Here is a 242,560-nt window from a genome sequence, read left to right as displayed (position 1 = left end):
TTGAATCAATACACTATTTTCTAATTACATATTTATGGATATTTAATGTACGTATATTAAATGCTACAACACGTACTATTTGTTTAAGAAAATATTTATTACGTGCATCATAGCATTCTACACCACTGGATCAGTGAAGATCTACAAAAAAGTAGCTGTAAAATTGACCTGGACCTTGAAATTCAGGGTCATTCTTTAATTGCATCATATTCTATACTTCTATTCTATACTATATCGCGAGGATCGAAAGTCTTAAAGGAACCATGGGTCGCATTCGACCGTTCTCTTAAAAAAAGATGTTAATTAACTTTAGAATTCACTTTATTTGTAATTATCTGTTATACCCAATATATATCTGATATATAGCTGTCGATTTTGTAAAGTGTCTGACATAACGCAGGCCGGTAAGAAAAAGACATTGCTTGGAGGGGGAATCATATTGCCTTACTATATCGTGGCATCGATTCTAAGCAAAACATGATCGCAGCGAAGGTCACTGTTGCGTTGCAAATATTCGTAAACCGTCTCTGGTTCATACTTTCGACTCTTGCTTCTTTTTGTTATAGATTAATCTGTAATTCTAATGTAATAGATTAATGCATCTGATTTCAAAATATAAGTACATTACAAACAATGTGAATTCGAAAATTTATAAAACTTTAACATTTTTTTCCAAGAGGACTGAGAAGATGATTTGCGATCCATAGTTTCTTTGAGCCTTTGCACTCGACGGCCTTTTCGGTCGAGCATAGCATCAACTCGAGGTGATTTTGCACGTATGTGACGAGTGTCTTGTAGGTAATATAAAATGATTTTATACAAAAATTAACTTAAAAAACATTATATTTTAATAATCTATATATATTTACATCTTTAAACATATCATTTTTTAATACTTTTTCTGTATTTTTTTTACGATAATTTACAAAACATGTGTCAAGATGCATCCTTGGCTTATCGGCAAAAGTATCGCAATAATAAGTTGTTTCGTGTCTTTTTCTGCTTTGTTTCCGTAAGAACACACCTTACAATCCTTTTTTAAAATTACATGGAGCTCTCCATTTAACCGAATTTCATCACAATTAGCAGCCGACGTTGAAGCTTGATCTCACGGTAGTCGAATATCTCCTCTCAACTGGTCTACTAAAGTTTTTATAAATCGCAGGTGGTTCAGCGGCCTTTCGTTCTTTTGCTTTTTTATAGAATATATGAATTAATTAAAGAAATTTCCAAATCCATTTTTTTAGAGCTTCTAGATTTACAAAACTATAATACTTCTGGCACGATCGTCGAATCTGAACTAACGTCGGAGACGTTACCAGAACCATAGTTTTGGAAGGATTTGAGCATAAGTATTTCATCTCCATCTTAAAGTGTAACACTTTACACTTCGTAACAAACAATATAAAGAGCTAAGGAATCTATTTACGAACCAATACTGTGTTCTCATCAATTGGAGAGGTCGAAATCTAGCATAAACAGGGACTGTCGCCTCTCACTCTCCTTTCGAGTTGCTACACGGAACGCCATAGCGACTGAGAATCATCTCTCGAGTGCAAAGGGTTAATCCTTATAACGAGTGAAATATGATGCAGTACAAAAATTCGACCTTGAAATTCAAGATCAAAGTCAATACCGCTACCTTGCCGCTACCTTTTTCGTAAATCTTCACCGAGCTAGAGTTTCACAATAGAATAACCCTACGATGCTCGTGACAAATTATTTTCAGACACCGTGTACATCGAGAATATAAGAGATTAGCTTTAAAAATTATAGTTTTAGTAATATTTTTCAATTTTTGTTTTTAAATCAAATTCTGTTCTCACGTCATTTACGTTTTGTACTATGCAAATATGTTAGAAATAATCGAATATTTTAGAGAGGAAAATAAATGACATACACATTAAATATAGCATTGGCGTGCTTCTGTTAGTATTTTGTTATAATTATTACAAAACACAAGACATTCTTTTCCTTATTTACATATGTACACAGTATCTTTTAGAACTGATAAACTTTTTGCTATTATTAACCTTTTAATTAGAAAACATGAATGAAAATTTCCATATAAAAATAGCAAAAATAAATTCATTAATTAACAATAATTTCAATTTCAATTCTATGTTTATAGAATCTGTGTGTGTGTATAAAACACGCAACAGATATTGATAAGTAAAAAAAATTAATTATTCAATTATTTATTAACACGTTTGTTACCATCATAATATATGTGTGTGTGTGCATATGTATGTATGTATGATGTATATATTATTCTAAGAGACCACTGTGACAGATATGATTTTTTATTTTCAAATTACATAAATAAGTAAAATGTATAAATTCTGAATTTTATAGCTAGAAACTAGTATCACGTCTGTGTCATATCATATAATGTTTGCTCTGTCTATTTAGTTTAGCATATTGTGTATGTGCATAAATGAAAATGTGTGGCATAGTGTGTAAGACTAGTGAAGCTAAAATAGATAGATGTTTCACATGCCGCGTGGTAGCGAACATGTTAAAGAAAATAATTATGCATAGACAGTTACGATAATAGAACAAATGTTTTAAATGCATATATTGAATTTATATATTTTCATAAATGGATAAAAATATTTACCAATTTTAAAACGAACTGGACATGCAGAAGAAATGTGCAATGTATGGTGATAAGTATAATTCACAAGAAAATAAAGTTTGAAATGTTTTTTGATGAATATGAAATGGTTTATGTTCAGTCACAATGTATCACGTGAGAAAATGCCACTAATTAATAGAAAAATAGTATGTATTTGTACTTTTCATAAGTAAGACATTATGAAATTTTGTTTAAAATTATAAGCTTTTTCGTTTTCCAGACATAAGTAGAAAGATCAATTAAAAGGACCATTGGATTTTACTCCAAGGCCCACCCTCCTACATAAATTCATTATGTGAAAAATTTTAATGTGCCTTCTATAATGATTAAAGGCCAATGAAACTTTGAATTTGTTCATTAATTATTGAGGATTAAAAGGGGAAATCGAAGATTGCATAAAATATACTAGGTGTATTTTTTGTTCCGAAAGATAAGTATAACAATAGAGAATAAATCTGTTGTTTGTACGTTTCCTAACATAAGATTTATGTTAAAAAATGCCATATATTTTGGACTAACTACAGATAAAAATATATGTCATTTTTTTAATTAGAAATATAATATATCAAATGAAATTTATATCTCTGTACCTTCCCAGAAAATGGAATTATTGCTCATTTATAAAATATGATAATTTTTTCAATCATGAATTATAATGAGATACAACTATTCTTGATGAAGCTTTGCTAATGTATGTCTTACTTTCTGCAAAACCCCGGTCATTTGTTCATACTTACCTGTCGAATCAGGTAAGTTCTCAAAATTAATTAAATTGCAAATATTCTTTGAAAATTTTTCAGATGGTGGCAATTTGTTATACGGAGACGTACTCTGTAATACAGGCGTACCAAAGTCAATAGACTTCACACTTCCATGACTTGTATTAATTCCATTTTGACGGATACGATTTAATTCTGGAGTAATCTCATTACTAGGTGGTGGCATATCAGATTTTGATACTGAATTCGAAGAATTGCTTTTTGATGAAATATCCGAGTTTGATTTCTGGAGTTCTACAAGCAGTTGCTTTTTCATATTCTCCAATTCGGATAACGACGGAGAATTCGCTCGTAAAGAAGGCGATGTAGTGTCTTCCTGAAATGTTTTGTACAAAAATGTTTATCTCATCTTTTAATACACGCTACGAAAATATTTTATCCTTCTCCTTATCCTTCTACAATTAATACTGGACGAAATGCTAAATGTATGTAATATCTTTTATACATACTAATGCTTCAGAAAATTGTAATTCTTGAGAATGATAATCTGAATCCTCAGATATTGTTGTTGATTTTAATAATAGTGGTTCTGATGGTTTTGCACAAGATTCTTGTGGTAATAGTGGTTCTGGCGGTTTTACAGGGTCGTCCAGAGGCAGCGGCGGTATAAACAGCCCATTAGTAGGTACGCACTCTACCGGACTATCTACTTAATACAAAATAAAAATGTTTTTATAACATATGCATTTAATTAGTAGAATACGTGAATTTTGAAAGAATTGTTGTGTGTGAATATACAGTTTCTATACCTTCCACATCCTCAATTTCCATTTCAGTAGGTTCTGGAACTGGACTGTCTTTTGATGTATTACTAAAAACTTTGAGTTTTTTTCTCTTATATCCATCGTCTGCCATTCTTCCTTTTAAGTTTGACAACATTCTTTGTTTGCTATGAAAAGTCAACATTGTTGATACAGAATATTTCCCATCCTCCTATTGTTCATAATAAATGTTTAGTATATTTGATTTTGTAAAAATCTATTACTTTTATAAAATTTACTGTTGCTTACATCCCAAGTACCAGGTGGAGCTGGTACATTAAAACCAGGAAAGTCATATATTTTTTTTATATCATATTGATCTCTGTCTCTTTCTTCAACGATATGTCCTGGTTCATCATTAGGATCTTCTTCTGCAATGCCATCAGAATTGAATAGGGACAAACCAGAGTGTTGCAAACGTGCTTCCTCTAACCATCCTGGAGGATAGCCAAGCTTCCTCATTCTAAGAAAATTATTTTTATATACAATTTAGATTAATAAACATCATACAATCCATATTTGTAATCTGTTTACATTTAACAAATTGAATACTTTTTTTAATTTTATTCTATTACCTATGATTTTTTAAAAATTATAACATGAAATTTAATTAATTACCTATATATATGTCTAGGTAATTCATTACTTCTGAGACCTAGTGCATTACGTAAATTGTTACTTAATTGACCAGGGATTATATGATCAAATCTATGATTATTTTCCAAATGATATCTAACACCTTTTGAATTTCCTTTCATATTGAAATTTTTTCGATTTGCTTCTATAGCAGTATAATTTCGTGGTTCTGTACAATCTCGTAAATTATGATTTCCCGAACAATTAAAACACATAAACCTTTGTGAGTTACCCTCTGGATATTTACTTGATTTCAATTTTGTATCATCAAACACATTATCACATAATATATATTTCTAAAATAATAATAACATTAAAACAATAAGAATAATTAACAATTTAGCTATTCGGAGCAATCAGTATTAAATAGTTTTTTCTTATATGTAAATATTGAACAATACAATAAAAAAACAGACCCTACTATAAGATGGAACATCAAATTCATCTCCAGGTCTTGGCTGTTTATCTACAGTAAATAATGTATCACATATTATATCCTGACTATCATCACTCCCTGTCGTAATATCGATAGATTGACTTGTAGAGTCAGTATCATTATCCCAAACTTCTAACGTTAAACCATTATCATTTTCTTGACATTTAATCTTGGAAGATACTAACTCCTCTAGAAACACTTTTATTCTTTTACTATATTGCCTAAAAAATTCAATAAAGGAAATGGAATTAAAAGTTACCTCGATAAAAAACAATTAATTACATTAAAAACTAGTTACATACTATTATTTTAATATATTTACTAAGTGATGCAACTCACTTAGGACCAAAATAACTTATTTTATCATATATAATTAGAATAATTATTTTATATATAACAAATTGAAATAAAGAACGACACTGATATATGTATGTTTATTCAGCCATTATTCAGCTTATGTCGTTTTAGGTTATATAAACAAGTATTAAATTTACCCGTTCTACCCGAAAATTTATAAAGAATAATATATATATATATATACGTCCATATGTACATATATTATATATCAATAGCAAATAATAATTTTTTACCATGCAATGTTTTCATCTCGAAACATAACCTTCAAAAGTGGTGTCGATGAACTCTCACTATCGCAAGTTTCCATTGTAGATGCATTTTTATTATTATCCATATAATTATTGGTTACGTTCATCTTATCCGCATTGTTGTTCGGTAATGAATCTTTCTCAATTGAACATTCACTTTGGTCATTGTCAGTAATATTGATATCTTGGCTTGAGTCTAAATCAATCACCTCTTCCTCGGTGTCGTTGATGGTAATCGTTGAATTCATGGAAATACTATCGATACTGATACGAAAACATAGATAGAACTATTTTATATTATGGACGTATGATCTTTTGTTATGTGAAGCTAGTTTCCCTCTTCTGCCTCAATGAAAACACGACGCTTCAATCTTATCAAGTTTTCTAAACGCAATAAAACTTAACTGTAGGGGCGCTCTCATTCGTGTGCAAATAAGCGTGGAGTAGATTTTCACGAATTTCATTATTCGGTATGACAAATTTTTTTAAACGAGCAATCTTTTTATTGATAATTATTTGTCATACAATAATTTTAAGCATGACATAAAATCATAAAAGGTATAAGTTTTCCAATGAATTTTAGCGGTCTTATATTAATATCTTTCATCATTACTTAGTAGAAAAGAATATTTCGTTCGCACATTTCAAAGTGGTTAATCACTGTATATTATTCGAAATTTTTTTATCATAAAGTATAAAAAATTATTAATAATACATGACATTGATATATTATTCTTACATTTGCAAATCGAATATTTTATTGCATATTTCAATTTTATTCGTATTCGTTTGTTCGATCATAAAGTGGTGCCGTTGTCAAAATGAATGATCAATTATACTTTAAAATGAAAGATTAACCATTTTAACATGATTGTTAAAAAAATTATGTTTTCAAAATTTAAATGAAATCTCTGATAAATGTTACAATGCCTTTTTTAGAACTCGTTAAAACTTCATACATTAAGCAGAGAATAGGGAGCTCGAAAAGAAATGGTTTGCGTCATGCCATTTTTAGCCCTCAAAGCAAAGGACTTTTCAAAAGTCATTACATTGGCGAATGGAAGGACGACATAAGAGAAGGCATAGGTAAAGAAGTGGACAGGTATATTAATTATGATATGAACTAAATATTTTAGAATGATCAAAATAAAATTTGTTCAATGTAAATAATTCAGATAACATTGTCAGAAAAAATTACGCAAATATAATATTGTATTTTGCAACAATTAAATATTATGGTATAATATATTTCAATCTATTGCGGCTTTCAAAATATATAAAATTTGTGTTACAGTCAATGAATTAGAACAACTGCTGTAAGTAATTCTGAATAAGGATAATCATTTGAAATATTTATTTTTATTATTAATTAATATTATTTAATATTTGTACAGTCTTCTGATATTTTTCACATATTCGAAAACAATTTCAATTTCGTTTGAAATTTCATAGAGATGGATGGATGTACAATGGTAGCTGGCTCAATGATAAAAAACATGGTTGCGGTATTTTGAGCAAAATTTCAAAAGAAGACCATACTATTCATCGATATTATATTGGCCAATGGGTGGCTGGAAAAAAGCAAGGATTCGGACATAACTGGTTCGAAGATGGTTCTTACTATGAAGGTGACTTCTGTCGAAATAAACGACATGGTTATGGTCGTATGTGGCATTGTAATGGAGATTATTACGAGGGCGCTTGGAAGGATGATTTTTACCATGGCATGGGATTGCTCGTTAAAGGTTTCCTAATTGATGTCATCTGTTCTTTTTACAACCGACCTTAATAATGTTTCGGCTATAAATAACGAATAACTTATCGTTATTTTCCAATACACTAATTAAAAGTGGGTGAGATGTTTAACTTTTGCAGAAAATGGCAACAAATATGAGGGTCAGTTTATTAAGGGCAAGAAAGAAGGTTACGGCACATTTTATCACATAATTACCGGTCAAGAGCAGCGTGGTTTCTGGACAAATGATTGGTTCATAAACGGAACCATGTCAGATGCAGATTTTCGACAATCCGCAACTCGTCCAACACCATATCCTATTCCGGAAGTACGTAACGATTATAAGTAAATTATCAACATTATTGTAAAATTTTTATTCATTGATGATAATTTTTATTTGGTTCAAAGCTGAAAGTGATAACGGATATTAACAATGCTCAAGATACTTCGGAAACTATATATGATAACAAAAAGGGGGAATCCTTTTTCACTGAACCTTTTTGTAAGAGAGCATCGAAGCGTATAGTTCCGAATATATGCGTGTCCATAAACACGTGCCCTTGTTTAAATTCCGTTTTATGAACATATATTCTTACAGTTTAAAATAACACGTAATACAGAATGAGTCGATGTTATTTGTATAATTTATTCTAGCAAAAGTACTTCAATTTTGCATATATTTCTTTCTATCAACATATGTATACACGTATAAACCGTTTGTTTGCAATAAAAGCTATGTACAATAATTTAATTGCCGCTTCTTTAGCGGCGGCAGTAATTTTGTACAGACAGAGACAATAAGACTGAAAATTATTTTGTCTCCGCGTAAAAAGCTTTTCAAACGTTACTTGAGCACGGGACTTATGTGAAAAGAAATAAACGAACAACATAAAAAGAACTGTGAATAATACCGCACGAGAGGCATGTTTTCGAACAAATTAATAATAAGTACATTCAATGCGAGCTAGTCACGCATTGTCAATGGAAGATATAAACCCCCATTCAAGACTGTTGCTTTTTGAGCCATAGCTAAGGATACGTTATACAATAAATCTTATCGCGTATCATTGCTCTTATAGGTTAAGTCGCTACGCGAGAAGGGGAATGTTTCACGTTTATACATACATATATCCTTTTACCAAAAATTACTTTTCAGTACGTGTACAAATTCATTGCGATATAATTGAACATCGGTAGCAATATATCGCTTCGCTCGCTGAAAAAAACAGGTGTTCCCTTTCAAACTTGTCGCATGTAGGCGAATAAAAGTGTTGAGAAATATTATAGACAGTCATTTTTGATGCTTTCAATACAGTACCAATCCTCATCTTCATAACCCATTCTAATCTATCGTTTGAATTGTTTTAATACGTAATAACATGTATAAGCTAAACAATGCAGCATATGCAGATAATTAGAGATTCATTATCCTCCACTCAGAGAGGTTATCACATTGTAAAAGTAACACAGATCATGGATTGTGCTTTACCATGTTCAGACTACGTGCGTCATGCCAGCGGTCTGTAGTAAATTCACACCATTTCTACCTTCAACATCGGTTGACTCTATTTGTTCTTTAAGTAACTCCAGTTCTCTTATACCGGACACAGTGACTTCGTATTTGTGGGCCACTAAGCTCCGATAAAAATGTATCGCAAATGCGAGGAAGATTATTAGTACTGGTATTAACACGATACAAGCAGACCAAGCAGCCACTTGTGAAAAGTCATAGAACTTCACCCAACAAAGTATAGCAATTTCCAATAAAAATAGTAAAAGTCCTAGAAGAGTAGAAAACGCCCATGCCACTTCGATGTACCAGTGTAGACGTTCGTGTGGAGATTCGTGTACTAAGCTTATGCTATGCAGATTGCATACAGCTTCGATGTTCGGCAAAATACACGTTGATATCATTAAAGCTAACATGTGAACCGCAACCAACAACGTAGTACACACGGCGAAGGCGATTAACATCTCTGAAGGTACTTTCGTATCGGAATTCAACTGTACTTCCACCATAGCTACCTGTAAAGGAAAAATATTTATTTATTAATATCTATTAACATATATTAAAATGTGTATGAAATATTTAACAGTGAGTTTATAATCTGTGTAATGAAATCAATTGCTCAGAGTTATTTCCTTTATTGTTATATGTAATCGTCCTTTTTAAAATAATTTTACAATATTTTTATGCAGAATTAATTCAATTCTAGACTAACTATTTCTATATAAATTAAAAAATAAATATTAACTTTACTGTACCACTAAGTTTTAAGAAATTCTATTAATGCTGAAATAATATTGCGGGGATATATCTTTTCTTGTTCCTGAACTCATTTTTAACAAATTATAATCTACGTTACTGTTATCAATATTCCTCCCTTGTCTGTTCCCTTTGTTCCCTTTACTATTGTACTGTTATTATCACAATGTGAATTTATTAAGTCTGTTATTTTTTAAAATGGAGAACAAAGAGCTAAAACCTAAAAAAAAGTATTGTTCTAAAGTTTTGATGATTCAGAGGTATTTTAGATTACCGAAAAAGAGATTTATTAAAATATCCAGTTATGTACCATGGCAAAGCCGGAAAGTAGAGCAGACGTCTTGCTCGACGCTTTAAGTTTCGCTCGACTGAGCTGCAGTTTTCTCCAAGAGAGATAACCCGGCGTGTGAAGGCCATCTCCCGACTGCGACATCTTTGACTGGTTGACAGAAAAGAATGACAGACAATATAGAGGGATTATTAACACAACGTTTGTAAAATAGAATTGAATGGAAGCGAATGGTTGCATAATATGCTTAATCGAAAACAGTACGCTAACTTGTGTCTCAAGTATCGCGTGAGTATAGTGACCAATTATATGATTCAATTGAAACTTCACTGATTTATACTATAATATTATAATTAATAATTATATTATATATTATACAATTATTGGTACATATATTATATATAATATACAATATATATTATATTGTATTGCCGTTTGTCTATTAAATTTTGTATCAGTCAATTTTTTCCCCTTTAAAATTTCATTAAGAAATTTCACATCTTTGGGAAAATCAGAAAATTGTTATATGGCATACTGATTTCTACAAAATGTTTAGGAAGTTATAAATATAAAAGTTGATTCATGGAAAGCCTGTATCTTGAGTATTAGAATAAATTATTTTTAAATTTGAATCACAATCATGAAACTTACACGTAAGTATCCTAACTATGTTTGCCGTTTTGAAATAGCGGGAGACCAACAACGGTGGTATCCATTCGGCATTTCAGAATCGTGGTACACCGTCCGTATAGTAAAATCGTTGTTAAAAATACATCTAAGATAATTGTACATCTAGAGGTAATCAGCGTTTGGATAATTGGCGTTCAACTGTACAAACACGTAAGAAAGAAAGGCACGTACCGAAAGTAGATGGCAACGTCGGTGCCAACAGGAGAGCTTGCCAAAAGTCCTGTGTAGGACAAAAAACCAACGGGTGCTGAACCAAACAAATAACAAGGAAAATTAATGGAAAGCCTCTAGATACAACGCAAGAGAGAGAGAGAGAGATTCATCTAAATACTGATAGATTGAATCTGTGGGAAATCTGGCAAGCGACAGTACGATATAATCAAGTACAATACACCAATGAAAGAAAAAACAGAATAATACAATCTTTCAACTAATTAGTAATTGTAGTAAATTGTTAGAAAATGAACATTTTTAATCTATATAAAATAAATCTAGAGAACGGAAAGATATATTCTTTTTACATTTAACTTCTATATTTATATAAATAATTTATAACTATATATAATTCTTGTTCATTTAAATCAGTGGAGTAAATTTATGAATTGAGATTACGGTTAGTCTTGTACACAACATGTAATAAATCAATTCCTCTGAACATCGATTCACGCACATCCACAGTTAGTATACACATAATACTTTATATATCAAGCTTCCGCTAACGCAAAGTTGTTTATACGTATTTCGTGTATGTCTGTATTTTATGTAAGTGAATTCGTTGCCGAGAACACGATCGTTAACGCGAGAATAATTATGCGATATAAATGATTATGTTTCATTACAAACTAAGGAAGCGATTGGTAGCGATATAATTTAAGAAACAGTTTCGATTGATCTTATCGGTATTTACAAGGATTCCATGAACGTTAGATAATATTCAATTTTCTGCTTCTCTGTCGACAACATGAATATCTTCCAGGTAAAGATCATCAACGACTCTCATGAGTTTTAACACGTAGTACTTTGTTCACCAGATCGTAAATCGTCAACGGAATTGAGTTTTAAACAATGATATCAAGAGAGCATGATTTATCGAATCAAGGCGGGCAACAAACAAAATGATCTCTTGGAGTTGGAGTTCAATTGAATAGCAAACACATGGAGTATTCAATATACGTTATTGTTTGTAATCATAAAGTCGACTGAATTTTATATTTCAATATTGGAGATTCTAAGGAGTTTTTATTAATTCTTAGTGAGATAGTAGACGCTTGGCAATTCTGACGAATAGGATATGGAGACAGACGTAGAATTATCCAAAGCGAATTGCTTTCATGGATATGTTAATATTATTATATACGTATAATACATGGACGTTTATCCTATTAAGAAGATTCACAATTTAATACTTTGAGGACCGACTACTCTGACAAGCATATTATATATATAAAAAGGTTCCAAACGACCAATATTATATCTAATATATTAATAACGGTTTCGTACTATCTAAGCATTAATATCGGCAATTAATACTAGTACATATATCGTCACCAAATATAGGCAGAATTAGCTGTAGCGGTACCGGCAGTTTATTACGAATATCTAGAAAACTAAGCCTGAGCGGCGGTTATATGTATAGGAAAAAGTTCAAGCGTTGATTCCTACAAGGTGTTAAAAATTCATCGGAATCATTGATAAGATATGTTGATGAGATATCGATAATTACCATAAATTCATATGATTGTATTGTACATTTATTATCACCTCAACATGCTTTTTTAATTTTCTTAAATTGTGAATGTGTACTTTATCAGCGAGCTAGTTACCATACGTTACCATACGTTATACACATTAATACTAACATAGAACTCTTCAGATAATTCTGCATCTTTCTTCTATGCAATTGTAATATATAAACAATTTTGTTCTATCTTAAAATTATTTACAAACGCAAATATTCATAACATAATCATAACATCTGTAATACCCGGAATACGTTATTTGACTACCATGCGGAACGTTTGAAGTATCTTCTACAGCACATCAAAAGTATCAATATTTATATTTCAGCGATAAGATTCGCTGGAGTTGCTTGTAGTATCAAAGCCGGTTCAAAATGACCAAGCATCTGCCAATGCACATGCGGGTGAACGATATAATCCTAATAAACGAGAAAATAAACGAAAAAGTTGTCGCAGGTGAAAACTGTATATGTCAAAACGTACATATAAGGTGTTATGGAAGAAGACTACGAGATAACCGTATAATATCTAGCGTAATACCCGGAGAGAGATAAAAAGGAAACGAACTGCGAGATCAAAGAGACAAGGGGAGAATTACCGACCTGACAGTTGTGAAACCGCTTATGGAAGCAGTGACCGTCAGCGTTGCGCAGATGTGTGCGTGCCACGTGTACGTGGATGGGTAAGTGCGAGGAGGGGAGTACTGCTCCGTCCTCCGCGCCAAACACTGAATTGCGTCCAGTGCTTGTCGACCATATGGACATCAGGCTTGTTTCTTGCGTAGCTCTGATAAAAGCTAAAACAAAAAAAGAGCGTTACATTAGATTATATGTAGATTTTGAAATAACGGTAACTAATTATTAAACTGCGGACATTTATACATTTATGAGAAATTTAATAGTGCAAAATGTATACACAGAACGTATAGAATGTATAAAAGTATATAAAATATTGGATTGTTAGAAAAATTCGTAACGAGTGTTAAGAAACATTTAACTAGAATTAGACTTTCTATCATCTTTTTCCTGACAAACTACTTGTCTTCTTACGTATCAATTCATTCAAATAGCTTTTATAGGATTCCAAAGTATTTCACGAATTTTGTAAGTTGTTGAATATTTCAAATAAAGTCTATACTACATTGTAAATTTAGAAAAATATAATATCTGTATAAAATTATAACGTATTAAATATAGGTCTGTATCAAAAATTATAATATGATTTTAATCAGCTATAGGAACAAAATTTAATAAATGCTATGTTACATTGTGTAATTTAATTTAAATCTAATTGTTTACATTGTGTAAATTTATTTTATGGTAATTATTTGTACCTGAAATTTAACTTTGGAAAGATTAAAAAATATCTTTATATATGAACAATATGCATAGATTAAATTTATTTCAATGCACTTGGCGAGGAATTATGTCAACTAAGAATCAACTTTTCATGACACGTGCATATTTTCTGTATAACATTCTACATGCGAGAACACACCTTAATGCAGTGAATGGCATGTTTCTAAAGAGAGAAAGTGAATGGAGAAACTGGTTTTGGCGGGACAATTATTTCTTGACCCGTGATAACGTTGACCCAATCGTTTTCACTCTTTACATTTATGCTTCTTTCATTTTATTACTATATTCATTGCTTCTTTTAGTCGGCTATTTGTACTGCGCATTGTTGGGAAAAAGACTAGCGGGGCGGCACAGGGGCAAGGGAGCTACTGCGCTGTATTGTTTACCGTCACGCGTTATTGTATCGTTTTACTTGTATTAGGTCGTCCAAAAAGTTTCTTTCGTTTTATAAGGAAATAATGGATGCACATTTTCCGTTTCCTATTACTTTATCGAATTACGTATGATCCATTTCGTTCTATCAAAATAAAGATCACAACACGTTCGACAGATTAGTTTTCATGTTTGTATAAAGATGCGTCGTTGTAAAAGACGTGTCTGTAAAAGAAAGACACTTTTCGGACAACCTAATATATGTAACACTTTCGGGCAATACGCGTGCTTATCTTTATGATTGTGCTAAGTCTATAGAAAATAACGCTAATCTTCCTTTCATACAGTAGCTCACAAAAGTATTCAAACACTTATCGAGACTTTTTATAGATATACTATGTGTGTTATACGAAAAATTTTGAAATTTCATTAGCATTGTAACAAGAGTCGATTATGATGATTATGTTGCTAAAGTTTGAAACAAATCTGAAAAAATACATAGAAGTTACAAAATGTTTAGTGCAAGTATATATATATATCTTGCAGAGATCACAAAAATATTTACATAGTCAATTATCTATTAATATACCTAATATTGAGGCATATTGGTAAGCCTAAATATTTAATAGGATCATTTTGAACATTTATCAGCTACTTATGCTACTTTATTAATCTTTTACTAAGTATGTGATATTTACGCAGAAAATGCATGTACTTGCATATAAATTTTCAGATTGATTCTAAATATGATCGATACAATCATGACAGTTGTATATCATTACAGTGTTAATGAAATTGCAAAATATTTTATATAACATATACGATATGAACATAGAAGTTTCGCAAATACATACATACTTAGTTCAGACAACTTCGTGAACTATTATATGATAGTGTGTATAACCTTCACTGTTGGACGGTCAATTAACGCCTTCGAGAAATAAAGTTCTCACTTTAACTTTACGTTCACGGTGACCGTGCAACACGTAGGAGACATGGAACGAGGAAAGAATGAGATTTAATTTAAAGAGATTTTGAATCTCGTCTGTATCATTTCCAACGGTCGTTAATAGCAATCGAATGATGGGGGCGCTGCACGCACAACGTTCTCTTTCATTTACGCGCTATTACGCAAACGATACATTTCCCGCAATCTCTTTTATCCAAACGCCACATAAAGGCCCGAGTATTGAGATACAAAGGTAATGTTTTCTTTTTTCCGTCTCATAGTTATCAATCGAACTGATTCAGCAATTGATATATTTTCGTTTCGCTGGGTCATTGTACCAAGTAAAATCGTCACACATATATCGTAGCTAAAAATACGTTGGTACTTAAAAAGATAAGTAGCATTTCGGGTAAAAATAACTGAAACTAAAATTATCTATTGAAAACGAGAAACAAAGAGACAGTTACTTAATAGATAGGATGCTTCTCGTAACTGGACCAAGCCATAATTTTAAAATATGTAATAAGCAATACACGAAATTTTCATTGAGCAAAATTAAATGTCTTCGCGTAGTGCGTCATGTGTTTCGAAGATTTCAAAGTAATCTCCATTTTTTAAAATTGTATATGCTTTCATATACAATTTGACTGGTGATTTATTTTAGTGAGTTTCAGAGACCAATTATGTACTTGCATATGAAACCAGTTTTTTTCGCGTAACTATTCCCGCTAATTTAACCTTGACTGTGGTGTTGTTGAACAAAAAAAAAAAAAAAAGAAAAAGTTTGTGGAGATTGGACCAAGATAAACAACGAGAGAAAAAGAGATTCTTCTCCAAGCACTTCGACAATGTTATTTTTTTTCGAATTATACACATGCTCAAAGGTATTCGAACTACGTTCCTCTTTATAAATATCGAAAGATAACTTCAGCAACGAATTATATACATACTACAATGTTTAGATCCTTTCATATCTGAATTGCAAATGTAGTATAGTGTACATTAATCATCAGAGGTCTATCAATGGGTGCAAAGTGTAACTGCATCGTATGAAAAAGTGTATGGCATTGATTAGGTAAACTGGATAAAAACCGTGGATTTCAAATATTTAAAAATAAGATTAAACCAGATGCTATACTGATTCTAATTATACATTTATATTTGTTTTATACTATTCTCATTGTCTGTTTCAGAGGCAGCGAGAAAATTGAATGAATTCTAATAACACTCTTGAAATTAATTCATAGATTGTGATAAATATAAAAAGAAAAGTTGTTTTAGGTATAGAAAATAAAAAGAGAAATTCCTTTAGGTATAGTTTCCTACGAATGTCTATTGGAAACACTTGCAATGAAATTTTCCGTAAAAAGACCATAACGAATTGCCTACAATGCCATTGGGTATGTTGCAACTAATATAGTTCAGAGATACGTGCCAATATCACTAAAAATACAGGGACCGTAGAACGCATAGAGAGCTTGCTGTTACGGCTCACACACGAAATTAAATATTCACGTTGCTAAATCAGAGTGATATGTAAGTTGTTACTTGCAAAAAATGACTAACATAATCTGATACGCCCGACGAATATCTACATCACGTCATTATGCACGAATATGCACGAGATTAACAAATTGCCGAGAACTTCGCGCTAACATGTTCGTGTGAGTTATGAATACCCATATGATAAAGAATAGATACAGTCAGTCACAAACATTTATATACAGCAAAAGCACTCTTCGCCGTTTTTCAGAAAAGATTAAAAGAATTTATACTTATATCTTAATATAAGGTGAAATTTTTTTGGTATATTGATGTATTTCTAGAAAGAATTAAAGAGATATAAAAGTATTGTAACTTGTAAAAGTTCTAGGACGCCATGTAAGAAACTACAACCTTAAATTTTATCAATACAGGATCGATAAGATTGCAGGCGGTTAGTAATGTATATCAAGAAGATATACCTACGAGATTAATTTAATATTTAATATCTGTCTTTATGATTTCATGTAAAAATAACAGGCGTATATACTCTTTTGTGAGATTTTGTATTATTTTTTTACTTTCTGAAGGATTGTGTTATTTTTCCAAATATGTATTTGGCTCTATTAATACAAAATTTAATTTGAAACAAAATTACTGGAGCTAATGTCTTCATTTTAATGTAAAAGATGTATGTGTACTTTTGTTACTGACTGTACATTTTGTCAAAATGAAACACAGGACAAGTATTAAGCAAAAGTTTAAAAATATGATATCATCATAAAATATAGAGTCTATTGTGACATAAAATAAGAAAAAGAGGAAATTGAGATTATTTCTTTATATATAGTTCAGGTCAACAAGTTGAACTGAAAACAAGGAAAAGAAAACCGCATAAATATAAATAATCGTTAGGTGAAATTAAATGAATTTAATTCATTCACATTCGTATACGAAGCAGCAGACATATGCCGATGAATAATTATAAATGTGCAACTGTATTTACCATTTTGGAGCAGTTTGGAGGAGTGTGCGGTTGAACGCGCGAACTCATAACGAAGATCAACAATCTACACTCTTCACGGAATAAAGGAAAAAAATAAAAGGAATCAGATGAAAAAGCACTTTTCGAGTTGAAGATACCAGTATTTAGTCTAATATTACGACAATGAAAAGATTGAATAACGAAATATGTACTTGGCATACAACTAAATTACGTTAAATGACAGCAGTGAAAGACACCAGTATACTGAATAAGAACGCCGCGAAACGGCATCGACAAACATCAACGACAAACCACGAAGTTAGCCGACGATCGCCGAACATTTTCGGTCATCTGTGGGTAAGTTAGATTAACTACCCGAATGAACTTATAATTGAATAACATATGTAAATTAGATGCAAATTCCTTATTGCGAATGATTATTAATAAATCACAATATATATCTATCTAAATATTACTATTTAATTAAATTCTTCTTTTTAATTATATACTATATATAATTAAATACTATATATAATTAACATTATATTAATAAACATTTTAATATTATTAATACATAAATAAAATTTTTTTTGTCAGATTCTCAAAACTATGATTTTAAGATGATTATATGTTATATATATCTTATACGATATCCAAATGATGAATGTGAATGAAATTTGCTTATATAAGTTATTGATGACTTTAAACAGGTTTTTATAGCGTTATAATAAAACATTCTTTTCTATGCTAAAAATTCTATACTTATGATTTCCTTTCCATTTAGATCAATTACTTTCAAATGAAGATATATTACAAGGATCGCGTGTATTTGATTTAAGGAATAAAGAGACGCACTTTGAAGGAATGGAAAGATTATTATTTTCAATGCAGTGAATAAATCAGTACAATAAATCAGGAACAGGATTTTCATTAGATATCATAAATAAAGTTCTTTTAAATTTAAACGTTAATTTTTTATTATATATAAATACAATATCTATTAGTTTCACTTAACTTTTCTTAAATGTATTTCCGGAATTTTTATGGATTTTCGAAGATAAACCGAAAGCAATCACGTGTCTTCTTGCAACAGCAATTGCAACAGCTTCGTTTACATCATATGATACATCTACATCAAAGAACGGATGAAAATGTAAACTAATATTTGACCGATGTTCAAACAAATTTATCGTCCTTTTAACGATTTGTAAACATTTTTAACACCTTAAATTTTGTAACTACGTATAAAAGGCTCATCAAGCGGATAATAGGAAAACATATACAGTAGCTATAAGTTGCAACAGAAAGTTAATTTATGATATAGAAATTTTGGAAAGCTTCATTCTGAAACACAAGACTCGTAAAGAAGTTATAGGCGCGAAATAATTTCCGCTAAAGAAAACTGGGGAGCAATATAGCTGGTAGGTAATTTTACTTATGGGCTTCTCATGGCAAGCGTCCAGGATCATTTCCATCGAAGAGAAACGCGTCGCCCGCAGTCATGGTCAGGGTATCCCTAACCTACTTGTATTGCTACCGACTGATCTATTTAAAACCTGATCCCTACAGTGAAAATTCACTTTGAAATGAAACTGTTCACTTGTTTTGATATTACCCTCGCTTCGACCGATATCAGGCGTGTGACTAACATGTTGATAAATTACTGATCATAAGCAAATATAGCATGCTCAGAATGGTTTCTATTCTCTTTATGAAGTATGAGAATTTTACGTCATATTTATAATACCTTTCTTTTATATAATTATCTAGAAAATTATCTGGATGATTATTTATAAACTTATTTATTATCTATCGCTACTATTATTTAATTACTCATAGAAGTAAACATTACCTAAAAATTTGCCTACAGAGATTTTGGCGAACCTGTCCTTGATCGAAACAAAAACTCTTAACTGCGAGATTGATTTACAAGAAACCGTTCCAATATAAGGTACCTAAGCTTGATTTATCGCAGTTCGCAGGAATTCCGCCTGAAAAATCAATCGCCCCGAGGGAACGACAATTTTAGAATTGATTCTTGTACCGTTTTAAAGATATCCAATAATAACCATGGAAAAATATTTTAATACCTAGATATAAAATTTACTTAGCTAAATATAGCAGTCATAAAGTTTCACGTAATTTATCCGCTTTTCTTCTCTACTATTTTACCCAACATCTTAGAGGATTATTATATTGACTACAAATTAAATAAGCCAACAAAGAGCGTATTCCGCAGGAGCAAAAGGGTTTCATGATATAGTTGAAACAATTAATTAGTCGGCAATGCACATTGAAGAAGTGTGATGCGCGTAAAGATTAATTTCAAGAAATCGTACCGAGTTGTTAAGCCCATTACCTCGAGATACGAATGTCCTAGAATCTCAATTAATAACGTCATTCGTTTGTGCGCCGCCTTTTCGTTATAGAATTTCTGCGAGTTTTCAATGGGAAGTTCTTATTTTCTTATTATTGCATTCTTCGTGTTCATAACAGATTATTCACGGTATCCTGTTATTACCTGGAAATCATTGACTGCACGCCGGTTTCTATACAAATGTATAAATATAGCAATGTCGGATGATTGGATCTAGGAAATTCTACACTTTATTTTGGATAGTATTTTTATCACGGAATGATAAAAAATTGTAATATGGTAGAATTAGAAGAACAAAATAGAAGAATTAATTGCAGAAGAATATTATAAATTTCACTAATGAAATATTAATAATATCATACATGTAACATCGTAATCATGAAATGGTTAAATAAAAATAAGTATTGTTGATACTTATGTATATCAATTTTAAGCTATCTCAGGTGATAAGGGAGATGAGCGTATGATCAATAATTTGTACAACTTTCGTAATTGTTAAAGAACAAAACGAACAGCAGTAAGTAGGTGTACGTAACATCATCGCAAATACATAATATCATGTTGTTATCGTCGAAATAAGGAGAGCGAAGAAAGTTTCGTAACAATATATTTTCCAAGGTAGATTTTAAATCATGAAACATGTAGCCTGAATAAAATATAACAAACTTGCAAAATAAAGCATCAAAAATCCCATTCGAGTTTTATTTCAACTTAAGATCCGTTCTCAACGCGAGAATTGATTGTAATTTCAACAAATAAATAAAAAAAAAAACTTAAGATCCTTACTATAATTTAATGTTTTATTGAACAATCTGTAATATTCCAGATATTCGAAATGAATATGTACGTGTGAAAGTAAAAAACTAAGTCGATCACGTGCGTATGTACCTATAACTTCCTAATACTGAATTCGTTATATACAAAACATCAATATTTGTTCCAAAGAATGTGCAAAAATAGAAGAATAAAAAAATGATGAATTCGCCGAATCACTTACAAGAACCGTACTCAGCTCGTCGACGGGTTTCCATGTTAATAAGCAGCACACTATTTAATATAGGAATTCCAATAATTTAGCACCGATAGCTCTTTAGAATTTCTTACCAGAAAGCACATACAAACGACACAAGAAAATTGTTTCTGCTCTTCGAAGCGAACGAAGAAGCACTTTCTTCGTCACTTGTCCAGATCTTTATCTAAATTCCCACTCGCGACTCGACTTTATCATGACATTAGTAAGCCGGTAGATATCTGTTTGTTTATTTTCCTTGGCTTAATATCATTTGTTTCTGCAATTACAATAACTCTGTAATTTTACGAAACTGAATCGTGCATTCATGTTCCTCGGCAGACAACTATGAAATATGAACGAAAACTGATTGCGTGCGTGAGACGGCGCTAACTGTATCACTGGATCGCTTCGATAAATTATATTTATCCTCCTCGGTTTAGACGACAATGTGTCCCCACTCGGCAGCGGGAATATAACATGGACACACCCTTTCACCCGAAGATGGGATGAACGATGGAAAATCACGGAAGAATAAAAGGATTGAACGAGAGGAATGCCAGATGTGCCCAATGTCGTTGGATGTTATTGTACATATGTAGTACTTAACTAATCACGCTACGATGTGGGATATCTCGTTTCAGAGAGTTCGAGAGAAAGGTATACCTTTTAAGAACTAGTGTATTTTCGACCAATCGCGGGGAGAGACGTCAACGGGAGTCGTACATTCCCGTTACGATCATAATAACCGACGCCACGAGTTGATCGATCCCCTGATTTCCGTTAAGATAATAGGGGCGATTCAGTTTGTATAACACTGTGATCCACAGAATTGTAAATTATATATTTTTCCACTTAAGTTACACCGTTGCTTGTAATATATATCGTCGACAATGAGTTAGCGTATAGAGACGCGATACACTGGCACAATATTCGTTGAGGATAGAGCAAGGCTCTTAGAGTTTTGTTATAGTTGATTAACCCGTTACTGACCTGTTGACTTTTCTAGCGTTGTAGAACAAGTAGTTGACTTTTCTAGCGGTGTAGAAGAAGTAGTTGACTTGACCCTCCTGATGGCGGGGAAGTAAGGTACAGTGACGATGCTGTGTCGTAGGAAAGCTAGTGATGGGTGTGTCATCGGATTTGTTCATGACATTTTTTGGTCAGGAAAGCGAGGGCAGTATACATTGCTTCTGATTGGATAAACGAGGGTTGGTGGACTAGGAAGGGCCTTAACCGCCCTCGATAGAAAGCTGCTAATGGGAAGCATCGTACGTGAGAAAAACTAACTTTCCCGTGTCGATATTCTTAAAGAAGCGATTTAGAAAAAAGATATTTGTTGGGTCTGAAGGACCTTAGGTAGAAAATTCCTTAGATTTCCTTAAGACTATTGAGAGTATGCGGTAAGGATGAGCGGACATCTGGTGTCCGTCTGGCCCGCGGTGTATGGCCTGGTCTAGGTAGAGGGTCGCCCGACGTAACAAACAACTAGACTTTCCTACCTTTCGATATTTCCTCCGAAACAATGTCGCCCAACGTTTAGTTTTCCCAATACCATTTTTACTAATAATTTTCGCGTGACAAACTTTGAGATATGGTATGACTGTGTTATGTGATATGCTGATGTGTAGATGTTGGATGGAATAGTGTGGAGATGTTGCTGGAAACATAGCTGAAATAATGCGAGGTGTTAGTTTTGGTCTTATAACTGTATTTTGTGTCTTTTAAATTACTAAATATGTACTTCTTGTTTATGCTTGTTATGTAATATGTTGATATGTAGATCTTGGATAAAGAGGTATGGACAGGTTACTGACTAGAGGATTGGTTGTGTTTGTGACTTTAGAATTATATTTGATGTTTTCTAAATTACTAAATAATTCATTGTTTATGGACGCCGAACTTGTTATATTATGTATATGATATTATAATTATATTTAATATGTAAGATATATTGAACGAAATTATACGATGAGAAGCTATTGTCGATATTGATATTTATCAATTTTAGACGAAACGTGGATCAAAAAGGAAATGAATATGACTATTGATTGATCAATTCTAGAGAAAGATATCATATTTATAATAAAGAGATGCGAAGAATAAATCCATTTCATTCAAACTTTAAAATATATTAAATTTTTTAACAATATTATTACAATTTTAACAAGATCAAAAAATGTATCCAAATTTAGAACAAGCGCCACTGCTTCGGGTCATTGGCTTTCAAGGTATAAACACAAACGTTCTCAGATTTATTTCCGTGTAGAACCTTGACTTAATTTTCTACATTGAATGGTATGTACACACGGATTCCTTATGTAATTCAAAGTCAAGAAGGTACGACTTCCTTTCAGACTAATTTTCTGCTTGGTAAATTTCCCGATAAAAATAATTATGCCATCAGTTATTTGAACAGTCGAAAAAAGGTAAAATTATAATCCTTTTCATAATAATGAATTTTTCTAATAGCATATATGTAATAATAAATTGTAATGATAATATTCTATACTTATATCTATTATAAATGAAGAAATTGAAAAAAACACATATTATGATATTATTTCTTATATAAACGTAAAGAATGTGGGAATGTTCATTCACTACTTCTGAAATAATGTAACGAAATATTCGATTGGACAAGTGAATAGATTAACATATTAATATCCTGAATAAACATGATACATCAGTAGTGCAAGTGACGTAAATAAATGAAACTAATCGAATATAAAATGAACGCATCGAAAACTGAAATTTTATTAGATTCCAATATATTACTATACATTCATTTAAGGTGTCAGTTTATTTTTTATAATATTAAAATATCAAAAAAATTTGTATTAAGTAATACTTTGAAAATTTCTATTTTCTCGAAAAACTAGTTGAACAAAATTTTTTTTTATATTTGCGATTTATCTTTCTTATACGTGAAATACGTATTTCCTTTACTATTTCTGAGACATGGAAATATTTATATACATAATAATAAAATACATACATAATATAATTTTATTATACTATATTAGCATTTTATACAATATAAACATAACTACGTTTATATAATTCTTATTGTTAGAAATTATAAGCTACAAGTTACTGGTACTGATAAATTATCTTACTAGCAATAAAACAAATAAAGTTGTACAAATGTTATCTATTTGATGTATTTATATATTATATAGATTAAAGGAAATGACTGTCATAAACAATTATTTAGAAAACTATTCATTAATAAAAATAGTGTAATACTTAAAATATAATCGAATATGACAGCTAACTTGTAATTGATAGAATTTAATTGTAGTACATGTATTATATGTATAGTATTGCACGTATACATATGTTTACTATATGTATTTATCGTATTTGTTGTAAAGAAAGTTAATTACTACTAATAACTTGTAACTTGTAACCTGTAAAATTTCACAAATGACATTATTGTGTAAGAAGCTTCAGAGTATAATCAACAGTATAATATAATTTTAAGAAATCACTTACTTGACAGGACAGCGATCGAAAATGTTTAACCTCGATACTGGTGAATGTGTTCTATTATACGGTGTGTTTCCCCGTCGAAATTTATGCCGGCACGAGACGCCGATAATGTATCGTTTGAAACGAATCTGCATTCTTTGATGCAGGCGCGACCGAATAGCTACAATTGCATGAATCACTTCCTTCACGCTAATTAACAAGACTACAGATATTTCAGATTGATAATATTACATTTAATTGATGAAAATCCTCGTAGGAAATGGTATATCACTTAACATTCTACGCCATAATAACCGGACGAATCCGATACGATGAGTCGAATCTGTATACCTTGTCTCTGGTCGAACGCGAGAGATCGATCGAGGTTGAATGCCGGTGATAGTCAATATTTCCGACAGGTAACTTCAGAACCCTTCGACAGATGGTGCGAACAGTGCTTTAAAATGACGGCATAAAATTTAATTTCATTCTCCTCTCCACGATCGACAATTTGCTTATGATGTTAATATACAGTGGCTGCAAGAAGTATTTGCACAGCACTGTATTATTACTAATATTTACATGCTAATCAATTAGATCTAAGTACAGGGTTATCTATCATCTATTATCCAAATTTTAAATTACATCGTGAAAAAATGTTCAGATCGTTAGGTATAAAAAATATCGGTGACACCAAACTCTCCCTGTGTTATAACCTATAACTAACTAGCTCTAGTAGCAGCTCACAGATGGCGCATGCCATGTTTTAATTGTAGTAGTAAATCTACATATTGCTATTTTCCAAGTTCTCGCGAGCGCGGTTTCTTAAGTGGATAATCCTCTATATTAAATTCTGTATTATTTAGTAATACTTTAGTAATATATTTCATATGACTATACAAATTTAATGCTATGAAAATGAAATGTAGAATCTAATAACCAAAATACTTCATTAGAAAGTAAATTTTTGTAACCTCTGTATATTAATATATGATAGAAACACCCTAATCGAAGTAGTATAATACATGTTTATTATTGTTCAAATATCTGTATTAATATATGTTTATCAAATCCGAGCATTAAGAGGTTAGGTTCAAATTCATAAACACACTCATAGTACAATTGTTATGTTACATTCGTTGTTTTAATCTGTATAGTTAAGAGCACAGAAAAATGGCATTTTAGCCAATCTTTTTACCGAATAGAGGAAAATTTGCACATTCATGGTTTTTGATATAAGAAGGATGTACTACAAAGTACTACAAAGCTGTTAATCAATATTATAATGCAGAGTTACTCACAAACTCGTGCGCATTTGAGATTGTCTAACTCAATGTTGCATTGTTCCCAATGTAAGCTGTAATCTGCAGTGGAGGAAGAGCTCATATTTCAGCACGTAGTTGATTATTCTTTTACTTCAACAAAGACAATCGAAATGACTTTTGATCGTTTCACGTTTCTTTACGTTGTATATGAACGCACACAAGATAGACTATTGCTTCGATAATATAACTGGCCATATGTCTGGTCTCATCTGACCAATTATTGAGAGAGGTATATTTTTAGAAAATTTCAAATATTAAATGCGAATGAGATATATATAGATAGATAGATATATATAGATAGATATATATAGATATACAGTGGCTCACGAAAGTATTTTAACATTTACCATAGAAAACATTTATGTATTGTATATTGTATGCATTATATAAAACATTTTGAAATGTTTTAGTAAGAATTAATATTCAGTAGGGTTATCTTTTATGTGTTCAACAATTTATTATATGTTCAAAATCGCTGTTCATATTGTATAGTTAATTTATGTTTACAGTAAATACAACATATGCAATATATTATAAATTTTCTATTGTAAGTACTTGTAAATACTTCCGTGAGTCACTGTATATATTTATTTATTTTATATAGGTAATATCAAACGTACGCCTTACGAAATCAGTTTCGAGAAATGGAGGGGATAGCGACGGCCGATTAACGAAGCAAAATCCCGGTAGGTTAAAGCAATGGTTTGTAAGGGGTGGGGTATCCCGTGACAAGGTAATACCGGTCATCGTGAACACAGCGTAGAACAGAACGGTACCATTCTTTGGGTGCCAGTCAGCGCGCAACATTCATTTTTAGTAGGGAATTGGCTCTCGAACTGGAGCGCGGTCGCAACGACCGCAAGAGACACCTGTTGCGCCACTAAGTAAGCCGGCAGCCGCGAAACACGAACGCAATAACGATGCGCTCTATTCGAATGTGTTTACGCGCCAAGTGACAACGTGATTTGTTGACGATTTTTGTTGTATGTTTTGAAGAGAAAGGTTTTTTCAAAGAAGAGGTATACATTGTTTACTTATCTCGGTAACGTTCCTCTTTTTCTTTCAATATTTTGAGGTGCATTTTAATGGTGGCTGTGAGATCAAACCGTTTGAAGAGAATTTATTTAATTGCAACACCGATTTGCACCTGAGGAGAGAGTTGAAGTTTTGTGGCTGTTGCATCGATTATATTCCTTAAAGGACACTTGTTATGTAATATCTTTTTAATACTGTTTTTATTGGTATATAAATTATATATGAGAACAAGATAAAATTATAAATTAATATGAAAAATTAATATACAACTGTGTTATTGAAGTATTATATTAAATATCTTACATGAACCGCTTGTAGTTCATTTCGAGTTTTGGCTAGTAACATTATGCGGTTATTCCCCCAATGTAACAGTAATTTTTCACCGCCCACAATTAAATGTGTAACGCAATCGAGTTGCAAATTCGGGTGAACCTTTTTTCACTTCTCTACTTCTTTCTCTTTTTTGAATTCCAATTATATTAAGCAACATACTAATTTAATTAAAGAATATGTTATGGTACGAAAGGGACAAGTATAATTTTTCATTTTTATAAAACAAGTCATATCCGATCAGGTCATGTTTTATTTGCAAACACTATCGATTATATTAACAATTCATTTCATTTGCACTTTGTGTCTACAAGGAAGAATAACTCAAACCATAACTCAAATAACTCAAACATTGCTTACATAACACATAATACAAATTTAAGTACCTCTGAAATAACCATATACATGTATAAATTTTGGACGTCTATTTATATAGATTTTTATCACTTTACATGGACTTTATGAAAAAGACAGAAAAGTTATACACATTCGACCTTAACAACCACAACTCTATAACACCTTGGAGACACATTCTTGCTGAAATGCAATTCCGTCGTCATGCGCATAATAATGAATCGATTACCATGTAGTAATGAACGTGATATCTATTACATTAAATCGATATGATTCACTCTTATTCTAGCTTCTATAGTGGCTATAGTTCAAAATATTTGAACATTTATTACAGAAAACTTTTATGCATTATGCATGTTACGTAACACATTTTGAAATTCCATCGGCATTCTAATAAAGCACGACTATCATGATTATATTGATGGAATTAGAAGTTAATCTAAAAATGTATATAGAAGTCGGAGAACATTTACTGCAAACATATATCTAGTAAAAAAATAGAATATAAGAGTTTCATAGAAATATATAATTAGTTGTAAATATTGTAGATTATTAATGTAATGAATAATTGATCGTTCCAATACTATGGTAATCTTTACTATATACTTGCAATAAATACCAACATATATATAACTTCTACATATGTACATATATAGATTATATGATAAACGCAATATATTCATAAAATGTTTTTAGAAGTGTAAATCAAGGTAGTTTGTGAATCACTGTACATCATACATGCTATCAAAAATTTCGTATCTGACCATTGCCTGTTCCTAACAGAGATTAAAGCTCAATAGAAGAAAGTCTTGCGTGACACCTTGTGACTCAAACTCTATGTATTTTGTTGCTGAGGCAGAAATAAACGAGGTAAACGACAGGTAACGGTAGCAGGAGGCAGAGAACGCATTATCGCAAATCAGAGTGAAAGAGCTAGAACGGAAATTTCAAAAACCGCCAAAAGACGTACAAAAGAGACACAAGGATGTTGAAAGTAGTGGGATTGGAGGATAACCAGCGATTTGCATTGATGAAAGTAAGTCAACCATTCAATTGGAAAGAAGGTACGACCACAGGGTCGAGGTTAATAATATGTCACTCTTGAAAAGAACATTATGAACGTGTCCGGCGAATATTTCACTAACGTTCTGGGATCTTGTGATTGAGCTTTATTTAATTTAATTTTTGTTTGTTCATTTCATCATCGCTATCAATTATCTGTCAAACTTTTACGTATTTCGAAACGAACCAACGAAATATATGAAGCGTATATTTCAACAATAATTTATCCGATTACAGGTAGAATCAAGTCTTGCTTTTGTCGACTTATTATTCTCCAAACAAATTATTGCCTAGATACTTCGCACATATTATTGAATGCTTCTTGAAATACACAATAAATTCATAATAATAAAGGTATATAATTGAGTTCAAAAAATGTGTGGATGCTGAAACTTCCATAAGTAAAAGTGCAAGAAAAAATTCTAACATTCTGTTAAGTTTCTTCCATCAAATCAAATAACTTTCATCTGAATATTTTTTCGCGTTTCTGATAGTCAAAGAAATAACAGCGTACGTACACTCAAATCGGATACACTGGTAGAAAGTTACAATAATAAGGAAAATTAATGACAAACTACAGCTTTAAACTAAAATGATTAGAGTGTCTTAATTATTTAAATGTTACGTTGTTAACTGGCAGCGAGAATTTTCTGCAAGATCGCTCTACATATGAAACAGATACAAAGACGGGAAGCAAATGTCGGTTCAGTCCTTATTGTGATTCAAATAAAAAAGATTGAAATAACGAGCAATTATCACGGCTATTTTAAATACAGCTGATACCGTATGCAAACTTGAAACCGAATAAACAGAGAAGTGTTAAATTACATACACGACCACAGAATATACTATTAATATACAACTAATTTGAATAGACAATCAGAAGTAATAAAAAATCACACGATTCACGTGATAAAATTTTTATACTTCAGAAACATTCTATAGATGAAAGAATAAAAAAAGACAATCATTACACATGTAAATTCTTGACTAGAGAAAATGAGATTATTCAGTACACAGGAAATACTTAATGTTGAAATAATGTATCCTTCATTGATATGCAATAAACATCAGAAACGTAGTAAATTTAATCCGACCTCGTCATTTTTATAAAGAAACTCGGAAATATAAAGTATGATACTTTATACTGTAAAGATTTATTTAAAATGAAGCTACTAAACAGTTATAACATTTAGCAATATAATTAGTGTAAGTATATACAGGATGATTCATTTGGAGCGATATAATTATTTCCTAGACCATTCGTCATGCAAACAAATGTTTCAACTAAAACATACTCTATTTCTACATCTCCTGATGATCATAAATCTTATCTAGACGGACGTGCCTTTGAGATTTCAAGCTTTTGTATATAGTACTATGTATACGTTTTTATTCAGATAAGCGTGTGCCCCATTTCGTGACGAACTCAACTCACAACATGTTGACGTTTCAAGGTCATTCAAGGTCACTTACTGTTGTTCAAAATTTATCTTTACTCACCAGAGTATTTCATCGATTCAGCCGTGAACACAATTCTAAATCACACTAATGATCGTAAATTATCATTACTTTTACTTACGAACAGAGGATATCTGCTGCTACGCCTGATACTTAGATATCCTCAGTTACTGTTACAGTTGCTTCGAAGAAATCAATATTATTGTGAGTAACAAACTTCACTTATCTATTCAATTTACGATGGCTCGTTATACATACAACGAAATTGTCGATGTGATTTGGTTTGTTAGAGAATGTCGAGTGAGAATGTTCGAATTATTTCTGCAACATTGGAGAGGGTGAAACTATCTTTTAGAGATAGAGCAAATCGGTGCATTGATATTCGTGGTCATTTCGAATACCGACAATAAATAACAATTTCTGGACGTTTAAGGAAGGCAAGCTTTGAACGGCAGTAAACTACCTTGAATGAGCTTGGCGTGCAAACATATCTAGGTCAATGAATTCGTCATGGAACGGACTACACGTCCATATAAACAAAAACATATGGTTCCATTTAAAAAAGAAGAAGAAAAGAATTTAAAGAAGCAAGTCACCTGGAAATGTCGAAGGTACGTTCACCTAGATAACGTGCGAAACCATAGCGTAACATTCGCAACTTCTAGAATTCGTCATAGCCTAAATTTATAGCTATCGATAGCCGAACGCGATAACTCTGAAGAAGTCTTGATAAACTTGACACGTATCGTTACTTCTATAAAAGACGTGACGTTAACAGATGCATACATTTTTTAATGTTCATCTTCTACAATGATTCTATAAAGAATATATTTATGTATCTATGTAGAATAGGTCATGAAAGTTGAACACGTACTACAGAAAAGTTGTATAAATTCATTATACGTATCACACAGAACTATTTGAAGTTTCCTGAACATTACAGTGAGACACGATTGCCATGATTATGTTGGTAAAATTTGAAACGAATCAGGAAATGTATATCCATAGAAATTATAATACAAGATATTTCTTATAAACATAATATGTAAACAAAGATATTTAGCAGAGGTTTTTCAAAGTATTTGAATAGCCATTACATTAACAGGCAACAGTATTTAATCATCGTTAGCACTAATTATATGTTTAAGACCATTATCCATATGACTATTCATAGACCATTATTCACCAAATGTCTTATAACTTCTATATAGATTTTTAGATTGGCTTCAAATACCGATAACGATGATAGCTGTGCTTCATTAAATAAAATTTCAAAATGTTTTATGTAACACACATACTACATAAAAGCATCCAAATACTTTCACGAATCAGTGTATATACCAACACTAATTATATTGTTAAATTTTACAAATCTCTACTGACTTCATTCTATGTCTACGATATTTTCATTCACATATTCTGACCATTCTACTTTCTGACATGATTTATTTTTCTTTTTTCCAGTCATTCACGCAATGACACTTGCTATCATGCAAACCTGTTCGACATGGAAGTATCGTTCTATCAGTGGATCATCATCGTAGTCGACGATGAACATTTACTTCCTATCCCTTTAAAACTTTCATTTCACGCTGCCGGCAGTGAGCACGCTTTTTATCATCGCTTTCGTCGCTCGCAGACGTGTCATTATGCGATGGATTTCACCCGATGAAAACTACTTTATCGCGAGACGTGGACCGTGCATACACCTCCTCTGTCTTTGTTCGTCGATTTCTTTTTTGAGAGTCGCTAAATCCATCCGTAGAGTTTAAATAACTCTTCCTTGTGAAAGACAGTTCTTCCTATACCTGTTTCTTATGTATATAATGTTTTTTGTAAACGAACGTCAAGATGATCGAGAGTGAACGGTTTCCTCGCGTAAAACGGCACTTTCTTTACCCTGCTGTTCACCCATACAGACTGACACATGGTCTTACAACGTGACGCTGATACTATTGAAGATTAAACGCACACATTTGTACATCTCCGCATGTCCATTAGCCTCCTTATACACGATTCTGTGCGCATAAATCGGTTTCATCAGGTACACGAATTGTGCTACATTGAGGATGTGACTAGCGTACTAAGTTTGATGTTTCATCGATCGATTAGACTACACGATAGTTGCTACAAATTCTGTTTAGTTAATGAACAAGGGAATTTTGCAAAAGATATTATGTAGTATAAGGAAAACGGTTAATACCTATAGATAGTATAATAATTAAAGATTAACCAGTATTAATAAATTGTTGGATAATATTTTTTCGTCAGTCAATTAAGTTAGGTGATAGTTCCTTCGTGTATTTTATTTCATATAAGAAATTTTAATGAAGATAGTGGGAGAGAGAGAAAAGATGAATGATATTAATATATCGGTGGCCATTAAATTTCGTATAATCATTTTTCACTTTTTGTAATAGTAACAGCGGATTTTTGTCATTCACGCAAAGTCATATTTCTATAAATACTACTAAGATAAAAACTGAATATAATTTATTTCAATTTTTAAATATTATAGCGATAATTTTACGTTGAAATTTGATATATGCAGATATTCAAAATAAGATATTCGTTATAATATTTAAAAGGTTAAATACATAAATCTGTGTACAGAAAAATATGCATTTTCGTAAATATTCGTATAGTTATTATTATTGGATGATAAGTTATACAAGCATACTTTGTAACTCCTTAGTTAACTTTTGTGAAAGAATAACTCCAATTCAATTTTACTTAACAAGTACCTGCCAATATCAAGCGTTAGATAGAGTTTTGCCTGATGTTCGATTTAAGCTGACTGATTTAAGCTGATGTTCGGAACTAAGCAATTTCGCGAATCGTGACCGACATACGAAGATCTTGGAAAATCTTGCAATTATGGCAATTGAGCTACGCGGTCTCTATAAAACGTGCATGAGTCTGTTATGCGCGGAAGAAGTTTTTAGAAAACAGCTAAATTAACATAGAAGTAATCAACGTAATACATATACTCACCTATATATTTTTTACTTTTATTTTTTTTTTTGATTGTCATTGATTAACGAGGAAGTAGAAAGCATATACGTCCTTCTGTGATACATTCGATTAATCGTAATATTATTACATTAATTCATTTTCAAGCGGAAGTGATACAATTTACAATGTGTTCGAGAAAAAAGAATAATCAGAATAGAAGTCGAATTTTTATCATAATCGACATTAGGAGAAATTTTTCTAAAATTTACTCTATAAGTATTTGCAAATAAAATTAAACTTAATTAAAAAATAGAATTCCAAATGATGCAATTTTCAATATGACAGAAAAAATATATATTTAGAATAAAATTAGAATAATTAACATTGCAAAATTCATTCGAATGTTTTAAAATAAATGCAGCATGCAAAATAGAGTTTCAATTACAAGCACAGATTCCATACACGTCGTGTATCGGTGACCCGTATTTTGATTCTTGGTAACAGGATTGAGTTAACCTGCTGAAAAATCTACGTGAAAGTAAATAAGTGCAGGTGATTTTGTGTGAAACAAAGTTGTCTAAGATTTTTGCGCTGACCGTAAAATTGTTGGTGCACTTCCCAGAAAAACGATTTGCTTTCACTGCAAATCATGGATGAAAGGCGTGCTAGCAAATTTTCAATATAACCAATCCCTCCTGCTAAAAGATAGATGCAGTATGGCTATAAATGTTATAGAAATACGTATTTTATAAGTTATAATGTAAGATTATAGTATGATATAAGCAATGGCATAATTGCGTGGCATAGCTTTTAATGTTTTTCGCTCCAATTTATATAAGTACTATGCTATTTCAGTTTCCTAACACTGTGTCATTATACTTTTGTTATACAACTATGTAAAAAGACGATAATTTTGCTAAACCTAGCTACATAAAAATTTTATCACGAAATACATAAAAAATTAATTAATTTCTCATAATCATTTCTGTTTTCATTTGGATTCTATGAAATTTGGAAAAATTGAAGTATTTATAGCATTACGAAAGCTATTTGTTTTTTAAAACCATAAATATCTTTTTTATATCTCACATTTCTTTAAAAATATCTATTATTTTAATGCATCTTTTGATAAGACACCCGTGTAAATTATTTGCATTTACATCTATTAATATCACGAATATATTTACAAGTTTATTACTTTCACGCGTCATTCTGTTACCTCGCCCTTATATTTTGATATAATAATTCTGAATTATTTCTTCGCTTCTTTCTGTGACAACCATAAACTCGCGTAGTCTTAAATCTTCTTTTTTTTTGTTATTTCATGTATGATACGTGAATTCTAAATTTTATTACATAACCGGCTAATTTATACAAACTTCTGATTTCAGTTTAGGCGGACAGTTCAAGATATTCTGAAACAACCGCATCATGACGATAACTTTCTACTACGTTGGCTTCGAGGTATGAATTCTTGTAATTTGTTGTAACCGTCCGTACGGTTTCTCAACATTGCATGCGTCAAACGTGCCCCGAAGAAAATTTATCAATCTCACGACAAATTGCAACTTGGACCTTTATGTTCATTTATTTCATTATAATCGGCGACGTTTCCTGGCGATTATTGCTTTTATGATATGTATACCATACACAGTCGTCTTTAATGTCCCATCTGAATGGCTGGTTCAAAGACGCCAGGCACAATCATCAGAGAACATAATCCCTTAAATTATGCAAAATAAGACAGTGTTTGGAAATCCTTATGTACAGTGACTCATAAAAATATTTAAACACTTATCGTAAAGAATTTTTATGTACAATGGCTCCAAAAGTATTTGCAAATGCCCTTATTTTCCAGTGAAGCATTTTCTCATCAGACCCTACGATTTATTTTCCTGGTATTAAATTTTTCTAATCATAAGAAAAAATTGCTAAATGGTTCGAAATATATTTGATCTTAATTAATTAATATGTAAATGTTATAATAAATACAGTGATGTACAAATACTCTTTTTAGCCACAGTATATACAGGGTGGTTGGTAACTGGTGGTACAAGCGGAAAGGGGGTGATTCTACGCGAAAAAGGAAGTCGAAAATATAGAATAAAATTTTTTTTAAATTTTTTTTTTTAATTTTTCCATCGAGACAACGATCTACAGTGAGATCCGCTATAACGTACCGCACGCGTACCGAGCGAAAATTCAAAGTCGATTTTCTCGAAAACAAAGCCTCAAACGAAAAATTTGTATTCTATATTTTCGACTTCTTTTTTCGCATAGAATCACCCCCTTTCCGCTTGTACCACCAGTTACCAACCACCCTGTATATTGTATGTATTATATGTATACAAAATTTGGAAGTTTCATTTGGATCGTTATGATTACACTGAACACTCAAATTTGAAACAAATCGGAGAATGTATATGGAAGTTACAAGATATTTCGATACTGTAACCATTCATTTGATAAAGAATTAGTATATAACATAAATACTAGTCTTAAACATGTAATTAGTGCTAAAGATGGTCCCACTGAATAACGTGGTTTATTAATATGATGAGTAATTGACTATTCAAATATTTTCACGAGTCACTGTGTGTAATTGTAAATCATAATTCAGTAGATGTGAATTCTCTTCTGTTTTGGTCTCTGAACCTCGTAAAAGAAAGAATCTAACATTCACTAGTATCTTCAAATTAAGTGCAACTTGCAATGAAATACACGTGATGAGAAATTAATAACTGGTTGAACACTAATAACACAAATGGAATATACTTCGTATACTACTCAAAAGATTGTTATATAAAATAATTTAAAAAAGAAAAAATTATAAATAAATATAAATTGATATATAAAGATTCTTTAATATCCATTCAGTACAGCGAAAGAAATGTATTTTCATGAGATCATTGAATAAAATTAGACATTAGAAAATTTACAACGGAGAGCAAAAAGTTTCTTGTTTAACTATTTTCTGCGAAATTAGGAAATTTAATTTTAATCGTATAAAAAAAATATATAATAAATGAACATAACATTTTAATTAGTATTAAATTTGTTAATTTTCCAATTTCATTCGTATTATAAATATGTAATGTAGAATTAAATATTTCTTGACTCTAAAATAGACATTAAAAAATATATATGATTTTTAGCAAGAAAATGGGACCCGGTTGCTGCGGAGAAGATGCTACGTGAGGTATGCAGGTTTTCACCTATAATTACTGACACAAACCCATCTATTCACTTCCCTACTTCTCCCTTTTTTTTTTTTATTATTTAGTTTCATAAAAACCGAAAAATAAATAAATTCCTTCGCTGTAGAAAAAATCTTTTCGAAAGGGGGACAACTTCGTTCAAACTTATATTGAACTTTCACATATCTCATATTGCGTCGGTTGCATTATACGTACGAATTATACAATGTAACCATATTATTATTAATCGTATAACTAACAGATTTATAGGACTTTATTTAATTAATTTCAAAATTCCATTATCCATATATCAATTGCATTTTTCCTATTTTATTGTATTCCTATTATCGTATATCTCTTCTTTATAATGAAATGTAATACATATTGTCAATCGGATTGACTCACACTGATATATAAATATTTCGATAAATTTTTGCTTAATTAAAGAAAAACTGTGAAAGGTATTACACGAAGAAAAATCCTAATAGCATATATAAAAATGAAGTTCCTCGCGACTGCCTAACGGTATTGCCATGTAAAATTGTGCAGAAGAGAATGTAAGACCAGGCCACCATTTACTTTGCAAGGTATATACAGTGGAAAATCAATCTTGTTGACCGACTGGCAATGTGTTAGACACTAATGACACCGGTCCTAATGAATTCATTAACTGTTTGTAGTCTTATTTCAAACTGTAATACAGTTGAGGTCAACATCAATTATTTAGTATTTAGTATTGAAACATACTGACTAAATATAACTTCTGCTTTAGATAGATTTGATAGTACTGGTATTAATAGAAACAAATCAAAGTAAAAAGTATAAACATACGTTGTTATTGGCAACAAAGATACAGAAATATATCCAAATAATAGATCACTTCTGAAAATAGTTTATTCAATATGAATCAGATCGAACAAAATATTGTTATTTATGAAAATATGGAAATATATATTCTATCCATGAATTGCTCTTAAAAATAGCTTATTGAGTATGAACCAGTCGAAGCAAAATATTAAAGGTTGTTCGAGCCACAAACGATTAACAAAAATGAACGAAGAAAGAATCATTTGCCTCAGAGAGCACAAACCTTTTCATACTAAAAATAAGGATATATAGTTTCGAATTCATACGCATTCCTTGGCATACTGTTATCTAGAAATCTACGTCTTGGGGCATAATTGCGATAAGTTGCACGCTCAATGTTAGCATCGACTATCACGTTGATCAGTCATCACCTTTCGCGCTTGATGCTCTATAGCTCTAGCCATGAATTTAACCGAGAAAGTCTGAAGAAACACGTTTCACGATCTTTTGAATTTTCACTGACTTGTAGATCGTCTACGAAGCGTTAACGAAGTATACTCTCTCTATGGTCTAGTGGCCAACAGAAGGAAAAAAAAACAATTCTTCTACACAATATGCACTTTTCATCGCTTCAGATGCTTCGCAGTATAGTACTTCCGAATTCTTTCCGCTGTATTCGCAGTTAATTAATTATTACAATTAGTTTAATTAATGAGCGAAGTACGAGCGGTACGTTATTTATTAAAGAAACGTTTGAATTTATTTATATTAATTTATTTCTTATATTATTATAGGATTTTTATATTTTATACCTATTAAAATATTAAAAAATTTTATTATCTTACCGTGAAAAATATACGAAAAGAGACCGATTAATTATGAAATTTAATACTTGAAAGTAGCTTTATCCATTTTCTTTAAATTGAACTTGTACCATATTTAAACTTATATTCATATATATATATATATTTATCTATATTTGATATATATATGTATATATGAAAAGAATACTTGTTCATAAAACCGGGAAAAATCAGTAAGTTCTACAGCTCACACTTCAAGCTGATGAGCAAAGAGAGAGCAGAATAACTGTTTGTAATGCAAACAACTGCAATATTTCATACCTGCGTGTATATTGATCAACCTACTTTTGTACACATTTCTTTTTACATTCATATATTTCGTTGCAAAATTATAGTTAGAAAATATAAAATTATCATTAACAAATTAACGAAGAAAGCATATTTCATTTGATAATTAAATTAAAGTTTAACGTTATTAATAGTAAATGTAATAACTTAAATTCTCTTACGCGAAGATGGTGATTGTAATTTTTTGTTTTGTGCCTGCATCGGTTTATAAAACCGATAAATAAAAGCGGAAAATAAAACGTTGGAGAGCTTGATACACGATTCGATGCTTGTAACGCTACCCATATTGTGCCATTATCGATTTCCATAATTAACGACGTTGAAAAATGCGAAACGATCCTAATATCGCGATGCGTACCACTTTCTTCTTTCGAATAGAATTCCGGATATTGCAATATGTTAGCTGCAACTATAATCCCTTTCTCCCCTTAAGGCAAACTAGAAATTAAATTTCTCAATTCCACTTAATTCTTAGGTATTAAGAGAACGTTTATAAAAACAGAAATTTTCTTTGAACTATACAGGATGTATGTATCTGTGTATCTCTGGTAATAATCGCTCATGGTACTGATGTTCTCTAAAACTTCAATCATTCTCTAAATCTTTTATTTCTATGTACGTAGAAAGTCATTAATTCGATTATCTTCAATTCTCTATAAAATTAATAAAAAGAAAAAATTCATACGAACATATGTCATATTTAGTGTTTCTTGCAAGACATTATTTTGATAATTCTAGTTGTAGTGTTTTTAGTCTAAAATTATATTTTCGAAGTATATATTGAAAATTATACTTTTAAACTTATAGATTTTTTTGTCATAATATTGTGCATTAAATTACATTATATCATTATACACAGTACTATATACAGCTTAATAGTCTTTAGGATTTGAAATTCACAAAGTATGAATATATTATTTATATGAACATTTTTTACCTACTTTATTATTAATGCATGTACATTATATTTATAATACTTTCAAACTAAAAATGTATTACTTTTTAGTCTATGGAGTGGCGAAAACAATGGGAAGTTGACAAATTAACCGAATGGGATCCTCCTCAAATTTTGAATGACTATCTACCTCACGGTTTATGTGGTTTCGATAAAGATGGTGCCCCAGGTAAATTGTAGAATATATGCTCACCATAGCCGTAATTGAGGATGAAACACGATGAAATCAATAATTCCAATATTTTTGCAGTGATTGTAGTGTATTTCGACGCATTAGATATTTATGGTATTTTGCATGTAGTCTCGAGAAGGGATATGATAAAGGTGACCATAAAACGTCTAGAAGAATACTTAAAATTATGTAGAGAACAAATGTTAAAACACGGTCCAGCAGCTGGTCAAGTGGTCGTAATTTTTGACATGCAGGGTTTTAACTTGAAACAATATCTCTGGAGACCAGGTAAAATTTATGTATATCGACCATGATTACATAACTTCCTCAGAGTATATTTTGTTCGACTCTTTAAAGTATCATTGCTAGTTGTTTCGTAGCGTTTTTTCGTTAGTTATATGTGCTCGTATATAAATTATATACGTATATAAATTATATTTCGTTAGTTATATGTGCTTATATAAATTGAAAGAGTCATCTGTTCAATGAATTTGTAAGAAACGATCGATTAGTGATGTAATTTTTCCTAAAATGAAGCTGCTTTTTTTATCACCCAATTAAATTACTTTATTGCTGTTACGCCGGGCGACTCTCTACCTGGCCCAGGTCACACACCGCGGGCCAGACGGACACCAGATGTCCGCTCTTCCGTACGGCGTACCCTCAATAGCCTTAAGCATCCGTCATAAACCCGAGTCACTTGCCTGCAAAGGTCCTTTAAACAAAACAAACATCTGGTTCCGAGGAATTTCTAAACACTATTGTCTACCACGGCTGGACAAGGGAAAGTTGGTTTTTCTCACGCACGCTGCAACTTTCCTCCCACTAACCACTTTCTGTCGAGGGCAGTTAAGACCCTTCGTTTAACCAATTAAAAACGAAGCCTATTCCCTCACTCTCCTAAATAACATCGGTCCCGTGCGCTAGACACACCCATCCTTAGCCTTCCTCGGACACAGCATCGTCACTCAGCTTCACTTCTTCTACATCGTTGGAAAAGTCAACTACTAAGTATACGCTAATGCCCAACGGGGCAGTCTAAGCATAACGCGAGAGTCGGTCTCGGTATTGTCGAGCATACATTTCCTCTCCTAAATCTCATAGTGCTACGTCCACTAATACACTAAATCTAATTATAAGAGCCCTGCTCTAACGCACATATCTATCTTAGCTTCGTGCGACAAGTTGTTAATTACTTATTTCTCTACGTCAGTGTAATCTAAGTGCTGGAAACATATAATTTATAATTCTGTGAATCACAGGGTTATACAACCTCAATCACCCCTATTATCTCAACGGAAATCAGGGGATCGATCAATTCGTGGTGTCGATTGTTATAATCGTAACGGGGATTTACGACCCCCGTTGACGTCTCTCCTTGCGATTACGTCTCCCCGCGATTGGTCGAAGAAACAATTGCGATAAACATTAATTCATAATTCTATTTTCCAGCTGGAGAAGTTGTCATTACTTTAATCCAAATGTATGAGGCTAATTACCCAGAGATTTTAAAGACCTGTTACATAATTAATGGTACACTTTTTATATTACAGATAATCATATAATAAAATGATTGATGGTTTATATCTCGTATTCTTTTGTAGCTCCAAAGGTATTTGCTTTCGCATTTTCCGTGACGAAAAAGTTTATGAACGAGTATACCTTATCAAAGATTCAAATATACAAATCGGATCCTGCGAGATGGCAGACAGCGATATTCAGTAACATTGACAGAGATCAAGTGCCTGCTTTCTTTGGAGGCACCCTTAAAGATCCTGATGGCAACCCAAAGCTTGGTACCAAGGTAAAGAAAAAGGAAACTAAGAAAAAGAAATTTATATTGTTTCAAAATTTGGACAAATTTCTTGATAAATGAATGCGATGATATTAAAAATATTAAAATTTTTCTTTATGTTCAGATTTGTCTTGGAGGCAAAGTCCCTAAAGAAATGTATGTAAATAACACAGAGAAAGATATGGAGAACTTTACAACAGTTACAATTAAGAAAGGTGGGAAACTAGAGCTTGATATCCCAGCATCTGAAATGGGATCTCTGTTAAGGTATAAAAAATTCATAAACTAATTATGATATGATATAATTCTATATTTATTAATCGTGAATGGTTGGGAATTGTATAGCTGGGAATTTCGTACAGAGAACCATGACATTAGATTTGGTATTGTGAAGAAAGATTATAATGGAACACAGAAAGAAGTGATACCAATGCGACGAGTGGCTGCCCATCAATTAGATGAGATTGGAATTTTGACCTGTGAAGTACCTTCTACATGTGAGTAGGCATTGTGTAAATATTTGCATCATAAAAATATCAGATACTTCATCAATAACTTTATCTGTTGTAGATTCCATTATTTTTGATAACACTTATAGCATAATAAGAAATAAAAAAATCCATTACTCCGTGAAAGTTATACCACCGACAGAATCACAAGAAATAACACCAACAACTTTATAATTAATGTACTTAGAATAATAATATATTATAGAAAATATTCTCTCTGAAAAATACATTCTATACAGTGTAATTAATATTAAAAGAAGTCAATGCTTTTATGTTATCGCTAATCTTTTTCTTTTTTAATTGTTTAAAAATTTATCTACATGCTTAGTTGCACATTACAAAATGTAGTTCTTGTTTTATTTGTGATAATTATAATGATATTATTATATATATTTATGGTATATATATATTTGTGGTAATTGTATATGTTGAAATAATTTGTAAAAAAAAGGGAATTCTTATAAGAAGACATATGTAAGTAATTCGACTAAAGTAAGATACTATTACAATACGATTATAAGATAGTTCTATATCTCCTAATCTTGTAAGAGATCACTCTGAGTACAAAATTGATTGTTTACTATATTACTTATAACGAAATAACATTTAGTAAAAAATTCATTGTTTAGTGACTTACAAAACTGCTCATCTTAAGTTTCACTGCTGTAGCATACGAAATTGAATTATTTAGTCATCTTCATCGGTAAGTAACATTTCAATCAAGTCAATCTTTTGACATTGATCACCTTCTAGACGTTTTTGTGTATTCCATTTTGCTAAGGTTGGCAGTACTCTTAACTTTGTAACAGAGTTTGTTCGAAATGGACAATTCAAATCCTTCCAACTAGAAGATAGAAATATTTCAGACTAAATTTAAAATAGAAGTATAGACTAACATATACATTTTATTCTATTAAATCACCTACAATGGTCGATCTCCAACTTCAACTTCAACCAAGTGTACTGATTCTGGAGCTGTTTTAAACCCATCTTCTATGAAAGGTTCCGCTGTAATAAGAATAAAATGTTTTATATTTATATAGATTACTAACTTATTAATATGGTATATTATAAGCTATATATTTTGTAGTGTTTAAAAAAGGCGTTTCTTAGTCTATCATGTAATTATATTAAAACAAACATGTAACATGGAAAGATACTGATTCTAAGTGGTTTTATGGAAAGGAAGCAATGTGTCATAAAATTAAGGTTATATATAAAATAAATGACTATGGTACAGCAATTATACCTTCTACGCAGTCTGGGCACCAACTTTTGCCATTAGGAAGTTTTTTACCACTATAAAGTACGTATACTGATTCATTAGATTTGAAATTTTTCATAAATTTGAAAAAATTCTCGTATCCCTCTACGTGGTGCCGTAAAACCATCTTCTATTTTTTCTTTTTAAATGGCAAAACACAATGATATTAAAACTTAACGAGTATTTTTGTATTCTATGGATTGCAATATGTTACTGCGCAGCAGCCTCTTATCAATTGTAAAAAGGTGACACCTTTTGCACGAGATATTTTCAGTTGATATTAATCCAATTGATAAGAGACGGTTCGTTCCGATTAATAAAAATGAAAGTAATTAATATTTCAATCAATACACATTTATCTTCAAGTTATATTATGATTTATAAAATTTTGTAATTAAAAGATAAATATTAATTCAACAAGTATCTTTCCAATAAGTCATAATGTCAATATTCTATGCCTTATGCCTATACTATCGTACACACTTATTATATACATAATATATACATAATTGACTGTTTAAATACCTTTACATACTTTTACATTACATATTTACACTTGATATATTTTTGTAAACTAAATATATATATACTAAATACCATCTAATTTATATATATAATTTAATCTTATAATACCATATAATTTTATCTTCAAATTCATTTAAAATTTCATTCATAATCATATTACGAAGCTAATTTAATAATAAAAATTTTAAAATGTTTGAAAACAGACAAATTAACAAACAATATATTTATCAAAGTTCCCTATAAGCGTTTGAATACTTTCGTAAACAACTGTATCTTCTATACGTACACTAATATGTTCATATATTCATGCATTGAATGTTTCATCACTTCCTATGTTCTATGTGTATTTGTAATTCGAATAACGTACAACTTTAAAAATCTGTTGTAGATTGTCGACTTTTATAATTAGTAACACAACGATATTTAAATGAACCGCGGAAGATTCCACCGTGAAGATTTGGCAATAGTGTTGTAGAATTCCGTAGTTGTCAATTCCTTGCAGAATTTTGAACGTGATCGCCCGATTGGTCGAACCATACACACTCCCACTCCGATAACATGCCGATGACGAGGTTCCACAACCAATCGGAGTGCACGTAAGGCCGAGGGTGTTTGGTATGCTCTCAGGACAGGGCAGCTTGTTCGTAGTAATTCAAGGTTTTGATCGTCTAACAATATTGTTGTGCTATCGTTGTCTGTTACAAAAGAAATAATTCGCCTTCGACGGCCGCGAAATCTTGTTGAATTTAATTTAGCCGCGCATAGAATGGCAGCAGTTTTTGATATCGAATTGCACGATGCGGACACGGTAAATAGGGACGAGTCTGATGATGATGTTATCGAGATTGGCGAGGTAATTCTCCATCTGCACACGAGCACTCCAGATTTTCTTATCGTCATTTTCTTTTCACGTACCATAACATTGTCCTATACGTTTTTCTTTTCACGTAGGAAGAGTACGATGCGAATCCAAACGTAAATGAGATAACCGAGTAAGTAAGCTTGTCCTTTACGCTTCGTATATATGCATTATATATCTATCTATCGTGCCTGAAAGTTTTTCTCATGGTGCTGACAATTTTTTTTTCACATTGCCTGCTAGATCGGAGGGTGTCGAAACAGTACCTATATCGGAACAGAATGTAAATCGTGGACGGGAAAGAGCTGGACCGCAGGATTTCGAACTTTGTAAAGTTATCGGGAAGGGTGGTTATGGCAAGGTCTTTCAAGTGCGTAAAATTACGGGTAATGACAGTGGGACAATTTTCGCGATGAAGGTAGGAAAATTTTGGTTTCTCCCTTTCCTGTTTATGTATTGGATATCTTATCGATGTCATACGATACGCATGGAATAATATTTTTATTAAGATATCGATCTTGTTTCGCGAAAAATTTTAATTCATTGTTTTTCTTCCACTTATATAAGTTCTTTGTCTTCCCCTGTTTTCCATGAGATTTTTGCATAATTATAATCTTTTTTTATATATGTATTTTTTTCAAGTATGAATTGCTTTGAAAGAGTAGAGTTATGATAAATAATTGAATTTGTATTTTTGAATTTTTATGAATTTTATTAAGAAAAATGTCTATTTATTGGAAATGTATATCTATTCTAGAAATAGTTATGTTTAAATATAAAGTAATAGCTTATACGTAAATTGTTGTTTATTTTATGAAGTTAAAAAAAACTATAGTTCATATTTATTGATTTTTTATTCAATATTATGTATATGTTCTGTGTTAATTTTACCTCTACTTCATTTTAAACACATTTATTTAAAAAATAGGTCCTGCGTAAAGCTTCAATTATAAGGAATCAAAAAGATACTGCACATACTAAGGCTGAAAGAAATATTTTGGAAGCTGTAAAGGTAGGTCAGAGCTCCATATATTTTAAAAATTCAGACAATTTTTGTATATTTGCTATCTGTTAATACTGTGAGATAAAAATAATGTTTAATCAATATTCATCACATTATAATTATTTTAATACATAAATACTAATTATATTTTTAATAAACCACAATGTGAAAAATTCATTAAAATATGTATATGCTTTGTATCTGGCAGCATCCTTTCATCGTAGACCTTATGTATGCTTTTCAAACTGGTGGCAAATTGTATCTGATTCTGGAATATATGTGTGGTGGTGAACTATTTAGACACTTAAATGATGAAGGCATTTTTCTTGAAGAAACTGCTTGGTAAGTGAAACAATAACATTTTAATAATCATACTTTGATTGTGATCTAGTTTTAGAGGAAAACTAAGCAAATCTTATTTTTATAGCTTTTATCTATCTGAAATAATATTGGCCCTGCAGCATCTTCATTTACAGGGAATTATTTATAGGTATTTCAAAGTTTGTGTGCATGTCAAATTAAATAGAGTAGTTAAATGTATTTTATGATGTATCATTATTTCTATGACTTAATTGTGCTTTTAATAAATTTTCAGAGATTTAAAACCAGAAAATATATTATTAGATGCAGAGGGACACATAAAACTAACTGATTTTGGTTTATGTAAAGAACATATACAAGATGGCACTGTCACACACACATTCTGTGGTACTATAGAATATATGTAAGAAAATTTTTGTAGCTATTGATACAAATGGAATTTTGCAATCAGGTGACACTAATATTGATATATATATACTTTAATAAAAGGGCTCCAGAAATACTAACAAGAAGTGGACATGGTAAAGCAGTAGATTGGTGGAGTCTTGGAACTTTGATGTATGATATGCTCACAGGTTCAGTAAGTATTATTAGAGATATTGAAATAAATCAGCAAACTTTCTAACATTTGTATGTTCAATGTCTAGCCACCATTCACATCTGATAATAGAAAGAAGACCATTGAAAAAATTTTACGTGGTAAACTAAATCTACCACAATATCTAACGCCTGATTCCAGAGATCTCATACGAAAATTATTGAAGGTTAATTTCTTTAATTACAAAAATTGCTTTATTCTAAATTATTTAGTAACATGTAATTACATTAGAAATATTATTTAGTAAGATGTAATTTTATATTTATAGAGGCAAGTTGCACAAAGATTAGGATCTGGTCCGTCTGATGCAGAACAAATAAAAAGTCATCAATTCTTCAAGCATATCAACTGGAATGACGTAATTTCTCGAAAATTAGAACCGCCTTTTCGACCAACATTGACAAGTGAGGATGATGTGTCACAGTTTGATAAAAAATTTACAACATCCGCACCAATTGATTCTCCCGCGGAATACACGTTAAGTGAATCTGCCAATAGAGTATTTCAAGTGCGTTTTCAGACATTTTCTATATCAGTACTTTTTAAAGATATTTATTTAATTATCAAACAAGTTTTTTATATTTTTTTCAGGGATTCACTTATGTGGCACCTAGTATACTAGAGGATATGTATTCACAGCCACGGGTAATAAATGCTAGAAGTCCACGTAGGGGCAATATGCGTGGTTTTTCTCCTAGAGGAACGCATTTTCATTTACATAATAATCATGTACAAAATCATAGGTAAGCGTATACATTATTATCTATGTTTATTGTAATCTACTTCATTAAAAATAATTTTTTATGTATTGCAATTCGATGACCGTGATTGTGACAATTTGTAGACACAATGGAGTTGGACATGGCAATGTAGAAGATACAGAAATGATCGAAATCGGCTAACTGCCACTTTTTTATAGTGAAAAAATGCTTAGCATTTCGGCCTAACTGCTGAATATCCATGACCAATCCTTGTGTCTCAGGGAGGGATTTTATAAAACATAGATGGAGTAGCAAAAGGATAGGTCCAATATCCAGTGCTTCATTGGATGTTCAGTAGTTAAATGTAGCTAATTTTTTTTTTTAATCAAATCTAATTATAGTACAGGTACTAATTAAGATTATGCTTTAAGAGCAGCGACGCAGTAGTTATTTGGTAGCATGTAATAAAAAATATATATATTTATGAGTGAAGAAGCTCTTGAGACACGAAATAATCAAGAGAGAAAGAGTTTTATTTACTTATTTTGTCGTTACTAGCTATGTACTGAACGTTATAACAAGATGCATTATTCGCATACATTATAGGCAAAGTACTGCATACCTTTCATTAATCCGTTAATACGTAATCACTTTATTGTGTTTTTTGTACATATGATTAGCAGGTTGGTTGGATATTCATATACAGATATATATATATGTATAGAAAGAGAAAAAAAGATGCACATACAAACGTCATTTATGCAAAGTGCGACAGACTGAAAAATTCCAGCACTTTTAGAGATTCATAAATTATACTGTTAATACAAAAGTTTGACGTTCAACCATCCTGTAATACTTGTATATTTAAAAGTGTAATAATATTGCGGTGTACGCATGCTTAAGTGTAATTAATTCAAGAAAAAAAAAAGGAAAGAAAGAAAGAACATATAAAAGACAGATAGATTTAAATAACGAAGGTTCATAGCTGCCACAACCGCTCCGCCGCTCAAAATTCTATATCCGATTGTTCATTTACAAAAATATTTTCAGCAGTAATAACGTTTCCATGGCAATAATGTAAACAATAACGCATCTGCACGATAGTCATAGAAAGAAAACGTTTACGTAATACTGCAACGGAATTGTATTTGTACAATTGAAAGTTCCTAAAGTGTGAGTTTGAAACTCTGCAACTTATATTCCAGACTTTGAACATACAAATACCATTTGTAGAAGCCCTTGTTTCTTCATTCTACGAAAGTTAATTTAAACACTTGAATGCCTTAGAGAAAAAAGGGAGGAAGTAAACTCCTGTATAGTTTTGTGTAATTAACGAAAAAATGTAACACAAAAGCAAGTTACCATGGTAACAATGTTACTGCGAAATGTTGATTTTCCGCTACCAAAACATATTTCGTATTTAATGCTCGTGTTTATATGCTGTTCAGTGTGACATTGTACTGCAATTTATTTAAATATCTATTTGTTACGGAAATATTTATATATTATCGAAAGCTAATATATTGGTTTTGACGTACACACGATACACAATAGTAAAGATTCGAAAGAGATAGTGTAAAGAATAAGTGTTTAGAGTGACTTGTTGGCCGCTCACCGAGAAACTTCAAACTACCCAAGTGTTCACAGGCCATACTATTTGGCATTACAATTTTATCTATATTTACTATAGCGAATATACACACATGGTCGAAATGTTAGAAAATTCCCACTGCGAATATTACATTTCGACTATGCATACACACAAACAAACGCATATATATATTGTGTATATATATATATATATATTGAATGTATATATATACCGTATATATATGATTATACTATTCGCAATTGTATTGTATTACAAGAAAAGCGTGTATTCGAAGAATAATTTATAAGCTACTTTTTCTGTACGTATCGAATGATGTATTTTCGATGTTGAAGCGAGAATCTGTCTACAGAGTTGCTCGAATAAGCTGATCATCGTGTTTAATGTTTACGGATTTTTCTGTAGTAGAAAATACCAGAACAAAATGTGTAAACGATGTTGATGTTTCGTTGCATCGTTCTGTCGGATTTATAAAGTGAGGTATTAGCATTTAATTGATAACTGTAAAAAAACCAGCATTACGTCAGTAACGGCGTCACAATGTATTATCATATCTACATATATAATGTACTATAATTTTTTATGCGTTTTTTGATAACAAAGAACATTATATAAGGTTGAAATCTCGTTTTGGAATGTATTAGAACATTTACGAAGTGAAAAACGAAACAAGATGATAACACATTTCATTACTCGTTTAAAATAAGAAACTTTGTAGGTAGATTCTACAAAATATGCTTTGCAACAACCGATTTTGGTGCTCGATACCCTTTAATTTGATTGGATTCTAAGCGGCCTGAATACCATAACTAATTTTTATACCTTAAATGAATATCGATTATCGTAGTACATACTACTCTATTTAAATCTTGTACATTACGTTCTTTCGTAGCCATTCAAAACGATTACGAAAACGAATTTAGTAGAAATTTAAGATTTATTTTTCATAATATTATTTTCAATGTAATAATAATAACAATAATAATAACGAAGAAGCGTGTTATGGTTACCCACGAAGCACAAGATATATATTAGTTAAGCGCTTAAAAAAAATAAGAAAAAAAGGAGATATCATCGAATGATGTGCAAACGAAACACTAGCCATTGGCCGGATCAAGTGATAAATGGTTTAATGCTTCCAATTAAAAGAAATATAGATTCTTCAATTGACTTATTGCTACCATGGTTTGTAATCCTCTAAATCATATATATGAATAAATATAATGATTTGTGAAATACTTTTGTCATATTATATCTCATCAATTTGTTCTTATTCTTGGAAGAAGTGGAATAAGAAATCTTTGTTTTGAATTTGTTACTATTTAAATATTTCATGAGTAACACAATTGTAACATTAATTTTGCTATTATTTCATTATTATGATATTGCTACTATTGACACTTATTTTTCTATAAAGATTACTTGTAATCATTATAGGTACTTAAGATTAACTTATTAATTTAAGCATAATATAACAATCGAATTAATTTTTAGAAACTTATATGTAAACTTTCTACAGTTATTTTGTTATTTATGATTAGACAGATGTTTCTACATTTATGGAAAATGCAAAACATAGTACACAAAAATACATAAAATAAAATAAAAATACATAATAGTACACAAACACAGATTGTTCAATTTTTAAATTATAAGTCAGATTAACAAGATTTTTCTAAATTAATAGAAAAAGTTCCTATTGGAATGTAACCAGTGATATTTAAACAGTAAATGTGTATAGTAAATAGTAAAATATTATTATTGTTAAAGCTAATATATAATTTTAATTTATAATTATTCTACTGAATATAACTATATATATTTATAACTATTTCTAATTATTCATTTGCTGTCAATTTATATGAAGATCATGCAAGAAAAATATGATAAGTCCATTTTTACTGATTGTTTGGATTTAAGTGACAAAAATACATATTTAATTCTAAAACCAAATGTATATATATATATAGTTCTGACTTAGAATTGTTTGACAAGATATTGAATTTTAAACTTACTGTTCAATGAAAGACAGAAAATGTGACTTATCATGTTTTCCACCTGTGGTCTTGCTATATTTTGCAGTCAATCAAAGTACCTGGATTCTTCTGGATAGTATAGATAAATTATTATAGCTGTAATTGTAACCATTGTCAAATTAAAAGTATTAAATAATTTCAATTTAATGAAGGTAGTATGTGTTACTTCTAATTATTGATTAATTTACAAATTTTGACAGAATTCACATATTGATACCAAAAGTCAACTAATGTGTCTAGATTCCTATAGTTGATATATGAATATAATATAGTTAATATAGGATATAGGAATAATAATAATAGGATATAGAGTATAGATAAACTATAATTGTAGTTACATGTTATATCCATTGTCAAACTGAAAGTGTTATCCCCGAACAGCTGATTGCGTTTAAAGGATGTTCAGACTAGGTACGACGTGTACCATACTAATGTCGTATTGCATATGCGTGTATGCAACGAGAATGGAGAACTAGCATCACTTGCGTGGGTGCGACCATGCGTGGTCGAAGATTCACGGACGGCCTTACGGATCGCAGATGATCCAGCTCAATCGTCGCAACATGTGCACGCGTAAATGGCATTGCCTCGAAACGCTCATCCTTCCGTCCTCGGCGAACTATGACGATCCGAAAGGCGTGAACACGCGACACACAAACGTGCGTTAAAGATCGATGGTGTACATACGTCGCAATTCTAGTCGCCGAGCATATTCGCATCGATGTTGGTCTCGAAAATCGTTGAATAAAAAAATTCGTATTAGTGATCTCTATAAAATGTCCCAAGTGTTTTTAAACATTAAACATAAATCGTTAAATCTATTGGTAGGTTAAATTAACGATTCATAATTTTATTCGAGTGTGGGTCTAGCCTGAATTTTTTAAAATACAATTTTTAAACTCGAATCTTCCCAAACGAAGTCAAACTGTAAAAAGAGAAATATAATTATTATAGTGTACACAGTGTGAAATAATGGTTCTTATTTGGTGTATATATGAAGCGTCTATTATCTGAATTAGAGGTTTGTGTTTCCTCTCTTTACTTACACTGAACTGAATTACGGCTCTAATGAAAAGAAAATAAATTGAATGCCTATTGAAATAAGCTAACTGCGCAGAAGTCGGATTACAAAAAGAGGAAGTATTTTTTTAATGAATGAAGAGTGATGGGTTTAGTATCTGAAAAGTTCTAGAGAAACTTAATTAGATATATTAAATTTAGATACCGAATATATATATAGATATCGAAAAATTTTATATTATTTTTTCTGTTTTATTTATATTATTTTCTATTTACTTTTTGTCTATTATTACCTATATTGTTATTTTATTTATATTGCTAATCAAATCAGAATTCTAGTAAAATTTGAAAAAAACAATAAAGCACTAAATTGATTTAATTACGTCATAAATAAATATAAAGGCGTGCTCAGGGTGATGGTATAATTGCAAAGAAACAAGGATGATTCATCACGATAATTTGAATACAGGTTCGCGGTCTCGAATCGGTTGATCGAGTGCCAGCATCGAGAACGACGTCAGTGCCGCGGCTCACTTCCGGTCCTCTGCGCCGGTAAAACGAAATTCTAACCGAACGAACGATTATCTCGAAACTTTTCAACGAATCATTCAATACTTCGAAGCAGTTTTTTCAAATTTGAAGTAATTACAACAAGTCTTCCTTGTTTTGCGATGTATTATAATACAGGTTAGTAAAAATCTTAAACTCAATTCATAAATTTTCATTGACTACATCATCGGCTATCTATTTCGAAAGTACGATGTATCTTGATTACAAAAATTGTGAATTTTGAAATCTTGAAATTTTACTTCATTAATTTAACCGAAAAATAGGCATTAAAAAATTTTTAGGTTTTTAGTAAGGTTAGATTACTATTAAAGTTACATTTTTATTGAACTTTAGATTTTTATTACTTTATGAATGATTATCTTATTTTATTATTTAATAATTATTTTACAATCAATTGTTGTTCTCTTTTTTAAAATTTTAATACCATAATAGGAATTGAGTATAGAAGAAGGTTTAATAATAAAGTATTTGTTGAAACGTATAGTGTAATTGGTGCAGAAGCTCGTTGATCTTCTCAACCGTTGTAATCAAATAATTGCTGTCGAAGATGGTACGCGTTGCACGTTTGTCCCACACGAAAGAAGAAGCGTCAAAGGTAAGTTAATTAATGGAAGCGGAACTAAGATGAAGATTCGTGGAAAACGGAGGACAGCCTAGTGTATATGTTGTTTGCCTAAGAATGGTGAATACATTTGCAGCATACTGCGTTAGTCATAGATATTTCAGACGCAAACGGAAATAGAACCGATGCCAAAACGTGTCGCACGTTTTCGATTCAATTTTTAATCGAAGTTAATTACGTTTACATTAATTTTCTGTTATACAATCCTTGATAATAATAACTGTCAGCGAAAAATAAAGGAGACAAAATGTAATGCATTGCTATGTATTTGCATATGTTAATGCACTGCAATAAAAAAATTATGATTAATTGAGAAAAAATTAGCAGGTTTGAATAAACTTGGATATAATATATCTTCACTTATGTATTATCTAGTTCGCGCCATTCATTATTCATTCATTCCATTTTTCATTAAAACAGTGTCCAATTATATTGCTAGTAGCATTATCATAAATTTTACCGATATATAATCTACTATTACTATTTTCGTTATAACCACTGAACTCTTGATTCACCATTACTCTATGTAATTTTACACACTGAATTATACGATAACTGATGAATAATACGAATAAAAAAGTTTCTTTTTAAGATTATAGGATCAGTTTAAGATTATTAAAATGAATTTTTAATAATATTCCTATGATGTTCCGATGATTGCCGATTTATAGTTTTGTACTGATTTATATTTTTGTTCTAATCACTGTCACGAGAAAACACACTCTGCGTACACTTAAGTAAAAAAATTCTTGGCGCGAATAGAGTGTAATCTAATTCTAAGAAATTCACCACTCGAGCTACTTTGGGTTCACTACGACATACAGAACACGAGGATTCCTAAATTCCTGTAATACCAACATTCCAATCGCGTCAGGTCTCCAAGATTTTCTCATTACAATAAACAACTGAAATGTTTACAAAATCATTAGATAAAACTTTTACACAAAGGGAAACATAAAGCAAATGAGATATTAAACACGGTAAACTTTGGTACAAATTAGACGATAACTTCCTTATGCACATAAAAATATAATATGAAATCTAATGGATCTAAAATCCAAACAATCAATCGGATAACTGATATTTTACTGTATTCGACGGTCCAGAAAACATAAATGAGACATTAAACACAGTAAGTTTTAATATAAATTATATGACAACTTCATCGATGTGCACATTAAAATATAACATAAAGTCTAATCATTATCATTAATTCAGACTTCATATTCGTTTATCTTCACTCATACTCTTCAGAGCGACTTCCATCACTTTCTACTTCGAAGAGGCGAGAGAACACGCGGTAGTTCATCGAGAAGAACCGTGGACGTCCGCGTTCGACAATTTTCGGATCCACCCTAAAAGCGTGTTTCGTCGACACGAAGCCGAGGATGACTCTCGTCGGATATTTCAGTCCACTGTTAGCGCGGTGCAGCGCGCATTAATACGTATGTAAGCTCGTATCGTGTGGCTGTATATTCGCTGGTTCGTTTCGCTCGCTCGCTCGTGGCCGTGCTGTCTATTATTAGTCGACAGTCATCAGAGTCGGCTGTATCAACGCGCGGTCGAACGACAACGCGGAAAAAGCTGGAAGAAAATTCGACGAGAAAACGCGAGAAAACCGCGTGATTTTTCGCATGTCACGTGTCAATTGATAGACGGCCAGTAGTTACTGCTCGTGTTGCCGGCAAGTTCGCCGTTCCCGCAGTCACTGCCACCCTACCGCGACAAGGATATCCATCCGACGCTCTCTCGACGCCCTTGGAAACGATGATGATTCTCACACGCTTTCCACTGTGAGTTTCCCCTGTTTGTTTCGGTACTGCGTCTTTTCGTCCACCGAAACGACATGTACAATCAGAGTCTCTTTGTTGCAAGCACGTTTTCTTTTTTAATCTACACGTTTTGAGAAGTAGAGAACATTCTGAAGTGTTTCTAGAGATTGCTTTATTTCCGAGGCAGAATCGTATTCTTCTATGTTCTCGATTTTATTATAATTATTTATGTATAGGAATTAGATGTTTGAATGAATTAGGTAATAAATATAATGCGAAGAAATTCTTTAGAATAATTGCTGTTTTTATATTTAATCTGTATGTTAATTTATTGAGAATATTTTGTGATAGATTTTGAGAGTTACATTTGTTTGAACATTTGTTAGAATAAATTGTTTACAAGTTGGGATTAACCATCACTATAGTTCGTTTGCCTCTAATTAAATTTTCATAGGGGATAAAAAACGATATAGCAATGCATAGATATAATGGTATCGACAGGATTAGAAAAATTTTAATATAAAGTACGGCTGTCCTTCTATTATTAGAGAAATCAATTTAGAACGCTATATACAGTTGTCTGTAAACAATCATTGTCACGTTCTTTTGCACAGCTACTTGAAATTAATTTGTTGTTTAATCTTGCAGATGAGGGATGCGGTTCCACAGAAAGGAACTAACAATAATAATCATAGCAGTAATAATAACAATAATAACAACAACAATAATAACGTAACCACGTTAAAAAGTAAACCTTCCTTGGAAATTTATCGTCCTCCAGGTTCATATTTTACAGTTTTTATTTTATTATATCACCCTTTAAATATCATTTTATTTTTAAGAAAGTCAAAGAATTTTTCTAAGCTCTGACATATTTTTTTAGGAGGAAGAACGGAAGGAACTACGGCGAACACGACTAATCCACGATTAAACGTGCATGCCAAGGAGTTCACTATGAAGCAGAACGATTCGCATCCTTCTAAGTGAGTATAAACTACTTATGGAATACCTAAGACTAGGTCGACGTATCGAGAATGCTTGAAGAATGTGTAGAAAGCCAAGACGAATTTCTTGCAAGTAGATTTATTATTAAAGCAATTTCTAGAGAAAAGATCAATTAAAAGATATCCATTAGAAATAGATTTTATCTTGACATAAAGAAAATAATAAATTGTAATCTGATTATTAAATATTGACATTTTATCTAAAAAGAAAGAAAAGATACGTGCATTGTGTATGTTTTAAACAAAATACCTTTCTAACAGAGAAGTAAAAAGAGTTGAAAGTAATTTCGAAACCAGATTCATTTTTCGAAGCGTCTTGCGAAATCTAAATATTGTAGATTAGTATTCGGATCAACGTTCGAAGTGAAAGATAGAGTGCAGGATTGTTTCAGCGTGTTGTAATGGCATTTTGATAATACTTATAATGTTAAACGATATTACGTCAGAAATATAGGCAAGTGTTACACTGTCTTATTGCGACCTATGTGTGCTTAATAAAAAAAACAATAATTTCAGTTCAGCGTTTTGCTATCTATTTAAATGATCGGCGATTAATGATCTTGATTCAGGTCTCGGACAAATGCTTCAGAACGATCTCCGTATTATTTGCAACACAGCAAGTCGAGTGGCAACGTGCATCGGTATCTTTATGCTCAGCAGCAACAACAAATACAACATACCTTTCAGCAACATCATCATCAGACATCTCGTCACTCTCAGAGCGGTCACCATTCGACGGGATCTGCATTACGACAGTCACATCCGCTCGATACCTCAGCATCAAGTGGAAATATATTACATGTAATGGAAGTATATTACATGTAATCATCTATTTATAAAATTATATCAATCATCGATTGATAGAACATGGATAAGATATAAAAAAAAAGAAAATACTCAAAATATTAGAAGAGATATGAAAGAAATGAAGTTATATAAAAATAAACACCTATTAGCAAAGGTGAAATGAAAAATATTAGAAAAACAGAATACTACGGAAGACGACAAGTATTAAGCATTTATTTTTCAGTATTTTCTTGTTATAAAAAGATTAATTTTAATATAGATGTAATGTATTATTCAAAATCATTTTATTTTATATTATGATCTAAGCTGTTTAGCTTTGCGTGTTTTAAAACCTGTGAAAAACCTTGTAGAATGGAATGCAAGCGCGCGTAGGATGAACGTGAAAGTATCGCGTACTAAATACATTTTGTAAAACAGGGCTCGGGTAGGGTCCACTTCAACGTAGATCAAAACGATGTCAAAGCGAATGCAGCAAAACCTGCTAGGCTCACAAAATCGTTATCCTTTGTTTCTACTTATGGACTGAAACGATCGAAAAGCTTGAATGCAGCCGACGTGTTGGCCGCGAAGGCGGTGAATATTTCAGACGCGTCTGAATTGGGAAAATTTCCACCTGTGATTCAGGACACGCTTCTGAGAGCTATAGAAGGTAACGATAAATATTAAATATAATAACTTTATGTTTCGAGGGCGAGGAACAATATTTGTTAATTACAATTTAGACACTGGTTAATTATAATTTCTTTTTATTTAGATCCAAATCTATTAAATGCTCGAACTCTAATGGAACTCGTGCGACATATACTGGAGAGGGTGGTCGAGAACCGAAAGTATGCTGAACCAGCAGCGAAGATTTGCATCACTATTATAGAGGTCATTATTCGTTGAATTATAATTTAATATTAGAATGCGTACAGTGTCGAGCATATAAATTGCAACATTCTATTTTCATAATTTGCGCGAAATATTTATTATTTATATCTCTATTATTATTATGTCGTGAAACGATAAAATTATGAAAAAAAACTCATGATGGAATATTTTGTGATGCAGAAAGAAACAAAGGAAACTTTTTTGGAATCCTTATTAAACACGTGTCAGCAATGGTATCAAGACCGAGTTAAGATACTCTACGACGGCTCCAACTATCATCGTTACTCCGCCTTCATGACGTTTTTGAACGAGATGTATTGTCAGGTAGAATCAATTTGTCTCGTAAAACAATCTGTGATAAATACTTGACTCATCGAAGTCTATAATACAATGGGATGATCTTTAAGTGATCGTGCAACTGATAATTATGTTCTGCAATACTATCTATGTCGAACCAAACTTACTTTTTGCCATATCGTGACTCAAAATGATTGGCGCACACACATACCTATGTATCCTCGTACATATGCATGATTTCGGTTACAGCTAAAACGGAGGCAACTTCAGTTAAAGACACAACAGGAGGGCGTTCCTCCCGGACGTGTTCTTCTCACACTGCTTTGGAAGTGTTGCCAAGATTGCTTACAGCCTCCAGTTGTAAATTCTTTGGCTGAGGTAGGTTCAACATAGCACCAATACAAATATTAGATCGATGCGTATGAATTCTTGCTTTTTTATATAAAACTCTAAGATCTATGTAACTTCCTTGAAACATCATATTATATTTACTCAAAATAATTTATATACGATTTAGCGTACTTCCTCAATGGATTAATTATGTATAGAAAATCTTTAGATGAAGTTGTTACAGATTCTTTATTTACAGATTTTTTAAAAATAATTCTTACATTAAAAAATTGTCTAGAAAAATAAATTTCATGTTTCGAATGTAAGTACATATGAAGTAAGATTCGTAATAATGTAGATCAGTTCATTATTGTTTTTTATAAAGAATCATCATTATACTTTTTCATAAAAACGTATTAAAGATATAACTGAATTTTGAAATTAAATTAATGTTTAATCATATGAATTGTGATTATGAAATTAAAGGGACAACACTTTTAAAAGTTGAAATATATAATTAAATAGATTCTCAAAATCTTGCCTTACGTGACATGTAATTACATACTTATGGAATGACCTACGACATATATTAGATTTACATTAACATAGTTATACTAAATAAAATGACAAGAAAGTAATTATTTCTTTTCGTGTTAAAGACTGACTGTCTGTTCTTCATCCTAACCTGCATCGGTAAAGACCTGGACACTGAATTACCTGCCCAGTTGCAGCAATTGCTTGGAAGTTTAAGAGACGCTTTTCTCGCGGAAGATACAATACTACCTTCAGTCAGGAAGACCCTTTTACAACTGATCGAACTTCACGCCGCGCATTGGCAGCTCCCAGCACCGGCAGTCGTTTATTATTATCCTGGATCGACCTCGAAATGATGTTCTCGCCCTCTTGATCCTTCCGTCCGTTCGTTGGTTTTCTGTGTGGATACGTGTAGACTTGTAACGTGCGTGTGAGTCCGTTAACAGAATTACTTGTAATTGAACACATGCAAACTGTATGGACCACGTGAATAAAAAGGAAACGAATGCTGTCAGTGGAGGCTGCAGGGCGTAAGAAGCTATTTGAAGGTGACAGCCTGGAGCAACGTCGCTCGTTTATTGGTTTTACATGTCCCATTATCATGGAAATATTAATTTATGGATAGTGGCATAGCTTTTGAATGTTGGTTGTTTTTTTAAAACAATTATATCGCTTAAATTTATTAGAGGATCTTACAATTAAAGGAGAAGTTGGGATATTGTGAGACGCTATAATATTTGATATTATAGATTCATTTTCAATATTTAGTTCGTATAGTAACTTATGCAATGTTGATAACCCTCTAATAATTTTAAGTCCTATTAACCATTTGCGCTAGAATAATGTGTTATGCACATCACTACTTAAATATCTTAAATGGGAAAAGGATATACATAACACGTTGTTCGATTTTTCTCTATTTATATTTCAAAATTGAAATTCACAACGAAAATAATGTTATCAATCAATCGTATTACAACCATATTACGTGCACACATTATAAGATTTTATACTAAGTACTAGCTCGCTGTCGATTGTTATGGTTGGCTGTGTTAAGAACGTCTATCGATCAATTACCAGTGCAAGTGGTTAAGAACATTAGTTTATTTACACGATTGTAACGTAGCGTCTTGAATGCGTAATAAATGGTTCCAAAATGCAACTAGGAAGCTGTCTGTGACGCGTTCTTGCAAAATCTTTGTTAATGTTCAGGCGATTATAGATGGCTAATGCGTCAGCTTTGCAAGATGCGAATGACCGTGATCTCGTTGTTGCCACAAAGAATGATTGTGCCTCGTGCGATTTTGCAAAAAATGATTTACGATGATCGGTATTGCGCTTCTCTGTGAGAGATGTTGCAATTCGCGGTCGATGATATTCACAGTCGTTTTGTTCGAACGAATTCTTGGATGTCCATAATCCATCGACGCGACGATAGATGCGTTTTCTAACGGTTCGAATTAGAAATTACTGCGTTAGTAAGTCAATGGGTTAGGAAATCAGGGTCAGTCGAAACCAGTGCGTTGTTTATCCGAATTATCCCGCGAACATCGCAAGATCTGAGGGATTCAAAGGACAGGTTAAGGTTCACGGTTGAACGGGGACCTTAAGAATTAGGCATGTATATGCGTAACGAAGCGACGAATGATTTTACGGGGCCGATATTTGCAGAGAGTACGTCATCTTTGGAGAAACGAAGAACATGGATGATCACGATCTTTGATAGACATATTCTATTTCGAATTTTCCTCAACTTTTTCCGTGAATACGATGCTATACACGAAGTACCTTAAAAAAAGTAAAAATGAAGAATAAGAAGAGACGAATCGAATCAAAAAATGATAAAAATTACCGTCGAACTTGTCGAACGATACAATTTACAAAAAACGACCCTTACGTGGAACGATCTGAACGTTTGCGATAATGATGATCGTTATATAGTTTTCTGTTCTTAAGCTTGTGGAGTAAATGATGAATAAAAAAATGTAAAATGTTATTGTACCTAACGGTGTGTCCTGGGTGCATTAAAATTCGAAATCGAATGATTTTGTTTCTGTACATATTACACAATATCGATCACACGACACTTGAGCAAAGTAGCGCATGTGAATTACTTAAATTAAAATACAGGTGCACGATTCTTTTTTGTTTCAACTCGTTAATCGCTTTTCAGCCTTGTTTGTATAGTAATGACGGTTTTAATTTCAGGTAGTAAAACAAAGGATATACTGAACCGTAGACATGAAGACATGTATTTCTCTGTGCGATTGCGTATAATTTGAAGACTATTGGTAAACGGTCTGTGATTCATCATAGAAAAGATGAAGAAGCTTTCTGGAAGGGAGCGGTCAAGCAGAGAAGAACGGTGCTTAGCATGACATATACTCTTAATAAGGAATATGCCTGCCTGATCTCCTTCTCGAAATGCAATCGCCTTTGCTGATTCGTGCCAAGGGCGATAAAAATCGCCCGGTTGCAGGAGTGCAAGATCTCTTCGCAAGTTGACTCACTCTGTGCGTGTCTTCTTCGAGAAGCTTAACTTCTCTTCATTAGAATTACCCTCAATTTTTATTTAATTTTATCCCATTAACATTACTTAAAAATATTTTTCCAATTTTTCAATATCTTAAATTCTTTTTCTGTTTAAATACTTAACAAAAATGTGTTATTAGGACTACTCTGCAATTTTTCAATTTTGAAATACATGGTCTATATATAATCTATTACTTAAGGATGAGTATCATAGAAGTTACAAAATCTCAAAGCAAGTCTAATGTCGAGGAATAGCGTTGCTTAACTATTTACTTTTCTAGTCTAACTTTTACTTTAGGTGGTGTAAAATAGGAAAAAAGAACACACCTGTGCGACTGTTCCCATAAGCAGACAAAGAATCTGTAATATTATCGAGATATTGCAACTGTTCCTTCATTGGTAAAACGAAACACCTGTTACATTATATTTGATCTGATGTAAAGAATAGGAATTAAATACAGACTTGGTTTGACATGTGATTCTATATCTTCTACTTCTTGAAGAATATTATTGATAACTCAGTATTTCACTTCAGTAGTATTGTAAATGTGCCAAGATTTATAGAATGTTTTATAAAGAATGTGATTCTTCATAGATGACGTTATTTCCAAGGAAATTGAAATACGACTAATAGAATAATATTTATCGACATGCAAGAGTCTCTAGCTAGGTCTCCGACCATATTTCTCATAATTTTTTCTAGAAGGAATAATCGAAAGTATTTTAACTAGTATAATAAATAATAATATGTATGAGAGGTACGTCTTTATAATTAATTCTAAAATAAATTTCTTTAATTTTTGCTTTTGAGAAAGAGAATCAAAAATTTGTCTGATCAGAGATTCATATTTTTATGCAAAAAATATCATACTTTTCATATTTTACATAGACAATTTAAATAATTTCTAAAAGATCGTGGATTACATGGATATGAATTATCTTCAATTCACTCTGTTGATTGATTATTAACACATATTATTGGGTTGGCAACTAAGTGATTGGGGATTTTGTCATTAGATGGTATTGACAAATCCGCAATCATTTAATTGCCAACCCAATATACAAGAGTTCCAAAACATCCATAAAGAATGAAATTCTAAAGGTACCCGACACTTTAATCTACTACATAATATTTAAAAACACTTCCAACACGTTAGTACTTTATATATTAATACCAGAACTACTATATTACACTATATACTATAGAAGTACTATATATTTCAAGACACTTCAGATCTTGTAATACAGTATATATCTACGAATACCAAACTACTATACTATACTGTGTATTATAGAAGTCTAATTGCAAAATACTTTAAACTACTTAACACTGGAACTACTATATTATGTCTGTATCATAGAGATACCACTACGTCAAACCACTTACTTCATAATCGAGCAATATCCTCGTGTCAAGGTCACGCATGATGCCCTCTACCCGTTCTCAATTTTCAGCGTCCGGAATCAGAGGAACAGAACGCGGAACGCGAACGAATTCCTGCTAAACGTTGCCATCACCGGCTGCCAGGATGTTCTCTGCCGGTGTCCGTAGCCTGAGACGTCCCGTCATCGACCTTGAAACTTCAGGTCGGAGAACCGAGAGAGGTTTCGCCTTGGGTAATCGGTGCCGCGGACTCGAAAACTAGGCCTGTGCCTGCGGTGACGTCGTCTTCGTTATACGTCCCGATGTTGTATACGGTGAACGAACGGTGACGAGAGGCGTGGAGACGACGAGGACGAAAGAGACGCGAAGCGAGCGTGGAGGAGCAGTGAGGAGAGCAATAAGACAGAACGTGTTGGTGAACGAAGGAGAGAGAGAAAGAGGGAAAGAAAGATATGCACAATGTATACGGAGAAGGAAAGAGAAAGAAAGACAGAGGCGCGTTCGCGGTAACGAAACAAATAGGCCGGCGACTTTCACCGCGTATCCAAGAACGGCAACACGACATACAGCGAACACAGGCTGAGCGCTCTTGGCCCAAACCACTCGAGTATGAGGTATACCCTCGCTCACCAACGTCCTCGAGGGTGGGGGGAATCCTGCTTCGAAGCCGCCAGACACGAGGCATACCCTGAGAGCCAGAGAACGGACCTCGATTCTTTTTCTTTCGCCCGTGTGTCGCACGTGTTGTCTCTATTCTCCGTGGTGGCCCGGCTACGACCTCACTGTGCCTCCATCCTTCATACAGAAAGTGTCTTTTCGTTGATCTCCGTTGTTTTGATATCTCTTTCTTTTTTTGTACAGTATATGGCCAAAAATTGGATAACGTTCGAGTCAGCTTGTCGCGTACCGAAGTGTGTGTCACCTTGCACGCCTTCCTTGTAGCCATTCCTCCTTTGAATAGATAGTAAGTACACAAGCGGTTCGTTATACAGAGCCGGAGGATATTTCATACGAAGCATGCATTCCCGCAGTCGACTCTGAACAGAAAGCATCGAGTAGTGCGGCAGTTTTTGTGCGCCAAGAGAGAAACAAAGTGGTGATCAATCGTTGAAAGAAATGCACGGGTGCGTGTTGTTACGCTGACGATGACACGACGACGACCACCAGATTCGACATGGATCGACCTGCTAGTCTGGCTGCTTTTGATCATCCTGCCTGCTGGAACCGGTACGACTCTTACCTTATGATGCTAGATCGCTGCACGCGCGCGATTCCTTTATCCGCTCGAGCGAACTTGGAGCGACGAAAGTGTACCGAAAGTGAAAATGTGGAGCAATGATGTTCCAATCGAGGAGATTTCATTTTGCTATTTTATAGTTGCGAGAACCAGTGGAGTGTTTCTTGATCTCCGATATCAGGAATGAGTTTGTTTTAAAGTAAGGTATAAATATTGATCCATAGAGGTAGCTGAGAGTTTTGAATTGATTGCTGAAACTGATTCATAATTAAGATTGTCTGAAAATGATATAAATAGTGGGTTTAATGAGGTACATAAATGGTTATGGATGATTATGGTAACTTTGAGAATGGAATTTATGTATGACTTTGGATAAAGTATCACATGACCGAATAATTTTTAAGGCTTAAAGAATTGATGGTTTTCAAAGAAAAATGCAAATTGTATATAGTTTTGTAAACAAGTGCCTCCCTTGTGATTTTAATAATTTAGTAATCAAATCACGTTAATTTAGTTAATTTGAGTACTGTGTAACAGAAGCCTCAACCAAATTAGATCTGAGTCTTACTTCACCTTGTTAATTCTACTCTTTTTTGTTTCTTAAGGTCATTACAATTTAATTGGCTTATTCCCTCTATGAAAGAGCTTTAAAATTAATTCTACATTCGTTTCTCGATAAATGTACAACTTGGTTGATCATAAATTAAATCTCCTCCTAATCTCTAACGAATAATTTACGTGTATAGTTGACTGACTGATCGATTATCTTTTATCCGTGATACACCTAATCGAACCACTCCACGAGCAATCCTAAAAATGGTCGAGGGAGCCAGATCTTGTTTGAAAAATTTTGTTTCTTTCCTAAAAGATTTCAAAAACGATTCTAAATTAGGAACTTTATAAACAATAACAGGCAAAGACGATCGAACGCCTCCAAAGAATTTTCAATATTTCTAAATAAGTTCATGATTCCAAAAAATGAACTGAACGATCACAAAAATAATCGAAGCAGATCTCGCTTGAAAGATTCTGAATCTTTCCTAAAAAAAGTTCACGATTTCAATAAATGAACTGAATGATCATGCCCCGAAGTATTAAAAAAGTAATCGAAACAGAACTCGCTCGAAATCTGTTTCATTTAGTTTTGAAAAAGTATATTCATAATTCCAAGAAACGATCCATAGATGTATAACGCAATGCATGCCTTTGAATTCATCGTACATGATCCGATCCATCTACGAGTAGTTAAAGATTTCCACTTTATTGATGTCTGTTCTTGGACCCTCTCGTGACACTTACTTTTAACATTAGAAAACTTTCATTTCGTCGAAAGAAGACTGCATTTCTCGATGCAATTCGACGCTTTCTTGTTCATTATGATCTTAGAAAATGTTTTCTTGTTGTTTCTTACAGGAGTTGCGCATAGCTATGCGGATAAACAAAGGTACGATGGATGGTACAACAATCTGGCTCATCCTGATTGGGGATCGATCGGCAAGTAGTTCAAATACTATTGCTTCGTTGTCTTGTTACTCTGTTTAAATCTGTTTCCCTGTAAACAAGTTGCATTCACAGTAGAATAGGATCAGATCGTTATTATGCAGTAGGACAGGCTCAAATTAGGGAAAAATTGTCTTTTAGAAGAATATTGTAAGAATACTTTTAAGAAGATATTGATAAAATATTGATAATGGAATATTGAGAAATATTGGTAAACTGCGAGGAAGATAGGAGGTTTGGAATATAAAGAAACTGCTTTATGATTATATATTGTTTTGTTATAATTAAATGATACAATTTAATATTCGAAAGAAATCGGGGACAGTGAGATGGAACAAATTTTCAGTAATTTTCCCTAGCTTTTCGTTAATATTTACCTGTACGTTGTTACATTTGTACGATTATTAAATTTGCATTACAACATGGAAATTGTTATAATTTAAACAGAGAAAGAAGAGAATTGTAGTTGCAAATATTTTTTGTTGACATTGTGATGCGGCTCGAATTGCAATGGCGTGCAAAGCCAATGGCGCGTAGAGTGAAAGGCGAAAAAAGTCGCTATTTTGTTTCAATATAGGCTGGTATAAAATGGCCAGCAAAAACTTTAGCACCGTGAAAGACGTAATCAGCTCTGCCGACAGAAATGTTATGGTTCTTTAAACATGAAAATCGCCGCCCCTCGATTATTATACTAACATTGATGTATTCTATTCAACACGAACGACATTGCTACTAACGATACTTTGAAAATAATACATATCCATTAAAAAGACTAAAATCTACGAGATCATTCTCTTTTTATCTGTCTAGAAAAAGGAATAATTAAGTTACGAATGAATCCTGTCAGCGACATTTGTTTTTTTATACCAACAGAATCTTTCATTTTACGCTTTAAATGTTTGTTACGTTTTTTACGCTAATTTTCTGCCTTGTTTAAATGACACCATATCTTATAAAGTGTTCTTTCCTGCGTGTTAACTATCTATGTACTTCCTTACAGAACGCTAATAATTTAGTCAAACGTATAATGTCGTACGGGGTTCATCGTTTGTGCTAATAGAGTGCTAAAAGAATGACGGATCGATGTTTGATTCGGTTCTACAGTTCTTTCACAACATTAAAATAATTAAAATATAAGGTATACGCTTATTTAACTTTCAATAGTTATCTTTAGATCGTAAATAAGTTATACTAGTTTGGATTAAGCTATTTACCTAATAGAGAGTTGAGGAAGCTCAGAGGAAGAAAAATACGCATCGTATTGTAAGTTGAGCTGAGAAATTATGAGCTTTAGGAAAGATAATTTCCTCGGGCAACGTTGTAATGAATTCAATTCGTAATCAAAAGTTACTATAAAAATGGCATTTAGTCTTTCAATTTTTAAGTATTTCACTTTAATCATTGTTCTGTGTTTTATGTAAAAGATGCCATTAATAACACTTTGCCTGTGAAATATTGAGTGAAAATACAAATTAAATGATGCAATTGTCCATGGCTATAACTATGATCCATCGATATCGAAGACTTTTTAAATAATCCCAGATAACAGGGGAAATATTATTCCAAAAGAGAAAAGATTTAGCGAAAGTGCTGAACGACGATGCTTTGTAATAAATAATTAGAAAAAGAAAGGAATTGATTATCAGATCATGTCGCTCTTAACACGCTTTGTACATCCGTAGACAGCAGGCTGATACGAAAGATGCCAGCAGCATATTCCGATGGGGTTTACATGTTGGCTGGCCAGGATAGGCCATCTCCGAGGAAGCTCAGTCAGCTTTTCATGCAAGGTGACGATGGTCTGCCATCCGTCAAAAATAGGACAGCATTATTTGCCTTCTTCGGTAAGAACATGTCAATGTTTTTGATCATTTTAAACAGTGCATATTAATTGTCATTTAATTTCACGAAGTGTATTAATCATTGTTCATCGATTGAGGCGAAATAAGTACAGATAAACGTAAAAGCTAAATTATAATTAACGTCCAAAAAAAAAAAAAAAAAAACGCAAAAAAATATTCATTCACCAGAAAATAATTCTATAATAGATTCGATAAAAGGAAACGGTTTATTTATTATTTCACGCTATCTATTCCTCGATCTTCTTTGCCTAATCAAAGAAATTAACAAGAATTTCATCATAGCAGCGAAGTCTGTAGACTAAACAATCCAATAAGATCGTTTTACATTTACTGCATTAGCATCGATGACTCAATCAGGATAAACGTAGACAAATTTACGAGAAAATTATTACATTATTAGCATTCTAACAAAGAACCAAAATTACGGCATTTAAAGTATCTTTTTTCGTTTACCTATCGTGAAAAAAAATTTCAAAGGTCTTTATAGAAATTGTAAATTTATTTCTCTTCGATCTCACGAAAATGATCAAATTGCTAGTATTTCAATAAAGAACAAAATGTAAAGTATCTTTCGTTTATCTCTTTCGAAGAGAAATCCCAACAATTTCTAAAGAAATTTTGAATTATTTCTCTTTAATTCCAAGTATCGGAAAGATCAACACGATTTAATAATAATGTCGTCATACAAGAAAATTGTCACTCGGAGATATTTCGAATGAATCAGGTAATGATAGAATAGCATGTAGAATTACCATGGCTGACGGTGCACGCATTCGAATATCTGTGCACGTTGTTGCGCAAACAGTAAGGTGTCCGGGTGTCGGAATAGAAACGAGTATCACGAGGTGCAGAGAACTTTTTGATCCACTTTTCACGGTAAAATATTCTGTGTAACGTATAATGAAGTGTGGTTCACGTTGAACCGGGAATTATTGAAAATAGGTATTGAATAATTGATTCGTATTTAATTTAGTTTTAAGGATTGTTACAACTAATAAATAAAACTGGCAATTATTTTCATTAAATCAAATTAGAAATTACAGATGTTTTGGAGAAATGGAGCTTAAATAAAAATTTGTTTCTCCTGTTCCATGCAAATAATGTTATAGACACCATATTTTGGATATTTCGTACAGTTTTGTATATTACGTGCATCCTATACATTTTTTCAAGTTTAATTTTTGTCTGAAATGTATACACGTTCGTAGTATACCAATAAAAATAGTAATTTTATTAAATTTGAGTCAAATTTTAGTAGGGCTTTTGCAATATGTGTGAAAAGGTTTTGTTGAATGTTTAATGATACTGTAAAAAATATAAAAATGTATTCGTAAAAGACTTTCGATGATATGAATTTCTGAAATTCATCAAGCACACGTGCATTTAAATTTCCATTTCACTTAGATTTCTCTGTGAAAAATTATATAGCGATATGCGCATGCATCATGTCGTTATTATGTTCATTGTTTCTCTTATCAATTAAGTATCAATTCAGTATGGAACTATTAATGAACAGACAGATTAATAATGGCATACAAGTACCAGACGTTTTTCTTAGAAACTTGCCGCATTATAATTTATCGGCATATGTACTTACATGGAATTATCCTTCAATATATTTACATAATAACCTAAAGCTCAAATACGTAGAAGTAGCAAAAATAACAAATTTTTCTATATTTCAGTATCTTATTATGTTTATGTACATTTATGAAACCGTAGCGAAAGTAATTTTTCTAAATTAGTTACCCGTGTAGAATTATCAGTTACAGATGAAGGAAAATAATAAAGGATATGTCTAACGATAAAGGAAATTAAGTAAAGTGTATATAGAATACTAAATTAGTACGCAACGAACGTAGTATATATTGCAGAGATGAACCTTGGATAGCCAATTGAATTAAATTAAGAAAATCAGCACTCAAAAGAAACATCCAGGAAAATTTCCAGACGATCCAATGTGTGTTTCATTAAATCAAATTTCGTTACAACAAACACGCTTAATGTTAAGAGAAACGATTCCTCAAAAGTTCGAAGAAAAATGAATTGAAGCAAATCGAATTAGGAAATTCAGCATTATAATTAAATTAAATTAAGAAAATTAGAATTCAAAGGTAAGCGAATTTAAGCGAAGAAAACCAGAATTAGTATTATTATATTTCTCTCCGTCCCTTATTTCTTAGCGTAATTAGTCTGATTTCTATATATCTTATTGTGTACTCGTTTAGTATGTGTTTTCGATTTTCTACTTCTGGTGTTATACAGTTAACACGGTAGGTTCTCTTCTATTTTATATTTCATTCCTTGTCTTATCGTCGTTGTCCAACCTAGTTTGCCAGCTAATCTTACCTATACGATAATTCTTTCTATCGACAATGGTACATTTAATGGCCCTATCGCTGTTATATCCTTAATTCTTTTGTTCGTCTCGCTGTATGTACGAAGTTTGTTGCTCTGTTTCCATCGTCGTGTCACAGCTTTTGGAAATATCTTCTATTACGAATCATCGTACATATGTTGCTGTCTTCTATTTCCTGTAACGAGCTGGTATCCAAGCGACTCGATTTCTCTTTTCGTCCGGTGTCTTCTGGTTCGTTATTTTCAATAGAAAACCAGAATTACAAAATGCTTTAGGTTCCCCAATAATTCGATCTGAATTCAATTGATTTAATTCGAATGAAGCAAAGTCGGAATTCTAATTAGATTAAACTTAAAAATTCCAAATCCGAAGCAGTCAATTGGCCAATAATTTGAAGCGAACGTGTTCGGTCTCACGTTCTCAATTTTGTCCCAAAAACCGTTGCTTAAGCCGGAATTAACAAACGTCGTGGAACCAGAGCAAAGGAAAGTGCTGTGGATTCTTGAAAGAGGTGAAATGCAAAAACTGGAACACTCCCCTGAATTCCATCCGTGTCGATTGGTATTTGCGGCGAAACTCGACAACGGAAGCGACCAAAGGGGAAAAAGTGATCCTTCGAGAACCGGTTGCGCGTTGCAACCGCTTCCTTGAGAAGTAGAACCTCGATCGCTCTTCATCGAACCTGCGTATGGAACCATTTCAGGGCAACTGGTCACGTCGGAGATAATCATGGCCAGCGAAAGTGGCTGCCCCATAGAGTACCATCGAATCGACGTGGACAAATGCGATCCGGTTTTCGACAAGGAGTGCCAAGGTAACAAGTACATTCCCTTCCGTCGGGCGGATTATGATCGGCAAACCGGACACAGCCCTAATAGTCCACGTGAACAGGTAATTTCTTGCTTTACCCGATTTTATCTTTCACCTGATTTATATATTGATAGATGGGAATATGTGAATGATTTGCGTCGTTGAACTTTGGTTGAACATTGGAAGGCGAGGTTGCCTTGTGGTATTCTTGGGAACGTATAGTATAATATAGAATAAATGTAATGATATTTAACTGTATATGATAATTACCAAACATAAGAATACGTTGTGTATTTTGAGGGATTTTCGACTGGTAATATAGAAATAGTTTCGAATTTCAATTTAGGTGGAACGTCTGGATCTAATTTGAATTTGACTTAAATTGTATTTGAATTTAATTTGAACGTAGTAGGATCTGAATTTAATTTAGACTCGAGTTTCGGAAGTTGAATTGTATTCGAAAATTTAAATTTATATTTGAGAAAGTTCGATCGTTTTAATAAAAGTAAAAAAGAAATATTAAATTTGATGGATATAAACTTTATTCATAATGATAGAGAAAGTAGTGGTCATTAAGAGCTCCGCAAGTTGTTTCTTGCGCTTCTTTTCAGCGTATCTTATTATTGCGCCACCGGGTAAAGCGTATTGAACATTTTTCACGAGAAACCGTGTCACGTACGAGACACAGAAAACTTGTATACCTACCATAATTTCTCGTTTATTTCATTACTTTTTACGCGTCAATTCATATACGTATATATTAGATAATTATATAACTAATGCTATTTTTTCGACGATTAAACTTAAATTAATGGATTTTGTCACGAAAAAGCGTATATAAACGTACCGAAAAATGGCATTATTTATAATTTAATAATATTTAAATATAAAATTTTCGTAAAATATATCATTTCCGAATATAAAGTTTAACGGAAATATGTAATCTTCCAACATATGATTTTCAGGGTTTAGAAATATTAAAAAATTGGTAAAATTTTATAAAATATCTAATTTTCAAATATAAAATATATAATTCCCATATATAAAATATGTCGAAAATAAACATTTGCGTAACATAAAACTTTCGGAGCTTGAAATATAGAACGGATTTCTATTACCAAAGATTATTCAGATATTGGGAAATAAATCGTGAAAAGTAGCTCTGAATACGTGAGGTTGCAGATAAACAAAGTGACGAGTTGGATCGACGGTAGCTTCATTTATTCGAGCAGCGAAGCATGGGCGAACACCATGAGGTCTTTCAAAAACGGCAGCCTCCTTATGGAGTCTACCAGGAAATTTCCTGTGAGGAATACAATGCGTGCTCCACTTTTTAATCATGCTGTTCCACACGTTATGAGAATGCTCAGTCCGGAACGTCTTTATCGTGAGTTCAATATCTTTTATCATTGTACGTGATGATTTCAAAAATTTGTTTCATCCTGACAAATCGTATTCAGTTCTCGGAGATCCACGAACGAATCAGCATCCTCCGTTACTGGCTCTTGGAATATTGTTTTATCGGTGGCATAATGTGATTGCTGCACGAATACAACTGGAGAATCCAAATATGTCTGACGAAGATATTTTTCAGAAGGCGAGACGTGTTGTTATAGGAACGCTTCAGGTTTGTTTATTGTATTTAAATAATTATTAAATACGCGCACGTGTGGCCACCTATTTATTATAGATTTATCTAGTTGGATAACTTTGATATAAATCGCAAACTGTCGACTGACCTATCGTTTTATTATAGATTATTATTGAAAAATAAGATACATATTTTTCAAACTTTAATATACATACAAATTAGAAATATTATTTTATATAACGATGAATTCATTTACTTAAAGCAACTCGTATCATCTTATATCTGTTGTATTATCTACAATCTAATGGAATTTTCTCATAATTACACGGATTGCTATTCAACATAAATTCATAAAGATGATCAGCATCTCCATATTCGATATACACATTAATTAATTCGATTACATATTAAGTATCTAACTTAATTACAGCAAAATACAGATGTAACATATACTTTCTATCCATAAATTGTCACTCCGTTGTCGTCGTTACAAGTAATGCTATATCATTGTCGTGTAATTGTACACCGTTACTGTAACTCGGTATACACGATGTACTAATTTCATACTACTTGAAGAATTAATACGAACTTACCAACTGTAATCCTTTATGAAATCTACGAGTATCGTCTTTATATCGTTTAACCATATTATACTATACTGTTTATTTACTTCATTACTTGTTACTTTTTACGAATATAATAAAATTCGGAAGTAATCCTGTTTTTCTGCAATTCGAATTTGTAGACTAAATAGAGAATTTGTCACGAACAGATATTAATTTTTTCTTTTTAAATTGCAGAATATCATCTTATACGAATATATTCCAATACTTCTTAACGAAGATCCTCCAACGTATACAGGATACAAGCCAGATTTACATCCTGGAATCAGTCACATATTCCAGAGCGCAGCTTTTCGATATGGACACACGTTGATACCGCCAGGATTATATCGTCGAAATGAAAATTGCGAATATAGAAGAACTAATACCGATCAACCTGCGATTAGACTTTGCTCCACTTGGTGGGACTCCAATGCAAGTGGTGTTTAAAAACAAATAGTTTATATTAGATATAGATTATATTTCTATATATTAATTGTGAATATAATTTCAATTTCCAGTAAATATTCAATAACTTCCAATAATTGATAAATTTAAATTTCTAATAATTTCAAATATATTAGGTTTTCCACAACATTTTTTATTTTACATTATTTTACTGAATGATGTCTGATCTATTTTGTTCTACAGTTAGTTCTACGTATCTTTTTATTCTATTTCTTGTTCTACAGTTAGAACAAAACGGATCATACATAATACAACAGAATAATATGAAACAAAAAATGTTGTGCATCTATTATTTCCTTATAAAACGAAAGAAACTTTTGATATAACCTAATATATTCTAGATATCTTCTAATAATTCTAATATTCCAGTTTTTAATATCTTATTCTTATGTTTTAATTAATTTAAATGTAATTCCATTTAACTTAGATAAAGTTATGTTTCTATATTCTTAGGAAGTTTTAACTAACAGCACGATCGAAGAACTCCTCATGGGCATGACATCGCAAATAGCAGAGAAAGAGGATAATCTCCTTGGCACTGACATTAGAAATAATTTATTCGGACCTATGGAATTCTCAAGACGCGATTTAGGTGCTTTGAACATCATGCGAGGAAGGGACAACGGGCTTCCAGATTACAATACAGCCAGGGCACATTTCAAGCTACCTCGTAAGAAAACTTGGAACGAAATCAATCCGGAATTATTCAATAAAAACCCTTCGCTACTGCGTACGTTAGTAGAAATTCATTCGAATAATCTAAACAACGTGGACGTTTACGTTGGTGGAATGTTGGAATCCAGTGCCGGCCCTGGAGAACTCTTTTCAGCTGTAATTAAAGAACAGTTTCTTCGCTTGAGAGATTCTGATAGATTTTGGTTCGAAAATGAAGAAAATGGGTAAGTGGTGATGCTAGCATTGATAGGTATTATATTGAATTTAAAGGTGTAGCATCATACGTGGCATCAAATTTTTAAAATTCAGGAAGTTTAAAAAGTATATAATAAAATTTTGTTCCATTTACAATTTATTGAAAGAAAAAATTAATAGTAGTAAGATAACGATCCCAAATTATTAATTAGTTGCTTATATAAAAATTTCTAAAATAAATTTCAAAAGTAATATTGTGCGCTAACATTTATATTATATTTTATTTTTTAGAATCTTCACAAAAAGTGAAATAGCAGATATTCGTCGGGTAACTCTGTGGGACGTAATAGTAAACGCGACAGGAATACCAGCAGACGCCATTCAAAGAAGTGTGTTCAACTGGGAAGAAGGAGATCCATGTCCTCAGCCTTACCAACTCAACTCGACAATGCTGGAACCCTGTGTTCCACTACAACGTTACGACTATTTCGAAGTAATTATTATTCATTATCATTGGTGGAAGAGATAATTAAAGTGTTAATCGATATAACTGCACGTACAACCGTATGCACCCTAAATATAGAAGCATTTTGAATTTCATGTTACAAAAGTCATTTCTAAAATCCGCTTTTAAAAGTATGTCTTTTAAAAAGAAAGAGTCTTTTATTTTTTGAACCAAAAATGTAATTGAAACACAAGAACTTAAAGAGCGTAGGCGGTGTTGAATGAGCTAAATTAAAATAAGTCAAATGAGTAGGCAGTACTACAAAGAAGAGACAATGCCAAATCGACATCGTATAGTCCTTCTGTTACATATGTATCTCAAATCGCATTTCTTGAAACGATAACCAGTTTAACCAATTTCAAAACCTCGCGATATCTCTTCCAGCGGCGGTCTATTATACAACATTACGTAACAAACTATCTTCCTGGAACTTCACGTTTTCCTCATGTTACCCTATATGTACAAACTCTGAAAACTATGTACATCTACTCCATTACAGGGAAGTGAGCTGGTGTACATATACGCCTGTGTTTTTCTCGGTTTCGTTCCGATTCTTTGCGCTGGCGCCGGTTATGGTCTGGTCAAGCTGCAAAACCGACGAAGAAGACGTCTAAAAATTCTCCAAGAAGCGATACAAAAAAGGAAAGATGGCAAAATCTGTGTGGACAAAATGATCGTACGAGAGTGGTTACACGCGAACCATCGTCGTCTGGTCAAGGTGAAATTCGGGCCGGAAGCGGCTCTGCACATCGTCGATCGCAAGGGAGAGAAACTGCGCACATTCGATTTCTGCGACGTGAACACGGTCACGATAGAAGAATCGCAGGTGATTGCAGCAAACTTTTACGTTTTACTTTTGGAAGGAGAATCCAATCAAGAAATCTTGGCTGAAACTTCGTAATTGTGTAATATTGTATAGAGTTTTACAAAGGGAACAGGTGAATTAAACACATGAAAATTTGTAGAGACTGGTTCTCTGGTTTGGCTCACCGATTTCAACGGGCCGAGTTGATATGCGAAACCCATGTAATTCCACGCTTTCGTGCGTTTAAAAATGTTTCTTGCTTCATAAGATGGAATTACGCTGGTTATTGTTAGTATGATTAGGGCAATGTCTTACTGTAGTATGGTGTCATTACCGTGATTCATTAATGAATTAGATTGCTAAATTTTTTAAAATAATTAATATAAGAAGAATGTAGTTGACTGAAGAATTCAAATATTGTATAGTAGAAAGTACGTTTATTCAGGAATTAATCATTTTTCTATAATATAGTATTTTACAAAACTTAAATATCACGAGAGTAATCAATTTATTATGTTGAGTTTCAGTCAATATGTTGATATTCAAGTAGTTATTAATAAAATATTTGTAAATTCTATTTATTTTTCTACACTTTCTAAGTCATGCATAAAATATGTTTCATTAAAAATAATTTTACTAACAATGGTCTAGCGTGCTTGAAATAGAGAGCATTCTATATATTATTATTACGTAGAATCAAGGGATTCTCCTTCTTATCATTTTCTTTTCGTTAGGCAAACAAAAATTAATGTTAAAAATGTTCTTAACATTTTGCGTTCTTCGCACAATCTTCTGTACAACATATTAATTGATATTTATTTAGGAAAACGAGAATGGTCATCGTAAGGCGTTGGTTCTATTGCGGATACCGCGAGACTACGACCTTGTCCTTGAACTGGATTCGCTGGCCTCGCGTAGAAAGTTCATTGCGAAATTGGAGGCATTTCTGGCGTCCCATAAGAAGCACTTCACTCTGTCCCAAGTAAGCAGGGACATTATGCTTGCAAAAGCGGAAACGAAGGAACGCCGCCAAAAGAAACTCGAGCAGGTACTTTTTTTGTATTCTTAGTTCAAATCGACTCCTATTTCGCCTTTTAAAGCTTTCAACGTATCACTTCCCGCTTTGTAAACTATGTAAGGCTAGTTTTTCCCTTTTCTAACAGTTCTTTAGGGAAGCTTACGCCCTGACGTTCGGTTTACGACCTGGTGAAAGGCGACGACGATCCGAAGATAGCGACAGCGGTGAGGTCGTTACCGTGATGAGGACGTCGCTTTCTAAAAGCGAATTTGCGAGCGCGCTTGGAATGCGTGCAGACGCTGTATTCGTAAAGAAAATGTTTAATATAGTCGATAAAGACAGGGACGGTCGTATCTCGTTTCAGGTAAAAGGTGTTGAATTTTAGAAGTGGAATTTTTAAGTTTCGCACCTTTGTACGACATATTTGTGCGACATATTTTGTATGTATTTTAAGTTACGGTTTCTTTGACTAATTAGCGCTTTCGGTTGATAAATTTCTCATTTTCGTTTAAGAAAAACATAATGTTATTAAATTATACCAATTATTTAATTAAAATTTAGATTAAAAAGTTTTAGCTTAGACTTGTACTCAAGATTAAGCGTTAAAGATTAAAAATAGTATATTAATTAGTTAAAAAGCAATAACCAAAAGCTAAGAATTCATCTATTTTAATAATATATCAAGGAACTAAAACATATATATCCATTTTAGGAATTTTTGGACACTGTTTTATTATTTTCACGCGGGAAAACCGAGGACAAATTAAGAATAATCTTTGACATGTGTGACAAAGACAGTAACGGAGTCATTGACAAAGAAGAGTTATCAGAAATGCTCAGATCTTTGGTAGAAATTGCACGCACAACTAGTCTATCAGACGATCATGTTACAGAATTAATCGATGGAATGTTTCAAGTAAACTTTCAGCTCCAAAATGTCTATCGTTAAAGTATCCGTATCCAGAACATCGATTGCATCTCCAATATGGTTTCTTTCAGGATGCCGGACTCGAGAGAAAGGATTACCTCACGTACAACGATTTCAAGCTGATGATGAAAGAGTATAAAGGCGATTTCGTTGCGATCGGTCTCGATTGCAAAGGCGCGAAGCAGAATTTCCTCGACACATCGACGAATGTAGCTCGTATGACAAGTTTCCATATAGATCAGCTTCCACCAGAGGATTCGAAAACCTGGGCTAAAAAACAGTGGGACGCTGTTTCGACATTTCTCGAGGAAAATCGCCAAAATATTTTCTATTTATTTGTTTTCTATGTCACAACCATCGCTCTATTCGTCGAAAGATTCATTTGTAAGTTCCTTTTTGGTTATTTTAAACCTAGGACTACCAAATCTGTCCAAACATGTAATAAGTTCTTTTTTTAACTTACACTTTTCTTTGCAATTGAACAGCTTTCTGAAAAAAGGAACTATAATAAATACATGCATAGGTACTGAATATATTTTCTAGGGAAATAATTGAGTCGTTCTAAATTTTAGACTATTCCTTTATGGCTGAACACACGGATTTGAGACATATTATGGGAGTCGGAATCGCCATAACTAGAGGATCTGCAGCAGCCTTGTCTTTTTGTTACTGCCTACTCCTTCTAACGATGTCACGCAATCTTTTGACTAAGCTGAAAGAATTTTCTATTCAACAATACATTCCTCTTGATTCTCATATACAATTTCATAAAATTGCTGCGTGCACTGCGTTATTTTTCTCCGTTTTGCACACAGTGGGACACATGGTGAACTTTTATCATATCTCGACTCAACCATTAGCTCATCTTCGATGTTTGACCAGCGAACTTAGTTTCCCAAGCGATGCTCGGTTGACAATATCGTTTTGGCTTTTTAGAACAGTAACAGGTAGATATTTAGCTTAATTTTTATTTACTACAAATTACTTAATAATCATATAAATGTTTTAAGTAACACTAAATTATTTTTACAGGTTTAACTGGGATCTTGCTATTCGTTGTAATGACGATCATTTTTGTCTTTGCTCACCCAACTATTCGTCAAAAAGCGTATAAATTTTTCTGGTCCACGCATAGCTTATACGTAGTTCTATATGCATTGTGTTTGATACACGGTTTGGCTCGTTTGACTGGCTCTCCGCGATTTTGGATTTTCTTTGTTGGCCCTGCCATTATTTATTCTCTAGACAAGGTAAATTGAGTGATTATTCTATTGTATTTTATTGACTCCATTATTCAGATTTATAATTTTATCATTTAATTTTTCTATTAACTAGCTGTGCTTTGTGATAATTTATTTTTCAATTTTCATACATAATAATTACTGCTATTAATTATTATATTATTATTTTATATTTTTTAAATTAATAAATTCCTTATTAATTATTACACTATTATTTTTAAGATGGTGAGTCTCCGTACCAAATGCATGGCACTGGACATCATCGAAACGGAACTGCTACCTTCAGACGTGATTAAAATCAAATTCTACAGGCCACCAAATTTGAAATATTTATCCGGTCAATGGGTTCGTCTTTCTTGTACCGCATTTAGGTCGAACGAATTTCATTCGTTCACCTTGACTTCTGCGCCACACGAGAACTTTCTCTCGTGTCACATTAAGGCGCAGGGACCGTGGACGTGGAAATTGCGCAATTACTTCGATCCCTGTAATTATAACCCGGAAGACGAGCACCCGAAAATAAGAATAGAAGGACCGTTCGGTGGTGGCAATCAAGATTGGTACAAGTTCGAGGTCGCTGTGATGGTTGGCGGTGGCATTGGTGTCACTCCCTACGCCTCCATGTTGAACGATCTCGTGTTTGGAACTTCTACCAATAGATACTCTGGAGTTGCCTGTAAGAAGGTAATTATAACTGAATTTTATCGTATTCAGATAAAAAAAAATGATATTTTTGCATAATATAAATATTTAATAATGTTTATGTTATTATATTTTATTAAATTTAGGTTTATTTCCTTTGGATTTGCCCTTCTCATAAACATTTCGAATGGTTCATCGATGTACTAAGAGATGTCGAGAGGAAGGATGTTACGGACGTGTTAGAAATTCACATATTTATTACGCAATTTTTCCACAAATTCGATTTACGCACAACCATGTTGGTAGGTTATTGTACAGTTATAATTTGGGAAATTCCATTTTTATTATATGAACACGAATTGAATTAAATTTCTTTGTTACAGTATATTTGTGAGAACCATTTCCAAAGGCTATCCAAGAAAAGTATATTCACTGGGTTAAAAGCGATAAATCATTTTGGTAGACCCGATATGACGTCGTTTCTAAAATTTGTTCAGAAAAAGCATAGCTACGTAAGTGTTAGAATTACTTTCGCTTAATTGATACACATTGGAATATTTAATCTTAAAATTAAATAAATTATCACGAATTAAAATGAAACGTTATGAATATTATTTAAAAAATTAAATATACTAATCTAAATGTTTGTTTTAATTAAAATGTTGCCGTAGGTTAGTAAGATAGGAGTATTTAGCTGCGGACCGCGTCCTCTGACAAAGAGTGTGATGTCATCCTGCGACGAAGTGAATAAAGGTCGACGCCTGCCGTACTTCATTCACCACTTCGAAAACTTCGGCTAGTCTAGTTGATATCATTTCAAGAAAAGAGTAGAAGAAGAAAAACGATGGACTCTATCGTGAATCTCGTGCAATTCTATCGAGTGTACATATTTATGCGCGTACGCGCATGCCTTATTTATATAACAAATATTATATTTCTTATTTATGATTACAAAAGAATGAAAGAATATTTGTTTCTTCAATTTACTTATGATAAAGTCAGTATTATTAATGTCAGCCCTATTGCGTGATATGACATTGATAAACAGGACTGATCAAACTGAGTGAGAAGATTTTCAAGCTCATTATCCTGGAACTCCTACATATCTCTTTAAATTAAATATCTTCTTAACCGCTTAAGGATTGAATTTTTATTTAAATTGTATCGAAAATCTGTATCTCTTCTTCTATTAATTCATTTTATTAAATATAATTTGAATTACGAAATGATTCTAAATTTAAGAAAATTTTCCTTCTGGAAATGTCAAAAGGTTCAGTGAAAATTTATCACCTATGTTAATTTCTCAATTAATTATTAGGTAATTGGTTAATTAATTTAAAGAGACATCCGATGGTAATTAAGTAAATAAAAGAGTTAATTTAGCTTATGTCCTTAAGCGGTCAAACAATTAAGTTTATCAAAAAAAGTAGAAAAGCATATTTCACTGTAGTTACTGTTTATTCCCTTCCTTTCTCCATAGGAGTTCTAGGGCTAAACTTACAGTTTTAAATGAACAAAAACTTCTGTTAAAACATATTGAGGAATTTGTTAACACTAAAAGATTATGTAGCATTTATAATCAGGTATTGATAGGTCTACGTGAAGACGATGGAAACGGATAAGACCAGTTGTTCTTTGATGAGTCTTCATTAGAGTCATGATGAAATTCTGAAGGCTCGTGTGACGTATATCCTCGATTTATCACACCTTGTGTCTCTTCCTTGATATCGTGTCTATTTTGTAGCTTGGAAGACAATTGACTGAAAGGATAAAAATTCCAGATCTATGTAATAAGTTCTAAATCGCCATACTCAAGCCTGCTGCTGATTAATCCAACATATCATATAATTAAGCAAACATGAATTAAAATAGAACCTTATTATACGATCACCAAATGAATCCTCGATTTTAGGTAATCTTCGCCTGACGTTCCTCGTATCGAAACTCTCTTCTATGATAACATGTCTGTCGTACGGCGTATCGTAATCAACTTCCAATATCGTAGAGAACTGATGAGGAAAAATCATTTCTATCGCCGTAATCACCACTCCAGTGAACATACATCCGATACCTAGAAGAATTCACTTCCTGAGGATCCAATTTTTCCTTTTTCATCAATCATGTATTCTATCATACATTCAATTCAAACAACATTTCATTTTCAGGCATTTAGATATAAAACCGTAGATCTTCTTAACTTAGATTTTAGACTTTAGGCTTTAGAGCTGAAGACAAAAATACTAACCAGCTAACAATACAAGCCAATAATTCCATCCCAAATTAAAAGCAAGAATGGAACCATCGATATGTGCAATGAGAGGCTCGCAAGGTAAAAGTGCCCAGTAGATTAAATTGGTCAGAAGCATACATATCCCGGTGAAGATCATGCCGTAAGCGCCATACCGTGGCACTATTATTAATAACAGGTTCATCATGGCCCAAGAAGTAAAGGACGTCCTAGAAAGAAGCAATTAGTCAACGTATAAATAAAAACGAAAGATACAGTCAGGACAGAAGAATGAATTAAGAGTGACTCAATGGCAAAGGTATTTTCTCGAGGCATACCAGAGCATTAGCGACGCGTAGTAGCCAGCCTGTCGATATTTGCTTCCCCAGGAAAAGCCTTCTTGATGAAGGCTGAAGTATTCGGCTAGAGAAACTATAGGAAACGGTGCACCCTGGTTCAATGCTTGCTTAAAGGCACTCGTCATCTCTCCTGTACTCCTCCACCAGAATCTTTCGTTATACTCCACGTCGTCCATTGGATTTTCGCTACTTGGTAGCACTTTATGTGGAAATTATTAAAATAATGAAAAGAGAATAACTGAAATATTAAATAGCGTTATATAAGAGCATTAATTTAAGATGCATCAAATTGTGTTTGAACCCATTTTCTAACAGCTGAAGCAAGTCATTTGTAATACTGTTTCATAATTGAGAAAGTGACCTCGAGCAGACAATTGATTTTGGACGCACAATAGGCGACTGGCGGCAGGTTTATTATAGCAACTTACGCCTGTAGGTGATGTTTATATGCATCAGACCGATATATCCTCCGATTTCCGCAGCAGTTTTCTGTCTCGAGAATGCGCTGTATGTGCTAACAATGGTCGCGGAACTGGTGTGCCAGGATGATCCATATTGAGCGACTGTAATCATATAAAAGGAATCGCATACATAGATATACATATAGTTCAATGGAAAAAAGTCAGTTAATTGCGAGCAAAGTGGACTACACAAACCTTGGATCGACGCTCCAACGAAAAGGCTCAATGTCACCGTGAGAAACGTGCTAATACGCTGTCAACCATAAAAATTTGTAATTATAGCAGTAACCAAATAACTAAAAATTATACTCATAATTATATCATTAACTAGAGAATTAAACTTTAAATTAGGGCTAAAATGGGATTAAACTTCAAATTTGGGATGAATAAGGGGTAAAAGGAAGAAGGAAGTACTGACCTCCTTTCGTATTCCAGGAAATATGACAAGGAACGCGGTAAAGATGGTGCCGAATATAACAAACACAATCACTAGAGGAACATCTCCCGTGACAGGCGTACGATTACTATAGCTATACAACGTGGGTCCTCCGTCTATACGGAAAGCGTCGAACCATCCCTTCATCCTTTTAATCGAATCTTCGAGTTCCCTTCGACCTTCAGGAAACCGGCCAGTTCCGGTTCTCCTTGCAGACCACTTGGCATCAGTGGCTTTCCCTGAGCATCCATCGAGTATAAATGTAACAGAGAGCAAATCACGGTGAATTTTACCCTTCTGCGCTCTTTATTTTCAAATCAAACGTCTCTATTCTTGGAAAATCTCTTATATTCGAGTTTCTCTTCGGAAAATTTCTTAAAGTATGAAACAATCACGTGCGACTTCTCGTCTCAAATTTTTCTGACAGATTTTCTTAAAACACACAAAATCCTTTCTTTCAGTTCAAACCAAAGCGAAATTAGGATCACAGTATAAGTAATAGGAAACGGTATAAAGTCAAAGTTTCTAAGAATTTGTGTACCTTAGGTCGCCACGCTCTGGCTACCAGCACCCAAGGACGATTATTGTGAAAGAACGATGCACGATACGGGCACCTGCACTGCGAACATGGAAGGTTCGAAGGCAGCTCGAACACTAAGAGCCACAGTAGGTTAACGGGTCTTCGAAAGCGATCTCCAGGCATGGAGTAGAGGGGACTGAGCGTCTTAATGTGTTTAAGAGGGGAGCATGAAAGAGAAAAAACGGACCAGGTGGGGCTGGCTAACTCTCGAAGGAGTCAGCCACCACCTAGTCCAAATAGAGGAGGCGAAGAGAGACAAAAGGTGTTCTCGATCAGCTGAGCCAGGAAAACGCGGCTCAGAGCGAGAGGTGCGTGTCTGGCGCGTTTTATTTCGGCGGATCGGCGATCGATGATCCCGGATGACGACACGAGACGTGACACGTGAGCGTGGATCGCGTGGCATGCTTGATGGCACGCGGGCGACTTCGACGCCTGCACAGACGATGACGCTTGCACCTCGATTCCCGGGGAATTTTTTTCGTGCTTCGTCACACGTACACCTGAAATAAATTCTGGTTAAGAAGAAGAATATTTAAATAAATTTATTCGGAGATGTGAATATAATGGATTATGTAATGGATTGCATGGTTGTATATCTAAGGTATGATTGTTTATTATTAAGAATAACGTTAAAAATCTATTACTACTTTGTGTTTCGTCACATGTATGCTTAAAATAAGTTCTGATTAGGAAGAGGAATATTTAAGTGAACTTGAAGATGAGACTATAATGGATAATGTAATGGATTGCATGGTTGTTCGTTTAACGTATGAGTATTTATCATTAACAATAATACTAAAAATTTATTATTATTTCGTGTTTCGTCACATGTACGCTTAAAATAAGTTCTGGTTAAAAAGAGGAGTATTTGAGTGGATTTACTTGGAGACGTATCATTAGTTAATGCATTGGATTCTTAGGTTGTTAATTTAAAGAGAATATATGTTTATTAATTGATCATAATCTTACTATCAATGATAATATTAAAAATTTGTTATTACATGTTATGACTAATCAAAAACATGAACATGGTTTTCTTGTAGAAGTTTAAATGTAGAAAAAGTGCCATGAAAGTTACTGGAAAGAAATTTTGTATCTCTGTAGAGAATTAAAGATGTAATCTATTCTTCTTAAACGATTTTTTAATGCATAAATGTAAAAGAAACGTCTAAAAGAAAATATAATAGCATTATTCGACAAATTTTTGAAAGTTCTTATAAACCTGGAATAATGAGACAAGCGAGTAGGAAAGTAATATTAAAAGCCAAAGAACAAAATCAGCGATAAGACATGCAACAGTTAATCGAGTTTCTGGGGTAGTTGAGAATGTGTAATGATGTTGCTAGATGATCTGCATGAGACTATGATGATTAAACAGAAATAAAGCAACGTGGATTTAGTCTCATCCTGCACGTCAATTAAGTAACGTTCATGCTTCAAGTTCAATTAGTTCAGGAGGAAACAGGCACTCTAATTACTTTATAATTATAAAAAATGAAGATAAACGGTGTCATATACATAAATATATATGTAACTGGATTTCAGGTGCAATTAAAGCTAAGAATCAGCATCGTAGACGTCCAACTAGCAGCATTTAACTATTAAAGGAGACTACATTCCAAAACTACATACTCATTATCCAACGGAAGGTCAGTATCATTCACTTCATCAAACTCGTTCAAACCCACTATCCTTCGTCTTATATCTTCCACTAATTTATGTTCTATTTCAGGCTCATTCTTATTATCCTGAAATTATAATAGATAGCGCTTGTTAAAGTAATAATATGGAACGTTTAATAAAATTCGTAAGCAATTACGGTAGTGTCTATTTATGATTTTTACGTAATTAGTTACAACTTTACTTATTTGTCTACACTATATTATTAGTTAGTATATATTATTCTCTTTATTTATTACTTCTCCTGGTTTACTAATTCTTTAGAAATATGTTGCATTATGTCTTCTTTATTCAGATACATAATTAATAACAGCTTAAAAAACAATGATTTATATTGATAAATTTATTTATCACAAGAACATGGCATAGATAATCCTAAATTTCAAGGTATATATTAAAAATAACATCTGTAATCGTCATCTTTCTTTGTACTTTATTTGTAAAAGTAATTACTTTCCATGGCTACGTACGAGACTTTTAAGCGACTTAACTCATAAAACAAAGATCTCTCCTACAATCTGAAAACTATTCTATCCTAACAGGTACTGTCATGGAATAAAATTTCACCCCATACGAATTTCATTTTAATCTGATCGTCTCGCGATGGTACATCATAATATTGCAAACAATATCTTTTTGCTTCTCATCTAATACTAATATTCTAATTCACGTTTTACAATTTTATCTAATAGTAATAGAACCTGTATTCGCTCAACATCATTGATTTCTAAACTAAAAAGAATAATCTTACACGAAACAACACCCATGACACAATTAATTTAATTAACTGTAATTTCGTTTAACGACAGCTTTTAAGCATTAAAAAGCCACATATCTATAACAACAACGAAAAGCCTAAATCCAACACACTAACCGATCACCAGAGTAATATTTCTAATCGAGCCATAGAAACTCGTCAACGCGGACAAGCTCTCGAACCGAACTCTCACCTGACTCACATCCTCCGCTCCGCAATAAAAGCAACCCACAGAATACTGGTCAACGGAGTTACTGGAACGTAAAATCCCGGATACGAGCTACCGTTTTTCATTCATACGGCCACGGCCAGGTGTCCACTCGACTGGTACTCGCACACGTAGCTTGATTATCACGCGCGACGTTCGTTTAGAAGCAAAGAGGAGGATCCTCTAGTCTGTGCCAAGAAGGTGGACCACTGGTGAGCGTGTGTCCGCGTCCGGTACCGGAAGCGTACACCTCGATCCAATCGTCACGACGTACACGATAGCGAGGTATGCGTCCAGGCTGGTCCATAGTGCCGGCAATAACTCGGCTGCTATTTCAGGAGATCTAATTCGAGCCGGGTGACGGTAAGCTTTTAACAGCAGCGCTGCTAGCATCATCCACCGTCGTCGCCAGTGCCACCACCACCACCACCACCACCTATGGCACCTCCACCACCACCACCACCGCCAAAGACGACGATAACCACCGGAACGAAGAGTCTGGTGGCAGAGAGGCTGGTGCTCGCGCAGTCTCCCGTGCGCGCAGTTCCTCAATACACCGACACTGTTCCTCTGATCCTTCAAGGTAAATCATATATTTCATCGTTTTTTAATTAAATCGCATCGATTAAGCTATGGTTACGGTGGGGTGTTCCGATGAACTGTAGTTTCGATGGACATGTCAGAAAACTGAAATTCAGAATGTCTCGTATAACGCGCGTAACATATTTGGAGAGGATTTCTAGTCACTCGATACATACAAACCATGTGTCGCTTTTTCGAATAAGATTTTAACGTTTTGCGGCTCGTGAAAGTATTTGGATACACCAGAGCAATGAAATAGCAATTTAGAATGTTTAGGATAACTCATAATATATTTAGAAAAGGTTTTTAATAGCCTGGTGCATATGAACCACGTGTTGTTTTCTGAAATAAGATTTTTACAAACGCTCATAGTTATCGTAGAAAACTTTCATGTATATGTACCTGACTAGAAAAACTGCGCATCATTGTGTTTATTATAGCATTTACACGTTAATTAGTTAGGTGCAAGCATACTTAACAACACTTACATGTGATCGCAAAAGTTTGATACCATGAAAATGAAACGTAGAACTTGATGAAAAATTGCTTTATTAGGAGACACAATTTTTTTGTAACCACTGTATATTTAGTGCAAATGAATTATTCGTTATATTAATAAGCCCGAATATTCAAAGGGAACATCACTTAACGCTTATTATACATATATTTAATATGGCTATTCATAGTGTATACTGATTTTTTTACTAAATATATGCTTATAATAAATATCTTGTAACTTATATATATATATATGTACAGTTTCAGATTGATTTCAATTTTATAATCACGATAGTCGTGTGTCATTACAGTGTCAATGAAATTTCAAAATGTGTTACGTAACATACATAACATATACATGAAAGTTTCCTGTGGTCAGTGTTCAGATACTTTTAGCGGCTACTGTATGCATATACAATGATTTTTACGAATGTATGCATTCCGGCCTTCGAACGTTTCATTTGTCAGAACACGCGTTTATTGTAACTATAGCCTTATTCGCTCTTCGTCGTCGATCTTCTTAAACCGTCAAGCTTCCTTCCCTCTATTTACTCGCTGTTAGGGAATGAAGTATTAAGAATAAATAATAGTTGGTTGTAAAAGAGAATCGTAAAACGAAGATGAGCAGGAAGACAGGGAATTTGAATGGAGAATTCGTGTTTGAAAAACAGAGTTTTAACGCGAACGAAGAACTGCCAAGAGAGACTCGTCATAGCATTGATAATGATTAAGTTGTGCTACAACGATCGAAGATTGTTGGACGTATGCCCCTTAAGTTGACTCGATTCATGTACGTCGCCAAAATCGGCCAGCTTTCAAGCAACAAACTGCTCGCTTGGCAGACGTCCACGAGGAACGTGTGGACCGCGATCGCCTCGAATTTGATCGCCTGGTATCTCGCGCGTTTTGGAACAGAAGGTCGTAAGACGCATATTTTGCATAAATGTAAAATCGTTCGCTAAAGCTCAACGAAGACCAATCAAGCTTTCTTGAGGTGGACATTAAAAGATTATTTATTTCGAGTGGCTGAAATTCAGTGGCTTTCTAATCTCTAGGATCTTGATGCTCTCTTACCAACGAATAGCAGTTGTTTCGATGAACTTATAATAGATGCAGGCGATATAGCGAATGTATGAATCATAAAATCGCTTAGTAATTAAAGTTTACAACTCTCGACGACTGTGACAATTAATTCGAGACATAATAGGTTTCATAAGCAGCTTGATGTTAACTCACAATCAATTCTTTCTTTGCGGTATATCTAAGAGAAATGAAACCTAAGTGGAAATTTGTTAGATGTCATAATGATTATGCTACACTTTCGATATTTTCTGTATTTCTGTATGTCTGTGCGTCTTTTAATTTTCCACGAACGCGTCAATCATCCGCAATCTATCTATCATACCGCAATGTTACTTCGATTTCTTTTATTTAAAAGAATACTAAGCGAATTCCTTTTCGTAATAACATTAAAAAGATTCGACAATATATTTCAATTAATCGAAGAAAAAATGATAAGCGATAGATACTTTCGCTAACGCGACAAACCACAGAAAAACCTTTAATGGGTTTAACTATGTTTTATGACCTTACTGCATCGTCTATTATACCTTTCTACGTTAATAAATGAAACAGACATGAATTAAGTAGGAAAATATTTTGAAAAAAACTGAAGGCAAGGAGACGTCTACCACGGTGAAACTTCTCAGAACTATTTATAAAGCACACGGCCTCGTGGTAGAACGCGGTTGCCTATCATGGTCGTCCCGCGTGCAAAGCAAACTGACCGGAACTTTCGCCCGCTTTCTCACCCTCGATCTTGCAGAGGCTTTGCAAACTTGATCTTTGCATAAGTAAATGATGTGCGTTTCGTAGATGATAGAGGATTCTTGCTGAGTAACGTCTCGCTTTAAGAGTCATTGACACGACCTTTTTTCTGGGCTTCTGCTGTTAGGAACGTATTTATGAATGTACGTATGGACGTATTAAAATGCTGAAAGCTGGACGAGACGAATGGCAAGTTCTACGTAAGTAGGTTTTTCGTTACCTGAAAAGTTTGTTGTCTTCTGTAAATAGATAATATACTTTTCTTATGGCAAGAAGATTGGCAATTTATACGAAGAAGGATTTAAGTTTGTTTGATTTAATATCCTAGTCTAGTTTGCTTTTAATCGAACGTTCTAAGTATTAGACTTATTGTTAGACGGTTAGTTGATTTTTATGGATAAGAAGCTTTGTTTGCAGGAAAATGAGCATTTAACAATCCATAAACAGGTTTTAAGGTTTCGTTAATATTCCAATTTATTTTAATATTCGTGGTACTTTCTAAATATTAAAGTTACGATATCGGCTCTTCCGAATAGGAAGTGCATTACACTGTTTAATCTATAATAAATAACATCGTGGTGTTAGATTTTCTTAGATTTTCCCTGATGTATCCTTTTATAGTGCACAATTATTGAAAGTCGACGTTTGTGCGTAGGTTTCTTGTTATTGGCAAAATTAGCCTTCGGTGGTTGGATATTACCCAAAAATTCATTATACTCGATGGATATTTCTTAAATGCTTGAAACGAATATTTTGCAATTTCTCAATCTCTTATCTAAAAATTGAATCCTCCATTATTATCATTACTACTTATTCTTCTTATCATATTAATTTTATCATATTAATTATCACGTTAATATTATTATTTCTACTTGTTTTTTCTTTTATCATAGCTATCCACAATTATACGCAATTGCAATGGGCTTTCACAAAGTCTATAGTTAGAAATTTGTCATACGAAACAACGATAGGTACAGAAAACACAGAAACTTGCACGTTCCTTAAAATACTCTTTATGATCACGTTGTGTGAACGTTTAGTGTTCGTTCTCTGTCCCTTTGTTGCTATTCTAAGGTATCAACACGAGCATCTTTTCCGAGTGACTAAAAAACACTTCTCAAGAGATTGGAATAATGCCGGAAACACGTTTAGGAATAACACGCGGTTTTGCAGCTTTTGCGTTGATTTCTCGGCGAAAGAAGTGAATGAGTAAACGCTTTTGGATTGCGCAACGTTCACGGAAACGTTTATTATAGTACACAAAGCAACAACTGTGTTTGTTTAACTCTATTTCCAAAAGATTCGCAGTCAACAGTGATACGAGCATAACCGAAGACCGAAACACTTTTATTACCATCGATTAAAGAATTCTTAAGCATCCTGATACAGTGTACGTATCGTTTCTCGTTGCTGCATTTTTATAAATATTAATTTCTATTTGTAAATTTCGACTTGTTTTATTCATTTCTATTTATGTTTATTTATTTTTCGCCTTATTTATAATTCGCTCGTTCTCTTCCATTCTATAAGATATTTTATTACGTCAACATTTTTCGAACGATATACAGCGAATAATAGTCGAACGTATGTTCGTAATACGAGCCTCTCAAAATCCAAAGTAATCAATTTCACTTTTTGTAAATTTCTCGATATTATTAATAGATAATATAATTAATGTTCGATTCTCGAGAAACCAGTGATCTCCTTCCATAAGTTTATTCATCGCAAGGATATGACAGGAATAATAATAAATGCGAAACATTAACGTCATACCTCTATACCTTTTAATTTACGTAACTAACCAGCGCCACTTCTGAATAGTTGGTATAAGTGAAAGAATTAATTGAAACTAATTCAGCGCAAGGTTTAAACTTCGAATGCTATGAAACTATTTCGTGCGGCATTAAACGAGACGAAAAACGTTCTAGAAACGATCGAGACAGCGGAATAATTTACGAATCACGATTCCAAATATGTAATCGGTATACTGTATCGGGAGCATAGCTTGCATAGAATCGGCCGCAGAGGACTTCCTAATTTCCGTATTCGCGAAAACGGGTCAAAGCTATTTTCGCGCGAGGCCTGTCGTGTTCGAAACAGCCGCCAACGCTTCTCTGCCATCGAGAAATGCACCAGACTAGACCTAGAGTCGTTCATTTAACGTTCTCGACCTGGACGCGATCGCATGCGGTTCATTTTCGCGGAAACGCTGGATCGGGAATCCTGAAAACGCGCCGGTTACTATACTCACGTCCAATGAAAGTGGCTCAATGTCGCGGTTAAATAAGAACTGAGAGACGAAAAGTGACGAATTCCTCGTCTTTTTTCTTTCTTTTATCGTGAAATAATCGGAGAAGAATAAGGTGATTACAGAAACTTTTTGTGACAAAGGTAGATTAACATTGTGAAATTGGGACAGAAGAATGTGAAAATTGTTGTTTTTGAAAAAATTGTTCGAGCAAAAGTATGGGATAATATTGTGACTAACTGGAAATCGACAGGAAAGAGGTATTAATTTTCACGTGGAGAAGAAAAAGGTAATTAGAGAAATTTTCCTTAGCAGAAGTAGGTTGATATCACGAAAATGGGACAGAAGAATAAGGAAACTCTTGTTTTTGAAAAATTTGTTCGAGCAAAAATATGGGATAATATTGTGACTAACTGGAAATCGACAGGAAAGAGGTATTAATTTTCACGTGGAGAAGAAAAAGGTAATTAGGGAAATTTTCTTTAGCAGAAGTAGGTTGATATCGCGAAAATGGGACAGAAGAATAAGGAAACTTTTGTTTTTGAAAAATTTGTTCGAGCAAAAATATGGGATAATATTGTGACTAACTGGAAATCGACAGGAAAGAGGTATTAATTTTCACGTGGAGAAGAAAAAGGTAATTAGGGAAATTTTCTTTAGCAGAAGTAGGTTGATATCGCGAAAATGGGACAGAAGAATAAGGAAACTTTTGTTTTTGAAAAATTTGTTTGAGCAAAGATATAGGACAATATCGTGATTAATTAGGCATTGAAGAAGAAAAGATGAAAATTTCTGTTTTTAATGTCGAGAATTTGGAGAAGAACGAGATAATTGCGAAAGAGTATTAAAGTAAAAATAGATTACTTCGTTCGATATTGTGAAATTGGGACAGGAAACGTCGAAATTTCTGCTTTTGAATAGGGTTTGAGAGAGGAAAAGTGAACATTCGTTCTGCTTGAACGTAATTTAAATGTTGAAGAAGAACAAGGTAATTAGAAATTACGTATTTAGGTAAACTAGATTGATATCGAATAGTATTTGAAACAAGAATAAAGTGAAAATTTCTGTCTTTATCTTGGAAAAGTTAGAGCGGAACGAGGTAATGGGGGAATTAGGCAAAAATAGATTAAGATCATAATTGAATAGTGCGATTGGTAAAGAAAAGAAGAAAATTTCTTTTATTCGCGTGGAGAAGTTCGAAAGTAAATAACTAATAAAACACAAGCAAAAGAAATTTATTAAAGTAGAAATAAATTAATATCGTAGTTGAATAAAAATTTCAAGAGCAAAAGTGAACAGCATTCTGTTCTAATGCGAGAAAGTTCGAACGGAGCTAATAACAAAACTCGAAACAATAAATCACTATTATTTTTAGAATTCGGATAAAGATCAAGAAACAAGACAAGATAAATTGAGATTTTAGTTGAATGAAAAAGTTTCAACAGAGAAATAAAGAAAGATTTTTTTCTAATATGAGAAAGTTGAAACAGAACTAACAAACAAAGGAAACTAAGGACAGATTGTTATTGCAATTAAATAAAGATAAAAAAATAATATTTAACCGAAAAAATACTTCAAATCGATAACAGAATAAACGTGAAATAGCAAATAAAAAGCAATATACAAATCTTTTTGTAATATGTAACAGATGTAAAATGAACGTTATAAAAAGAAAAAGAAATGAAGAATCATACTGTTCGTTCGAGTTCGTTTGTTATTTCATCGATTTATTTTTACTACGCTTGTAATACCTTACGAATATCGACAGCTCGCTTGAAGAACGATGTTTGCTTTGGGTTCCAGGCAGCCAGTCGAAGATCCAGAGGATCAAAATGTCGGAGGCGGAAGGTGAGGTCTTCTTTACGAGCTGGCGTCACGATCTTCTTTGAATATCTTTGGCCTACGATTATTCGAGTATCGTATGATAGATAATGAACGAGCGAAATTGGTCTACGTTAACTCAGGGAAAAATGTACGATGATCGCGGCTTCTGAATAAATACGATAGGGCGTACGATTGTCTGCAAAACGTAACATCATTAACGAAACGTTACTTCTTCTCTTTTCTCTCATCTTTCAATCCTGACATTCTTTTTTCAATTCATCACACTGAACTATCGAAGGACATTCTTTGCACGTGACTGACTACTAAAAAAGGAAGGATTAAAAAACCGAAAGAAAGAAAATAAAATGAAGTACGTACATCTTTCTGCGATGTAACCATTGCTGTGTTTTCTGCTACGTTAACCCTTTAACAGTGTAGCCTCAAAAAGGTTCGAGAGAATCATCGAATACAATACCACATTTGTAATATATTAGTAATCTATCGTTATTTAAAGCTGCAAAAAGTATTAGCACATTATTGTGTCTATTATAACATTCAGGCTCAGGTTTATTAAATTTCATATTATTTGCCAGTACTTTCGTGTAACTACAAAAATTTGACTGTTTAAGAACAAAATGTAGAGCCTAATGAAAAAAAAAATGAACTCTTTACTGGAAAATAAAACCATGTGCCAATACATTTTTTGTAACCACTATATCTTGATACAAATGAAAGGTGTGCAGATCCATTGTTGATAAAAAAAACTGCTTCATTCTCTTCATCTGACACGTTCCATTTTAATGCCATTAAATTTTTCCAGATATTCAAAACGTCGTGGAGAACCATAATCTCCAGAACATCGTCGAGGGAGAAAGTGGAAAATCAAATACCGTGGAATATTTAGACACCTGCGAGGATATCCCAAAGGAAACCGTAAAAGAATATCCAGAAGAGACCAAGGAGGAATTATTCAAAGAGGAAAAAGAGAAGGAGACGTACGTGGAGAACGAGAGGAAATCGATGGAAATAGAGAAGAAAGAGGCCGCACAACCAGGTTCGTGACGCACGGTAATTCGAGGATAGATGGATCACCTGTTTCGAATCGAACGAATCTAGCTCAACGCATTCCGTGGTTGTTAGTTGCGTGCGAAATGAAACGCGAAGCAATTTCAAGGATTGTTAAATCCTTGTGTTTTAGTCTGTTATCTTCTGACTAAACAATCACCTAACTTCGATTTAACAGACCTATATAATTGTTATTTTCTATCGATCTTTATGGTATAAAGAGCACTATGCTATGACCTGGATAAATTAGGCTAACTCTACTGGAAAAATTCGTGACTTTGTTTCACCACTTAATGCACATGCCTCTGATATATGTGGATCTATGTGTGATAGATTGTTTTTAGTCTATCGATTATTTTATTCGCTCATTTTCACGAACTTAAGGTATCTTATACTAAGATATTTTAATATGTATAATATAAGAGATATATTATACATTTATTTTCTGTGTTCCAGTGTCAATTGGCTATTATAAAGTGTCAGTTAATTATTATAAAAAATTCGTAAATCGAAGAAAGATTTATACGTTAAGGAGCTAAATGTTGTTTAATATAAATTAAATGCACTAGCTTTTTATAGCAATCCGAACACTTTGATTTTTAAGCTCTTTCAGATTAATCTAAATGTATGAATTCAAGAAACTTGAAATATCTTGATCAATGTAACCTGGTATTTACTTGACTTGATTCTCAAGTTTTTACACTCGTTCGCGTTCAACCAGTTGCTTATTTCTTGAACGAAGTAGTACGTGAATTTTACTAAACTGTAAAAGTTAATAAGAAATTAACAATTAAAAGTAGTATTTCTTATCTTCTTATAGAATTTAGAATATAAATGAAAATTTTCGTGTCAGGAACTATGATAAAAGGAATGAAATTATTGCAGTTTGATTTATCTATAATCTAGTAATTATAAATTAGATCTTGTCAAAAATAAACAGTTGTCCATTTACTTTTGAATGGTACCGTACATTTCATGCAAACTAGAATCGCTGTTATTTTAATTATGTCAATCACTGTACCATGGACACAATTAGAATCTACAAGAAGAATTTACAACTTCAAAATGAAACAGCACAGAATAGAAATGTAAAAAGTCCTCTTATCAAAACGAAGATATAATTCTACTTTCTTAGTTATCGGTTAAGAAGAATCTCAACCAATCCCAACGTTATCTATAAAATTGGTGTAATAACGAAGAGGTTGATCCATCTGGCTCCTTACCAAAGAAGCTAACCACCAATAAGACCCATAAGTAAAAACCTACTCTCCTTACATATATCTACAATATCGTCTTCGTATCAACTTTTACAAATCAACCCAAAGAAACGTCTTCTTTTTAAAGAAGAAAAACGTGAAAAGGAACGAATGATGGAGTATCGAACTGGTTTGAATTTCGAATTAGCTGCTCATATGGGGCCGATCTCTCGTCTCGCTGCGCGGCGTCGTTCGCGATTCGTCAGGGCTCTCTCTCCTCCGGTGGGCAGCTCCGCGAGGCGTTGAACGAGCGACCGAAAATAAATCCCCGCGGAGAATCCCGTGGCTTTTAAATAAAGCGAGCGCGACTGCCGGTCAAGCTAAGCGGCTCCTCCTCGCGAAAACGCGTTTCACGCGTTCCTTTTGCGTCTCGAGCCAACACACACCGACTTATTCTACTTCCACACGACTCTTGATTCTCTCTGGTCTCGCTAGAAAAATCAACAAATAAGAAATATCAAATACCCTTTCTAGTGTGACCAAAAAAAAAAAAAAAAAAAAAATCATAGTAACGAAAGACAACGTACGTAAAAGGTATAACAGAAAAATAAAAAGGTATCAGAGACGAGAAAGGTAGATATCCCTTCGTGTATCGTACTTCCTCGTGTACCTTTAAAACCAGTTAACATCTCTAAACGATAGAAAAGATTCAAAGATGAAAAAAGTACATCTCCTCTCGTCTTTCGTGCTTCCTTGTGTATCGTCAAATAAACGTAGAATATAAAAAGGACACGAAGATGAGAAAAATAGATCTTCCTTCGTATACTGTCAAAAAAAAAAAAAAAAAAAAAAGGGAATCAAAGATGAGAAAAATAGATCCTTCGTGTATCGTGCTTCCTCGTGTGCCGTCTCTGCGCTGTGTGTCCTCAGGTCGTCTCTGGGTTCAACCCTCGTCTCGTGTCGTTTCTTTTTCAGCGAGTTCGAGCACCGTGGACAACGACGAGAAAATCAAACGAGAGGAAACCTCGACAAGAAAAGAAGGGACTGTGACAGGTACCATCGATGGACGAAACGAGAACCAGCCAGTCGGTGAGTGGAATTCATTGCCGCTACTGGTAGAACGTCTACGCGCGGCTCTCGAGCTCACCCTAGGGGGTCGCCGCGAGGACGAACCACCAGCGCTTCCCGAAGACTCTGGCGTCGACTCCGAAGAGGACTTCCGGATTCGTACTTCCATGGAACAAGTTCTGGGCAACTGCAAGGAACCAGAATTGAAGAAAGACTTGAAATTCCTCGAAGATTTGTTACTATCGGATATACAGACCGCTTTGTCCCGTCTTCGAGAGACTTTAGAGAAAATCGACGTGAATGCGCTGGCGAAACACGGCGCAGCTTCTGATCCTACGAGTAAATTGCAGTTATTAAGGTTGGTATCTAGTTTGTTGTCTAGACTACAGATGCCTGAGGAGACCACGGTGAAGATTCCTGTGCTTCCTTCGACGTCTTTGAGCAGGAGACGAAGAGGAACGAGACACACTATCGGTGTTTCTACGGAAGAATTGGCGAAAGCTAGGAAGTGGTTAGAAGAGGAGAGAAATAGTCTCCCTTTGGGAGAGATTTCGCCTGTTATAAAGGAACAGAAGGAGCAGAATATATCTACAGTTAGTGCGATTGACAGAAAGCCGGAAGAAGTTCGCGATAAATGCACGAAAGACGCGATAAATCAAAGACAGTTACTAGAGGATAAGAATAAAGAAATTAGGGACAACAATTGTGTGTGTCGTGGGATTCAACAGGTGGATGCAGCTGATACTAAGACTGTTGGAGAGCTAAATATGTACCAGGCTCCGTATAGAGCTAACAATTATCAAGAGAAAGAGAATAACGAGAATATTATTGAAGATAGCGATGAAAGGAGTCGCGTAAGCAAATTGGCGGCTATTCTTCGGCAACGGGCTGAGTTAGCTTCAAGTAGTGGAAAATACGGGAATAGTAACAAATTTAGTGCAAAAAAGTCGAAGATCAAACGTGCGAACACTATTGATATTCCTAGTTACTTGAAGCTTCAAGCTGAGACTCTTGGGCATGAAGCTACAGGCTGTTTGTCATTAAGAAAGCCAATTAGTGTCGGAGACAAATCGTTCAATTCTAGCAATGTTACCGTTCCTACTTTTCAACCTAAGACAGAAAACGATAGGAAATTCCTGGCTTTAATTACTAAAAATAACGAAACACCATCAGTTGCGCCAGTAGTCCCCTTCAAGACGTTTGGACGCACCATGGATATGTCGTCACTGACTAATGAAAACTGGAACAGTAAATTTTCCAACATTAAAACAACCTTTGATAAACCAACGATGAGCGAAGAGAAGGATAATAAACCTTCTTTAAAGTTTCGAGCTAATAAAATGTTCCCTGGACCGACTCAGGCACAAGTTTACTCTCATTCTACTCCAAATTATTCTAACTATTCTGCGCCAAATCCTCAGATAAAGATGGAGTCAACAGGTTTCAGGCATGCCCCTTCCTCTCCTTTTCGTAAAATAGAAAGACCTTCGCCAGGATCTCCATCCAAGGTTCCTCCATCCTATCATTGGTCAAAGAACGCTCCAGTACCAACAAACACGCTGAAAGAAAAAGCTAGAATGATGTTTGATAAGGAAACAACGCAACAATCTCCGAAATTTTCTAGAGCCAATGTAGAGAAACCTAGTTTTCCTCGACCACCGTGGATAGAACACGAGAAAAACGAGAACAGAGCTAATAACACGGTTACAGAGAACGGTAAACTGGATTATCGATCTTTTTGCAAACAGTTCGCGCCATTCGTTGGAAAAACTTCCATGGAAACGATGAAACTCGAAGAACAGCGCCAAAGAGAACTGGCTCAACGAGACAACGTTACTGGAGTGGTGGATGGCAAGATTTCTTTCAAAGTAGTTCCAGACAAACGTGTTCAGACTCATGAGTATCCTCCTATGGAGCATCGAGGATCTAAAGACATATTCGAAGCGATAAAAACTGGAAAAGATCGTGAGAATCGATTTGGTGAGAATAATTTTGCAGATACTACATTGAGAGGTAGTTCGTCGGTGGCCGTGCAAACTGGAATAAACGAAGAGCATCAGAACGAAGGTAGATCTTTCAGAGTGACGCCTAAAATTTCAAAAGGTCAGACCTTGGTTTGTAGTAACGCTGCTGTACAGACTTCTAACAAATTGGATAGACCAACGATATCAGTAAGTGATGTAGAAAGTGAAAAACAATGGAGACCTTTATTTTGTGAACAGTCGGACTCTGATCAGGTGTCTGAAAATCGTCAGAGATTTATTCTGGATCACAATCAGAATTATCATACTGTATCCAGTGGTTCTGAGTATAATAATCCTGTAGTGGTTCCTGGTATACGTCAGATTCCTAGTGAGCAAGGTTTCAGAGAATCCTTGCCTTTTCAAGAAACGCAGAATTATGAGAAACAATTATCTGGAAATCCTGTGAATAGTTACGAGTCTGAAGATAACCAAAAATATTCTTCCGCTTTGGTTCCTTCTGTTTTGTTTAATGGTAACAATCCATCTGACGAAATATCAAATGCAACAGAAGAAAAGGAGGATCTTCAGAAGACACCAGATTGGCCTATAGAAAGTTCGACTTTTCCGGATGATGAAAATATTCAAAATCAAGATATCAGCCCAGATATTGGAGTGGTTACAAGGTACACGTGTGCTATTGCAACGGTTGCATCGTCCGTGGATAGTCCTGAACCTCGATCAGAAGAAGTGGCAGTGGATTCCAGGACGTCTTCGTCACCTTCTCCTTCACAGTTTTCTTGGTCCAGGTCTAGACCACCAACTAACGAGACTATTGCTTCAGAGGATGAAATTCGTCGACATAACTTGCTGCAACAGAGCTTGGTTCGTCGCCTGCAGAATGAAATCACTTCTTTGAATGATCAACCTCATCAATCTTCTAATTTTGGACAACACCTGACTGTCAGTCAAGCTCAGACTAAATCCTCGAGTCAATCTCCTAATTTAGTTCCTCAACAGCAAAGTTGTAATCAATCAAACACTGTGTTGAATCATCAGCAACAGAGTTTTAATCAACCGAATATTGCATCCAGTTACCAGCAACAGAGTTTCGATCAATCAAATATCGCATCAAGTCATCAACAGCAAAATTACAAGCAACCAAATATTCCATTAAGTCATCAACAACCTGTAAACGTGACTCAGAATGTGCACCATCCACAATCGACTTTTAATCAAAATATTTACCATCAGCAATCGAATATAATTCAGCAGGAACAAAGATACGATCAACCAGCAAACTTCGATCGACCGACAGGTTCTCAAGGACCAAGTCGATTTAAATATCTAACACCAGTTCCTCAGAAGAAGCCAGAGCCACCTCGAGCTCGTTCACCAGGTCCAGTGACCGTGAACAGGGTGGTTGCTTTACGGGAAGCTTACGAACAGGTGCCAAACCCTCAATCGAAATCAATTCACAAGGAACGTTCTCCAGTTCCAAACGGAGCGGTACCAATCGACTCCAGTGACGAATATTTGGTATCTTGTGCGAATAAAACCTCTAGATCTATAGTGCTCTCGAAATCAGAGTCCTGGCACCAATTGGCTCTCTCCAATCGTTATCCTCGAACACCTAAAATAAACACACCAGCATCAACATCTTCGTTTCAAAGCTCTCATCCAAAACCACCGAAACCAAAGTCTCCATCTTCTCAGAAATTGAGGTCCAAACAATTTGAAGCGTCGTCAATGGCGGACAGCGTCAAGAAGATGGAAGATAAGATCAGACAGTATTTCGATCAACCAGGTGATCATGTAGAATCGAAAGATTCTTTGAAACACAGAAGATCTCCTAGATTTGCGTCTAAAGGGATGGTTGGACTGTCTCGTAGTCGTACTATGCCTGGTTTATCTGATGAAAAATTGTGTCTTTCGATAACCACCCCTCAACAAATGCCATTATTAAACGTGAACACCGCAGATGTTGACAAAGTGTTCGACGATCTGTTCGAGGAAGCTACGAGGACGGATAATCAGTAATAAAACTGGTTTGAATCTCTTCGTTTATTTAGCGTGACGTGTATTTGAGGAATACAGGACGTCATATTGGATCTTCTTGGATCTGCTATTTCTTGGTGCAGCTGGATGATTTGTTTTATACTAACGATTCTGGTTGTGGAAAAAATTCACGATTTCTAGTCGTCGATAAATGTAATTATCCTCCTGTCTTAGGAGAAGATCTCTAGTATCGTGTCCGAATCTGAGGTACGTCTTGGACAATTATCGATCTGCTCGCGACGTTGCAGAGTGTCTTTCATAAATTAAGAAATCAAAGGGAACGAGTAGAAAAAATGGATATAAAACTGTGTGAGGAGGAACAAGTGATAGATAACGTTGTAATATTTAATTGGCAGCGTTGCTTGTTGTGATGCGGAGAAGACATTAAGTGAAGCTTCGAAGCTACCAAAAGGAAGTTTAAGTGAAGTGACAAATAAAAATAAGAGATCTTCATATAGAAACTTAAAAAGGAAACAACAACAAAACAAAACAAAAAAAAAAAGAAAAATTACTGAAGGCAGTGGATCTGCGTGAATTTTAACAGAGGAGATCAAGCCAACGTCGAAAGTCATACATACGTTAAAGTGAAGTGAGCATAAAAAATAATAAATATTCGTATAGAAATAAAATCAGAAAGAGGAGTTACCGAAACCAGTTGATCTATGTGCATTTCGACAGAGGAGATCAACTAACGACGAGAATTATACACAACTAATTAACAACATTATTTGTTGTGTATGACGCGACTTATAATACAGAGAAGACATTAAGTGAAGCTTCGAAGCTACCAAAAGGGAGTTCAAGTGAAGTGAAAAATAAAAATAATAAATCTTCATATAGAAACTTAAAAAAGAACAAAAAAAAAAGAAAAGCAGTGGATCTGCACGAATTTGAACAGAGAAAAGATGAGCCAACGTCAAAGGTCGTTCGTCGAGGAAACAAGACTGAATGCTAAAATGATTATTGCTCGCGTGTTCAGCACGAAAAGGGGCGCGCGTTTTCTCATGGAGAAAGTTTCCTCTCTTGTTTCGCGTCGAAGAAACGCCCCATGTGCGCTTTTCACTCTTGTTTGTTTCATGTTTCATTTTTTTCTTAATTTTCTTTTCTTCTTTTCTTTTTCTTTTTTTGTTCTTCTTCTTTTAATAAGCCTCGAGTCGCGCTCTGCGCGCGAACACGTTTTGCGGACGGACGTTCAGAGTCGCTAGAAGGTCGTGCCAAAGCCCGAATAAAGCAGTGAGTCACAGCCCTTCTTTTGTTGATCCTTTTTTGACGCGCAGTAGCGTGTAGCTTGCACCAGCCGGACTGTGCACGAAGTTTGAATAGTAGCATACAGTGATGAACAAAATTGTTGGCACATAACATCCTATTTTCTATAAACTTATGTGTGAATTTGGGAAAACACGATTCTTTGCTCAACGTTCTTGTGAAATACCTTGCGTAACTATAGAACCAAAATCTTGAATACTTAAATCGTTCAGTACGAGATGGAAGGTAGAACAGGGTAAAATCTGACCAAAATCGTGCAAAATTATAGTTAGACTTACAACAATTTCATTTTATTGTATCCTGAGCTCAATTTTTGTAAAATCAAATATTCTTTTATGTCCAGTTTAATCCATTGCTTTTGCAGGAAAAAGAATAAATTGTTTCTAAATACGAAATATGTACTTCTTTCTTTATCACGCCAACGTATAAGAATATGTAACGCAGTATACAAAAATTGAATGTTATTAAATGGTTTTATAATTACGAAACGCACTATATGAGAAGTAGAGTTTGGAAACGGTTGATCAATTTAGAAGAAATAGTTTCATGTCAGAAGTATTTCAATATAAAATAGCTGTAGATTTGAAGATACAAGATTTTTGAAAAATATTTGATTGTTACGTTTCTTCAACTTATTTGATAATATTAGTTTGCATAACTAATGTCATTGATATAATTTGTAAAGGCAACTCGTTATACATTTTTTATTATTTTATTATTTTTCGCTATTTATTTTTATAGCACAGCTGCTTAATGAATTTTGACGATGCAACAAAAGAGAATTGAAAAAAGGAACCGTGAATTTTATAAGTTTACACAGAATTTTACAAGAAAATCTGGTTTGTGGTGATATTTTTGTTCATTACTGTATATTAGTACATCTAGGTGCAGTAGAATGCAAGAGGGGGACCTTGTCTGACTATTCACGTCCAGTTTTACTTCCTTTGACAGATTTTTGTTTCTTATATCCCACTTACTTCTTCGTCGAGTATTAATAACTGCCAAGTATCACCGTGTTACTATTTTAGTTGAGATAATTGATAGACAGTGGATCTTTATGCATACTTTTATCAACTAAATTGAACTAAAGTAGTAGAACCTAAATAGAGATCTGGTCTTAAGTACTATAATATAAATATTGCAATGAAATATTCGAACGTTTAGTAGTTTCTATAAATTTTCTATAAATGGATAAACATCCATAGTCTAATAATTAAATTCCCAAAAAATGTATACAGTAATTATGTACAGAAGAATACTTTTATTTGGCAAAAGAATTATTATTTATTGAGTCAATGCTTCCGTACAATTTATTATTAGATTTTGTACCAGTTTTCTTTTATTAAATTTTATACAATATTTTGTGTCCCATTTCTTCAGTATATATATCTTTATATAGTAGCTAAAGAATTTAATTACGTGAAAATTCAATTTTAAATACTTGGACAATGTCCCCCCATAAAACAAGCGACAACACACACAATCCTGAAGCTGTTTGAAACTAACGAATCTAATTGCAATACAGTCAGAGAACATTTTAAAGGATCAAATATGCACTTAGAAGCCTTAAAACAGTTCAATCTTAAAAATTAAACAATGATGGAAAAAAATACCGGAAGCTTGATGATCTTTAATTTACGCACGATTTATATCCTACACTCGACGCTTGGATTCTTGGCGGAAATGGAGAATGATGTCACATTGATTGCTGCATTAGCAGATCACAGAATCACGAGGAATATTACTAAATAGATAAATTGACATTCACTCTATTAACACTCGTGACTCGACATGCTTTCCTTTCTCACTTACTAATATAATTTACATGAATTGATTTAAACAAGAAATGATAACTACTAATTATAAATTCGTTAAATCCGGAATAAACTAAGATTCTACTGCGTGTGTCAGCTGACAATAATCACGACGAAGAAAAACATCGTAAAGCTTACAGTAAAGTGAAAGGACTGAGAAAATAGTTAAAGCTACTGTAGAATAGATCAACAAAAATGTACAGTACTTTAAGAAAGATTCTTAGAAAAAATACTTCTTTTACGAAGACGTTACGAAAAGGACTGACTGGAAATTACAAAATTAATAAAAAATAATAAAAATTAATAAAATAAACATTGACAGATCAAGAAACACAGTATCGGGTTCTCGTTTTACTTTTAAAATATTTCAAATAACGAAAAGAAAAATGAGTATTTAACAATTATCAAATACAAACGTTTAAAATAAGATTGAAAGTAAAATTCTAAAATAAGATTTCAAGTTTTTAAAATGGAATTTAAAATAGAATCAAAAAGTGCTCTCACGATGGATCTTCGATCAGAAAGTTCCAATAAATAACGAATGGCTCTTCGATTAACGGAGAAGCAATTGGTCCTCTATCGACACAAAAATAGCGTGCCCCGTACACGTGCATTTATTTGCAGATTGTAAATACAGAGAGAGAAAGAGAATCGGGAGACGCGCCAGCCAAGTTTCCAAGTCTTCGTTCGCGGAATCAATGAGGAATTGCTTCTGGCGATTTCAATCTTTGCATTTTCGCGCCGGAAAAATATATACCATTACATATGCGCATATATATAAATCGCCACATGTTTTCCGTGTGTTCAAAACGCACGCATACACCTACTCAAAAAGGTACGAGTGTGTGAAATTTACGCACGAATACCCATTTCGGTTGAACTTTGTTTCCAGCTACCTATATCGAATTTGTGACCTATTTTGGTTGTCATATAATAGCTTTTGGCAAATAGAATGAAAAATTTCAATTCTATGGCGCGGAGATCGTTATTTTAAAAATTATGCGTATACATAAAATGTATGCATACCGTACATTTTATTCGAACATATGTATGTTTTATTCTGCTCGTTGATAATTATATGAAGATTCACAGGAGGATAAGATGAAAATTATATTATTGTAGATTTTTTATTTTAGTTTCAATTTACTATTAAATATAATTGACAATGCAAAAAATCCGCTAGGTTCAAATATGTAAACGTTCTAATAATAACGACGAGTTGAGAAAGTTTGGTACAATTCAACGGTATGATTAAGACAAGCAATAGTTTAATATCTTCGATATTCTAATATTATGACAGGCGATATTTTGAACATATCGTTTAGCTGCAAGGCCGATGAAAACGCAATTTTATAATAATAGTATTATAATATTATCTCTAAATAATTGTTAAAATAAATAAATAAAAGATGAATTCGCTAAAAAAAACTGAAATTTCCATTTAAAAGAGTAGCAAATGTGGCTTGTCGAGTGCTTCCTCTGTAATTTTCATCTATTATAAAAGAAAGTGACAAATTTACTGTGACCCAGAATGAACCTCGGCTCCTATTTGCATTTTATTTAAGAGTCTCGCTGCTAACTATCCTCACACGAACACAGAGAGTACACAATTTAGATTAGAAGTCTTTTAGTTTTACATTCAGCTCCACGTGTTTCTTGTTATTGGAGCGATTTCGTCATCGCCTCGTTGCGACTCGAATCACGAAATCGGGAACGAAAGATGATTTTGTAACGACCGTGTGTTATAACAAAATGTTGTAATCTATCGTTTAAATCGTTAAATAGATTGGAAAAAGGAAAACAGCAACCTCGAATCGAGGAACAGCGACGAGGTTGAGAAACGAAAGTTTTAGTTGTTTTATTTTTTTTTTAATTTAATTTTTAAATTATTTTTTTAGTTTTGAATTTTGCCCAGTCCTAATAATAATTCTCACAAATGTAGCGATTTTCATTGACAAACTTTTTTAATTAGATGATAGAGAAATTAACATAAGATGGGATGACAGAATGCATTTCAATGAACCCTAACGTTTTATGATTCATTTTTTTTTTTTTTATAATACGTCTTCAATTTAAATCGTTTTATTCGTTTTTCAGCTCGTAAGAAGCCGCTATCGCCGTTTGCCAAGTTTCGTGAACTCGACAGACAAAATAGCGCCGCCTCGTCACCCAGGTAATCGTTTACGAGAGTTATTTATTTATATAATAGGTATTTTCGTTTTTACTATCGGTGAAAGAATGAATATTATTAGACAACTGGTTTCTCTATTTCAGTTGTGCCACAAAAATATATGAAACTTATATTCCTTGGAATAATTATTGTTACTTAACTGTAACGACGACCAGAGTATTAGATGTAATTTAGGATAGTAGGTTTATTTAAATTATAAAATGAATAATAGAAAAAGCTTGTAAAAATTAGAAAACAAATATTCGAAAAATTGTAAATTAGAAATTAAATATGGACTTAACAATTTCTAACTATAATTTGAAATTTTTAGATCAATATTCTAAAATCTGTATAAAATATATCTTTACAGACATAATTTTCCATGATTGAAACTAAACTCGATTTAAATTCTATTTCCCTAGTTGTGCTGATTAAAATATAATTTTGCATAAAACTTTGCACTCTACTACTGTTAAATAAAGTTGAAAATTAAGTCATAAGCAATCGTTCAAGCGCAATCTTCGCTAATTGACTTAATCCGCCGTACATTTTATATTTATATGCACCTTCCATTTCTTCGAAAGCTTAACCGAAGGCTTTTCCTTCTATATTTAGTCCCGTAAAGTCACCGGCAACAGAGTTTCGATTCAAGTTTACCGAGCCAGCGGTGCGGGACAACGCGGTGCAAATAAAAGAGCGGCTACTGGCGTGGTGCCGTTCCAAAACCAAAGAGTACGAGGTAAATCCGCCTTGTAAATGGAGCTTCACACGCGAGAGCGTCTATGTTATTTGCAGAAAACACGCGAATAATCACACATCGATAGCCGCGAGAAAATTACGACGTTCGGAAAATTAGTGAATCGCGTTGCATAGCTGCGTTTTCTATTGCAGAACGTGCAACTGGATAATTTCTCGACGAGCTGGAACAATGGATTGGCGTTTTGCGCTTTGCTTCATCACTTTAGACCAGACGCTTTCGACTATCACTCGCTACGGCCGGAGAACCGCAAAATGAACTTCGAGTTGGCGTTTACGAAAGCCGAGTAAACTTCAATTTCTTTCTTCCTCTTTCATTTTCAGTCTTTCTTCGGACTTTCTTTTTTGTATCATCTAAGAGCTACTTTCCTGATGTTCTATAGTTTTTATATAAATTATTTATTGTTCCATGGTTCTGACGTGTCCCTCTAAAAAATATTTGTTGAATTTGAAATAAAATAGGCATTTATATCTGTAAAATAAATGAAAATGTAGTGGAAGAAATTTAGTACGCGTAGTGTATGACTTTGGATAGACAATTGATTTTACTCAAACTTATAAATACTTTAACATATTAAATTGTATGTTAGATCTTAGAAATGTAACTTAGATCTTTATGATTTCTGAAAAATTCTTTAAGTATCACCAATGTTAAAGAGTGATTAAATGTTTGTAGTGAACTCGCCGGGATAGCACCGTTACTTGATGTCGAGGACATGGTGATGATGCGCCGACCAGACTGGAAGTGCGTCTTCACCTACGTACAGTCCATCTATCGCCGCTTCAAAGACGAGGATTAAGGACTTACTTTGACGCTTCTTAATGGCGTTCCGCAGTGCAAACCCGACATTCAACCGCCTAATACGATTCGCGGATCGCGAGTCCGTCTGCTGTTCATTTGAATAGATCATCAAGGAAACGGCGCATTCTCCAAATATGAAATGAGAAAAACGAAACAAGCTCAGGCGAAATCCTCGGGCGGAGAACAGTGAAGAAATAGAAAAAGTTCGCTTTTGCGCATCTGGCATTCAGCAACGCGTTCAGCAACATTTTTACGCACGACTTTCCTGGCAGCCTTCCAATGAATGTATAATTATTTTTACCGAAAAACGATGCAATAAATAAAACGGCTTCCTCGAACATGTAGTGCTGTGACTGATGCGTGAACAAAACATACCAGTCATAACAAAAAAGGGAACTGATGTTATAGCATTGATGTTATCGATGGAATTCAAGGTCTTCTACGCCAAAGATTTATGAAATAAACATGTGATGCTAGCAATCTGCTCGATTAGTATCGTTATTTTTTGTTAACGACGATGTAACACGAACCACGAATTTTTCAGATAGAAGGTAATGAAAGAAAATTTCAACTCGTATTAGAAAATCAATTTATTAATTATAATCAAAAATATCTAACATTTATACTATATTAAGTGATACTCTATGAGATAAATACATCTGTAGTTGCAGCTATGGTTTTAGTTGATTAATTAAATGACAAAGTAATATAAATAAGTAACCAAAGACAATTAAAATGAATTTAGAAACACCAACAAATGTCTCCATTTTTAGTTTATCGGATCTTTACTCAGTCAGACTTTCTTGTTAATCACGCAACCCGTCAATATTTATTATTAACGAGTAGATTACACATTGTGCCTAATTTAAAGCACTGTATTTTAATCATAAGGCACTAATTAGTACGTGAGTGCAGAACGCTGGATTAAATGGTATCTTCTAAAGAATTATTTATATCATTTCTATCTTCTCCAAGCATTTCCTGCAAAACAATGTTATATTTAATTGCAGAGAATTTGAACATTACAGAAGAAGGATTGGTTACAATACCTGCAAAACTTCGACTAGTGATCTCGATTCTTCCAACATTTCTTTATATATGCGATTTTCTTCTTCTAATTTCTCAACACGCTCAGTCAATTCTTTGTTATCTTCTAACGCATCCTCAAGCGCTATCCGTCGCCTTTCAGCCAAGACTTCCCAGTAATTTTCACTAGGTCCAGCTATTGCAAGCATGAAACAAATATTTCCAAAATCAATAATTCGATAATTACATGAAGGATCATAGTTTCCCCTAATTTTTTCTTTTGAATAAAAGCATACCTTCAGATGTTAAGTCTTCAACTTCAATTTTTATTTTTCCTCCTCTTACGGTTTGAACTGCTTTGTCTTTTAAAATTACTTTCTTACGTTTTGGTTTCTCTTCATTTTTAGATTTTTCATTTACTTCGCTAAAAAATAAAATGTAATTTAAATATGACATTTAAAAAATATAAAACAAGCAAATTGTAAAACTTATTTACCCTTTATGTGTTTCTTTTCCTGATAGGGAAGATCTCAGCATCCTCCTACCACCAACTAGATTTTCTTTGTTAGTGGCTGTCGGCTGCAAAACGTGCAAAGACTTTCTGACCTTATCCTGTTTCAATAAAAGATAAAAAATATGACATATGATGAAGCCTCTAATTATGTTACCTGGATCATGTGCCATGCTAAAGATATAAAAGATTAGGAAGTACAAAATAAGGATAGTAAGAGAAGATATTCTAAATATGACATGCAAAATAAACTTGTAATACAATAGAACTCCATCTATGGAAACAAAATTTTGGTTAATGCTCTATTAAATGGATTCCCATAAAAATTGTATAAATTCACTTATTTTCAATTACTTTGACGTGTTTGTTCCCTGATAAATTTCCAAAATAAATAGTATGATCCACATGCAACTTAAGATCGTTACTCAACATTTAAAACGGCGGTTAATTAATAATCAAAGTTTGTAAATAAAAGAAGATGGGTAAGATAAGAGTTTCATAAATTAAGATGTTTATAATTTCTAATATATAAAATTCCACGAAATGATGGAATTTTTGCAAAATTGTAATGTAAGCGATAGTTTACTTTGCAATGATTATTATAAATGAAAAGTGACGAAAAACGTCGTTACATGTATCACTAACCTTAGAAGCAACAGTTTTGGCGGTAGAAACCTTTGTGCCACCTCCAGGTTTCATGATAGTGGCCGTTAGAAACGCGAGTCAGTTAAATAATTTAGAATAAATACAAACTATACACGTGCATAGACGGAGAATGATAGAATTCAATAATATATCCGAACTACAATATTTCCAAAACAAATATTTCTTATGTACAAATTCGGAAGAACTAACCCACCTTCATCCTATGTGCACGACAAACGACAAATGCTTCAACGCAGAATGTAAGATTTTCCCGCATTTAGTACGTTACTTATTGGTCCTTAAATTGCTGCTTTTGTAACGCAATGATAACACTGTTAAGGATAAAGGATAGTTTCTATGACAAATAACGTGGATATATAAATGAAAAATTATTTTATACCACTTAATAATTCCCTAAAAAAGCAGAACTATTTTATTTTTATCAAAATAAAAATGTTTTGCGTGAAAGAAAGCATCAGATATTTATTGGTACAAAAAATTTAAATAGGTTTATAAACATGAAGTATTTTAAACTAAATTAATTAACAAATTAATTTATAAACAAAGAAATTTAAAAAAAGGAATTACTACAGCAGTTTATTTCGGAAGATGAAATTATAAATGTTCCTAAATTAATCCTCATAATTAGCTATTTTTACTAATATACATTTTTTCGAATCATCCACACTATCACCACGTAGCGGCGAAAGAGTAACACTAATCGTTATTGCTATCCTTGCCGCATACTATCTCTCTCCTTGTCTAAAAACTAGTCGCGTGCTGCCATCTATTCGATATAGAAGGATCAGTAACTTGGATCGCATTAGGATAGATGGCAACACACTACTTGCCGTAAACAAAGAGATGGTGTGCGTCAGATGTTTCCTTGTTTCAGACAAATAAGTGTTTCGGATCCATTTTATTCAGTCGTAACCAGACCTTTGTGTGTGCATGACCATTGCTGGGCGTGGTGAGAAGTAACTTGTTAAAAAGTTGTACTTATTAAGAAGAGAAGACGTAAATTGTATCAAAGAGGTAAGCAAAAGTGGTAGTGATAATTATTAGTGTATTATAATCTATAAAAGTGATTTTGAATTAGTTAAATTGAACTTCTAAACCAGATACATTTGATTAAACAGCAACAGATATAATTGCTTAAAGTAGTTTGATAAACATATCCGATTTTTCGGTCTCATTTGAGAGGTTATAGTCAAAAAAGTAAATCAATATTTTAGAATAATTTAGAATACTTCTGAATTGTGAATATACATTCTCGTTCCTCTAGATTTTGATTTTATTTTGATACTGTAAATAATGGATATTACGAAGTAGCTGTAAATTGCATTTTGTTATGTTATACTGTGTATACTGTACTATAAACTACAGACTATAAAAGTAATAATTAAACTGTCTTGTAGTGAAGAAATTACTTGTAGAAAATCATATATTTATTTACATTACATTAATATTATCATTATCTATATTGCCAAAAATACCTGTTATTAAAAGATTAAATTAAAATTATAGGTGAAAAAATACGCAATAATGGAAACCGTGGCTAAAGATTTACGGGGCCTAAGAGCTTGTTTAGTATGTTCCTTGATCAAGGTATACCTTTTTCTATTTCTAACTATAATATATGCTATAATTATCATCATACAATTATATGACTAAAAATTTTAATCTTACAGACATTTGATCAATTTGAATTTGATGGATGCGATAATTGCGATGAATTTTTACGAATGAAGAATAATAAGGATAATGTTTTTGATTGTACAAGCTCCAATTTCGATGGGTAAGTCATATAAATAATAAACAGTTTTCTGGTACAATATTTGATTTTCCTGTTGTGAAATCAAATTACTAAAATTGATATTATATGTTTAGTATGATTGCTGCAATGAGTCCTGAGGATAGCTGGGTTTGCAAATGGCAAAGAATAAGTAAGTAAGAAATTTGTACCTAGACACAATAAGTTAAGATTAAGCAAGAGAAATATCGTTATTTTATTCTTGTACACTTTTACAAAATTATAACAGTTACATTATCTCATAGTAAATCATACTATAAACTGTTATCCTTTATTCTACATTATTTTGACATCTTACATTTTATTAATGCTGCTTCAAATTTCTAATGTATTAACCTTTCCTTTTTTTTCTCTTTAATAATTATTTTTGGCAGTGCAAATAACAATAATCTATATCATGTTTTATATCATATTGTAAATGTATTGAAAGGCAGGACTTTGTACAAGTTTTTTAAGCCAATATTTCAATACAAAAAATGCAACTAATATAAAACAATGCAATATATATATATATATATGTCGGAGATGAAAAAACATCGGGATTTCCCGTTCGGAATGTTGGGAAAAACCCCAATACCCTAATCCAGACTTTTACTATAGCTGCACTTAAGTAATAAAAGTAAGAAATAGTTTTAATGTTCCAATCCGATTTTATGACGATGGGTTCGGGCTCGAAGTGACATAGCGGGTCACTAGACGTAGCCATGGTCACGGCCCTTATATACTCCTGTCCCCACTTCTCGGGTCAATCTTAAGTGCAGCTATAGTAAAAGTCTGGACTAGGGTATTGGGATTTTTCCCAACATTCCGGACGGGAAATCCCGATGTTCTTTCATCTCCGACATATATATATATTGCAATTTAATAAGTTTGTGTATCTGAGATTCTTAATATTATATATTATTATACATTTATACAGAATTTTCACTAATATGTATGACAGTATGTATAATTATTAAGGAACATGCTTATGTGCGTACACAAGATTCTATTTTAACATATTTTAATTTCATGTATATTTTGCATTAATTTTTTACATGCTGTCTTTTCCATTTAACTTAAAACAAAATAAGTGGACAAAATCTCTTGCTAATAATTATAAATATTTGCTGTAAAATAAGTGAGATTCAATCTTTTTTTCTCCTTTTAGATCGGTTTTGCAAAGGTGTATATGCAATATCAGTATCAGGACGATTACCAGCAGGTGTTATAAGAGAGATGAAAAGCAGAGGAATAGCGTACAGACCACGTGATACAAGCCAAAGATAATTTCAAAGTTTGTATTATTACTACCATATTTTCTTGTAATATTATTTATTAGAATATTGTAATTATTTATCTAGTATTTGCACTAAGAATTTTATAAGATTTTCATGAAAATATTATATTGATTTGATTGATATGAACTTTTGTTCAGGTTCCAAGAATTCTCTTCTAATTCCTTCAACCTTTTTGACTATAATTAAGATTTTTGTAAGATTTGCTCGCAACTCTTTACATTTTCTCTAATTCCAAAAGATTACAATATATTAATATTTCCTCTAAATCTCTCAATATCTGTACAGATTTTTGAACAGACTAGTTAGTAATATCTTGAAAACATTTGAATTTAAAGAATATATACAACTTGTGTGGAATCCATTTTCTCTTATCATAAACACGTTCCACATCACTTTTTCAAATCATGTTCGTGTTATTCGATAAATTTTAAAAAATGGTAATATTTGATTTTCTAATTATTATAGCTAAATACAAAGTTAGTTTGCTCTGATTTTCTACAAATTCTCATGTAATAAGTTAATGTGTGTACATTAAAAATTTACGAATGTAAGTTTCTGTTTTTTTCTTTCTAATACAGATCAATATCAAATATGATTGTTACCTGGACACATATTCAAATGAGAACAGACTGGATGCCGCATCACGGGCAAATTATTGTTTACACAATTAAGCCATAGATTAGCACAAGTAACGTGATAATTATTTTCATTATAAACTACCCTGCCACTAGTAATAACTGTTAAACAAAGTGAACAACAAATGGCTTCACCTTGATGTAAAGGCCAAGCTGGTAATTCCGTAACAATCTGAAATGTTTTATGCGAAGATATAGAGACATGTATTTGTATATAAGATATGTACATGTATTATATATATTATAAACTTAAGACTCTAAATTAATAAAAATTATATAAGATAGTAATATTTCTTACTGGTATGTTTGCATAAAATGGTTCCATTTCTGCCCAAATTCGATCAATATCCATTAATAGCTCATCAAAACCTATTATATTGATATCCATTTCCTTATATGAAAAATTAACCCGTCTACAAACAGCTGCGACTTCGGCTAAATCTGATTTAAAAAAGAAACACACGATAATAGCGGTATATATTTTAGACCACTACAAGAAAGTAATTCGATAATTTTCCGAAATTAATTGATTCACATAAATTCTTGAAGTATTACTTACTGCATAGAAAGTTGTATCCTTGTACTGAATTTAAAACTTCATGTAATACAAGTTCTGAACTAATGTTTGTAAATATATTTGCAGCTACTTGTAATAATAATACACAGCTCTCCATGTATTGCTTCCATTCCCAATATTCTGACTGTAAAACCAAGTAGATTATAAATCCTCTTTTATATTCTTTGTATATATGCTGAATATATAAAAAATATTTGCAATATGTAATGTATAATATCGCAATAACCTGATGTGTAGTATCTACTATTTGCTCATCTTCAGTATTTGACGGTAAGAAAGACTTAAGATCTAAACTAGGCACAGATCCTGATCGAGTTAATGCATTTGATGCACCATTCATGAATTCTATACTATTAATTGATATGGCATCTTCCTTCTGAAGAGCTTTCCCTTAAGGTAAAATGTAATTATAATGATACTGTCTATGATAAAAAAAAAAAATTAAATATCAGAAATAATATACAACATCAATTACCTATCTCTAAGGAGCGTTCTTCTACATTATCCTCAAGCTTAAGATTGTCAAATGATTCAGAAATATCTGGCATAAGATTAAAATCTGCTGCGTTTGCATTATTATTGTTAGTAGATTTAAACTCAAAATCTGTAAAAATATCGGCAAAACTGTCAGTATCTAAAGCATTTGTGGCAGGAGTATTACTAGCAGGTTGTTCTGCAGACACAAATTCTCCAAATTCATCAGTTGATTGATTGCTGTAACTTGCGTTTGCCTCTGGTTCAGTTGACACAGTTGTTTCTTGAACCAATGCACGCAAGGCACTATATTTATCTTCAACAAGTTGTAGATTCATAAGATCCTGTTGAGTGGATTCCATTGTTGTTGATGAAACCTAATTATGAATTTTTAATTATTAATAAATACTATTGAAAAATAACAAAGTATTTTTAGTCATTTTTCTAGCTATAACTAATTTCTTTTTTACTATTTTTTAAATATAATTTATGAAGATTAAATTACCTTATCCATCCATTCTAATTTATTCAACACATCTTTGTCATTAGGTAAATTTATAATTTCTGTACTTGTATAATCTTTTACATTCTCACTATGGTCCTTGGGCGGATCATTATTTCTTATCACTGTATCCTTAAGAATTACTGTTTTAGATTGATTTTTTATTGCACACTTAGGAAATAATTCTGATAAACAATCCAATGTTGATTGATCTTTACTCTGAGACATTGTAGTTAATGGTAAAGATGTAATACGTGTTTGAGTAGTGCCATGAGCAGATTTAGCATTTATATTATTCTTCTTTGACTTCTCCATTGGTTTTTTAATACCTAAATTATGATTTGCAAGTCTACTTCCAATGGCTGAGCCCTGTTTTGTATCCCAAATTGGAATACTAGGAATGTTAGGAATTGGAGCACTTTGAAATTCAGAAAAGTCATCACACAGATCTGCTGTTGGTTGATGTTTAGAATCTAATTGAGGGCGGGAAGTTTGCTTCATATCCTTTGATACATTATTTGAATCCCATATGGTAGTAGAAGAGACATAAGACTTATTATCAAAACATGAAATTTTTCCAGGTACATTGTTCGTCATTTGCACATTTAAGTCTGAAGATATGACTCCTTGTTGATGCAATTTCATTTTTCCCTTAACTTCCAAGGAATATCTTTCATCAGAGCTAATAAACCCGATTTCAGAACTTTCTTGAAGGTTTTGAAACTTAGCTGCAGAATTTAACTGAGTTACAGGCTGTAGATTCATTAAACATTCAATGTTCAAATAAGGAGTAGGTGGAAATGGAAGTAGATGTAATATATCTAGGCTATTGAACGTGTAAGAAGCCTGTGCTGCAGCAACAAGAGCAAGAACAATATATAATTCTTGCTCTGTGAGTTGTCCAGCATACTTTTGATTTGCCAAATTCCATATGTGTCCAAGGACTTCTGTAGGAAGCTGACTAGTGAGCAATAAAGGAAAGACTTTGTTTGTATCGACCAATAGCTCGGTTTGCATTCCATTGGTTCTGAGTTTGTCCTCTCTCACCGCTTCCCATACCATCTTATAGATTGGTGGTAAAGTAGTGGAATTAGTCCACAGCCAAGTTGGCAATTGATTCAGTCTTTTATCCATGTGAGTCTTGTTCATTATTAATAAACTGATGTTCGACCGAGCTTTCGCTATGACGAGCTTAAATTACGTGAACTCGTCGAGTAGTATAATTTCATCCTTCAGCTTACTACCCTGGTACATACATCAAAGTTAACACTATAAACATCTCACTCGATTCACACGATCTATTTGAAATTATATTTCCACATGTCACTTGTGTTACATTTTTCATAGATCGTTTCCATTGCAAAGGATGTACGAAGAGTAACGTCGTTTCTCGATTAGATCAGAATTATAAATTCGAGATAATAATAATATATAAATAGAGACAACTGCGTGGCAAACAAGAATTAACAATTCAGATGTCACCGGATGATCACTGGACGACGTTCTGTTACGAAGGTAGATCCGCGACAAGCGACAAGTGCGATTCTGTGTGATGGAGTTTATTCAAATTTCAAGTTTGAGATGATTCACACTACAAATAACGATGTACAATGATCTTCATTTTTAGTATGATATTTGTTGAATGTAAGATAAAACAAAACACATTTTGGAATATTCTTTATGTAAAAATATGATTTATTAATACTTTGCTGATTTAGTCAATATTTTTTCTAGGCCATAAGTGCTCCCTAAGTCTCCTTTTAACAAATTTATTACCGTCAAAGAATATAAATCTAAAAAATAACAAATGAAATATGCCAATTAATTATCGATAAAGTAATAATTAGATTATTAAATTTATAAATATGAGGTATAATGGATGAGAAAAGAGAATCATCTTATTTTATGTGAACGTCGCAATTACATATGAATCGCCTTAATGTGTCTTTCGCTTAAGGGAATGTTTGTGGTATTGCCGCGTATAACAACATTGTCTAAGTAATTCCTTTAATGTTTAATATATTCAGTATTAATAGCTTTTATTACTGAAATCGTTACAGAATTGTGCATATATTCTCACGATAAAAATAAGTAATATCAATTAACTATAAAAAGAGAGATCTTAAGGTACGTGAAATAACCTCTCTAATTTATGCGGCTTTAGTATTTTGACGCAAGTCTAGTATGAATTCATCATTTTAGGTTACATTTCAACAAATCATCATAATAGGATGTCGACGGATTTTTATATACGATATTATGTAGGTCATAAAGGAAAATTCGGTCATGAATTTCTCGAGTTTGAATTTAGACCTGATGGTAAACTACGATATGCGAATAATTCAAATTACAAGAATGATACAATGATTCGAAAAGAAGCGTATGTACATCAGTGCGTGATGGAAGAACTAAAGAGGATTATTCAAGACTCTGAAATTATGCAGGAGGACGATTCTTTGTGGCCACAACCAGATCGCGTTGGACGGCAAGAATTAGAGATTGTAATTGGCGATGAACATATTTCGTTTACGACTTCAAAAACTGGTTCTTTATTAGACGTAAATCAATCACGGGATCCAGAAGGACTAAGATGCTTTTATTATCTTGTACAAGATTTGAAATGCTTAGTGTTTTCTCTCATTGGACTACACTTTAAAATAAAACCTATATAAATATATATAATTATCATACAATGTATTACAAGTTTAAGTATCTTTAACTACTTCATTGTGTAAGAAAATATATGATAATTTTTAATTAATTTTATGTATTTTATTTAATTGATTGTGATATTAACTCTTATCAGATAAAAGTCACAGATATTTATATATTAAGATACATTAAATAATTTGAGTCATAACTTAGCTGATTATTCATGTTTGTAAATCATTAATCATACTCCTTATTATTTGTACATGAATGCCTGGATGAAAAACTAGTATACAATGTACATTGTATTATAGTAAAAAAAGTATTAATAAAAGATAAGAAGTGATTATAAATAATGCAGACATCTTGTATATGTGATAGTAGAAAGTAAGCACATTGTTCAATGTTGGCCAACTATTATAATTAATCAAAAGGAATCTCATGTAAGTATGTGACTTTTAGGTTATAATTTTCTAACCTAAATATTAAAAATTTGAAGAAATTTTAAAATACATATGTTTCCTAATTAATACAATATTTATCTAAATTGTATTCTGAACAGTAGTTTGTTTTTATTACTCCTATTTTTTAAAACTTTTTTGCTACAAGATGCGTATTTTTTAACGTTATTAGAGTAAAACATTAATATCTTACATTTTTTAATTTTATTTAGTATGTTTAAACATTTTAGATGTTTAAGTATATTCACAAATATATGTAAAAATTTAGTGCAATCATTTTAAGATAAAAATTATGTTACAAGTATCATCTATTGTAATAGTGATTCATTGTATATGTATTGCAGAAGTAAAATGTCCTCACAAGATACTCAAGCAACCAACTCAAATCATAAGTATTCAGATCGAGTTGTTACAGATTCAGTACACTCACGGTTTCGATCCTCAAACGTATATTGTAATATTTGCAACATGAGTATTATTGGAAATCACTCTGCTATAGAAAAGCATTTTAATAATTCTCATCCTTCTAAGGAATTTTGTTGTTACTGTAAAGGCAAAGTGTTCACTTATGTACAAATGCCTATCGATGATTGTACTCAAAAACCAAAGCAAATTGTTTACCATAAGTGTAGTAATAACTCTTGAGTATAATTACTAATTAGAAGTGTTTAGGAAAAGAATATAAAGGAGTCATTAAAAAAAAATTTATATATTTAAATAAAATATATTATAGAATTATATCATATTAATTTGTGTGATATATAACAGAAAAAACAGTATATACAAGTATATACAACATAAATATACAAGTATGAAAAAATATTTGAAATTACAAAATTTCATAATGACAAGTGCAAAAATATATGATATAATTATCGATCAAATAACATGACAAATAAATAACATTTATGTACCAGTAAGAATTATAAGATTGCAACTTACAAATATTGTTAGAATTTATTCCAAATATAAAAGTACACGTATTTATGCATAATATAAATTTGCTCTCTATACAAGTTGTGATTAAGAACTGTTTGCAGTATTTTTGAAACCATAATTAAGACAGTTATATGATACTAGTAATACTAATAGAGAAAAACGTATAATTTGAGTAATTATATAACAAATAAATATAATGAAATGTAATTAGTTCTGTTAAACTGGTTATCACTCATTCGTGATCAAATAACGAATATGATTCCTTTTACATTTTATAATTGTCTAGCATTGCAGATCATACTCAATGTTATATTCCATTAATGTACCTGTAATGCATATATGTATAGAGTATATTATTTATGTACCCTCATGCATGTAAATATATCCTTTTTTAATTTTCTATCAGCTTCGTGATGAATATAAATACGCGAGCGAATTAAAGGAGTATTTTATATAGAAGTATGTAAGTTATTTATCAGTTTCTTGATCTTTATACTCAAAGATATGTTGCAATAAAGCTTATATAAATAATTAAACTTTATGTGTGCGATATTATTAATAATATTTGCATCCCTATTACTAATGACTGTGAATTGCAATTTGTTTGCTTTAGTACATACAAAATACTATAATAATACAATTATATAATAAATGCGACTTAACGTAGCTGTAATAATCAAACATGTTTTGTGTATCAGTTTTCAATATATAAAAATCTATGATAATGGTTTTATAAAATACTTTTTTAGACTAGATTATCGAACTTTGTGAACTTTCTATTTTGAATATAATCGAAATATCGAATATATTTGAATGCGTCAGAAAATATTTTTAGAATGTTTTTTTTGAAAAGTGTCTTTGTCCACACATTTTATAGTTATTTTTCTCATTATATTTTACTAATATGTCACTATTCATTTTCTTGAAACTTATTTTTATCTGCCTTATGTATGTACAAGTTTTTGAAACAAGCTGCTCTTACTTCCTTTTGTTAGTATACAATAAGCAATAGAAATATCTTTTTTCATAATCTGTAAGTAATACATGTCTATCAAATAAAAGTTCAACACATTCTTCACTTATAACAGCATGTACATGTACTTCTCAGAAGTACATCAATAAATATCTTATATATTATATATATCTTATATATTAGTATCATTCTCATTCATTGCATTTAGCGTCTTATTCGATAGAACAATTATTTAAAAATAATTTTAATTTTGTAGGATAATCTGTCATTACACCAGTAGCTCCAAGATCAAAAGCTTTCTTAAATTCTTCTTCTTCATTTAAGACCCAAAAATAGATCTATAAAAACGTATTTAAATATTTTTATATGCTATAAATAAAAATTTTTTCAACATATACTTATTACTAACAGCACTGTTTTTAATCTGAATTATATTTCCAGATTTAAACTAAACAGTCGTTAACTTACATGTATTCCTCGAGTTCTTAAATGATTAAATAAGCACTTCCTCATTAGTAATACATTAATAGTCCTTATAATTATTTTTTCCAAGGGTAAGAATTTTATACTTGGACTTCCTTTGCATCTATAATAATGTAATATTGAGAGAAACTAGATTAGATTCAATACTGAATAAAATGTTTAGAATACCTTAAATAAATGGAAGGTAGAAATATCTCTAAATGTGTTTCCTTTAGAGGTATAAATGGTAATAAACCAGTGTATAAGAAAACTATCAACAGAGTTACACGTCTCATGGAAAATAACAAATTTATATTAGGATTCTGTAGAAAAAATAATTGAAATTAATATCATTATGTTAGTATACAAATATTGTACTATAAAAACTAGGTACCGTCTTATAACATTTCTGTGTTATGTCATCATTAAAGTTTCCCCATACAGTATACTCCTCCCGATTATATTCCTTTATTAAATTAGATACTTTGGTTATAAGTTCATCACTGTTAACTTTAACATCAATATTAATTGGTATATTAGGGAATGCTTCAAATACTTCTTTCAATAAAGCAAATCTTCTATCTTCCTCCTTTTCTGTGCCAATATATTCTACATCTGTTAAACTACAGTTTCTAAATCATTTTATTCAAAAATGTAATTTTTTTAAAAACTGTTTAAGCATACCTGGATCAAAATCTATTGGAAGACGTGGTTTCAATAGAGGTAGATCTTTGTAATTTACTTCTGAAATACTTTTATTTGTGCCTGTACTACGTAAAAGATTATGGTCATGACATACAACTACTTCTCCATCTTTTGTTAAATGACAATCCAATTCTAACATTTGTGTACCAATTGCTACAGCTCTGGAATAAAATTACATTTTCATAAAGTGTTATATGCAGTAACTCATGGAATTATTTGAACACTTACCATAGAAAAGTTTTATATGTATATTATATGTGTTATATGAAACGTGTTGAAATTTCATTAGTAACATTCATAACAAGACATGGCTATGATAATTGTATTGACAAAATTTGAAACCAATTTAACAATGTAAATAAAAATGACATTTCAAATGTTTTATATAATATACAAAACATAATACATTCATAAAAAGTTTCCATAAGTGTACAAATATTTTTGTGAATTTTTGTATAACCAGAAAAAATAATTTAAAGAACTATTTTTAGATAAATATCTGTTAATTTAATAATTCTTTGAGCTGCACACTTAAGATGATGAGCAGATTTGTAGACTGTGGATTTTTATGTAATTTCATATTTTTATGAAAAGAATTAAAGAATTGGAACTTAGATAATAATTTGTTTCGCCCACTAAAAATTATGATGAGCACTTTATTTTGAATATTTTACATACTTTTGTATATGACATGTACTGGATTTTTAATGCACATTAAAATTTATCATAAATACATAAAAAACCACAGTCTAGTAGTGAGTAAGAATTTTAACTAACCGTTTAAAAGCATGCATCGTGTTTTCATAGCCTTCACCTGCCCCTGCAAAATTATTTTTTTATTAGTATATATATATCTTTCCTATGTATGTAATGATCTTAATTATCTAATCACCAAAAATTTCAAAACACACCCCCTCTGTGACTGATATGCTGGCACATAAATTTCACTTGTTTCTTTTTATGTAATAACGTTGGATATTTAAAAAGTATTATTGACGTTAACATATAACCTCCTACCAACGTATACAACAACATTTTATATTTGTCTATTATTTTTTATTCGTGTAGCATATCGGAGCATGTCGCTATTAACATGTAATGTTGTGATTAACATGTAAATGAACGTTTCAAGTGACAAGTCACCAACAGAAGTCAAATGAGAATTCCATAATCAATTCTGCTATATCATAGCCTTTACTGCATACTTGACAATTGTAAACGTTGTAATTATAAAATCCTTTGGGTGAAATTATATGAAAAATTTCCACGTTAGTTATACCTTCCTTTTTTTTTAGTTATATATACAAATAAAGCTATATATTATCAAATTCTTGTTTCATTCTATTTTTTCATTTAATGAGTATAAAACTAGAAACAAAGTGTAGATTTATTTTTTGTTGAATAAATTCTTGTAAATAGAGGAATCTCTCGTGAAATAGAGAACTTTTGGTATAATTATAAAATTAATTTTAATATTTATATGTTATATTTTCCCAAAAGAAATTGTATTAATATTTAATAGAAATATATTGCGTAATTGACCATCGTTTTGAGTAATTTTTTATTAAAATTTCCACATACATAAAATGATGTAATATCAAATTTCTTTTTTCCCTTATTTCATTATCCAAAGAGTATAGAGAAATTGGACCTATGTGTAATTTTCGTTGAACAAGTTCTTACCGCCGTGATATAGAATTTTCAGAGTAATTATAAATCTCATTTTGATTTCAACTGTTGCATATTTTCTAAAAGGATATTGTATTATTTCGTAGAAAAATATCACGCGATCGATCATCATTACATTAACTTTTAATCAAAATTAATTTCATTTATACAGTATTCTGATTTATGAATTACACTTTTTATAAGTCTAGTAAGCATAATTATTCTCTTTTTGTATTCTTTCCGTTTTGATTTCTGAAAGATAAGAAATAATAAAAGGGTATGAAGGAAATTATATAGTCATTAAGAAATTCGGAAGCGAAATAAGAGGAATTACAGGTAAATAGGTAATTATATTAACCTGTTGGGCATCTATCTCTCGGAGCTTTTACGAATGCACCTGTCAAACAAGTTTAAAAGCTGCCTTTACAAAAATGTGTTTTCGCCAGCGTCTCTCATTCGTTTAACGAGATGTCGGATTCGAATTCACCGAAAACAGATGCGAGTAGTCCAAGCCTTTCGGGAAACTTACGACAATTTCGATTCCAGAAGAAACAACTGAAACCGTTGAACATGTGTAAGAGTCTATTTATTCACGAATTTCAATTTTTAGGTCAATACAGTCGGTGTCCATCTTTTGTTGTTATGTTATTGAAGAATAATTTCCTATATATGATTATTATATGTTTTTAATCATTATTTTTAATTAATAATAATTTTATTTGAATGTAAAAATTAAGAAATTAGAAAAATACACTTTACACATATTAATTGATGATGACAATGTTATTAATATTTGTATTCCAATGTAACTGTGAGTAAATAATCACAGTGTTTTTATTTAGCGGATGATGACAGTAATTTGATGGGATCTAAGATACAATTTCGGCGTAAGGCAGTCAATGTAATTGAAGACAGTGACAGCGATGCAGGGAGTCCTGTTAAAAAAATAAGCTCTTTAGATCATACAGATAAGGTATATATATATCATATGATAGCTTTATATTACTAATGTTTTATAATAAAGTATTTGCTCAATTATAAAGTGTTGATGATAATGAAATTAATTTTGTTCGAAGTATATGGGTATTTTTTTATTCTAGTAGCAAATCATCTTATGCTGAATGAGAATTTAATTTTCCATTATTATGTAGGACATATCCAATAACATAAATTGGAATAGTGACGAAGGTGATGAAGATACTAGAAATAGTAGGAAGAGGACTGTTAAAGAACCTTCTAGAACCAATAAGAAAAAAAAACGAAAATTGAATAACGAAGAAGATGTAGACATCGATTCAGATGAAGCAACCTTTAAAGATAAAGTGTTTGATAGGTATGCATCTAGAGATTTGGTGTGTGTAGAGATTAATTTTAGCATTTCTTTTCAAATGTTTATAGTGATGAAGATTCAGATATGGAAATATCTAATGAGCTTACAGCTGATAAGAAAGCAGTCTTAGAATTTATGCAAAATGCTCTTATATCAGAATTACTGTTAATGTCTCAATGTTCTCAAAAGAAAGCAAATGCTATCAAAGAAGCAAGGCCATTTGAAGATTGGAGAGACTTAGTTCAAAAGTTCCAGAACAATAAATATCTAGATACAGAGCTTTTGAATTCAGCTCAGGTAAGCAGCTCAAAAATAAAATTGTAAAATTTTTAGTTTTCATTTGCAATGTTATTAAGATAAATTATATATTATAATGAAACAGGAATTGCTAGCTACCAGACATGCAGTAGAAGCTCTCATGAAGAAATGCCTCCGTTTGTCTACAAATATTGAAAGAGCTGTGGCTGCAAGAGCATCGGCTATCACAAGTCAACCCAAGAGATTATCCTCAAATTTAAAATTAGCTCCATATCAGATGGTTGGATTAAATTGGCTTGCTGTGATGCACACTCAAAATGTTAACGGTATACTTGCGGATGAAATGGGTTTGGGAAAAACAGTGCAAGTAATAGCTTTTCTTACATATTTGAAAGAGGCTGGCCTCAGAGATGAGAAAGATGGACCACATTTAATCGTTGTTCCTAGTTCTACGATGGGTAGATACACATTATAGGTTGCTTTGGCCTATATTATTTTGTTTGTAATCCGTTTTTATTTTATCCTTGTAGAAAATTGGAACAATGAGTTGGAGAGATGGTCGCCCGGTTTGAAAGTTGTACAATATTATGGTTCTCAGGAAGAACGAAAAGAGATGAGATTAGGTTGGCGAAATGGTGATTTGGATGATGTTGACGTATTATTAACTACATATAATTTAATTAGCAGTACACCGGAAGAACGAAGATTGTTTCGTGTTATGCCTATTCATTATGTTGTTTTCGATGAAGCTCATATGTTGAAGAATATGGGTACTATCAGATACGAAAACCTAGTTAGAATTAATGTATGTGTTCCCTCATCGCATTTTTACATAACACTTTTTTACATTTTTTTACATGTACTCTTTTTTACATGAACCAAATTATCGATTATTTCGTAGGCTAAACATCGAATTTTGTTAACGGGTACCCCTTTGCAAAACAATTTATTGGAATTGATGTCGCTTTTAATATTTGTGATGCCTTCACTGTTTGCTGGCAAACAAGCTGATCTGAAGAGTTTATTTTCAAAGAATCCCGTAAGTTCAATATGGTAATAGTAATAGCTAATGATAATAATAATTTTAAAGAAAGTTAAATACTATGTAACAATGAGTATTACATTATAGAAAGTTCCATCAGTTAAGAAAAATAGTGAACAGCCATTGTTTGAACAAGAACAAGTGAAAAATGCGAAGCAAATCATGAGACCGTTTGTGCTTCGCCGATTGAAAGCCGAAGTCCTTCGAGATTTACCAGAAAAAACCGAGCGCGTGATTAAGTGTCCAATGATAGAGAAGCAGCGAAAGATGTATACTAATTTAGTTGCTGAATTTTCAGCTGAGGCTGATCAAAGCACTGAGGTTAATGGTATTGGAATGATGATGCAGCTGAGAAAATTAGCTAATCATCCTCTTTTAGTACGAGACTATTACAACGAGTCCAAATTAAAAGTATTTTTGCAGTTACCTTTCTTACATTTATTACGAATGAATTTATAACATGTAATTTTAATAATTCACAATTTTGTGTTAGGTAATATCAAATAGATTAGCAAAGGAACATTCATATAAGCAGAAAAACCCAGATTACGTATTTGAAGATTTACAGTGGATGTCAGATTATCAAATAAATCAATTAACAAGAACTTACAAAAGCTTAGCTGGATTGGGCTTACCTCAAGAACTAATTTCAGAAGCTGGAAAGTTAAAGATATTGGACGAGTTACTACCAAAGCTGAAGGAAGAAGGGCACCGAGTATTAATTTTCAGTCAGTTCACCATGATATTAGATATTTTAGAAGAATATTTAACTATTAGAGGACGAACGTACTTAAGGTTTGTGTTACGTACTTTTTATCTTTTATATTTTTCATTATTATTACTCTTTTACGTGAATATGGAAACAGATTAGATGGAAGTACACCAGTAACAGATAGACAGTATTTAATAAATCAGTATATGGAGGATGAAAGTATATTCATATTTTTACTATCTACGAAAGCTGGAGGCTTGGGGATCAATTTAACTGCTGCCGATACTGTTATAATTCACGATATTGACTTTAATCCTTATAATGATAAGCAAGCGGAGGATCGCTGTCATAGAGTAGGTCAGAAAAGGTATGCTTTTTATCACTAATTTATGTCCTTTAAAAAAATATAAATAAATGTATGCTCTATAAATATATCTGACACTATTTTTAGACCAGTTAGTATAATTAGATTATTAAGCGAAGCTACTATAGAAGAAGGCATATACGAAATAGCTCAAGATAAATTACATCTTGAACAACAGATTACTGGTGAAGAAGGTAAGTGCTATGAATTTTGCCCACTTTATAATCCAATATTAAGCATGGAATTTGTTCACAGAGAATGAAAGCACGGACAAAAAGAGTGTATTAAAGTTACTTAAGATGACGTTAGGGCTGGATCACAATAAATCGTTATCGCTGTCTCCAATGAAGAACGGGAGAACAAGTAATGGGTTATTGGACAATGAAGAAAATTGTCATATAGAATTTTAAAGAATCTTTTGTTTGAACCTATTTTGTATTAGCAGAAAATTTAACATCATTTTTATATACATGATATGTCTTTGTGATTGCACAGAGGATAGAAAGAAAAAAAAAACAGATAAAAAAGGAAATTAAAAGTCAGCCTTGCAGTTATGTACCGTACGTATTTCTTAAATTTAATTATTGCACATTTGAATATGCATACATGATTTTGAGTGACATTATTTGTAAATTGTGAAACCTTATTGGTACATCGCATGTATTATTCTTCTATTTATATGAGCATATACGTATTTAGATTCATTCGTGACTTTTACATATTTTGTCTGATATGTTTTGATATTTAATGGTATATTTTGTGCGTAAACTTTAAGAGAATCGTTAAGACTGCACAATATTTACTAATAACACAAGTTGATGGCGAATAGCCGAAGAAAATGAATAAAAGAGAAGTTGATGTAAGAAAAAGGGGATATAATGTAAACGGTGTCAGACTAATTGATATTACTGTACACACATTCCTGAATGAAGAACTTGATCTTTGTACAAAATCATTAAAGATATTATACACCTTTTCTTAGACTTAATTTATTATCTTGCAATACACGCGTTAATACTTGAGCGAATTTAACGAAAATCTAGAACTTAGTAAAATTACATAGTTAAACAAATTAAGAATTTACGATCAGATGTTAAAGGTAATAAAAGCAAATATTTCAAAATATGGATTTTCAAGATGCTTTGTAGCTATTATAACTATTAAATTACGCGACTAACTAATTAGAGAATTATCCTTAAACTTAAAGTAATAAATACAATTCATTCATTTACTTTTATTTATCTTTTTTAATTACGAAAATTAAATAATTTACAATTTTTAAGAAACAATGAGTTATTATAGTCTATATTATAATGTATAAATGATACTTTAATCTTTCTAATCTTGACGCACATTGATCTTTCAAATTACGAAGCTATCGAGTCTTTTTACTTGAAGATCGATTATAACATCCATCATAAATTTTAATACCACTATTAATATAGAGTATTATAGAGTGTCAAAAATGAATTCTATTCTTGTGTATTATTAAATACACAAAAACTCAATTCCAAAAATGTATTGACAATCCTTAAAATACATTCATATTTAATAAATCGATCTTCTTCGAATAGTCTTATAGAATGTAACTGCCCAAATTGTATAGAGGAAGAAAAATTCTTAGGATGTTATAGGTATGCAAATACATTCAGATGCATAGAGATACAAATTATTTAATATTTTTTATACAAGATGTCAAATCGTTGGACAATTTACACATTTGCACAATAATTATATTATCAGGATACGATACAAACATCTTCAAGAAGTCAATAGGTGTCGCAGTAAATCTTGCGTTCATCTAATACTTTTCTATGTCGATAATCTATGACGTACATTGAAAATCGTATACTTCCACGATCGGAATCTACAGTTACACGGGGTATTTGAAAATAATCTATCACGATCATCACAATGTTATTCTACTACTTTGGATCGGTATTGATTTGCAAAAAAGTAACTGCAAAATTAAACTTTGTCTTGTAATTCAAAGCCAAATTTTTGTTCTTATTGCATCGTATTGTACTCATCACGGAGATCAAAGCCTTAAAGGAACCATCGATCGCAACTCAACTTTATTTGTAATGCGTTTACATTTTGCAGTCACATGTAGGAATAGCACCTGTTATCGCACGTACATACGCCAGATGCATCTTTACATATCCTATATCTTCCTTTCTTTTTCTCTTTCTTTTCTTCTCGTTATTTACATTCTATATTTCGGCCAATTTTCTACCCAATATTACGCATTGACTTTAGGCAATAAAAACTATATTTAATCCGATGTTCTAATTATTTAACGGATGTAACTCATCTACCCAAACTATGAACGATATCTTTCACGACTTCTAAAAGCCATTTGTGTCAGAACTGGCGAACGAGCAAGCCACAGATGAGAAGCAAGTCTGCATCCTATTCACCATGATCCAATCATTTCATTCAAAAATTGATAGATTGGTTGACTAGTGTGAGATGGAGAATTATCATCGACCGACCTACCAATTTTTTCATCATCTAAATTTAAGGCGCAATTTTGCTCAGAAACTTGGCCGGGATATAGAAATGTGAGTCCGGTTGCTTAGATAGCAAGAAAGGAAGAATAGAAGATATGGGATTTATAATCGTGGTTTTGGGGCATTTACGTGCGACACTAAATGCTATTTCCTTTGTATTTGACTGCAAAATGTAAATATTATTATTACATATAAAATAAGTTCGAAAGCTAATGGAACTTTAACATTTTTTTTCCAAGAGGACAGTTGAGTTACGAACCGTGTTCCTCTGAAATTTGTTATCCTCATCAGAAGAATACGATGCAATAAGAAAAATTGTGACCTTGAATTTTAAGACGAGGGCCATTCTTGTGGCTATTTTTTTTTTTTGCAAATCTTTATCGATCCAGAGACGTAGAATAACACTATGATGCTCGTGACAAATCGTTCTTTCCTGTGACATCACGTCGATAAGTTTCCATAATTTTGTTACGATTCTATTGCTAATCATCCGGATGAAAACTTTCACTGGGAATTCTGTCATTTGCAATTAGTCTCTTCCATTTATGGACCTACAATTTGGCATATGAGATAATTCTAACTTTTCAAAATTGTATTATTTGAAAATCTTCGGCCGAGACAATTGAAACATCCTTCATTATCAGTGAGAGGTAGAGGTCCGAGTAGTGGAGGATGAAGCTCGTGGTGGGGATGGAGACGCGAAGGATAGAGATAGAGAGGCGAATAAAAGATAGAAAAAGAGGGCGAAAGACAGAAACTAAAGTAATAGAACCGATGCCGAAGCAGAATGAAACCCACGTGGTATCTAACGTCTTGAAACAGTTAAAAATAAAGCACGCATATTTGCAGTAGATTATTAATAAACACATTGGTTGTTCTTCACATTTCTAATAAAGGATACATCGCAGAGCAGAAAGATAAAGAGCGTAACGTTTAATTCCCTTATTTCATTGACACGATTGGTCATAGTCGTAAATCTATTCTTTTTTAATTCTTTTCGAAAGATTATCATTGGCCAAATCAGCGATTAACCTCTTCTTTCGTGTTGTATAGCGACAGCATCCAGTTTTATTTATTTTTAAAGCAGTAGTAGGTGGCGTGGGTATCGGGCATCTGATTTGTCAAACTAAAGCTCACCAGGCAACTAACAAAGAAAAATATACAACACATATGTATATGTAGTCTCTGTAGAAGTCGCTCATCAGGCGATAAGATTAAAGGAAATGCCTACCCGGATCTAGCAATTTCACTGTTCTTCTTCTGATATCTTGCGTTCTATTTATTTGGTTTGCGAATCTAAGGAAATAAGAATGAACGAAGGGCGGTTCATTAGAGCACATAATGATCGAGGTTACTTTATGGAACTTGTTATTTAATTGTTCAAGCAGCGCTTGTTGACACATTTATCGAGTGTTTTTCTTGAAAGTTCTAGGACAACGTCGAATAATAATCTCAATATCCATTTTATCCCACAATAACAGTATTCCTAACTTCCTCAGATGATTTACGTTCTTTATCCTTATTTTACGATTTATATCCTCATGTTTATAAATTATTATCGTGTATGGTATGATAAACTGATTAATGATGTTTTAACGTGTACTTATACCTACAGATTATAATTATTTATCATTCGTACTATTATTTATCTTTTGAAACACGCGAAAGGAAAACTTCCATTTAATTGATTTACAACTGCAAGTAAATCATTGTAACTTCCATGATTAACTGATTAATGTCTGCAATCACAAGTAAACGGTCATATATCGTTCGACTCACTGCATAATTAAACCATCCAGATAAACATTGATTCTCTATTAATCTTTCTACGTTACACACGAATCGAATCACCAGGTGCACACATCAATTTTTAATACCATCAGTATTTACGGCGATAAATTTGACTGCGTTACTATCGACCGTGGTTGAATTGAATTAAATTAAATTGTACCGTTTTATCGATGGTAAGACTATAACAAAAATTGCAATAAAAAATTAATTCAAGTATAAAACATGATCGAAGAATTTTTATACTACAATCTTGCTCTTATTTTAACAAACAAACTTCTACTGTTTCAAGAAAATATTTCGTACAAAGTTGAAACGAGGAAATCGCGCACGTCAATAACGATTTTCTCATACTTCGCCCAAACTTGAATCATTTTTTTTTACTAGAAACACACGATTACGATCGACAGAACGCAACAAGATTAGTTCTACTCTTTTCGTGTCTATGTGACCCAAACCAGATTAGATATTAGACATTCCAATAAAGCATATTATAAAAATATGGATTGTTCTTAAATATTCTTAGTATTCAATATCTGCGTACTCCACGCTTCTTATAAATAAAGTATCCAAAAAAAAAAAAAAAAAAAAAAAAAAAGGAAGGAAGATCTGAGACACGAACGTGAAAAAGAAGCGAGGAGAACAGCAGGGTTAAAGAATCTGAGAAGAGTATCTTCAAGTTCTTTGATTTTTGCCGATGGCTTGTGTTATCGAGCGGGAAAATTCACGGTAATCAATCGTTGGGCGCCTAAAACGTGGCTGCATTAACGTAGCAAAGAATTACGAAAGGTAAAGTGTTTTTTAAGGTAAACCGGCACGTTTCACTTTGTAGATGCCGGTGTTGAGTAGGCTTGGTAAAGGTACATACTCGAGCCGCATCGTCGCTCGTCCGAATCATGCCGTGAGTGACCAGTAAACGAAATGGCAACGAGTACTCTGTGTGCCGTGTACGTGGTATGATGCTATATAAATAATACTTGGCGCGAACCCTGATCAGTCGAGTTGCGGCGGCCGTACCTGTCGCAACACACAATAATGCATCGTACCATAACAAACTGAAACCGGTTGTCCTTTTTCACATCTTTCGCTGCTTCGCGTTCTCATTTACCTTAACCTTGTTCCGTACTTGCGTCGTGCGACTCTTATATATATATATATACATATATTTCTATTTTATTCTTTTTGACGCACCGCATCCAGGTGATATACTTCGTGTGTCTCTCTTTCCCTCTTTGTCTCTTCACCTTATTTCTCGGTGTGTACAGAAGAAGTGACCCACCAGAATGTCGCACGACAATTTCGGATTTACCTCGAGTACGGTGAGTGACACTATTTATATTTACTTTGCTCTCCTTGCTTATGTTTATCTTGTTTACGTAGGATGCTCGCACTAAATACATCGATTACGCACTGATATGCTTTGTCCTCCACGATATATGGATCGTTCTTTTTTAGCGGGGATTTATATTCAGATTGTATCGATATATAGTATAGGAAATTGTTAAAGGTCGATTAGGCGAATTGGCATTACTTTTAACTATGCCATGTGATGTACATTTTTTCGAGACAATTGATATTTAAATCGTGGGTAGGGATAGAACAGAGATCTGTTATCCGCTGGGTGAATTGGCGGTATGATTCAATTCTTGTTTCATTCGATCCTTTTATCATTTGTATATCTGTGTTAATTAATGTCTAGGTGAGTAGAAATGGACGTATTCGCTATAGATATATTAATATGACACATGTAATTCGATTGTAGTTCGATTACTTTCGTTCCAGTTTGGGAAATTTTATTTTTCTATGGAGTATGAAGATTGTTTTCGTCTCGTCAATCTAATTGTTTAAAAATTGTACGATATACTGTGGTCAATATGAGTGACGTGTTTCATGTTTATTTCTTCTCTTCCTCTTTAATAAAACATTTCTTTGGGAGAAGAAAATTGGAATACGTTTTACATAACGAAATTTGTCATTTTATAAAATACGAAGAAACACAATAGTAAATTCGTAATGTACAAGGAAATATGTTTGTTGAATTATTTTAAAATTATATAGGTATACTTGTCAGAATTTTCAATCGTAAATAAATACTTTAGGAAAAACGTGATATTTTCATCATAATTTGTCACTATAATATTTTTCTTCTCCACAAGTATTAAAATTATCGTTCATTAATAAAAACACCATTTATTTTGTATTTCGTTCCAAATATTTTATTATACAATTCTATGATAACTTTTGCAATTTCACGTTTTAATCTATCTCGAATATAATGAAAATTGACTAATTTATGCGCTTCTGCTGTAGTATTTCAAGATTCTGTTTCTTCAAATACATCTAAAATATGCAAAAATATGTGAAAGAAGGTTATACAAAAAAAGATTAACATCAATTGAATATTCAAAATTCACCAAATATTGTAGACTTTTTGACGAAATTTTTCATCTTTCACATACAAACAAGCAATAATACTAACGAAATGTTACTATACATGAAGTTAAAAATGTTTCGTATTAATATAGTATATCGTTAGACAAAATTAGTGAAACTATTAAAATATTCATTATGAGCCACTGCGTATTCGATTCCGCGGTTGCTATTAATCGAATGATCTCGAATATCATCGAAAAGGGAAAGTTCTTGTCTGAATGAAAAATTATCCACATCGAAGGACAATATTGACCAGAACTATGTGACGTCAATGCTCGCAATACGCAGAGGAAATTCGTGATTTAAATTGAAGCAAGTTTTTTATGCTCGAGATCGGATCGAATTCTTCGACAAGTTTTTTTCTCCCGAGATTTCAGTCATTAGGATGTGAAATTCGATTGGAACTGTGAACCGCTTTTGTCGAACGGTCAGTGAAACTGTGTCCTTCGTATCGAGATTACTATACTTTTTTATTCCTTTTTTTTTGCGAGTTCCAATCTTCTTTTTGCGATTTATTAGATTTGTAGTTCCTGAACGAGAAAAAATTAAATAATTTCAGCCTGAAATCGACCGATCTCATCGTGACTTATAACTTCTCCATTTGCAACAGTTGGTGGTTGATACTATATTGTCGAGGAACCTTTTTTAGTATTACTTTCACTTTCTTTCTATGATTGTAATCGGTTTTACTGTTTGAAGATCGAATTTTTGTTTAAATTATGTCTAAAGATTCTGAATTTATTTGTTATTAATTTAGTAACATTTTGATGTTCTAAAATAAAAAATTACGACTAAGCTAAGAAAGGTTTCTAAATATAAAAAGAATCTTTCTTCTAAAAATGTTGAAAATTTAAGATTTCTTTATCCAAGTAAAATTGTGAATTAATTATTACTTAATTAATTAACCAATTACACGATGTTACCGATATTTCTTCTGATAATAAAAAAGGGAAAAGTTTTTAACTCAAATATGACGAAACAAATGAATACTATTAGACAGACAAAAATGAAATGAATATTATTTATTGATCGGAAATATGCTTATTCACGTTGAACCAATTTCTTCGATTCAACAATTCACGTTATCACAGGTAATCGTTAGGATGATAAGTAAAAATTCGGTAATCCCGTAAATAGATCAGTGAACCTTATCCAAACAGAGGTCGTTACATTGTTGCACACATAGACGCGTGAATAAAAAAATTTATGTTAAGAATCGATAATCCCCGTGTTGATATTGTGGATTTAGGTATTAATGTGAGCAATTGGAATCATTGACAATAAGACGTTTGTGATATTTGAATTCGTTCTAATAACTGTAATATATATATATATACATATAATTTGTGGAATTCAAATATCAGGGCACTTTTGCGCAATTCAACCAATATGTAAATAAATCTTTCAAATTACGAATCATCCGATTATCATACTATTTCGCTTAATACCGTAAAATTCTAATTAATGATAAAAAATTAAATATATGAACACCTAGAGATAGAATAGTTCAAGTAATTTCATAATAAGAAAAATGTCTAATGTTGGAACATCTGAAAATGAAAAAAACTGATAATTCGTGTAATTTCGTAATCTGGAAGCTCTTAATATGAGAAGATCGGGGGCTCGAAAATCGAAAGACATTATCTAAGAATCAAAATTGAGGTTAATCTACGAACCGACAAATGTCATTGTATCATTCCCTCGTTAGAATTTTGCTTACCTCTATCTGATTCATAGCCTGCAAATCGTATACTTATGTACTTGACGTGTCGTTTTCCTTGAAGCGATTCGACAGCTTTTAGCAGGAGAATCGAGGAAAAATGGTTTCTGTCCTCTGGGAATCGACCTTAGTACCGTATCTCTGAGAGAGAAAAAAAATTATTGCCCTCAATAACAATACTGGCCGCGATATCAAATGTTTGTTACACTGATTACTCAGCTCCGTCATTTGGACTTGTTCGTCTTGTTTTCGTAGATCGTATTACCTGATAAGGGGGAGATCGTTCGAATGGAACTTTTTTAGGGAATGTTCCTATGATAATAACTGTTACGTGAGAAACTTAGAAATTTTCTCGCCGAGGTAAAGCAGTTGATCAAACGATTATTACAGATTGCATGTGAATTTTGTCGAGGCGTTAATATTCGATAGTAGGCGTTTTAAACGCAATTTTTCATTCGATTAGGTTCGCTACGACGACGAGAGGACATCAAATTTCGCCTATCGTAATAATAGTGATTTATTAGAAGAGAAATGAAATTTTGATAGCAAATTTTGAATGTGGATTTTTATGCATTTATGTAAATTTAGAGATAAAAAAAAAGAATGCAGAGAATGCGTATAATAAATAAAAATATACGAAATATCAAAAGTAGGGTAAGACAAAACGAATCTTCACGCAAGTTCCATCTTTTTGGTTGTGCCCACAACTAAATATAAATTTGCATAAAAATTCGCCGTCTAAATATTACCATCGATCATCGATGACACGATTATTATTCGCCAGAATTCAAATATTTGTCTTGGATTTTCTAATGAAAAGTACACACATAGCGACACTATGTCGTTATGAGAGAATAAAAATAAATGATAGCGATTTCAAGTAGAGTCGTGGTCTATTTGCATGCTTCCATTGATCAAAGTTTTATGAACTGAACTTCCAAAGGAATTGACGCCTTAAACTTTAAGTGAAACTTAAGTGAACTTGTTAAAGGTTATACACACAGGAATTGATAGTAGCTATTTACTTCTGTATGTTTGTATATATGTAAGACAATTGAACACCGGATAGGCGGCTAACTCGTTGCTTCATGATCGTTTCTGTAACTATTTTATTGACATTCTTGTCAGATGCGACACATTGATAATTTGTATTCAGTGATCCTTATGAAGAATTGAAATTAACGTTTACATAACAATGTAGCCTGTGCTTCTGTTGCATCGAAATATAATGTATAATTCATGTTACGAATGTGATTCCATGTTATAAAGCTAATAAATTTTATTATGCAGATACTATATATAATAATACTGTTCGTAGATGCTATAATAATTATCATTTCACACAGTATATATAAATTTATTAAATGACAATCCATTAAGGACCAAGCAGAGGGATAAAGCGTAAAAACGAATTCGAAAGTCTGAAAATTCAGAACTTTGAAAATTCGAAAGTCTGGTACTTTGGAATTCTGAAGATTCGATGCTGCGTTAATTTAATTTGTCGATATAAATTATTTCAAGTAGTTGAATCGAACCAACAAATCTAACTGCAACCAAGATGTACATATTTAATAGAAGCAGTGATTCTAGAATGACTATGTCTATACGTAACTTTACACACGTGTAAGAGGAACAGTGAACGATGTATTTATCAATATTCTCAATGATATAACAGTATAACAATATGATTGGCGCCAAGGTAATTATAATAGATATTAACTTAGGTTCCACGAATACCGAAGTATGGCGAAAAGCATTAAAGTTATTTGAAGAGCTTGGTCTATTTATTTCGCCTACCCCACTTAGTTATCGATCTCGAAGTCGATCTATCCGCCAATGAGATTCAAATTACATATTGCGTAGATGTTTCCTAACCTATACCAAGTATGAGCACATGATTGAAAATATTCCGCTAGTTTTCGAACGGATTGATGTTAGTCATGGAAATGTACAAGTAACAAATTTTATCATAGCACTGTCAATATTTGTACATGGCAGCTTCTCGTTTCGTCGATTTAATACATATTTTGTTCTGGTGTAATGTTTGTTTTACATTCAGGAGGTTAGACTCGATGATTTCGTAATGGAGGAATTTATACGCTTATTTTAATTTCAACGAGATGTCTCCAATTATCATTGGATTGCGCAGAAAGAATCGAACCTTTAAGATTCCAAATACTCAATTACTAGATAACGAATATTTAAACATTTATTTGTAAAAGATTGACAAATGTGCAGGATGCACGTAATATGTAGAAATTCGTAAAATATTCAAAGTAAGTCGCTCATTGTAATATTTAGCGAGTAGAGCACAATTTTTATTTAGTTGTATTTAGTTCTATTTAATATTTAACGAGTGGACTATATTTTTATTTAGTTATTTTTAGTTCCGTTTAAAATCTAGCGGATGGATCAAACGTGATTCCATTTACTTCCATCTAGTCCCAAAAATATAAAATTGCACAAACATCTGCAATCTATTAATTACGATGATTTGTATATAAAATTTCTATACAAAATATAGTTACTAATATTAAGGAAAATAATTTCTTTATTGAGAAAGGTTCCCTTATAATCTATTAATTGTTTCATTTTTTATCTCATTCTAGCGTTATGCAATAATTTTTTATACACCGGTTAATGAATTCTATCTGAATAGAAATTCTAAATGATAAGAAAAAGTAATAGGATTAAAATCATTCATTGATAAACAAAGACGACCTTGTATTTGAGAATGTCCTTACATTCCTACACGCTTAATAATTCAATTGTTTTGTGTAAATAACAGGAATTATTATCTACGCGTGATAACAGGTAAAAAGTTTATACGACTCATCTGTCTATGCGCGTGTGTTTATTCGTATTATGATTTCTGTCGCATTATAACAGGATATTAATAAGCTTGAATTTATTTTGGTTTACTTTACGTTGCGAGTTTCACAAGTTCACTTATTGTAGAATGTAATATTTATTTGATAATTGTTGCGTAATTATCGGAGTACACGGTTTTAAGAGAAATGAAGGATTGTTTTAAAGGCAAATGTTGATTCTGCGATTAGGCAAATACGTAGTTATTAGCGTGGGTAGTTGATTAGGAATTAACAAGGTGTTCGCATTTAGGTAGCGTATCACGTAGCATACTAAACAGAAGATTTGACGAGAGTTCAACTGAGGCAGTGTATTTAAGCAACGGATTAAAAGTAACGAGATCCGATGTTTAATAAATTTTGAAGATTCGATAAGTCGGGTAAGAAAATATGAAAATGTAAAAATTTGAAATTTAAGAATATCGAGAATTTCACATTTCGGGATTTTATAAACTCAAAGGTTTTTATAACTTTGAAAGTTTGATGGTTCGAAAATTTGATTGGTTTAAACGTTCGGTATCGCAAAAATTTGAAAACTAACAAATTCCAAGGCATCAGATTTTAATAACTTGATAATTTAAAGAGCTAATTATGGTCGATGGTCTATTGTACTTAACATTATTTCTTGAGCCTTATGTGACATATTACACGATCTTCAACAGCACATCGGCGACGATGCAATAAACAAAAATTATTATCAGTAAATTTCTAGTCACGTTTCTGTGAGACGTAAGTATCTTTTTGGCTGAGAATCATCCAATATTCGCGCAGCTTCGAAAGATGTTAATCGATATAGAAATTAATGAGGAACATGTGCGTTTGGCTTCATCGTATTTTCCTAAAAAGGAACGGCGTAACTGGTCGATCAGCAACCGTGAAATAACTTTCTATTTAGTTGGCCAATAAATTCACCTGTTTCCCCGATGCGCGTACGGTTTACACAGTTATTTGCAAAAGGTGCCATCGATAACGTTTTTGTTGGATAATAAGTCGCTTAACTTGTGGCCACATAACTTAAACAAACGGTATCATAAATCAATATGAACTTTCTTTTATCTCATTTTAGATTATATTTCTCAGAACAAGAAAACGTTAGAGTTTTCCTTAATTGTTTCAAAAATTGAAAAATTTAGTACTTTAGCGATGGCGCCATATGCTATCAAGGATTATTTTATAGATAGACAGATAAATAACTTTATTTTGCTATCTTTCTACCTTGAAAATGTAATTGGCACTTGATTGTTCATACAATATCAATGTACATATACGTCAATACATTTTAAGGATAATTACAATACTTAAAATAATTAACATATACGCGAGCCTTATTCAGCGATTCAAGGATTAGTTTATATTTTAGATTATATGTTTTAGAATCGAATAGACTATTAAAATATTTTTCAAATAACGCTTTAACAACTGATTACTGCGATTAACGTATCTATAAATCAATAGGGATTATTTCATTTTATTCTAGATAATATTTCATAGAATTGCAAAATACTTGAATCTTTTTAAAATGGTATAGGAATCGATAGATGTAGAGTTTCCGAAGTTTGTTATTCTATATAATTCTCAATGTTAAATTGAATGTAATATTTAATTTTAAAGGGTAGAATTTTGTAAACTCCAAGTGTAAACGTTTCTTGGAATTCATTAGAGAACATTTCTACTTAACATTCGATATTGAATTAAATAAAAGTATTAAATTTCAAAGACTAAAATTTACAAAACCTTATGTTCAATACTAAATTCCAGAGAAAATTGTTCGGCCCACTAACATACGTATAGATACTAAACGAAATAGCGAGCACCAAGGAAAGTAGAATTGCCCAGAATAGTACGGACACGTAACTTCAATGATCTACACATGTGCAAAAGTGCAATACGTAGAAAACGATGTTCCACATTGCAAAATCAAGCAATTTTTTTAAGTTGCATAAAAAAAGAAACGAAGTGATTCACTCAATGATAAGACATTTAAATTGTTTCAGAAGGAACATTCATTATCGCTCAAAGTTTCCTACAACGAATTATGTCAAGAAACGTACGCTTTATTTTCGTAAACAAGGAAATGTTCTCTGTGAAAAACACGGAAGTCGGTTCTATTCTTTATTCGTAGAATTCTATACAAGCCTAAATGTAAAATTGTATGGAGCAGCGTGATTGGTGTAACGAGATTTCCGGTCGACTCCGTGTCCCACCGATTAGTCGGTGCTAAATTGCTGGATATCCTCCTCCCGCATTTCTCGCTAATCTCCTTAAAAACTGGCATAACGTGTCAGTTTCAACACGATATCTTACGCGCCATAACGATGCGATGCCTGTCTTTGGCACAAGATAGATTACTTGGAGATAGGTCGATAATCTGCGAATATCTCCCGATCGTGATTTAATTCGAAAGACAAGGGACTCTATTTTCTATGGAATTTTTTACCGAACTCATGAATCAGATTGATCATCGATTCTGATATTTAAACGTCCTATAGATGTATATCATCACACCGTTGTATTATTTTATTAGAACTTTTATCTTAGAATTTCTGTTGACGCCTGAACGAAACAAACATTTATATTTTCTTTTCTTTTCGTTAGATATTTTTTCACATTATTATTCTTTAAAATTTATTCAGAAATTTCTCATTATTTATTCTCCCTCTGTGTGATAAATAAATGAAATCTATAGTAGTAATTCGTTTGTTCTTTGAGAATGAATAATAAAATTAAGAAATTTACAAGTAGAATGGCTTTTGACACATTCGTGTAATGAGAGACAAATAAAACGACATTATTTACGATAATTGAATTACAAATTACGTACGTAATATTCCACATACACGACAAATGTTTATTAATATTAAATACAGAAATGAACGATCAATATTTGTGTGTTAATGTTTATTTCAAAATTATCTTAATTAATTGCATAATTCGAATCATCTCAAATTAGGAATGATTGATTATCGTGTTTCCCTTGAAACACGATAATTAATTAAAAAGCAGCCTGAATATAGTGCCGAGAATCTCGCATTAGCTTATATTTTTGAATAATTAATAGTTTGTACTTTATTCCTTGATATTTCTCAGAGTCATGCAGGAATTATACAATTGTAATCATTACAGATATTAATTTCCTAATCTTTAATAACCAGATTTTCGATCGATCCATCCATCACATCTCCTAGTCCAGTTCTTTCTTATCCAAGAATTAATTATTTTATCAAATTGTTTCACGTTTAATCTCTAAAATTTACTACACTGTGATTTCGATACCAATAAATTAGATATCATCGAGATAACTTTATATCATACGAACAAAATGTTTAACGTTGTTTCCGTAGTTCTTAATTGCTTTATTATCGAGCTTTTTACATTTCGAGAAAAACTAATTTTTTTTTATCAGTCGTCAAGAGTAGGAACATATTTTCCAGATAGTTTTATAAAGAAACAATGTAGAAATTCATGTTTGTATGAGCAACGTTTTATCTGAAGAAATGGAGCATTTATGATGTTGATCATCATACAAAATACATGAAACGTTATAAAAAAAAAAAATGTAAAATATCCAAAATAAAACGCTCGCTATAATAAATATCTAGCTGAAAGAACAAATATCTATTCAAGTTGCATTTCCTTAGTTGGACTTGTAGAAAGGCGCACAGCTCTAATGGAAATATGAAGTTGTATAAATATCCTCGGTCTATTAATTATGATATCGCTATAATATTATATTATATAACATATGAGTACTATTATTAAACTTCGTATTTCTGTACAATTGATATATTTATGAACAGAAATAAAGAAATAGAATCGAAATAGGAAACTTGTTTCATCTACTGAATATTGTAACGTGCATTTTACTCTGCATATTTTATGTATTTTTTTTCGTATCACGCGTATTTTGTAAATTGTAAATTGTAAATTTGTACACCTTGGGATTTTTCATAAATTGTAATTTATCGGAAGCTATAATGATAATTCTGCGCGATATGAAGCGTGAAACAGTGAGAAGGAACGTCGTGCTGTAAATTCGATTTTTCATCCAATTAGACTTTGCTCCTGTTAGGAAATAAATTACAAATGATGAAATTGAGCGTAATCCAGTTAACAATGGCTGCTTAAAGTAACGAGACGAGCAAGCTTATTTCAACTTGAGACTTGTTTCAACAGAATGATAATGGCGATGCAGCTTTCGATGACTTTAAACGAAAAAAGCAGGTATCAAAGGCTTAAGCGATTCATTTATTCACTAACTCGTGTTAATTGCCGGCTGTCAAATGAAAAGAAAGATCGATCCAAGTTTAATGAAATTCTTAATTCCGGTCGAATATGACGATAACGTGGCTTCATCGATCCAGTTTCATTCGCTTACTTTGATTAAACTCTTTTTAATTACCGGTTGGAACGTACATTATCTTGTAAACGATCTTTATCGTGCAATTAGGAGGAACTAAATCCGTAGAAAAACATGTTCCACGTATTAGTTCTCGAATGTTTCATTTTATGGATATGATAATTTGGTGATGTGGGACAGTGAAACTATTGCTGAATGTTTAGTTATGTTTATTTACATTAAAGCTATTAAACTTTAATAAGTATGTTATAATTAATCAGAATTAAAATATGTATATATATATATACATATATGTGTGTGATTACAATTTTATTTCAATGAAAGTAAACGTTATTGTTATCAAAGATATGTATGTAATATCATAAGATTATAATACGTCGTACATAATAATAGTGATATTTCAAGTGGCAAATATCACTTTATTTTTATGAAAAACTAGCTAATGAGATGCTATCAGCAAAACTATAAGAAAGACATAAAATTCAATTAAAAATAAGAGTATCTCAAACAAATATGTTAAAATTCTTTGTTTAAGTAACCAGTATCTTTCCTTATCAGGATAATACCGATTAACTATTAATCAAATAATAATATCTTATCGGCATCTTCTACATCAGCATGTTATACTGGTACAAACACAAGAACGTGTATGATGTACTTCTATGTAAGTACATAAAAGTACAAAAAAAAAAAAAAAAAGAAAAAAGAACACCTTCGAGCAATTTTGAAGTTACAATCCTTTTATTTACAGATTTTAAAGACAAATTGTTTTAAGAGTTTAGTCGAGCAGTATGTTTATTGAAGTAATAACATCCTAATTCTCTGATTCGACAGCATAAATCGTTGTTGAGCAATTTACGTTCTCTGGATTATTCACGTGTCGTTTGTGTCATCAAAAGATTTTTAAGATTTCCTCGATACTTCCTCCTTCTTTCCCTCTTCTTTTTTTTGCTTTATTAAATATTCTTGTAATTAGCATGTAATTTCAATGATTCGGACGTATATCACTTCGACAGCTGCGATTAATTTTAAACAGACTCACGTAGGTTATTCGTGTTTCATGAGAAGATTCACTTCCTACGATTCTTGATCGTCATCTGACAAATGGATGTTATTTTTTTATATAAATTCAGATCGTCAAACAATTTGACGATTAGAAAATTTTCTGTGGAATTTTTCAAGTATTTCAATATTGATATTTCCTTTGTTTATTTCGATATTTTAATCACATTACAGTTTTATCTCTATTTATTTATATCTCGAACTACAGGCTTCTCTTTAGCTTTATTTCCTTTAATGTAGTCACATATGTAGGGGTCTATCTCTTTCTTTTGGTTCAATCAGTAAATCAACATATGTACGAAAATATCATTGGGATTCCCAAAGAACGAACTACCGTAGTTAAATTTGAATAATCTTGGTAAAAATATTGCGAACTCTTGATCGCTCAGGTGCCAATGTTAATCGATAAAAATAGTGAGAAATAAACATTTGTGCTGAGAAAACAAACAAGAAAATTCCATACACAAGAGGTGAAACATTTCCATTGTTCCTATTAAAAGTAGGTCAACGAATGGTAATAAAATGAATGGTAACAATTAATACTCAATCTATTTATTGTCAACATGTGAACAATGGTAACTTAATTCGTGCCACGTTCGTAGTTAACAGCTCTCAATGACGTTGAAATGTCATTGGAAATCGTTAATTGACGAAGCGCAACGCTAGTTACATTATGTATCGGGTAAAGCACCGATCAACTATATCAATACTTGTTCCATTCATTCTTCATACGATTATTTAATGATATATCTGTATTATCTGCTTCCTCTTACAACACCATCGATTTATTCTTATGTCAGTTTAACGGTGCCTTGAACAATATCCGTCTCGAATTCTTCCGCGATGCCAGTATCGTCATTCGTATCGACGTCGATGAACGATCGGATCGTTAATCAAATTCAGCTCCTGGTTTTCGTAGAAGCGACCATGAGAAAAGTCGATATGACGTGCAGCAACTCTGAGAAAGCTGTATAATTTGATTGGTCGTAAATATACGAGTATCTCGCGTATCTTTATTCGATCCTACGTATTTATGACGTGTGTAATTAATTTTAATTTGATTGTAAACGATTATCTTTTAATAATTAATATCTTTGAACATTTCAGCTGGTTTGTGATATTTCTTGAAACGTTATCGTTTCGGGAACGTTCCTTCTATCAGAATATCAAACGATATTAATCTATTTAGCGACGAATTTATTAAAATTCTTTATTAAAATACTTCTTCGACAAAGTAAATATAAATAAGATATTAGTTGTGTTATTGTATTTCTTGAAATTACACGTCGTACGAAGAATAGAATATTTATTCAGATTTTTATTTCTTCAGATTATATCTCATATGAAGGAACATACGCTAATTTTTATATTAATATATTTTTCATTTTTATATTACATTTATATCCTTTGAAATTACGCTTAATATAAAAATAGAATATTTATTTGCATTATTACGTCTTTCGAAATCATTTTTCATCAGCGTTTTATGAAGAACAGAATGTTTGTTCGGATTTTTGTCTCTCTTCGAATCATCCTTAAATTAATGCAAAATTTAGAGGAACGCATCATATATACTAGAAAAATGACAATGTCGACCATAAGTATTAGGACAGTTACTGAAATTTGATATAAGTAACATTTTTCCCATTGCTTTTATTTTTTTACTTATTTTATTATAAATCTATTATTCCCATCGTATTATATATGACTTCTAACATCAAGCAAATAAAGTAAAATTTGTTAGAATTCTTCGCTAAATACAACAGACAGATATTTATGATCAACAGTATATATCAGAAGCTAAGAACGAGCTTGCTTTGTCAGCAAATCAGTGAATAGGGACGTTCTTGGTCAGACACGTATAGCTATCTTTTGTGACTTCAGTGATGCGACAATATCTCCTATCTGACGTTCAAGGAATATCTATCTACGTAGGAAAAATTTGATTTTTCGTATCGTTAATACGACCTAAGCCCTTAGTCTAATCTATAAAATATATCTTTTTTTTTTTTTTTTTTAAAGAAGAATCCCGTGATTCTTCAGTGTAATAAAACTTTTTTCATAATTACATTCTTATCGTTGAATCTCTTCAAGTGTTTCTTATTGCAAAGTACTACTTTGGAATATTTTGCGAAGAATATTTTGATTTTTAAAACGCATAAACATTTCAACAGAATATTACATATAATATTAGATAATCTGCAAATATCGTATATCGGAATTATGTTAAATAAAAAGAAAAGAATATAATATAAGATAATAATATATGATAATAATGCATAAATCTTGTCTTGTTTTATCGATACCGTGTTAGTCTGATACAATGACGTTTTGTCATGCAGAGTAATTGTTTATCAAATATATATACATAATGAGCAATTATAGTTAAATAGCCACTTCGACTGAGTCAGTTGGAAATATCTGTATTAAATAATTATAATTGAAACTAGTAAAGCTTATTTAACATATTTCAACATTCTCTTCAATTTTTGAATACACAGTAATACGTTTTTTACATATGTAATTTAATTGAATTCAGCGTTAAATTATATTTACATTAATTTTTACATTAATTCTTGTATTAATTTTAATTTATTTTATATTAATTGATGAATTCGTCAAGAAATTATGAATTTCAAAATATTGATAATACCGATATCGAGTTAACTTGCCATTTCGAATGTTATGGATGTTATCAGTAATTAAGATTACATGTAGTTTCCACTTCAGCAGAATTCATGCAAAGATTTCGATTGCACAATGAACAACAAGTAGGTAATCTATTATCGAGGAATCTCTTTTTATCTTAAGACCATAATCCTATACTTACAGCGTCTCACTGTCTATTCGTTAATCGAAACTGTGACGTAAAGAAGTAGGAAAAATATTTATCTAACAAGCCGATTATTATCAATTAAATTACACTCCTTTCTTAAAAATTTCCTAAGATTGCGTAGTATCGGCAATGTCAAATATCGGAGAATTGAAAGGTAATGAATAATAAAATGAAAGGTAAACGATATGTCAAAGAAGAAAGGAAAAAGGAAGATCAAGAAAATGAAAAAATTAGGAAATAAAAAGGGTAAGTTCAGAGGAAAGCAAATATCAAACTATCAATATAAAGAGATATAAAAATAAGAAAATTCTGAACAAATTAACGAGAAATTTAAATATCAAACAAGTAATTAACAAGATTGCAAATAAGCATGTATACTATGTAAGAAAGAAATATTAAATATCAAAGCATACAAGAAAATATAAAAAAGGAAAATTTTGAACAAGAAATCTATAAACTAAAATATTAAAAAAATACAGGGGAAACAAAACAAAACAAACAACTTGAGACAAGGTAAAATTAAGAAAAATCTGTTATTGATAGTGCAAGGTGTTTGTTTGCAGGAATATCTTGCTGTTTTTTTTTGCCGGATAAGCGATAACGGGCAGTCATGTCATAATCGTTTAGGATCAGGGACCATCGAGCAATCGATGTAAACGGAAATTTCCACTAGGGAGACCGCGAAATGTGGCCATCTGCGAAACTTGGAAATATTTATTGGTACGAGTTCGCGGTACCCTTTTGGCCATTTCTACCGTGCTTATGTTACACAACGCGATTATGCATTTGCAAATGTACAGCATGGTGGAAAAATTTTAAACAATGCAATGACACTACTTGGAATTAATTTTACTTTGTTTCAACTTCTTGTTTGCCTGATCTTCCTTATATTTTTTAATATTTTTAAATATTTATTAGTTTTTACGTTCCTTTTCCAATTTTTTTTCTTTGTGTCCTTTGATATTAATTTTTCCTTAGATTCGCTTCTCCATTTTCTACTTTGTTAATCTTCTTTATCGTTTCTCTAGTCTTGCAAATATTAAGAGGTTTTGCTCATTTCTTTGAAACTTCTCGTTTGATGTTTGATATTTGTCTTTCTTTAGAGACTTACCTTTTCATTTCCTACTTTTACAATTTTCTTTATTATTCTTCTTCTATTTGCGAAATTGGATACTAACAATATTTGTTAATTCAAGTAACAATATTACAAGCTGCAATAATCCATCTGCTTTATTTGAAGTTATAAAATAAAATTGATTCTCTGATAATGACAAAATATTTTATATAGTACATATTTTGTATATTTTCAATTTCTATACGTTTGCAGAAATAAATCTTTGGATTTTCGTTTTTTTTTTCAATTTTTTATAGCAAATAAAATTATTATGAATGTTATATACAGTGGAGTACGATAAAATGTCTAAACAATAACAAAGACAATAATAAGATAAAATACACTGTAGTTGAAAAAAAAAGAGATCTAATCGACACGAACAATTGAATTACGTATGCATATAATATAGACGAGTGTTATTCATACAATAAGAAATGTTCAGTGCATTGAAGTTAGTATTAGTATAGTGTATTTATTATAATATGAATTTTAAACTTTCTTTTCTCCTGTATAGTCAACACACTGTATGATTGAAATGTTTTGCATGTTAGCGTATGTCGTCATACTATCAAGAAGCATAATCAAGAATCCTGATCAGCTATAAAGAACTATTTTCTGTGATTCATCAAAGATGGTAGATGATCTTGGTCGATGTCAGTAACGCCGTTTAGTTCTATCTATATAACCTTCTTTCATAATAGATCATTCTTGAAGTCGACCATCACTTGGTTGAGACATTATTCGAGACGTACAATGAGTAACCTTGAACAGCAATAATTTGCATAGTACGATTAGGTCCGAGTCGAAGATATCTGTCGAAAGCTCTTGTCGAAATTTTTCGTTTATTATAATTTCTTAATAACTTGAGAAATATGAATCAATACGTTATTATTACATCGTTTATTGTTATAGTGTTCTATTATTATTATTACGAAATGATAAAAATGTAAAATATTCTGTCAATAATATAATACGTGATTCTTTTTTTTTAAATAACTTCGAAATTTTCTGATATCGCGGTTTCTTAAATTTATTGAAACTTTTCAATAATTCCTTTTTCTTACTAATTTTTAATGAAACGATATTCTACTATGAAATAATCTTTTTAATGCTTTCAAAATTTGTCAATAATTTTGATTTCTTAAATTTCTTTAAATTTCAAACTTACTATAATAAATTGTCAATTTTCTGCATTGCTGTCTTTTTCTCTTCTTTTTTTTTTTTTAACCAATCTATTTCTTGACTAATATGTCGATTAGGAATAAAAAGGAAGCAGTGACATAATACTGTTAGACGTCGATTATGGTTCAGTGTTGTGAGAAACATACAGATTTCAATGTGTCGTGTTTTCTTCCAATATACGTATGGAGTATTGTTTAGGGCTTAGATAATGGAAAGTTTGTGGATCTTTTGCAATCATATTTTTCGTTTATTTTCACCTGATTTTCTACATTCTTTCATTTCTCTTATTGTGTTTTCTATCTGAGATGTATCAGGCAATGGAATAGTTTCTGGAGTATTTGTTTCAGAATATCGAATGTTTTTCGACAGTCTGGAACATCGGCACAAATTGCCTCGAAAATGACTTTGTTGACTTTTCCAAGTAACTACCGCAGTGAATTAAATTAACATATCGATATAATATTTCTTTCGAATAACAACTTTGGCGACAAGAATTTTACTTCTCACTCGCGCAATAATTAATCGTTTCAACAATAAATTTTATTATTCTCTTTTTCATTATTCTGTTTCCGTAACATTCGAATTCAGGCGAAAAAAAAAGACAGATTCTTCGAAGAAAAATTTTTCTCCGAAGATATAATTTGAAAGCGTAAGAGCGTCCTTGGAAAATTGTATAATACAACTAAAAAATAACAAAGTTACAACAATGTATCTAATTGGAATTTTAAAACTCGATCAACAGAATATTTTTGCATTGTACCAGGAATATTATAAAAATTGTCCTTCGAATAATCAAACAACGTCTGCATCGATCTTTTAATTCGCTCGAACAATTGCAAATGTCAACGTATTATGTCACTCGCAATTCCGATAAAATCAAGTTTATTCCTCGTAAACGTGCAAGATATTATTTTCACGAGAGCAAAAAAAAAAAAAAAAAAGAGAGATATCATCGTAGGACTCACCGCGCGTTCCACGAAGGCAGACTAAACGCAAAATTATGCACGTTTGATGTGCTTATTATCGAAGAATATTGAGGTTGATCGATTTGTAATGTATGAAAGTCACGTTTATCGTTTCGTGCAATCGTTATTCATCGTGATGGGCCGTGAATTACGAAACGACGAAGATTCTCGTAAAAATCCGCGTAAATCCGTGTTCGGATTGTAAACACCGGAAAACGACGTTTCTTGATTCTTATCGACGAGATGTAATCCCCGTTGACAGCAGATTTGTTTCGTTGCGGCCAGTTGCACGGTCAGATAATTTGTTGGTAATCTTAGAGGTGTTATTTCTACAGGGTGTGGCGTGTAACTGGAATCGCTTCGATTACTGTGCAAATAACGATGTTAACGAAAAATATTGCAGAACAGAAAAGTTAAATGATTTCCAGAGGAACATAGTTTATCGCGATTAACTTTTTTATAGGAGGATGCGTAGAGGATATACGAAGGTCGGGATTGTTTTTTTAAAACATACTTGTTTTCTTGTGTATAGATTCTTCGAGATATTCTGTGTCAGGTAAAATCAATAATTTATGCGATTTTTATATGGAACATCTCGCTTTTTTAATTAAAATATCTCACTACTTATTCATGTTTTTTATATATTGTATCTTAATATTTTTTATATTTGAAGAATATTTAAAAAGATTATATTTTAAAAAATAAATTGTTTATTTGATTTGATCTTCGTATGTTCTCTATCCTCCTTGAAAAAAAAGCTAATCACGCCAAATTAAAATTATTATTTACGCAGTAATCGTTCCAGTATGTGCGCCACACTGTACGCGAGAACAGTGGCTTATTGTAGCATTCATATAGTTAATTATGTTAAATTATACGTATTTAATAGCAGCTATGTATGTATGTACTTTTATATGATTACAAAGGCTTGATATTACGAAGGCGAAATTACAGGATCTGATGGAAAGACATTTCTTAATTTTCTACGTTAACATTATTCTCATGAATATTAATCATAATAATTCGTCATAGAATCCATACTTAATGAATAATTTCTTTGTGTTTTAGGATGCTTTGGACACTAAAGGATGGTCATCCAAGAACAACCAAAATGGGTATGTTCACGATATTATTATTAAATAACAAATTTACTTTCAAATTTAAATAGACAGATAAAATAATAAAAAAATGTTGGTCTTCTAATTGCAAAACGTATCAGTGATTAAAATACCGATTCTAAAGAACGTTAAATATTAAAAAGAACTGTTGATCGTAGAAAATATTGTACGCTAGAAGGAAATATTAATGACAAATAGACTGCAAAATTTTCATGTAAATTCATACTTTGCGAAGTCAATTCAATTTGATTCAATTAGCCTCGTTGATTCCAGTTACGACCACAAGTCCAACATCTATGTTATGGAGCTCGAGGAGAAGAAGAAAAGCGTGCAGGAGTACGAAGAGGACTACGATCCTTACGTTCACAGAAATGTTACCCATCCAACTACGTAAGTATCTGTTAATTTCCCTTCTTTTTATCCATTTATTTACCCATACACTTTATTCGTTTACGTTCTATCTCATTTTCTTCTTCTGTTCCTTCTATACAGGGTGTGCTGCAGCATGTCGGGGAACCGATGGATTCTGCACGCGAAAACAATAAAAATGGTTCATATAAACATATGCCCTATTTAACCTCGCGAATTATAGCGAATTTTATATTGCAGTAATTCCATTGAAAGACGACAGTAGTCAGATTAATTTTACCTTCCTATCCATAAACAAGATTTCCAGAAAATTCCAGCAATAAGAAGAAAAAAAGGAGAGAATAAGATGATAAAGAAACGTCTCTACTAATCTTGTGCTGGGATGCAAAGAGGTCGCTTTGAACACATCTCGTGAAGATATGCAAATGCAGTTCGTTCGAGAGGAAACTCGTTATAACTCGAAAACAAAGTCGAATAGGCAATATGTTTATATGAACTGATTTTATTGTCGATTTTATTGATTTTATCGACACCTTGTATATTTCTTTCTTCTTCCTTTCTAATATTATTATTTTATTTAATTTCAACTTAGCAGATTCCCGGAAATGGTATCGGCTTTACAACATTTTTCCAAACTCGCGCTTTCTTCGTCTCTTTTGCGCTTGTTTTAACACATACAAAGTTCATAAAACTGGGTTTACTCTTGTACTTCTTCTTTCCAATAAATTCACGCAAATCGAACTTGATCAGGACGGATAGATCGGTTCTAAACGAAGAAAGAGGAAATAGAGGAGAGGAAAAATGTAAGTCGATATCGTTCGGTAGATTAACGCAATCGCCTGCATTTGCATAATGTCGAACGCGGTGCGCATTCGAAACGACGACGTTTCGTTTATTCTGACCGCGTTTCTCTGGATACAAATTACGCGGTAATTTATTGCGGCGATTAGTCACGAAACGGAAGAATAAGATTGCCCTCGGAGAAATAACTTGGAAACGCTGACACGCGTGGAAAAAGGTCGATGACGTTTTGTCTTGGAATCTAAGTTCCTGGAAAGTTATAGTTATATCTAATCTAATCTGATTCTATTCGGCTTTAACGTAATTAAGACGGTACATTTTTAAATACTACTAAAATATGTCAATTATTTCTATGGATAATTTCCAGCACTGCGTCGAGGAATTGAAATTTAATTTTACCCATCTTCTTCGTTTTAGGAATTATCAATTAATAAAGTATACATTTTTCTTGATATCTGCATTCACCCTATTAACGAGACAGTACAAAGTTTTCATTTTCTATCTAAAATCCTTTTCTTTCAGAATCTTTTATCCTTTTTTTTTATTGGAGATTTCTTTCTCTCTTTAAAATTACCTTATTATTTCCCTTGAAAACCATTCATGAAAAAATAAGAATTTCTCCTTTCCTATTAATTTTCGTGAAAATAAACTGAAGAAAATACTGCATATTTTAGGAGCTGGGAGACGTTGCTACATCTGCTGAAAGGCAGCTTGGGTACGGGAATCCTTGCTATGCCAAAGGCTTTCTACCATTCTGGATTCGGTATTGGTATAGTGGCAACAATAATCATAGGTCTATTCTGTACTTATTGTATGCGGATTCTTGTCACTTGTGAGTACGAGCTTTGCAAGAGGAAGAGGGTAGCTTCGTTAAGTTACCCTGCTACAGCGGAAGCTGCGTTGTTGGAAGGTCCTGCTCCGTTCAGGCGGTTTGCTAAGGCTTCCACGTGAGTATTTACACACAGAATTTTCATTTTTAATCAAATATTTACTTTTTACTTCATAAATAGCTTAGAATTTAATTTTCGAGAGATTCTAAACGTTACATTAGAAATCATTCGTCAATACATAGAGACTATGTTATAAAACGTATTAACGTATGATATTAAATATTATATTTAATTTGTTAACTATATTAAGAAAGTTTTAGTAAGTCGAATGATACTAAAGACGCTAAAGTTAAAGCTTGACTTTTCACAGAAAGCGTATCTCTAATTAACGATTGTATAAAATAATTTTCATTTATTTAAAATAGTCATTTGATGATCGAATAAATACACGAATAAGTTTTTAATATGGCAAATTCAGATTTACGTTAATAGTTAAAGCATCTTAGTAATTAATAAAGCTAAATAAGTGGAAATTTGTGATACGATTCTTAGAATTACTAGCGAACTTTTAATAACTGAACAGATCTATGTAATGAAATTCTGTAAATAAAAGATTAAAAATATTTTAGTATAGATATATATGTAGGATTTTCAATTTGCCTTACGTTATATTTTATTTTATTATGCGAATGACTGAATATTTATTCATATTTAAATAATTATTTTTATATAATACGTTATAACAACTACCATTATAATTATTATAATAATACGTTATAATATGTTATGAAAACACGGTATTGTTATACTGAAAATTATTTCACTATTAAATATCAAATATCAAAATTGTATTAAGTGTGTCAGGATCACAGTGTAGATAACAAAAATAACTAAAGAGCTGCGTTTGCGTGCGCGTAAGCATGCGATCGAGATTATCGCGTATACAATGAGAACCTTGCGGAAATTTCAAGGCAGATAAATCCTTTGTTTTGCAGTCACACGATAAACGCATTCCTTATGGTATATCAATTGGGAACTTGCTGCGTCTATACTGTATTCATCGCCACGAATTTGCAACTGGTTAGTACAATTATTAATTAATCGTACGCAAAATTCATCGTAGAATTAAAATCATTCATAGAATCATACAGCGATCTTTGTCATAAAAATTCGAATTTTCAAAACGTACTTGAAGAATACTCAAAAGCTCCAACTTTTTGAAAGGGGCCATTGACTATTGTCATCTCCATCGACTGGCAGCTTTTAAAATTTCTGATGAAATCGTTGAATATGTTCCAATTTATAAAATCTTGAACAAGCATCCTTAGTACAGCAACAAATGTTTATATATCTTTTCTAAAAAAATCAACGCTAAAAGAATTCAAACCTCACTTATTGTTAAATAAATTAATTAATATTTCTAAGAGCAAAGAAACGGAGAACAAGGGAAGATTTTAATTAAAGTTCACTAAACCCGATTTAAATATCAAATTGGAATATTTAGATTCAGGAAATTTAGATGTAATTAATATCAGTGAATTTTAATTATGACTTAGCTAATGTTAGCTATATTTAATCAGAGTGCGTGTGAAATTAACTATACTGAATTTAAAACTCGAATCAAATTCAACTAAAGTCAATTATGGTTCAATAAGAGTTAATTAAATCCAGTTCAATTAAATCCGATTAGATTTCAGTAAAACCTAATTAAACCCAACTTAACTAAACCCAATCTGAATTCAGGCAGTGTCAATTAAACGTAATTAAACTTCAGTGAAATTTAATCAAACGCAACTTAACCAAATTCAATCTGAACTTACGCGACATTAACCAAATCCAAGTCAAATCTAATCACACTCTATCTAAATCCGATTAAAGTCAGATAGAATGCACTTAAATTGAACTAAAGTCATTGAGAATTCAGCTAAAGTCCCCTAAACCTAGTTACTGTCACTACTAACTAATACTAATGCCAACTGAACTCAATTAGAATTTTTTAAAATTCAGTTACACTTAATCAACATCGATCTACCGTTAATCAAACCCAATTCCGTTAAACCTACTCAAACTTTGCCTAAAACTAATTATATCCACTCAGGATGTAGCCAAATTTAATGTAACCCTAAGCGCAGCTTTCTGACAACCAAAACCAACCGCGCGAACTCTCAGTCCAATTACAATCTTCATAAATTCGATTAAGTTGAATAAAAATCCACCTAATGTTAATTAAACGTAATTCAAATCTACTCCAATTTCGTTGCAACCAATTAAGTCCATCCAGCTGAATTTAACGTAACTCTAAACCCAGCTCTCATCGTCAATCTAATCGCGAGAACTCTCAATCCAATTAGAATGTTCTCAAATTCAACCAAACTTAATAAAAATCCACTGAACATGGATTAAACGTCAATTCCGTTAAACCTCGCAATTCTAATTGGCGTCCGATTAATGCCAGCTAAATTCAATTAGAATTCTCTTCGATTCGAATTTAATCAAAATCCATGTGACGTCGACAAAATCCCATTACCATTAAATTCCATCTAAAACTAATTATATTCAGCCAGAATCCAGCTAAATTTAACGTAACTCTAAACTCTGCTTTCCAAACAAAACTAACCGCGAGGAAAACTCTGAATCTAGTTCCCCTACCAACTGACCAAATGACATCACCTGTTTCGTTGCCACTGTTCTCTATCATTCCGAGCAACGTCGGCACAACGGTGACTCACGAGATTTCGCTACTCTCGTTAAACTCGCGCTGATCCAGCTTTTACCGCGAGGAATCCCGTTCTCGAGCGGCGCGACTAGAACCGTGTACGCGATGTGTAGGCAGAGAAAAAGAAGCATGTAGGTCAGGGAAACACGCCGCGAGGAATAAACGATTAGACGGTCGACGCGTCGCGTCGCGTCGTTATGAACCTCGTGAGTCAAGGTGATAATACGTGGTTCAGGTTCGTTGACATTTCATCAGGCGACAGGATGAAGTCAAGTTTCTGTTTACGAGGACACGTGTCTCGTTTTGGTCACCGGAATTAGGAAGAAGCTCGAGAAATCGTGTACAATGAGTAATGATAGCGTTGACCGTGAAGTTACTTAGAAGGCGTCCTCAAGTACTCATTTCCTTTTATTTAGCTTTTGGTTTCAGCGTAGGACACTTGCTTTCGGTATCTGGAATAATATTTTAGCAAGGTTGTATCTGTTTAGAGTCTGTAACGTGTGGGTTTGTCGACCGTCTGTCTTTGCTTTTTAACATTTCTCAAGCTTAATGGTTTGTTTTTTTATTTCTCCAGTCATTCTTTAATTTCAATTTTCTATATAATATTGACTATTCTTAGTGATCCTAATCTTCTTAATGTCACTGATATAGGAGGACTTTTTCATTTTTGATCAGTTGTGAATGTAAATTTGAACTTTACGTTAAAGGTTTCAGAGCTTGAATTCTGGTTAATTGTTTTAGACTTGGAGAATCGAGGAGGAAATATGGCAAATAGAATTTGTTAAATATCGTTTTCTGGCGTGTTTTATAAACTTTTTAGAATATTTTTTCCTACGTTTCCTTACCAAATTTTTCACGTCTATGAACATTTTTGAATAAATATCTTTCCAATATACGCTCCTGACTCTTGATATCAATTCATTTCCGATATATCATATTATATTTCTCATATTGTTATGCAATGTTTCTTACATCTTAACAAATACTTCCAAACATAATCTGCTGATTATTATCGAAAAGTGCCATTGGAAGGCGATTATGCGATAAATTACTTCATTAAAAGAAACCCACAAGTCATCATCCTGACATTTACAACGTCTGCAATTTTTCTCTTTCTTCTTTAACATTGGAATTCCTACATTCGACGCGTAACGTTCGCTTAACGTTACAATTTTCTGTCGCACTCGTAACTATGCAAATAAAACGGACCTACTACTTTTATATCTACTTGCATGCGCGCAAATTATGCAGTCGATAGTAAGGACTTTCAAGGACCAACTATCTACTTATATACTGCACAGATATTTCACGAAGCATTCAAGGATTTACCGCGTTCTCCTAAGAACCGTACAATGTATAACGATTATGCGCTTTGTTACATTGTTGTATCGAATCGAAAGGACTAGCTTGACCTGTTATAAATTATGTAAAAAGGGTCGCCTCCACTAGATTCCGCTTCGATACTTTGCTATATAACTTTGTTGCATTCTCCTAGCGAGGGAATTCCCCTCACGCTTGGGAACGAAATGAAAATTTCAATCGACTCGTTTGCTAATTCTTCAGAAGTTCATTAGCCTCGTTCAGTGACAGGCAACTAGACCTTTTATGGTTGGCGCAATTGTCAGAGTTAACCGAGTGTTCTCTTTCTTTACTAAATTATTTAATCCGAGCTACTGGCAAATCGTACGACGAATAAAAAAAAATATCGGTCGAGGGTGGGATCATTTCCGATCACATGTCCTTTTTCGTCTTTAAGGATTTACAAATGGAAATGATTTATTTTATTTTATTTTAAATTTTCACGGTTGAATTTTATCGCGGTAAATGTTGATTAGAATAAAATTCATCTCAAATGAAATCTTTGATAAATACAGTTTATATACTAAATGTTACCGGTTGTCCCAAAAGTTTCTTTCGTTTTATAAGTGAAATAATAGATGCACGATATTTTTTATTTTATATTATTTTATGGATTTATCATTTTGTAGTAACGGAATAAAATGCATCATACATAATTCATATCACAATTTTATTGAATTATGTATGAGCCATTTTGTAGTAATGGAATGGAATGGATCAAACGTAATTCAATAAAATAACATAAAACAAAAAATGTTTCCTTACAGAGCGAAGAGAACTTTTCGAACAACCTGATATTAAATAATTTATTATTTAGTTGATGTTAATGTTAACGTTTCAATGATATTCGCTCAATGTAACTACTTCAATGTTGACGTATCATTACAATTGTCGATATTATTGGATTATTACTGAATACTACTATGTAAATGACTTAAATATTAGTCCAATTATATTAATATATTCAATTTCATCACAGACATTGATAATACTTCAACGCCACAATTTCAACATACTCAGTGAACCTGATACACCTTCCATCGATACAGTGTTCCTATATGGAACTGTGCGGTCCTAATACAATCCTTTCGCTGTGACACATCACGTAACAAAACCAGCTACGGTGACTCATGAAACTATTTGAACACGTGGCATATCAAACATTTATGGAAACCCACATGTATCATGAACGTTATTGAAACAAAATTTTCCGAAGCCTCTGAAGATATTTCAACGAAGGTTTATAGGTAGACCGCACTTTTTTATACGTTTCTATAAAATTTCAAAATGCAAAAAATGCACACGATACACAAAGGTATAGAAAATATTGCTTATAGTAATTTAGGAGATAAAACAAGCCTCTATTTGAATATCTCGTAACAAATATCTCCGTACATTTTCCAACACCTATCAAATATTAACATACCATCTTGCCTTTTACTAAACTGTTAATCAAATTTGAATATCTTCTGCGATATATTCAGCAAAGTCCCGTACAATAAATATTCAAATATTTTCCTGAGTCACTCTATATCCCAACAGGTGTGCTTCTCTGAAAAAGAATTCCGAAGCCCGTCGGGTATTAAATAAATACCAAATACCGGGTAGTCAATAAATCAAGCAACATCGTTGCAGGCATAGGTCATGATCTTCCTTATTTCCCTTGGGAGAAACCAGTGTTCTTCGACATTCACGCGCGGTAGCGCGCAGGATTCTAAGTTCTCGCGAACGTTTCATCCAACGTTCTAAGCCACTTGCCGTAATAACGTGTGTCGTAATGCCGCTTAACTATCCATTACATTGCGTAGTATAGTTTGCACTGGTGTACGGCGAAACCGACGTACACCGCCCTCTCATTCCTCGTCCAGTTTCTAAACGAGTTCCACCGTTGATGGAATTTCGTTGAAGATAATCGTTTGCCCCTAGTATCGGCTAGGGGATACGGTCATGGCAACGCACAATGCGGCAGACAGTGGACAAAAATCGAAATAATCGTCGTTCGATGTTCATCTTATTATTCGATGATATTCGTCAGTCTGTGAATAAGCAAATTTAATGCAAAAAATAATTTCGTCGAACATCGATATGGAATTTGTGAAAATCGTTTGTACATGAATCTAATCGCTTGGAAATTGGTTCGTTGTATATTCTCGTTTGTTGGTTCCTGTCACATAGCGTTTGGAACATCTTAAATATGGAGAGTCTGAGTACGAGATATGTCTAATTTTAATTTCCAGTTTAACAGTTTCTTTCTTTCTTTAAAAATCGATTTAGAAAGAAAAGGTTCCAGCTGTTCTGTAATTTTTATTGTTTTGTACCCAGAAGGTACTGTATTGTATTGCTGCATAATCTTTGCTACAGTATCTTTTTAGCGAAATACATTGATAATGATCGACTTGGTTAAAAAGTGGATTTCTGACCACACTTGTCTGAAAGAAATTTTTGAAGCTGTACAAAAACTGTCTTTGAAATCTTAAATCTCGTTCGTTACTAAATATCGAAGCAATATCTGACGAAACGGAAGACAGGATAAACGATTTCTGCATGACACTTGCAAAGAAATGGGAAGATTATTCTCCACATCAGCGGTTTGCTTAGTTAAACATCACCGTGTGTGATTATACAAAGAATAATAAATATTCACGACTCGATCATCAAATATTTAAACTGAGTCAAAGAGTAGGTAGCTGACAAAGAGCTGATAAACAGACTCTTACTCACGTCGAATCACTTAATATCAAGTTTCAGGAAAAATGCACGTTATATGCATTTTTTAACCTTTGTCTCGAGTTCTCATTCAAACGCCTCACTGTGCAACGTTTTCTTTCCCGTACATACGCATACTTTGTCTTTGGACGCAGAGAACACGTTGCATTGGTAATCTGTTGAGAATGGTTTGACGAAGTTTGTTTCAGTTTAATCTGGTTTACTTCGGTCTGTTTGAGTTTCTTCCAATCGATTCTCAATTCTTTTGGAATAGGTTTCGATTGGATGTCGTAGATCTTTTGTTTGTCGCAAGTGGTTTGACGAAGTTTAGTCAAGTTTACTTTCATTGATAATAAATACCACTTGATGCAAAATATTTAACATCTAATCAGACTACAGCAACAGCAAAAAATCTCACCGATAATTTGTTATATAACAGAACAAGCGACCAAATCAATAACCACAGGCTATCATTCAATTTCCCAATCAACCAATTAAACTCACCACTCTATAATTTTCAATTTTTTAAAAATAATGATAAGACTGGGTAAGAAAGAAGGAACAGGATTTAAAGGACTGCGTTCTAAACGGAAGTTCCAAGCTGAACTCGAGGACTGATTAAACGTAATAGTTCGATCTGTTGTGTAACGCACGTGAACCAATCGGAATCGGTTCAATCTGGCTGCAACAGGAAATAGGGTGTAGTTCTCTATCGGTTCGAGGGTAATTTTTTCACGGCAGAACATGTCCATTCGTGCGCTCTGAAATGAAATCGAACCGGTTTCGCTAATATTTGAAACCCTCAGGGAACACACGCAGTCGATTGTTCCTCGATATCAGAAACCACTTCTAAATTGAAAAATATAGAAAATCGAAGCACGAGGAACAAATTGGAAATAACGATAATAACAATAATAATAACGTCGTTAATTAATCGCCGCAGTGTGCTACACATATTGTCAACCGTCCAAGAAAACATATTATTTTCTATTGTACCGTTCGTAACAAGCGATATTTCATTCAGTTCGTTCTTTTCTTTCGTTTAAAAACACCTCTGCACAATATGTCAGATAAATATGATAAATATTACTTTTATATATTTATTTGTCCTTTTCGAGAATTTTTATGTCGCTTTGTATTATTTCGAATATATTAGAAGCGTTTATTCAAGTGCAATTAATTTGATCGGAAATATTTCAAATCTGTAGGCATAGAAATGAAGACGTGTATTTAACAAATTTGAATTTAAATTCGTATAAGTGCGATTGGTAAAGCGATTCGCAATTTTCTTGCCTTAAAACCTTAAAACCTTAGAATCCGATTAATTGATATCGAATTCCAGTAAAACTCCATTTATCTACGGGACGGTTGGTAACTGGTGGTACAAGCGGAAAGGGGGTGATTCTACGCGAAAAAAGAAGTCGAAAATATAGAATACAAATTTTTCGTTCGAGGCTTTGTTTTCGAGGAAATCGACTTTGAATTTTCGCTCGGTACGCGTGCACTTTATCGCGTCTCGTTATAACGGATCTCACTGTAGATCGTTGTCTCGATGGAAAAATTAAAAAAAAAATTTTATTCTATATTTTCGACTTCTTTTTTCGCGTAGAATCACCCCCTTTCCGCTTGTACCACCAGTTACCAACCACCCTGTATATCTCAAATTCCGAATTTAAATATCACACAAGTTGAACCAATTTCGTTCCAAGTTCTATCAATTAATAATTTATTAAGCAACGAGTAAGATTAATTCTTTTTAACATTAATTTAACCTTATTGTAAACTATTTACCTTTCAACGAGTTTGGACGATTAAAATTCCGCTGTAGTTTCTTAACGTACGAGCAACGATTCTAAACTCGTTGTCTATCCAGTGGATGCCCTTGTAATCTGATTAAGGTGTTCTGCCCTCTTAATCGTACATCCTGAATCAAGTCAGAGAATTAGAATAGCGAGAGCTGTCCGCCACGGTCGTGGAGTCACCGCGAAAAAACGAGATAAATCAAAATGGTACGCCTGAAGGCGATCTACACGATGTAGAAGGCGTTTCAATTCGACGATTTCTTTTTCTCTGACTCGTTCGCGATGTCTAGAGGACTTTTGTTTCGAGACAGGAACGAAGAGGTTTACATTTCGCTTCGTTGAGCAGAGTGAAGTACGTTTTATAATGCAATATGTTACCGAACTTTGGTGTTCCAAATGAAGAGACAAGTCGAAGATATAGAATGGAATTTTTTCATACGACGTTTGGTTTTCGAGAAAATCGAGTTTGAAAATATGCCAAGTACATATTCACTTGGCTTACGTCGGACTGAACGAAAGTTATTAAGACTTGACAAGAGATAATTCTATATTTGAAAATAAGTCAAAAGTGCAGAATAAAGTTTCTTCGTGAGATAGTTTCTTTTCAGAGAAGAATAAATATGCAAATTTAATATACGCGTGTACTAGATCAGTCCTTAACCAAACACGTCTAAACTCTATTTCCTTGAGAACCAGGTGTGCAACGGGAAGACTTTATTCTGCATTTCTGATAATATTTTCGCACGTGAAATAACTTCCTGTTGATTATTTACTTATACCCAGTCTGTAATTAGTCGACTTTAAATATACTTGATAAATTTCCAAGCTCGATTTTCGCCAGAACAAGGTGTCACAGGAAAAAATCCTATCCTATATTTTTTACTTGTTTTCTCATGTAGATCCTCCTCCTTTTGGCTTGTGCCTTCGGTTTGGTAACACTCTGTATACGGTATATTAATTGGTGAAACGTTGAGAGCAAAGAAACGTTGACAGCGGTATGTTGTGTGATACTGAGTCTGACAGAATTGGCTATTTATAGCGAACCATTCATTTATTCTATACGGATATTATAATTTATTAACTGGGACGTTATAGGTTTTGGATATAACGAGCGATTTATTTGCAGATTACTATGATTCTTAAATTATATTTGATATGGTAGTGCGCGTCTATAGCGAAATAAATTCTTACATTGAGAATAAAATATATTATAGTAAAATGAAATATTTGTACTGCAATATTATTGCAATAATATACTATTTCGTGCTCTTTTTATCTTTCCTCCTTGATTGTTCTACGATTTCTAATTTGATGTATTTAACAAAGCAGTGTGCCGATGATGGAATACTTATTTCTGATACTTCTATATTTAACATGGTACTACGTTTTATCTATCATTCCTTGGTTTATCGAACTATATACCGCATAGTAATCTATACGTAGTGGAGCGTTTATTTTGGATATTACTATGTTTAACATGACAGTATGCATACAGGGTGTCCCAGCTAGGGCCAGCCAGGCCACTTAAATATCTCTGTCGCCTTTAACGCGATGAAAAATATCCGTAGCTCGAATTAAATGATTTCCAAAGGGAAATATCATGGAGCAAGGTTTCTCGTTTGCTCGCTTTTTTTCTCAGTCTTTCCAAGGTCATCGTCATCTTTTATGTATGAAAGGCGTATTTTTTTCTATTGCATCTTGTAGCAGACAAGGGAATACGTATGAATATGCCTGAGTCATGACCTTCGGATCATTCTGAACACCAAAAGAATGACGAAATTGTAAAACGGCGTTAGCATGGTATGTAAATTTACAGTTTATGTTATTAAATGTTCAAAGATATTTACGTCTAGACATTTAAATGCGTTCGTCCGGCTGGAACATTTCGTGTAACAATATATTTCCTCCGTAACGTAACTGTGTACTAAGACTCTTACCATTTACTTTTCTTCGCCAGTTTTACTACAGTTATGGTACTACTTCAAGTACTAATGTCATTACTTTTACTATTGGCTTTTACTCTTTCGCCTACATTGCAGTACTACCTTATTCGACTATCTCTATCATCTTTTCCAGAGTAAGAACGCGTATCACGTTCTTCTTCTCCGTATGCTGTTACCATTAATTGCAGTATGCATTATACGTAGTAAATACGTTTCACAGTAACCGGTACCTTCACCATATCATTACCTACATAGCCATAACTATCTATACTGAACCGTACTTATTGCACGTTTCACGTGTAACCTAGTACGTAGTAACTGGTATTACTACACTTGCTGTATGCCCACGTGTAATCAACTAGCATGTGCCGTTACTATACTTACTACACGTTCCACGTGCAACATAGTGTAGCATCGTACGTGTAACACTGTAGCATCTGAACGGAAAAATATTTGTCTAGAATGACAGTTTTGGACGTTTTCGAGGTCGTTGAAGTCGAAAATGAGGTTCGTTCTTCACGGAAATAAGACGCACAAAATTTCCACGTACGACGAAACTTGTCGATGCGTCACGTTCTCGTAGATTTTGACGACATCTTTTTTTAAAATTTCGTACTTTTAAACTACCGTGTGGGCTAATTTACGTGCGCTTGAATCGTAAGTATTGCAGTAGGTTTGGTTTACTTTTTAGTTTCGGTTAGACTACTATGTGTTCACGCAGGAAGCGATAAAATTGGCATTGGCTGTGCCATTACTTGTTTTGTTTCGTCACTGCAGTTGAGACCTTGGCCGGACAAATGTTCATAAGGTTGAATTTTTTAAATCGTTCGTTTCTCTGAGATATGGCCATCTTATTCCGCTTTAGCGACGAAAATAACCGCCGAAAAGACACGTTCAGTTCGAAGATTTTACAGTCCGCGTACCGTATTTTATCTCAGCATCGTTACATTAATTAATTACGTTACGTGTTATGTTTATTCTATTCAGATTTTCAGATATTACTCAGCGAACACGTGGACATACTTGTTCGATAAAGAACGACAATCACGTTCTTCCGTCGTCCGAAGCACGCATAATTATCGTGATCTCAATAAAATCAGCGATCGTGAAAAGCGTTACGCGATTCTCCGATTCTACATATAGTTTATCGGCAGAAACGTAATATGTTTCTACGATCGTTAAGCTACGTTCACAACAAACACGTGGAATTTCTTTCCTTTCCTTTCGTCGAGAATACGTTTCGCATTGCTATGCTAATTTTCTATGAAACGATACGAATAAAGTGGCGGAAGAGCTTCTCTGAAAAATTTGGAACTATAAAGGTATTTGTATCTCATTTGCTAAGCGACGAAAGAAATCTTCAACAAATTCGGTTGCGCAAAAGGATCTGTTTACTTTTTTTTCTAATGAGTTTATTCTTGGTTTTTGTTACGACAAGGAGACTGTCTGATGTCATATTTGTATCCTTAGTGCCATGGTTGCATGTTGATAGTTGATAGTTGATAAGTGGACGTGTGAATTCGACTTTAAAGGAGATGAAAAATAACAGGAAGACATATTAACATGTAATTCTTTTTCCATTTTCGTGTTGCTAATAATTGTGATGAGAATATCGTGCGCGAATATGATGAAGATATTCTTAATATTCTGGCAGGTTAAAGATTTTACAAGAAATTTAAAATCAATCGCGATAAGTTTTTATCAAAAAGATTAAAATGTAACTTTTACAACGACGTATCTGTAACATTTGAAATTAGGCGCGAAGTTATTCAAAAATTTGTAATTTCTTATCAATAATAAGCTCGATCAATCCCTCGATAATCAAATTTCTAACCAGATTTTTCACTCCAACATCAAAAACAGACGGTGGTTCCATCAAAATTCTGCAATTACGTGCAAATGAAAAGTGCTGGATTTTGAAATATAATTACACGTTTGCATAGCAAAAAATATCTTTCAAATTCCTTCAAAATTATCCTCTGAAATAAATAGTTCTACCATGGCCACGTATTTATCAACAATTGCTATCGCGAATGTTTAAGCAACCTCGTGTTTTCTACAAGAAAATATTAAATATTGTAACGAGCACTGCGCTTTGAATATTCCACATATTTCTGCGTATCATGCATTTTTATCTTTTATGCATCTTTACGTTTTTTCATAGATGCAGGAACGTGCGCAGTCTAATAATTATATAAAATACGTTCGTTGCTATAATGACGTTTACGTAAGTTTACCATTGGGAAGAAACTCTTTCTTTCACGGAACACGCTAGGGAAATTGTACTCGTCCCGGGAAACTCCATGTATCGTGGCAAAAATGAAACTCCTATTAGAATCGCGTTCGTTGCGTCACGTTTCTCTATTACGTAAGGCGAAGGTTGAGCCGATGGTAAATGGTATGTGTTAAGAACGGAGTCGCGGCCCATTTCCGGTCGCCCTTGAATTCGAAACGCAACTACGCCCGATATCGACGACACTGCGAACCGATAACGATCGTTGTGTCGACGTTACACTTGCAGAATTCCAGCGTGTTGCGTGAAACGATCATTTACGCGTTAAGGCCGCTGTATCGAAATTGAAATTCCCACTATACGTTATCTCCTATATCATCTATACACGATGCAAGTTCTAAAGAGCTCAGCCTTATCGAGACGGTGCTATTCATCTTCGAAGTTGAAAGTTTGAGCGCGTAATTCCCTTAATAAGTCGCTGCAAGAATGTCCGTCTGATTAATTACGGAAAAAAACAGTTCTCGTAAAGTTGTTGAAGAACTAGCATGTTGTGCAAGTTGGCTAGAGGAGTCTTCTCTTCCTTTCTTCTTCTGCTTTTTTTCAAGTTTTCGAATAAAGGTAATGCGGTAATATCGGTATATTATGACGCGAAATTGCCGATCTGTTCGTTTCTGAATTGTTTGTCAGTGTAGAAACGTAGAAAGTATAGGACAGCCAAGAAATCGCTTCCTGCAGATAGAATCTGAGCCGTGCGCGACCAACGTATTTTATTCCTGAATTTATTGTATTGTAACGCTGTAAATATTCTAAATCATAGAAATTACACGGTGTAAAATGGCCAACCGTGCGACGCTTGTCATTTTTGTTTCGTATACGAATTCTTTTACAATTGCACTGTGAAATGATTTTCAAATTGATGATAATTTACAGGATAATTCTAAGGAAGAGTGGAGTTTCTTTTTGAATTTTCTTGGCAACGCCTCGAGTCTGTGTTCGTATCTTCTTCAGAATATTATCATAATACAAATCATAGTACAATCTTCTTAAGGAAGGAGGGATAGCATAAACAATTTCATTATATCACTTTCATTAAAAAGATTGTCCTATTGAATGAAAGAAAGTTGATTTCGTTGCTGATACTTGTTATCACAATTATTAAATATTCACCTTAAAACTTGTCCAAATGTAATTGTTGCCTTTTCTATCTCATTTTATAGTTGTCATTCGTGTTTGTACACTGGAGAGATCTTTTTGTACCAAAAGGTACACCAAAGGTATTTATTATCAGAAAGAAATTATCATAGATAGATGTAGAAAGAATCTCGCAGAATATAGGAGAATCTTGTTGTTTAAATTAATTAATCGATTAATTTTCATACTGAATTACTTGGTTGTTAATACCCTGAATCAAAATGACATGAAAATCCTCGTGATATTGGATTGTAAATCGATTTTTCAATTCAGCTTCCGAGATTTCAGAAAAATAGCAAGATGAATTACGTCAGTTCTTAAAACGTATAAAAAGAGTAAAGAGAAGATTGAAAGTTTAATGTCTGTGATTGTCCATTTACGTGTAAAAGATCGATAACAAGTCAAAATACGTATACGTTGTACATAGACGATTGGCAGATATTTTTGTTTTTAATTTTATACGACATCTACGTAAAATAAAATTGAAAAAATTGAAAATTTTCTCTGCGTTGTGAAATATAATTTGCGAACGAAGAAATTTGAAAAATCATTTCTATCATCGCTGGCAACATGCAACTAACTTCCATTGCATCTTTAACTGTTTATATTCGTATCAACATTTCTCATGTTATCATTAATATCAAATTAATTCCATTTTTAATACGTTGATTTTTTATCTTAACCAACATTGTTTCTCTTTTTGTTTTCAGGCATTGAAAACATACGTTTCTGACATTGATGTCAGGTTGTATATGTTGGCAATTTTGATACCTTTAATTTTGGTCAATTGGATCAGAAACCTGAAGTTCCTGGCGCCGTGTTCGACGGTCGCTAATTTCATTACGTTCGTCAGCTTTGGCATAATATTATACTACATCTTCAGGGAGCCTTTGTCGTTCGAGAATCGAGAAGTGATCGGAAATGTCGAGAATTTCCCTCTTTATTTTGGCACTGTGCTATTCGCCCTTGAAGCTATTGGCGTGGTGAGTACTCGTTCGGTATTTCAATATCTGAAAGTTTGGAGATCGAAATTACGAGAAATCCGAAGATCTGAAAATTTCGAGATTCGTAACTGAACACCTTAGAGATTTAAAAATTTGGAAATTCGAGAGACCAAGAATTACAAAATTCCAAAGCTTAGAAGTTTAGAGAATTCGAATATTATCGCAGATTTGGAAAACCAGATTCTTGAATGTTCGTTGGGATGTAAGTGTAAGCTCGAAAGTTCGATAATTTGGAAATTGGAATACTCGAAAATTTAGCAATTCGGACATTTAGATAATTACAAAATTTAGAAAATTCGAAAGTCTACGTATTTGAAAATATGCAAGTTGGAAAACTCGGCAGCTCAGAAATTTTTAGTACTTAAGAACTCTATGCTTCAACATTCCAATATACAGAACTTACAAAATTTCCTTAGCCAAATGCTAAATTTTCCAAATCTCAAATATTTCCATATCTCACGCTATATCTACGAACTACTTTAAACTGCAACCACATTGTCGAACCTTCTTGTTGCAGGTAATGCCATTGGAGAACGAAATGAAGAAGCCAAAGACTTTCATACGTACGTTCGGCGTCCTAAACATTGGAATGGGCGTTATCGTAGCTCTCTATACAGGACTAGGTTTCTTTGGTTACGTTCGTTATGGCAGTGGCATCAGGGGTAGCATCACCTTCAACTTGGACGAACCTTTAGCCCTCGCCAAAAGTGTTCAAATCTTATTGGCTATAGCCATCTTCTTCACTCATCCGATTCAATGCTACGTGGCGATCGACATCATCTGGAAGGATTACCTCGCACCGAATCTTGAGAAGAATTCGCATAAGCTGTTGTGGGAGTACGTCTTGAGGACTTCGCTCGTCCTTTTCACGTGTAAGTGAATGCTTCGTGTCCTTCACCCAACGTGACGTCAATTCGAGCCAGGTCGGACGATGGCCGTTGTTGATATAGTATTCAGTTGCTCATATCGTATATTGCTCAAGTACCAAAACATTTTTCCCTGTACGATAATTCCTTGTAACGTTGACGTCGATGCTTCAATAGCCTTCGCGCGATTAGTCTGCGAAAAGGTTTTGAATTGTTTGCTGTAGCGATGAGAGTAATACCTTCGTAAAGGATCTTTGATTTTTGATAGCGATTAATAGATACATAGTTTCGTTCTGCTTCTGGTCGTTTCGTTTGTTAGTACTTGCTTATTATTATATTTAGAATTGATCGGTTTTCTTATATTTTGAGTTTTAGTTTGCAATAGGATTAAGTGAGAATTTAATTAATTGTAGAGTGAATTGATTACAATTTATTGGAATTGAGAATTAATTAGAATTGGAAATTTAAGTTTGGTGTAGGTAAGCTTTCTGTGGTTATTCCACGAATTCTCCTTTTAATAATAGAGGAATGTGTTATATTTGATTCTATTTAAATGCTGAATTTGCTCTTCTAATAAGTAAAGAAATATTTCTCATTGAAGGGAACTTGATTTTTGATCCTAATTTACGTGACGTAGTTTTGCCTCTATCTGTGTAATCTATTGATCATTAACTTTGTTATTTTAGCTGCACGAATTGATATGGAAGTAATTGATTTTATATCTTGGGGCTTTTCCTGGCTTTAATTGTACAGGCTTAGTCGCGTTTGATTCAAACTGGTTAAAACTAACTGTTCCACAAATATACACAACTGCTTTAGATTCTCCCTGACCTGTGACTCGGTCTCTTCTAACTCGGAGTAATTATTCCAGAGGCTTAATCGAATCTAAATCTAACTCGCTAAAGGTCTTGTTTGCCTCTTACTTGCTTCTGATAATTCAAATTCCCTATAGAACAAAGTTTTATTTAGAAACTGAAACGATCAACTAAATGCGAAACTAAAACTTTATTTCTTATTCTATCTTTAAAATTTCCTAACAATTCAATTCTAATAAAAATGAGATAATAATTACTCTGACCGAGTATACTAAAACTTTAATCGTACTTTTTCCCACCCTGTCGTTGACTAACCGATCAGATGTTTCTACAAAATGTTGTAAATAATAGAAACAATGTTATCAGCCTCTCAACTTCACAAAACAATTACTCCGATCACACCAATAACTTTAATTATCCCTACTCCCATCGTAATACTGATTAATCGACTGAAGTATCTCTACAAAGTCCTCTAAACGACAAACATAATCCTATCGATCCTCTCACTCCACAAAATAATTAGTCTGATCACACTAAAACTTGAATTATCCCTACTCCCATCGTAATCTTGACTAATCGACTAGAATTGTTCTACAAAATCTCCTGAGCGATAAAAATAATCTTATCGATCCTCTCACTCCACAAAATCATTAGTCTGATCATACTAAAACTGTAATCATCCCCTCTCTGCAATCCTAACTTTATCTAATCGCTTCTCTACAAATTTCTCTAAATAATAAATCGTAAAAGAACATCGAAGTTACAATCCCTTCGTCCATCTCAACTTTGACTAATCACTTGCTACGTCTCAGAAAATTTTTCCAAACGATAATAAATTTAAGAAGAATTAATGCTATAATCTCTTTTCCTTTCGTATATTTCAGTCCTGTTAGCCGTGGCGATTCCGGAACTAGATCTGTTTATATCCCTGTTCGGTGCTCTGTGTCTCTCTGGTTTGGGCCTGGCGTTCCCCGCCCTCATTCAAATCTGCACATTCTGGCATGTGCACGACCGTACAGGAAAGGCGATAATGATAGCAAAGAACATGTCGCTCGTACTTTTCGCGGTCCTTGGTCTCATAGTTGGAACCTATACGAGTCTCCGTGACATCATCAAGACCTTCTCTTGAACTGTGCGCCCTGGAAATGGTACAGTAACAGGTCGGTGAGGAGTACATTAGGAAAGAAGAATGAGAAAACGAGGTAGAACGAAGCGGTAGAAGAAAAGAATTAATGGAAGAATCAGAAGAAGATAGAGTGACGGGAGGAAAAAGAAAAAATAGAAGAACTATGGCCAATGTGATAAGTTAGCTGTTTAATAAAACCAGCGGCTCGATTGGGCCGCGTATAAGATCATCTAATACTAATTTTAAGATCTTCCATTTTCTTGATGGAGAAGATGTATTTTCTGATGTATTTTTTTTAGAAATATGCGTTGATCGCGTGAATAGCAAATAAGCGAGGAAGATTGAAAAAGGTCGACGCCTGGCGTGTCTGATTTAATGGTACAAGCGTGCTTGAAATGCGGTTTATTATAAAATATGGTTGTGAATGGTATCGCCTGACAAGGAACTGTTTCTTTTTTTTTTTTTTTTTTATCGTTTCCAAGCCGTCGTGTCTTCTCTGACAGCATGGCGGATGGAATTTCAATCGAACAGTGATATTTTGATACTTGGTCGGTTAGATCGCGAGGAAAAATAAAGACGTTTATTTATGAACGTGGAGGCAGATTGAGCTGCACACAGTTCGACCTTTAACTATTTAACGTGCATGTAGATTATCATGACGTGCTGTTCGTAACTTGAAGCAAAACAGAATAATTAATTTTTCGCAATTTTTTTTTAACTCTGTTGCAAGTCTTGAATATTTATTTGCTGAAGAAAAGAAAGTACAGTGCTGGCCATAAATACTTGGACACTTCGAGATATTAACTAGGTTTATTTTTCGATTATTTTGCTACAAATCTGTTACTTCATTTAAATTCATTTTTTATTTCAATTAGAATTGCTTTATGCAGCAAAATTCTAAACGAGGTAGGATTTGTCAGAGTCTTATAATAATTGTAACGATTAGGTGTCTTAATACTTATGCCTGGCAGTGTACGTATATACGTACGATACAAATCAATTTTTATACGTATGATGAGCAAAAGTATTGGCACTGACCAGCTTATCTTGTAAGCTTCTGTGAAAAGATTTGTACAAATAAATAAAAAAAAAAAAAAAGAAAAACAATCACGGAGACATAAGAACAGTTATAAATCTCTGCTATGAGTAACTGTCGTAAAGAACTGAAACCTCTGCTCGATTCAGTCTTTTTTATCACTTTCGGATTATGTGTTTGCAGAACGTTATTATTTTCACAAATTTCTCGAATCGATTTTCGTATCAGTTTTACAGTAATTGATGCTTAATGTTTCAATATGAACAGTCTATTTACTATTTTATTATTATTGCACAGCTAAGAGGCTTGATATATTTACACTATAGGCCTGAAAATTATTTTACAAAAAAGAAAAAAAAAAGAATCGTAAATTTTACATTACAGCAGTAAAAGTGCTTTTATATTTTGTTCGAACTTAATATATTTTGTAACGTTAAAGAAATATTTGATCGGAGATAACGTAAAGAATGCAGCAGGGTTAAGCACAAATCTATCAGCTTGTTGATTGTTGTTCTAAAAGAGAAATTCATAAATAATATTTTCATTGTTACGTCGAATTCAAACGACTGAATAACACATCTTGCGTAAGGTGTGAGGCGTTTGCGCGTTAAGTGGTTAAGAATTATCCGATGATTATAACGCGATTATGATCGAGTAAATGTGTTCTAACCGCTATGATTCTCGTCTAAGCTTAAGATTGATAAGTGAAAAATGAAATGTGTTCATCGACGATGATGAGAAAGCTCCGCTTGAAACATCATTTCATTTTTTTATTCGAGAGACATTCGTTTCTCCAAAGCAAGCGACTAGCTTTGCCAGCGAAACTCGTGTTTTTCTCTTTGTAGGAATATCATTTCGCCATTGTTTCCGTGTTCTGGACAAAGAAATCACGGTGCAAATTATTTCTACAGACAATTGGCAACTAATTAACCGAAACAAGGAATGATATCTCGTTGAATTTTCGATACAGACGATGTATGTGAAATAAAATTCATGAATATCGTGGATTAGATCACGGAATTTGATACAGACGATTTATGTAGGATAAGAAACGAAACAGATGATGATCGCGAAAGAACAAAATCCCTCGGTTTTTAAGTACAACGTAACTATATTATTTATTAATTGTATTAAGGTAAAGTAAATTTAAAACAAGTATGTCTTTTTTTTTATATTAATAAAGCCAGGCTGTACTTGTTACGCCTTGCTCGTTCAATTAATAAATTAATGTCGAAGATTATGATCGATTATTGTGTGGATTATAAAATGGATCCCTTTTTGTTTTTGAAATCTCTATTTTATTGCTGAGAATATTATCAGTTGTAGCCATGAATAAATTTGTTGTGACTAGTTACAAGGTGATTGTTTATTTTATGAAAATATACCAACAATCCTTAAACTATTTCCAAAGTTTTCATGTAAAATCTGCAATACATAGACTACGTATGAATTTAACTTAATATGTACATACGAGTGCGTATAGCCCAGCTATAGCTTGGAACAACGTAATGGATACTCAAGGACACAAACCATTTCCCCCCACCACATTACTCTGATACTCACTCTTCAATATACGTACTAGTAATTTCAGGAAAAATTACGAATTATTATTTTTAAATATTTATTTGCCAAGATTCTTTTAGTGTGACTAACTTTTGTTGATGCAATGCTTTTACTCTGATTTCAAATCAGCTTCCCAAGAGGAGACACAAAAAGCAGAATAAAACTTATACCCCAGTTTTCAGAATATATCAGATGTTTCAAAAAGTAGTACTATTACTGGAAATGAGATAGAAGAAAACTTTTGAACAGAAGCTTTCATTATTCACATAACGCAGCTTAGCCTACTTTTAATATAGTAGAACTTTATGCGCTTCTTTTATAAAAGAACTTGGGAACAGGGAAATTTGAAAGATTCTCCTAAAGTATTATTCTACGAATTTCTTTCAAATTTACATAATAAAATCCCTCTATTATTTACATAATAGAACTTACTCTAATTCAAATATAAAGATGTGTTAGACGCAGAAAAATTGGTCCAAAACTCCTGATCTTTTTACGTAAAAGATTTCTTTCTTTGATCTAAACGTCGTTACAAAAAGCTTCCTGTAAAAACTTTCACAAAAAATCCCAGTAATTTCTCTTTCCATCTAACAAACTATTATTTAAAAAACAAAAAAAAAAAAAAAGAAAAAAGTATAAGACAGAAACTTTCTATTACACCGTACTTACACAAAGTAAAATGATGCAAAGCTGGACCTTAGAGGGAATCAAAACTGTCCAGGATTATAGAGCAGGGTACAGTGGGGAAAGTTGACGGTGGTGGGTTTCAGCGCAGACGCCATGAGATTTTATTCCAGCAAAGGGCGTATAGATCGCTACTGGGGTGGCTGCCCCCACATACCTGGAAGCGAACCTGGTGCAGACAGTTTCTCGTCACACGTGTGCACGCGACCCCATGTCGATAAGACATTCGTCCGGATGTGTGCGGTCAGCACACGCACCCTCGTGTTTCACATCGGCGGCTTAGCACGAGGCAACAGTTATTTTCCCTGAAAAAAGACCGTCTAACATAAGTTTGGCCAGATATAAAGAATCGTGAAGTTCCTTGGTTATTTCGGTGATGAATTCGAAGTTTAAACGTGGACTTGCGTGTGACAATCTGTGAATGACTTTGGATAAATAGTTGAGATAGAAGCTGGAACTAAGCTAAACCTAATGCAACGCTAATTCACGGTGCATTAAGTTATGGTCGAAGCAAGTTTGTAATTATTGAATGCTTTTGAATGATCGTTGAAGGTATCTGGAATATAAGCCAGAGTTAAGTTAAATCCAATTCGAAGATAATTTATGGTGCGTCGAATTAAGGTTGAAGCTCGCGTGTGGTAATCATTGGATGATTTTGAATTATAGGTCGAAGCGTGCGGAATATAAGCTAGAATTAAGTTAATTGAAAGCTACGTTGTGCAGTGTCAAGACGAAGTTGGTGCTTGTGCGTGGAAATTATCAATTGTTAATGCAAAGTTAATTGAAATATGAACGAAATGTAGCTCTTTGAGCGGCAAATTGGATAAGTTGAAATTGAATTTGCTATGTAAAAAGTGGTAAACGCGTTAAGAAGAAAGAAACCTAATAAAAATTTAGTCCTTTGAGTAGCAAAGTCATGTATAGCGAGCCGTTTATTCTCAGCGTCATAAAAGTAACGCAGTTGGACTGTGGGGATTAATAGAAAGAGTGTGAACGAGGAAATTTTATGAGACGCTGATTAACGTGGTTCGATCGTAACACTTTTGGATTTTAGTTCAATGTTCGGGGGTTGGTAGGTTACGTAACGTGCAGCTATAGAAGGGTCGTCGATGGTGCAGAAGCGATACACTTTCAGTGTAACCCTGAATCCTATTTCTTCTTCTTGGAAATTATAACATCGATTTTCTTTCTTCGTGTGACGAGGGGATGAAAAGTAAGTGTTATTTAAAGATTCTTTTTGTACTGACGCTACAGCTGCTGGTCTTGAATGCGTGCTTCAATATGTCAGAGATAAACGATTACAATTTGAGTGATATGATAGAAATAATCAAATATAGAATATAATGTAATAATAATATGATGATGATGAAGAAAAATAATATGCAATAATAGTCCTATTTTGATAGAATTAATGTTACTAGGAATATTTGTATATTTTTATTAATTGTAAAATAAACGATCTAGAACTCGTAAAAATGATGAAATTGATAGTTCTTTGTCAGTGAAGGGAATTTTTGTTCCTTGTAAATATTAGTTCCTAAATTCTGTGATATAATTTTGAAAATATTGCTGAATATCGTAGTATTATTTTCAGGCCTGATCGAAGTACCTTGTTGCTTTTTGGCATCAGCTCTGATTTACCTTTCTTTGTTAATTTAGTTCTATCAAAATACACGAAGCATATATAATTACCCTTTTAATAAACTTTGCGTCATTTTATGAAAATCATAAGTGACTCATTGTATCTTTTCTATCTATACTATTCCATTAAAGTACGTTATTGTAAAAATTACAATATTACCATTTTTTTACTTTTTTCTCTTTTGCTGTTTTGCGTGTTTTGCTGTGCCCCAAAACACGTAAGCAGGAATTACAAACTTTCTCTCTTCTAAAGTAAAAATTATATTTAAAGACACGAATAATCACTTGCTGTTGTAGAATTTACATTTAAATACATTTCACAAAAAGAAACGCCGCTATTTTTGCAAAATACTGAATACCCATTTAATAAAAACAAAGTAAATTTCTCCTTAATCTTAAGAACTACAAACGAACTAATGATTATTAATAATGCAGAGGAAATCATAGTGGGTCGAGTGACCGAGTAATACCTCAGCATATACGTATACACACCTTCTACGATCAATATATCCCCTTTGAACTCGTAGGCTGATCCGTGCATCATACTGTGCTCAATTTCTTTATCGTCTATCCATGCGAATAACCGCAACGACGGCAAGCTGTCTCGTATCACTATTGTTATCGATCATGGATAAATATCAGAGGGAGCAGCTTTATCAACGAGCTTACTAATAACACTGTATTAATGTTACTCTTGCACTTTGTAAGACAGATATCTCCTGCTTGTGCAAATTCATATCTTTATGAACACAATTTACATTTATAGTTTAATTACGTACTCGTGTTATTTTGATGATTCTTATTAAATATTAATTAGTATCAAAATTGAGTTGTGGGTACTTAAAGTTTGGGTTTATATGATTTTAAGAAATTTAATGTTTCTTTGTATTCTATGTTTAAATTTATCTCGTAGTTTATATTTTACGATTTGAAGAAGGTCAGGGGTTGAGAACGTAGCTTAGAAGATGATAAACTTGCGTAGGCGAGGAACGTACAATGTAGAAAATTTATCTGGTAATTTATATTTTACAATATTTATAATTTACATTTAATCATAATTTAATTGTATTTAATTTATACTTAAAGTTTGGGTTTATATGATTTTAAGAAATTTAATGTTTCTTTGTATTCTATGTTTAAATTTATCAACATAGTTTGGAAGATGATAAACTTGCGTAGGCGTGGAACGTACAATGTAGAAAATTTATCTGGTAATTTATATTTTACAATATTTATAATTTACATTTAATCATAATTTAATTATATTTAATTTATACTTAAAGTTTGGGTTTATATGATTTTAAGAAATTTAATGTTTCTTTGTATTCTATGTTTAAATTTATCTCGTAGTTTATATTTTACAATTTAAAGAACATCAGAGGTTGAAAACATAGTTTGGAAGATGATAAACTTGCATAGGTGTGGAACGTACAATGTAGAAAATTAAAAAAATGGTTTGATATGCTTATTAACCTTGATCAATGGTAACCTTTGGTTCTTTTGGCGTTCGTACGACTGTGATCCCCTTTGTGGGTCAATCGATGTGTTCTCCTCCAAACTTGACGCTAATAGGTACATATAATTTATATGATTCACATGGCCAAATGGGGTCGTTTGGCCTTCTTTTATAGGCATCCTTGTAAATCGAAGAAGAAACCATGTTTGCGTGAGTTATGTTACTCCCTGGTGACGTCGAAAAGTGTTCAGCAAAGAAGAATTCAACTTCCAAGATCTAGAAACTTCATCTCACATCAAATTCGAATTTCTAATATCAAGTCAAAACTTGCTCGCGAACGAAATTCCCAAAATCCACTATACGTTTCAGATCTCCCAGACTTGAACTGTCAAAAATTCTGAATTTCAATTTTAATTCTAATTGCCGATCTCCAAATTCTCTGGATCTCCAGAATCCCAAAAATTCCCACACAAACTTCGTCTCAATTAATTTCAATTTCTAAACCTCCAAATTCCTTGGATCTCCAACATCTCCAAATAAACTTTGCAATTGCAATTTTCAGATTTCCAAATTCCCTGGATCTCCAAAACTTCCAAGATCTCCAAAAAAAAAAAAAAAAAAAAAAAAGGAACAAAATCTCACCTCGATTCCAATTCCAATCCCATTTCCCAGATCTCCAAATTGTCTGGATCTCGAGAATCCTCAAAATTCCAAATTCGACACCTTTCTCTCCGGTCTGAGAGCTCTCTGTGCTAGAGCAAATGACAAACTGCTGATCTCTGCTCATCGTGAAACGCGTCTGAAATCCATCTGCTCCCCGTGGTTGCACCGGAGGCGTAGTATCTAACTCTCGTCACGTGACGATGGAGTTCGCTCGCGGTTTGTCGCGTTGGAAATTGAAATGTTCCGCGGTTTAACGCGGCCCAGTCGCTAGACATCCTCTGGACCGTCCACATTAGCGTTAGGAGATCCATCGTGACGAAGAGATCGCGTACACCGTCTGGCGGCTCGATTTTTCGTTTTTCCCCCGCTGCGGATGTGTTTAATCTGGTGAGTCTAGACGAACAGAGTTCTCCGTCATTGTCCACCCTTAACGAACGTGTTCCTTCTTTGCTACGCTAATTTGCTTCTTCTTTGTTAGGTCTTACGAGTACTCGTTTATCCCTTCCCTTCCTTTCGTCGTAGTTTCGGTTAGTCTTCTAGAGTCGTGGTTTGTGTATTATATTTTAGGGATTGCGAAGAGAGATTTTTGCGAGTCTCGTAGCAAAATCGTGGCCTCTGAATCGCGTTGAATCGCGAGGTTAACGTTTGGAAATTTAAAAATTAGGATATTTGGAAGTTCGCGAATTTGTAGTTTGGAAATTCGCGAGCTCGCGAGTTTGAAACTTGAGAATTTGCAAGTTTATCTGAATGTTTGGGTGCTCGTAAATTGGAAAATCGAAGACTTCCGAACTCGGGGATTTGAAGTTTGTAAATTATGAAGTTGAAAGTTCGACAGCCCGCAAATTGAGAATTTCTATATTTGTGAATTCTAAATTCAAATATTCGGGAATTTGTTAATTTAGAAGAAACTTAAAAGTTTGAAAATGTCTTAATGTAAATAGAAAAAGAAAGAGATATCATTTCTTTATATTTTTCCAACGATTGAAGAATTTTGTTAAACGCTGAATTCATCATCCAAGAACAAAGCCATTGAATTGCAAACACTGCTTAATTGGATTCTTTCAATAAATTTTGTATGCACTTGTGCGTTAGTCATTGTTTGAAACAATTTGAGTGGTGCACAATTTGAGAAGACTGGAATTTTTAATCTCTTGGTATAAGATTAAAGGTTGTTGGAATTTTTATTAATAGAGTTAGGTATGTTTCTTCATTTCGCTTCTAATATTATAAATTGATCGTATAAAACAAATTGTATAGTAAGAATAGGAATACTGTACAAAGGGTCAGAGGAAAGATTCGCTGATATTAAATTGAATCTTGAATAGAACTGTGTATCGATAGCATCGTACAATGACAGAGAATTAGTAGAGTGAAATACATGTACGAATATAGACTGTGTTAGCACCCTAATAAAAACGCTATAAACCGTAATTGATTGGTGAAATACGAACTTGTATCAAGTTAAGTTGCTAAACTCTCTTTCTTCTTTTTTTCTTTTTATAACTTGTAATATAGAAAAAATATATATATACACACACACATATATATATATTACAATTTACTGTGGACAAATAAAAAGTGAGATCGTTTATCGGTATGGATTCTATATTTTTAGAATCTTTCTTTCAACGTTCAATTTTTATTTTAATTTAATATGAAACGTACGAAAAATGAAAAGCGTAAATTCATATACTGATATTAATTGTAGAAATTAAATTTCTTGCAATGTAATTTCTTGCAATCTTCTATTTTCAATATTCTCATTCCGTTTCAATGAAACAGTCAATTTTTATAAATTTGTTATTTTAATTTATTGCTCATGGATAAGAGATAAGACAGAATTTGTTGTAAATTCTGAACAATTTTGAGAGTCGTTCTTTCAAATATGACTTTCATGTGAATACTCGTGATTTTAACTGTGATACGATTATTTTAATCGATTATTCTAATCGATTATTTTGTGAAAGATAATCGGTCGTCGATATGATGACGCCAATTGGAATAGACAAATGGTTAAACTATTGCATAACGGTCGTCTCTCTCAGTCTCTCTTTGTCTCCCCCTACCCCCTATCTCTTCGATTGTAATATCCTTACTTTATTACACTTAGGACGAAGAGAACAGGAGTCGATTAAGAACAGAGAAATCTTATTCCGGATTTAAGTTAATTATTCATTTCTTTGGATGTAACAAAATATTGAAGAAACAATTAAATTATTCATGCAATTTCCTATTTCCATTTACTTTCGACAAAATGTTCAACGTACAGTATAATTCAACTCACAATTATTTACCATTACATTTAGGACGAAGAACAGGAGTCGACTAAGAATAGAGAAATCTTATTCCGGATTTAAATTAATTATTTGGATGTAGCAAAATGTTGAAGAAACAATTGAATTATTCATGCAATTTCCTATTTCCATTTACTTTCGACAAAATGTTCAACGTACAGTATAATTCAACTCACAATTATTTGCCATTACATTTAGGACGAAGAACAGGAGTCGACTAAGAATAGAGAAATCTTATTCCCGATTTAAATTAATTATTTGGATGTAGCAAAATGTTGAAGAAACAATTGAATCATTCGTGTAATTTCCTATTTCTATTTACTTTCGACAAAATGTTTAACATGCAATATTATTCAACTCACAATTGTTTACCATTACATTTAGGGCGAAGAACAGGAGTCGATTAAGGATACAGGAATCTTATTCCGGATTTAAGTTAATTATTTGGATGTAGCAAAATGTTGAAGAAACAATTAGACTACTCGTGTAATTTCCTATTTCCATTTACTTTCGACAAAATGTTCAACGTACAGTATAATTCAACTCACAATTGTTTACCATCGCAATGATCTAATAATATGATTTCAACTATCGTATCGCATGCGCTTCTGACTATATAGATGTCGATAACTGTAAACTATATATCATTATTTATATAGAATACAATAGAGCAGAATAATTATATCGAATCGAAAGATATTGAATTTGCATAATGTAAAATTTTCTACAAAATTCTTCTCATACCTGTCTATTCCTCCAAAGTTGACAGAAATTTTCTACATCGCTCAAGGTATCTAAATTTAAACTTCATAGTCCAATTTCTCTATGTGAAAACGAATATGATAAAATATCGCTCGGTCCAACATACTTAAACGAGCACGAAACTTGTCAAAATTCTCAACCGAGTTAAAAAAAAAAACAGGAAGCAGTACGAAGGGAAAAATTCTAACACGACTTTGGAAGTGTGTCCTTACAAAGGAATTGGTTGAATAATAATTTCAGAAGCAAATTATCTAATAACAATGTGTTTTTGTCTAATAACAATGATTGTGGAATTTTCATGTAACAATTATCGGATGGCAGGTGGTTCGGTTATCAGGTGGCACAACTCTTCAGTTCTAAAATTAGCTGACGCGTAAATATATTCCCGGTGACATTGTTTCGGTGCCGAGCGTTCATGAGCCGGTTGACGTGTTCCCCTAATGTACTCTGAGGAAGTAAGAATTAGGAGATCGATTACTATACTTAAGCTGCGTCGAACGCAGTGCGACGCGAGGGCGTCGCTCAAGTAGTCAAAGGTGACGCCATTTTCTATCTCTTCCTCTACCGAAATTTGCAAATCGAAACTTTCTTTTCCAAACTTTTGTAATCTGCGAAACATGGAATTATAATATCACTATAATACATTATTTTTGCGTTTATCTACTTATAATATATTATAGTTTCTTCTATAAACTTGGTATTGCGTAATGTTCTCTGCAATACAATGAAGAGAAACAGATGTGGTTTCACTTAAAAAGCTCATAGTTACGTGATGCGTACGATTCAGTATGACAGCAAACTAATTTAATTCAACATTGCAATTAGTATGCAACAGATATGATACAAATATAAAAAAAAACCACCCGAAAATAAATGGTTTGTGGTATGTATTTCATTTTTGAAAATACTTAAGACCGTGACATAGATATTTTTTATGTTATAAAAACAATGACGGTATTTAGGTGGCCTCTTTTAGCTGAGGCATCTCGCATAATATACGAAATGTCTGGCACGTGTATCATTCGCTCGATATATAGAAGCAATGTTTCCTTTTTCAAGAAAATGTCAATGTTTCTTTGACAAAAGATAGATTGCAATATCTGCAAGTGAGAGACATCGATACATAAGTACAAGTGTATAAAGTATGTAACAATGTAGCTTAGATGTATTTTCAAGATTCTTAGTTGTATCATTTGTCGTGCACATGGTGCACGTTAAGCTTGGTCGACAGCTTTGTTTGATATATGGCCGCAAATGGCTAAAAATCATAATAGTTACAATAAGGTGTGTATCTTTATAAAAAGGAAGATATTGTTTCCTGTTCTATTTCTCACACGTTTATTTACCTATGTGTTTTTTCTATTTATTTTATTGTATACCGAAGATCGGTCAATATTTTCTGGCAGTGAATTACGTATGACGTCTCTAGCGTGGACAAACATTTGAGCCAAAGTATACTGTTCGAAATACGCAATTCGAGGATCACGATTCTAGAGGACGAAATGAATCTTGACCTACATCTCACCTGAAAGAAACGATCTATCTTTTTTTTCCATACGAATGTACGTGGTAAATGGTTTGAGCGAGTGTTTTCATTTATTTTCCTAGTTTGAGTTGCGAGCGCCACGATGAAAGTTAGCTCGCGAAGTACACGGAGCAAATTGAGAATATTAAACGAGAAGGAGAGAAAATACAGGGTGTGCCATAACACATGGAACCCTACCTCAGGAGTAAACACGAGACACGAAAACAATGAAAATGTTCATACAGACATGTGGCCCGTCTGACCTTGTTCCAAACTTGTAGCCATCTTTGTGTTACAACAATCCTCGATTGCTTACCTTTATGAGAGGCCCTCGAAATGGCCTTCCCCGGCTTTGTATCATTTGACATGCGCCTGGAAATTCTGAAAGTCAAGCATTTGTGGATTTATTTCAACAGAAACGTGGCTGTAACTTAAAGAAACTTAAATAGGACACGTGTTCGTGTGAACGTTTATGTAAGCGACGAATGTATAATAAGCGCATGATCTTTTTATTAGTTCGAGTAATCTGTGCAACAACGATCGACTGTGGATGAATTATACGTAGATGTGATCTTTTTCGTAAGGAGGAAGTTCGAGATTTGAAACCCGAGGAAGTTTAATTGCGCTTAATGCGAACACTCGACGTAATTGCAAGGAATTGGGCATGAATAAATTATGGGGATATTTGCATGAGTTTTGAGCGATACTTGGATCGTTACAACGGCAGGAAGAATATTGTATCGTTTTGAATATTTTGTTACAGTAATGGCCGTTTAAATTACAATTTCAAGCTCGAGGCAGAATCAACTCGTTGTTAGTAACAAATTACTGAATCTACGATTGAATAGTAAACTTGCAACTTTATTAATTTACTTCAGGGGAATTTAATTATCGAGTATGAAAAGATCATAATAAATAAACTTGTAATCGAATTCATAACGTCGTTTGGTTCTAACAAGTTTCACGTTTTGTAGGAGAAGTCAGCGACAAGGAAGCAAGGAAGTCAGTAAACACAGACGACAGAATTTTTTAAGAAAGAAGCAACCTTATTTCCGGCGTAACAGGTGAGCGCGATCAAGTTCACAATTTAGTACTAATTACTATGGTAGAGAAAATATTCTTACCTTAGTTTCATTTATTATACAGGGTGATTCTACGCGAAAAAAGAAGTCGAAAATATAGAATAAAAATGTTTTTTCTTTTTTTTAAATTTTTCCATCGAGACAACTATCTACAGTGAGATCCGTTATAACGAGACGCGATGAAGTGCACGCGTACCGAGCGAAAATTCAAAGTCGATTTTCTCGAAAACAAAGCCTCGAACGAAAAATTTTTATTCTATATTTTCGATCTCTTTTTTCGCGTAGAATCACCCCCTTTCCGCTTGTACCACCAGTTACCAACCACCCTGTATTATATTATTCGTTCATTTGTTGTAAGAAATTATGATAAGTAGAGTAGGAATATTTATGTATTTTTCGGAAACTTAAATGTAGAATTAGAAACACTCAAAATATCTACAGTGCATAGTGTATTATACCTTTTATTACTGTTTCGTAAAAATAACATTCATAAAAAGAAAAATTTGCAAAAATATTCACAGTTTAGTAATTACATTATTATTATTATTATACTATTAGATTCTAAATATAATTTATTAACAGACAAAATATTACACGTAATAGGAAACTATTGAATTTTCACCGTATCGAACTTAATTTTCTAAAAAATGCAGCATCAAATGACAAAATTCTGTTTCACGATTTCCATTTAATTTTTCACGCGAAATCGCCTCATTTAAAATATTACTAATTATGAGATTGCTAGTTACGGGCTGTTACGTGATATACGTTTGTAGCATAACTTAGTTCGTCGGAATATTTTTCGATATGGACATTCAAAGATCAACTATATATACCTACATACATATTTTATTAATTTTTGCCTGCTGGTTACAAGACGAGGTTGATTTACATACATTTCTCATTCACACTCCCATCCAACCTGAATACAGAATAGCGTTCAGAGCTTAACTATTAATACTCCTGGGTCTTCTGAAAATTTATTTCACCATTCTGTTTTACGATTTTGACTTAATTCTTCGCGTAGAATCATCCTTGTTAAAATTACTGCTAATTATATAATGCTATTTATGGCATGTGCACATCGTTTCTAGCTTAGTTCATTGGAAGTTTTTCGGTATGAACGTTCAAAGGTTGAGTATTAATGGTCGGAACACAATGTCAATGACCAAATGAAATTGTTAACCAGCCGGTCGTGGCTGCAACATCGGCTTAAACGCCGTTTTGTACGCGATAATAAGCACCACTGACACAGATAAATGAGCGCCGAATTTAACTTGTCGCATTGAACCAGGCTATGTCAACGATTCGTTCGGCGTGTGAAGCCGGTGTAAGTAAAGCTGCATTGCTTATGCACTTTATTGGTTTTAATCAACGTTTTAAGTAATAGAGACGCATAAATTGATGATAAAATAATAATCACAAATTTAAGGATATAAAATTTCTATCACATTCTTATGGAATTATAGGAGTCGTAACGGGGTTGAAATTTGTTATTGCTTATTATAGTTCTTATTAACAAATATTCGTAGGTTTTAATTTATTAAAGCATTCGAAAGTAAAAGTATCATTGATTCAGTAGGAATTTCAAACCGAGGATTTTTAAATTATTAACAATCTAATTGTACATTTACTGAGAAAATTTCGTCATAATAAAATAGATGAATTATCGCATATTTGTATAGATTTAATAGATTTTCTGACGTCTTAGTATTAATCAAGGTATAACGTATTAACAAGAGTTTTCAGTTTTTTAACAAACTCGGTTTGTAAAACAATCGGTCGATTATTCAACAATTTGTAGAAATCGAAACGTTTCTATTTACTGTCGATAGATGATCGTTTCGAATGAGCTAATTATTGCTAGAATTTTAGCTAAATATAAAAAATATAGGAATTGTTAAACGATATGTTCCATTCTGCAATTTGTATTTACGCAACAAGAGGATTAAATGCGATATTTAAATAAATTAAACTCAACTCGATCGGAAAGTCTATCTCACATACCGATCGCTCTTTATGCAGGTAGTTGGAATTAGAGTTGTAGATTTGATGGTTGATGCAACTAATTTGGCAGTTCTACTAGTTTCTGGTCTGATTAGTTTGACTATTTCTGACGTTGAAAAGTAAGACAAATTTTTCACACGAAGGTAAATGATAGTAATTACAATTTTTCCGGAAAAGCAGATAATAAAAATTAAATTAAAGTCAGTCAAACTAGAACAAAATTTAATAATTATGAAAAGAATTACTACGTCTGAATTTTCAAGTCTCAATTTTATTTCCTTTTAACGAAGAAAATCGTAATATAACATTGAAATGAGAAATCGCATATATTTAAGATTCTTCCATATTTTCCTCCAACTTAAGAGACTCTTTAACGATTGTATCGGATACAATCCGAGGGACGACCGTTCATTCTGATTTTAACACGCCATTGTGTTTCCACGATTGATCATTATTCAATCAAAGGGAAATCGTGCACCGGTTCAAGCATTCTAGCCTCTATTCTGTACGCTTCATACGATAATTAGATAATGATTTCCTTATTTCTGCATGTTTTCGCGTTTCGAAGAATCAGTTCAGCGTTACGACGACACAGACTCTGCTTGCACCAATCTAATTGCTTTGATTTTGCAATATTTTCAAGCTTCTTCAATTGGAGACCATCAAACATATCCTTCAAATCTTCGTATGTAACGTATAAAACAAGAATATACAAAATTTCGTACGTAATATGTAAAACATATGTAATACAATCTAATTGTTCTTATAACTTCATTTTCGTTTTCAATTAGAATGTCTTATTTACCATTTAATGTTATAATAAAAATACTAAAAGTTGCTCGCGTTTCCTATCTGCCTTTTAAATAAAATTATATCATTATTTATCATTATTTATTTTCATAATTTTCTAGATATAAATTTTATTTCTAATTTAGAAACCAGTTCGATTAATGTAAATCGACGTAAACCCATACGAGTTTTTCTTTCCCTTTTTAAGTAACGTTAAATTACACGAAACAACGAGTAAATATTTTAAATTCAACGCAGAAGAATATTTTATTGCGATAGATGTCAGGAGGGTTAAATTAACGCAAGACTACGATAAATTATTTACAACAAGTGGAGCAGAAAGTGTATGTTCTTGAAATTCTAGATGATTACCACCGATGCCTTTCTTATTAATTATAAAAAGGAGACTTTAATCTGGAAATGACGTTTACAAACAGACAAAATTAAAAATAAACGATTCATTTACTCTCCATTAAACCATCTTCTTTTCTATCACACGTTATTTATCAAACATCATCGGAATAACTTGCAAAAATTGTGCAGTTTCCTAATTCTTCAAGAAATTTCCTGAATCTTTAAAAAATAATCCTTTCACCAAAAACCTGATTAAGGTACATTTGAATTTTTAAAATTTGTACAATTTCTTCCAGACCTTCTTCCCATTTTTTTTGAGAAACGTTCATTGCACGAAAAAAAGCAATAGAAGATAAAAGCTGCTTCTTGTCCAGATCTATAACTTTTGTTCGACGTTTGTTTTTTGACATAATCGATAACTTAGAAGATACTCATTAGATAACTGTTTCTAATGTTCAAGGGACCAGGGCACGATGAGTTGTCGCGAAAGAAACATCGAAAAAAGATTTTCATACAGTGTAAATAAGAGCCATCCTCTGTAAGCTGTTCACGTCGAAAAATTCTGTGCAATCGCGTAGAAAAACTTTTGATATTGGTCTGAGACGACGTTCGTGCCGAACGTGGATCAATTGTCCGCGTAGCAAACGGCGAAGTGAGAACGCGCGGTTGCTATATAACCTTCAGTAAGTTAACTACACATTTGACCTCAATGCAATAATTAAGAGCAATCAGTTCGCGAAAGAATGTGCTAAAGCTACGCGCATCGTCCGCGGATCCGAACAGATTCGCGATGATGAATTGCCATTTTTATCGCATGTAAATATGTACGTCGTCTTGTTCCATATCGGCAAATTGATTAGGAGCTTTAATGCAGCAGATCTGGGTCGTACCTTTCATCCTGACGCGTTTCATGTATCAGTTTCCGTGAACAGGATGCTGATCCTGTATCTTATCAATCAAACAATCAAAGATTCACGTAACAAGAAAGAAGTATTTTGTGTCTAATTTAATAATAGAAATAAAAAAATTGATGAAATTATAACGAAGTCAGCATGAATCACAAAATACTTGGGCACTAGAATTTCAAAAATTTCAGAAACTGAAGTTAAGGACTCGTATGAAAATACTATTATTATTGAAATAATATACGACGATAAGTAGAAATAACAAAATGTAGACAAACACATAAGCATAACACGCGAATGATCTGTTTATACGTGATCATTAACGACGACCATGCTTCGTGAAATTTCTATTTCGTCGTTTATTAACAACCTATTTAAAGGGCTAAAAATACAGGATACTCTTTATCCAAATTAGCTCAGCTAAATATCGTATCGTTCCTTTAGAATTTAACCATCATCTATGCCATCTTTGAGCGATGAACGAACTTATCAAATTTCATTATACATATACATATACTTGAAAGTGTTTTATATAATATATACATAAAAAATTTCTAAAAGAAAAATAGAGAAACTTCTCAAGTCAATGTGTCCAGACATAACCAGCTGACCTTTACGGATAGTAACTTTTAATTCTGATAACTATCGTTTCTTTTCATCGATTTCTATATACATTTGATTTAATAAAATTTTCCGTGATTTTTCTGTGAAAAATTTAGAAGCGGCACGAGAGACTAATCGACAAAGAGAAAATGGAGAACGCCAAGGAGGAGACGATAAACATGCAGCTGATCGGTTCTGAGAGTCCGTACAAGTACGTCTGATTCTACTTCAAAGTTTCTGTACCAAAAACCCAGAAGAATTTATTCAAATTGACAATAAAATGTATTGTAAAAGTGCATGATATTTTCACGTTATTCGGTGTCTCTTCTCTATTGCTTTTAATTTAATTGTGTGCTATGAAAATAGTATTTAGAATTCGCGACATGTAACGTTTGAAAATTCGATAAATAAAAGTACGGGGACGTGGATTGCATTTGCGAATTGATACGGTTGCAGAGTTAATAATGAAATCGCCGGAAGTGGTATAAATGCATCGGAAGTTCCAATATCGCCGACCACAAGCCCAGAAGATTACGACCCTCACAAACATCGAAATAGGCCAAATCCGACATCGTGAGTATTTCAAATATTTGCCAATAGTTTTATCAAATGTCTACCTTGTACAGGAATTTCGAGGAAGATACAGCTTTTTATTCCAAACATTTCGGAACAAAATAGGCTACCTTATATTTCGTATACGTATCAGTCATTTAGTCATAATTTAGTATCTTTAAATATTCATAATATGCTCTCACAATCTGCGACCTTCTTATATCAAACGCATTCAAACCTGATTCAACATCGTCAAGCACACTGCTACGTGAAAATTCCAATGAATTTCACCTCTTTCAAGTTAACAACCATGCTAAGAAATTACATGCACAGCATTTCAAGTTTCCAATTGCTGACATTTACCAAAATTAACTTGCAACAACCTGCCTTTCTTCAAAACAAAAAATACACCCTTTCGATCTTAAATTTATTTCAACACAGACTTTAAGCAAGTGACAACTTAAATTCGAATAATTCACAATTCATGTTTGGTGATGTATTGGTTCGGTTAGAATTGGTTTGACAGATTTTGTTCTAAAAAAAAAAAAGAGACCAGATACAAAATTGGTAATATCGCATCCTTTGGATGTTTTTTAATTTTTAGAAACGCGGAGACTTTGATACATTTATTAAAAGGAAGCCTGGGCACCGGAATACTCGCGATGCCAAACGCGTTCTGCAACAGCGGCCTCGTGACTGGTGTTATATCCACAGTGATCATAGGGGTGTTGTGCACTTATTGTTTGCACGTACTAGTGAAAGCTCAGTACAGACTGTGTAAACGGTTAAGAGTTCCTATATTGAGTTATCCACTGAGTATGAAGCACGCTCTAGACCAAGGGCCTTGGTGTGTCCGATGGTTCGCACCCTACGCGCCGTAAGTACCCACGTTAGTTTCACTCACGTGTGCAGACACTCATACATATACTCATTCACCCATATACATAACGCATAGTTATCATTTACGAATCTTCTTCATCACGCAACTTCTAACCTTTGAAAGTTTAATTTGTCAACATTGGAGATGCCAATTGACTTATACCAAAGTAACCGAAATGAAAAATATACAGTGAAGGGTAAATGTACACGTATATGGGAATAAATATATAAATGAGAAGAACAGTTTTTAATATAGGAAATATTATTTGTGTGTTTCTAAAAGTGCATCGAAAATGTTGGAAACTTTTACGAAAGAGTAAAAACCGATTACTTTGTTCCGGTCTTTATAGCGTTAAGAAATAAGTTTCCATTCGATGCGACAAATTTTTAGCCGGTTCCATAGAGATGATAATTGATATTTGCTTAGGTTGCTGAATGAAATTAATACGAGGTGTGGATTCTCATTTACGATCCACCGATTGCTACGGATTAACATTTCAATTAGAAAATGTCATTGGTTTCATGTTTTTGATATTTGCATTTGTTGATTGGATTTAGGATAACAAAACGGTTTAATTGTTTCAAGAATTTTCTAAGGGTAGTTACCCGGTATAATTCTTCGGAAATTGTGAAGAATCTTTTTGGCCGACTCAACAAAATTGTGTTTCGAAATAGGAAAGAGAATTTGATAGTCCGATCGTAGTCCGAGGCGTAGTCTTTGTCTGATCATAGCCGATCGATTCTACTTGCTGCGTATTCCGTGCAGTTTCAGGCAACCTCGAACGATTGAATAATAATTATAAATCAAAGGAATTTATTGCAGTATTGACGTATTTTGGAAAAGACAACTCTGTAAACTGTACTTTTGTTTGTGTGTCTAACGACCGAACAGGTAAAATTTAAATTTAACAAAAATCAATTTAAAAGATTTCTCGAAGTAAATAACGAACATTGTTTCATTCTACAATACATATATATATACAGGGTGGTTGGTAATTGGTGGTACAAGCGGAAAGGGGGTGATTCTACGCGAAAAGAGAAGTCGAAAATATAGAACAAAAAATTTTTTTTTAATTTTTCCATCGAGACAACGATCTACAGTGAGATCCGTTATAACGAGACGCGATAAAGTGCACGCGTACCGAGCCAAAATTTAAAGTCGATTTTCTCGAGAACAAAGCCTCGAACGAAAAATGTTTATTCTATATTTTCGACTTCTTTTTTCGCGTAGAATCACCCCCTTTCCGCTTGTACCACCAGTTACCAACCACCCTGTATATATTCTTTATTTTTCTTAATGTATTATGTGTACAAACAAGAAAGGAGATTGTTTTACAAAAGACTTCGAATAGCGTAATTCCATGCTTCAGGAATTTAAAATTCCTTTCTCGCTCGCATGCAAAATTAATTCGTTCCATTTTTCATATAATAATCGACATCTCTATAATACACACTATAATTTCAGTGAATTCGTACTAATATTATTATAATATACTGATATCATATACAGATATCCCCCGCATAAAACACGGTATTCTTACAACACGAACTCGCTCTAACACGGTTTAAGAATCGGCGAAATTGTAGAAAAGGGAACGTAATGAAAATTTTGTCGGATGTTTCTTAGTCGAGCAATCGTGGTGTATTGTCTCAGATTATTGTACGGAATTTCTGAACATTGAAATTTTTAATCCATTTTTAGTTCTTCGAGTATTAAACTCCTGCACAAGACATTTTTTTCGCTATAGGGAAGCTTTTCTCATAAAGATAAATAGTATTAGAATGTAATAAGTTAAGTCAATTGTTGATAACTTTGACACTTTTCGCAAAACACGGCATTTTTTCGATATCTTATTACCGTGTTATACGCGGGATATCTGTGATATTAATACATCGCATCAACAATGTACAGTCGTCATTATTAATCTGCAATCAAGGAAAAAGAAAGAATTCTTCCTTCACTCATAAGCACACGAAGCACGCACAAAATCATCTCATCAAGCGGCACGACAATCTTTTTTCAACTATAACATGAAAGTTGCTATTATATTTGCAGAGGACTCGTAGACGGGTTCATGATTGTGTATCAATTGGGAATATGCTGCGTTTATATCGTATTTGTAGCGTCGAATATCAAGCAGGTAAATAGCTGGTGCCATAGAACAACTCTGCTCGCCAAAACGATGGCGGAGTAGCAATTTATAAATCCTTCCTCTTAGAAAATAAGAAGCTAGATAACGAAAAGAAGAAGAATAAAAATCGCAGAAACAAGGAAAAATACCAACCGACCAACCAAACAACGAACCAGCGTATAATAAAACAAAGAAAAAAAAAGTTAAAAATTAATCTCTATAATTAAATAATCGAATAATATATTCACGTAAATGTAATTTATCGTGATGTAAAATGAAAGAGTTAATTAATAAGAAAAAGAAAGGAAAAATGGAAAAAGATAATTCTTTGATTGGCATAACCGTTCGAAATTCATTGATATCCTTGTCTTTCGTTCTTCTGTTGATAAATGTAGGTGGCAGACCAGTACTGGGAACCTTTGGATGTTAAAACCCATATGCTGATTTTATTGCTACCGCTGATTTTGATCAATTACGTTAGGAACCTCAAATTACTGGCACCGTTCTCCACCTTGGCGAACGCAATCACGTTCGTTGGACTGGCGATGATCCTAGTGTACATGTTTGACGATCTACCGTCGATCAGCGAAAGAGAAATGTTCGGTTCACTGAAAAATTTCTCACTTTACTTCGGCACTACGTTATTCGCTCTGGAAGCTGTCGGTGTGGTAAGTTTAATTCGCGTTTCGTTTCTCCCTTCCCTCTGTCTTCTTCCCCTTCTTCTATGTCGATCGATGTTTAATCGTTTCGTTGTTTTTACGTAAAGCATTTAGTTTAAATTCATTTTTAAGTCTTCCTTTTTTATTGTCTGTCGGATGTTCCAAGTTTTGATCGTTTCTACACGTAAAATTGAATTTTTCTTCAGTACGATCGATTTTTATTTTGCTTTTTCGTTAGCTTCCTCTTTTTAAATTTATTTTCTCTCGAAAGTTACGGAGTGGACGTCGACTAATTCTTTTTAACCGATATCGTAAAGAATTTAGCTTGAAATTGAATAGTAATCTAGAAAATTGTATAGAATTTTTTTTTTTAATTTAATTTTATAGTCTCCTTGTTATCGTAAATCACGCTATAATTTATCGAATAATTCAACTATTAAAACCACCCCTATGAACAATTTACAAAGCTTTCCCTAAATCGACATTAAAAAATTCCACGATTAAGTGAAGCTATTTTCCTCGAAATCTCTTCTTTCGATTTTCAATTTCTCAAATCGTAGAACAGAAAGATCGTTTTAAAAATCCTAAGCATTAAATAATCATTCATAGAAACACGTACACGTGATCGAAAGAAACGTGAATAGAATATTTTCTACTACGACGAAGACACGCAATTTAGAACAATATATCGCTCGACGCGTGGCTTTTTCAATTTTACCATACGTACCCTCGATCGATCTATCATTTGGCCTCGTCGATCATTCCCTGTGACTGTTGGGCAGAAACGAGTAGCCAGCGCTTAGAATAGATCAACGGCGCCGCTGTATCGTTAATAAACAAATAACTGGCCACTTATGGAACAACTTTGAGATTGTCGTGATCAGATCATCAGTGCGTCAATGCAATCCCTGCTGTTATTTCTCAGATGTTCTCAGCCGCTAGCGAGGATCACAGTGACTCTCAGATTCTATTCCACACATTCAGATCGTTTTTGATCACGAAAATGCAGACTGCGAGGATTATGAAAATTCAGTTACCAAGATTATGAAAACTCGCTTATGAAAGTTACGAAAATGCAGATCTTTCATTTAATTAAAACATTAATTTAATTTAATCAAGATTTCCATACAAATAAGTCATGGAGTATGAATACCGTGAATTCGTTTATGATCTAACGTCGACTAGGAATTGTTTAGAGATATTTTTCGACAAATAATGTACGACTAAGTACTATTTGAATAATTTAGATGTAAAAAAAGCACGTGCTAATAAAAAATCGTTTTAAAAAAGAATGATAATTCCAAAGGATCCCTGTTTAACTGTTGAATATCGTAATAAGAACAAAATAAACTGAATGTGTATTGTTCAAATTACTGTGACACCATGAATAGAGTATTTTCAGAGTTAGAATTTTTCTTAAAAGAAAACAACCACGTAAGAGATACTTTTCCATTGCAGATAATCGCACTGGAGAACAATATGAAGACTCCACAATATTTCGGAGGGTATTTTGGCGTTTTGAACATAGGAATGACGGTGATCGTAGCCCTGTATATTCTTATAGGGTTTTTCGGTTATATAAAATACGGATCTAGCGCCAGTGGTAGCGTTACTTTTAATCTACCCGCGGATGAAGTGTAAGTGAATTTTGTTTTACGTTACCTTTCGTGATACTACTATTTTTTTAAAGTTACCATGATATTTGATTTTCATTCTTACAGGATGGCGCAAAGTATCAAAATAATGTTCGCCATCGCCATTTTTATCACGCACGCCCTTCAAGGATACGTTCCAGTTGATATTATCTGGAACACTTATCTCGATCAAAAGATACAGAAGAGGAAAATCTTCTGGGAGTACGTCTGTCGGACTGTTATCACTTTAGCCACGTGTAAGTTTACCAAGGGAATTCCGCGGTTCGAGTTTTAATCGTATTTTTATCGCTGTTACTTTCATTAATTAATATACAGTATTAGTAATACTAACAAAAACACGATCGAAGCTCGAAGAATTATAAAAGGAAAATTATTCCGTATATAAAATGTAAGAAAACAGGCGATATTTTAACCTCTTAACCTACGATTTATATTCGAGAATTTTGGGCCGAAAACGTAAACAAGCTATTATACAGGGTGGTTGGTAACTGGTGGTACAAGCGGAAAGGGGGTGATTCTACGCGAAAAAAGAAGTCGAAAATATAGAATAAAAGTTTTTCGTTCGAGACTTTGTTTTCGAGAAAATCGACTTTGAATTTTAGCTCGGTACGCGTGCACTTTATCGCGTCTCGTTATAACGGACTCACTGTAGATCGTTGTTTCGATGGAAAAATTAAAAAACAAATTTTTATTCTATATTTTCGACTTCTTTTTTCGCGTAGAATCACCCCCTTTTCGCTTGTACCACCAGTTATCAACCACCCTGTATATTATATGAAATATTATATTTGGCCTGATCCTCGTACTACGGGCTACGCCCGTAATGGTTACGTTTGGCCCGATTATCGTACTAGTTGTAGGTTAAGGGGTTAATATCGAGATTAATTTTTATTAGTAACATTAATGAAAACCCTAAATACCCTAAATACGTATGCCGATGGATTACTGCGCAAAGAACTTTTATACGCAACAAATAATTCTCGACTGTTTCTTTGTGCCGTATAAAAATCACATTTATATCTACTTCACAAATTCGTCGAAAATAATATTTCCGTTCCTTTTTGTCTTCGTTTCGTTTCAATTATTGAACGTCGCATAAGCCACTTGTCGTATTAGCGACACAGGAGCGAGGTTTACAGTTTGTTGTACAATTTTGCAGTACGTTTTTATACATTGTATCGTTTCAAGAATCATAATTCACCTTTATCTTATATTCCCAGAAATCAATGTACAATTCGTACTGAATTTTATAATTTGATAAAGATAATACGACGCAAATTATCTAATTGCAACATACCCTTCAACTATAATATTTTCCTCGCTGAAACGCTAAAAGTGGACATACGACGATCGCGTAGTAAGCCATCGATATTTTATACGAAAGGTGTGCTGACATTTATCAATTTGCGAGCGTGTGTTATCCGATCATCGTGAAAATTAACAATCAAAAATATTCTTTTTGCAGTCACTTTGGCCATCACAGTTCCCAGATTGGCCCTCTTCATCTCCCTGTTCGGTGCTCTCTGTCTGTCCGCCCTTGGCATCGCGTTCCCAGCGATCATCGAGATCTGCGTGCTCTGGCCGAACCGAGACTTCGGGCCTTGCATGATCATGTTCATCAAAAACATATTTCTGATCGTATTCGGTCTCTTGGGCCTCGTGATCGGCACGTACGTCAGCATCGTCGAGATAATAAGGTCATTCAAGTGAAGTTCGCGAGCGATATTTAGGCAGGAACGATCGAAGGAAGGCAGACAGTTTGGTGAAGAGGTAGGAAAAGCAAAAGAGAAAGAGAGGCAAAGAGACGAAGAGTTTGGGAACGAGCTTGCTCGAGTATCGAGGACGAAGTCACGGCTTCGTTACAAGTTTTATAGCTTAATGAACGGCGCCTTTTAGGTAGACAGGTTATCTCCAATGCGGCTGGGAGTCGTTCTTAGTGAAAACATTCGCGAGCAATGCATTCCGGAAATGCTTCTCGTCCCGCGTGATCGCCGCCATTGTTAGAGCACTTAGGCCAAGTTTAGATGTTTTATTAAGAGTTAACGGCGAAGAGTCGTTCAGTGTTGGGTTAAAGAAATATCGTGGAAGTCGATGGGGCTCTTCGACGTTCTTTCGAGTTTAATTGGAATTGGCGGTTGCTGATGGAATCTCGCGGAGCATTAATCTACGTATTTATCAACCTAATGCGAGATTATACCGCACGTTCCGTTTAGCTGATTGTTAAGGGTTTTAGGTTCGAATCGTGGCGAATGTTTGTAGAATTTCTCATGTTACTATAACGTATATTGTGTATTGGGGGAGGAACGAAATCGGAAGGGGATTGTTCGAGAGACATTCTCTAGAAACGATCAGATGAATGTAGAAAGTAATTTATAGATTCTTACTTTTGTTTAAAAGGTTCTTTTATATTAATGTTTCATTCTATCTCTCGTATGATATTTTCGAGTTGGAAATTTTGTAATTTGAAGAACCTTTCGTCCGAGTCTCTAATTTGATAGAATTCTAATATACAGGGGTAACTGTTGGCACAAGCGGAAAGGGGGTGATTCTACGCGAAAAAAGAAGTCGAAAATATAGAACAACAATTTTTCGTTCGAGGCTTTGTTTCCGAGAAAATCGACTTTGAATTTTCGCTCGGTACGCGTGCACTTTATCGCGTCTCGTTATAACGGATCTCACTGTAGATCGTTGTCTCGATAGAAAAATTAAAAAAAAAATTTTTATTCTATATTTTCGACTTCTTTTTTCGCGTAGGATCACCCCCTTTTCGCTTGTACCACCAGTTACCAACCACCCTGTATATTCTATAGAATATACTATATTTAAATGTTTGTTTTCAATTAGGCTACGAACTTCCAAAGAAACGGGTACCAGGATTATTGGTATATCGTAATGGGTATATCGAATTTCAGGTTTCAGAGTTTAGCCGTGTGCTCTTAACGCGTGCAATTTGGCCTAGTTTGGAATGGAGAAAAGCGCAGATATATCATTCCAGTCGAACATAGTCGTTGATGAATTTGAAAATTCCACATTATTGTTCAAAAGGCCTCTGAACAGCTTCTAAGCTTCCGATATAATAATCGGATTTTTTATATAGATCATGAAACTATCGAGCAAACATTGATTTATAAATCTGTTGATAAAAGTAGCAAGACTTCGACTATATAAACAAAAAACAAAATCATAAGTATTATTTTATAAGTTATAAACAAAATCATAGTATTCACAGCTATATCGATGGAAAAGCTTCCCTTTCGAATTAGAAGTATATTAGGTCAAACGAATATCGTCCATTTAAATAATACACACAAAGAAGAGTGCCCCAGTAACACGGTGCCTATGTAAATGATTAATACCTAGCACACTTTAGTTGCACTGCCTGAGAGCATATTAAACAGAACAAACGTGTTCTTTCAATTGCTCTTATAATCCGAAAGTATCTGAATTAATTACACGTAGAAAGCCAAGTAGACGATCTGTAAGATTTAACGTCGTAGATGATTAAGACGCGTAATTTTACAAGCCAATTCTAATTCAAAGATACAATTATTAACGATTGTTTATGAAATTGAATTTGAAATGTTCAACCATTCGACTTCCATTTTATGTGCAATTTTATACGTGGTCTGTTTCAAAAGTAATGACGTTGCTTCATTCGTAATTTAGATTTGTTTTTGGAAGAATATCTCGAACTTTTCAAACCAGTTCAAACAAATTTCCAAGAACATTGCATTTTATTTCTAATACAATTAATTTGGTTCCTAATTCGAATTTTTGCAGAAAAATATTTTCAAGGTAATTTTTTAACCATTTAAAGAGATCAATCCTTGTCTGATAAACTACGTAATCTGTTTCCGTATTTTTGGAAATTCTTTTTCTCGGAAATTTCGGTAACTATACTTTCAGAAAAGATCGTTGATCTGTAATTCAAATTTATAAACAGAAATATCTTCGAGAAATATGTTTCCAATTATTTTAAAGAAATAAATCCTGTAAGATTGTATTCCATCTCTGTATTAAAAAAAAAAAATCTTTTCCACAAACTCTTGAAAATGTTATTTCTAAAAAGAACTACACATGCAATTTGATTACTTTTGGAACAGTTTCATAATATCAAGCGATTGTTAGGTAGAATCATACGATGCCTAACACTGAACATAGAGCGCTCTTCGGAGGAAAAAGAAACAAAAAAAAAAAAAATAGGAAAATTATAAAAAAAATGTGGAAGAACCGTCGCGATAAACGAAAACCTGTGATCGAAGATTTTATAGAGGAACGGACGTTGCATTTCTACCGAATTGTTGATTGTCGTCGTTGAACGAGTTTACAAACGTACATACGGGTGTTGATTGTTCTTCAACCACGAAACCGAGATATGTTTTTGTATTTCGTTCAAGAGCTTTTCTTTCGTTCTCGATGATACGAGTACTTACGTTCATTCGAATGTGATTCAAATGTTGACGAAAAAATTGGATTCCTTATATCTCTCATTTGAGAAAGCACAAGATTGGGAAAACGTGCAAGAATTAGTACTAGTATTACCGAAGAAGTGACTATAAATATCGAGAAAGTAACGTATAGTCATTGATTACACACATTGGCGAGAAAAAACATACGAACTTGAGTTGATATTACTTAGGAGGATGCTGGTAACTAAAAATCAGGAAAACAGTGTGTAGTCACTGACTATAGGCATTATCGAAATTCGTATTTTTAACCGAAAGGAGTTTTAAGTTGACAAAGTTGAAAATAGGAGAAAGACTGGTATAGTCACGAAGTCTATGTCAACCGAGCCAAAAAATTTAATTTTTTATATAAAATAATTTACAGTCACGACTATAAAGTGAGGAATCCTATACTTTTATCGACTATACGATCTAGGCCAGAGAAACATTTTTGTTGGAAATAATGGTATTTATAATTACGACTATAAGACTTATAATTATTGATTACGAAGAAAAGTTTCCATTTTATATCATTTTATAATAATCTGTTATATAAACAGGGTGTAAAATAGGTAGTTAAACTATGATATCGTATCTTGCTCTTCCTAAGGATCGACATCATATGAACATATATGTAGAGATTCAAACAAACTTTCTTTGTGATGAGAAAAGTGATAGTAATACCATGTCTGAAACCACGTGTGAAATAATGATCTTTCTCCACGGTGAAAGCAAAGTTTAACTAACCTATATCGACTGCACGAATCGATTATCTCCAATCCGAGCCAAAAACTAGCAAATTCTAATCATCTCGAATTTGCCCAATCATAAACAATTATGTACTCTCTTCAAACAAAAAAGAAGATTAAGTAATTGTTGAGCGATAACTGAGAATAAGATTTTACACGCAAATTGCGTTAGATTGCGGATTTTTATGCATTTATGATAAATTTTAAGTGAAGAAATTCGCAGAATGCATATAATATACATAAAGTATTCAAATTTGAGTACGCGTCATAATTTTCAGTGGACGAACAAATTGCCATGCCTTGAGCTTCTTTAGTTCTCTTTATAAATATATGAAATTACATAAAAATTCGCAATCTAATTATTCTACAGAAATATAGAGACAGAGAATCCTGTCAACGTTTGAATCACTTGTGTGCCATGATCGTACGCTAGGACGAAGAAAAACAACGAGACATAAACGGCCAACAATAATAAATAAAAGAAGGAAGGTCTAACCTATAAGCCGGCTGACGCCAGCAATGAAAACCGTAGCTCATCGTTAATGCCTTATTTTCTATTCGTTCGTGGCGTTTGTATAATGCATGATACTTGCGGCTGCGAACCAAGCAGGCTGAATCAAAGATCAAAGTTTAATAATGAAGAAACGTACCGTGAAAACGAGACGCACCGCTACTTCTGTACCACCGTCACTGCCGAGAACTAGCTCGGGTCATCGCGCGTCGTGATGACATACACACACAATGACACGTTAAATAACACACGAGTGAAATTGAAAGACCGGTCACGACCTCCTCGTTGAACGATCCGCGAGAAACGACATCTCGTTCGACATTCACGCGGGACCGACACGAAAAGTCCCGACGCCACACGGATTCGCTCGAATCATCCTCTCCACTCCTTCGCGCTTTCGACGGGGCTACATACAATCGACGATCGCACAATCGTATTTACGACCTTCCGTTCGATTTTCGTTCGCCGCCTCTGGGACGCTTACCGAAAACGAAATTTCGCTCGGTTTGCTTCTTTTCGATATTAATCGATCGTCAGTGGCGGATCTAAAAACTTTTCTGGGGGAAGGGATTGCTTAAAAGTACACGAGTATATTTTTGAATCTTCTTTTGCAAGGTTTAAGATCTGTTTGTAATTTATATGTTAATATCTCTATCTGATACTATAAACTAAATAACTAAATTTACATTAATTGTATACTTAACAAATTTTCAGAATCTGACACAATATTCTTACATTTTATTACTCTTAGGGGACGCCCCTATCGCTCACCTCTCGATCCGCCATTGTCGATGGTAGCTACTATCGATTCGTTTTCTTCGATTACTCTGGGCAATATCGTTGATCGATGAAACTGTTACAGATGACACTGTTGCTGGTATTAAACGTTTTTTTAAGTATTATTATTAAAGATTCTTTTCAATTATTTAATTATAAAGAATAGAAAAATATTAAATATTCTTTTACTATTAGGTTGTTGCATAGTGAATGATGTTTCAAGATAATTTAAACAAATTCATATCTTTGTACTGCATACAGTACTCTTGAAAACACTAAAATGAATTATTTTAAAAATATCGTCAAACCAGTGGAAGAAAGCAGACTGAAGTCATTTGAACAAGGTAATACGTACACAAAAACAGTTGTTGAATGTTTTATGATTTCGAAATAGCCGAAATAAGAGTTCAAAGTAAAGTGACATTTATTTGTTATGCAACAGTCTGATATTAACCTCTTCGGTGCGATCGTTGACTTTAGCTATCAGATATAATCATACTTATATAGTAACAATAATATGACTAACCTCGTCTATAGTGTCATAATTATATGAGTAAGATAATATTTTCTTTTGCATTATTCCTGTTTTTAATATATTTTTCTATTTATTTAAAACAAATAGAAAACTCTACACAGAACAATTATGTTTTATTAAAAAAACACGTGTTACAAAAAAGTAATTGTACTAAAATGACTATCATACCGAAGAGGTTAGAAATACTTCCCTCTCATTTCAGTAGCATTTTAACGTTCGTTGCTTTGTTAAGTATTTCGTAATAAATAAATGTTGTAATATCGTTGTTAATAATCATATGTTAATTAAATATTGAATGGTTAGGAATAATGATATTATAGTATATAGAGTTGCACGTTGGAATGAGAACTGTAGTAAACTGAGAAAGAATTGCAAAGGCGATATTGCTCGTTGCATTAGACGTGTATTATAATACGTATATTGTTAATGGTTCCTGTTGAAAATTTTCGAAGGGCAAAAATGAAAATCGAAAATCGTACTTATGGATTTCTCACGATTACGGTAACGATTGGTGCAATTAACTTCGCGTCTACGAAGCGTTTTTAATCGTTATTTGCCGACTGCGCCGACTTTTAAGTCAGGAAACGATCGTCAAGAGTTGTATGTTTCTAAAGATTTTTTCTTAAAAGATCTGCATTTTTCGCGTATATTTTAAATCTGAAGTTTTCTTTTTTTGTTTGTTTTTGGTCACTATATTTCTGATATAATAAACTCTCTATTCTTACCCGGCCTGTCTGACTTATTTCGAGCCTTTCTCCTGCGACCTTCGAGATACGTGTGTATGATTAGATATATTTTAAAACTTTAATAGTAATTTTTGCTGAAAAGATTATTATATATCTTGGGTATAGTAAAATATTTTTTAGCTTGGACAAGAGAAACATTAATATAGATTTTTTTTATTGTTAAGAACTTTTGATAGATGTAGTGAGATTTATGAAAGTTTCCATTTCGAACAAAAAGTGTTTTTTAGCCAAAAAAATACATAAATTGTTTAGATACATAAATGAATAAAAAAGAACTGAAGAAATACCTAATTAACCCTTAAGGATTTTCTAATTAAATGTGTATATAAACGGTAATCAAGAAAATCTGAAGAATATATGTATAAACATAAATCTTCCAAATCTTTTTGAAATAAGTGGTTTTAACTATTAGCTATTACAACAAATAAACTTCTTATAACTAATTACTTTTAAGTTCATTTAAAATAATATTTAAATATTCCGGACCGTAAAGGAAAATTAAACATTTATTATTCAAACAGAGACTCGATGTTCATTTCTCTCAAACATACTTAGTAACTAATAATCCTTACTCTTGCATCAATTAATAATTATTTAATGATGTCTGATGTTTAACGACATAATTTGTCATATAAAATATTGTAAAATTCTGTCTTCATATTTTTCTTCTTTCTCTATCACTTCGATTATTTCTAACAGCTACAATAAATTGCTTTATCGATTTATTATAATAATTATCAAATGAATAAACTTATAACCTAATATACCCAATTGAATGGATATCGAACTTTTTAATATAATCGTCGTTATCATACGACTGGTGAAAAATAAGAAAAAAGATGAAAAGAGGATATAAAGCAATGATTGTTTAGCCAAGAAAACACCTTTTCTTTTTTATACAATGTATTGTAATTTTAACTAATTCACATGATTCCTAGTAAATGGTTCTTGTCGAACCTAATAGTTCGGCTATTAATTTTCTTGTAACTCATACTGCAATGCTACGATCTGCAAGTCGACCCTTTCTGAATCAATTTTAATTCATATAAACATGTGTCATATTCTTCCTACTTTTTAAAAATCGAGAAATATTTTACCTTTCTTACTATATTTCTTCTTCTTTAAAATAGAATGCAGTCAAATAATTTGTAAAATTTATTTCAGAAATTGATCATTACGCGTACTGAAATCTTTCCACAATTAACGACAAGTTTCATTACTTAATGTTATTATCGTCTTAATTCCTACTGATTAATTCATTCGTTTAAATCTTTTCTTAAATTTCATTATGAATTTCTCGAATATTTCAACTAATTGTTTAATATTCCTCGAACATTAATCCATTAAAATATCCAAACATTGGATAGTTCAAGATTTAATTTAAATGCCTAAATGTTTTTTTTTTGGTTTCATTTTATTCAGAGAGGGTCAACGGAATTACTTTGACACATTGCAAAAAAACGCCGGCATAGAAAAATCTCAATTCGGAATCGACGAATCACGTTTGTTAACAACAATCTGCCGAGGCAGCAATGAGGAACGAACGTACGTCGATGTTTAGATTTATATAATTTAGATTTGTATAATTTCGCTGGAAACCGAGGGGTACATCGTCATCGTTTAATATTAAATCGAATTGCGATATTCCTTACGCTTCAATGTCCTCACCACGAGAATCATCTTAATTAAATGGTAGCACTGAGAACGATAATCGTGCAGCGATGATAAAGGAAAATCTGCCGTACAGTATTTTCTTCCAATTGTCGAAAAAAAAAAGAAAATAGGGAAAGAGGTTAATATAACAAGATAAATTGATTTTCAGAATGCAGACATGCTTGGAAATTTAAAAAGAAATTCAGAAATTTGTAATCTGAAAATATCGAATATTCTGTACAATTCTCTTCTTTGCGAAAATACGAATATCGTTGAAGAAATTAAAATGCAAGCAACAAAAAGAGAAGCAAAATATTTAATCTTTCAAGAATAAAACAATGAAAGCATAAATGAAATTTAATAAATGGAACGCGGGACAGAAGTAAAAATAATAAACCCTATCGAAAACAGAAATAAAGAAACGATTAAAAAGTCCAACTATTGAAAAATAGAAAAATCTTCTCAATCCTAAAGGTAGAAAGATTAGAAGTTGAATAGGAACAATAAGGAATAGACAAGAATTGAGAAATCCCAATAAATTAAATGTCCACTCACAGTTAAATAAATGAATTAATTAAACAACCGTACGTAGAATTATACTATCCAACAAATATGACGATATAACATTGTAAGATAAAAAATTAGACAGAGAAAACAACCTAATTAAAATATACCAATAAAGCTAAACTTCCGACGATATTTAAATAAATAAATGAAATAAATACTGCGTTGAACAAATAATTTAAAAAGGCAATTATAAACAATAAATAAGTAAACAAGAGGAAGAAAGTAATGACTGTCAGAGAACGATACTGTACGGCGTTCTCCGTTTACTTCGATTGGCGAACCAGAAGACAAGAAGGACACATCGCACAGGTGCCAGCTATGTCGACGAGGCAGGAGAGAACCAGTCGCGAGAAAAAGAGCAGAACATCGTTTCATTTCTTCTTTTCCATCCTTTTTCCTCGTCTTCTCCGTTTTTCTTCTTTTTTTTTCGCGGATTACGCGTGGTCACCACTGAAGTAACTACTCTGCATCATAAAAAGTTTGTCGATGGGATTGTGAATCGTCGCGTGTAAACTCTGGGACAACGGGGGCGCCTCGTGGGACGTTGGCCCGTGGTGGGAGTGGCTGCCAGCCTGATGGCCACCCTCCTGGCCGCCGCCACCCTCGTTCTCGCCTATGTCGAAGCCAGCCTCCGTACCATCCAACGACAGATCGCTGCTGCAGAAGCTCTCGCCTGAGTGGCCTGGATAAGCGTCTGAAATTAACGGTTGATCGCGTTGATTAGAGATTGGTGAACCATAGAGAGGGTTAATGAGCGCAATCTAGGTTATCCAAGAGGTTTGACAGTTGTGGAAATGTTTTGGAAATTTTGAGGAATTATTTCTAATAGTTAAAAGTATGTACTCTTTGATGGACTTTCCAAGATGTCCTTTGAACGTTTACGAGTTTTCGTTGTTTTGTTTTGTAAAAGAAAACTTTGAGAATTTTGTAAGTTCGATGGTTTGACAGTCCTGGAATTGCTGTCGAATTTTTTTGAAGAATTAATCGTAATAGTTAAAAACATTATACTTTTGACAGAATTTCGACGAAGCTTCAAAGATGTCGTTTGCAAATTTGGGAGAAGGAAGTTTCTGAAGCTTGTAAGAGAGAATTCTTTCAAGTAGACTTTTGGACGCTTTGAAAATTTTCTTTCGGATTTTTGTAAATTTCCAAAAAATTTGAACAAACCAATTACTATCCGTGGTAGATTATTTAATGATTTTGTACGGCTAGAAGAGACTTACCGTCAGGCGAGTACGGGTTATTGGGGTTGAGCGGTTGGGTGCTTGAGGGGAAGCTAGAAGATTCCCCGTCGCGCATGTTCATGGCGTTCAAGTAATGACCTGCGAACGAGATCAAACGATTGGCATTGTACCGACAACACATTTATCGAAGCCCCATTAACCAGTCTTCGCGAAACGTTAGACAACGATAGAAAGTCACGATAGAAATTAGAAACATTGACGAAACTAGAGCGAAATAGGACAAAATCAATTTTCCTTAATGAATTTCTTTTCTATCTTCTATTGTTTTAGGGCTATGATATAGTTTGTTCCAGTCACTTAACACACCCTATATTTATTTTTCAATTATTTATAAAATAATTCAGTAATAATATTCATAAATAATTAAGTCTATTTAAACAGAAACATACAGAATGTCCCAGTATCTTTCCAGTGATACGTTGTCAGTATATTCTAAACATATGACGTTGCAAGCATTGTTAAATACTTATAAAAACAAGATGATGTTCAAAATGACCGGCAAAAGATTGAATTTATTACTTCTTCAAGTTTTCCTGATCTATTGATACATTGAACCGTGGTAATACACGTTCGTTATCGCTCATTTCGTACGTATATTGCTTTTTTCCTGCAACACTTTAACAATGTCTTTGTCTTTTAATTGATCTTAGTCGAACCTTCGGATGAGGTTTACACGGCTGTACAAAATTAATAAAGAACACATCGATATTTTCTGAGTACATTTTTGATTACGTTAGAGCGTTACATGATAAATACATCTACGAAATTATACGATGACGTATGTTCATATGACACCTTTTTCCTATCTTGGTCTATAGAATATACTAACAAAGTTTGGCAGGAAAAAAGTGGGACACCTTGTATATAATTTAGTTATTCCTCTTTCATTTTATTTTAAACTTTGATAGTGCAGTCGATAGAGCTATTGAAATGGATTCGGAGGATGCAACGGGCCTTTTGCATAAATCGCTGCTGTATGTCATAGAAAATGAATTATACAGGGTAGTTGGTAACTGGCGGTACAAGCGGAAAGGGGGTGATTCTACGCGAAAAAAGAAGTCGAAAATATAGAGTAAAAATTTTTCGTTCGAGGCTTTGTTTCCGAGAAAATCGACTTTGAATTTTGGCTCGGTACGCGTGCACTTTATCGCGTCTCGTTATAACGGATCTTACTGTAGATCGTTGTCTCGATAGAAAAATTAAAAAAAACATTTTTATTCTATATTTTCGACTTCTTTTTTCGCGTAGAATCCCCCCCTTTCCGCGTGTACCACCAATTACCAACCACCCTGTATATCGTGGAATATAGAAAACCATAGGCAATCAGAAAGATATCGATGCATATAATTTTTGCAACTCGCAGAATTCTTTGAGATTCTGAATCCCCGTTAAGTCAGATCCAATCCATGCCAATAATTCTATTCGCTAAACTATCGATCACTTTCTGTTTTTATTTGAATCACCGTGCACAAATTTTCATGCGATCGTATAAAAAATAATTCGATCGGAAACATTCGTAATCCGTGTATTACTTAAGCTTCTGATAGACGAAAGTTTAACACAATAATAATAACAATAATAATAATAATAATAATAATGACAGATATTTTATCAAAAACAAAGAAGCGACTCGAGTAAAAACTCGGTGATAATAAATCGATAAGAATAAATTGAGGACGATTCAAAAAAAGAATAAGAAGCTTTAGTAAGGAGATTGAATAACGAATAAGAAAGTCCTTACTGTGATCGCTATGAGGACTCTCCGTTCGACGTTCCTCCTTCGGCTCCTTGTCGGATCCAGGCTCGGTTTTCGCTTTCCTCTGCAACTTCTTCATCTTCGCCCGCTGGTTCTGGAACCAGACTTGAACCACGCGCACGCTGAGGCCCGTCTCTTTAGCTAGGGCCTCTCGAACCTTTCGACAGGGTTTCGGTGAGACCTCGAACGCCGCTTTGAACTGGCGCCTCTGCGCCGACGTGAGGATCGTCCGCGGTCGTTTGGGACCCCGACGACCATCGCGGGGCCGATTTTCGTCCAGTAAATCATCGTCTGTAAATTAAGTTGGTTTCTTCAAATTTTTCTCTGAATTAATTAGTTCATTGAATTTTGAATACGTCTGAGGATCAAACGTAACAAGCGTAGGTGAAGTAAAATTGTTGCCTGAAATTTATCGTTCGTTAGAGGTGGAATTACTTTCTGATAACATGGAATCTGGATATCGAAGATTCGTCAAGAATAGTTTCATAGGACGGTGATGTAACGAAGATGTGACAAGTGGATGTTGACGATGATAGAAAAAGATAGAAAAAGAACTGATCAGTGGAAGTGCAACTTTCGACTGAATGAAAAAGACTAGGGTAGAATTATACGGGAAGAGATTTCAATGACGAGAAATTCAGATTTAGAGGTATACATATGGAAAAGAGTATACTGATAGTATTTAAAAAAAGGAGAAAAATTGATAATGGAATGGAAGTTGAACTTTTAAAAAGTCTATGCTATTGAATGTACGTACAATTACACGTGAATATAAATATACGTGGAGGAAACGAAGAAAAGAAGAAAAACCGATAGCTAAAATATATTTAGAACTGAGAGGAGACACTGTCGGAAAGAGTATGTTGATAACGTTTGTTTGCAACAACGGATTATGTTAAGAAGTTTCGATTGACCTGAGATTATTTAACGCATGATAATACTACAATTACAAAGACAGAAACATCAAAGAGACTCGAACATTTCCCAAGAATGAAATCACGTTAATAACACAATCGCAGTGCAATCGAACTTTTCCTCGCGAAACTCTTCGCAAAAGACAGATTTAAAAAATAATTCCAACAAAGTTGTGACTAACAAACTGCTCTTCCATCGATTTCACCATAAGTTTCCTTCAAAGCAATCGCAAACCAAATCCCACGTATTTACGAAAGAACTTGAAAAAATGATCTGTCAGAGAAATCATGAATACTAATCCTTCTATTCTCGTTTCTAGATTGACGTTCTTCTATTCTCCATTATTTTTCTCTGTCCAATTCATGGAAGAATCGTTTCTAATTACGCTTGGTTTAAGTGTATTTACCTTGAAAAGAGAGACAGCCTTGATTCAAAATTCCCGCAGGCTTTTACTTTGGATGTCTTTAGATAGTAGTAGTACAACCTGCGAACAATGCAACAAGGTATGTACAATACGTTCTCGTACGTTTCGTCGATTATTTCATCTCGTTTGTCAATTTTTCTGTTCTTATTTTTATTTCTCTAACGATCCGTCTAATTCGTCTTTTCCTCATCTTTTATTATTATTATCGCTAATTTTACCATCTATTCGTCTATTATTACTGCTTTTCATTCTATCGTTCGTTCATTACTATTTTGTACTTTTTACTATTTTGTTACTATTTTTTTTTTTGGAAGACAAATCGACTCGTCGAATATAAGCGCGAGTTTGAGATAAAATCTGTATGAACGAAACTACGTAAAACCATTATTTGGACAATTTTTTCGTTTAAAGTAACGTCAGTCGATATATATTGTCCTGAACGGACCGCCAATCTCGGTACTAGCGAAATCGATAATAAACAGAAATCGTGATAGTCGAGCAGTTTGCTGTCGAATGTTCCGATTCCACGGGGATACTATATCGCTTTACACCTGTAAATTCACGTTATCGTATACGGTATCAAAACGGTGGATTTTCATAGTTTGCTTCGTTTGGTAATATTTAGAAAACGGTGACCAGAATTTTTACATTTAGCCGTAGAAAATGGCACGCACATGTATGGAGAGGAGCATGCAGAAAGAATCTTCATGAATAAGATAATATTTTTAGTGAATTATAAAAGTTCCCTAGGGTCCTAGGAAATTAAACATTTACGATTTAACACTAGAACTACCGATAGTTAACGCGAAACTATTTCTAGCAAAACCAGTCAAACTGACTGATCTTTAAAAAATACCTAACAATAGAATATTTTTATATTTATTGATTTATCACTTTCTTACAGAAGCAGTTCCATGTTATGTGGTACATTTTTGGTATTATTAATCCATCTGCGACCATGATCCCTAAACGAGGGTTGGAACGTTTATAAAATTGTAGAACCAGTCATTTTCACTGCTGTGGTATTTCTAGTGTTAGCATCTAGCGATCTAGCGATCGATCCGGAATTTTCCTGATAACCGATATCGTCATATCGAATGATACGCAGTAAAAATTTGAAAAACCTGTGGGAAGTTGTAGAAAACGTGGTTAATTGGGGTTCGATAAACAGATTGCAGGATCCTTTTACACTTTGACAAGCACCAGTCATTTTGACTGATATTGGTATAAGTAGCCTTGATACAAAATTATTTTCAGTTTGAATACATAAAAAACAAAATAAAATTCATCGTATTATTCCTTTGGTTATCGTTGCGAAAGTCATTACATCATTGCGGAAGAAAATATAACATGAAGTAGGAATTTTAAAATAAAATTGTAAAACCAGCCAATTTGACTGGTGTGGTAGTTCTAGTGTTAATATCAAAGCGTTAAGAACAACTGATTGCGATCTATCTATTTGAAACTGAGAGTTGTGAAACGAAATGAAACAAAAATATAAAAAAGCGCATATACGCGATGATGGAGAAGCTGATATGCTTTAATAAGACAAACATAAACAACCCCCATAAACAACACCCACAACACACCCCCAACAAAGAATGAACAGTACTGAAGAAATGGAAGGCGTCGTTTATCCGTATTTTAATTGAGAAAAATTAGAGAAGTAAGATTCCAAAGAAAAATACTAAACAGCTGGAGAACGTGAAATTGGCATCGAAGAAATAGAAGACATCGATAAAACTAAATATCTTGACTTTGATTCTAATCCAAAAATTGGAGAATAACTCGCCAAACGAAAATATCGAAGAGAGAAGGAAAGTTATAAAAAAAAAATTTTAACAAAATAAAACAAATATTAAAGAAGCTAATTAAGCTGAAAAAATGGAGTAACTTTTTATAAGCATTTTACTCGAGGTGTAGGACGATCGTGGTTCAAAAGTTAGGCCCGCAGCAACCCACGCAATCGAACCTGATTCTTCTTTCTTTAACGTAAAAGAAAGAATTTAGGCTAACCGTACCTTCCCACTATTAGGATCGCAATCCTATGAAAATGCATTTGTAATTTCATTTTTAACAATTTCAATTTACAATGTAACGTAACAAGTAACCCCATAGAAGAATAATCTTGTCGTAACTTTTGAACCACGACGAGGTGCATGTTACTCAGAATCCTCCCCTATAAGAAATACCCAAAATTCAACGAAGTTATAGTTGAACCTGATGATTATCGTGCTATAAAAAGATATTGAGAAAAGAAATATAACGAAAGAGATCGACTGAAACTTGAAAGACGACGATTGTCACTAACCTTGAGGACTGTTCAGGTACAACTCGTGTTCGTAGTCCCTTCGACAGATGGGTTGTCCCTGGCGGAGGAAATACTGGGTGCCAGGAAGTAATGGTTGGCCGCACATGCAACACGCGAAACACTCCACGTGAAACACCAAACCCGGCGCCCTTAATACGAAATCCGAGCAGCTGATCTTCTCCATGCAACGTGCACACTTCACACCGAAGATCCGCTCGTAGTCGTTTCGACAGTAGAGTTTTAGCTCACGGATGAAACATGAATGCGTAAGCGGTGTCGCACACGCGGCACACGAAAGACATTCCTCGTGGTAGTTCCTTCCAGAAACTTGCATAACGTACTTGTCGACTATCGTACGACCGCAACCGGCACAGATCGTTTCCAGCAGGCCGGACTCCGTTTTCACTGAAACTGACGGCTCTGAAATCATCACAATCGCCACTTTTTCTTCTTCTTCTAACACTAGAGAAACGTCAGGAACCCTCAGAATCAATATTCAATATTCCAAGATTTTTAACGTCGATCGATACGTATTGTCGGTATTCTTCGAAGTATATGATACTCTAATTAAAATAAATTTGAAAATCTTTCCCAGCGAATATCCAAGTTTCGTTCCACGAATTTACATGTGAAAATATATCTCTTCTTAAATGTTACTGCTTAACCCACACTCTGTATCGTTAGTTTCTTTATTCACAGCGCTAAAAGAATGGCTGCACGGGCTTTCTTTTGTCTAGACAACGTTAAACAAACGTTACGTCTAAACTGTTATCAAATTGCCAATAAATATTGAATAAATGTGAATATGTATTGTCAGTGTTGTGTCAATGTCTATTGATAAATCGCAATGTTAAGAACAATATTACCGATCGTCCGAGGACATCCTAAGATTTAGAATGTAATAGGATAAACATTATGGAACATCCAGACGATCAGTATGTATCGCCAATATTATAGGGTTCTTACATTCTGTTTATAATATTCAGAATTCTCAATATTCTATTCACAATACACAGGATACAATTAGAACACGTGCAACTCGCTTCGGCAACTGATTATACACCTAAGAACAATGAAAAAGTTTCGTATAAACGAACCTTCTGTTTTGATTTTGTGTTGTCTAATTAGATAATTATGTTTTCACAGAAGATGCTTAAAATGATTATTTTGCGTTTCAAGACAAGCCTGTAATCTTACGTATCTTTTTATGCATCCGATTACACTCTGGATGGTTATTATTATTAGTATTAGTATTAGTATACAGGGTGGTTGGTAACTGGTGATACAAGCGGAAAGGGGGTGATTCTACGCGAAAAAAGAAGTCGAAAATATAGAATAAAGATTTTTCGTTTGAGGCTTTGTTTTCGAGATAATCGACTTTGAATATTCGCTCGGTACGCGTGCAGTATGTTATAACGGATCTTACTGTATTATATTTATATTATATTATATTATATTATATATTACATTATATTATATTATAATATTATAGAATAAAAAAGAATCTTTTTTTTTAATTTTTCCATCGAGACAACGATCTACAGTGAGATCCGTTATAACATACTGCACGCGTACCGAGCGAAAATTCAAAGTCGATTTTCTCGAAAACAAAGCCTCGAACGAAAAATTTGTATTCTATATTTTCGACTTCTTTTTTCGCGTAGAATCACCCCCCTTCCGCTTGTACCACCAGTTACCAACCACCCTGTATATTGCGTTGGCAACTAAGTGATTGCGGATTTTGTCGATACCACCTAATGATAAAATCCGCAATCATTTAGTTGCCAACCCAATAAAAGCTTGTTCTATTCTGAAGCTTAGTATTTCGATATTTTTAATAGACGTTGCATACACACGGAATTCATTGTATCTCACACACAAAGATAGGTGCTGCGTATGTTTACGTGAAATTTCCTCATTGCTTTCGGTGTATAATCAGCTGCCAAAGTGGGTTCGACATGTTCTGTTACACACTGTATATCGATCGTCTAATTGTCAGTATTTATTGACAAACTGCATTTTCCTCATACGTTCTATGTTACTGACGACACAATCAGCTTCGAGTTAGCGTTCGTTCAACGATGTCTAACCAAAAAATAAAAAGCTTGAGCAACCATTATATGAACATTATAAATAAAAAAGACCCAAGAAGAAAAGGGTATGATCTAAGCTCGTAAGACACAGAGTACATTTTTCATCAAACCACCTCGTCAGCATTTCGAACATTGATACGTCAATCTGTTCTCTCAATGTTCGATAATATTGACGTTATTATGTTGACAAGATATGTTGATCGTCCGAGAGTCCGTATAATGTTGACAGCTTTGAAATATTGACGATAATATTGATCCTGAAGGCTCCTTTATTACATAATGTTATTAAGTAAAATGTATCGAGAGAGTCAAGGACTAAATTATTTATCCTGTTTCACTATACATATATGTGTCTAATAAAAATATTCAGATGAATGTGCCATAACATTGTTTAAATAATTTCTAATAAAATCATTTTAATACATTCATTGTGACAATAAATATTATTATTAAATTATTATTAAATCTTAACTAATCAAGGAGTAAATTATTTCTCCTTTTTTACTAATAAACATATCATATATCACATTTAACAATAAATATATCATATCTTTCGTGAGAAATACAGATACACGTGTCATTGCATTCTTCAAATAATTTTTCTAACTTTCCTTTTTCCTTTTACCACGTAACTAATTTTCCAGTAAAAAGCAAACTTGTGAAATTAACACTGCAATGCACAATTATTAGAAATTTATATTGGTTACGTTTGTTAGAAAATTCTAACAGATTTTAATTTAGACACATACGAATGTACTGTGACTGGAATAACAAGTTTACGATAAAACAATGAGCGTTCAATTTATACTAAATATCGCCGGTTTATTAAATACTTATGGCTGTCTACAATGATATATATAGCTATATAATTGAGCAACAACAATGTTTATGAACTGACACAGTCCAGAACTACTTATTGTTAGATGAATTTGATATCTAGAAAATTCACCGTGCTTTGTTATTAATCCTCGATAACGACAGGGACTTACAAGTCACATATCCATACGTCCATATGTTTCGGAGCTTACTTTACTTGCTTATCAACGTGCTATCGCATTTTTCTACATTCGTATTTTCACCATGTTACTATCAAATGATTGGTATGTATCTATTATACTAATCTTCTCTTTTTTTCATAATTTAATAACTAAATAAAATTCTGATTACACAAAACCGAACTATCAATTTATTTATTTATAGCATTTATAGTATCTTTAATATTTATAAATCAACTAAAAGAGTGAACTCTTACGAATCATTTTACACGTATTTTATAAAACATTAAATGGATCTATATATATATATATATATATATATATATATATATATATATATATTTTAGGTAAAATCGAATAAGATCTTTGCGAATGGATGTTGTATGCAATAAATTATCGTCTTGAACGTAACATATAATAAATTGAAATACATCGTTACGCAGATCAGATGTAAATTAGTATTCCTGATGGGAGAATTTCGATCTGTCAATCAAATATACAGAATCGTAGGAATCGAGGTGAGAATATGAAATTTTTCTGGCGGATCGTTTTTATCGCGAAAGAAATAAATACGCAGGGAGTTATGCCGAATGATATGGCTGTCGGACTGAGAAATGTGATAGCGTTCTGGAGCAGAGCAATATCGCGAGTCCCATGAAATTTGTCCCGTCGCTTATCGATTGTCGATAGTGATAAAGCCAGAGCAGGGCAGAACGCGGTACAATAACTTGCTGTTTACCTCAACTACCACTCAGCTGTAACTCAAAACCAAAAACTTAGACTCGTTACATACGATGAGCGATTTCAACATTCAATTCCACGTTCTTAAAATTTTTCTTTCATTAGGAGACTCGTATCTCTGGATCATGGACATCCAGTGACATTAGAATGGAAAAACCAACAGAAATTAATTTGTTACATTTTCCTCGTGTATTCGCTACGAATATTCTCGAAAGCTGTTGCTATGACCAGTGCAGCTACCAAGCGACACTAAAGCGAAATTACAAAATCAAGAAAAATTGTTCTGTACGTTTTTCCTCCTGTATCTTCGATTACTCTATCGCATTAGTATAATCTGCATTAACGACGATTTTATAAAAATCGCAAAAGATTCCTACGATCCCAGACGAGGATTAATAAATTAGTTTGAGGGAAAATTTTTTTAATAAAATAATCAATCTCGTCTTACTTACTATACGTAGGATAATTACTTTTAATTACTGCACAATAGGACCCGTATAACGAGACGAAAAGTTTGCTACACCGCATTCTATATACAGGGTGGTTGGTAACTGGTGGTACAAGCGGAATGGGGGGTGATTCTACGCGAAAAAAGAAGTCGAAAATATAGAATAAAAATTTTTCGTTCGAGGCTTTGTTTTCGAGAAAATCGACTTTGAATTTTCGCTCGGTACGCGTGCACTTTATCGCGTCTCGTTATAACGGATCTCACTGTAGATCGTTGTCTCGATGGAAAAATTAAAAAAACAAAATTTTATTCTATATTTTCGACTTCTTTTTTCGCTTAGAATCACTTCCTTTCCACTTGTATCACCAGTTACCAACCACCCTGTATATCGCAGAATTATATAGAAAGTAAAAGTTGCTTAAAAATAAGCGTGTGTGACAATAAATTTCACAGATGCAACGTCTGTTTGCCTGAAACACGCGAGGTAAACAAATAAGATTTGCAATTGTTTCGCTGTCTTATGCTTCGGTGCAAATTTGACTCGATCGTTTCTGAATTCATCGGAAGATTATAATTACACGTTGACTTTCGTAAAATAAGGAAAAATTTACGTATTGTCTATAGAGAATTAGCTGCGTTGCTTCAAGAAAGAATTTAGTTTAGTTTTGGCTTCGTGGGTTTCGTCTAACGTGAAATTCGTACGATTTCCCGCGTTATAAACGACCCTGCTCTATCAAAAAAAAAAAAAAAAAAAAAAACGTATGATGACACTGTGTAGAAAAGAGTATATACCCAAATCGACGAAATTTCTACAAAAATTCTTACACCTACAACAAAACTAAAAATCGACTGGAAAGACACGACGAATAGAGATCCCGTTAAGAGATACGAATTAACAATGAAAATCCATAGGTAAGTGAGTAGATAGGTGAACATTACACGAAAGTGATTTTCGTAAGGTGTATATGCTATACTCTCTTTCGACTGTCATTGTGAAAATCAATGTCGTTAGACGAAAACATAGAGGAAGAAAGTTCATTCTCACCTGCATTGTTATTGTCGTTGGTAGGTCGAAAGGGAATCGGTGGTGCAGCGGAGCCCATAGTTGGTGGGCCCGACTCACTCTGCCGGTTCAAGCTACTAGGAAGCGGAGGGTAGAATTCCAACATGGTTCCTCGTGCCCTCGAGCTGTCAATTTCTCAACCCCTCCCCACCACTTTTTTCACAAGCAACACTTCCTGATAATCTCTTTTTCCTTCTCTTCCTTCGATTATCCCTCCTTATCGATTCCTCTTTTCATTCGATATCACTCTCCGGAAAGAAGAACCAACGAAATTCAGTCACTTTACGTAAAAACCGCGAAACAACGAACGTGTCCTGTCTAAAAACAATGTCAAACTTCTAAGTCCTTGGACTCCACGTCCGTCGAAGTCGATAGTTCCCTCTAAAAGAACGTTCTCGAGTCACAAAGAGAAAAATCCAAATTCACAAAAGCTTCACGTCGTCCGATCGTCCGATTGATCAACCCTCTCCCGTCCTTCGACGCGGCGATAGGTCTCAAGAAAAGATCCTGTGAGCGATGCCAGACATTCTCACGGATTTGCAACATCGATGGAAGTTGGATTTCGTGGCTGATACCATCTTCGGCTTCTGTGTTATCTTCCTGTTTTTAGACCACCGTGTTCAAGGGTGGTTTTCTTGTATTAATAGGTCGACGAGACTCGTTGCTATCACGTTCAGGCGATGACTGCTCCAACGTATTAACGAGCCAGACTCTCAGGCTTTTTTGACTCCAGCCACCGCATCGACAGTGAAAATCATCCCCACCTATCGGTCGTAGACCATCGACTGAAGGGTAAGGGTCGAAGGCGGGACGTTTCGAGCAAACTAAGGGAGACCGAGGAACAAAGACGATTGGTTCATGCTGGACCCGCCTCTGAACGTAGAGAAGTGGAAAGGGTGAATGTTGACCGTGGTGCTCAACCGGATGCGCGACGCTTCCGAAGATCAATATCGCACGACAGTGACGTACACTGCTCGTGCAACACACGGGGTGGTTACCTTGAATTTGTTTTCAATTTCCAGTCGAGCATTTGATGGCAAGTGCTGTTTCGAGGATGCCGAGACAGGGCTCGACCGCTTGTTCAGATTCTCTTAGTTCGGCGTTGTTACTTTCAATTTATTTTCAATTTCCAATTAGGCAATTTGACGATGAGCGTGGTTTTCAGGATGTTTAGAGAGGGTTGAATTGGTGGTTTGAGTAACTTACAGAGCGGCGGTGCGCTAATGTTAAAATTTAGCTGTTTTGGGGATGTTGGTTGGGAGTTCGGCGTTGCTATCCAGAATTAGGAATTTCTGAGGATTCGATGATTTGACAGCGATGTGAGGAATATTGAGACGAGGTCCGATCGGTGGTGTACGTTCTATTAGTTTGAGGGTTTCGATTTGTTTTCAATTGAGAAGTGGCGATGGTGTCGTTCCCGAGATGCTGAGAAAGCACTCGATCCGTGGTTTTTCGTATTTTATAGAAAGGCGGCATTGTTAGGATTTGAGCGATCTTGAACTTGCTATCTTGAATTTGCAATCCTTGTTTGGTGATCGATAGTATAAGGAATATCGAGGTAGAATTCGACTGGTAATTTTCATTTCGTTAGATGGAATTTGATAGAATTTGAGGTTTCCAGAATGCTTGAAATGAGCTTCAATTTGTGGTTTATTGTGGCGATATTGTTAAGATTTACCTGTCTCGACAATGTCGATTAAACGTTTAGAATCGCCCCTAATCGAATCTTGAAATTTAGAACTTTTGAGGATTTGCTGATCGACGATCGTATTAAGAACATCGAGATAGAATTCGATTAATGATTCGAATCAAATGATAAAGCTTCGAGTTAGATATCCCAGTGATAGTTAAAGATTCAAAGTTGTCATTTCAGAATTCTTGGACTAATCGAGGGTAGCTTTATCGATGAGATCGATGGTATTGCACATTGCGAAAAAGAACCACAGCATGCCGTTGCAGTTTAAAGTAATCACTTTCAATTCACGCAAAATATGATAAAAATAAAACCAACAACCTAAACCACCACCAAAAAAAAAAAAAAACAGAAATTTATTCTTTCTCACGTACTTGTCAAAAGTCATAAAAATCAGAAAAGACTAAAAGTAGCACAAAGATAGCATTCAGAGTGTCTTCTCGCGCACGATCACTTGCTGGTCAAGAGGAACATTTCCAAGTCGAACAATTCCAAGCAATTCGTCCCGCAAACGCACCAGCCACCCCAAATAAGCGTATGTTGGCTGTCGGTTTCGATTCAACCCCCTAGTTGATCATCGTGGCCGTCGCCGTCGTCGTCGCCGTCGTCGTCGTTGCGTACGCACGTGTTCCATCGTGAAATACTTTGCATCATCATTAGTTTCTCTCTCCCTCTTTCGACTGGATGCCCTTTTGTAGCAGTGCAACGAGGAACGAAGGGGTCACGGCCGGCAGTTTCATAGGCAACAAGGCGTATCATTCGTGGCGATGGGGGAGAGAGCGTAGCCGAAACACACAGAGACAAAGAGGGCTCTCGTATATAGGCTTTTATTTGGCAAACATCGACGATAGACGGGCCGCACAAAGGGCGGGCATTGTCGCGTATTTACGCGGACTGACAAACGGCCAAATACTCGATACGACGTCGCCTCGTACTTTCAAAATACACGGCACATCTTTCGAGTCTGGCGATATTGCACAGGCAATTCTGCTCTTCGTTTCTTCGTTATGTTCCCTCTGCGAGGGATGACACGTGTCTTCTGGATCGTTGCATTTTCCTCTTTTCTTTCTCGTACAATTCGTATGGAAATTTTCTTCGAGGAGGATCGACGAGGCTAGACGCGTGTCTCTCGCATTTTCTCTTCTCCGGTTTCTTCGAACGAAAGTTTTCTCGATAGAAGATGGGACGGACTTGTATCGTTTTGCATTTTCTCTTCTTTCTTCTTCTTCTTATTTTGCTTGCTTCGGCAGAAGATTTTCTTGATAGAAGAGAACAGGATTAGGTTTATCTTCCGGTCTTTTCCTTTCCTCTGTTTTTGGTTTTTTGAAAGTGTCGGTTGAAAAGAGGGGAGGAAGAAGAGAAAGTTGATTTTATTTCTACTTTCTTCCTTTTCTAATGCTTTAATATGCGTAGTTGTCTTCTTAGGCAGATTGACCAACGGACTTGGTTTCTCCACGATGTACTTCTTTCGATACAGGACATGTAACTTTTGCATCTTGCTCTTTCTCTTCTTCTTCTTGGCAAGGATATCTCTAACGCAGCAATATTGCCTGGCGCGGCTCAACGTTTTCTTTTCTTTCTTCATGGTGTTCTTCTCTGAAGAACATGTATCTTATACATGTGCTTTTTTTCATTGAAGAATAATTGTTTCTCGTTTCCTTAGCTTGACATTTTGGTTTTGTAGTGTACATATAGTTAATTTCAGTTCTTGTTTCGTGGCTCCTCGGAATAGAAGTTTTCTTTATTGAGAACAGAAGCGGGAGCATAATTTTTGTTGTTTTATTTTCTTCTAAAAAAACTCTTTTTTTAATTCACAACAGAACTTGATCTTTGGATATAAAATGCTGTCTTCGAGAGTGGTTTCTTCTTTCTATTATTCTATACATAATACTTTTATAGTTCTTCTTCTATTCCAAAACACTGTTACGACTTCCGTTAAATCAGAATTCATTTTTGAGATATCGAAAATCAATCAGTCAATCAATTTTCGAATTGGCCACCAGCTTTCGTAGAAACGTCAGAAGATTTAGGAGGGATTACCCGATCCAGGAAGAAGAAACAAAAGGAACCCCCAGTGGCTTATTTGTCAAATATAATTTCTATATAGACAATGAACAGGCAAACACCTCTCTACGGTCAATATGCCAATTCTTCAAGGTTCTGGTCCGTCTGGCTTCCAACTATTCTCGATTAGCCTACCACAAGCAATCGTGCCCCTGCTCAAATAACAAAGAACAGGAAAGCTGTAAAAAGTATATTATAATGTCATTACGATGACCATAAATTTCCATAGATATCATTTCTCAGAGCTACAGTGATGGACAGAAGGAAGTTTATAAAACGATAAGTGCGAAAGACATCATAATTTTGCAAAATGGATTTACATTTAATAAGAGAACTAAAATTTATGATGTATAAATTTTAAAGTCTCTTTTAACCAAAGAAGGCAGATTTTATTGCAGATGATAATTAGATGAAATTACGAATATTAAATAAATTAATCAATAATTATTTTAATCTATCTTTTTTTACCTATCACTCTATTATCTTGGTAATTAATGGAAAAAAATTTCGAGAAACGACATGTGCTTATCATAATTACGTTAATACGTTAATTACATTATTACGTTAATGATAACGATAACGTTAATAACTGCAAAATTCAGAATGTTTTGATAATTGGAAATTTAGCCATTTCCTTTGTCCTTTCCTCTCCCTTTTCTCTTCTACTTCAGTAGTTAATTTTCTAAATCCAATCATGACTTTGCGATCGACATTTGACTCTTTCTACTTTCAGTTCCAAATTTTCCGCTTACGAACCATAATAATCCTTCCTAATTTAAATTCCAAATTTTCCTAACCTCAAAATCCCCTGTTTACAAAATTTGACTCTTTCTACTTTCAGTTCCAAATTTTCCGCTTACAAAACGTAACAATTCCTCGTAATTGGAATTCCAAATTTTCAAAACCTCAAAATCACCAGTTTACAAAATTTGACTCTTTCTACTTTCAGTTCCAAATTTTCCGCTTACGAACCATAATTATCCTTCCTAATTTAAATTCCAAATTTTCCCAACCTCAAAACCCCTGTTTACAAAATTTAACACTTTCTATATTCAGTTCGAAATTTTCCGCTCACGAACCATAATAATTCTTCCTAATCTAAATTCCAAATTTTCCCAACCTCAAAAACTCCTGTTTACAACATTTGACTCTTTCTACTTTCAGTTCCAAATTTTCCGCTTACAAAACGTAACAATTCCTCGTAATTGGAATTCCAAATTTTCAAAACCTCAAAATCACCAGTTTACAAAATTTAACTCTTTCTATATTCAGTTCGAAATTTTCCGCTTACGAACCATAATAATTCTTCCTAATTTAAATTCCAAATTTACCCCACCTTAAAATGCCCTGTTTACAAAATTTAACTCTTTCTAATTTCAATCCCAAATTTTTCGCTTACTAAACGTAACAATCCTTTCTAATGGAAATTCCAAATTTTCTCAATATCAAAATCCCCTGTTTGCAGGATACCAAGAAAAATCGGCGGTGATGTGTTACGATGCAAAAGCACCCCCGTGATGCGTGACCAAAGGGTGCTTAGGGGATGGTTTGCACCCCCTGTCACGAAACAACGCTGGAACCGTATCGGCATAATTACACGGACGGCGTTAGTGTCACATATCCTGAACAATGACCAGGGAGAGGACGATAGAGAATAGGAGAATGTTAGAATGGGGTGGATGCACCTGCAAGGAACCATATTTCATCCGGACGCGGAGCATCGACTTTTGTGCCTTTATGCGCCGTGAAATCGCGAGGATCACTAGGTTTCCCTAATTTCTATTATGCTCCACATAAGACCGTGCTAAATGTCGACTATCACGGCTATTGGGGATGCTCGAGTTTTGTTTCTTGTTTCACCCCTTTTCTTCTGCCTGGTAACGTTACTTCGACAGGCTTCTTCTCTTACGTGTAACATATCTTTCTTGGGAGATATTTTTCTTGCGCTGTTTATATTCTTTTTGTTTAGTGATTTCTTTAATAAATTTTTATTGAAACTCGGTTGATTCAGGCAGTTGCGTAGATATTTGACGTTTATCATGTGTGTTATTTTATCAAACTATATACAGGGTGGTTGGTAACTGGTAGTACAAGAAAAAAGAAGTCGAAAATATAGAATAAAAATTTTTCGTTTGAGGCTTTGTTTTCGAGAAAATCTACTTTGAATTTTCGCTGGTAAAAATTAAAAAAAAATATATTTATTCTATATTTTCGACTTCTTTTTTCGCTTGTGTACCACCAGTTACCAACCACCCTGTATAAACGATTTTATCGCTTAAGCGAATTTTATTATCGAATTGAAATAAAAATTCTTTTCGTTGCATTCTTTAGTTTCTCGTTATAAGGTAAAACCCTGGAAATCTGTGGCAACGACGATCAAACCTTTGAGTAACTTCATGTAGAATTTTAACTGCGAATTGCAAGGGAAGATATAATTACGAATCATAAACGATAAATAAATTTCAACCTCGCTGATCAATAATTGCGATTAGTATAAAACCGGCACGAAAGCAATATTTACAAATATCATGAAGCTAATAACAGACTGAAGAATTAAATTTCATTTTAAACACTTCCAGCCAAACTGTCCGCTGTCTCTCCGCGAAAAATGTTAATTCTCGGGACAATTTTCCATTAAACAGGTCAACCAAGAGGGAAAAGATGGACTTTATCGATTCAATAAAATGGAAATTTCCAGCTTGCATATTTTCCTGATGCTTATCATTTTGCTTTAATAACGCGAGCGTAGAACGTGTATTATAAATTCCTTTAAAAAAAAGTGTAGTGTACTGACAAAGCTGAAGAGGAAAGAGATGGAAAGTGGAGGACCACCCTCGATCAACTTTTTCACAAGTTTTCTGCACGTGGCTGTCCTAGCACCCTTTGGTTACGCACAAAAGGGTGCCCCGCATCGTAATACGCGTCGAAGATTCTTGGGCCCAGTTGCGGCATCGGGATTCACGAAAGGGTGGATCGAATTTTAAATTACCGTCATTCGTTATAAATTATGCGACGAGTATGGTACAAGTCGATCACAGAAAAATCGATAAAGGGTTGTTAAAATTATACCGCCTTTTTTCAAATTAATCATATTATTAGGAATATTATGTTGGGTGGAATATACCAGTGGGACACTTGTTGCGAATGATTTCCAGTTAGGGGTTGTTTCAGTGGTCGCATCATTAACGCGTAGTATATTCGTCCTGCTTTTGTCTTTATTCGCGGTATGATACTCCGTATGAAAAGAAACGTGCGTTCCTCTTTGTCTATCGGATCGTATCTTCCTATTAATTTGCATACTGTAATTTCCATACGGTGCTTTACTACCTTCGAGGTCAGGAAACTTCAAGATCGTAATTTTCCAGCACGCGTGATTGAATTGCGAAGAATATCGGTCGCTCGGAGAAATTTGAACACAATTGTGGAAATATTCTTCGAAAGATAGTCGAGGTCTTTGGCATCGCACTTGTGGTATCGTGGTATCGTGAAAGAATCATTAGAAAATCCCGGTGAACTATAGGTAGAAGAGAAAAGTGATGAGGAATTGGGAAGGCTGCGAAATCCCGATGGGTCATGCACATTTAGAACATTGGGCAATTGAAAAAGGTGTATGTGACCATTTTAAGTCAACAGTTGCGATACACGTATTCATCGTAGGAGTACCGAGAACTCTGGTATAATGGGCACGTCTTAGTGGAAAAAGCGGTACGTCGCAGGTGGTTAGTAGTCGATAGTTGTTGGAGTTTACGATTGAGTTGCGACTAATTGCAGTTACGAGTAAGCTGCGACTAGCTTCACTTACGAGCAGGCTGTGACTAATTGCAGTTACGAGTAAGCTGTAACTAGTTGCACTTACGAGTACGCTGCGAATAGTTGCGAATTGGTCGTTGCTCATGAGTTGTTGAGTCGTTGTGAGTTGCAAGTTGTTAGCTGTAAATTGTAAGTCGAGTAGTTAAACAGATTTACTTTTTACACTTTCCTACATTAAGTTCTAATTAAATAGTTATAGTTCTCTGTTTCAGTGACAATAGATAGATCTATATAATAAATAAATAGATCATTATAATTCTGATCTCTATACTATCATACATAGGAACATGCGTACTAAGTACGTTAGATACTACAAATGGTATATAAATATATTTGTCCCTTATCGTGACTAGTAATCGGTTAACGTAGACTAAAACACTCGCAGTCCGGAATAAAGATGAAGAGCTAAGTATCGAGGTCGAAGGTAAGAGATGGGGATACAAAAGGTAAAGATCAAGATTCAGATGAAAAGTAAAGAATTGAAATATGAAAGTGTTTTTGAGTTAGAGGAGCAACGTCTGACAGTCAAAAGCGACCTATTCTAACGTGGCACATGTCCTCAGGCTTGTTCAACCCTCGTGACGGTCTTAGGCGGACATTCCACGCTGGTCGGCCCCGGATAAAATGTAATAACGCGTCCTCTTCAGGCTGGCGCGCACGAATCCATCTTTCGTTAACGAGGGTGGAAGCTCACGATTGCGTCCCAGGAATGCGTGATGACTACTTTGTCAGGAATGCGTCGTGGCACCCATACGCGAAAACGGGAGCGAGCGAACGCTCCAGTTGTGCCTGCAACAACCACCATCCGCAGCCAAGAAATCTTCATCTACCCTTTTTCCTCTTTTCTTCCTCCTCTTTTTCCCTTTTCCGTCTTGTTTTACTATGTAGAATTCGAGACCAGTCGATTTTCCTTTTCTTTCTTCCGACTTTTTCTTTTTCTTCTTTTTTCTCTTTTTGTCTACTAGAATTCAGAAGAAGAAACGTTCTCATTTTTCTTTTCGTTCTCCCCTTTCTTCCCTTTTCTCCTCTTTAGTCGATAGTTTTTATGTAAACTCGCTTTTCCGTTTGTCTGATCGTGGAAATCTCTAAGCGAAATTTCACCCACTGCCCCGCCAGGTAGAAAACTGAAATCCGGGGCACGTGCTCATTTCCGATGAAATACGACGTAATTTTGAAAAAAATCGACGATTTTATCGTGGGAAATAATCGTCTGATTAGCTGACGTGAAATCTGAAGAAATCTGAAGAAATCTGAAAAATCTGTCTATCCCGCAACAGGGTTCGATGTACTATATCGTAGGATACCAGTTGAAGATTAAAAAGTAAAGAACTAGATATATAAATATAAAAAATATAGAAAAAATAATTCTTATTTAAATATGTACTAAAGAGAAGAAACTAATTTTTCCACTCAGGCATTGTTAATTAATAATATTGTATTATTACGTAATAATAACATCGAGCATATGCGATAAAAACATTTTGCCTACATTTGTTTAAATTTCTACATTTTATTTGTTTTACCAAAACGCACAAATTTCTTTATCTTCTTTTTCTTCTTTCTTTGCCATTTACAATGGAGGACTAAGACACGTCGATCTTTCTTTGCTGTCTTACTTGACTTTTTCTGCTTTGCTATTTCGCTGTTTTCCTTCTTCTTTTGTTTTACTAAAATGCTAAAAAACGTTGCTCTTCCCTTTCTGTCTCTCTTTCCTTTTCTTTTCTACATCCTTCTATCTCTTTCTTTGCCAACTACAATCCAAGACTAAGACACGTAGATCTTGCTTCCTTTTCTTATTTTTCTTCTTTCTTCGCTTTCTTCTTTTCTTCGATTTTTCGTTTTGCCAGTATCTAGCACCAAGAAACTTGTCGATCGTGTTTCCTTTTCTTTCTTATTTCCCTTCCTTTCTCTTCCCCTTTTTCTTCCTTTCCTCGCGCTTTCCCTCTCTGCTTTTCTTTTAATGGCAAGGGATGAAATTCTATCGGGCGACGTGAATTATTGCCAATTGTTCTATCGTTACGTTGAAACTTCTAATTGTAAGTTTCGAAACGTTTGCTTCATCCTGGAAATGAATGTCGACCGAGAAATAGTTTTTCTACGGCGAATTTTGCCAATTTAATTTCCAACGAATGAAATAAAAGATAAGAGTACACGAAATTTTGAAATTTACCAAAAATTAAAGAAAACTTCAACTGTCTAAAATTGACATAACGAATAAACTAGAAACTAAACTAAAACAATCAGACGTGGCAATACAATTTCATTGTATTATAAGATATCGTATCAAAACACGAGTAAACACGCTTTCGATTATTTTATCGACAATTGCACGAGTCCAACCGTGTCCAGCGATGCTAAAATAAATCAAATCTAAAGTAAAATATAAAAAACCTTTGTGCTGTATAAACGAACGAAAGAAAGTTACGAAAAATCACGAAGCTTTACCAACGTTTCAGAACCTTTCACATCTGCACGAAGCATCATGCACGGTACAAAAAAAAAAAAAAAAAGTATTAACAACGTGATAAATCTCTCTTTGATCGCGGTCAAGCTTCCCTTTAAAACTTCTGTCGGCTTTCATAATTTCCTCGCTCGCGGGCCAATTAATCTTCAGCCCTTTGAACGAAACACGCTTTCGAAAAAGTTTCCTTTTTTCCAATTTTTACGTGGGTGTGTTTGCCGAGCGTCGATGCCCGCCATTCCTCAGGGCTTGCTGCCTTCCGATTCGCTCGATAAAAAGGACACACGCGGTGGAAAGCAGCCAGCAGAGCAGAGATACGATACCCTCGCAGTTTCACTCGATACTTTCATTCCCTTCGAGACGATTCTTTTGAGGAACGCGAGGGTAACGTCGCTCATGCAGAAACTCGACGCGTACTTAGAATGCTTTTCCACGGCGGAGCAGAAGACTGGAAAGGAGGAGACGGGTTGGAAGCGAAGTGCGGAGAAATTTGAGAAAGAAGAGCTGAGATCGATGATTTTTCCCATTGTTCGATTTAGAAGATTGGAATTTTTATAGCGGTTTTGGAAACGTTGGAACATATCTGAATTAGATATTTATTATTTAATTACAAAATTTATTTTTATTTATATTTTTAGTATTTTTAATTTCGCGCCGCCTTCGACCAGCTTGCAATGTAATTTGATATGCTGTTCAGTAAGCGAATGAATCATCTGAATCGTCGTATGTGTTTGAGTATAATGGAAATAAAATTGAGATCATTTTATACTTTTTAGCGCATTTCGAAGTCGATTGTATTTTTTTTTTTTTTTTTTGGTAAAGAGCCTTTCGAAGATTGCTTACTCGCGCCGATGATCGCAGACGGATGACGCGTTTGTTTGGCTCCTCGGATTTCGAACACGATCTTGTTTGAGCAGGTTTCTGGTTTTTGATATGTTGAGACTTGGAAAGTTTGAGGAGTGAGAGTCAATGATACTGCTGAGAATGCTTGGTACAGTGTTCTTGAGATATTTTCAAAAGTGTACTGTACCTGATACTAATACTAGTTCTGCAAATCTTTGCGTATTTAGAACGTTTTTCAGGGGAAATTCGAGGAAGTAGAGTGGAGATCGGAAGTCTTTCTCGTTGTTTGTTAGATTTTATGTAGAGAGGTTTTGCTTCGTTTGATGAGAATGGTACGTTTGAGCATTTTAGTTCCTGTTTTGGTATGTTTGCAGTACTACAATGCTTCAAAAATTGAACTACGAGAATATACTCATTAAATGTGAGACTCAGGTTTTGGAAGGTTCAATCTCGGATATCTTAAGTTTAACTGCTCAAAAGTTGGAAAAGGAAACTGTGAAGCATCTTTTATTCCGTTAGATAAAATGAAATATGAATATTTGAAGATTCTAGTGAACTACTAGAAAAGTATGTTTGAAGTAGTATGATCGAAGTTTTGGAATTCAGACGTCGGATGTCTAAAGTTTCAATGTTTGAAGTTTGAGTGTTCACAATTGAGAATGCTCGAATTTTCCACGCTTGGAATTCGATTGTTTGAAATCTGAGTTGTCAGAGTTAAGTCGCAGCTGTTGAAATTTTATCTGCTGCGATTCGAACTTTCTGAAAACCGGTACTCAACTCCTTTAAAAGATAAAGCTTCATCTGTCTGTATATATTCGAAAGATTAAAATTGCGCTTGCTTTTAATTGTTCGATTCAGAGTGGAGAAATTGAATCTTGTATACATGAAACAAAATTTGAAGAGAATTGGAATTTAAGTTATCCGCGAAAGAGAATTCATTTCGCTTAACTAGACAAATGCATGCAGAGTTTAAGGCCGGTACGGACACCTTTGTCTCCTGAATAATAAAAAAAGCTACTATTTAAATATTCATATTCCCTATGAATATATTCTCATCTCTTTGCCATTCAAATCTTACTCGTTATGAAATCTTTTTCTCCGTTCTTTCCTCCTAGCAATATCCTCACCTGCAACCATGATGCAATATTCCAGCCATAAATTAACACTCTTAATGCTCAACATCTCTGACAAACTCACACCTCACATTCAATCATCATTTTCAACGATATAAAATATAGTAACACTCCTGTCTTTCAATTTCTTCCTTTGCTCATAGATAATGATTATTGAAATTGGTTAATTGTCAACTGGTTATGAGTCGACAATTAGCATTTTGAAAGATTCAAAGATATAAAATATAGTAACACTCCTGTTTTTCAATTTCTTCCTTTGCTCATAGATAATGAAATTGAAATTGGCTAATTGTCAACTGGTTATGAGTCGACAATTAGCATTTTGAAAGATTCAAAGATATAAAATATAGTAACACTCCTGTTTTTCAATTTCTTCCTTTGCTCATAGATAATGATTATTGAAATTGGCTAATTGTCAACTGGTTATGAGTCGACAATTAACATTTTAAAAGATTCAAAGATACAAAATACAGTAACATTCCTGTCTTTTAATTTTCCTCTACTCACAGATAATTATGATCGAAATTGGCTAATTATCAACTGACTATGAGTTAACAATTAGCATTTTAGAAGATTCAAAGATATAAAATATAAGAACACTCCTGTTTTTCAATTTCTTCCTTTACTCATAGATTGATGAAATTGAAATTGGCTAATTTATTAACTGACTATGAGTTAACAATTAGCATTTTAAAAGATTCAAAGATATAAAATACAGTAACACTCCTATCTTTTAAATTTCCTCTACTCACAGATAATTATGATCGAAATTGGCTAATTATCAACTAGCTATGAGTCGACAATTAGCATTTTAAAAGATTCAAAGATATAAAATATAGTAACACTCCTGTCTTTCAATGTCTTCCTTTGCTCATAGATAATGATTATTGAAATTGGCTAATCGTCAACTGGTTATGAGTCGACAATTAGCATTTTAAAAGATTCAAAGATATAAAATATAGTAACACTCCTGTCTTTCAATTTTTTCTTTTACTCATAGATTGATGAAATTGAAATTGGCTAATTATCAACTGACTATGAGTTAACAATTAGCATTTTAAAAGATTCAAAGATACAAAATACAGTAACACTCCTGCCTTTTAATTTCTTCCTTTACTCACAAATGAGTATGATCGAAATTGGTTAATTATCAACTGGCTATGAGTTGACAATTATCATTTTAAAAAATTCAAAGATATAAAATATAGTAACACTCCTGTCTTCTAATTTCTTCCTCTACTCACAGATAATTATGATCGAAATTGGCTAATTATCAATTGACTATGAGTTAACAATTAGCAATTTGAAAGATACAAAGATATAAAATATAAGAACACTCCTGTCTTTTAATTTCTTCCTTTACTCATAGATTGATGAAATTGAAATTGGCTAATTATCAACTGACTATGAGTTAACAATTAGCATTTTAAAAGATTCAAAGATATAAAATATAGTAACACTCCTGTTTTTCAATGTCTTTCTTTACTCATAGATAATGAAATTGAAATTGGCTAATTATTAACTGACTATGAGTCAACAATTAGCATTTTAAAAGATTCAAAGATATAAAATATAGTAACACTCCTGTTTTTCAATGTCTTTCTTTACTCATAGATAATGAAATTGAAATTGGCTAATTATTAACTGACTATGAGTCAACAATTAGCATTTTAAAAGATTCAAAGATATAAAATATAGTAACACTCCTGTTTTTCAATTTCTTCCTTTGGTCATAGATAATAAAATTGAAATTGGCTAATTATCAATTGGCTATGAGTCAACAATTAGCATTTTAAAAGATTCAAAGATACAAAATACAGTAACACTCCTGCCTTTTAATTTCTTCCTTTACTCACAAATGAGTATGATCGAAATTGGTTAATTATCAACTGGCTATGAGTTGACAATTATCATTTTAAAAGATTCAAAGATATAAAATATAGTAACACTCCTGTCTTCTAATTTCTTCCTCTACTCACAGATAATTATGATCGAAATTGGCTAATTATCAATTGACTATGAGTTAACAATTAGCATTTTAAAAGATTCAAAGATATAAAATACAGTAACATTCCTGTCTTTTAATTTTTCTCTACTCACAAATAATTATGATCGAAATTGGCTAATTATCAACTGGCTATGAGTCAACAATTAGCATTTTGAAAGATTCAAAGATATAAAATACAGTAACACTCCTGTCTTTCAATTTCTCCTTGTACTCATGAATAATAATTAAAAAAATAATGATAAATAAAGATTCATTTTCACACAATAACGTTCTTCCAAAAAATTGTTAAAATAACTATTGTTTTATATCTTTACCTACTATCATCGCCATACGATACATTTCCATATAAAACTCCTCCTCCTTCTCGATCGTATCACGATTATTGAAATACCCTATGTATAAATTTACAACAGCCACTTAACGTAAAACGTAATCGCCAAAAATTCGCCAACTCAAACAGCTCTTCTATCTGTCATTTACTGAATAAATCCGCTAAACGCTTCACGCCTACGCTCCTCAAACAGCTAATTCGCCCGTCATCTATGATATAACTCCCCTCTGTCCAAGCATCTACGCACAAAGACCAGCGTAAAAAAGTAAACAAAAATCGAGGGACGTGGAGCCGACGTTTGGACGGCAGACGGCCTTACGATATAGCTACTCGGCAAACAGCCACCCTCTGTTTCAACCTCTTCAACCCTCTTCAACCCACTTTTCAACTCTGTTCGGTCCACCTTCGCCACCCGCCGCGAGATTTTCGATGGACGCGCGGCAATCGAGATTCACGGCGACTTCCGGGCCAGATACGAAAGCAAGGTGAGCGTCGAATCGCGATTAACAAGAAGCGTGCAGCACTTTCAAAGGGCGATTTTCCGCGTGGTTCACCCGAAACGACACGTGCCGCCTCGTGGCCCTCGTGCGACCTTACACGATTGCCATTCGCGCAGGAACAACTTGTCCCGTGCAACAGCCATGGATCGGTATCGTGTTTTTTTTTATAGTGATCCGATGTTGTTCGGATACACCGGTTCGCAAAAAAAGTACTTAACCCCTCGCCATGCCATTTAACTCGGAAGAATCCGGGCTCAAATGTCGGAGATAAAGTGTCGGAACTTGAAATATGATATCGTGCGACTGGGTGGGTAGATATGATAGTCGCGGCCGTGTTTAGAAAAAAAAACACCATTCAAGACGTTCACAGTAGGCGCGAGATTAAGACCACGTGTGAGACTCGTGATATTCAAGTTTGGCTGAAATTTCTCATCACGAGTCAGACTCGTAAAAGTATGACAAGGAATTAACACTAGAACTACCGATAGTTAACGCGAAGCTATTTCTATCAAAACCAGTCCAAATGCCTGGTCTTTAAAAAATACCTAATAATAGAATATTTTTATATTTATTGATTTATCACTTTCTTACAGAAGCAATTCCATGTTATGTGGTACATTCTTGGTATTATTAATCCATCTGCGACCATGATCCTTAAACGAGGGTTGGAACGTTTATAAAATTGTAGAACCAGTCATTTTCACTGCTGTGGTATTTCTAGTGTTAGCATCTAGCGATCTAGCGATCGATCCGGAATTTTCCTGATAACCGATATCGTCATATCGAATGATAGGCAGTAAAAATTTGAAAAACCTGTGAGAAGTTGTATAAAACGTGGTTAATTGGGGTTCGATAAACAGATTGCAGGATCCTTTTACACTCTGACAAGTACCGGTCATTTTGACTGCTATTGGTATAAGTAACCTTGATACAAAATTATTTTCAGTTTGAATACATAAAAAACAAAATAAAATTCATCATATTATTCTTTTAGTTATCGTTGCGAAAGTCATTACATCATCGCGGAATGAAAATGTAACATGAAGTAGGAATTTTAAAATAAAATTGTAAAACCAGCCAATTTGACTGATGTGGTAGTTCTAGTGTTAAGTGCTTACTGCGGCCAACGTTTACGTGCATAGTTGCTTATCAGAGTAATTCGGACGCTTATAGAAACCTCTTATTAATAATTCGTTATTATTATTTAACACGTATACGTGTGTTGTACGGAGAACAATTTGGAATTTCATTAGCGTAATAATTAAAACGATTGTCACAAGTACAATATTGGCAAAGTTCGGAACGAAGTTGAAAACGCACTTTTATCTGCCAAGATACTCCAAATTGTAGAGGGTGTGCGTTAATTAGCGCGTATCGGTATCGCTTTTCAAAATTTTGTTGCGTTTCACGATGTCTGGTACGTATCACGGGGAAACGATGCTGTGCGCGCTGTATCCACCGTTCAAAGAGCAGCGAAACGCACTTTTGTTTGTCAGCATATCTGAAATGCGAACAGGCAGATACATTTACGCGAATATTTGCACGAGACTTTCTGAAACGTTATATTTCCCGATGTCCAGCGTATGTCGAGGAAAACCAGCTATACGCGTTGTGTTCGCCATGGAAAGGGGAGGAAGAGATATAGAGAGATAAAAGGAATATAGAAATTACAAGAAAATATTTATTATATACAGGGTGGTTGGTAACTGGTGGTACAAGCGGAAAGGGGATGATTCTACGCGAAAAAAGAAGTCGAAAATATAGAATAAAAATTTTTCGTTCGAGGCTTTGTTTTCGAGAAAATCGACTTTGAATTTTCGCTCGGTACGCGTGCAGTATGTTATAACGAATCTCACTGTATTATATTTATATTATATTATATTATATTATATTACATATTACATATTACATTATATTATATTATAATATTATAGAATAAAAAAAAATTTTTTTTTTTTAATTTTTCCATCGAGACAACGATTTACAGTGAGATCCGTTATAACGTACCGCACGCGTACCCAGCGAAAATTCAAAGTCGATTTTCTCGAAAACAAAGCCTCGAACGAAAAATTGTTATTCTATGTTTTCGACTTCTTTTTTCGCGTAGAATTACCCCCTTTCCGCTTGTACCACCAGTTACCAACCACCCTGTATAATAAAATATATAATAGCTTGTTTACGTTTTCGGCCCAAAATTCTCGAACGTAAATCGTAGGTTAAGGGGATAAGGTCTAAGTCGAACTCAGTTTACTGGTCCACGATTCAAGTGTAACTCAACTTATTTGTCCACAATACAAGTAGAACTCAACTAACTCCCCCAGTCCAAGTGGAACTACACTTATATACTCTTCTCTGTACCTTTCTCTGTACTCCTGGGGTCAACTATATTTTTAAGGAGAGCTATACAACTACTCCATACCTCTGTTAAGTAAAAACGTCCATCTCGTGGCTACGTTTAGCGACCAGTTGCGTCACTTCGAGCCCAAGCCTACTGTCACAAATCTCGGGCACACATAATCGGATTAAATCATAAACAACTACTTCTAAGTTTTATTATTTAAGTACAGCTCTAATAAAAAGCCTAGACCAAAGTATTGGGGATCTTCCCAAAAATTCCAAAAGAAAGGCCCCGATGTCCTTTCATCTCCGACATATACATACACATGGACCACATGGACCTGGTTATTTTCGAAGGTGGTCTGTGAAGTAGCCTCAGGTGGACATTTTTGTAAATCGCAAACGATATTCGTTTGTTCATCGTCGAGAAAAAAAATGGCAGCAAATTAGACAATTTGTCATCGGCAGCTTTACGAACATTTTTCATTCATTCGTAAGCGAGATACGATCGTGCACGATTTGTCCAATGTTCCGAAGGCTGGCGAAGATTTTCAAACGGCGTGACAAAGATCGACGAGTTTTAAGAGTTTTAAGAAGAAGAACGTGGCTTCCTTAAACATCGACCTTATTATCGGAATGGATAATTAAATCTTGAAATAATTGAATTATACGCTTGTACCGAATATCCTGTAGCTTCTATGTACATTTTCACATTTCTTTAAGACTTCATCAACGCGATCACGATGGTCGAGTTCCATCCCAAGATGTTTTGTATAATACGTACAATGTATTCATAGAATATTTCTACGCGTGCAACTGTGTATTTATACGTAAAAGAAAAACCATTTTACCCTGTGTTTTGCACAGACCCCTGCACGAATCACAACAACGATAAAAATCTGTATTTCTTGTAGCGAGAAAAGAGCGACAATGGTTGATCGCGTAAAAATAAGTACACACTACGTTCGTATCGTATTGATATTGTAAAATTGTAAAATCGTTGGTCAGACACGGACAAAACGACAGGCGCGGGCGGGAAATCAATTTTCCATCGAAATGTTTTGCCTGCTGGCTGGTCGTGTACGACCAAGAAACGTAAGCATCGATGAAACACGAAAAACAATCGGAATAACAGCACAAGTGTAGCTTCTGGCCTGTTTGCATGGCGGCCGTCGTCACCCGGATATGAATCGGCCGTGTGCTCATGTGATTTTGGCAAAGAACAATATTTATTCGCTGCTGTGGCCTGTGTTTGATCGTTCGGGCATTTGAAAGTACCGATCGCCCAGTTTATGCGTTCCACGGCTCCAAAAGGAAAAGTCCAATTTGGACGAAACGCTGCACGCTCGAAGAACAGCTAAAAATATTAGTTACATAGTTTATTTTAACCGTGGCAACCCGTGTTTGAAGGGTGAAACCTCGAGTAAAAGGTTCGACCTGTTAACAGGTAAGTTTCAATTACACGGTTGCTCGGGTAACAGATAGAGCAGAAATTGGCTGACTTCTGACACGGAAGCACGCGTTACGGTCGAGGAAAAATTTTCACGAATGCGTAAAAAAGGAGCAATACAAAAGATCGCAGTGTTTTTGCAAAATCAATGGTACACGTATACATTGCATTTGGTCGGCTCGTAAGGTGATAGAAAAATTCTGAGAAGAATCGCATGCCGATACTTTACACCTTTTACGTGTCCATTTAATATTCGAATTTCTATAAAATGAAAATCCGAATAACTTTGTACGTACTAGGTCTTTCGTTTTATAAGGAAACAATGGACGCACAAATTTCGTTTTACGTTATCGTGGAATGGTGTGACGTTAGCGAAAGACGTGGCTGATTGTTTATAAACGTTGTTAAGATATGTTAATGTTGTCAAGGAGTGTTGTGAGCGTTACCAAGGTTTGTTAAGGGAACAAATGAGCGTGGTAATGCTGTGAGAGTTGAATTAATCGTGGTCGAGAAAAGTCCATCGTGTTGCTGTGACGTAGAAATAGTGATAAGCGAATTCGTGAAATGCGATATTATATTCAATTTTGCGAGAGTGTTACAATATCGTGTTTATCATACTGTCTTTCCTGTTAATTTATAATAAACATTCCTACATTATTTTGCCGAATTACGTGTGTGTCCTATCAAATTAAAGATTCCAACGTTCGACAGATTAGGTTTCGTGTTTATGTAGAGACGCGTTATTGTAGAAGACGTGTCTGCATAAGAAAGACAGTTTTTGGGCAACCTAATTCTTGAAATTTCTGTACATTTGCATGTCCATATAAGATGAAATTTACAATTACAATTACACTGATCGCATCGATCATGTTCCAATATACGAAATTTTTGCACCTTTCCGACAGTTTGCAAATCAGCAGTGTGATACAAAGTGTTAAATGCACGTACGTGAAATTTGAAGGAGAAGATCGTCAAAAACCAACGACACCGTCAGATATCGTTGGACACTGTGGCGTGTAAAAATTTCGTCAACGCGACTGCGTTTCCACGTGTCGATCGTTCCAGAAATCGAGAAGAATGTCGCGTGTTTGCCGGAAGAACGGTTCCCAGGTTTGGGTTCGTCCGTCCCTTGTTTTCGAAGCGCGTCGCGCCAGCAATTTCGGAAAGCCGGTCACTTTGCAAATAGTTGCTCTCGTTTGCGAACTGGCTATGAAGATTTCATAGCGATCGTTCTTCCTATTCAACGATCATGGGGTGGGCCTCGAACCTATCGTATTGACAGAGGTCACGTGGCGAGGGCTCATCACGTGCGCTCCTACGCCCATGGGAAACTCTCAGCAAAGAGATCGCCTCGATCAAAAGTCAGATTTCTTGTTCCGAGTTCCTTTGATCTCTTTCGCATTGATATTATTCATTGATACAACTTTAAACGAGAACGTTGTATATTACATATATATAGGGTGATTTATTTGCACGATATGCCCGTTTGTAGCGACATTAAGCGGCGTTCAAATTATCGTCGATATCAGTGCCGATGTTTAAGGGTCGCAACGTTGTATTCACGACAATCATGTAACACAATCGCGTACGATAATGTTGAGAACCTTGAATATTACTGAACGCTTCCTTGGAGAATTTGGTCGCTTGAAATATCCAAAAATTCGTGTAGAAGAAACGTATGACGAACTTTTATTTCGCTTCTTTGGATCTTCTTCTTGTTTGTTATGGATAAAAACGACGCGTCTTAAATAAGAAATAGGAAGGTAGAAACACAGAGGAAGCAGAGATATGGTGTCCGATAGAAAAAATACGAAACTGGCGAGTACAAGAGGATGAAACTGTTTCCAAGCGATCGGTCTACTATGAATGACGGTATTGATCGAGCGAAAAGTATACGTTTATGTTGCATTTACAGGAAAACGTAGTACGTAAAACGATTATTATAGTATTGTACGCTATATGATTCTAAAGGAGTGTAATTGCACATACGGTTACAGATATTCGTAAAATATTATATACGACGAACGAGCTTTTTTTTGCACATCCGCATGAAAAGCTGTGCCCTCTAAATAAGAAATAAAATGATAGAAAAGTAGAAAAAAAAGCAGGGAATCGTATCGTGTCCGATAGAAAAAATACGAAACTGGTCGGTACAAGGGGACGAATCTGTTTCCAAGCAATCGGTCTGCTATGGACGACAGGCTTAATTGAATGAAACGTACGTTCTACTTGTAGGAAACCGTAGCGTTTAAGCACGCACGCGACCAGAGAGGAGTCTCCTATTCGATCATTATGCCCCCGACGTAGCTACCAGCAAAACCACCCTTCTGGCCGAAGGTGTAGGTCGCGCGAGCCGCAGTCACGTGTGTGTCACGTGCCAGGGATTACTAATTATGCGCCGAGAACGATCATAATATCCTGAGCCCAGTAGGCATACTGCATAGATACAGTTAATATCTGGCACGGCAAACACCACCACCATTCACCGTTCCGATTTATGAATAAAGTTCCTTGCTCGAACGCCGCCCTCGATATTTGATTTTCACACATGAGCATCATCGGGTTCATCCGACGTCTTCCGAGCATTTCTTCCCTTTTCTTCTTCTCCCTTTTCTTCCCAGCAAGAGTTTTCGCATAGCGAAAGTGGAAGTGAGCTTTGATAACGATCGTCGAACGTTTCCTTTTTACTTCGGGCAACGAAGATATTTTATGAGAAATTTTTAGACAAGATACTTAAAAATTAGGTGAAAAATATTCGTGGGACGACCTGATGCAATGTGTAAGACGCAGTACGGTAGAAAAGCGACGAACTATCCGAATAAATTAATAGAAGCTTTTTGTGTGTGTAATTGGAATTCTAAAGAGGATGGAAAATAGGAAACATCCTCTGAATTTTGCTCGTTTACTGAACCGTCAGTAATTAAATGCTAACACACATGTAATAGTTTCTCGATTTAGAAATCCCTATCTCTCTACGTGTCGATTAAAAATAAATGATATTGTATTTTCGACACAAACCTACAACGAGCTTAACTAAGATCGATCTATCTTCGTTAACTTTTATTTTCCAAAACCTCTTATCGTTTAAACCTTCTTTTATCATTAAATACTTAACCAAAATAATTAAGCTTTACATCGTTAAAGCAACACAGCACACGACTGAAAGCAAAATTCACGAGTCAGCCGAAACGAGGAAACGAAAAATCAGTTGAAGGGTAAAAGGAAACACCGATTCGTGAAAAAGCATCCCTCTAAAGGGTGTAAAAAAGTCCCTGGCGGTATTTCCCGATGGACATAAATTGGCTACGCCCCAGATTCGCAGGATCAACAGGCTTCGAGAAGGAGCGAAGGACAAATTGCGAACGATTCGCGTTCGTGTTGCTTGTTTCATACAAGTTCGACCAGTAACTACGAGCAGAGTAGCCGATAGAGATGAGAGGATTTTTACGAGCAAAGGCCTAAGTGAAATTCCCTTTCCAGCACGAAATATTCCCACCATAGCGGTGTTAGGAAGGGCGGTGAACGGTCATTAATTATTTATGTGCGGCAAGACGTAACGATCGCGACGCGTGTCGAGGCTTTTAGCGGTTACGAAGAGACCTTCTGGCCGAAGGTCGCCACCTTTGCACCTTCCGATCCGCCCTGGGGAAAATCTGCGACGACTTTATTACCGCGAACATTCGCACGCTTGATGAACTTTGTTTCGGGCGAAACATTACTACGCGGCTATTTCTTCTATTTGCCCTTTTTATTTTTCTATTTTAATCTTTCGTTTATCCGTAGATATTTGCGTATTTAGCGTTTGGAATTGTTCTTGATTTTTTGGAATTTTTGTATCATCGTTTTATTTTATGGATATCGAACGTCGATTAAATTTGTCGTTGCGGCAGATTCTTGGAATCGAAACGATTCTTTTTTTGTTACGGATATTTGTGCGTTTAATCGTTTGAAGCTGTTCTTGAATTTTTCGAATTTTTCCATTTTATTTATCGATGTCGAGTGTTAATTAAATTTGTTATTTTGAAATATTTCTGCGACGTGATTGAGTTGAACGGGAACAATTTTTTTTTTTTTATCATAGCTATCCGCGAGTTCAGTATTTCAATTTATTTTCAATTTCTAAAGTTGTTGTATTTCACTCGTTAAAATTGATCGTCGATTGAATTTATCATTTTGGAAATGAATTTTCAAATGGTTAATATCGACGACTGACATTTTCTAAATATACGATACTAAATTTTATATTATAAAATCATTCGGTATATATTAAGTACGCTGAGAAATCTTCAGTTAATTATTATGCTGGCATCAAATTGAAAAAATTCAATACTCGATGGAAGGTGGCAGTAATATAATAAAATACTGTACTTATACGCCTGTTAGTCAAAGATTCAATTTTTTATCCTTCGGACAGTTCTTTCTAATTCAACAGATTAAGCAACCACAATATTATTCTTGCATTATTCTTTCGATCAGAATATTTAGTATTACATGTTCACCACGGTTCGATTTAATTAACAGCCCTATCGATATCACGGACGTACCGCGAATGATAACGATGTATGGACAGCTTTCTGTTCTCAGGAGATGAAAAACTCTGACGATTATTCGTTATCATTCTGAAAACATTAACATATGCTTGGTCGTTTCAGGATTAATAAGGCCGATTAACAAGACCGATTCGCCGCTAACTGCAATTTTAATCCTCCTTTTCGACCCAGTCATATTTGAATCTTTATCTTGGAATTTTTCAAAAATTGCACCAGCATAATAAAAATACCAAACCATCTACCAATTCGATACTTATTTCGAAGAACAAAATTCTTCTGATCAACATTTCATGAGCTTAATTCTCCTTAATCAACAGATTCTTGATCGAGCCATTCAGAAGCCACGTTGATCAATCTCACGCAAAATACAAAAACACGATATGACGTTACACCGTTTTCTAGATTTCCCTTAAAGCTTGCCATCGCTTGTTATTATTTATTTCCTTACGATGACTCAACTTACGAAAGTAAATCGTTCGTTTTCTTCGGAGTTGAATATTAACCGTGAGCTTACGTACTGAAATTAAGAAATTAATAAAAAGCGCAGCTATGATCGGTTTGGCTTCTGAGAGGCTCCATTGGGAATATTAAAAACTGGTTCAACCAAGGAAATTATTTCGTTGCCAAAATACAATCAAGATAGCCAAAAAGTTCGCGTATACTGGAAATTTGTAACTCGATCTAGTGAATTGTAATCAAGTAAACCGTAACTAATAATACATTATAAATCTACTAAATAAAATAAACTATAATATACTAAAAATTCTCGTCATTTGAAAATCGATCAACGTTGCAAATTCGCCTAAATCCAGAGACGAGGAAGATCGATGTATTAAATATGGCGTCGAGGGGAAGCTTGGTGGATCCCTGCGCATGGAGCAGCCCTAGCATGGTACAAGGGATCAACATGAGCTTAACGGCAGGCGCCAATATACCTAGCTACCCCCTCACCCGCACATACCGACCAAGCCGTCAAGCTGTGGTATTAAACGGGGCATGCGTGAGGTCCACGGTGGTTGGTCACGTGTACGTTTCCAACCACCCTCCATCCTCGCCACCCCCTAACCGACTGTGTGCGTACATTCTTACGATTTCTAAGGAAGTGTTGCCTCCGAGAGCCACGCCACGGGACAATTAAATTGAACGCCAGCAAGGGAATATATGTATAAATGAAGATATTAGTAAGGGTGTAATGATAGTTTTGCAGGGGTTGGAAATGGAATCTTTAAATCTCTTTTTGTATTCAGAAAAATTTAGGGAGATACCTGGAGAAATTTCGTAGCGGAGGCTTGGTATTCTCGTGGTGGTTGACTTTTAGAATATTTCACTAAATGTGTTTGGGGTTTAGTTTAAAAGTACAGACTCGTGGGATTGGAAATGGAATCTTTAAATCTCTTTTTGTATTCAGAAAAATTTAGGGAGATACTTGGAGAAATTTCGTAGCGGAGGCTTGGTATTTTCGTGGTGGTTGACTTTTGGAATATTTCACTAAATGTGTTTGGGGTTTAGTTTAAAAGTACAGACTCATGGGATTGGAAATGGAATCTTTAAATCTCTTTTTGTATTCAGAAAAATTTAGGGAGATACCTGGAGAAATTTCGTAGCGGAGGCTTGGTATTTTCGTGGTGGTTGACTTTTAGAATGTTTCACTAAATGTGTTTGAGGTCTAGTTTAAAAGTACAGACTCGTGGGATTGGAAATGGAATCTTTAAATCTCTTTTTGTATTCAGAAAAATTTGGGGAGATACTTGGAGAAATTTCGTAGCGGAGGCTTGGTATTTTCGTGGTGGTTGACTTTTAGAATGTTTCACTAAATGTGTTTGAGGTCTAGTTTAAAAGTACAGTCTCATGGGGTTGGAAATAGAATTGTAGCGGCATATGAACTAGAGGACAATTCAAATCATGTTGCTGTTTTGCCTCGGAGTATCAAAATCGTTAGAATACACGTAATGTAAAAATAAATAAACTGTGGGCAAAACAATGTCGTCGCTACGTGCAACCGAACGAACGAAGACAAATTCGAATTTTTCGACTCTCCCCCGATCAGTATAAATAAACGAATGCAACCGAAAAGAGTTTCAGTTAGTTGTTGATCAGTTATCAACCAGTTATCAATGAATTATCAGCGATCTAATTAACGAGTCATTAGCGATCCTATTTTACGACTTATACACTGTCTTAGCGTATCGGTTAGTACGAGCGTCTTTGCTAGCATTATCTGTATACTAATTTATCATTTTAAATATATTTGACAGTTTCAACAACGAGCAACCTCGTCCACTAAACCTCACCGACCAACCATCCTCTACACATAAATCCCTACAGAATCTTTGAGTCCCCTTTTGTATCTAGAAAACTTTGGGAAGATAATTGGGGAAATTTCATAGCGGAGTCTCTGTATTTCCGTGGTGGTTGACTTTTAGAATGTTTCACTAAATGTGTTTGAGGTTTGGTTTAAAAGTACAGACTCATGGGGTTAGAAATAGAATCCTTCTTTTGTATTCAGAAAATTCTTAAATACTTAGGGAAATTTCGTAACGGACTGTTGGTATTTCCATGGTTATTAACTTTTAGAGGTTTAGGTTAAAAGTGCAGACTTATGGAATTGTAAATGGAATCCTCCTTTTGTATTCAGAAAATTTTTACATACTTGGGGAAATTTCGTAACGAAGTGTTGGTATTTTCGTAGTGATTAACTTTTAGAACGCCTAAGGAAATGTCTTTATAGATTAAATTAAAAGTAGAGACCCACGGGGTTGGAAATGGAATTGTTGGATGATTTTGGTTTGGAATTTGTATTTTTTGGAATTACTCGGGGAGAAATGTTAAGAAAAGTGGTGGAGTTCTAGAAGAAGCGTAGTCTTCCTAAATTGACCTACAAGTATAGTTTGATAGGTATTGCACATGAAATTCCCTATTAGATCTGTTCAAAAATTGCTCGCTATGGAATTATTTTATTATTTGGGAGATGTTGAGGAGAAGTTGAGGAGAGTTTTGCATTTTTCATGATGTTCGACTTTACAATTTTTTTAAAACGTGTTCGTGAACTTTATTAAGAAACGCAGAGATATAGTTCCTTTGGTTTTGTAAGAAAGAAATTTAAATATTATTGTTCCTCTATAAATAAGGATTTCGAAAGAATATCGAAAGATGGAGATCGAATCCTTTATAAGAGTCTCGCGTTTTGCTTTTCTGCGTGGTTCTATGAAAACAGTAAAATTCTAAGAACAACGAGGAATATAAAATTTCCAATATTTCTGCTACAATCGAACTAAATTCCATCGTATTCGCGAAACAAAATTATTCGCCTCTCCTACGAGCATGTAAAACACGCGGAATCTAAAATTTCCTATTTCGTTGCAGCCATTCGCGAAATATCTATAATTTCCTGAATGACATATCGCATCAGATATACAGGGTGGTTGGTAATTGGTGGTACAAGCGGAAAGGGGATGATTCTACGCGAAAAAAGAACTCGAAAATATAGGATAAAAATTTTTTTTTTTAATTTTTCCATCGAGACAACGATCTACAGTGAGATCCGTTATAACGAGACGCGATAAAGTGCACGCGTACCGAGCCAAAATTCAAAGTCGATTTTCTCGAAAACAAAGCTTCGAACGAAAAATTTTTATTCCATATTTTCGACCTCTTTTTTCGCGTAGAATCGCCCCCTTTTCGCTTGTACCACCAGTTACCAACCACCCTGTATATCCAGTAACATTGCCAAAATACTTGCAAAATTCGATCAACGTACCGTCTCAAGTTTCCCTCTTTTTTCCTTCAAAAACAAATCTGCATGATTTTTAAGATTTTCAAGATTTTTCTAGCAAAACTGTGTTACGATAGAATCGTGAATATTCTAAAACGAACCGGCGGTAATATCGAGATGAAGATAATAAAAAATTCCAACGAGAACCGATCTATTTGCAATCCTTTCAAGAAATGAATCAAATCTAAAGTGGGGATATTTCAAATGATCCGTTCCGCGATTAATTCCGCCGGAAACCGGTCGATTTTCTTCCATCGTCATCCCCGGAATTCCCGCTTTTCGAAACGTTCTTTCGCAATTAATATTTCATGTTTAATATCGTCGAATATTTTTATTACTACGAAATATGAATTCCGCTTGTTTTTACGTCCTCCATTACTTTCATCGCTAAATTTCAAGTTTATGCGTATGTATGTATATCGATATATGCATGCGCCGGTGTAATTAACGAACGCAATTTTTCAAATGAAGTACACGTGGAATGTCATTCAATTAAATCAACCTGACTATAAAAAGGAGCTATTATTGTCGCTTGAAATTCGTTGCATGCAACTGTTATTAAATGCAACAATTTCGAATGAGAAAACACGTTGACTGGAAAATTCTGGTCATATTAAAGGCTGTAAAGATATAAAAATTTGTTTAATAGAACGCGTGTAAATTGTATAAATAACATGATCGCATAGATTATCCGGTTTTTAATTCCAACCAAAAAATTCCTTACGATCTAGCTGCAAGATAAAAATATTCGAATTCTCCAAAGAAAGGTGAAAAAAGCAAACACTCGAGCGTTTATCGAAAATCCATAATCAGATCGACATTTATGCAAATTCACCTCTTTTATGAACACAATTAAAGAAATGGAATCTAATTACAAATTTCTTTCGTCCCTTCAAGATTCCAACGAATAATTTACTGCAGATACTTTGCATATTAAATCGCAGATTAGTTGAAAATATAAATTTCCTTCAAACGCATAAATATCTGCTCTTCGATTATGATATACATCATGTAGGTGAATT

General features: G+C 33.4%; 20 protein-coding genes and 5 long non-coding RNA genes across 51 annotated transcripts; 15 read left to right on the top strand and 10 right to left on the bottom strand.

Moving 5' to 3' along the window:
* Positions 1-2,182: 2,182 nt before the first annotated feature.
* LOC117154275 (zinc finger CCHC domain-containing protein 8 homolog) lies at positions 2,183-6,281 on the bottom strand. 2 transcript variants are annotated; one of them, XM_076617217.1, is made up of 7 exons: positions 5,841-6,281; positions 5,231-5,471; positions 4,797-5,110; positions 4,428-4,641; positions 4,167-4,350; positions 3,867-4,066; positions 2,183-3,733 (listed from the first exon to the last, which is right to left on the bottom strand). In XM_076617217.1, exons 1-7 carry the CDS (start codon positions 6,101-6,103, stop codon positions 3,305-3,307), a joined length of 1,845 nt encoding a protein of 614 aa, XP_076473332.1. In that variant the 5' UTR covers positions 6,104-6,281; the 3' UTR covers positions 2,183-3,304. The 2 variants fall into 2 exon arrangements, with proteins under 2 accessions (XP_076473332.1, XP_033185043.1); XM_033329152.2 differs by having other exon boundaries at positions 3,867-4,063; positions 5,841-6,280.
* On the top strand, positions 3,247-4,694 carry LOC143302465 (uncharacterized). Its single transcript, XR_013058004.1, has 2 exons — positions 3,247-3,387; positions 3,439-4,694. It is a non-coding gene; the product is annotated as an uncharacterized LOC143302465 (long non-coding RNA).
* A 476-nt stretch (positions 6,282-6,757) lies between the features above and the next one.
* On the top strand, positions 6,758-8,172 carry LOC117154279 (MORN repeat-containing protein 3). The gene is made up of 4 exons (XM_033329159.2): positions 6,758-6,957; positions 7,308-7,600; positions 7,731-7,918; positions 7,999-8,172. The coding sequence occupies exons 1-4, from the start codon at positions 6,758-6,760 to the stop codon at positions 8,170-8,172; spliced, it is 855 nt and encodes a 284-aa protein (XP_033185050.1).
* Positions 7,950-26,065, bottom strand: LOC117154278 (calcium release-activated calcium channel protein 1). Its single transcript, XM_033329157.2, is given in 6 exon segments — positions 7,950-9,615; positions 10,167-10,295; positions 11,007-11,069; positions 11,071-11,082; positions 13,177-13,370; positions 25,882-26,065. Coding segments are annotated over 6 exon segments (1,014 nt in total). The 5' UTR covers positions 25,967-26,065; the 3' UTR covers positions 7,950-9,084.
* Positions 15,122-18,449, top strand: LOC143302467 (uncharacterized). Of its 2 annotated transcripts, none has more exons than XR_013058007.1 (3): positions 15,122-15,506; positions 15,918-18,077; positions 18,318-18,449. It is a non-coding gene; the product is annotated as an uncharacterized LOC143302467 (long non-coding RNA). The 2 variants fall into 2 exon arrangements; XR_013058008.1 differs by having other exon boundaries at positions 15,124-16,328; positions 16,447-18,077.
* Positions 26,066-26,665: 600 nt separating the features above from the next.
* Positions 26,666-41,972, top strand: LOC117154276 (SEC14-like protein 2). 6 transcript variants are annotated; one of them, XM_033329153.2, is made up of 11 exons: positions 26,666-26,924; positions 28,484-28,660; positions 34,494-34,566; positions 36,258-36,301; positions 39,264-39,381; positions 39,463-39,672; positions 40,837-40,917; positions 40,989-41,188; positions 41,304-41,446; positions 41,525-41,676; positions 41,750-41,972. In XM_033329153.2, exons 2-11 carry the CDS (start codon positions 28,610-28,612, stop codon positions 41,860-41,862), a joined length of 1,185 nt encoding a protein of 394 aa, XP_033185044.1. In that variant the 5' UTR covers positions 26,666-26,924; positions 28,484-28,609; the 3' UTR covers positions 41,863-41,972. The 6 variants fall into 6 exon arrangements, with proteins under 6 accessions (XP_033185044.1, XP_076473334.1, XP_076473335.1 ...); XM_076617219.1 differs by having other exon boundaries at positions 28,408-28,660; XM_076617220.1 differs by having other exon boundaries at positions 26,666-26,947; positions 28,408-28,660.
* On the bottom strand, positions 41,956-43,394 carry LOC117154280 (thioredoxin domain-containing protein 17). The gene is made up of 3 exons (XM_033329161.2): positions 42,938-43,394; positions 42,615-42,696; positions 41,956-42,532 (listed from the first exon to the last, which is right to left on the bottom strand). Exons 1-3 carry the CDS (start codon positions 43,077-43,079, stop codon positions 42,376-42,378), a joined length of 381 nt encoding a protein of 126 aa, XP_033185052.1. The 5' UTR covers positions 43,080-43,394; the 3' UTR covers positions 41,956-42,375.
* A 543-nt stretch (positions 43,395-43,937) lies between these two features.
* Positions 43,938-49,806, top strand: LOC117154215 (ribosomal protein S6 kinase beta-1). The gene is made up of 12 exons (XM_033329008.2): positions 43,938-44,330; positions 44,429-44,469; positions 44,580-44,754; positions 45,265-45,348; positions 45,548-45,681; positions 45,767-45,829; positions 45,935-46,063; positions 46,150-46,240; positions 46,308-46,424; positions 46,527-46,766; positions 46,850-47,001; positions 47,103-49,806. The coding sequence occupies exons 1-12, from the start codon at positions 44,244-44,246 to the stop codon at positions 47,158-47,160; spliced, it is 1,371 nt and encodes a 456-aa protein (XP_033184899.1). The 5' UTR covers positions 43,938-44,243; the 3' UTR covers positions 47,161-49,806.
* Positions 49,807-51,158: 1,352 nt separating this feature from the next.
* LOC117154216 (uncharacterized) lies at positions 51,159-60,587 on the top strand. Of its 2 annotated transcripts, XM_033329009.2 has the most exons (11): positions 51,159-51,625; positions 52,094-52,311; positions 52,679-52,789; positions 55,237-55,369; positions 55,472-55,571; positions 56,162-56,393; positions 56,817-57,048; positions 57,154-57,272; positions 57,453-57,596; positions 57,819-57,947; positions 58,559-60,587. In XM_033329009.2, exons 3-11 carry the CDS (start codon positions 52,742-52,744, stop codon positions 58,787-58,789), a joined length of 1,368 nt encoding a protein of 455 aa, XP_033184900.1. In that variant the 5' UTR covers positions 51,159-51,625; positions 52,094-52,311; positions 52,679-52,741; the 3' UTR covers positions 58,790-60,587. The 2 variants fall into 2 exon arrangements, with proteins under 2 accessions (XP_033184900.1, XP_033184901.1); XM_033329010.2 differs by lacking the exons at positions 51,159-51,625; positions 52,094-52,311; positions 52,679-52,789 and adding an exon at positions 54,366-54,609.
* Positions 60,588-63,175: 2,588 nt separating this feature from the next.
* Duox (dual oxidase) lies at positions 63,176-79,756 on the top strand. Of its 3 annotated transcripts, XM_033328984.2 has the most exons (21): positions 63,176-63,313; positions 63,381-63,576; positions 65,000-65,080; positions 66,769-66,930; positions 70,011-70,198; positions 71,300-71,504; positions 71,578-71,744; positions 72,509-72,745; positions 73,232-73,677; positions 73,940-74,141; positions 74,653-74,979; positions 75,782-76,006; positions 76,122-76,340; positions 76,689-76,892; positions 76,976-77,288; positions 77,477-77,851; positions 77,937-78,154; positions 78,368-78,829; positions 78,934-79,089; positions 79,171-79,299; positions 79,459-79,756. In XM_033328984.2, exons 2-21 carry the CDS (start codon positions 63,495-63,497, stop codon positions 79,585-79,587), a joined length of 4,527 nt encoding a protein of 1,508 aa, XP_033184875.2. In that variant the 5' UTR covers positions 63,176-63,313; positions 63,381-63,494; the 3' UTR covers positions 79,588-79,756. The 3 variants fall into 3 exon arrangements, with proteins under 3 accessions (XP_033184875.2, XP_033184877.2, XP_033184879.2); XM_033328986.2 differs by lacking the exons at positions 63,176-63,313; positions 63,381-63,576 and having other exon boundaries at positions 66,773-66,930; XM_033328988.2 differs by lacking the exons at positions 63,176-63,313; positions 63,381-63,576; positions 65,000-65,080; positions 66,769-66,930 and having other exon boundaries at positions 70,024-70,198; positions 71,293-71,504.
* A 470-nt stretch (positions 79,757-80,226) lies between these two features.
* On the bottom strand, positions 80,227-85,617 carry mol (dual oxidase maturation factor 1 mol). The gene is made up of 10 exons (XM_033329011.2): positions 85,481-85,617; positions 84,483-84,598; positions 82,812-83,350; positions 82,253-82,509; positions 82,030-82,087; positions 81,802-81,936; positions 81,353-81,572; positions 81,033-81,244; positions 80,663-80,858; positions 80,227-80,547 (listed from the first exon to the last, which is right to left on the bottom strand). The coding sequence occupies exons 4-10, from the start codon at positions 82,415-82,417 to the stop codon at positions 80,367-80,369; spliced, it is 1,167 nt and encodes a 388-aa protein (XP_033184902.1). The 5' UTR covers positions 82,418-82,509; positions 82,812-83,350; positions 84,483-84,598; positions 85,481-85,617; the 3' UTR covers positions 80,227-80,366.
* A 73-nt stretch (positions 85,618-85,690) lies between these two features.
* LOC117154210 (uncharacterized) lies at positions 85,691-100,330 on the top strand. 9 transcript variants are annotated; one of them, XM_033328989.2, is made up of 5 exons: positions 85,691-85,780; positions 85,834-86,078; positions 92,454-92,498; positions 93,295-93,528; positions 95,711-100,330. In XM_033328989.2, the coding sequence occupies exons 2-5, from the start codon at positions 85,934-85,936 to the stop codon at positions 99,802-99,804; spliced, it is 4,518 nt and encodes a 1,505-aa protein (XP_033184880.2). In that variant the 5' UTR covers positions 85,691-85,780; positions 85,834-85,933; the 3' UTR covers positions 99,805-100,330. The 9 variants fall into 9 exon arrangements, with proteins under 9 accessions (XP_033184880.2, XP_033184881.2, XP_033184884.2 ...); XM_033328990.2 differs by lacking the exon at positions 92,454-92,498; XM_033328993.2 differs by lacking the exon at positions 85,691-85,780 and having other exon boundaries at positions 85,975-86,078; positions 92,454-92,622.
* A 1,496-nt stretch (positions 100,331-101,826) lies between these two features.
* Positions 101,827-107,110, top strand: LOC117154219 (smoothelin-like protein 2). The gene is given in 6 exon segments (XM_033329016.2): positions 101,827-101,871; positions 101,873-101,927; positions 105,000-105,075; positions 105,688-105,811; positions 105,964-106,115; positions 106,505-107,110. Coding segments are annotated over 6 exon segments (561 nt in total). The 5' UTR covers positions 101,827-101,841; the 3' UTR covers positions 106,629-107,110.
* A 92-nt stretch (positions 107,111-107,202) lies between these two features.
* On the bottom strand, positions 107,203-109,174 carry geminin (geminin DNA replication inhibitor). Of its 4 annotated transcripts, none has more exons than XM_033329018.2 (5): positions 109,027-109,174; positions 108,153-108,268; positions 107,953-108,080; positions 107,680-107,852; positions 107,203-107,611 (listed from the first exon to the last, which is right to left on the bottom strand). In XM_033329018.2, exons 1-5 carry the CDS (start codon positions 109,087-109,089, stop codon positions 107,555-107,557), a joined length of 537 nt encoding a protein of 178 aa, XP_033184909.1. In that variant the 5' UTR covers positions 109,090-109,174; the 3' UTR covers positions 107,203-107,554. The 4 variants fall into 4 exon arrangements, with proteins under 4 accessions (XP_033184909.1, XP_033184911.1, XP_033184912.1 ...); XM_033329020.2 differs by having other exon boundaries at positions 108,153-108,235; positions 109,027-109,160; XM_033329021.2 differs by having other exon boundaries at positions 108,153-108,235; positions 108,813-109,101.
* A 612-nt stretch (positions 109,175-109,786) lies between these two features.
* spt4 (Transcription elongation factor subunit spt4) lies at positions 109,787-112,828 on the top strand. Its single transcript, XM_033329023.2, has 6 exons — positions 109,787-109,847; positions 110,340-110,420; positions 110,504-110,610; positions 110,703-110,758; positions 111,776-111,901; positions 112,484-112,828. The coding sequence occupies exons 2-5, from the start codon at positions 110,358-110,360 to the stop codon at positions 111,892-111,894; spliced, it is 345 nt and encodes a 114-aa protein (XP_033184914.1). The 5' UTR covers positions 109,787-109,847; positions 110,340-110,357; the 3' UTR covers positions 111,895-111,901; positions 112,484-112,828.
* On the bottom strand, positions 110,239-115,242 carry LOC117154212 (uncharacterized). The gene is made up of 6 exons (XM_033329002.2): positions 114,097-115,242; positions 113,593-113,968; positions 113,344-113,507; positions 113,100-113,241; positions 112,839-112,981; positions 110,239-112,712 (listed from the first exon to the last, which is right to left on the bottom strand). The coding sequence occupies exons 1-6, from the start codon at positions 115,240-115,242 to the stop codon at positions 112,491-112,493; spliced, it is 2,193 nt and encodes a 730-aa protein (XP_033184893.2). The 3' UTR covers positions 110,239-112,490.
* A 354-nt stretch (positions 115,243-115,596) lies between these two features.
* mago (mago, exon junction complex subunit) lies at positions 115,597-116,854 on the top strand. 2 transcript variants are annotated; one of them, XM_033329022.2, is made up of 3 exons: positions 115,597-115,737; positions 115,828-116,220; positions 116,296-116,854. In XM_033329022.2, the coding sequence occupies exon 3, from the start codon at positions 116,325-116,327 to the stop codon at positions 116,763-116,765; it is 441 nt and encodes a 146-aa protein (XP_033184913.1). In that variant the 5' UTR covers positions 115,597-115,737; positions 115,828-116,220; positions 116,296-116,324; the 3' UTR covers positions 116,766-116,854. The 2 variants fall into 2 exon arrangements, with proteins under 2 accessions (XP_033184913.1, XP_076473340.1); XM_076617225.1 differs by having other exon boundaries at positions 115,604-115,737; positions 115,812-116,220.
* Positions 116,855-118,141: 1,287 nt separating this feature from the next.
* Positions 118,142-121,658, bottom strand: LOC117154218 (lysophospholipase D GDPD1). 2 transcript variants are annotated; one of them, XM_033329012.2, is made up of 7 exons: positions 121,194-121,658; positions 121,060-121,102; positions 120,262-120,443; positions 119,972-120,192; positions 119,767-119,900; positions 119,584-119,701; positions 118,142-119,453 (listed from the first exon to the last, which is right to left on the bottom strand). In XM_033329012.2, the coding sequence occupies exons 1-7, from the start codon at positions 121,315-121,317 to the stop codon at positions 119,328-119,330; spliced, it is 948 nt and encodes a 315-aa protein (XP_033184903.1). In that variant the 5' UTR covers positions 121,318-121,658; the 3' UTR covers positions 118,142-119,327. The 2 variants fall into 2 exon arrangements, with proteins under 2 accessions (XP_033184903.1, XP_033184904.1); XM_033329013.2 differs by having other exon boundaries at positions 121,175-121,657.
* A 378-nt stretch (positions 121,659-122,036) lies between these two features.
* On the top strand, positions 122,037-126,633 carry Etl1 (SWI/SNF-related, matrix-associated actin-dependent regulator of chromatin, subfamily a, containing DEAD/H box 1). Of its 2 annotated transcripts, none has more exons than XM_033328998.2 (13): positions 122,037-122,286; positions 122,397-122,524; positions 122,793-122,923; positions 123,102-123,283; positions 123,349-123,577; positions 123,663-123,996; positions 124,069-124,343; positions 124,440-124,577; positions 124,668-124,991; positions 125,074-125,375; positions 125,447-125,659; positions 125,744-125,850; positions 125,912-126,633. In XM_033328998.2, the coding sequence occupies exons 2-13, from the start codon at positions 122,419-122,421 to the stop codon at positions 126,064-126,066; spliced, it is 2,496 nt and encodes an 831-aa protein (XP_033184889.1). In that variant the 5' UTR covers positions 122,037-122,286; positions 122,397-122,418; the 3' UTR covers positions 126,067-126,633. The 2 variants fall into 2 exon arrangements, with proteins under 2 accessions (XP_033184889.1, XP_033184890.1); XM_033328999.2 differs by having other exon boundaries at positions 122,037-122,294.
* Positions 126,634-126,742: 109 nt separating this feature from the next.
* LOC143302466 (uncharacterized) lies at positions 126,743-130,929 on the bottom strand. The gene is made up of 3 exons (XR_013058006.1): positions 130,826-130,929; positions 129,401-130,139; positions 126,743-129,313 (listed from the first exon to the last, which is right to left on the bottom strand). It is a non-coding gene; the product is annotated as an uncharacterized LOC143302466 (long non-coding RNA).
* Positions 130,930-130,955: 26 nt separating this feature from the next.
* On the top strand, positions 130,956-171,765 carry LOC117154213 (proton-coupled amino acid transporter-like protein acs). The gene is made up of 8 exons (XM_033329004.2): positions 130,956-131,276; positions 149,562-149,608; positions 149,885-150,001; positions 151,456-151,728; positions 152,607-152,691; positions 166,272-166,544; positions 167,083-167,437; positions 169,131-171,765. The coding sequence occupies exons 1-8, from the start codon at positions 131,241-131,243 to the stop codon at positions 169,373-169,375; spliced, it is 1,431 nt and encodes a 476-aa protein (XP_033184895.1). The 5' UTR covers positions 130,956-131,240; the 3' UTR covers positions 169,376-171,765.
* LOC117154226 (uncharacterized) lies at positions 131,486-132,065 on the top strand. Its single transcript, XR_004463735.2, has 2 exons — positions 131,486-131,656; positions 131,740-132,065. It is a non-coding gene; the product is annotated as an uncharacterized LOC117154226 (long non-coding RNA).
* Positions 167,431-176,627, bottom strand: LOC117154224 (uncharacterized). The gene is made up of 3 exons (XR_013058005.1): positions 174,789-176,627; positions 172,813-172,960; positions 167,431-167,624 (listed from the first exon to the last, which is right to left on the bottom strand). It is a non-coding gene; the product is annotated as an uncharacterized LOC117154224 (long non-coding RNA).
* On the top strand, positions 172,954-200,354 carry LOC117154214 (proton-coupled amino acid transporter-like protein acs). 3 transcript variants are annotated; one of them, XM_033329007.2, is made up of 10 exons: positions 172,954-173,868; positions 181,971-182,060; positions 186,853-186,947; positions 187,193-187,309; positions 187,893-188,165; positions 190,224-190,308; positions 190,695-190,967; positions 192,417-192,595; positions 192,680-192,849; positions 194,079-200,354. In XM_033329007.2, the coding sequence occupies exons 3-10, from the start codon at positions 186,886-186,888 to the stop codon at positions 194,321-194,323; spliced, it is 1,404 nt and encodes a 467-aa protein (XP_033184898.1). In that variant the 5' UTR covers positions 172,954-173,868; positions 181,971-182,060; positions 186,853-186,885; the 3' UTR covers positions 194,324-200,354. The 3 variants fall into 3 exon arrangements, with proteins under 3 accessions (XP_033184898.1, XP_033184897.1, XP_076473333.1); XM_033329006.2 differs by lacking the exon at positions 172,954-173,868 and adding an exon at positions 176,667-176,802; XM_076617218.1 differs by lacking the exon at positions 172,954-173,868 and adding an exon at positions 181,558-181,891.
* Positions 200,355-202,697: 2,343 nt separating this feature from the next.
* Positions 202,698-215,302, bottom strand: Lmx1a (LIM homeobox transcription factor 1 alpha). The gene is made up of 5 exons (XM_033328877.2): positions 214,569-215,302; positions 209,247-209,666; positions 205,582-205,887; positions 203,820-203,918; positions 202,698-203,290 (listed from the first exon to the last, which is right to left on the bottom strand). Exons 1-5 carry the CDS (start codon positions 214,690-214,692, stop codon positions 203,031-203,033), a joined length of 1,209 nt encoding a protein of 402 aa, XP_033184768.1. The 5' UTR covers positions 214,693-215,302; the 3' UTR covers positions 202,698-203,030.
* Positions 215,303-242,560: the final 27,258 nt, after the last annotated feature.

The sequence above is a fragment of the Bombus vancouverensis genome, chromosome 3 (assembly GCF_051014615.1).
Source record: "Bombus vancouverensis nearcticus chromosome 3, iyBomVanc1_principal, whole genome shotgun sequence".
In the NCBI taxonomy this organism is placed as follows: Eukaryota; Metazoa; Arthropoda; class Insecta; order Hymenoptera; family Apidae; genus Bombus; species Bombus vancouverensis.
The sequence above is the reverse complement of the archived record's forward strand: the minus strand, read 5'-3'. Positions and strand labels throughout refer to the sequence as shown.

Excerpts from the sequence above, each read along its gene's own strand:
- mago (XM_033329022.2), top strand. The coding sequence starts at position 116,325 with ATGTCGACGGATTTTTATATACGATATTATGTAGGTCATAAAGGAAAA.
- Lmx1a (XM_033328877.2), bottom strand. The coding sequence starts at position 214,692 with ATGTTGGAATTCTACCCTCCGCTTCCTAGTAGCTTGAACCGGCAGAGT. Across the intron at positions 203,919-205,581 it reads GAGTCCTCATAGCGATCACA|GTCATTACTTGAACGCCATG; the intron begins GTAAGGACTTTC and ends TCTCGTTCGCAG. Across the intron at positions 203,291-203,819 it reads TAACCCGTACTCGCCTGACG|ACGCTTATCCAGGCCACTCA; the intron begins GTAAGTCTCTTC and ends CGTTAATTTCAG.
- LOC117154275 (XM_076617217.1), bottom strand. The coding sequence starts at position 6,103 with ATGAATTCAACGATTACCATCAACGACACCGAGGAAGAGGTGATTGAT. Across the intron at positions 4,351-4,427 it reads CTCCACCTGGTACTTGGGAT|GAGGATGGGAAATATTCTGT; the intron begins GTAAGCAACAGT and ends TATGAACAATAG. Across the intron at positions 3,734-3,866 it reads TACAATTTTCTGAAGCATTA|GAAGACACTACATCGCCTTC; the intron begins GTATGTATAAAA and ends AAAACATTTCAG.
- LOC117154215 (XM_033329008.2), top strand. The coding sequence starts at position 44,244 with ATGGCAGCAGTTTTTGATATCGAATTGCACGATGCGGACACGGTAAAT. Across the intron at positions 44,470-44,579 it reads AACGTAAATGAGATAACCGA|ATCGGAGGGTGTCGAAACAG; the intron begins GTAAGTAAGCTT and ends ATTGCCTGCTAG. Across the intron at positions 45,349-45,547 it reads ATATTTTGGAAGCTGTAAAG|CATCCTTTCATCGTAGACCT; the intron begins GTAGGTCAGAGC and ends TGTATCTGGCAG.
- spt4 (XM_033329023.2), top strand. The coding sequence starts at position 110,358 with ATGGAAACCGTGGCTAAAGATTTACGGGGCCTAAGAGCTTGTTTAGTA. Across the intron at positions 110,611-110,702 it reads ACAAGCTCCAATTTCGATGG|TATGATTGCTGCAATGAGTC; the intron begins GTAAGTCATATA and ends TTATATGTTTAG. Across the intron at positions 110,759-111,775 it reads TTGCAAATGGCAAAGAATAA|ATCGGTTTTGCAAAGGTGTA; the intron begins GTAAGTAAGAAA and ends TTCTCCTTTTAG.
- LOC117154280 (XM_033329161.2), bottom strand. The coding sequence starts at position 43,079 with ATGGTTTTACGGCACCACGTAGAGGGATACGAGAATTTTTTCAAATTT. Across the intron at positions 42,697-42,937 it reads GTGCCCAGACTGCGTAGAAG|CGGAACCTTTCATAGAAGAT; the intron begins GTATAATTGCTG and ends TTCTTATTACAG. Across the intron at positions 42,533-42,614 it reads GAAGTTGGAGATCGACCATT|TTGGAAGGATTTGAATTGTC; the intron begins GTAGGTGATTTA and ends TCTATCTTCTAG.
- LOC117154218 (XM_033329012.2), bottom strand. The coding sequence starts at position 121,317 with ATGTTGTTGTATACGTTGGTAGGAGGTTATATGTTAACGTCAATAATA. Across the intron at positions 119,901-119,971 it reads CACAGAAATGTTATAAGACG|AATCCTAATATAAATTTGTT; the intron begins GTACCTAGTTTT and ends TTTTTTCTACAG. Across the intron at positions 119,702-119,766 it reads CTACCTTCCATTTATTTAAG|ATGCAAAGGAAGTCCAAGTA; the intron begins GTATTCTAAACA and ends ACATTATTATAG.
- LOC117154276 (XM_033329153.2), top strand. The coding sequence starts at position 28,610 with ATGTTGAAAGTAGTGGGATTGGAGGATAACCAGCGATTTGCATTGATG. Across the intron at positions 28,661-34,493 it reads AGCGATTTGCATTGATGAAA|TTTAGGCGGACAGTTCAAGA; the intron begins GTAAGTCAACCA and ends TTCTGATTTCAG. Across the intron at positions 41,447-41,524 it reads GAAATGGGATCTCTGTTAAG|CTGGGAATTTCGTACAGAGA; the intron begins GTATAAAAAATT and ends GGAATTGTATAG.
- LOC117154212 (XM_033329002.2), bottom strand. The coding sequence starts at position 115,242 with ATGAACAAGACTCACATGGATAAAAGACTGAATCAATTGCCAACTTGG. Across the intron at positions 112,982-113,099 it reads AGGATACAACTTTCTATGCA|ATTTAGCCGAAGTCGCAGCT; the intron begins GTAAGTAATACT and ends TTTTTAAATCAG. Across the intron at positions 112,713-112,838 it reads CATTTTATGCAAACATACCA|ATTGTTACGGAATTACCAGC; the intron begins GTAAGAAATATT and ends AAAACATTTCAG.
- mol (XM_033329011.2), bottom strand. The coding sequence starts at position 82,417 with ATGAAGGGATGGTTCGACGCTTTCCGTATAGACGGAGGACCCACGTTG. Across the intron at positions 81,937-82,029 it reads CGTTGGAGCGTCGATCCAAG|TCGCTCAATATGGATCATCC; the intron begins GTTTGTGTAGTC and ends ATATGATTACAG. Across the intron at positions 81,245-81,352 it reads TACGCGTCGCTAATGCTCTG|GACGTCCTTTACTTCTTGGG; the intron begins GTATGCCTCGAG and ends GCTTCTTTCTAG.
- geminin (XM_033329018.2), bottom strand. The coding sequence starts at position 109,089 with ATGCGGGAAAATCTTACATTCTGCGTTGAAGCATTTGTCGTTTGTCGT. Across the intron at positions 108,269-109,026 it reads GTCGTGCACATAGGATGAAG|GATAAGGTCAGAAAGTCTTT; the intron begins GTGGGTTAGTTC and ends TTATTGAAACAG. Across the intron at positions 108,081-108,152 it reads GGAAAAGAAACACATAAAGG|CGAAGTAAATGAAAAATCTA; the intron begins GTAAATAAGTTT and ends TTTATTTTTTAG.
- LOC117154214 (XM_033329007.2), top strand. The coding sequence starts at position 186,886 with ATGGAGAACGCCAAGGAGGAGACGATAAACATGCAGCTGATCGGTTCT. Across the intron at positions 187,310-187,892 it reads AATAGGCCAAATCCGACATC|AAACGCGGAGACTTTGATAC; the intron begins GTGAGTATTTCA and ends TTTAATTTTTAG. Across the intron at positions 188,166-190,223 it reads TGGTTCGCACCCTACGCGCC|AGGACTCGTAGACGGGTTCA; the intron begins GTAAGTACCCAC and ends TTATATTTGCAG.
- LOC117154210 (XM_033328989.2), top strand. The coding sequence starts at position 85,934 with ATGGCACCTCCACCACCACCACCACCGCCAAAGACGACGATAACCACC. Across the intron at positions 86,079-92,453 it reads TGTTCCTCTGATCCTTCAAG|GCAGCCAGTCGAAGATCCAG; the intron begins GTAAATCATATA and ends TTTGGGTTCCAG. Across the intron at positions 92,499-93,294 it reads CAAAATGTCGGAGGCGGAAG|ATATTCAAAACGTCGTGGAG; the intron begins GTGAGGTCTTCT and ends AAATTTTTCCAG.
- LOC117154213 (XM_033329004.2), top strand. The coding sequence starts at position 131,241 with ATGTCGCACGACAATTTCGGATTTACCTCGAGTACG. Across the intron at positions 149,609-149,884 it reads TCCAAGAACAACCAAAATGG|TTACGACCACAAGTCCAACA; the intron begins GTATGTTCACGA and ends CGTTGATTCCAG. Across the intron at positions 151,729-152,606 it reads CGGTTTGCTAAGGCTTCCAC|TCACACGATAAACGCATTCC; the intron begins GTGAGTATTTAC and ends TTTGTTTTGCAG.
- Etl1 (XM_033328998.2), top strand. The coding sequence starts at position 122,419 with ATGTCGGATTCGAATTCACCGAAAACAGATGCGAGTAGTCCAAGCCTT. Across the intron at positions 122,525-122,792 it reads ACTGAAACCGTTGAACATGT|CGGATGATGACAGTAATTTG; the intron begins GTAAGAGTCTAT and ends GTTTTTATTTAG. Across the intron at positions 123,284-123,348 it reads AAAGATAAAGTGTTTGATAG|TGATGAAGATTCAGATATGG; the intron begins GTATGCATCTAG and ends AAATGTTTATAG.
- LOC117154279 (XM_033329159.2), top strand. The coding sequence starts at position 6,758 with ATGAAATCTCTGATAAATGTTACAATGCCTTTTTTAGAACTCGTTAAA. Across the intron at positions 6,958-7,307 it reads ATAGGTAAAGAAGTGGACAG|AGATGGATGGATGTACAATG; the intron begins GTATATTAATTA and ends GAAATTTCATAG. Across the intron at positions 7,919-7,998 it reads CACCATATCCTATTCCGGAA|CTGAAAGTGATAACGGATAT; the intron begins GTACGTAACGAT and ends TTTGGTTCAAAG.
- Duox (XM_033328984.2), top strand. The coding sequence starts at position 63,495 with ATGACACGACGACGACCACCAGATTCGACATGGATCGACCTGCTAGTC. Across the intron at positions 63,577-64,999 it reads CATCCTGCCTGCTGGAACCG|GAGTTGCGCATAGCTATGCG; the intron begins GTACGACTCTTA and ends TGTTTCTTACAG. Across the intron at positions 70,199-71,299 it reads CTAATAGTCCACGTGAACAG|ATAAACAAAGTGACGAGTTG; the intron begins GTAATTTCTTGC and ends GTGAGGTTGCAG.
- LOC117154216 (XM_033329009.2), top strand. The coding sequence starts at position 52,742 with ATGGTACGCGTTGCACGTTTGTCCCACACGAAAGAAGAAGCGTCAAAG. Across the intron at positions 52,790-55,236 it reads CGAAAGAAGAAGCGTCAAAG|ATGAGGGATGCGGTTCCACA; the intron begins GTAAGTTAATTA and ends TTAATCTTGCAG. Across the intron at positions 57,273-57,452 it reads TTTGCATCACTATTATAGAG|AAAGAAACAAAGGAAACTTT; the intron begins GTCATTATTCGT and ends TTTGTGATGCAG.